The sequence below is a fragment of the Euleptes europaea genome, chromosome 8 (genome assembly GCF_029931775.1).
Source record: "Euleptes europaea isolate rEulEur1 chromosome 8, rEulEur1.hap1, whole genome shotgun sequence".
Classification (NCBI taxonomy): domain Eukaryota; kingdom Metazoa; phylum Chordata; class Lepidosauria; order Squamata; family Sphaerodactylidae; genus Euleptes; species Euleptes europaea.
The window spans coordinates 38,074,057-38,362,414 of NC_079319.1; the positions used below are offsets into that span (position 1 = coordinate 38,074,057).

The following is a 288,358-nucleotide window of genomic DNA, read 5'->3' on the forward strand; positions in this document are numbered from 1 at the left end:
CATTACCAGTGTGTTCAGCATTGAAGTAAGTCTCTTTGATAAGCTATGTAAGTGGACTCTGTATGTATCAAAGGTTTTAACAATTCTGGTGGACTCTAATCTGGAGAACCGGGTCAGTTTCCCCACTCCTACACATGAAGCCAGCTGGGTCACCTTGGGCTAATCACAGTTCTCTTAGAGCTCTCTCAGCCCCACCTACCTCACAGGGTGTCTGTTGTGGGGAGGGGAAGGGAAGGTGATTGTAAGCTGGTTTGATTCTTCCTTAAGTGGTAGAGAAAGTCGGCATATAAAACCCAACTCTTCTTCTTATTCATTGCCATCTTACTCTACTAATTATAAAATCCTAAAATTATAGACTTTGTACATGAGAAAAAATTCAGAAGCCCCGACCCACAGGTTCATAATCTGATTGATGACATTTCAGTAAATGCTGCTTTGAGATATCAGAGTAGGATTAGAAACAAGTGGTACTGAAGTAGAATTGGTAAGTAAAGCACCTATCTACAGCACGATCTACAACCCATCAAACCAGAGTACTTGGGTCTGATTAGATTTCCTACCATTACAGTCATTGGGTCTAGCTAATGTAAAGTATTTTAGTTTACCTAAATTGTGGGTTGGGCTTCCCATAAATGTTAACTTGTCATCATACATCAAGGCAATGAAGATTTTCAAGTGACATAATCTAGAACAGAAACAGAGCCTTCCAGCTTTTCTACTGGTGTGTGTGGAATGAGTGGCCCCCAATCAGCATATTCGAGAAATCGTGAGATCCATGTGGAGTAAAAGCCATACAGGACACTGATGCAGTGAGGAGGAGAACTAGTTGAGAACATAACATATATCTTGTATTCTTAAAACATATCTTGAAACATATTCATAAAACATATTCAGAATGAAAGTTTGATTGATCAGATACCTAAATCTTGTGGAGGGACAAACGGAATAAATCACAGAAGATAGCAAAGGGCAAATCCAGCCTTCAGATTAGTTGAATGGGTATTCAAGGCATTTAGAATAAAATGTTGGTAGCTTTGTGTAAGATGCCAGATTAAACAAAGACTGAACAGCTGCCTTTTTGTTGGCAATACAGATTTAAATATAGCTTGCCCTGCACAAGAATGGTACATCATAAAGACCCAGCTATACAGTTGTTCATATTAAACAACAGAAAATACCACATGGAACTGGGTGGAAAATTCTGGTATTGTTTTGAGAGTGCAAAGCATTCAGGTTAAGTGTCAGTCAGCAGAGATTTCAGCATGACATCACACCATTGGTTTCACTACATGTGTCAACGGACAGTTCAAGAAATAAAAAGTTTAAAAACTCTGCCTTATAAACAGCATTTCTTGGGCAAATTGCAAACATAATATATCTTAATTAACTAATGTTGCAACCTGTTTTTAATCAAGTTCCTAGCTTCCTTGTAAAACAATTATCCTCTCTTGTTTATGTACATTCTTTATAAGTGGAGGGTAATTTTTTTGAGAGATATGGGTGTACTGTTTTTACCCTGTGTGCTGTTCTTACCTTGGTAATTGTTGTGTTTTATGTATTTGCATTATAGGGGTGCTAGCTCTGGGCTGGGGAATTCCTGGAGGTTTGGGGTCTGGAGCCTGGGAAGGGTGGCATATGGGGAGGGGAGGGAAATCAGTGGAGTATAATGCCATAGAGTCCACCCACCAAAGCAGCCATTTTCTCTAGGAGACAGATCTCTGTAGCTTGGAAGTCGGTTATAATTCAAGAAAATCTCCAGGGCCCACCTGAAGGTTGGCAACCCTAGTTTGCAACTTGTTGGTTCTTGTTTAGCTGCCTTGAAGTATCAGGAGATAAGGTGAGATATACATTTTTAAAATAAATAAGCAAGCGTCTGGAAATTTCACTCAACCCCCTCCCTATAGAATCTGATATTTTACCAAGCTTGACTCTCATAATTCTAACACTGTTTGTAAGACTGAGAAGCAGGAACCTTCTTTAAAGAAATGAAAACTGAGGCTATGATTCTAAATTCTGTGCCCAAGTATAGAACCAAGTTCTATGTATGTACCACAATGATATTTATTGCAAAATACACAACACTTTACAGTAACTAAAGCAATGTTCTCCAGTACCATAGTAAATCTGCACATCTTGAGCTATGGTGTCCTGTAGGAAATACTGCATATAAAGAAAGAAATTGGAGGCATTGATATCAATCAATTAGATTAAAGTTACTTAATTTTGACAGTAGCAGGATTACAAGAAGATCAAGCCCACTCATGGGTTTCTTCTGTGTTATTTGTGGAGTAACTATATTTACCCATCATTGCTTTCTGCTATCCAGTCCTTTAAACTGGGTTTTGGGGAGCAGTTGTGGGTTGCTCCTCAGCCAGCATGTGTGTATGTTTTGCCATCAAGTCACAGCTGACTTATGGTTACCCCATAGGGTTTTCAAGGCAAGAGACATTCAGAGGTAATTTGTAGGGTCATGCAAAAAACAAAAAAAAACCCAGTAAAGTTTGGGTTTGGTTTAATTGGGCCCAATTAGGGGAGGGAACGACCCAGAATAAGCCGAATACCATAAATTGGTATTCGGCTTTATTTCCAGGTTTACCAAAAAAAATTCGGGCCCATTATAGTCTATGGGGATTTTTTTAAAACTCCTGTGGGGGCGTTTTTGGAGGTACATCCCCAAATTTGTAGCATGGCTGTAAGGGACTCTCCTTAGATGGTCACTGGAGTTTGATGAACTTTGGGACAGGGGGTCCAATTTTATGGGCCAGCAAAGGGGTCTCCCCCATTCTCCAGGAATTTGCAAGCCGAGCTATCCATCAGTGTTCAGGTTCAGAAGTTCAGAATTGCTGAGGACTGGTGGAAAGAGCTGATTGGCAGGCTGGCGCCTCAAAATCTGGGGGCTCCCTTTGTATCTGGGGCGCATAGCATGATGTCCATGCAAATTAGCTTCCAAACTGAGGAAAATGGCTTAAATGCAAGAAAAATAAGGCATGAAAAACATTTCTTTTGGTGGCAAATGACATCCTGTGAACAGTACTATATTATAGTAATCAAAAATTTGATTTCAAGAGATGGTCATGGTATGGGGAAACGAAGCCTCTACTCAGGGTGACCTTCAGTTTGAGAGCAGGTTTTCAGGGGTGGTGAGAGCCAGCTGAAGTCTTGACCATGGGGGCTGTTCTGAAGAAGACTGCTCATCCGAGTGGGGGAGGAAGTCTCCTTTGGAAGTCTGGTGGTGTGAGCAGCTGTTGAAGCTGGTTCTTTTTGTTTGGAGGGTATATACCTCCGTATGGGACTTGGTGAGACCTATCTTTAAACAACCCTTATGCCATATTAATCTTTAAACAATTATTATGCCCCATCTTTAAGCAACCCTTATGCCATATTATGCCACTGAAAGGTGAGGTTGGTCAGACCAAGTTGACTCTGATTACAAGATCCCGACCTTAAAAGGGCCCCAACTATTTGGCCCTAACAAAACCAGTCAAAAGACAGAAAAATAGGAGAAAGCATACAGCCATACATTTGAGCAAAGGCAAATAGCCGAACCTGAAAAAGCTGAATAATAAACCTGAAATTAGCTGTTTCAGCAATATTCGAGTTTCGGGTTGACCGAATACCAAAACCTGGGAATCTGCCCGAAGCCGAATAGGTGATTCCCAAAAAAGCTGGTTGGGGAAATAAAAGTTCTTCTCCCTCTTGGATGTACAACCTGGACCAAAGAAATACTCAGAGTTGTAACCCTAACCTTCAGACTGAAGGCAAGCATTGCACGCCACTGAGGTACATATTCCAAGCATTGGAAATACCAACCTTGGCAGCTTCTCTTTAGCAGTTAAGTGGTCTTCACTATGTACTGTTGGAAGCCAAGAATGTCTCCTGCAAAGTTCACTTGGTATAAAATTTGCTATTAGGTTGACAATTATTCATGCTCTTAATAATTTGTTACATGAGATATATATAGTTGAACTTCTTAATCCTTATCCCAGTCAAAAATTAGGCCTAAGTGACTGAAATTGCATTTTCTGGCATTCATCCCTTCTTACTCTGACCTTCATAATCCGTTATAACACCGTTTCTTCCCTTGTTTTCTCTCCCTTTACTTTCTCCTCAGTGTTAAAATTTAGGCTGTAAAATCTCCTGGCATTGACTTGGGTTTCTGAATTGTCCTGTAGACAGTTATGAACACTAATGGTAAGAGTAATACTAATAATTAAAAACTAGCTCAGAACATTCCTGAAAAGTTTATTGCTATTTGGTATAATTCCATACTTTTTATATATACTTAAAATAAGCATATATCTAATAAAAATAGCATGTATTTGATTAAACAATAAGTAATATTGTACTGAACAGACACACACTACATAGAAAAATAATTTGATACAAATCTATACTTTTAAGGGATTTTATACCAATGTTAATTGTAATACAAGTTGAACTACAAGGACTATAACTATGGGCGATTTATAAGAAATTGCTAATATACTTTGTAGATATCTTTACATATATTTATATTTTTTAAATGCTCTAGACCTTACTTGAGTAAGTACAAAAATATATTCTCCCTCTGCAAAATCTAATCCTGCTAAAACAGCAATAAAAACCCTACCTGTGTTGTTGTTTTCTCAAGGGGCACATAAATTCACAAAAATTTACTGGACTTCTTACACTATATACAAGATGCTACAGACTAAATAGAACTGCTATAATATTTTTAAACTGGTATGTTGCTATGCATTGTGGAAATACAGTACAGTAATAACCATAGCCAACAATATCAATGTATGCATTATTAAAATATATTTCAGGCATTATTCGAGTATATTAATTTTTGCTTTTGAACTATAGCAGCCATTATGGCTAGAAGGCAGTATTTTAATTCTAGACAAACAGAATAACCAGCATGAAAATATTAAATGTTTTGTGTGGACGTAGGGTTATCAGAGTTATATAAATTCACATAATATTTCTCAAATTCTCTAAGAATGCACTCAGCTTTAATTTCAATTCACCCATCATGGTTCTTAACTAAGTGCACAGAAACCTGCTTCTGTGAATAGATTTCCCTTACTGGTTCAGGTAGATATGCTGTATGACTTTCAGTATCTTTAACTTTATTTATGTTTAAATACATCCATCTGAAGCATTCAAGTTCTAAAACCTAAGAACATTTTCAACGTGAACAGTGTAGGGCTGCCAGTTCTGGGTGGGGAAATTCCTGCACATTTGGGGGCAGAGCATGGGGAGGTTGAAATTTGGGAGGGAAGGAATCTCCACAAGGTATAATGCCATAGACTCCACCCTCTAAAGCAGCCATTTTCTCAAGGGGGACTGATCTATGTCACCTGGAGCTCAGTTGTAATTCCAGGAAATCTTCAGGTCCCCCTGGAGGTCAACAACTCTAATCCTGAGCCTGGTATATATTTACATGTGATTTACAATTACTGTTGTATTTCAGTACAAATATTAAAACTGTCTGTCATTAAGAATGATGGAACAACAATGTTAATCTAATATATTAGTTTTAGCACAGAAACTGCCCTTCTGCTGATATTCTATGAGACCCTCTTCTAGATCATATTGTGCAAGATCAGGAAATTCCTCTTCATTTGTAGCACATAGATTAATAAAACCCTGCCATTCTCTTCATGCCCTTCAAGGAAATTCACAGTTTCTGTTATTTGAGACTGTTATTTGAGACTGGGACTCCATACTACAAGGATTCTGTTTTTCTGTTATTATTGCTACAAATACAGAGGCACTTATGCTTTCCACCATCAGCTGCCATATTTGCTGCATCCTTGCCCCACACATACACTGTGCCATCACTGTGCGTAATTGTTATTGCACTATAGTACAATAAAATTTTAACAAACTATTGCACAACCTAATTCCTCTGAACTGATAGCTTTCAGAGGCACTAGATCATTATATTGCTATTGTGCTATAGTGCAACAGTAATTACCTTTTTAAAAAAAACGGTGAGGAAAAGGCGACTATGAAAGGCTGATAGATGAAAAAGGGCACTGATGTGGGCAGGACCTTAAAAATGTAGTTTCTTATACAGACAGCTTCCTGATGCTCTTGGACTACATTCTTTCTGGGGGTCGGGAATCATACCAAACCAGGATTGAGAAAGAAGGTACTGAAGATGGGGAAAGTCTAGGGAGTAAACAGTTAAGATGCTTCCCCAAAAAAGATGCTGCCTGCTTGGATTAAGAAAAATCTGGAGATAAGAATGTGGTTGTTGTTGCCACATTGCTTCAGCAAAGATGAAAGAAAAAATTATTCCAAGGAATATATTGATAACATTTCAAGTAACCGGCTCAAGTTTGACTCAGCCTTCCATCCTTCCGAGGTTGGTAAAATGAGTACCCAGCTTGCTGGGGGTAAAGTGTAGATGACTGGGGAAGGCACTGGCAAACCACCCCACAAACATACCGTATATACTCGGGTATAAGCCGACCTGAATATAAGCCGAGGCATCGAATTGGACCATAGAAAAGGGATTTTTTTATTGACCCGAGTATATGTTGAGGGTCAATAATGCTGCGCTCTAAAATGGCAGCCACCATTTTAGAGTGGGAGGAGGATCTCGCCCCTGCCCCGGGTCGCCCTCCCGCCCACCCTGACCCCAGCGCCATCCTATGGGGGGAGGGGGAAGAGCCCTTGAACCCCCTACTCACTGGGAGAGGCGGCAATGCAGCCGTCTAGGGGTGTACGCCAGAAGCCCCCACAAGCATCAACAGGCCCGCTCGTCAGCTGGTGAGCGGGAGGACTGGCCCGGGCGGGCCCTGCCCGGCCGACGAGGCACCGACGACGTTCCCTGGCCCCCGCGCTGGCCAGCCAGACGGGGCTGCGGGGAAAGCGTCCAGCGCGCAGGCCGGGTGATCTGGGGGGGTAGGGCATGGCAGGAAACCTCCGGCAGCACGGCCAGCGCAGAGGCTGGGGGATCCGGGGGGGAGGGCAGGGCAGGAAACCTCCTGCGGCGCCAACAACGTTCCCTGGTCCCCGGGCTGGCCAGCCGCGGGTAAAGGTGAGACAGCATGGTGGGGGGGGGGGAAAGAAACCGCCGTCGCCGCCCAGCAGAAGGCGTGGTGGGGTGGGGGGAGGCGGGACAGGCCGCCCATCAGCTGGCCAGCGGAGGGGGGAGCGCGCTGGCATGGCAGGAGATTCAGCGCGGCTCCATGCGGTGGGGGGGAAGAAACCGTGAAATACCGTATTGACCCGCGTATAAGCCGAGTTGGGATTTTTAGCCCTTTTTTTGGGTTGAAAAACTTGGCTTATACGCGAGTATATATGGTAGTCTACCTAGTAAACGTCGGGATGTGACATCTCCCCATGGGTCAGGAATGACCCGGTGCTTGCACAGGGGACTACCTTTACAACATAAAAAGACTTATTTTGGATCAAGCAGGTCCAGGATGCTGTCTCCAACAGCAGAGAGCAAGATGCCAATGGTCAGCTGGATCAATGTTTTGTTTGTTCATTTGTGTTAGTGTTAATTTTGTTAGTTGGTAATCTGTTAATTTCCTAATACTAAAAGGATTATTTGTGTATGGAACACTTTTAATATTTTACTGCAATACTCTTTTTCTTACCTTCCGCTACTATAAACTGTTGGTAACACAAATTTGATTTTATGTCTGAAGTGTATGCTAGCAGAAAATATTACATTTCAAAATTATGTTTTAGTCTTAGAATCCCAGTACTACACTACTTCCCATTTTAAGTTAAAAGTGTCTGTTTTTGCCATATTCAGACTATTACAGACAATATCTGGCAGGTCTCTTCTTTAGTCAATATTTTACTCCCTTTGAATGAATATTTCTCACTTATAGAATGCATATATTCTCAGGTGAGATTTCTTCAAACTCAATGTGATCAGCATTATGACATAAAGAGATCGCTATACCAAACAGTCAGTAATTCCTGAACTACCAATTAAGAGAACTAACTAATGGAATTTTGACTCATCAGAATCCATCTGTCATTTCCAGTGCCTGATCTCAGCTTGAACGCAATTGAACATATTGTGCTGAATGACAGTCAGTACTAAAAGTCATGGAACTTATATAAAAAACTCCTGTGACTCACTGATGTGTTCTGACCTAAGCATTAGGAATAACATTTTTCACATGATCATTCCATGTAGATGCAGTTACCACCATCAGCTCACTTGAGAGCAGAAATTACAACGGTTCTCCTAGAACTATGAAGTGAATCACCCTTAGTGATATCTGTATTAGAAACACTTCCTTTTTTCCTATTAACATTTGTATCTCTGTTTAGTATTTAATCGCATGCTCATTGATTTTGCATATACTTAGTTTATAAAATTAAGACAGAATACTGGTAGGGGGAAGGGATTATGTGTGCAACGGGCTACAAAAGTGTAGCATGACAAGTTTAAACTATCATTTTATCTTCCACAGTATCAAGGCACTGCTTTTTTGATTATATGGCTTTTTCACAAAATACTGTAACTTTGTGTTCGTGCCGCTACCAGTGCATTATTGAAGTAACCACTAAAATTGTAGCTCTATTCCAGTGTAAAATTACTAGATATAAACTAATTGTCCCTCATTTGCACATCCATATTTAAGAAACATTGCTGTACCCAAAGCTAAGTGCTGCAGTTTGTCAGTACTCGAAGCACGTTCTGCGGAAGATGTTTGTGTTCAGGTTTTACTTCAGTGTCATAGAAGTTGGCATTTTGACTATGCTACAAACAGGAGTCTTTATTCCTCTCCAGCAGGAGGTGGTGGCTCACACAGCTTGTACAACCTACCAAAAACAAAGAACAACCATTATACTAAATGCTAGCTTTATGAAACAGGCTGTGATATTAAGTATAACATCGTTATTTCCATAAACGATGAAATTCCTGACTTAGAAGGAAAACACAGACAGCATGACCCCATCACTACTTAAGAAGGAATGCAGCAATATACTCTGGTGATTCCAGGCTATGATTGCCTATAAGATACTGTTAGGAACACTGTCAAGTTGCATCTGTAACAAGAATGAAATATCATATCTCTATACTATAGTAAATCTTCCAGTCAAAAGTTACTCCTCCATTAATTTAATGGAAATGTAAGTTTTTCTCTGAAGGACAACTCATCGTGCCTGCCTAGAATCTCCCTAGATCTTTATGTTCCAGTCTTAGAACCTACATAGTTAAATAGATAAAATGAATATGTGAAGCACCCTAGCATCTCAACAGATAAAATGGTGCAACTTGATCTTACGCATATTTACTCAGAAGTAAGTCCCATTGTATTCAATAATGCTTATTCTAAAATAAGCCCATAAGGTAAGAACCAAGAAATTCCAAACAGATATGGGACATGAGAGATTGTATAGGGGACAGAGACCTCCAGGGGGTTTATACAGCTTGCATGCACATTTGGGGGGGAGGTGTCCAGTGTATGGTGGGCACCTGTGCAGAGGAGTGGAGGACCTAAGAAATATCTGAACTTAATCATAAGTAAAAATTGTAACAAATCTAGGTGAAATGTTCAATGGTATTAAAGAATTACAAGTAGAGAACCTGTGAAACTCAAAGGTTCCCAACCTTTTTGTTCCACCCTCCTGCTCCCTCACTAGGACACCCACTTGCAAGCCATCCCACCCATCTGCCGAGCTGCCGCCAATGGCTGCCTGGGTCACATGGGAGGAATGCAGCTCCAGATCCGTCCTCCTCCCCTGCAGTGCCACCACCTTCACCTGCCTGGCTTATGTGGCAGTAGCTCTGGCTGTCCTCTCCTCCCCCCTGCCCCCAGTCCTGCTCTTCCACCCACCCCACAGCCACTCTGAAGGGAATGTTCCCATGCACTGCCTTCACAAGTGCAGACAACATTACTCTCTTTGGGGTTTTTCATATTTTTCTGCAAAGCTAGGGGGGTCCCCAAGGTCTGCAAAAGAATACCCCCTATCTGAATCTTGCTCCATTCTCTGAGCTTTTCTAGCTGTTTGTTGACAGTATAAATATTCTTGTTTTATCCGCATGGGGGCCAGGTTCAGAATTAGATAAATGATGGTCCTGGGCACAGGCAACTGATTCCAATGTTTAGTTACCTTGGAGCAGACTGTGGTGTTCGGTCCCTCACTCCTAAATTTTTGGCAGTATTCTGCACTCTTGCTCCCTATAAGATAGAAAGAAGAGTTTGTTTGTCAAATAGCCCTAAACCTTCCCAGCATGAACAACACAGGTCCATTGAAAAAAATAATCAAAATTAACATACCTAAGTAACCATTTTATTTGCAGTGTGGCAAATACCAAATATCATCTAATCAATAACAGTAATTCAAAACTGGTAATTGTGAAAAGCTTTTTTTTTCTTTCAGGAAATATAATTGTACAAGTAAGGACAGATGAAAAAATCGGAGGAAAATTCCCCCACTGCTTTCAGGAGGGCAGGTAGGAGAGAGCTGGGCTGCAAAGAAAGCACATGAGGCCACAGGGTCCCAACCAGACCAAATGCTGCCAGTACTCCACTATCCCAAGTAAGGTTGCCAGGTCCCTCTTCACCACCGCCGGGAAGTTTTTGGGGTGGAGCCTGAGGAGGGCAGGGTTTGGGGAGGGGCTTCAATGCCATAGAGTCCAATTGTCAAAGCGCCATTTTCTCCAGGTGAATTGATCTCTATCAGCTGGAAATCAGATGTAATAGCAGGAGATCTCCAGCTAATACCTGGAGGTTGGCAACCCTAGTCCCAATGAGGGGGGCGGGGAAGTGGAAGGGACTGTAGGAACACGGGACTGACTAAAAACACCCAGGCTTCCTCCCAGAACAAACACTGCTAGCGCTCAGCATCTGCCATTTCTGGCCATGATCTTCTTTCCATCCATGCAGCTAGGAGGAGGAAGTGGTGGTAAGGAACAGGCAGAGGAAGGATAGGGCAGCAACAGCAGCCCAAACTCCACCTTCCCTGGCCCTCCTCCTCTTCTAGTGGCAAGGAGGGAGGAGGAGATCGTAGTGGTAACAGGAAGAGGGATGGGGTAAGGGAGAACTGTGGCAGCCCTAACACCGCCAGCACTTATCATGCACCTTCCCCTGTCTCCTTTGCATTTTCCTTTCTGGCAGCCCCCTCCCCCAAACCATCTTGGGGGTTATTTAGTGACTCCAATGATACTGACTGAGATTTCACTACATTTCAGTGTGAGATTTTTTTTCCCCTTAAGGTTTCGGGATTTTAAAATCACCGTCACATGTATTTCCAGATTTAAATTTTTCTGTAAACCTGGGCTTGCAGAAATATCCCACTTATCAGAACATAGCCCATTTTTGTGTGCAGATTTTTCACTGTGCATTCTAGGCCCACTGCTCAGAATTGTGTGTGTGTGTAAAGTGCCTTCAAGTCGCAGCCGACTTATGGCGACCCCTTTTGGGGTTTTCATGGCAAGAGACTAACAGAGGTAGTTTGCCAGTGCCTTCCTCTGCACAGCAACCCTCGTATTCCTTGGTGGTCTCCCATCCAAATACTAACCAGGGCTGACCCTTCTTAGCTTCTGAGATCTGACGAGATCAGGCTAGCCTGGGCCACCCAGGTCAGGGCGCTCAGAAATAATAAAATTCTAAATAATGCTAAAATAATAAAATTCCTAAAAACTTTAGGATTTCAATCTTAAATCTGATTCTGTCAGAACACTGGCTTGGATCCAATGGAGCATTTCTGTGAACAGAGGTATTCCTGCCTGCAAAGCATTATTTTCTCACCTCTCCTCTTCTGACAGAGCTCAAAATGCCTTCCAAAATGCTGTTTTCCAGGGTTCCCCTGTCCAGGGTCTCCAGCTGCTGAAATCTCAGTGCCAAGGAACTGCATCTTTGGGGGCATCTATTTATTTATTTATTTGCTTTGACTAGCTGTGGTGGGGTTTAGAAGCAAACTGATATCTGTAGGAGTGATTTTCCTATATAGGAAGAAATCATCTACATTTGAGAGAGACGTATGTCAAAAATCCCAAATGGTACATTCAGAACAAAAGATTTGTCATTATTCTCGGTCTGCATTAGGGCGACAACAAGCTCTCTCCCCAACATCTGTTATTGAACTAGGTTAGACAGAAGATATTGTACTGCAGCCAACGGGTGCAAACTTTAAACACAAATATGTGCAGCAAAGTCCTAATAAGTGATTTTTTTTATTTTTAAAGAGCACTTTTCAAGTGCACATGAAGAAGCAGCAGCTGCAGAAGAGGTAGCTTAATCCTTTTCTGACCACTACTTTTCCATTGCAGTTCTATTACCTTCCCCCAGCTGTCTCCAGGACTCTTGTTGCATGGCTGCCCTTGCAAACATCCAATTGGAACACCACCACAGAAAAGCAGCCTCATGGCAGGTGTTGGAATAGAAAAACAGCAGGCAGGAAAAGGCAATCATTCTTCCTTCCCATTTGTTTCTCCTTTCAAAAATTCCTACTCTTCAGAAGATTTTTACCAAAAAAAATTGTCAAGTGTTTGTAACATGTTTGTGTGTAACATGTACTTTTCTCAAAGGTATAATGCCAGGATTTCTCCACGGATTTCTTCTAATGATATGTTTCTATATTTTTATTTTATCTCTGTCTCTCTTTATTCTTTTTATTTTTTGTCCCTTGTCAGTATTGGATTCAGGACAAGAGGTCTCATTCTTTTATATAGCATCACTATTCATAGCTCCAAATCTGATGGACAGAGAAAAGTATAGATCTAAGTAAGCTGAAAATAAAATAAAGAAAGATTTGTGGTTGAATACATTCTGGTCCAGTGATCCCACCATAATGGGTATCCTGGTACCCATCTGATTCTTCACTGAAGGAGAAAAAACAAGGAGATATCACTTTTGTGTATGCACTCATTCAGAAACAGCTGCCTATTGTAGGAGAATGCTTAGCTTGTAATGTCACATTTTGAAATTGACCCCAGCACTACATGGCAGCCATTTTGTGGGCTATCCACAGGCTTAAGAAGATTGGATACCTCTGCACCCATGAATCAAGTTGCCTGTATATTATTATTATTTATTATTTACAGCTTTTGCCAGAGCAGTTGCCTGTATACAATACTACAGAAATCTATTTAAAAAATTCACACCGTATGCAAAGTTCTTCTTATAACAGACTCGAAGTTAAAGTATTATAATGTATATTAATATGTAAATTGACACTATAAAACAATAGAACATAGAAGACATTGTGTGGTTCCAATTCATTCTTGCAGCAATTAGAATAATAAAACAATTATCGCCTTTATTCCTTCAGTGTATGCAGTTGTACAATGAATCTCCATGGAAGAAAACTTTTCATTATATTGATCAGGCGATTAGAGTGGACTTCAAAGGGAGTAAAATATCATCATTATTTGATTATAATCAATAGGAAAAAAATCAATTTCATGGTTATTTTCCTTCCATTGTCTCTGACTTTAATGAGATTTCCTAGCTCCTAGAAGTACATTCTTAAGTTATGCTAAGAGAGATTTAAGTGTGTAGCTTGTCTTGAGTCTTGGGCAGCCCATTCCTGAGGGGGAGGGTTAGGCAGCAGCCGCAGCAGGATCCAATCCCCCTGCCGAAGCCAGAAAGCTGCCCTTACTTGTAAGCCCTGTGGAACTGCTCCATAGCCCCCTTAAAAGGTGGCATAACTCGTAATAAGGCCAAAGGGGGCGTTCCCAGCCTGAAAGAGGTTAGGAAGCTCCGCCCCTGGGAACATTTCCTAGGATGCCAGCATGGAGAAATATGCCGGGAGAACGCTAGCGAGAGGTCAAGCTGGTGCCCAAGCCCCGTTCAGCAGCATGGTGTCCTGGGGCCAGCGTGAATGCCCCTCATGCTGGCGTTAAGTGTCCTTATCCCGTGTCGTAGGCCAACCTGAGTTGCCCTCCTCCTCTGAGGAAGAGGAGTGGGAACCTGGGCCCGTTCCTACAATGACTCCACTGGAACAGCAGGAACGGGCATCAGAGCCACCAAGGCCCATGGCAGGGGATGAGGGCTGCTCATTCTGGCAGCAAACAGAACAGCAAGAAGAGCAGGACTCCTCGCCTGCAAGTTCTCCCAAGCTGGCTGAGAAGCAGAGAATCAAGGCCCGGCTTCAATTAAGGGAACGAAGGCAAAAGGCCAGGTGGGCCTTGAGAGATAGAGCAAAGACAATCAAGCCTAATCAGGGAGGAGTGGAAAATGCTGGAACCGCAAGGCTGATAAAAGGCCAGGCAGATTGCCAGAGTTCTTGTGGGTTCAACACATGTTGAAGGCCACTGACTGAAAGAAGCTCCAGCAACCGAAGTCATCCCAGTCAACCCCGGCGTGCAAGCTGATGCCTGATCTGAGAGACAAGGAGATTGGACTGGTAAGTGCCTCTACTCCTTTACCTGCTGATTACCTTGGTCTAGCCCGGTCCACGGGAAGAGAAAAGCCTGCGTCAGGCTCTGGTCAACGCAGTACTCCCATTGCTGTTGTTGAAACCAGAGGCCAAGCCTTGGGCCTGGTTACTGCCTGCATGCTACACTCCTGCCTGAGTAAGACATCCCGGGTTAAATGGGCTGGGTCATTCCAGCTCCTAAGGAGCTTCACTCACACACACCCCCAGGATCATAGTCTTAGTTTTCATCCTCTGGGCTTTTATTACCATGATTAAGTGTAATAATTACTATGATTAAGTGTAATAGGAATGCTAAACTGCATTTACCTTTTAAAGAAAATGGTATCAGGACCATGGGTCTCCAATAAGGGCATGGATTTCTTGCAGCTCAGGCAAGTCTTCAAAAATTTGTGATACAGAGCAGAAAACAGATGTGAAGGCCATCAAGTGATTTACTTATCTGAGTTATGAACTCTCTCTCTATGCATGTGTCAGATTTAAAGACTAAATTCTTAAAATATTTTAGCCAGTATTATTCCATAATGTTCCTTCATGAAATTTTTTAAAATTCAAAAGATATACTACATTTGTAGGAAAAACTGCAAGGTAGAGCAAACTAAGGATGAAAACCTGCACTTCTCGACCAATTACGATGGGATGAATATTTTATTGAGGCGGAGAGAGGTGATGGGGAAGCCATAAATTTTCCTCTAATTTGTTTTTTTTTGTTATGAATTCAAGAAATTATAACAACATAGAGTTAGAATTTTGAATTTCATATTGCTTTTATTGTTATTTACTATCATGGAAAATTTGTATTATAAAAACCAATAAAATTATTATTAAAAAAATAAAAAAATAAAAAAGAAAACCTGCACTTCTCTTTCTGCTTCCTTGTTTCTTTATGCATCTTTCTGTATGTTTACTTCCCTTTGCCTCTAAACCTATATTACTAGAGCTAGGGGAAATTCTACTGTTAAATACTGTACTATATTTAAACCACCTTAAGGTGTAATATCTGAGCATCGCTATGTAATCTTACTGAACAACCTTGAGAGAATTTTTCCATCACAGAATTTAATTCATGGTTGTATTGAGCACAATTCAGATATGGAAACTGAGTAAGTCTAGACAAAAACATATGCACGTAAATTAATCAGAATTAATGAAATGAGAGAGAGTACCTGCCCTGCAATTTTAGTATGACCCAAGTGGTTTTTTTTAAATGTAATAGATTTTACTTACAGCAAATACAATAGCAATATATATCTAAATTAAATTTTACTTTTTAATGCAAGAAGAAAATGTTAATACAACAGACAATAAATTATGAGAATTTTAAATACATTCACATGACATCACTTCCGATGAAACCCAGAACTGACATATGACATGAGTGGTTAAACCATAGAGTTTTGGGTGAATCCTAGAGTTTTGCTATAATGTCACTTCCATTTTTTGTTGGAAGTTACATCATACACCCACACAACACTGGTAGGATCCTCCCATTTTTCCCCACCACCTTTTGAAACACCAGTAGGAAATGGGGATGCCAGGAGGACTCCTACTATGGCTGAAAACCTGTTTCCCCCCCCCCACGTCCCATTCCAAAGAAAACAACAAATTGTGGGAAAGTTGTTTTCATACTAAACTGTTCTTAAATATATAGAATTGAAACACCATATTATTGGAATATTGACAACTTGTATTGTTCAGTTCTGCACACTTGGCCTGGATCCTTAGGTCTGCCAAATCTGCACATTCCACCATTCCTTACACTTTGAAAACAACAGAATTGTCTTGAAAGAACAGTAATTCTGTCCTGAATTCTCCAATTTAATGGTTTATGTGTTTCATTTAATTGTTGTTTTTAATTGTTTATTTGGATGGGAGACCACCAAGCAAGTCCAGGGTGGCTACGCAGAGGCAGGCAATGGCAAAGCATCTCTGAACGTCTCTTGCCTTGAAAACCCTATGGGGTTGCCATAAGCTGGCTGTGACTTGACAGCAGTTTCCACCGCCATCATTGTATGCCACCCTGGGGACCCTAAGTTGGGTGGAAAGTCAGCATTAAACTGTTTTAAATAAATAGTGGCAGAAGGGCATAGTATAAATGTAGCAATAAATAAAAAGAGAAATAATAATTTGGTTGGGGAAACAGGACTTGGATGAAGAAAAGTTAATAAATTATAAAACTATACATATATATTTATATATGGCTTACTTGTTTGCGCATCACATCTGTTGCTTGCAGAATATATCGAGGAGGTAGGCCATGACTCCGAGCAAGTATTATAGCCTGCTCCAGAGTGACACTAAGAGTGCAGCTGCAATAGAAAATGAAATAAATTAAGAGTTCAATTTATTTTATGGAATAATAAAAACATATAGGTGAAGGCTATTCCTTATGGATGATTTCATGAAACTCTAGCCATAAATTAGATGCCTTCACAATGACAATACTCATACAAAAAAGAAAGAACACCTCTATGCTCAATGAATGCAATCTCCTTAAATCAGCATAGGAAGCCAAAAAGAGATCCACAATGTGTACCATGCAATCATGCATCAAATAATTACATTGTATTGCAGGCTGAAATTAACATATACAAATTCTCTATTGCATGCAATCTAAGACTATGCATTGAAATTAACGAAGTCTCTGAATAAGATCATAGCTTCGCACAGGCAATCTCTTTGTAGTGCTACACAACGCATGGTGATTAGCAAGCAGAAGCTTCTTCACCAAAAAATATATTGACGTACAATGAGAAGCCCGATAGCACTTACAGCACTACAAATCTATTTGTTGTACAAGGAACAGGCTGAAAATTAATTAAACACTGAACCATTTCTGGACAGGTAGAATTGTACATGACTTGAACACTTGAATGAGTTATGCAAAATTTAAATTTAAACTAAATTTCATATTTACTGTGAGAATTATTTGATTACTCTAAGAATAAGGCCTTTTATATTAACTTCAGATGTTATTTTCCTATTTATTAAAAAAAAAAAACCAAACATCCTGCCAATTTTTCCATCTGCTGCTTACACATGCTGTTTCCTTGGATGGATTCTACTAATTAGTGACCTTTGAATAAATTAGTGCTTTATTCATGAGTAAGTCAAAGTCATTTAGGGCTCCATCCATGCAGAGCAAAAAGTTCAGTTAAAATTCCGAAAAAACTTTTATAAAATTAAAATTGATTAAATACATACACATAGAGAACAAAATATCAACTATACAACAGTACAAACAAAAGAACCATATTGTAACTTCATATCCAATATAAAAGATAATACCATCAAGGTATGGTAATGAAAAGCAAAACACAAAAAGAAAAGAGAGAGAGAAAAGGGGTGTGTGCTTCCCTCTAAGATGACTGAGACTTTACATATTCATTTCTAAAAATAATAATTGTTATTATCCTCTAATATAATTATTCATCACCTTATTTAAAAAGTTTATGTAAGGCCCTCCAATCATTAAAGAAAATTCTTTAACAAGCTATGCTCTTGAAATTCCATTAAATAAATAAATTATAAAACTGTTCCAAATCATCTTAAAGTAATCTTTCTTTTTCCACCCCAGAATTAGTCTAATCTTATTTGTTAAACTTTCAAGTGCCACTGAAAAAAACTCTGAAAGTTATCCTTCTCGAATATCAATGGGGTTATGGTTCTTTCAGGCCAGTAGAAAGCATAGGGGGGGCAATTCAGACACAATGTGAAACCATTATCATTTGTGAGACCAGAATTCAACTTGGAAGTGATCGTTGAATCCTGCCTTGCCTTGGTAAATCCTGGTGTTAAGTGTCTCCGTTCTTTAGTTAAAATTATGAAACTGAAGTTATTGTACTTTAGTCATATTATCAGAAGACAAGAGTCTCTGGAAAGGACAATAATACTAGGAAATGTGGAAGGCAGCAGGAAAAGAGGAAGACCCAACATGAGATGGATTGAATCAATAAAGGAAGCCACAGCCCTCAGTCTGCAAGGCCTGAGCAAGACTGTTAATGATAGGATGTTTTGAAGATCATAAATTCATAGGATTGCCATAAATCAGAAGCAACTTGACAGCACAGAACATACACACAGTCTTGGCTGAATTACCCTAGTGCTTTTCTCTGTTCCAGGAATACTACGAATAGAGCATTTGATTGATACCTATAACAGACAGTCATTAGCCTCACATTACATATGGAGGGAGGTGGGCGACTAAGGTGAAGAGGCTTTCCTCAAGCCACAAAAGGAGTTTCATGGCCCAGCTGAAATGTTTTGAATCAGAGAATTCCACAGCACATGTTTTTAGTCATGATGTTATATCAGCTCTACATGCATGTTAATAATAAATACAGCTAATAAATTATTATTAGAACTACTAGCAATACATTGCAACGAAGAAAATGGGTAAGTTATCATACCGGTGAACTCCACTATTGCACAAGATGATGTGGCAAGCTCCAAGTCTGCTGCAGAGTTCTGAAGCAACGGACAGCAGTCCAACTCCAGAGGCGCTGCAGGCTGTGTTGGCACAGCTTGCCGTCCGCTTTGATCTTATGAAAGACACCATTAGTCGGTAAAGTTCGTCTAATGAATTGATGGGTCTCATCAACTGAAAATAAGGGACAAAGTTCTTGTTATTAAAGCAGTTTCGGTCAGAGAGTGAGAACATTTGTATTAGACTACTACAAACAGGGAACCCGCAAAGGCTTGCAGAGGTCACTTCACTTTCCCTCATATCCCTTCCCACAATCTATTGCCTTTTTCTCTCCTCCTGGCAGCCCCTGTACCCCTCTTCTTTTTCTGCTCCCTTCTCTACTTACCACTTACCAACCAATATTTCTTTTATCTGCCCCCTCAGACTTCAGCTTTATTAATTTTTTATTTTCTTCATTTATACCCTATCTTTTCCCCTGATGGTGTCCCAAAGCAACTTATATTATTCTCCTCTCCACCATTTTATCTTCACCACAACCCTATGAGGTACATTAGGCTAAAAAAGAGTGACTGGCCCAAGGTCACCCAGCAAGTTTCATGGCAGAGTGGGGATTTGAACCTGGGTTTCCTAGATCCTATTCTGTCATGCTGACCACTGCGTTACACTGGCTCTCAACTTTTCCTCCTTCCCTTCCACTGGCAACCTCTCCCTGGGAAAAATCTAGCACAGTTGCAAAGGTCGTGCTATGATAATTCGCTCATGTGGGTTGTGTGGCATCAAATCATCTGGTAGCCACACCCGCGTGAGTTGCACAGCAAAGTAGCAAGTTGCCCAGTGTTGCTGCTTGGCCTGGTCCCAATGAGTCCTCCCCTCCAGGTCAGGAGGAAAGGGAGCAGGGGTGGCTGGGATGGCCAAAACAGCCCTAGAAAGGGCCCTGCCCCCTCTTCCTGCTTTTTACTGACAGAAACCAAGGTTTGAAAGCTGGGGATATTGTTGTGGTTGCCTAGCAACCCCCATAGTGACCACTGCGATTTCAGAGTGCATCCACAGCTTAAAGGCACAGGTGCTGTTTCTGTTATTCGGGGGAGGGGTTAATCCTTCCACCCTTTTTTTTTTTTTTTTTTTTTTTTACATTTCTACAGGTCTGAGGCTTTATGGCTCCAATCTATGGATGTAAATATTCATAGATGGGGCTGTGATAAAATATGCCCCACATCTGAAAATGGTTCAGAAACTTCAGTTGGTACAGTTCACAATAAATGGGGCTGTGCATACAAGGAGAATGCTCTACACACATCTCCCAGTATGTGCAATCACCATTTTGTCTGAAAGATGCAACATGCAGATTTTCAATATCAGAACATCCGTTTCTGATACAGAAACATGTAGAATATTTTCCAGGATGTATATGTATTTGTATCCTTGTATAAAGTAGCCATTTTTGCACGTGATCATGTATATATATCTCTATTTTAAAAAATTGTGATGGCAGCATCATGTCTGAAAATCCCTGAACCTCTGAAACACAGACTAGAAGATAATTTCACCTGTGTCTTCCAAAACTACAGCACTTACGGTCCCATAATAGCCAATTATTTTACATGATTAATCCCGTCCGTTAACCTTCTGTTTCCTATGAAGCATAAATGCTTTCTTGTGGGCAGAATGCATTAAAATATTGATCAAGACAAAGCTGATCCAGATCTTGAGAGCCTAATTATATATAAAACATTTTTGCTTACCTTATCAATGTAAGCAGCTTTTGATGTTGAATTAGGTGGAAGATTTGACTTGTCCAAGTAAAATGCCCTGAGAAAATAAGTATTCAAAAATGTGTTAATTGTTCAAGCGTGTCAATTATGCACTTTTAAAATAAAGACAAGCTATTTTACCCATTTATGACTACAGTGCTCAAAGCAAATCACAGAACCATGGAAACCCATGCAAGGAAAATATACACAATTTAATGCATTCTTCCCTTGAAACTTCGTGGTTAGTTTCTAGCAGTCCATTCTGTCACAAGGAGCCTTCCACTGATGCAAGTGGAGTAGGCATTAGTGGACACACTGTGGCTCAAGCAATGTGCCAGTGACAGCAGATCCCACTGGTGGGATCTAACCCATTGTGACAATATTACTGATGTTGAAGCAAGCTGAATAATGAGCTGTTTTAAGCGTTTAATAATCTAGAATGTAGTGCAAGCCAAAAAAAATTGTGTATTTCCTTATCAAGCTAAAATAAGATGCCAAACTTTGGACACTGATTTAGTAGTGAGTTGTGGAAGAAAACTGTTGGTATTATACATTTTTACTATATTAAGAATATACCATCTTCACACAAGCCTAGTTCATGCGTACAGTAGTTCCCACATGTGCTGTTACATCAGGAATCATTTGAAGAAATAGGTTATACGTGTTTGGAGAATCTGTGTTTCTAATATTTTCATTTCAGTAGAACAGAACACTACTACCTTCATTAATATTTGTATATTAGAGATGGGAATCATGTAGGGAAAGTTCAATGCAGTATGCGTTAGCACAGGGGTGTCCAATCTTTTGGCTTCCCTGGGCCACATTGGAAGAAAAATTGTCTTGGACCACACAACCGCACAATTGAGTTAGCAAAAAAAATCGCAAAAAAAATCTCATAATGTTTTAAGTACCGTATATACTCGAGTATAAGCCGAGTTTTTCAGCACATTTTTATGCTGAAAAAGCCCCCCTCGGCTTATACTCAAGTGAGGCTCCCACTTACCTGTTCTCTGGTGCAGTGCGGGTGTTCTCCGGCTGGGAGGGGGGGCTTCAGGGGTTATGAGGCGGGAAAGCAGTGTGGGGGGAGGGGGCCTCTGACCCCCTCCTCCTCCTCAGAGAGTTCCGGCAGCCGCTGCCGCTGAGGAGAAAAAAAGACGGAGCGGCGAGGATGGAAGAGGAGGGGGGAAGAATGGAGGCGCACGACGCCAACGGGGAAGCACGCGCACGGCGTAGGGTGAGGGGGCATGGCTGGGGGCGGGGGAGAACATGTTAGGGCTCATAATATACACGCTTCGTTGTGTACGCACTGTGTTACTGTGCTATTGGTATCTATTTTTATTTTGAAATTTACCAGTAGCTGCTGCATTTCCCACCCTAGGCTTATACTCGAGTCAGTAAGTTTTCCCAGTTTTTTTTTTTTTTTTTTGTGGTAAAATTAGGTGCCTCGGCTTATATTCGGGTCGGCTTATACTCGAGTATATACGGGTAAGTTTACTATTTTGTGTTGGAACACATTCATAGCCATCCTGGGCCGCATGCATCCCAGAGGCCGTGGGTTGGACAAGCCTGCTTTAGCACTTTTACTCTCTAGCAATCCTGTACTGATAAAGCATCCTTTCTAAGCTTTAAAAATATTTTTAAGCTTCATTGTTGTGGATGCTAAGCTCCCCCCCCCCCGAGAAGCGATGTAAAATTTGCCACTTTATAGCAAATTCTGCTAGTTCCACTTAATTTTATCTTCTTGGAATCCAAAAGAAAGCTAAAGAACAATCTGGATGGTGAAACAGTAATTTGCAAAGGAAAATATATGCTAAAGATGCAGCATATTAAATGGTCCTTCAGCCCTCTCTCTGTGGTAGGGTTGCCAGGTCCCTCTTCGCCACCAGCAGGAGGTTTTTCGGGCAGAGCCTGAGGAGGGCAGGGTTTGGGGAGGGGCGGGATTTCAATGCCATAGAATCCAATTGCCAAAACAGCCATATTCTCCAGGTGATCTGATCTCTATCAACTGGAGATCAGTTGTAACAGCAGGAGATCTCCAGCTATAACCTGAAAGTTGGTAACCCTACTCTGTGGCCTTGCACCTCTCCTCCGGCCACATGGGTGACCTGGCTCTTCCTCTCGAGCCCTTTCTGGATTGGCCTAATAAAGGCTCACCTGAGTGCAGGATGGCCCTAGACTCCACCAATGCCTGCTGTCCTGGTGCAGGGCCTTGGTAAGTGAGGAAACCCACACCAATGGCTCCCCTGTTGACAGTTAAGATTGCACAGAGCAAGTAGATTGAAATGATCCAATTGACAGCCAGGTGATAGCTGGAGTCACATGATAGCTTGATGACTGAGCAGAATTCTGGACATAACTGGACTGAGCAAGTTAGTCCTGGCCACAAAGCAGCCAACAGTTCATTGGCTGGTAAACTGTGCCAGAAGTGTATATATCTGTACAATATGTGTATAGTGGTTGTGGGTTGTGAGAAGGAGGTGCTGGCGAAGCACTTTATCACTGTGAATAAAAATAGCACTTTTGTATACGTGCTGTCTCTGCTGTATTCACTTGCTGCTGGGGAAACTAATACTTCTCACAGACGCCATCATCCCCCCCACTGGGCTTCCTCATTTGCTGCCCTGTCCCCTGAGACCTCACTGGAGGCCAGAGCTGCCGCTAGCCTCCTCTTCTGGGCTGTTAACAGGCATAGCCCAACACCCAAGCCCTGCCTCCCCTTTGAGAAGTTCGGCTTTGAGGCTAGTCCCACCACATCCCTGGGCATGCTTCTCTCCTGGCCCTCCCTCCTTGGCTCCAGACTGGGGCACAGATCCCAGTGGTGCCTGGGCAGTCCCAGTCATTGTCAGGGCCCCCACTGGCCATCCTGATGGCCCTCCAGAGCAGGAAAATGCAAGGGTGGGCTTGCCACCCCCATACATACTTTAACCAAGAGAAGTGGATTGTAAACAGTCTTATAATTGGCCACATCATACTAGCCCAATGGTAAAAATTTTAATGTACATCTGTGTGCAATAAGGTTGGTTGTAATTTACTAAAATTTATAACATAATAAATCTTAAGATGCCAGAAAACTACATTTTTTTCTGTTAAATTGTTAATATTATCTATCATACTTATCCTCCAATGAAATATTATCTATCCCACTTATCCTCCAATGAACTTGGCAGAGATGTACATGGTTTCTTCCTCTTCCCTTTGTCATCATAACAACCCTGTGAGACAGGGTCACCAAAGTCACCAAATAAGCTTCACAGCTGAGTAACGATTTGAGAGTCCCCCAGGTTCTACTCCAGTAGTCTAATCACTATATCACGCTAGATGTACTAGATTTAGACTAATCTCACATAGGAACATGGTATAGGAAAAACAATCAGCTCAGTACAGAAAATGATGCTACATGGCTGTTAGGAGAGAACATGCAATTAAGATAATTGCAGCATTAATGAAATCATTGTTCATTAACCATTGAGACTGAATAACATAATTTGCAACACCAATTTGGTTTTCAGAAGTACACTATCTAAAAAATGAAATACTTAGCTGACACAGAAATTCTGAAAGCACAACACTTGTATAGCATTTCACAAAATTATCTTTGATATCTCTCAGAACATGGAAAGCTGAGGACAGCATACAAATTCCCAAAGCACTTTTCTTAATTGCTAAATGCTTGCTTAGGACCTTAATCAAATTTTATGAGAAAAGCTAATGAAAAAGTTGGCAGGATGCCCAAAGCACCACAATATTTTTGAATCTACTGCAAGTGACAAGCATCAAATGTTAAATACTTAGCCCTTGTGCAGAGAACATTAAGTTCAAACTTATTTTGTAATGGCCTGTCCCCACAGGCATGCTTGTTTACCTGCCACACCTGCAGGGGAAGGGGCATTCCTGGGGCAGGGCATAGATTAGGCAGCTCCCTAAGCCACCTCAGAAACACAGTTTGCAGTATCAATGCCAAGATGCTATGTCAGTGAAACCCATGGCCTAGCCCATAGATTCCCATTCTATGAAGCGATAAAACACACACTCCAAGCAGGTGCCACATCTCCAAGGTCCAAAGGGCAACAGGAGAGTGACAAGCATTGTCCCCATCCCCACCCACTACTCCCAACACAGCAACCAATGCCAGCCGGCAGTGGGCAATATAAACCATGAGCCAGGCCAGTCAATTCAGATGCTGTCACATGCCGCAGGGCTACTTTGCCGGGGTTCATGATGGCAGGAATGTTGGCTTACACACAAACCTGTGGAAGGGAGTCCCTCTGTATCAATGAAAGTAGTCCCTCTGTATCAATGAAACCAAGGAGTCCCTCTGTATCAATGAAACCAAGAAGTGAGGAAGGAGTCCTTCTGTATCAATGAGATACAGGAGTCCCTCTGTATCAATGAAACCAAGAAGTGAGAAAACGTCTGCAGAGGATCAACAGGCTGCTGCAGAACAATTTTTTCCCATGGAGGGCACTCCAGGCAGAGGCACTCTTCAACCACTTTTGCAGCCCTGCTGACTGGAACAAGCCAAGGCCATAGCTAAACCAGGACTCCAAGGCAGCAATGACCAACATCCAAGGAATCCCCCTGACTCAGTGGCACGGTAGCTGCAATGCCATCCCATATAGTACAACCCCACTATGGCTGTCAGGAGGCTGCACAATCCCCTGCCTCATACCTGGCATATAGCATGAGCAGGTATGGGAGCAAGAGGTAGGTGCGGTTACCTGTGAAAGTGGGAGGAACAGCAGTCAGTTCACTCCTCTCACCCACCCATGCCCAACACCACCAGCCCCTGGTGTTGGTACCCAACCAGCAGCCAGCCCCTGCCCTCCAACCAGTCAGCCAGCAGATGGTTCATGTTGCACACTGCAAAGATCTGGGAATTATGCATGCTGCCCTGGAACTTAGCCACAAGGTCCATGGAGATATCCTGGTGGTCACAGTTGACCAATATGTTGAGGCTGTAGAAGTGGTGGCAGTTGCAGAACACCTGCAGCTTATGGGCAACATAGATGAAGTCCAAGCCATTGACGATGTTCAGGAACACTTTGTACACTGTGAACCCTGCATAGATGTGGGCCAGCTTGGCCTCCTCTCTGGGGCAGTGCACGGGCCCATACAAGTGCTGCAGCATGGCACCTAGAAAACTGTTGAGGCACCAGCTCAGTGAGACTTGGGACACCTCCAGAACCTCAGCCACAACTGTTTGGAATGACCCCATAGCTAGGTACCCGAGGGACAGCAGCAAAAGTATTGTTCCCAGATCCCAGGAGTAAGGAAGGGATACTAGCCACCGTAGAAAGTCCTCTATTCACTAGATTCCACAAAGTCTGTGTTTCGTTATTATTTATAGCTGAGATGAGTAATTTCCAGCATTTATATATATCCAGCCGTTTTTTGACTATCAGGGACCTAAATGACCTCTTTAGCTCTATAAGATCTAACAGATGTATATCTGAATTAGTGTTTTTGTATAAATGGTGAAGAGATCTTATTTTTTTAATACTTTCTCTACACTCACCATCAAACCAACTATTTTTACGTTGGAATCCTCGGGAAGATGATGGTTTTGAATAAATTGGTTTGAAAAGATTTAAAACATTAGTTAGCGATTCTATCATCTGCACCGTATCCCTCTGTTTAAAAAACTCAGTAAGGGCAGACCGACATTCATTTGAATGCATAATATTCACTACAATAGGAGTTAGCTCAGGTGTCCATCTAACTAGTCTCAAGGACTTTTGTCCTTGTAACAGATCAGTTGGTAAACCAGGGAGTAAAAAACAATCAGGAGACAATGAAAGAGTTAATTGTAAGGGAAGATGGTCCCCTCCATAGTACTCTCCTAATTTAAAATCATAAATTTGCGGTAGCAGACCTTCTGATACCAACATGTAATCAATTAAACTGGCTTCTCTGTATGTTACACAAGTAAAATCTCCTATGGGATCAAACTGCCTGTGCCCATTTAAAATTACCAGACCCTGGTTCACAGCACACTCAAATAATTGTTTTCCTGCAAAATTAACCTTAGAATCTTTTGAGAATCTCTCACTTAGATATGGGGGAGGCTGCTCCATTGTGGGCCAAGCTAACCCAACTTCATCGTTGGTGCCAATACGGGCATTAAAATCACCTGCTACTAATAATGCAGCTCTGGGATATTGCACAGTAATCTTTTCCAAAAGGGACCCCAATTTGTCCCAAAGAGTCCTAATGCCATTCCTTGAGTATGGAGGGAAATAGCTTGTAACGATTATAAAAGAGAACCTTGGAAATTTCAGCAATAAAGCAATTACAGATTTAAAGGAAGAGATCAAAGTTATACAATTTAAAGCTGAAGAAACCAAGCATGCCAACCCCAATTTGGGATGGCCCCGGGTCGAGCCAGAAACAGCATCTACAGTATAAACAACATACCCAGGTACATCAATAGTATCACTAACCCAAGTTTCTTGTACCAAAATAATATGGAAATCCAACAAATAGGAACTGACACAGGATCCCTCAACCTGTTACGCCAACCCGTAACTGCAGGGTGTTGACGTGTGTAGGGTAGACCTGGCACACTGCCTCCTGTGTCTGTGCTGGGGCACATTGAGGGGCTGCTCATGGACCTATCAACTGCCCACTTTAGCCTTGCGGTCAGGCCTGCTTCTGTGACTGTTCCCTCTTCATTGCCACTGAGCACTGGGATTGCTCAGGGTATCCCATTGGGGTTCCCTCGCCAACATAGCCGTGGCACTAACCATGTTATTTGGCTGTGATAGTGCAGTTGCTAGGGACTTCAACAAGACTTCAGGATATGGTTGCTCATTTAATTTGACAAGGTTTGTAATACAAGCCTCATTCATAATCCATAGAAAACTTTTAAAAAAACACATAGCTCAATCAAGGTTTCTTGATGGAACATGTAAGCATTTGCAATCGCTACCTTTTTTCTTACTGTATTCTTTAGTTCTACCCTCTGGTGGTTACCTACGCATACTGATTTTTTACCTTCTCTACTTTAGCGCTGTTGAGCTTCTTATGAGAATTAACCCCTTTCAACTGAGACAACAGGAAATAATAGCAATATTTCTGCCTTCTTTAAAAAGAATACAAATGTCAAATTACTAAGAATTTTTATGCACTTAGATCTGTATCACTACTTTTGTTATTTTACTAGTTTACTACATTTCATTTGATCTTATGTCTATTCCAAATTTATTTTTTAGTATTGCATTACAGGCATTTTGAATTATCATCCAAAATATTTATATTTATTTGATACTTGTGGGAAATAACCTGCCGATTAAGTGAATCAGAGTTTGAAACCAAATTGGATTAAATCATATGGAAACCAAATGTGGCTAATATTAACATTTGTACAGAGGTCACTTTGCACTATGTTTGGCTCTGAAGTGATCCCCATAGATACAAGATCAGGAAAAGCATGTCTGCACCAGCTGCTGTTGGACTGTGACTTATGGTGTTATAGCATTAGAAATCAAAGCACAAAATACTGGTTTCATCTGTACTATTACAATGGATTTCTATTCCTACTACTGAATATTAAAATTTATGTATTTATTTATTTAAATTTGTAGGCCCACTCTCCGGGTCTGCTCAAGGCTATAGCAGTTTTATCCTGAAATTAAATTTGGTGACAAAGAATGAAATCTTCACGTTTCAGAACGATGCTTTGGTAAAGGTATAGGGACTGTGGATAGTGCATACTCTCTGTTGCGATAAGTATGATCCTACTAAGTAATTTCAACATTGTTTAGCTTGTCATGTTAATACATAAACTTTGTTTCAGCTCCATTTCCAGATTTCTGTAATACAAACCTTACTGCTTTATTAGATGTCCCATCCTGTTGATTGTATTAGACTTGCACTGTGTAAACACCTTGAGTCTCAGTGAGAAAGGCAGACTATAAACAATGTAAATAAAGTATAAAAATGAATAGCTGACAAATTCATGACAGATGACCCTTGTAATTTATTTCCTAAGAGGAATAACTAATCCTTAATTTGGAGAATCAATAACCCTTATTTTGCTTATTAATTTGGGAAAGAGTTAAAAAGTGTTCAGAACTCCAACTAAAATCTATTAAAAAAATTATTTTTGCTATAAGAATAAAGGTATTTTTTCATGCATTCAGTCAGTGCATTCCTGAGGTGGGGGGCTGAAAGTTCTCTGGAGGAGGCGTGACCCCGCCGCCAGTGTAAGTGGCCTCTTACCATAGAATAAGAGGTGCTTACACTCTCAACAGGGGCAGTTCTGTTGGTGCCTGGATGCCACGGAGCTGCATGCCACTCCTCTGATGCTGCAGTCTCTTCGGGACCTAAATCCTGGAAGAGATATGCGGTGGGGGAGGCATTTCCGGGGGCGGAGCTGATGGTAGTCAGCTTCCAAAGCTCCTCCAGCCTGGGAACACCCCCTCCAGCAACAGTGTTGCTGTGCCATGTTTTACCTGCCTAGTCTGCCTAGTAAACGTTGGGATGTGATGTCACCCCATGGGTCAGGAATGACCAGGTGCTTGCACAGGGGACCTTTAACTTTTTAAAAATTATTAATTTAGATTAGAATCTTGTGAGAAATCAGTCCATTTTTGAAAGCAATTCTCCAAATATCTTCAAAACAGTTCACAACAAATTCAAGTTCAGATGAAATTCACATACTCTTAATATAAATCTATCCAAGACAAGTTCAGAGATAAAACAGCAGGCATCCTCCCCTTTTTATTCCATTTGTAGGTCTTCCAGTGCTGAAGGCCTGTGTGGATTATGCCAGTCCTACTCGAAGAAGATAGTTCCATAGTCTGGGGGCAGTAGTCAAAATCCCTCCCAACCCACAATTAAGACTGAGCCTGCAGATATTGATACAGGTGGAGACAGTCTTTTAGATAAGTTTGAACCCAAATTATTTAAATTGTCACAGCCAGACCTTAGATTGAGCCTGAAAATGATCTGGGGCTGGTATAACTGCAGTGATATTGGCTTTATATGAATGGTGAAACACCTATCCTTGGACCAGCTTTAATCTCTACCACCCACATCATTCCCCTATTTTCTGGACTGAGAATTTCGATGTATTTACTTTTATCCAGTCCACTGTTTCCAGACACCAGTTCAGCATATCTATTGCCTCCCTAGATTTAGATAGAAAAGAGAGGTAAAGCTGTGCGCCATCAGCATGTTCATGGCACTGTGTCCCAAATCTCTGAATAATATAGCCAGTTGGCTCCATACAGATGTTAACAAATTTAATTGTTGGGAACAAAAATAATTGTTGTGGCACCCCACATGCCTATATCCAAGGGGCCAGAAGTCCTCCCCTCTTTCGGGATCATGCCTCAAAGGAGAAATCAAACCAGCATAACGCTGATACTCCCAGGCCCATTCTGGCCAACTATTCCTAAAGGCTACCATGGCTGGTAGTACTGAAGGTCTCACAGAAGTCCAAGAGTACCATCAGGGTCATACATCTCCTGTTGGTATACCAGAGTAAATAAACTGGCAGTACAAGTAAGGAAGTTTCAACATCATGACCTGCTCTGTATCCAGACTGTAAAAGTTCTAATATTCAGTCCCATTCAAGAATATCTGGAGCAGTCTAGATACCACTGCCCAAGAGTTTCAAGACTGGAAACTGGTCCACATTTATTCAAGTCAAAGACATCTAGATATGCTTTCTTCAAAAAAGTCTAACTGTGTCCTCTTTCAGGGCCATGGGTGCAACAGCTCCTTTTAATGAGCATAATCTGCACCATCGATTGTGACAGACTTAATGTGGCCGATTTCACTAGCCACGAAGTGTGTGAATGAAAAGGGCAAGTAATAGGTCTCAAATTTCCAAGTATCCTGTCCACATTTTCAAGCTGAATTAATTGAAATACATCTATATGATCCTGAACAAGCAGAGATGTCAGGAACATTCAATGTAACCATCATTAAGAGAGAGTTAGGTCAGACTGGATGTAAATGATTTAATCAACAAAGTGCTTAGCAAATATTTCACTATATGCTTATGGGAGCCAAGAAGCACTGTGCAGATGCAATGGTGCCAGAGAAGCAACAGAAAATAAGGACGTATTTCATCATCGCTTAACAAAAATAAAATAAGTATAATTTCATTCTACTCAGACTCTAAGAAGATCTTCTTACATGAAGCTTTTATAAATCTTTCCTATGCATTTGACTCCGCATCTAGAATCCAACTATGGGATAAACTGAAGCAGAACACGATAGGAGATTCTTGTGGTTAATTCAAAATCTTTATACTGATTTCTCAGCCCAAGTGCGGTGTAATAGTGAGGGTCATGTAACTGCTGCTTTTCCCATTGTCCAGGGGGTTGTATCTGTCCGATTTGCCAGCCTTTTTTCATAAGGCTACCTGGCTCTAGCTTTTTGAACAGAAGTTATCACTTGTAAATCTGAAGGTGAAGGACCTTTTCTCTTGTTCTGTAGATCAATGTAAAAAACATGCGTTCTCTCAAAATGAGAGTCTGGCACTTTACTTTTAAGTGTTGGGTAGGTTGGTGCTAAATACAAGTTCCAACTTCTATGTGCAATGTCTTGGGAGTTATAATTATAGTCGCCGAGGAAACAAATGGTAGATAAAAGGGCTAATCAGGTTGGATTCTCGATAGATACTATAAAACAACATGGGGAAAGGAGGGCAGTTACTCAGATTTTTAAAAATCTTGATTTCAATAGATCACAATAGTGTGCACAATAGAGCACGAAAAGTTTGCTCCACCCTTTTTTGGGGTACTTTCCCAAAAAGTATGCCGGAGTACTTAAATATGCAAACCTTTCCCAAATATAGGAGAGACTGTATGATGGCCCGATTGAATGCTCTGCCATCACCTGAGTTGAAGGGCAGATCTAGATTTGAGTTAAAGTTCCATTTTCCAATAGGATTTGCCCTTGTGCATCTGGCAGTATAGGTAAAATATGGTACCGTATTTTTTGCTCCATAGGACGCACCGCTCCATAAGACGCACCTAGTTTTTAGAGGAGGAAAACAAGAAAAAATCTTGTTTTCCTCCTCTAAAAACTTGTCTTATGGAGCGAATGCTGGCTGGGTGCGTGCGTGTCGGGACGGCGCGAGCCGGCGTTTCCCTTCCCGATGGCCAGCTGGGAGGCGGGCGGGGCACAGAGCCGGCTGGGCGCGTGCCTTGGGAAAGCCGGGGAAAGCCGGCTCGCGCTGGAACGACGCAAGCCGGCTTTATGCGCCCTGCCTGCCTCCCAGCTGGGAGCCGGGCGGGGTGCACAGAGCTGGCTGGGCACGCTGGAACGACGCGAGCCGGCTTTCCCCGCCCCGATGGCCAGCTGGGAGGCAGGCAGGGTGCACAGAGCCGGCTGGGCGCGCTGGAAAGGAGGGGAACAGAGCTGGCTCGCGTCATTCCAGCTCGCCCAGCCGGCTCTGTGCGTACATTCGCCCCATAAGACGCACAGACATTTCCCCTCACTTCTGAGGAGGAAAAAAGTGCGTCTTATGGAGCGAAAAATACGGTAAGTCACTTGCTTTTTCATTGTCCATTATTTGAGTTTGATAGACAGAGGCTGGTTGAGTCATTTGATAATGGAAAGAAGGAACTATTCCTGACATTTTTAAAATAACAAATAAATCAGAGATCGCAAAGACTGCAAGATATAGATATAGATATAGATATAGATATAGATATAGATATAGATATAGATATAGATATTGGCTTCCTAATTTATAGGATAAAGGAAATATATTAAATATTAAACCATTGTGTTTCAGTGTGTTCGTGCTTAAGACCTAATGATCATTTGAGCAGAATCATTACAGTAAAGTAAAAAACATGTGGCCAAATTGATCTATGCTAGAGATAAGAATTACACTCATTTTGATGCACGGAGGACATGTTCTCTGCTTGCCCTAGGCCTTTTATCTAAGGGTAATCTTCCTCCCTATTTGGATTCTCTGGTTAGTAGAACCTTTATGCACTCAAGATTTAATTGCCCTTTTTCAATGGTTTTGCTGGGCCATCTGCTAAGGATCCCTTTTTCATACTGACTACGTCCCTGCCCTCTTGGACTACTTGGTACATATCCTTTTGTAATGCCCTTATGTGTCCCAACTGAGGCTAAAATGGATTATGCCACGTTTTAATAAATTGTCCACGTTTTCTCAAGCAACTGTAGAGCAAAAGGTTCAGTTCCTCTTAGAGAACTCTGACCCTCAATGTACTTATTTTGCTGCTCATTTTTTAGAGGCTGCAGAGAAGAGACGAAGGGAGGTGTTTTTAGATACGGGTCTTATTTAAGTTTTATTGTTCATTACCTCGGTCTAAAAACAGGGAGAATAAAAGAAAGGATATGTAGTGTTTAGAAGTATACTAAACAAATTATGGTTTTATAAAAATCTATTGGTTTTTGAAAATCAATTGATGTAAGAGATACTCATCACAACCCTATTTGATGTCTTCCTTTATTCTAATTTTTCGAGATTGTGAAGCAATTAACTGCTCTGATCAAGAGCTTCTGCAGTTAAACTATGTTCAAGATGCAATGCCCCAGTTTTAGTTAACTGAATCATTAAGATCCCTTAAATCTTATTAACTGCTGAGTTCATAGAATCATTGAGTTGGAAGGGACCACCAGGGTCATCTAGTCCAACCCCTTGCACAGTGAAGGAAATTCACATCTACCTCCCCCCCAAACCCTCAGTGACCCCTACTACATGCCCAGAAGATGGCCAAGATGCCTTCCCTCTCATCATCTGCCTACGGTTATAGAATCAGCATTGCTGACAGATGGCCATCTAACCTCTGCTTAAAAACCTCCAGGGGAGCTTACCACCTCCCAAGGATGCCTGTTCCACTGAGGAACTGCTCTAACTGTTAGAAAATTCTTCCTAATGTCTAGACGGAAACTCTTTTGATTTAATTTCAACCAGTTGTTTCTGGTATGACCTTCTGGGGCAACAGAAAACTCTGCACCATCCTCTAAATGACAGCCCTTCAAGTACTTGAAGATGGTTATCATATCCCTTCTCAGTCTTCTCCTCTTCAGGCTAAACATACTCAGTTCCTTCAGCCTTTCCTCATAGGACTTGCTCTCCAGACCCCTCACCATCTTTGTTGCCCTCCTCTGGACACGTTCCAGCTTGTCTACATCTTTCTTAAATTGCAGTGCCCAAAACTGAACACAGTACTCTAGGTGAGGTCTAACCAGAGCAGAGTAAAGCGATACCAGCACTTCGAGTGATCTGGACACTATACTTCTGTTGATACAGCTCAAGATTGCATTTACCTTTTTATCTACCGCATCACACTGCTGACTCATGTTCAGTGTTTGGTCTACTAAGACCCCAAGATCCTTTTCACACACACTACTGCTCAGACAAGTCTCCCCCAGCCTATAATTATGCATTTGATTTTTCCTACCTAAATGCACAACTTTACATTTATCTTTGTTGAAATGCATTTTATTAGTTATAGCCCAATTCTGCAGCCTGTCAAGATCATCCTGTATCTTGGCTGTGTCTTCTACTTCTATTTGCTACCCCTCCCAATTTAGTATAATTTGCAAATTTAACAAGCAACCCCTCTATTCCTTCATCCAAATCATTTATAAAGATGTTGAACAACACAGGGCCCAGGACAGATCCCTGAGGAACTCCACTAGTCACTTCTCTCCAAGTGGATGAGGATCCATTAACAAGCACTCTTGTTACAGTAATAGGATCTAAACCACATTTTCCCAATTTGTCAGCTAGAATACTATGTGGAACCTTATCAAAAGCCTTACTGAAATCAAGATAAACTATGTCTACAGCATTCCCCTGATCCAGCAAGGTAGTAATTTTCTCAAAAAAGGAGATAAGATTACCCTGACATTACTTGTTCTTGAGAAACCCGTGCTGGCTCTTAGTGATCAGATCCATCCTTTCTAAATGCTCAAGGACTGAATTTTTGATGATTTGTTCAAAAACTTTTCCCAGTATAGAAGTCAAGCTGATGGGTCGGTAGTTACCTGGATCCTCCTTTCTCATATTTTTCATATTTACAGTTTTCATATTTACAGTAATTAAGTTGTTTAAAAAAACTTTTCTGACTTATTTTCCCCTTCTTGAGCAACATGTTCCCATCAGCAACATGTTAGGTCAGAGTAAATTTAAAGCCCTGCCTTCTCCCTGAGCTTGAAAAATATCTTTAAAAAATCCCATTGCAAGTGCCAAAAAACTTGTAATTATAATTATAAGAGTAATTATTTGTAATTATACATTTATTTGTAATTTGTAATTATAATTATAAGAGTAATTATAATTATGAGACACAACTGCAATGTTGCTGAGATTTTAACAACAAAACATACAGTATAGCCATTAAAATGAGCCTGGGGTATAGGTTAAAGACTTCTCTGCGATTTGTAAAATCTTAAGCGTACTTTTTAAGAATAGGCACTTCTCACATAAGAGAGGTTTTCTGTCTCATGCCTTAATTGCAGCAACCTGGTATGTCGCCTAATGCATAATGCATTCCCTAGGGTACACAATATAGATAATGAAATATGAAGCAAAGTATGAAGCATAGATTTTATGACATACTGACAGTAATGGAATTCGGGCTGGGGAGGGCGTGGTAAAAGTGTAATAAAATTAATAGATCAGTTAGATTAAGAAAAGATTAGGAAAATTGTTCTTGCAGATTCTTATCCAGGCTGGGGCAAAGCTCCTATCTTGTACCCTTTTTCTTGAAGGGTATGTGAGCTAAACATTGGCCTTTTATGCAGGGACGTTTCTCCATGGTCACCCCCGCTGACTGTTTCAAGGCTTCCTTTTGATTATGCATGCCTTTTCCACCCATCAGAGGTTGCCCTGCTCTCCCCACGCATTTTGCCCACGTTTGCCAGATGCAGTTTTAGCCAGAATCTGGAAAATGTGGGCAAAACGCATGGGGACAGTGAGGTGACCTCTGACGAGTGGAAAAGGCGTGCATAATCAAAAGGAAGCCCCGAAGCAGTCGTTGGGTATGACCGAGGGGAAACGTCCCTGCATAAAAGGCCATTGTGCTATTCTGCATTATACTAAGATGATGTCACTTCAATTTTTGTTTTCAGTGAAGTAATCCAAAACACTTTCCATAAAGATACCAACATTCTATGCATTGCAGCAACTATGTAATACTTTATTACAGTGATTGGTTTAGTGAGCCACAGCCTCATTTTCGCTAAGGTGTTTGCCAACATTGCTCTGCTACAGGCTCTAAAAATTTCTAGTATCTGTATAATAAAACATACAGAAATCAACAGAGTTGTCCTCATTGGATAGATCAATTTCCATCCTCGGCTGGAGTGTTATGTACAAGATCAAGTCCTTGAACTGAGAGCCATAAGGAGAAAGAAAATCTCAGCAGCAAACCAATTTCTCTGTGTCTTAGGAAATGTCCTACATAAATTGCAGCAATAACAACCATTATATAATAAAACTATCCATGCAAGCAAGGAACGAAAAGTAACCGGGATGACAAAGTCTATGAAAGATTTCTGTGTTGCAGTAAAGTAATCTGTGAGTATCCTGTATTTCATAGAGAGCATGAATCTACTGGTTTAGAAGCTGGAAGCCTGAGCCACACATCAGAGTACTGGGTTTTATATTTTTAATTTCCATGGGTGAGATGTATAAAGTAATTTATACAGCAAATATTGTATCTCTATATAATTGATAAACAAAAATTGTTACAGAAAAAGTTATATATTTTTTCATTTCAAATAAATAGTGATCGGAAGAAGATTCGAAACAGTGGTCCAAGATGCTATCCATTTGCAAGATCTGAGCAAGGCTGTTAGTGATAGGACATCTTAACACACACAGAGTTGCTGTACTTAAAATGAAAATGCTCCCAAGATTCTATTTCCTTTTTTCTGCTATTCTATTAATGATCATACAGCAAAGGCTGAGAGAAATCCTGAGAATGTTTAACAAATTTATTTGAAGTCAAAAATGCCCAAGAATATCTTGCAGACTCTGTAACAAAAAGGCAGGCTGTCAGCTCCCAAAATATTTAATTATTATTATGACTCCATATTAAAGATTATCCTGGAGTGGTTCAGGAAAGATGAAAATTGAAAGTATGGGATGTCACATGTTCTAGGATTGGTACATCTTTAGTGTCATGAATATGGTTAAGTAAGCAAGATCAAAAAAGAAACTGAGGTGATGCAATAGCAATGGAATTGTCAGATTTGGGACCATTGGCATAATAATTTTGTAAGTTTTTTGGTACTGACTCTAGCTTTAGATAATAAAGTTTTTGCTATTTTGGAACAGGGTGGGCCCTCCTATACAGAAGGGCCGACCTCTTGCAGCATGTGAGGCAGTCTTTTATACCCTGTTACAAACAACTGCTCTGTGGGGCTATTGTGCATCAGAATGATTGTGCAACATGTACATGTTGCGAGTGCCTTTTTTATATGCAGACTTTCTCTACCACTTAAGGAAGAACCATGTGGAGGAGTGGGGAATCAAACCCAGTTCTCCAGATCAGAGTCCACTGCTCCAGAGTCCAAACCACCGTTCTTAACCACTACACCACGCTGGCTTTCCCAGCGTGTGGTAAGATGGGCTTATCAGAACTTCAGAAATTGTATGTTCTCATTATGCATGTCTTTAGGGTCCTTGTTCTCCTAACAAACAACTGACTTCAGGGGGGTGATAAGCCTGCCCTCCCTACTGTCTCCCAGCCAATGTTATAGATACACTGTTTCTGAGATAGGCAGACAGGCATTTGATTCTTAGGAAGACATAGAGGATCTAAAATGGCTTTGCTTTGTACAATAGGGAAAAGTCTAGAAAATGCAGGGGAAAGCTCAGAAAAATGCAGGGTTGGTTTTCATTTCCAACATAGTTGCAGTTGTCAGGAAAGTTCAGCGATACATTTAAAACAGGAAATGTCAGCTAAAGTATGGACGAGTATCTGAAAAATGCCTACAGGTAATTTACAGATGGTATTATACATCTAACAGGTTAATAAAAATGTCTATAAACATTACAGATATATGCTGGAGATGTGTAAAACATATTGGCTCTTATCTATACACCTGGAAGGAATCGGCATATAAAAACCAACTCCCCTTCTTAAATGTATGTGCCTCAGCCAGGCTTCTCCTGTGACTATATGGTGACCTATACTGCTGATCTGTTCTTTAACCTTTAAATAAATGAATCTTCTTTGTTATTTACGTAAACTTCTGCCTCAGCGATCTCCATGTTCATCTTGCTCACCACAAAACTTACCTCAGCGAACCCAAAACCTTTACACTTGCTGCCCAAAGAATATCTTGTAACCGAGGGGAATGTTTGCAATTCAAACAAACCTGGTTCCCCAAAATCATAAGAGGATGCTTGGGTCCCCTTAGTAGGAAAAAAAAAACCTGTCACACTATGAATATTAATTTTGATTGATTTAGAAGGGCATAACTCTGCTTAGGATGGCACTATAAGTGAAGAAAGTAGCAGATAGTTCTCCCTTCTTCCAATCATCTGAAAGTAGGTGCAGTGGGTGCTATTGGCCATTGTTTCCATGCTCAACTGCTCAAGTAAGTGGAGATCACTAGTACAAGGATCCACCTGAAGGAGATGAGCAAGTGACAGCTTGCCACATGCCCAAAATTTTGCCTCAACCACAGAACAAAGGAGCAGTTGGGACTGTTTGTTCACCTCCCCCTTGCCTTGGGCCATAAACTGTCCATAGCAATGCTCACTACAGCAGGCAGATGGACAGGTGGACTACAGTGAATGGTTGAAAATGCAGCCACTGTGCCTGCTTTCTGCTAGCTGGGATAGAAGGGTCACTGGGTATGTGGAGGAAGGGGGCCTTCAGATGACAGGAGGGAACAGCAGCCAGTATTGTGTCATGCACAGGTGGTCCTGGTTCTGTTGGCCCTGTTTTTTTATTCCAGAAGATTTTTTTCCATTTTAATAAACTAATAATGGCTTGATAATAAACTGCTTGTTACTAGTAAGTGTTTTTTTATATTCAATTTAAATATTTCTTAAGTTTTCAGTTTTAAATCTGCTGACAACAAAGTTCCTCATCTTAAACAATTCGGTTGCATCCAGTGACTCTGTTCTGCTGATGTCTGAGCTGGATTTCCAGTTCAAAGCACTTTATTGTAGCAGAAAGCTCATTGTTGGATACAGCCCAATGAAACTAGAAAAGGCTTTTGTTGTTCGTTGTCTTATACAGCTCATACACTTACTACTTACTACATCTTTCTAATTATTTTTTATATTTTATTATAAAAGGTTTTTTGTTCTTTTATAATTGCGGTACAAATTCACAAACTGTAGATAGACACTAGGTAAAACATGGTTTATATGCAAACTCATAATTAGTTTACATTTCTTGTTGTTGAAAATTACCCCTAGAGTATCTTTATCCCCCTTTCCCATATTTCTCCTTTTAGCAATACATGTTAAATACCCTATTTCTCCTTTTAACAATACATGTTAAAAGTTACATCTTTTAACACATATTACATTACAAGCTGATTGAGGCCAGTCAGACATGTAATAGGCCACCTGAGCAAATCTAAAAAAATCTGCAAAAGGAGCCACCCAGGGTTTAACTATGTTTCTGAAAACCTGGAGTAATCCCTGGGTTTGTAGGAAAATATAAAAAGTTTTGGATGGCTTAACCTCCCCCGCACCCAAAAAAAAAAAAAAAAAAAAAAGCCTGGTAGAAATCTTAGCTATACACCTACTAGTTCAGGGGTGTCAAACTCATTTGTTAGGAGGGCCAGATATGACATAAATGTCACTTGGTTGGGCCGGGTCAAGACTCACCAGCCCAGATCGGGAGGGAGGAGGGGCTGCCTTGGCTGCCTCACGGGCCAGATAAGAGCTGTCAAGGGGCTGGATCCGGCCCGTGGGCCATATGTTTGACACCCCTGTATTAGTTTGCCTTAAACAAACTACTATCATCTTAGCCAGAGTCCTCCACCTGCGATAAAGTAACACTACTACTGCTCATCTTACAGGACTGTTGTGAAATACTTGTGAAGAGTTGTGAATACATGGGAAAGTGATTAATAATTCTGCCAGACTGGTTGTATTTAAGATGATATAAAATAATGTACTTTTATTTATTTATAATCAGGTTGTTATTTAGCAATACTAAGCATGTTTATATTAGAAAATATTTCAGGTCTGTAGAGAAAATTTGTGTTATTGGACAGAACAAAGGTAGGTAGCTGATCACTTACCTGAGTTTTTGGTTATACTGTTTTACTTTTTCTAGTGAAGCTGCATTAATTTGGGCTTGAAATTCTTCTACTGACACATTGTCTCTGTAATAATAGCCTTCCATGCTTTCTAGTGCTACAAGAAAATGAAACAATCCTTATATAATATTCACTTATTATCTTTCAATTATTTTAAAATTTAGTTCATAATTTAGTGCAATTCCCATGTTGACTTTTGCTGTACATTCATGTTGTGGTGTGGCTACAGTGATGTCATGAAGAGCTCCCATACTTCAGAATTTACCCCTACAGGCACAGGAACAGAATGAGTTGCAACACTGAGTCACCAGTGGAAGACGGTAAATCTCTAAAGTGTCACAAGCAACTACTGCCTTGGATCCTATATATTCTTTATACTTTCCTCCTCACCCATTGTGGAGGCCAGCAGCAGACTTCCCATTATGGCTACTGGGACTCTTCCCCATGGACCAATGACCTGTCCCTGTGTGCCAGCCCAGCCCAGTGACAGAAGAGCAGCACATGGTGATGAGTGGAACGCATGTGGCCTACTGGGGAGACAGGCTATTTCTCCTTCCTTTGGGTAGGCAAGGCCAGACAGGGCTCAGGGGAAGAACAGGCAGGCAGCCTCCCTCTTTGGGGGGTGGGGGTTGGCCTGGGCTAGGGATAGGGCCCTTTTCCAAGGCCATTTTTTCTTCCCAGCTCAGTCCTGCAGGAGGCATGCTATGCAGTATATTCTTCTCATGCTAGACACTGCTCAGCTTCTTCGAAGACAATGGACTTGTAAGAGCAGAAGTATCTAGTGCCACAGAAATGCACACTCCACACTGGAAGACCAGCACCACAATGGATTAAGAGTAAACAAGATATAGGATCCAAGCCAATGTATTTACCATCTTATTATTCTATTCATATCTCATTGTTTACAAACTTTATTGTAAGCCACTTCAACCTTGACTCTAGAAGAAACAGCTATTAATCAGCAGCTTTATATCCCCTACTGTAGAAAACAGAAAACCAATCTGTATCAATTGTTAGGCCGTTACTATTCATTTAAGATTTTATGCAAATCTGAAGCTGAAACAAATTAGATATTGTTTGACCTAATCACAGTCTTACATTTAAATGAGAATTTGGTGGCTGATATGATGAAGCACATTAATAAAAGATTTTGCAATTAAGAACATTGCCAATTTAATAATAAATATACATTTTAAGAGTTTACAAAATAATTAGACAATATACCCAATATGCAAGTTTTTGATGAATATTTGTGGTACTAAATGCATGATGAATAGTAATTCTGCTGGAAGTTCTTTAAAATGACCAGTTTATAAATAATTCATTAAAAAAAAACCTTGACTTTCCAAAGTCCATCGCTTTTGTTCTGTATAAGACATAGGAAAGAAGGTTGGTCAAATTACATGCCCAGCTCCTTACATTAGATTCATAACTGCTGGACAGAACTGTTTGGTATACTAAGCTCTATGTTAAAAGATAATAGTGCAGAATCATATCAGTAAGGAACACATGCCTATATAATTGGAAAGGGTCATTATAAAGATCCTTTGATATTTATATTTAAACTTGTTAGAAAATCATTACACATTAATGGCCCAATACAACTGTATTGGTAACCAATTAGTTATGCATAATAACTAGTGTCCCTTGATGGAGTTGTGCATTCTCGTGCACTGAAAGTTGCATCCAGCCAGGTCCTTGCAGCAATCAGCCTAGAATCCAATAATTACACACTCATTAAAAGGCACAGCCCCACTGTCAGTACACCTTTAGGTGGGGCAGCTGCTGGGACCCAGATGTTTTTGTGCCAATGCCCCATCTGCACATTGCCCCGATGCCAGCACATACACTGTTCTCCCATCTGCTTGTGATTATTCCATCACCCATTGCACATTCTTTGATACAGGAATATGTTTGAAATTTTTGTTTGGGATAATGGCCCCCTGATGTAGACTCTGGCCATTTATGCATGGGGGTGGGGGGGTTGCCTTGGATTTTCTGCTCTCTAGATCAGTGATTCCCAACCTTTTTTTGACCAGGGACCACTAGGACTTTTTTGTTCGGTGCAGGGACCCCAAGGTTCAAAATAAAAATTCTGAGAATTTGAAAATAAACTTTAATCATAACTGTTAGTTAAACACTAAACTTAGAATAATATTTGAATATATATTTTTATAATAGAGAACTTTTAATTGAAAATATTAATTTATTATGGGTTTATAACTTTGTTTCGCGGACCTTAATTTAGTTCGCGCGGACCCCTGGGGGTCCATGGACCCCTGGTTGGGAACCAGTGCTCTAGATGCATATTTTCCCCACCTGAATTCTCAAAACTCAAAAATAAGCCCCCATACAGAGTACTGAGGATTTGGACAGGAAAAATGTGCACCTAGAGTGCGGCAGTTCCAAGGTAAAACCTCTCGTGCATAAATGACCACTGCCAAAGGCATTTGTTCTTCTGTTTTATTGTGATATAAAAAGTGTTTTGCATATCATATGTACTTCATTATACTGTTGTTTGTTCATTAAAATTTAACTCATTGCATTTTAAAGAGCAGACGTGACCATTTTTCCTCAACATTTTGGGGACTTTTTTTGTTTTGCAGTCTGTACAAATGACATTTAAATTTTCAAAGGAGTTTATGAATGGACTGAAGTGAACATTTCCATGAATTTATTAAAATTTACACAAGGTTGTTCTTAAACAAAATGTTAAAATAAATACATACCATTAGTACATACTAAAATCAGCTCTCTTTTTTTACAGAATGACTTACATGGTCAAGAATAGCAACATGGTCAAAGTGATGCTTTATTCTTCCTAAATATCAATTTGCCAAATAAGAAAAAAATGTGTTTTACCTTGAGCAAACAGAACTGGGTAAATTTTAAAACCTCCACCATTCTTCAGCCTTTGAGGAAGTTGTTCAAAATTGTAATTATCGAGATAAAAGTAAACTTTCAAGGCTTGCCGACTTCCCTCTGCTTGATATAGGATTGGCATATCTAAATATAGTTATAATACAATTTTACTAAAGGCCAGAGCTCAATCAGTATTTCTCACTGCAACCCCCCTCCCAATACACGTTAATATTTTACCAAGTAGAGAAGAGTACTAGAGTAGTAGTAGAATAGTAGTGAACAGAAGCAATTAGAAAAAGAGAAGATATGACATTATTCTACTATTTCTTATTTAATTCCTGTGATACCACAGCGAATGTAATTCAGGCTGTATTTCCATGCTGCATGTGCCTGAAGATGGCACAGAAAATATATTTTACCTTGGGCAAACAAAGTGGGTAAATTTTAAAACTTACACCATTCGTAGCCTGTGCTCTCCTCTCAAAGAACATATATTATGAGTAATGTGAAAAACCTACTGCAAGTGCAATCTCCTAGGACTTGTGGCTACAATCCTAAATTGTGGCTACAATCCTAAATCTTACATCTGGTTTAGACCTTAAAAATAAAAGCATATTTACTACAAACCATGAGTTATATAATTTCTGGTAGATTCATATGCAGTTGACACAGCCCAAACAGGAAATAATTTAGTATTTAGCTATGTCGCATTTATACTTTACCATATTTTGAAGTAACAACGGAAAGCATAAACATATTTAGCATGAACCATACTCACTTGCAACTACAGGCTCTCGTTCAGATAGTTTAAAATAAAATGTAACTTTCTCTAGGTCAAACAGTGCAACCAATGTGTCTTCTAGCATAGATTGTTCATCAGTCTGGAAGAAAAAAAAGTATCCTGAGCCGAGTAATCTCTCTAAATTGATGCATATGGTTATTAACATTAACTGCAGATAGTCACTTCCAGTTTCACTGAAGAAGTAGTTAACCCAATTAAATCTCATGAGTAGCTGAAGATGGATCTATCTCTATTGAGTTTCCTCTCCATCTTCTGCTGTCAAAAGATGATTATTAACAATGATGAAATATGTTCCACGTAGTAAGTTAATTTACAGTTTGCTATTTTGGCTGTGGCATTTAATCTCGTGGAACTGTAACTGTTGCTCATGCAAGTGAGTTATCTTAGAAATTCTGTACAACAAAGTGAGCTTCCATTTTTGAGTGGGTTTTGTGCATTAATATTTAGAACTTGGAAAATGTATTTCTGTGTATTATTAAGGATTACAAAAATGAATTACAATATTCTCAATTCACTTGACTGAATGCTCACTACAAAAGCATTCATCTAGAATTCTGTTTGCCCAGAATGTAAAAAGCCTATAGAAGCTACAGCAGAAAACAAAGTAATTTATGCCATGTTATATTTTCCTATGTGTGTGTTTACTTGTTCAAGGAACTAAAAAATAAAGTTGTGCTTCTGTGATGGCATAGTTGTCCATTTGACCTTTTGTGTGGTTTACTTCAGCTGGGACAGGCTGAGAACTAGTAAGAGGTTACAATGCACAGAACCTAAGGGGCAGGGAGTCTAAAATCAATGAGACCAAAGAAAGGGTGTAGAGCAGGTAAGAAAGGGGGCAAACTACATGCAGATATGTGGAACATTACTTCAGTGCCTGTTTATATAAATCAAAGCTGCTTCAGGAATTTACAATGAACAAATATGGACCCATGAGACTCATGGGGGGATCCCATCTCCCACTTAACTAACCTCTTAGCTCCTTGTCCCTCCCCCAAGTGCCGTAGTCCTGGCCGACCAGAGCAACTCCCTCCCCCCATATTGCTGAGGCTCCTAGCCTCTGCTTCCTGCCCCCCCCCACAATCCCCACTGCCAGGCCTGGTGCTGCTCTTGGCCTTCACCGCTTAGCCTCCTATCCCCATACCTCCAGTGCTGTTGCCTTGGTCTTGCTGGTTAGAAGCCAACAGGAAAGTTTAGGTAGGCAGCTGAGACAACTGTGCTGTAGGTGGGCAGGTGAGTGAGGAAGCTCCTCCTCACCCACCCACTTCCATAGCTGCTGCCTGAGCCACCCTCCCTGAAGTTTCCTGTCAGCTTCTAACTGGACAGACCAAGATACTGGCAGTACTTGAGACATGGGAGGGGGGGCAAGAAGGATTCTTGTCACCCAGCCACCCATCTACACACTGCTGCTCCCAGTTCCCCTCACCCATTTCAGCAGTGGTACACTTTGGGGGTTTTAAACTCCCCACATTTTCTTAAAGGTTTAAGATTTTTCTGCAAACCTGGGGGGTTCTCCCATTTAGAGAAAAATCTCTGTTCATTCAATGTGGGCCCAATCCATGGATATTAGTTTCCACAGACAGGCCCACATTTGACTATTAGAATATAAGATAAGTGGCTAAGGAAGGAAGCAGAAGATTAATGCATCAGCCATATCGCCATTTTAAATTACCCCATCAATCAACTTTGCCCATTTTAATGCATAATGTATATACCAGGAACTGAGGCAGAAGGACTAGGGCTGTCGATTCGGTTCCATCCGAACTGAAAAACAGCCGAATTTCCCCCGATTCGGAGGTTTCTAGTTCGGATAGAACCGAAGTAAAAAAAGGCGGGAAAATGACGAGCCAAACTCAGCGAGTTCAGGCGGACACCGGATAAATTCCTACAAATTCGGTGACGCCGAATCAGCATTCTCCCGCGGCCAATAGGTGGCCAAGCTGGGTCTTCTTCTGGCCAATCAGTTGTGGGTGAGTGCATGAGCCCGGCCACTGCGCGGCCCGGGGAGAGAAAGAGAGAGTGTCTGTGTGAGAGAGAAAGAGATCCTGGGGGGGTGCATGTGCGTGGTCCCGGGTTGCTGCACAGCCCGGGGGGGGAAGACTGTGTCTGTGTGTGTGAGAGATCCCCGTGGGGGGGGTGCATGTGCATGGTCCCGGGTTGCTGTGCAGCCCGGGGGGGGGAGAGAGAGGCCATTTATGCATGGGAGGTTTTGCTTTGGATTTACCACTCTCTAGATGCACATTTTCCCCATCCAGATTCTCAAAACTCAACAATAAGCTCCCATGCAGAGTTTTGAGAATCTGGACGGGGAAAATGTGCATCTAGAGAGCGGCAAATCCAAGTCAAAACCTCCCGTGCATAAATGGCCAAAGAGTCTGTGTGTGTGAGTCTGTATTCCTTCCACTGCTGCGGCTCCTGTGCTGATCCTGTGCTGATCGTGAGAGATCCTGAGCTGAGCTGACCTGCTGCTGCTTGCTGGAATTAGATTGGATTACTCCTCCTGACCCCTGCTTCTGCTGGAAGAGAAGACATCCACAGTTTGACCCATTTTGGGGCTTTTCTCTATAACCTTTTTCCTCTGTGTGTGTATGTGGGGGGAGATTCTGTGTGGGGGGGAAGCCAAAGTGGGGGCTGTTCTGCTGGGGGGGGGTGATTGCCTCTGCACTAGTGTGTTTTTTGCTGTTTTCACTGGTTGCCACCTTCGCCTGGAGGTCAGTGTGGGTCGGTGAGTCTCTCTCTCTCTCTCTCTGGCTGCCCCGTTGTTCTCGTTTGGAATTTGCATCTTCTTGTCACAAGGGGGGGCTGTTCTGCTTGGGAGGGTTGATTGCCTCTGCGCTAGTGTGTTTTTTGCTGTTTCACTGGTTGCCACCTTCGCCTTGTAGTGCCCAGTTATAAGGGCTGGTATAAAACACTATGTACTCATATGCACACACAAAGATATGTTTGGGAACGTTGGAATCCACAACTATAAGTTGCCAACAGCTTATACTTGCTTACCTGGTACTGCCTCACACCAGTAAAGAGAAAGCTATCTCTGAATTACCTCTATCCTTAGGAATGTGTTTTCTACTTCCTAACTCACGAGATCAAGCATTCGCTCAGTGAACGCCTTTGGGTAATATCTACAGGCTATGCTAATTAACGTGGAGTAGACACCTAACATGTATTGGTGCTTTTGTGTATCAATCTGCTTGTCAGCAGCTATGGGCCTGCCCCATTCGAATGCATAAATGATACTGCGTTTCCTTTGTTCGTTGGTGAGTAACTCTGCATCTTCTCTGTGGTTATTTCAACCCAGGTCTGTGTTTAGCTAAATAAAGAACTGTTGCTTTTAACTTAACCTCCTCCTTATTGTCTATCATTGGACTCTATAAGACAACCAGGCACTTCAGCCTGGAGGTCAGTGTGGGTCGGTGAGCCTCTCTCTCTGGCTGCCCCGTTGTTCTGCTTCGTTTAAAATTTGTGTCTTCTTGTCATGGGGGGGCTGTTCTGCTTGGGGGGGTTGATTGCCTCTGCGAGAGTGTTTTTTTTTTTGCTGTTTTCACTGGTTGCCACCTTTGCCTGGAGGTCAGTGTGGGTTGGTGAGTCTCGCTCTCTCTGGTTCTCCTTCATTTGGAATTTGTGTCTTCTTGTCACAAGGGGGGGTTGTTCTGTTTGGGGGGGTTGATTGTGGGCCATGTCCATTGAATCCAAGCTTTTGCCTTCTTTTGCGCAATGGGGGGGAGGGAATGGCGTGTAGCAGGCGTGCATGTGTGTATGCGCCAGTGGTGTTGTGTGCCATACAATGCAGCATCCTGCTTATTCTCCCCCTCCCCAGCCCCCCGCGGGTGTCCCTGCTCAGGATTTCTCCTTTCCCCTGACAGTGACAGCTCAGCCCCGTTGTCTCCTCCATCAACCCCCCGCCCCAGTCTTCGTTGTTTTTGGGTGTCCCTGGGGCTGAGGAAGCGGTGACAGGAGGAAGCAAAATGAAGAGGAAAGGGCGGGCAGTCCTGATCCTCTGGCCAGCTTACTCGGAAGTAAGAGCTGTGGTGGGGCTTTGCTCCCAAGGTAAAGTGGAGCGAATTGTAAACAACACCGCCTTTTATCAGTCTGCAACAATGGGAGGTTTTGCCTTGGATTTGCCGCTCTCTAGATGCACATTTTCCCCATCCGAATTTCCAAATCTAAACAATAAGCCCCCCTGCAGAGTTTTGAGAATTCAGATGGGGGAAATGTGCATCTAGAGAGCAGCAAATCCAAAGCAAAACCTCCCATGCATAAATAGCCAATGAGAAACAATGGGAGGTTTTGCCTTGGATTTGCCACTCTCTAGATGCACATTAAGGATTGCCTGCTCCCATTCATTCCAATGGGAGGATGGGGGGACCCCTTCCAGACCCCATAACTCGGGACCCCCTGACCCAATCTTCACAAAACTTGGGGGTTCCTGCAAGTAGGGTCCCTCCAAGCTACCCTGAAAGTTTGGAACCTCTACCTCCACAAAGGCCCCCCCCCCGGACCCGCGGAAAGCAGCGAATGTGCTTTAAATGGCTCTATTCGGCCGAATTTATTTGGGAACGCTGAATTTCATGCCGAATTCCACGAATCCGAATAGGGGGAGTTCGGACTTCGGCATTTCCCGAATAAAAATGGGCTAAATTTTGCCGAATCTGAATTTTACTGAATTTTTTTTCAACAACCCTAAGAAGGACCTCATTAAAGAGAAGACCATGAAGAAACTTCACAGCACTTTGATTAGGAGTGGCTGTATGCTCTATGATTCCAAACATAGTGTCCAGTGATGCCCAACGTGGTGTCTGCCAGTGTATTACCTGGTACCCACTTGCCTTTCCCCCCAGAATATCTTTTCCCCAAATCAAGGAGCCAATCCTGCCTTTTCTCTGCCTCATTGGAACAGGAACTGCTCCAGAAGATATCACCTTCGGATCAGCAGGAAGTACTAATTTTGAAATAGCTGCCCCATCCTATGAGAATTCTTGGCTTTGAAACCTCATAATGTCATGTTATTGCCCCCCGCCCCTGGCAACTATTTTGTAGTGGTGCCGCTGTCTTTTCTCAAAAGTGCCCACAGACTGCTAAAGAAGGAGACAGCAATGGCAGACAGGTTGGTCAAAAAACAAGTTGGCTAAGGACAGTGGGAAATGGTGGGCAGTGATCTGAATAGCAAGATCCTTAAGAGATCCTTAAGAGTAAATCTGGAACTGAAAAAAGAAAGAAAGAATAGAAAAAAGGGAAAACTACACACAGGGCATTGATATAGTTTGGCAGTACAAATCAGCAGGAACACAGTGGACAGACAAGGAGTGTTTGGATAGCTAGGGAGGGTTAAGGCACCAAGGGCGAAGAAGGTTTTACATCTAGAGTCTAGAACCTGACAGGGAAATTTTGCCAGTTATGGCTTTTGCTGTCACTGCAGAATTACAACCTGACAACTCTAAGGAGGCAACTAGGGCCATATGGTGTGCGTATGGGGGTATGTACATATTAATTTGAATTAACCATTCACTTTCTTTTTGGTTCCAACTTCCCAACATTAGCTAAAGTATTATTAATTTCAAGCATAAAACAAAAGGTAAATATATGTCATTTTGCTTATTAGTTCAATTTATCAATATTCTAGACATACAACAGAGTACATACTTAACTTAATAAAGCAAACTGAATTAAATTAGATGTCTGTAGTAAATTACTCCCTTTTTCTCAGCAAAGGATGATTCCAGCAGCTTTTAAGTAAGGACAATAGGAACTTTCCCACATAATTTTATTTATTTATTTATTATTTCAATTTAATACCCCGCTCTCCACGGCCAAGACCGGGCTCAATGAATTAAATAGACAAAACACTGGAATTCTCACCAGGTTAAGTGACAATAGTGACTGGAAGTTAAGAAGGACGCCTGCAATGGATATCTGTTCCAGCCACCTTTTGCTGGCTTCTTGCGTCTCCATTTCACATTCCTTGCTATTGTCAAACATCTGATTTAAGGCAGCCATTAGTTGCCCTGAAAAGGTACAAACTGTGGCCACTAGACTCTGGCAGAAGACCATGTCTCGCCTGAGCTGAATCTCACTATCTGCAAAGGGCACAACAAATGAGAAAAATAAGGAGTAATACATTCATTGTATAGTAAATGAACAGAAATACTGCAAGGGATTAATGAAAAGTACCTGTATATTCAAGGAGTGCTAAAAGGATTCTTGCTTTCACTTCTGGGGAAAAAAGAAGGAAACTTGAAGAAAAAAATCCTCAGCAATGAATTTGAACCAGACCTTTCTTAGTGCATATTTCTATTGATGTTAACCAGTCTTCTAATTCGTACCTATTAAGGTAGAATCCGGCTTGTTATTAATGTATTCAGTTTATAACATTAATAATGAAGTACCAATATATATTATACAGCTGAACAGACCACAACAATCCTAGTAAGCTTTGAAGGTGAGAATTCATTCAACAGGGCTGCCATTTGCTGACTGAACTGTGCAGGCTGTAAGTAATGGAAGCCCTGGATGGTCTTGGTTCCCCCTGCCCAAAGCCACATTTCTTTTAAGCCTTTTTCTTTCTTTCATCTGCACTGATTAGTTCCCACCTCCTCCAGATCCATGCTAGTTTTTGCCCTCAAGTCACAGCTGACTTAAGGTAACCTTAAGGGTTTTCAAGGCAAGAGACATTCAGAGGTGGTTTGCCATTGCCGGTCTCTGTGTAGCAATCTTGGACTTTCTTGGTAGCCTCCAATCCAAATACTAACCAGGGATGACCCTGCTTAGCTTCTGAGATCTGAAGAGAACAGGCTAGTCTGAGCTATCCAGATCAGGGCAAGTCACTTACCAGCTCCAAATTCTTTCCACCAAGACTGTACATTCAATAAATTAATCTTATTTACAAATTAACATTGTTTATTTTCCCTGATCACAATTCTTTTAGAAAAGTATCTTTTGGTTTATATTTCACAAACATCTTTTATGTTTTCTTAAGGAAGCAATGAAGTTGGATCATGTATTTGTGGGATCTTTTGATAATTTCCTTTAATCTTCTTATATTTCACTTGGTTGATTCAGCCGGTAAAAAGATATGGATCTCATATATCCATTCAGTTAACAATTTCATCAAGTGCAAGGAGCCTTCCTCATGCAAGATGCTTGAAAGAGCTTCTAGCATCAGGCTTCTTGCACTGGAGGAAAGCACAACCATTAGCACAGTGGATCCACTGGTATAAAAAGGTAAACGTCCCCTGTGCAAGCACCAGGTCATTCCTGACCCATGGGGTGACATCACATCTCGACGTTTACTAGGCAGACTTTGTTCACGGGGTGGTTTGCCAGTGCCTTCCCCAGTCATCTTCCCTTTACCCCCAGCAAGCTGGGTACTCCTTTTACCGACCTCGGAAGGATGCAAGGCTGAGTCAACCTTGAGCCGGCTACCAGAAACCAATTTCCGTTGGGATCAAACTCAGGTCATAAGCAGAGATTGGACTGCAGTACTGCAGCTTACCACTCATGTTTAATATAATTTGTATTTCAATTTGATTTTTTCCTCTTGTGCCGCGCCCGGCACTTCGGGAGTCAAGGACGGCCTGAGATCCCGGGGAAGGGACTCGCGAGTAGGGAGGGACGAACCGCCGGAGAAAGTAGATGGAAGGGAAGACAGGGGAGGTCAAGACAGAGGAGAAACAGTCAGTGAGATAGGGGGAGAGACAACCGACAGAACCAGGGGAAGACAAGGGGTTAATTGGGTGGAGGGAGGGGAATCAGAAGTAGAGGGGAAGCCAGCAGGTGTGAAGAGACAACACCTGAGACGGGAGAAGGGGGCAACTGATGTTAATTGGTGGGTGGGGCAGATCCTACAAGGAAAAGGGTAAAAGGGAGAGTTAGTTTGCTGGCCGAGGAGGATACGGGTGTAGGAGACGACCACGGTGACTAGGTGGTCTGTCCCCAAGGACACCCCGAGTGTCGGAGAGAGACGAGCGGTCTCTAAACTCGGAAAGTCTGAGGCCGAGCAAAACGAGACGAAGAGGTCTGGACAGAAGCAGGAAACCAGAAAAAGGACGAGCAAGGCGAGCTCAGGACAAGGGTGAGGGTAGGGGAGGAGGCAACGCGGAGCGGACGACACGGACCAGGCAATAGGACAGCAGGTGAGCCCTGACACCTCTTGTACATTTTGTATTATAAAATAAAAAGTCCCATGGGTGATTTAAATATTTTTGTTTATTAAGTGCAGCACAATGCTGTTCTCTGGAATTAAAACAGATTGATAATGGAATATTATATACATTATTGTATACAAAAAATGATGAAAAACACAGACACATATTTTCAAATTAAGTCTCAAGCAAGCTATGGTGATTTAAAATTCCCACAAATACACCTGCCAAAATACTTCTCTATCTCAATACTGCACCAATTCCTTTTTTATACTTTTGAAGTTCAATGGAGAGAAAGTGATGACTTTCATATGGGAACACAGAATTGAGCTATGTTGCTCTTCTAGAATCTACATTAGTTGCAGACTTCGCAAATGTTGCCTCAGAGGTACTACAAAGCAATCTATTATACATTATATATTCAGGATAACATCCCCCTCACTGACCTTCAACAAATTTTCTGATGTTTTGTGCAAGATTTCGAACACTGCTGGGAAGGTTCCAAGGGTCTTGCTTGATATGTAGTCGCAACCTCTTGGGACAGCTGAGTTTAGGTTCCATGTCCTGCTGAAACTCTAGTCGAAAGCATTCGTTGATTTATTGCCACTTATTATTATTGCATGACATCAGTACCCTTTATATTTAAAGGTGAGTCTTCAGCTTTATAACACTGCCTTAATCGGCGGTGGGGTGTGTATTTAAGTCAATAGGGCATAAATTTCATTTTATTTTGTTATTTAAAATATTTATCCAAAGAGTACTTTAGATGCACCCAAGACATTGTGCCAGTAGAATTATGACTGATTTTGTCTTTTATGGGGGTGGGGGGAGAAGTAATCTATATGATATCTTATTTCCTTGGACTCATAAACTGCAGCGATTCACATTTTAAGTATAGTTTACAAGCTTTATCAGTACCACTCAACTGTTGTTGTTGTTGTTGTTTTGAGTACCACTCAACTGTTGATGTAACAGTATCCAACAAGTTACAAAAAAAGAATCTGTTGGATACCTCATAAAAATATAAACAACCTTGCAAATAATTCCAGAAAAGTTACTAGGCCACCCCCCCAAAAAAAAGTTTTAACTGGCCCTCCTGCCCAGATGTACTTATATTAATCATTTTTAGCTCACAAAAGGACATTCTCAATTTAAAATTGACCCTGACTTATTACCTGGAACCAAATTTACTCATCACAGGTGACCAAGTGGGTACCTGTTTATCAGTGTTGCTGTAACCTACACCAGCAAAAATGGGAAGGGGACAGTAGAAGAAAGTAAAAAGAAAGAAGGAAGCCCAGTATGCCGTAAGATTTATTCTAATAATAAGAAATGACCAATGCATTAAAAAAAATAAAACATTCTTCAGAGGCAATACCCTTGCCCGGGAAGAGTTTCTCAAGATCCTTCCTGCATGGAGTGCTACACAAAGCAAGCCAGTGCGAGTAAGACAGTTTCCTTTGTAAAAATATGCATATTCTATAAACTATGTACATACTGTGAATACACATCCCTTTTAATATGTATGCTAATATTTTTGTATTGTAACACCCAAATACTGTGTAATATTGATATTAATGCCCTGTTCTACTTGAATAATACCTTGTAAGCTTCGACTTGGAGTAAAGAACTTTGTCTGCTCAAAAGCTCTCGCTACAGCTGGTCCTTTCAGAAGATTAATAATTGAGTCTACCTGTGTGGTTCAAAAGCAGCTAATTAGTGAATGTTTGGGGAAAGGAATAATAATTTAACATTAACTTGAAAATTCCTGAAAATAATATCTGTCAAACATAGACAAGGAAAGAAAAATCAAGGTATTTGTTATACTGAGTCTCTTAAGGTAATTCTGAATAAGAAGCCCTAGGAAAGAATGAAAACCAAAGGCATTTGAGTTAATGGTACCAGTCATAAGGGTGGGGGTAAAATAACTGTAATAAAATTGAAATTCATGTCAAGTAACATCATATAATATTCTGCTTAAGTACAAATTGGCATAAATGTGTTGTTTGCATTCAATCTGCCTTTCAAGGGCAGACTGGCCATTAATCCCATCGATGGGAAGGTTAAAGGGGCCACCAGTCATAGCAGCCAGCAGAGGCACCCATGAAGAAACAGATTGCAAAGAGAGAAAAAGAGGCCAGCCAAGGGGACGGATGGGCTGCGAGAGGTGGCCCTGCCCTGGAAGGGAAGAGCTGCCCAGGACCCCCTTCTGTGGCAGATTCCTCCACTGTTTCTCTGGGCTTCTCTGGCAGCTCCAGCCTAGCCCAAGTAGTTTTTGTTTGTTTGTTTGTTTTTAAGGCGATCCCAAATCTGCTACTTCTATTATGAATATGTTGTGTCTACAACTACAGCCAGCACCTGATACATGTTTTGTTTTTTGCCGTCAAGTCACAGCTGACTTATGGCCCGTAGGGTTTTCAAGGCAAGAGACGTCCAGAAGTGGTTTGCCATTGCCTGCCTCTGAGTCATGACCCTGGTATTCCTTGGAGGTCTCCCATCCAAATACTAGGCAGGGTCAACCCTGCTTAGGTTCAGAGATCTGACGAGATCAAGTTAGCCTGGGGCTATCCAGGTCAGGGCCAATACATGTTTACCTGGAAGAAATTCCCACTGAAATAAGACCACATAAATCACCAGAACTGCCTCTGAGGGGAGAAAGGAGTGTTATTTATTCCTGGTGCTGGGTCTGAATTCAGAAGTGAAAGTAAGCCAATACCTTCCCCTTCCCTTGTTTCTAACAATCCAATAGGACCCACTTTTTAGAAATGTTAAAAGACTTTTCTTAACATGTACCATAATCCTTTACTTTGAGAACACTTCTTCCTTAATCAGTTTGTTGCTTACCTAACTTTATTGCACTTTCGTTGTTTTGTTTGTTCACCACTGAATGAGAGAGAGACGGGCTTGAATAGGGTTACCAGGTCCCTCTTCGCCACCAGTGGGAGGTTTTTGGGGCGGAGCCTGAGGAGGGCAGGGTTTGGGGAGGGGAGGGACTTCAATGCCATAGAGTCTAATTGCCAAAGCAATTTTCTCCAGGTGAACTGATCTCTATTGGCTGGAGATCAGTTGTAATAGCAGGACATCCCCTGCTACTACCTGGAGGTTGGCAACCCTAGGCTTGAATCTACGGATGCGAGGCTCCAGGCAGGACCTGGGGATTCCTCTGGAATTACAGCTCATCTCCAGATAAGTTCCCCTGGAGAAAATGGATGCTTTGGCGGGTGGACTCTATGACATTGCATCTCACTGAGGTCCCAATCCTCCCCAGGCTCCACCCCAAATCTTCAGAAGTTTTCCAAACTGGAGCTGACAACCCTACCCCCCCACCCCCCACTTGTGGCCAGGGTGAACCTGTCAACTCTACTTGAACCTCAGTCATCATCCCTTATCTGTGAACTGTTCTCTAAAATAGAGAACCCGGCCTGATTTACGGTATCTGGTGCCACTTGGTTCAATTCCTCCCTTCCCCTGCCCCTTCTGTAATTCCCGGCATAAAAACTGTATCTGAGGATGTGAACTCTGACTCTGGATTTATGTAGTGTATGGGAAAGTCTACATATCATAGATTCAGTAGCTGAATGAATGCCTCTGCTTTCTACTTCAAAAAAAACCGCTAGGGCTGCCATGCTTCAGGTAGGGCCTGAAAATCTCCTGGAATTACAGCTGATCTCCAGTCTACAGTGATCACTTCCCCGTAGGGTTGCCAGGTGGGTGGCTTTGGCAGGCAATTGAGTGCTAAAGTGGCCATGGTGATGTGGTGCTTCCAGGGGTAAACCTGGAAGTGACGTGATCATGTGCATGTGACCCTGCACGCACGTGATCACCCAGCCCCTAAAACCTCCCACCAATTGAGAGGGGGGAACTGGCAACCCTACTTCCCCTGGATAAAATGGCTGCTCTGGAAGGTGGACTCTATGGCATTATACCCCGCTGAGATCCCTCCCCTACCCAAACACCATCCTCCCCAGGCTCCACCCAAAAATCTCTAGGAATTTTCCAACCCAGATCTGGCAACCCTAAAAATTACATTTCCCTGCAACCCAGAGCCAGCTTTCCTGCTAGTTCCAAGGAAGTGATTTTGGGTGTGCCAGGCACTTGTGCAGTAGTGAGAGGATATCATGTCTGTTGTATTGGATGAATCGCCTGAGCCTGCTGAAAATAAGTAGACAAGGTCTTATGGGGGGGCGATCTTCAGCCACACAGACTTCACTCTGGAGGTGGTCATGTCTTACAGCAAACTCATATAAAAGGACTCAAAAAGGTATATTTCCCAAGTGCCATGTCCTAAATCTCTGTTGACTTTCTTGTTATTTCTTGTTATTACAGTATACCAAATCAATATTAGTGCAGATAAGTAGTTATGTTTAATCTGTTGCAGCAGAAGTAAACAGGAGATATAAACATTTTAAAGATGACCAATTTTTATTCTTACAGAAGCTTTCATGGACTAGACAGAACCCATTTTGTCCCCAAAGCTCATGTTCCCAAACTCTAGTTCTGATACCTGATCAGGGTATATAATTAGATGAATCTTCATTTGAAGTCATAATTCTGACTACTGGGCCATAGACTTTGAAGACAGTCACCCAATTCATCTGGGACCAAGTTCTCTATTGTACAGCTGCTTTGTAAATTCATTAATCTTTTGAAGGTATCCTTTTAGGGCCAGAATTCATTGACATTCAGCAGAATCTTTCCCCAGTAAAAATGCTCTTATGTTTCAACATCAAAGCTACATTTCTGCTTCCCCAACAGACACTTAGAATGCTCTTGATGTATCTTGTTGTTATTACATACATTTGTTTCAGTGGTTTTATTATTTCAGTGTTCAAGGGTGAAAATGTAGGACCTATGGTTGCTATATTTTGCTCTAAATTATCTCTTACCCAGGACTATGTGATTATCTTCAAAAGACTGAAATGGCTTCAGACTTGGACTTTGATAAAGATTAAACTACACATGATGCTTGAGCTCTGTGACCGGAACTCCAGATGTGTTATTTGGTGCTAGACGCAGCCATGAGGTGTGACGGATAAGGGGTTAATCTTCAGCAAGAGCTGACAGACCAAGAGTGGGCGGAGCCAGAGAGCTGACACTCTGAGCTCTGAAGGACAGAAAAGGATTCGAAGCTTGGGACCCAGCCTGGGTAGAAGGCTGTGAAAGTAGTCAAAGCTTGGGACCAGCCTGAGAGGAGGCTGTGATAGATTGGAAGCTCGGTAGCGAGACTGAGCGGAACCTGTACTCTGTGAACCTGAGGGTTCTGTTAAAGCCAAAGCTATTCACTCACACAACCTGTGGGAGTGACAAGAGTTAGAACTGGGTTATAGAGGGCCCATTCTCAGGTCACAAAGGGGAAATAGTCTCTGAGGTAGAGCTATTCCGGTAGCAGGGAGGTGTGGAGGATTACAGCCACTGAGGTGGGGTAGTCAGAGAGAGCTAGGATTAGTCTGAGAGTCTGCATCTGAATAACAGTTCTGAGGGATAGAACTAAGCGTGAAACTGAGAACTGAAGGAACTTGAGTGAAGAAAACATTCTAAGCTATCTCTGAAGTAATCTTACGTAGATAAACCTGACTTTGAGTTTGCCCTCCAATTTCTGCCTTTCCCTTGAAAACCAATCTCTCTGAGTTTTGTTCAATAAAGTTCCCTGATTTGGCTGTTTCAGTTAAAAAGCCTCTTGTCTCCTATTTCTCACTGAGGTAAATACTAGTGTGGGACTGGAGGAGAAGGAAAATAATCTCCTCACAATACACTCAGGCCAACGCTTTTCCCTCAGCACATACGGCCGGGCTGAGAGAGTGGGATGTTGAAGTGGTTGAAAGGGGGGTGCGTCATAGAGGGCCATAAGGATTGTGGCCAAAGAGACACACACAATATAGATTGTGTTTTAAATAGAAATCTGACAGTCTGTTCTTGCATCTCATGGCCTTTTTCAAGGTAGCCAGTTCTCATTTCACCACACTCACACTTAGAGTTATCAACCTCCAGGTTGTGGCTGAAGAGCTCCCTGGATTACAGCTGATCTCCAGGCGATGGAGATAGTTCACCTGGAAAAAATGGCCGCTTTGGAAGGTGAATTCTATGGCACTATACTGAAATCCCTCCCCAAACCCCGCTCTCCACAGGCTCCACACCCAACATCTCCAGGTATTTCCCAACCCGGAGCTGGCAACCCTATTCACACTAGGTGGCCTTAGACAAACCTTTCTTTCATAGCCCCCATTTAAAATTTTTCACAGCTGGTATGTTGTAGTGGTTCGAGTATTGAGCTGGAGAGATAGGGGCCTACCCCCTTGCAAGTATGAAGTTTTCTTCATGGCCTTTAGCCAGTTGATGTGTCTGTCTGTCTCTGTCTCTCTCTGCCTAACCTAATTCACAAAGTTGTTGTGTGAATAAAATGAGGGAGATGGAAACTACGTATGCTGCCCTGAGATTCCTGGAGAAAGAGTGAGATAAGAAACCCAACCTTTGATTCTGCACAGGGGAAAATGCAAAAAAACAAAAAAAACAAAAAACCTTTCCCTCTGCCACTGCATACTTTTTAGCTCTGTGTCCTTTGACCTACTAGGGTCCACCCTTAAACTTGACCAGAAGCATATAAGCGGGCCACTCTGAAGCTTTTTCTTCAGGGTTGTTTTTGCTCCCTGTAAATATGATATTCCAGTTCTTGCAGTGTCGGGAATTGTTCTCAATGGGAAATAGGGTCACTATATAAAGTGATGAGTAAAAAGCATAATAGGAAAGTAAGAAGCAGAAAGCAATACTATGCCCAATTTTTAATGCAGGATAATTAACTGATCTTACTCATTACACTAAATTGCAACCAAACACTCAAGGTCAGAGGAGAGCACAGAAGTCCCAAAGCTGAACAATGGTGTTTGTTGCAAACACAGCATACAAAAACAGAAATGCACAACATCCTATGGGACCACTTAATCTGAATAGGCCTGATTTAGGAGGCAACAGAAAATAAAATCCCCTACCTGACTAAACAGATGTTCCAAACAACCATGGAGTTTGTCCTGCTTATCATGAGAGATGCGAATACTTAACGGAAGTTCATCACCTGGAGGTTAAAATAATAGTGGACAACATTACCGGCTTTAATAGTCTATTCAAACTGTGTATGTTAACAAGATTTGATGGAAATTACACAGGTCGGGTGCAATGCATACAAGCTACTACACGGATTTTAAGGTAATCTTGTGGGATAGTTCTCCTGGCAATGGATTCAATAAACTTCTCATGGAAGCAGATCTTCTCCCACCTTCCTACAGCAGTCACTGTGACCCCTGAAAATTCACTGGCCATGGACAAAATGCCCCCCTGTATAGGATTCTGCAGTGAAGAGGGGATCAGGTAAAACCACTCCTCTCTTCTACCAGCAGGCCTCTAACTGACAGAAGAAGCTTTGCTGAGAAGAGGATGGAAAGGGTTGGATCCAGCACAAGGATTGCTGCCAGGTCAGGAGGCTGCAGTGGAAGAGGCAAAATCTTCCATTCCTCCCCTGCTATCAGTGAAGCTCCACTGACAGAAGATGCAAGAAGGGTAACTTTGTCCCTTTCCCTGCCCCAGTGCAGCCTCCTGGCCACATGGCTATTACTCCACATGGGTCCCTCCAACAACGCTGGGAATAAATTTTCCTGGAGTCAGAAAAGGCTGCTGCTGGGGGCAGGGAAAAGCCAGGAATATTCACAACTGTTAGCACTTCCCCCTGACTGATTGTTGGATCTAGCCCAATGCGTTCCAATGCATCCTCATCAAAGTGGTTTTGCTCTCACACAGATCATAGGATCCAACTTCTGGTGTTGACTAGAAAAGGATTCTACCTGCACAATCCTAAGGGAGGGGTGGTTAGAAAGTACCCGGAGACAGCGCTGCCACGCCACCTCCTGAGTGGCTTCCTGGCCCAAAAAGGAAGGCAAAAAGGTAATTTTAACAAAAGCCTATGAAACTCCTCCATAGGGTCTCATGGGGCTATGCTTGCTTTTTTGCAGATGTAATTTGGTGCCAGCTAAACGGGGTGTTCCTGGGCCAAAGGGGCTTTGGGAGCTGACTAAAGCCAGTTCCGCCCCTGGGAATGCCCCCTTTGATACTAGCATGAGCCCTTGCACCAGGAAAATGCTGCTGGCGAGGCCGCTCCAGCAGCTGCAGCTCTCACTGCCATGCTACTCCTCAGAGCCGGTGTAAGTGGCCCCGCACTAGCGTTACTGCCAGTTTAGCTGGTGGAAGTGACACTAACACCGACGCTGTGGTCATTTAAAAATTCCCTCATTTAAAAATTTATTGGGCTTGCAATTTCAATTTCCTTAGCTCTACCTGCACAAATTCCCAAAATGTTAGTAAAATAATAATATATCACTTCTCAACATTAAACAAAAAACCTGGTTGTGGCAAGAAAACACTGGCACCACTGTGTCCCTGCAGCAGAAGACACACTGTGAAGTGACATGTGGGCAGAAAGAAGAGAAACAGTCTTCTAAAATGGAAGACGCTACTTGCCAGTGTAAAAAAGCACCATTCAACAGCTGCTTACAATACTATTGCATCCACTGCTGCAATACACAGCAGTCAGAAACCCCACAATTCAAGTTGCAGAGCTAAATGCTTCTTTCAAGAAATTCAAAATTGTAAATTCAGTAAATGAAAGAAAACATGAATTCCCTACAGTGGTGGTGCTAGCTCAGGGAGCACTGTCCAGATTCTCCATAACAACCAAGCAACTAACTCTTCCCCCACCCCCACAAAATGTAGATAAATCTCAGTCTCTGCATCATGCCTGGATAGAACAGAAAAAGAATGCCTGTTCCTTAAGAACCAAGGCCTTCTCACTCCAGAGGAAGCTTATCAATCACATTCCATAGATGCATGCCCACACGCATTGACCCTGCAAAACAACAGGCATTAGAATCCAGTAATAAAGGACACAACATGCACTAATTCGTTTGTCATGCACTTTATGCTGGCAGCGCAGACTTATTCTTTCAACACACGCTGTGGTAGAGGGCTGAGGAAAATGATGGTGATTAAGTTGCTCTATATAACAACAAACTGGCTAACCCCTTTGAAACCAGCATAATCAGATAAGCTACAGGCAAGAAAGGTAGGGGTTTCTACTTACTTGGGGTACTCCCCAAATAGGCAGAAAAATAGGACTGTAAATTAACCAAAAACACAGCCTGATGAGGACTAACTATGCCACAGGAGAGACAGAATGTTGAGAGCAGATGGGTTCAGTTAAATAAAAAAGGAGGGAGGAAATGTTAGCCTTCTCATGCCTTGAAGACTTAGAGAATCCTGGAGGGGGAGATTTGGGGAAATGGGATATTTTAAATCGTTAACCCTCCCACAACTTGCACGCCATAATTTTGAACATGCAGTTTGGCAAGGCTAGAGAAACAAGTTAGTTGTAAGTTATACTAACGGTTCTTATGATGGGAGACAAATACTTCCCCTTAAAAATGTTTCTTAAAAATCACCGTACTTGGAGACTGTAGTTATTATTCTATGTACTGGTAAGAAGAAGAAAAAGGGCGGGGGGAGTTAAAAATTACCTGAATCCATTTCATCACTGTGAAAATAAGAACTGCATTGGCTACTGCAAATACTGGTAAAAGAAGCTATGGAATTCCTGTTACTGTTGCAGTCACTGAATAGGGAAAAGAAAGCACAAAAATATAAATCTTTTTCAGAACATTTATGTTCATAGTGTTTTTTCATATCCCTTTATTTTCATTTCTTACCCAGGTGCCTCTTTGCAACACTTTGCCAAAGCTCTTTGTGCCGTTAAACAAACCACACGGTAACTTTTATTCACCTTCACATAAAAAAATGGTGGAAAGCTCAATGGTACTATCATTTAAAACATCACAAAGAGAGTTTTCTGCTGAAATTAAATGGTTGACGGGTGTGGCAAAAAGCATACTTGAACGATACTATATGCGCTAAGAATGGAAAGCATGATTCATTCATGTTTAATATCAGCAATACTATGCATTATCTTTTTACTACTGATGGAGATAAGAGACAGTTACCTATATGAATCCCGGTTGCTAATAGTGTCATGACCAGAATCTTCCTGCTCATCTCCAGCAACACTGAAGCAGACCTTTTTGCCATTTCGTTCTCCTTTTTCAGTGTCACTGTCTGTAGGTGGTAATGACTCGTGCATTTTACGTTGTGATTTTGGAGAGCACGTTATTGAAGAGAGAAGACTGAAATATAATGTTCAATTAGGTTACTTTCACTTTCAAAAGCAGTCTACAGAGATGGTACATTCTACCAGTACTAATACTTGGGGCTATTTAAAAGGAATACCGTGGACTGAACCTGATATGTTATGCACCAGGAAATATGGACATTTTGAGCAACAGGTATTCAACCTTTATCTGCAGTGTTCACATGCCTGTAAGGTTTTTCTGCAGATTACAGATCACTGGGGTTCAAATGATGCATCTGAACGAGTCGGATACAGATTAAGAACTCTTAAAACAACATGCAGGGTGATGTGGAACCCTGATAGGTCACTGCCATGTAGGGTTACCAACTCTAGCTTGAAAAATTTCTCGAAATTTGCGGTGGAGATTGCAGAGGGTAGAGTTTGGGGAGGGAAGGAAGCTCAACAGGGATTTTTCTCACAGAATCATAGAGTTGGAAGGGGCCATACTGTCCATCTAGTCCAACCCTCCTGCTCAATGCAGGATCCATACACTTCACCCTCCAAAGCAACCATTTCATGCAGGGGGACTGATCCCTGTAGCCTGGAGATCTCCAGGCCCTATCTGACAGTTGTCAATCCTACTGCCATGTGTGAACTTGAGAAAAGGAGGAAAAGAGAGAGAGAAAGCTCACCCTCATTTTTTCCTATTACTCCTATTCAAAAATTTAAAAATAAGCCTCTGGGTACCCTCTTTCTGTATAAAAAAAAAGAGGGGAAAAACCCTGCTTTCTTCCAGAACAATTAAAAGTCCACTCAAAGTCCATGAGAAATAGGAATTAAAGCTTGGTGATTCCAGGTTTTAAAATTAATATGCTGTTTCAGAAATAAATCTGGGTATTGTTGGAAGAGTTTCCCATTAGGTCACTTTGTTTGCCAACAAGAATTTTGTATAAACACTTAATGTAAGATTCCCTTGCGTATTGTTAACATTTGCAACTTATGACTCACAGTATTTATTTTTGATTATAGCATATTCACTTGCGCATGAAAAAACCAAAACATTTTTACTGATGGTTTTCATCACACACCACTAGGGAACAGAAAAGAAGCAACAGTGACGGCATGGTAAGTAGAAAGCTACTGAAATAGTAACTGAGCCTACAAAATGACGGTATTGATTAAACAAGATTGATGATTTTGTATAATTTTTTTTCTTGGTTTATCCTGTGGTTAAGAATTTTTCAGATTCAGAATGTTTATGCAGTAGTTTAGAAAATTTACAAAGGTTTTGAAGTTAACATTGTAATTCATGAAACATAAAGCAGTTTTCATGCTATTTCAGAGCAGGTATACACACTACTTTTAAGGACACTATTGTCCTCAAAAATAATTGCATTGATATAAAATGTTTATGCTTATGAAGAACTTTAAGAAACCCTGGTCTTTGAGTTTATTTAAAGTCAAACATTTTTTTCAGTAGCAGAAGTTTTAGTATTTCACGTTTTACTATATATTTATCAATGCAATCCTGGGGGTGGGAGGCTCAGAAGCCGGTGTGACCCCAATGCCGGCGTAAATGCCACTTGCGTCATTGAAATGGGTACTTACGGCAGTGCCGGGGAGTGGTGTGACAGTGCCATGCATTGACACTAGCACAGCTGCAGCGGCAGCACACCTCCCAGGGGCGGGTTTGACATTAGTCAGCTCCCTGAGCCCTTTCACCCAGGGAACGCCCCCTTTTGCTGGTGCAAACTTATGCCAGCAAAAATGGTAGTGCAGCCCGTGCAACTGCATACAGTAGTTTGATGGACATTGGGGGAGCTTTCCTGTTCAGTTTGCTGGCCACGGTGCGGCAAGCTGCTCAGGAGGCGGTACAGCTGCACCATGGCTGCGCCGTCCCTGGCCGCAGCACAACTACCCCCCTTAGGATTGCACTGGCCACCACTGTATGCAGCCTAAAGAGGAAACTCCTATCATAAATTTTTGGCTCTTCTGAAACCTTTACAATATGCTCTATTCCATGCTTGTTCCACTGCTAGAGAAATTGCTTTCCCCTTTTAGGACTATTCTAAACCTGATTAAGTGAAAACTATGTCTCAGTTTACAATTTTGATCTTATCTTCTGCTTTACCTTATTACACCATAGCTGCCAAACTAGTACCATGGCCAGGAAAACAGAGCAGAGTTGCCTATCTGTACACCTTATGGCTTTCCCCCTCCCCTCCCCAAATGGCACCTTTACATGGGCTTGCTTAGGTAATCTTGTCTTCTAAATTTTAGAAGGTTCATTTAAAAAACATGTCTGAATCACAATGATTTAGTTTTCCTTCTCAGTTCAACTGTTGGTTGTTTTATACCAGAATTAGAATATTTATTTTGATTTTTGTTTTGCTTCTAAAGCCCGTAAAGCTGTGAAAGAGATGCATAATTTTTAGAAATAATAGCTTGGATCCTGTGAAGAGGGGCAGAAAGGAGCAGAGTCACAGCTTGGTTGTGCTACTGGACCCAGGTTTCCTGTTGGATAAGCAGGCAGCAGCAGTCATCAGGAACACTGGCTCTCGCTAGCCAGCATGGGATAGCAGTTAACAGTGGTGCTTTGGGGCGGTGGACTCTAACCTGGTGAACTGGGTTTGTTTCCCCACTCCTCCACATGAAGCCAGCTGGGTGACCTTGGGCTAGTCACAGCTCTCTTAGAGTTCTCTCAGCTCTGCCTACCTCACAGGGTGTCTGTTGTGAGGGGGGGAAGGGAAGATTATTGTAAACTGTTCTGATTCTTCCTTAGGTGGTAGAGAAAGTCAGCATATAAAAACCAACTCTTCTTCTTCTAGCTTTGGTTAGTTAGCAAATTGCAAGCTGCAGCCTTTCCTGTGCAAAAAAAGATCCTGCCACTGTGATGCATGCCCTGGGAACATCTGGATTAGATTACTCTAATACTGCACCAAGAATGCTGACTGGCGCAGGTAGTAGGAACCATAACTCTTCAATGTTGTTTTATCTACACTGGCTTAAAATATCCTTCTGGGCCCAATTCAAGCTGCTGGTTTTGACCTTTACAGCCCTATATGACTCAGGACTGGCATACTGTAAGAATCGCCTACTCCCATCTGAATCTACCCAACTATAACATGTATCTTCAAGGGCCTAGTTTATTGACCCTTCTTTCTGTTTATATTTTTAATTATTTTACATAGGTATGTATGTACTGGTTTTAAAGTTGGTTTTAAGGTTTACCGTTTGCTGCTTGAGGACTCTAATTGAGGGGAAAGACAGGATAAAATGTTTTTTAAAATATTAATGTTTATTAATAATAATAAAAACTTGTTTTCTTCTGGTGCTGAATACAGTCAGATTCCGTAGGGATTTGAAAACAGCACAGAAGCTACATGACACTATAAGAAAAAAAAATCCTTTTACAGCAAATGAATATGTTATCATCCAAAGGTCTTATGAGTATGTTCCATGGGGTTACTTACTCGTCTATTTGAGAAACACAATTTTCCACCTCTTTCAGTGCAGCTTGCAATTTGCACAACAATTTCTGATAGACATCTTGTGTTTCCAAATCCTCTTCTTTTAACAGGTATCTCAAACCATGGCCATCCTGTTGACCTAAGGAATGTCCTGATGGAGCTGCCATAGTAGTAATTGTATGTTGTATATAAACCATGGGACTCAGTTTATCTGGACATAATGGAAATAAAATAAAATGCACAAAATATGTTATAATGTATGCTGATCTCTGTAGCTATAGCTCCACTATTTGAAAACCAAAGCTGGTGAACTGAATGTCATAAATCAAACTAATAATCATTCTAAAATATTTGGTACATGAGCCATTTTGAATTGGAAATCCAGGCATGTATAGAAAATCAGTTGTGGTCAGTGGTTTTTTTTTTTTTTTGCAAAGAATATTAAAATAGTCTGCTTGCTAGTGAGATACTTCTGCTATTGAAAAGGTGAAATGCTGTAATAAGTCTGAATAAGCAATCAAGAATAAAAAAATTGTACACAGTTCTTGTCAAAAGCTGCCAGAGACTCAGGAGTTGTTAACAGACAATGACAAAATGTGTGATATTATGAGCTAAAAGAGGTAGTGACTTTCAAGAACATTTTAATCAGCCTTAAAAATTCATGTTTCTCATCCCTTTTTGAGGCATTGGGGGGAATTGCTTTAAAAGCAGATTAAATGCTTTGCCTATTCAGGAACGATTTGTAATAATTTTGAATAGCCTTCCTTTGCCTTCAATGAAGTCAGCATGTAACCATGATGTCATCACATTTTCCTTGAAGATTTCTGTTAGACTAGACCATAGTGCCCACTGTCAGCGTAAGGACAGAAGTCAGTTTTGCCCTTTCAACAATGCTTTCTCCAGATGAAATGCTTCAGACCCCCCGACACACACAAATGAATGACAGCTTTTTAGTTATGCAGAAAAAGATTAATTGAGGTGGGACCTATATTTGTTTTTGCCCCAGGCAAGCCCAGCCATTTATCAAGCTCTTCCTTCCTGGGATCCATTTCTTCATCCCATTAGAGTGGGATGGAAAGCTGTGATCTTGCAGACAAATAGTCGGCTGTAAGACCACATTTTAAAGCTTACCTTGGTCAGTATGTTTGTTTTCTTTTTCATATGAAGAATGTTTTCTGCTGTCTAACTGAACACCAAAGGAACTGCCAACTGAAGTTGAGGTTTTAGGGTATGAGACTTCCATCACGTTAATGTGGCAATTAGTCGGACAAAAATCACTGCTGTGCAATGGTGAGATCTTTGATTTAGCTTGCTTAAAGGTAGGCCATGCTCGGTTTTTTAAAACTCGCGAAAACTGCAGATAAGAACATAAAGGGAAGCTTATAATATCATCAAAATCTACATCCTGAGCGATACCTTTTTAAAAAAAAAATTAAACAAATGTAGTTTCACTAATTTATTTTTCAGATGGGAGAAAGTTTCATTTTGTTAGCATAATTGTACTTGGTACTAGAAATGAAAAAATCCCCCCCCTTCCTTGTTAAGCACTTGAATCACTATTCTGTCTCTTGCATTACAAAAGGGACAGTGGCCCAAAACAAAAATCTCAGCTTCCAGGATCCTTATATTTCTGCACATCACCTTAACAGCATCTCATTGTTGGCCCTACCCATAAGGAGCTCCACACATAGTCCATTTTTTACCTCTATGATGAGTTAAAGAAAGCTTTGGACATTACACAGAACCGGTAATTATGGATGCATAAATAATCTGTGCACTTTTTTTTTTTTTTTTTTGCAGATTCATGTAACAGCTGTAGAGGCAATTTGTGCTTCTCACCTATGGTGAGAAAAATGAGTTCTACTCACATTTGTAGCTCATTTATCTCACCACATGAGTGGTACACAGCTTCTCTTCCCCGATATTATGGGAGAAATGTAAATAATGGATATGCCCATCACCCATGCATTTACTTTCAAGTCCAAAGTGGCTCTTCATTTGATCGTCTTTTGGGTCAGGCATAATACATTGGAGTTACTGATGTTGGAAAAGAAACAAAGAAAACCCTTTCTCACTTATACCCTGCACCCTCTCTTCATAGGAAGCTCAGGGCCACTTACATTTAAAAATACAACAAATACAATACAAATGCAAATAAATGCAATGAGTATAGAACAATAAAACCAGTTAAAACGTCAACTTAACAACAAACTATTATGAAGAATTAAAACAACTGGCCATCTCCCCCGTACATAATGCTAAGCAAAGGCCACACAAAACAATGAATTAAAACAACTGGCCAGCTCCCCGGTTCATAACGCTAACCAAAGAGAGCACAAAATAAAGCAGCCATTTTCTCCAGGTGAACTGATCTCTATTGGCTGGAGATCAGTTGTAATAGCAGGAGATCTCTAGCTAGTACTGGAGGTCGGCAACCCTAGACATAAGCAATGTCATCTCTACCACCATCCCTTTCCTGGTCATTGCAAAGTCAGGAGCTACATTGTCACGGCAGCATGTCAAGTTCCAAAGTCCCTGGGAAATTTAATTTTAGATGGATATCAGAATTGCAAGGAATCTTACATTACATGCCCCCTTGCTCAGTGCCCTAAATCCAAAGCTATAGCATCCACAACAGATGGGGCCGGTGGAGATTATTGGCTTTTCTGATTTCCATCTCTGGCCAATCTCCTCAGTGAGGACATTTTATAGGAGCCAATTACTGAGTTAGAGCGCCATCTATGTTTAAGTTATGTTTAGTTTTAAGATTTAGTTGTATGTTTTAATGTTGATATATCTATATATATTTATATATTTATATGGCTTATTGTATTCATTTTGTTGGAAGCTGCAGTAAGCCCAGCAGTGCCAGGGAGGGCAGGATGTAAACTTAATAAATAATAATAATAATGGCTGTCCAGCTTCTGCTTGAAGGCCTACAGTGAAGAAGAGCCCACCAGCACATCAAAAATTAGTATGAAAGGGAAAAAAAAGATAAACTAGTAGAAATGTCTGCAATTCTTCCTATATCAATCCAGACTCAAAAAACGCTTGTGGCAATTTGAGCTTAGTTGAACATGGGATTTCCTAGAAACACTTTCCCCAATGGATCAATAAAATTTTCACCATAAGGAAAGCTGTTAAAGCCAGTAAAAAGTTTTAACAGAATTAAATTTTGAATTTAGCTCATATTACAAAGCATTTTTCTTTTTTGAAACAAAAATTCAGAAAATATAGTTTCTCCAAGGTTTCTGATATCCATCTAAAACCTTGGGGAAACTATATCCATCTGAAATTACATTTCCTAGGGTTCCTGGCACTTGACATGCTGTAGGGGATGGGGCTTCTTTCTCTCTTCTAACAGCTGTAGCAACTGTTGTTGCAGCAGAACTCAAGCAGGTGGGAGACTGTGTGGGAGTGTCAATCCACAGTTATAATCCAAATCAGAGACGAACTATCAGGGAATGGAGCCTGGTTCAGAACAGTGGTTGAAACTGCCATTGTCGCAGCCAATTTATGGTGTCCCTGTGGGTGTTTCAAGGCAAAGTTGAACAGAGGTGGTTGGCCATTTCCTGCCTCTGTGTAGCAACCATGGACTTCCTTGGTGGTTTCCCATCCAAGTACTAACCAGGATTCAGAATACAGGAGTACCTTAACGCACACCAAACAGGGTAAGTACAAGTTTCATCCACATCACTAGTTGATACAGTAGAGTTGATAATGCTTATGTCTAGGTAAAGTCAAACTGCTATAATATCTCCAAACACGTGGAACAAGGATGACACTAAAGTTATTTCCTTATATATTCCACATTTCAGTACTCACACATCCTGTCTCATCAAGTCCAAAATGCCTGCTACAATTTTATCAAATGATAAACTCAGATTATTTTTCTTGTGCATGTGTTTCAAAAGCATGAGGACTACTGTACTGGACTTGTTTATGTTATAAATATAATAAAAATGGCAGGAAGCCTCTAGATTTCTATGTATAGGTCTCAGATTTTCAGAGTTAAACTAACAGCACATCTATGGCACTCTCAAGCACTTTTGTTACTATGGTTACATTTACCTCCCTAAAAGAAAAGCACAGCTATTCTTGGAATAGAACATGTTACTAACAGCCATCAGGAACAATAAACATTTAAAAATGACAAATCTGCATCATGATTATGGATTCTGAAATGTTCTTATCTGAAAATTTTAATTAATGTGGGGGCTTATAATAAAATAATGTCAGGTACAGTGATTTTATATTCCTTCTTCATGTGGTTGTGCCAATGTACTTCCTCTTGACCCAATATGATCTTGCTATTCTTGTCTTGGACACACAGCACATCAGATTCCATTCTACAACAACAGGCAGGAAAACATATGAAAAGCTGTCCAACTATGTAGAATTTCTGACTGAGTAGTTAAAAATATCCATCTTTCTTTTTAAAACAATCCTGAGGTGTACTCATGTCAAATTGAACTAAGAGATTCTTTAATTGCTTGAATTGCTAAAAATATCTATTTGGTCTATAAGAATTGTTTGCGTCACTTCAAATAACAAACATATGTAGCAGTTTTGTAGGCTTCACCATATCAAGACAACATTTCAAACAACAAGTGGAAACATCATTTCTGTGAATCGCAAATTACATAAAGGAACTAGGGATTAGTTACCACCAATTAGCCATCCATCCTATGGACTAAATACAATTCTGGATGAGATCTTGGCTGATCTGCTGTCTTTGATTGATGGAACTTGCACTCCTGTACTTCCACTCCTGAAATATATACTGATCAAAAATAGCTAAAATGTATGTTTAAAAATAACTATTTGTCCCCTCTATCAATTGTTTCTACGAAGATATAGACTGAGATCAAAAATGTGAATGATTTTAAATTTTTTACCATTCTTGTTTCGACCTGAAAATTGTTGCTTCAATTTCATTTGAATGACTCAGCTGTTTTGCCTGATCAGCTGTTTGGCAGAGAGGCAGGAGGATGGGGTGCTGGCTTGTCTGAAGCAAATGGGCTTCCTGGCTTGTAAGCCTGTTTTGCCCCTGTTGCTCCCCATGTTGGGGTGGTTGTCCAGGACTCCTCCTTTCTCCAGGCCACCCCAACAAACTGAATGTGATGTCATTGTGTAGATGACGCCATCACAGTCCCCAACCCCATCTCCCTAAACCTCCCACCAGTTGTGAGAAGGAACCTGGCAAACCTAGTCATCAAGTACCCTCCATGTTTCAAAACAAACTAAGACATAAAAACAGCACTTCAGGCAAACAAATTTATATAGGTACCATTATGATACTTATATATGATACACAGCCCTCAGCTATCCGTTCAATGAAACCTTTGTGTTTCATGGCTAGGATTGCCAACCTCCAGGTACTAGCTGATGATCTCCTTCTATTACAATTGATCTCCAGCTGATAGAGATCGGTTCACCTAGAAAAAATGGCCGCTTTGGCAACTGGACTCTATGGCATTGAAGTCCCTCCCCTCTCCAAACCCCACCTTCCTCAGGTTCCACCCCAAAAACCTCCCACCGGTGGCGAAGAGGGACCTGGCAACCTTATTCATGGACACCAGTTAAAACCTTAATGTTAGGTTCGATTTCTACTTGCTATGTGCCTTTTAAAGGGCTGGGGAAAGGGGGGGAATCCAGTATCTGGGAATTTATCCTGACAGCAGTATAAAATTATTCTCCTCCACTGAATGTCCCCCACTTGACTCCCAAAGTTTGGAATGCTATCAAAGATTTGTGTAGCTCTTCACTAGGGTAAGGTAAACTTTGTATGTTCTTTTACAAGAGTGCAATATATGTCACCTGGGACATGTAATTGTAGCTTCCTTCTGGGAAAATCATAGCAATGCAAGTATATAGATGGCTCAACTATTTTCTGTTATCTTTTTCATTGTATGACAGCAGATAAACAAAAGTTTAAAGTATATGGTATTAATCTTGCACAGAAAAAATGAATTAGCCTTACCTTTTTATAGCTAGTGATTCTTCTGCAGATGTGTTCAATTTTCTCACTGCAGATTGTACTGAATTTACTTTGCAGATCAGTAGGGATTACTTCATTTAAACTATTTAGGCTATTACAGTTTTGCACAAATTGCTCGTCGCTTTTTGCTAGTGCTTCAAGAATCTGTGAATAAGACAACAGTAATATATTGTCTCAAGAAGTTAAAAATTATCATATGAATATTCTAAAAATTTGAGTATCCATTAAATACAAACAAAAAGGCTGTTTCTGTGGAGAGGATTTTCTTATCCTAGTAATCACCTCTTTCCAATTTATAGTAGCACATGCAAATATACAGGATATATGGAGCAGATTATCTTTTTTAAATAAATATATTTTCTGCTAGAAAATCTAGTTTTTTTACTATATTCATTTGAAATAAATTGTTCTATACTATAACAAGGAAGAATATTAAAAAAAGAATTAACACAGTGTCTTTGGTTCTCGTAGGTTATCCGGGCTGTGTAACCGTGGTCTTGGTATTTTCTTTCCTGACGTTACGCCAGCAGCTGTGGCCGGCATCTTGAGAGGAGTAACACTGAAGGGCAGTGTCTCTTCAGTGTCTCTGAAGGACAGAGACACTGTCCTTCAGTGTTACTCCTCTGAAGATGCCGGCCACAGCTGCTGGCGAAACGTCAGGAAAGAAAATACCAAGACCACGGTTACACAGCTCGGATAACCTACGAGAACCAATGAACTCTGACCGTGAAAGCCTTCGACAATAACACAGTGTCTGTTTAACATACCAGCCCTGATTTTTGAGTTTATATTAAAGCATGCTACTCACAGTTTTACTGAAGGAAAAATATACAAGTCATAAAGCTGTTAAAATGAGAAAACACTTGACATGTCTAAATGATAAATCAACCAGTGAATGCCATGTTTGTAACCCTATTATGTGTAGAGTTAGATTAGGGAAGGTAAGCAACTGAACTAACCAAGTACAGTACAGTTATTTTAACTTCGTATTATACATATTGTGAAGTTACTGAAAGTGTGTGGTAAAAAAGCAAGAAGTTCAATTTAGGTGTCAAAAAGAAGACTGCTATCACTTAAGATGTCATGAATATTACAAATAGCTATATGAGTTGTAACCAATCGATTATTATGCCTATCAATTCAGAATCAAAAGTCACAAAATAATTCCTTTTTACTTTGCTTCTTTCTGCCAAGACCTTTTCATTAGAACTAGAAATTAATTAAAAAACTGCTGCAATTCTCAGGCAAGAAAACTAAATACTTTAAATTGCTGAATTATAGGATAGTGGAGAGTTTAACTATAACTTCATTGTAATGAAAAGGATGTATTAAAGTCTCAGGATTGCCACAGAGCAGCATAGAGGTCTTCTTGTGTTGCATTGCATGCCCAGTCTTCACACGCATCAATTAATTCCCCAGAGCTATAGCTGTGTTGTACCAAAGAGACTAACCATGCAATCCGAGGGGAGGGGGTCCAAGCGCCTTAGGAGATGGTGTGACCCCTGCAGCGGCATAAGTGCCACTTCACCATCCAGATGGGCACTTATGCAGGGACAAATATGCTGTTGCTGGGGAGCCACACAGCATTTCTCTGGTGCAAGTGCTCACACCAGTGTCAAAGGGGGCACTCTGGCTTTGGGAAAGCCCTTTTGCCCCAGGAATACCCCCTTTAGCCGGCACGAACTTGTGCCAGCAAAAAGGCAGGCATACCCCCATGAAACTCTATGGAGGAGTTTCACTGTTTTTTTTTAGAAATTACTTTTTGTACTTGTATTTTCAGCCCTCAAAGCTGCTCAGGAGGCGATGCAGCTGTGCCATCCCTGGGCACCCTCCAACTATCTCCCCCCCCCCTTCAGGATTGCTCTGTTAGTCAGTTCCAAGATCCTAACTTCCCTGTGAATGTAAGCTAAAGGGCAAGGAGATGAGGAAAAATAGAAGCAGTCCAAATACAAGACCCTTTGGCAATTTGTTTAAATCTTCAAAGAGAAGCTTAAGAGCTTCTGAAAGAGACTCCCCTTTACAAGTACATTGCAGTACAGTTTGGGAAATAAATGGCAAGATATGCATACACTTTCTATTTTTCCAACCAAAACATATGTAGAATCAAATATCAACACCAGATTTATAATGGAAAATTTTTTTTTTTGATTTAAATGAATTTATCCTGTGTAAAATATTCTGACAGTAATTTGTTTTTTAAAAAAACTATGCGGAGCATTTTATAACAAAAGGTTGTTTTTTGATAGATCTAATTATAGTCAGCCTAAAACTGAAGAAAACTGTGATATAGTTCATATAATTATAGCCAGATTTGTTTTAAGTTTTCCAACTGAATCAGCATATTAAAGTGTTCCAATTATTTTTAAGGGTTCAGTGTCCCTCTGGTTTAATTAATGAGACAACTCATTTGTTCAAAGAGGCTGCATTTGGCTATAGCTGCAAACAATGTAGTTTGTTTATATATTTATATCACTCAATATAGCTGCAAACAATACCAACTCTCCTACACAACATTCATTTATTTCAAATTACTATATTTTTAGCAATATTTTGATTCTACAGCATGAGTTTAGAATTCCAGTTGATAGGGAGAAGACAAAATCCAGGTTGCCCAAGTACCTACAATCAGATATCATGTCAAATTAGTTTGATTCAAGGCTTCTCAAACCAGGGAGCCCTCAATTGCACTCCTTCGTGCAAAGAGAGGAGGGAGGGAATATGTGAGTATGGCTGAGAAGCCACATTCATGCCTAAAACCAGACATTTGTCATGTTGTTGGAACACAGCCTGTTTGGGGACATAGAATCGTAGAGTAGGATGGGACCACCAGGGTCATCTAGTCCAACCGCCTGTACAATGTTTTCATTTGATCAAACAAGAAATACAAAGGATTTGTAAAGGGAATTTTAAAGGGAGATTGGAAAGAGAAACTGCTGAATTACAGTTGATATTCAAACTAAAGTCAATGCATTTACCTGGGCTGAATAAAGACCTTGCATTCATGGCCCATTACCAATGCTGATTTCTCCACACCCATCTCTCCCCTGGACATCACAGACTCTTTTGCATATCACACCTAATCCAATCAAGCCTGCTATTCACATTTACATACTGTTCCTCTACTTAAAGACCGATGGATTCACATTCTAGCTGTATCTGAAGAAGTGAGCTGTGGCTCACGAAAGCTCATACCCTACCAGAAAATAATTTTGTTAGTCTTTAAGGTGCTACTCTTGCCCTTTTTGACTAAGAAATAATGAATGTTTGTTTAATCTCAAATGGACACTCTAAAACAACTGTTTCCCCCCCCCCATGTAGATGCACTGTAAATAAAATGATACTGAGCACAAAAGTAAAATAGGAATCAAGTGAGGGCTTTGGAATGAGGGTGGTTCCATTCGTTTCAGCCATACTGCCAATCAGTCATGCCAGCATAAATGCTGTCCACTGCAGATTTGCCCAGGAAGTGCTACAGAGGATTTCCATATGGAAACCATTGCCTGTGTCAGACAAGTTAGTAGATTTTCACCTCTTTGGCATTTGTTGTTTTAAGTTCAGACGTTTAATTGATGGTTCTGCCTTGGCTTTAGTTTTTCCTGACTGGATGATCATGATACATAACCATTGTTCAGGTTAGTGATAACCAGGCCACTTACCAAAAACTACGTTATATGTAATTGATATAATCCTATTGACTGGTAGCCATAGTCTGCTGTTCTAGTGACAGAAACTAGCTATCTGGACACTTCTTCATATTTACCCACCATCAGAAGGGTATGGGGCTGGTTGCATAAGAAAGTTTCACAGCTTATGGGGAAAGCCCTGTTTGCAGAGGGACGATCAACTTGTTGCCTCACACCTGGCTACTCATATTTATTTAGTTTGCCCTGTTGAAAGGATATTAATTTGTTCTGGGAGAGGGGTTACTACATGCACCTTTTTTTAAAAAAATGTATAAACTAACATAAAGATCACTTTAAAGATAGGATATAAATGATAGGAAGAAATTAAAACATGTTATGTTTCTTACCTTTGCTGTCAAAGTAAAAAAGCCCTTTGGTTCAATCATCTTCTCTAAAACATGGCATTTTATTCCAGCAGTACTGTCATACTCATAAACCACACCATATTCCAAATGAACATTATCCACAGTTAGGCTGACATGGTCCTTCCGTCCATCAATAATTGCCATGGTGTTAAATTTGTCAATTACTTCTAAAAAAATTAAAATAATCTTCTTACTTCCTACCTGTTTTAAACAACTTTTGTTATATTTACTGAGCAATATAATTAAAGGTTTAACTGGATGAGTTAATATGAAGAAATCAGTTGTAATGTAATTATCACTGTAACATTCCAGCTATGAGGTTGAAACCCCAATATTGTTCTTGACAGAACCATAGATACAGGGTAACTGACTGACAAGTTCACCTCTGGTAGTCATGCATAGCCAATATAGGCCTCAATCGACAATCTTCTTAATCCCAAATTCCTCATTTACATCAGAGATGGAAAAATTATGTTAGGATAGTATGGTTAAAAGTTAAAAATAAGGGAAATGCACAGGTAGCTAAAATCCCTTTGATTGAATTGTGTTCTACTCCAGAATACTGTTCAAAGAGGAATCCGCAGATTCAGTAAAGATCCAAATCTTCACCCCGGAAGAAGAAAGGAGGAGAAAAAAAACTTATCTTATGCTTCCCTCATCCTCCTTTTCAATGTGACCTTCAAATTACAAAAAGGTTAGACATTTATTTTACCAGTACTGGAATATTGCACCAGAAGTTTATGGTGGTGCTTTTGTTTAGACTCCTGAGTCCACAAGCAGATAGCAAACCTTTATGTTTTAGGGATGACTCAAGTTGCTGCTTTTGAAAGTCTGAAATGCTGCTTTTAACTGTTAAATCCAAGCTAGAGTAACCGTTGGGAAAGGTTACTTCTATATCAGGTTTTACACAGTTTAAGATTAGCTAGAGGGCCCTGCTCAGAATTCCATCTAAATAGATAGAAGATTGGCATCCACCAGGAGGAAGACCTTTTCAGTAGACACCCCAGCATAGAAGCATCTGCTTTGCTCAGTGGCCCATCTTTGTCCTTCACTTGTTTATTTTGGAGGTAAATAGAGGCATGTGTTTTTTCAGTTCCACCATGCATGCATTTGGGACTGGACTTTGACCTTTTATTATTTATTTAACATCCTTATATTCCACCTCTCCATACATGTAACTATAAAGCAGCTTAAAATTTTGCAAACAAAAATAGGAATTAGAAATCATTTTTAAATAACTATGGATGTTGTGGTAAACATACAGGCTTCTCACACAGTATGAGAACCAGCGTGGTGTAGTGGTTAAGAGCAGTGGTTTGGAGCGGTGGAGTCTGATCTGGAGAATCGGGTTTGATTCCCCACTCCTCCACATGAGTGGTGGATGCTAATCTGGTGAACTGGATTTGTTTCCCCACTCCTACACAGGAAGCCAGCTGGGTGACCTTGGGCAAGTCATGCTCTCTCAGCCTGACCCACCTCACAGGGTGTCTGTTGTGGGGAGGGGGAGGGAAGGCGATTGTAAGCCGGTTTGATTCTGCCTTAAGTGGTAGAGAAAGTCGGCATATTAAAAACCAACTCCTCTTCTTCTATTTCTCAAAAAGAAGGCAGTGTCTCTCTCTCACTCATTCACTCACTTCAACAAGGTAAATCAACTTTCCCTTCATGTTCTGTCCATGCATTTCACTAAAAAAGACATGCAACTTTTCTTCTTCAGCTGTTATACTGAAAGCATGAAAAGGATATGTAAAGATCTCTGAGACATTTTCTTTCTCTGCTTCAGTGTAATGCCCAAAGCTGCCTTTCATTTAACTTACTAACATAGAGAGGCACAATGCTCTCCTACCTTCTACTTTACATTCAAATGCATCTTCTCCTTCATCCCCCAAGGGTTTGCAGTTTGTTTTCTGAAGATCTTCCTGGGCACTTTCAATGCTGTTATATACCCATTGAATAGAATCTTGCTGGAGGGAGATAACAATAATGATTTTAAAATGTACGTGCCTCATAAAAATTGTATAACATAATAGCTTTGCAGGAGAAAACAGCTGATGTTTTTACTGGAGCTGAGCTGAAATAGGGCCAAATTTTAATTAACATTTTGAGGGTCTCCCCGCTTCACTGATTTACTGGCTTGAAAGGGCACAAAATTATTTGAGAATGGTACACGACTGTGATAGTGGTACCTGGCAGAATGGGAAATGGATCCTTGTATTGCAAAACCAACCAAGGTAGTCAGCTTCTCACCATGCTATTCTGTAATTGTTTCATTGCTTCATAGTGTAAGACAGGAAAGGACATGTTGCCTCATACTTTCTGTTTGCTGTGCAGTGCAGAAAGGGAAGACAATGAAATCACTGTTGTACACCTCAGCAAGACATGAAATGTTGGCCAGATGGCTACATGAGGACATCTTCCTTCCTCTCCAAGATCCCATTCATAGTAAGGACAACATGACAATTTGTTTTCAGTGATATCAAATATGATTCATATCACCACATTTGTTACATGATAATTGAGTTGCGGAGAAAGAATTCTAACAATAAGTAAAAATGGCCTTAATACAGAGGTGGATCCAACTGTAATAGTTGGGGAGAAGGCGAAGAAGCGGTAATGGGATTCAAAGACCCTTCTCCCACCTCAAAAGCACATTTTTCATCCTGAAAATGCTGACCAGCAAAAAATCTGGAATTATTGTTTTCACCTTTAAATAAATAGTTTTACATAATACTAGAACACGGGGTCATCTGCTAAAGCTGGAGGGTGAGAGATTCAAAACAGATAAAAGGAAGATTTTTTTTCCCCAACGCATAGTTAAATTGTGGAACTCCCTGCCCCAGGATGTGGTGATGGCTGCCAGCTTGGAGGGCTTTAAGAGGGGAGTGGACATATTCATGGAGGAGAGGGGTATTCACGGCTATTAGTTAGAATGGATACTAGTCATGCTGCATACCTATTCTCTCTAGTATCAGAGGAGCATGCCTATTATTTTGGGTGCGGTGGAACACGGGAAGGATGGTGCTGCTGCACTCGTCTTGTTAGTGGCTTCCTAGAGGCACCTGGTTGGCCACTGTGTGAACAGACTGCTGGACTTGATGGGCCTTGGTCTGATCCAGCAGGGCCTTTATTATGTTCTTATAGGTTTTCATTCAAACCAAAATATTAACGGCTGTATTGCATATTGTTGCACATAATTCCGAAGCAGAGTCTTAGTTCAAGCTACATTATGTACTTTCTTATAAAACTATGACTCTCTTATCAATAGGAATTTCTTATGATTGAAATATTTTGAATAAAACCCAATTTCCCAGAGAATGCATTTCATGCTAGCTACTGCTATCACAGTGTTTCATTCACAAATGATTTCAACAGGCCGTTTTTAAAAAATTCAAGCTGTACAAATCGATGCTGCTGCTTCTTGGGTGTTACACAGAGTTCACTCCAACAGTTAATAGATTTTTAGAAAGGAAACCATGGACTTAACAACGACGAAGGACATAGAGTCATTTCAGCCAGCCTAGTTAGGTTTTCTGCATTTATTTTAACCCATATTTTCTCTTAATAATTATCTAGCAATAGTTGTTGGAAACAAAAATGTTAAAATGTGACTCCATTTTAAAAAATTATTTAATAAACTAAAGAGCAATCCATACTGACTCACTGTTGCATTCTCTCCCACACAGAATTTTCTATCACCCCCCACTTTATTGCAGCTGGATGAACTACAAAAATAGCCTATGTTCTGAGAGAATTGAAAACACAGTCTGTAAAGGGAAATGTGTGGGATGAAATAAAAGTCGAGCAAGAACAGTAAGAATCAGAGCACTGGTACATTGCTTCCACATTAAACATTAAACTAAGTTTTAAATTTACTTCTCTTTCATAATATCACTGCAAATACATTCCTGAAAGATTCAAAACATATTTTCTTCATAGAACAAGCTTGCATTCAATGGCTGTTTTATAAAGACTATTCATAATAAAGGTTTCCAACAGTGCATTCCTGACCTCTGAGGACGAAAGTACACAGGAGGCTAGGAAGAGGCTGCACCAGCGTTGGGGTCCCCCATGCCGGCATCTGGGCTACTTATGCTGCTGTAAAGTGGCCCCAATGCTGGTAGGGAGGCCTGGATGTCGCTCTCCCAGCGCTGCCACAGCAGTGCCACCCCAGGACACCGGCGAGACTTCTGCCGGCATCCCACCAGTGTAAAGCCCCATGCCAGCATTCCGGGAGGCATTCCGGCATCCCCGGGGGTGTTCCCAGGGCATGCCAGGGGGATGCCTTGTTCCATTTCAGCCCAGCACACTGGTGACAAGAACAGTGGCGCTGCGCCTGCTTTTTAGCCTCGCTGTTCTCTATGGAGCAAAAAGTCCCATTTAAAAAAAAATTCAAGTTTCCGGTGCTGGAAAAACAGGTTAGGCGTTACCACAGTGGCACCTCCTCCCCGCTAACCCCACATGCCGAAAGCTCAGGAATGCACTGTAAGTCTTTATTTCATTCTACAACTCCTTCTTGCCAGAAATGCTGACAAAAGTCTCTTGTGGCTGAATATTTGTAAAATAGAATAAGGTAATCTGAAGTCTATAAATTTAAATTCTGCTAATGCTAATTTTGCTTTGTCTTTCTGACCAGGAGAAAGGGCCCATATACCATTGCAAAGAATGACTATTTCCACCCAAGCTTATTGACACCCCTGTAAGCCCATAAGAATTCCAAAGATCATTAGAATCATCGCAGAACCATCTTGCACCAGTGTGATATTATCCAGAGAGTAATAAATTTTTATTTAATTATAATTTGAGGCCCTTCTAAAAGCTTTCTGTCAATCCTTTGCCTTGCCTCTAATAATTCTTCTTAGGAGAATTTATTGAAGAAGTTGTTGAAGGGCATCTTTTGAATATGAAGTTAAATCACTCAGTATTCTTTACCCTTTTCCTCTCAGGTTTCACCTAGAAGTTCCTTCAGTTATAAATAATCTTCTCTGAGTGACAGAAAGGAGTAAAAACTCAGGATGGTGTCTCTATCTCCTGCTCTGAAGGAGATTTACTTGGAATGGAAGTGTCCCCTTTGGTTTAATTTAGTTCCAATACATGTGCCTCAAATTACAGCTTTAGATGAGACTGAAGCCTTTGATATAATTCACTATGAAGTACTACCTTAATTATAATTATTGTCATTCATTCCCTGAACTGATCTGATGTGTTTTCAAAAAGGGAAGAAAGCAACACTGTCCACAATAAACAAATAAAGTAGCAACTTTACATGCATTGGGCGTCTGTATTTCCTGCAGGCTGTGACATGGGCAATAACGCTTGCATGAGTTTCTTTGCTGACATTAATTCCATTCACTTTGATTATGCACTGTCCAGGTTGGAGGCCAGCCGCTGCCGCCACAGTTCCTTAAAAATAGAAAAGTGACCAAGTTACAAGTTCCTTTCTTTAAAAAAAAAAAGGCTAAAATGTTTGTGTAGATGCAAGTCCATTCAGAACCATACTATACTGAACAAACACTGTGGTTTTGATGTAGAGACATACACAGCATACTGTGATGATCTCTCCTGTTCAAAAACAACTGATGCTATCCAATTCACTAGTGCTGAAAACTCATTTGGGAAGTGGCAACAAATCAATACCATTCCCCCTAAACAGGTCAGCAGCATTGTCAAAGCAAACAATGTTAACCATGTATTCACCGAAGTGAGCCCTTACAAAATAACTACATACACATCCTGGGTGCTAAACATAAATTCCATCTATGCCCTCCATATACCTTTTACATATGTGACCCAATCAAGAAGGCTGACCTGTATAACTTTGCTGGAAGGGACATGCAAATTTTGCAAACAACTAGGATTAGGATTACATATAGGGATTGTCTGATGGTTCTGTACTGTATAAAATAATATTCAATAACATTATAATTATGGTATTAAATGCTTTATTCAAAAAAATAGCAGAATATTAACATCAGCATATATAATTTAAAATAATTTGGTTAATAATAATGTATATCTGAACTTTTTAAAAAAATCTCTTTCAAAAGCTAATGGTGTAGCCTAATCATAATATGAAGTAAGGGCTGCAGAGGTTATGCATGTACTACAACAACAGTAATACTAATGAAAAATAGGTCTTCCCGTTACAAGCAATTACTGCCTGGGCTACAGTTTCTCAAACGAGTTTCTACATAGATCAAGCCACCATGTGGTGAACTCAGCATTTTTGCTTGATGTTTTTGGCAGCTGCTCCATGTAAGTAATCTTACAACATCATGCCCAAAGTCTAAATGTGACAAACCTGCTCCAAAAATGAAGGCTTGTTTTGAATCACTCACCATGAGAAGGCTGTCTCTGGTGGCAAGTATAATGTGTGCACTGATCCTTCCTCTTTGTAACAATTACTTTCCTTATGTAAAAGTAATTCAATTGGTTACTATAAATCAAGCAGTAAACTAGTTATAAAGTATCTAAAAGTATGTGTGTATGTGTAACCCATGTCCTTTTCATTTTTACATTTTATTTCTATTAAAGGTTTAGGGCCTAAGAAACAAAAAGTCACAGAGCACGGGCAGTTAGTAAAGTTGTTCACATATTACCAACTGCAAGAGCCCCACCCCCTCAGTCAGCCTGGCCTGCAGCAAGAGAGGAAGGCCTAGAGACTGACTGAGGCAAAGTGCTGATTTTTTTGCAAGTATGTGATGGGCCCTTGCCTTCAGAAGGGAGGCAGGTGGCAACCAGAGATAGGGATTCTTCCATGGTGGAATGCACTTTCCCTTGAAGCTTGCCTGGCACCTGTGTTGCTTTCTTTTAGGAACCAAGCCGAACTACTACTCTTCACCCAAGCTTTTAATTAAGGGGTTGATTTTTTAACACTACTTTAGCCTGGAAACTGTTATGTTAAGCTGTCTGTGGTCTGTTTTTACGCCATATGTTTTTGTACAGTGATGGGGCTTTTTTAAAGCTGGATTTTAATTAATGTCTTTTAATGTTTTGTTTTTATTGTTTTTTATTTTGTAAGCCACCTCAAGCATTGTCCTGGAGAGGCAACATAAAAACATTCTAAATAAATAAAGTACAGGTGACAATGTAATAAAGGAACAAAGTTATTGAGAGACTTCTCTATGCATTCTGCATGCAACTGGAGTGACGTTTTACTTCAGGTTTTTTGCTGAAAGCTAATATCAGATCAAGCATCAGTGATGTGATTTACTTATTCCCTTGCAGATTGTGTGCATTTTATGGCTCTTATGATCCTAAAAGACATTCATCATTAAAACCATTTAAATCCCAATTCTTACCTCTTCCAACAGCATGGACAACAGAAGGACCAAAGCCTCGTATTTGGAATCCAAGGCCATCCACGGAGTCAGGTATCTTCACTGTCCTGACAGCAAAAGAAACCTCAGGGTAAATGATCCAATGCTAACATGTTTATTGCCATTTGTCAAATTAACAAAAAATTATATCTATTCAAAAATATTCTAAAGCTTCAGAAATACATCACACATAGTCCTTTAATACCGCTTAACTCTTGGTAGAATAATATCTGTAAGCACTGTTGACATTCTTGTTTAATAAACAGGTTATTTGATAATGTTCAAAAATGGCTTGTATGTTTTTTTAAAGACCCTGCATATTTGTGCCTATTGTGTGTGTTTAACAATTTTTCTATATTGTTGACAAAATGTTGTTAAAATGAATAAGTAGATAAATTTAATATTTAATACAGTTATTCAAAAACACTCACTACCAAGAACTTAAATTATTTAAAGCCCCTTTCAGCCATCACTCTCTTCAACCAGTGATCCCCTATCTTCTTTTGCCAGGTATTTGATGTCTAGTACTAAAGGAGCTTCTTCTGTCCTACCAGCATAATATCCATGCCTTTGTAACGCATTTTGATCATCTTTGCAATTTCCTAAATCAAAGGAATAACTTACTCTCTGGGCTTTGTGCTCACAAGCACCCTGAGGGGTTTTCTGCTGCTTAAACATGCTTTCAGAAAGCTATCAACTTCACTGAAGGGTCTCAAAAAAATTAGGTCACCATTAATGGCAAAGATCTTTTTTCCAACTTCCAGTCCTGCCATCTAAGTAAGAAAACAAGGTAAATACAATAAGTTATTTTTAAAAAGACCACTGAACCAACTGATTTTTTTTGCTTGCACAGAGAAAGGCAATGAAAAGTTATTATGTTTTATGCCCACTATTGTGTAATTTACACAATATAGTTTTCCTAAAAGACTAAATTTCTCAACTAAAAGTACAGGTTTTATAAATTCAGGCTACTGAAAGAATGGCTTTGTTTATTTCTATTCATGCAGGCCTCAACAGTTGTAAAATAAAAATTAAATTTGTGCTGGATTATTTTCAAGAGAAATAAAAGGGCTGCACCAGTAACAGGAGGTAAAAATAAGACCAAGGCCAATGGTGTAAAATAGGTAAAAATATATTTTATTACTCAGAATAGAAATTCCTTACATGTTTCACCCAAGGGGCTTTTTCAGGGGAATCTGTAGTTATTTCAATACTCCTTCTATTGAGCATAAATTCTGTAGCAAGTTGCTAATGAAAGAACCTTACTATATACTGGTAGCCATGTTCCCTGAACGCATCTCACAGTGTCCATTTGCTCCTCCCCACCCCCTAGTGGCAGGAAATTAACAGAATCTTTTGCACATTATTACAACAGTACATTAATATAATTATATAAAATGGCCAGTATAAAAAAAAAATTAAAAAGCCCCGGGAGGGCTTTTTCTACTGCTGGGGAAAGGGAACCATGAGGAAACCTGCCTTGTGAAAACCCTGCTGCTGCTGCACTGTATTGGCAGCCACACCAGCAATGGGGAAACCATACAATCGTGTTTCCATGTGGAACACACCTACAGTCTGAGAGACTCAAGTATGAAACCCCAATCTCCAGTGGAAGCTCATTGGGTGACACTTTCTTTCAGCCCAAGGAGTTGTTTGTGTGAGGATAACATGGAAGAAGGGTGAACAATATTGTAAGCACTTTTGGGTTCCCATTAAGGAAAAATCTGCGGTAAAATAAATTTTTACTGTGTATGGCTAGCTCTGTATCTTCAACATTTCTTCTTTTTTACGCAGTACCCAGCTCTCATGTTTCTGTAGCATTTTCACATACCCAACAGCAGTATTTTTCCTGGTCTCCTACAAAATTCTCTGTGTGCTGGTTCATTTCCAGCATAAAGTATATTGTGTCAAGGACCAATGAGTTCATTTATTCCTTTTAGTGATATGAATACAATTAAAACTTAATTTTTGTCAAATTAATTATTACCATTGTTTGGAAATTTATCACTAATAAGATATGATCAATTTCTTGTGGCTCTCCTTTCAATAGTTCCCATATCCTTCTCCACCCCATGCATGAGAAACCTGCTTTAAATTATGATAATATTGGTTCAGCTTAACACTCTGATTTATTATGTTAACTTTTAAAAATCTACATGTTAAATAAAAACATGCTCACAGGCACAAAATCAATTATATTACAGACCTCTCTCTCAAAAACACCATTGCTGTAAAACACAGCAGCCTATCAGCTTACTATTTCAAGTATTCTGAAGGATAAGGATTTAACACACACACACACACAAAAAAAACAATTTTAAACAATGCTGCTATAACACTGCATTCCTGAGAGTTTGGCGTTTGGAGATTGCGGGGAGGAGGCACTGCTGTGGCGCCTCCTTACCCATTTCCCCGGTGCCGAAAACTCAAAAATGTTAAAATTTTAAATGGGACTTTTCACCCCATAGAGAAAAGCAGGCACAGCCTCGCTCTTCTTGCGTACCTGGGGCGAAAGGGGACAGGAGGCTGCCTGACAGCAGCTCCCCCCCACAGAATGCCTCCCGGGAATGCCTCCCGGGATGCCGAGACACCGCCCCCAGAACGCTGGCACGGGCCTTTACACCAGTGGGACTGGCGTCCGGGCCTCCACACTAGCACTGGAGCCACTAACGCTGGCATAAGTAGCCCGGGCAGCCGGCACAGGGGGAGCGAACGCCAGTGCAGCGCCTTCCTGGCCTCCTAATGGCTTTCGCCCTCAAGACTCAGGAGTGCGCTAAATTTAAACATAATTTAAACATTGTAAGGATAATTTAGAGCTACCATACACAGAAAGCCCCAGTGTACACTTGAAGATTCTGCACCAGCAAGACCTTCACAATATATTCACTACTTGAGCAGTTCCGTGCATGTTTCCTACTACACACTCAGAGCTATTTTCCAAACTGAAATGAACAGCAACATTCTATGGCAGTCTCTTCAAAGCACTAAACTAAAATATACAGCATGATTAGGAATTAGCATTTATCACCTCAGCATTCGATCCCTTTTCTACTGCTTTAATTATTGGCATTTTGTTTTTGTCTTCTAAGCCAAAACCGTAGCTTCCTTCAGTTGATTTAATCTGAAAAGGGGGAAAGGTTTGAATTTATATAAAAATAATTTAATAAACCACAAATAAATTAAGCCATCACCATATATATGAGCACATTATATATGAGTTAAAATGTGACTACCTAATACCCTGTGTTCCTATGAACCTCCATCAAGTGCAAGAATTATTGCCACCGGAAGGCTTTCAGAATTTTTTGATATCTATAATTGCTATTGTGCTATTTCAACAATGTATTGCTACAATTGCTTAAAGTAGCAGCTTTCATTTTTAAAAAAAATAAAAGGCAGCATGTTTCCCCTATAATTCCATAAAAGTAAGGAAATAGGGACTTCCTGTATTAAAAATGAAATTAAGTGATTGTGACAATATATCTTCAGAATATTAGATCCCAATAGTAATTAACTGTTTTTTTAAAAAAACTCCAAAAGTCGTCCAGTGGCATGGCAGGAAAAAAGGCTGCAGGAAAAGCCATTTACACTATCCTGCACTGTTAGGAAAGAATACTGTGAAGCAGCTTGTCAAATATCCATAACGAACAGTCAACGAAAAGTCAAACTGGTCTTTGAAAAATCAGCTCCTTGTTCATCACTGGTAAATAGGACATGGGCCAAACCAGTAACTGTTCAAGTATTCCTAATAGCATTGTTGTATGGACCTGCTTCAATGGCATAGGTGTGTTCTCAAACTGTAGGTGGGGCTCAGGTGCCTCACTTCCCATCTGACCATAGAACCATGTTGGCGAACCTATGGCACACGTGCCATTTCCGGCACGTGTAGCCCTCTATGCCGGCACGCAGCTCTCTCCCTCTCTTTCAGCTGAGCTGCGGCCAGCACGAGAGAGGAGCACAGCGAGGGACCTCCCCACAAACGGCCGGGAGACAGGAGGACGAGCGAGGGGGAGGCGAGGGGAGGCGGAGACACACGCCGTCAGCTTCTGAGCGGCCCGCCGGCCAGCTGGGCGTCAGACGAGCGCTGGCGGGGCGGAAGGCGAAGGGTCAGCCGCAGCTCAGCTGTTTGTCGGCGCCGCTTGCCTCTCCAGCTCTGCCCTGCCCACCCCCACTCTGCTGCTGTTCCCCACCGGCGCCTCCGGGGCCGGGCTGGGTGCGGGGCCCACACACGGCCAGGCCCAGGGGTAGCTCGGATTGTGCTCGGGCAGGGCTGCCAGCGGGGTCACCTCCGTTGGGGCGGCGCTGCCATCAGGGGCCGCAGGGCTGGGCCGCGAGGGGCAGCGGGGCCAGGGGCCCCGGGAGCAGCACTAGCGGTGCCGTGGACGGGGCAGGCAGGGTGCTCCTCTGCTTGCGACAGCAGGAGCCTTTCTGCGTGGCGGCTGCACTGTGCTCCCTTCGGAGGGGGAGGGCATGCCAAGCCTAAAGCTGGGCTGAATTGCTGTGTTGGCAGTTGGCGGTGGATGAGTGGGTTTTGGGTTGCAGTTTGGGCACTCGGTCTCTGGAAGGTTCACCATCACTGCCATAGAAAGTTACAAGTAAAGGTGACATCTAATTTCAACTATGTGGCTCTGCAGATGACTAGGGATACTATTTCAGCTTCTAGGCCACCAGTGAACAGGGGTCAATAGAATCCCATTCTGGTTCTATACTCAGGCCTGGATCTTCAGTTTGTGCAACTCATTCAGGCAGATGGCCAAGCTGTTTTCCTGCCTGCTTAAGCTGTCTCACTTACCCACTTACTGAATATATTGGCAAAATACAAAAATACAAATACCCATGCAAATGCACACTTTTTAAAACACTTACCAACAATGATTTGGCTATTACATTTTCCACTACTTTTAAATCATGTTTCATGAGTCTATGCTTCATGTTTGAGCCTTCCATTTCTTCATCCGCGAAAAAACGAAAGAGCAGAGGTTCATCTTTGAACTCACTTTTTTCCAGTACTGTTTAATGCACAAATAAAACATTAATTTATCTTGTATCACATATGCCTTTTACTTCATACATGGTAGAATTTGGTAATGATTCCATCTATGTGCTTTATTCCTAGGCTTGGAATATTAATGGATTCTTGCAGTGCTCACCTGCAAAGAGCTCTGCTTCATCTTGCACTGTATTTTGAGCCACAGAAGAGTCTCATCCTGCTTCCCTCCCCTAATGTCCCCTTCCCCTTCTCCCAAACTCATCTGAGGTCAGAAGAGGCATCAGAATGGGTCCTCTATCAGGAGGCCCCTGAATCCCTACCTCCACCTCTCAATATTACCACAGCAGTGTTTTTTTGTACAAGGAACCCTGGGAAATATGGCCCAGACTCAAGAGACCTGAAGAACTATTTTTTACCAGGCACCTTGGTGTCTAGTGTGCTATTGTTGCAGCATTTGGCACTAGAGGGAAGAGGACAAACATGGGGGAGAAGGTGACAGAGACCTCCAGAAAGAAAGCTAGTTTCCATTGTCCCAATTGGTAAGTTTGGGGGAAGAAAGTAAAAGTTCTTGGATGGGTGAGGGGTCAAAGGCTTGCAGGGCAGACTGGGGTGATGGATTCAAACTTCAGAATTAGGTCTGTAAAAGAATGAGCTATTTTCCATTTAGTTTGGGTGGGGGGTCCAGCCTGCTAATCATGACTTGAAAATGGAAAAAAAATTATCCATTTCTAAACATTGATTAGTCACGCTGGGGAAGCCAGCGTGGTGCAGTGGTTAAGAGTGGTGGTTTGGAGCGGTGGACTCTGATCTGGAGAATTTGGTTTCATTCCCCACTCCTCCACATGAGCAGCGGAGGCTAATCTGGTGAACTGGATTTGTTTCCCCCACTCCTCCACATGAAGCCAGCTGGGTGACCTTGGGCCAGTCACACAGTCCCGCCTACTTCACAGGGTGCCTGCTGTGGGGAGGTGAAGGGGAGGTGATTGTAAGCTGGTTTGATTCTGCCTTAAGTGGTAGAGAAAGTCGGCATATAAAAACCAACTCTTCTTCTTCTTCTTCAAAGCTGAAAAGTAATTGTTGCACAAAACTCTGTAGCAGAGAAAAGCTGGTTTTTGTTCAGTGATCTCTGGCCATTTTCCATGTACTGCCTAGTACCTGGTAAGTGCAAGAATTCTTGGAAAGAACACTGAACTGCATGTAGCAGTTAACACTCCCCTCCCAATAACCGAAGGAGCACCTGTAGCTTTAAGAAACAAATGCTCAGTGGCCCTTACTTGGCAACCACAATAGTACTGCTGGGCCTTTAAGCCTTGGGTTCTGTCAGTAAAGGGCAGGGGGAGGGAGCAGGGCCCTTTCTAAGGCTGTTTCCAAGCTCACTGGATGAACTTGGGCCAGTTACACATTCTTGAGGATAAAATGGAAAAGAGAATGTATTTAAGCTGCTTTGGGTTCACATTGTGGGGACCCATTGGAATAGAAATTTTAAAATATAGCTGAAGATGAGAAGCAGATGAAGGGTTGTTCCTTGGTGGATGGAAAGAAGGAAGCAAGGAAAGGTGAGGCCTTGGATGCTGCCAGGAGGAGGGAAAGAGGAAATAATATGGGGAGGGAAAGTGAGGTGTCCTTCTCTAGTCCTTGCAGGTTCCCAACCATACAACTGGACCTGTCCCAGACCAGTAGCCAGCACTACATAACTGGGCCAGAGTTTTGCCAGGGTGAGGGAAGGAAGGAAAGCTCAAGACGGAGCAGATAAAGATAGGTTGGCCCTTGGTTGGGAAGGAGAGAAGGAAACAGGAAAGGCGGGAAGGCTATGGGGACTTTTAGGAAAGGGAAGGAGGAAAAGTTAGGGGAGGGGGAACGAGATGCCCTCACAAGTCTTTCCAAGTTCCTGACTTGTAAATATTTAATACAATGGTCAACACAAGGAACACTGTACCTCAAAAACAATCAAGCCTGTGCATCATCTTTGTCTACTATGTGATACTGATGCACAAAAGCATCTCTTAAATTAGGACATTAATACTGTACAAATTTCCTTCTTCAGTACCTGGCATCTAATTCAAGAACTCCAAATTAAAGCCAAAATCATCCTTCATTGTAGCGCAGTATGTGATTGAAATTCAAGTTTTATGCTTAGTCATCAATTGATTCAGAAACCCAGAACTAGTGTGTTTAAAAATGCTTTTCACATGTGCCCACCAACAGTGGGCAAAGGGCTGAACAGCCATTTAAATAGCATGGTATAAATTAATTCAATCTAAACCTGTTGGGTGGGAATTGCTTACCATGGTGCATAAATCCATTGTCACAAAGTGCTGTTCCAAAAATCATTGCTTCTTCTCTTGTCCTGCAATCCCCCTATAAATAGTACAAACATCAATACAGACATCTTAGGCTGCAATTTAAAATAAAACTGAGACTGCGTATCTTTTTGTAGCATATGTAGACATTGGATTGCACATAAATCTCTGCTATTTTTGAAGCCTAATATACAGAACTGTTGGACTTATGCCAGAATCAGACTGCCACAAAATTAACAACTTATTACTAACCAATAAGAGTTGGTTTTTATACCCTGATTTTTCTAAGGAATCTTGAACCAGCTTAAAATTACCTTCCCTTCCTCTACCCACAACAGACACCTTGTGAGGCTGAGAGAGTTCAGAGAGAACTGTGACTAGCTCAAGGTCAACCATCAGGTTTCATGTGTAGGAGGGAGAAACCAACCCGGTTCACCAGGTTAGAGTCAACCGCTCATGTGGAGGAGAGAGGAATCAAACCCGGTTCTCCAGTTTAGATATTTCTATACCTAGTATCTCCTATTTTTAAAACCATACACCATTGGTGCTCATGATTATTTGTTCAAATACTCTCACATAAAATATGGGCTAGTTCTTCAGTATCATAAAGTAACTCACTAAAATACTTATAACTAAGCCCATGAATGATGTCCCTCAGAACGACTTGCCTGTGGGTTCACAGGTCCAGAGGAATATCTGCCTGTAGGTTAGTTGCTGCACGATGGTATCTCAGAGCTACAAGAGCTGTAGGATAATATTTTGTGGGCCAGGAACAGACTATATGGCTTATATATAGTCTCAACTAAAACCTGCATCTGTGGCACCTTGTTAAAACTGAAGCGTGAAGTGCATGTTCTATGTCTTGAAGATGTTTTCTTTCAATGACACATCCCTGAAAATTCCTTTATTGCATTTTTATGTTGCCCCAGTTAATTTTCAATATTTACAGTTCAGTAAATAGATTTATTTCAACTAAGGTGCTATTTTCTAGAAGATACAAAGTAAGTTAAATTAGTTTGGTGTGAAACTTAAAAAAAAAGAGCTTCCTATATCCACAGAACACTTCTTTAAGAAGAATGGTAAGGTCACAGAACATTCACTGCTAAGATATAAGATGGAAAAAGTTCTACATTTATTATAGCAGTAAGTATACTTCCATACACTTCTGTGCTAGTACACATGTATCAGAAAACAGTCCTACCTGAGCAATTAGCCAGTCTATCAATTTATTAGCCATCACTACAGATTTGTAGGTCCTTAGATGATAATCTTTATCTCTATTTAGGAAAAAAAGACAAACATATTTTGCTCTCAAACAGACATATTTAACATTTGTTGAATGTTCTATTTAATACAGTCTGTAGTTAATCTGAACAGACCTTTATGCTGTCCAGAACATTTAAAAACATTTCTGTTTCCATTACCTTTTGTAAATAAGTTTGATTAAAAATATTAAGGATATGCCAGTCATTCAACCTGCAAGATTCGCAGGGGGAATCTTGCTCACTGCCTCCCCCACTCTGCCTTCCTGTCTGCCCCCACCACCACTCTGTCTAACCACCCACCTTTTCCCTATCCCCCTATCTGCCATTCTGCAGAGAGCAGAGTGTGGGGTGGAAGTGGGCCCCACTCATTCCCTTTCCCCTGCCCACCTGCAGCACTTCCGCCTATCTAACTCTCATGGCGATGACAGCTCCCCCCTCCACCTCTGTCTCCCTCAGGATCTCGTATCTCCTCTGTTTTGGCAGATGTATTCCCCCCCCCCCTTCATTTTAAAAAAAACTTGTACGATTTTTCTGGTGTTGCCACTTCAGTGACAGAGAGAAGCAGGATGGCTCCCACTCTTCCTCCCCCATCCGCAGAAGAGAGATGGCAGTGGAGGGCCTGGCCTTGGTGGGGGGGCAGCAGGGCCTCCCACTCCTCCTCCCCTGCCAACCTACCTGCCCACCTGCCTGTCGAGAAAAGGCAGTGGGGCTGGTGTCAGTGGCAGAGTCTCCAGCAGCTCCTCTCCATCCCCCCATACATACCCAGTTTACATTGTCTGTACAAGGTCAGACAATGCGCCTGTGTTGGGGGAGATTTAACTTCTTCTTCATTGGAGGGGGGACTAGCTCTAGAGAAGAATGCTCCCTCTCTGTCCTCAATCTTTGGATCGATCAATTCACATGAGAGCCAAGTTCACTATTAGATATATGACTATAATTCACAGTGATATATGACTAGCGAGGCTTGTGCAGGGGATCCCATCCTTTTTGTTCCCTCCCTCATTGGGGCACCCACTTGTCCCACTCCCCTGCAGAGCTGACACCTGTCTGGCAAATGCAGCTCCAGCTTTGGCTCTCCTCCTGTTTCCCCCTTTTGTAACTTGGGAAGGGATCCAATCCTACCCACCCACCCCCACCTACAAGCCAGCCACTTCCTGGCCAGCCCATTGAGCAGCAGCACTGCCGCCACTGCCGCCACCTGCCTGGCTGATGTAGTGGTAGGAAGCCTTTGGTGGAATCCTCTCCCTCCCCCTCCAGCCTATCTAGCTCAAGTGACAGAGAGCAACTCCTGGTCCTCCCCATCGGCATTACTGCCTCCTCAGTGCCAGTGGCTTCTACCTCCCCTCCCCCTGACTACCTGGCTCAGGCTGGAGAGGGGCAGCTCCAGTGGCTCTTTCTCATCCCAGGCCACCAGCCTGCAAAGAAGAGGCCACAGTGCAGGTGTTGTCATTGGCAGCTACGTCCCAGTAATTGTAGGAACATTGTGTGCGCAAAGGCAGACAACATTCCTCTTTTCCTAGTGTGTCTGTGCATAAATCTTGTTCTGTTTGAAGTTGCTATAATTCTCTCGTTTGTAACAATACCAGACTGATATTTACAACATCACCAATACTCTAACATTTAGCCCAGTATACGTGGATAGCAGTTACAGCCAATCTTCCAAAAAGAAGCTCTGAAAGCCAGACTCACCTTACCACTGGAGTAAACAGACTGTGCAGACGATAGTACAATCTCACACCCTGTTAGAAATACAGGTAAACTTAACACTAAACATACATTTATCAAGTAAAATCATACAAGTAAACATACATCAAGTAAAATCAATACACATACTGACAAAAAAATTAATCCAAAATACTTATTCAAAATATTACTTTGAATTGTTTATTTAAAATATTTACTTGAACCTCTCATGCCTCAATGCAGCTCAAAAGTAAAAACAATAAAATCATAAAAGCCAACCATAAAATTATTTGTATTAAATCATAAAAACAATGTAGAGTGACATAAAAGCAAAGCAAACCTCATAGGCACCAAAATACACACATATCAATTGATCAGCTGACTAGCACAAAGGCTTTTATTGTATACAATAACAAGATTTTTCAACTGTCTTGTCACATGAAGCTGCCTTTTAGTGAATCAGACCATTGATTGATTGAAAAGGTTTTTTATAGTAAGAGTTGTTCAACAGTGGAATCAGCTACCTAGGGAGGTGGTGAGCTCCCCTTCACAGGCAATCTTTAAGCAGAGACTGGACAAACACTTGTCAGGGATGCACTAGGCTGATCCTGCATTGAGCAAGGTGTTGGACTAGATGGCCTGTATGGCCCCTTCCAACTCTTATGATTCTGTGATTCTATATGACCTTTCAAGGTCTATGTTGTCTTCTCTGACCAGCAATGGCTCTCCAGCCTCTCCAGGGTATCAGGTACAGGTCTTTCAGATCACCTCCAACCTGCTGTATTGAAATGAATTGAACCCACGACCATCTGCACACAAATCAGATGGTCTACCACTGAGCCACAGCCCCTCCTCCCTGCCACATGTTTCTTCTGACTGTGCTTCCTGTGTTACAGTTTCACACAAGCAAGCTGATTCATGTGCGAGGATTCATGTGTATGTATTTTTAATGTAACAGTTACTGGACAAGTGTTTTGTTTTCACTCATGCTCATAAAAACCAGAGGCTGCTTCTGCTTGCATCCATTTGAAAAACAATCTTGTCCAGACATTTTCAACAAATTAAATGGGATTCATGTTGAAGTGACTGAAAATCTTTAAGAATAGTTTATACTCGAATTGGCTTTTAAATATTTCAGCACCTGAAGAACATGAACAGTGAAATCCTAAGAACACGTTCTGAAAGTAAGCCCCACTGAATAGACCTAAGTAGGATTCTGAATACACCTGCTTATGACAGCATTAGAAATTCTGCAACAGTGCACTGAAAACTAGTAAACTGTATCATGGCATCCAATTCAAAATATACAAATGATCCTGTAAGCAAAAGAGCTAAATAGGGGGATGAATATTTACTGACAGATACTGTTGGTCAGTACTGGACTACAGGGATAGCCAAAGATATACGGTATATTGTGTTGTCTGGTGAGTAACCAATAATACTCAACATGGACTTTGAGACAAGACAATGGCATCACCAGCTTTCATTGGGTACTTGGGTGTATGCACTGTGGAGCTCTAGCCTGCCCTGTTCTCTAACCAGTAGTACTCCAGTGGACTACTGTCCTGTAAAATATCATGCTGCTTTTTGTCTTTTGGATTGAAATGACATGAATGCCTGAAACTCAAGATCAATCATAACATGCTTTCTAGAACTTCAAGAAATAAGTATCATAATTTACTCATTGAAAGGAAATCAGCCACCAATCAGACCTAAAAAAAATCTTCCCAGATTCCAAATATTATCTACATTTCCTACATGAAATAAAAAAGATTGAGGCATTGCATTAAACTGCACTAAACTTTCCCAGTCCACGAGCCATCTTGTATGTTCCATGCAGTGGTATAATGTTCACATAAAAGTTATTGGATATCGTAATTTTATCAAGTGTGTGTGTGTTAAGTGCCGTCAAGTCGCTTCCCTATGAATCAATGTCCTGCAAAAATGTCCTATCTTTGACAGCCTTGCACAGATCTTGCAAACTGAGGGCTGTGGCTTCCTTTATTGAGTCAATTTCACATATATACAAAGGATCATTTGCTTGAACCAAGGATTATAATCAAACATTATATGCAAAATTTAACTCTCCCTTCATCAGAGCTTGTCTCAAAAGCTTATACTCCCATAATTTTATACTCCCATAATTTGTTTGGTCTCTAAGGTGCTACTGGACTTGAATCTACTTGTTCTACTGCAGACCAACATAGCTTGCCTCTGAAACTGACCAAGGTCACTACTAAGTTTTTAATCATAATACCTGTATCAGAAAAAAAATTAATACTAAAACAAAATACTTATACCTTGGAAATTAGATCCTGCATTTCATTTCTTGGGTAGTATGTGCCATCATCATAACGAAATCTGTACAGCATGTGCTCAGGCTTGAATTGGTGCTTATCGGTAACTAAAAAAATCAAACATAAAATTACTTGAAAAATTCTACCATTCTATCTCATCAAGGAAATTAGTTCATTACCTCAGCCATTCCAACATATCTGTGTTCTAAGGGCTTGTAAAATTTTTCATTCTGGCAACCTACTAATTTTATATCTTAGTGCATTCTCTGCCAATATCCCGCAATATCAATCTATCAGTTTTTGTATTAAATTCATTTACCTAGTGCCTCATAATGGAAAGATCCTTAGCTTGGATTTTATTTTGGTGTCCCTTACACCAACCTGATTTTCACAAAATGTAGGTATTTTATTTTATTTTAAACATTTTAAGATGCCTTTCCACTGCAAGGCAGCAATCAAAACATTAAAAACAAAATTAAAACACACATAAATATAAAACACAACTAGAACATGTAAACACATGGGATCAATAAGCATCAGTGAGAGAATAACAGACAAAACAAGGCTAGCCTGATCACATCAGCTCTTGGAAGCTAAGCAGGGTCAGCCCTGGACAGTACTTGGATGGGTGACCTCCAAGAAAGTCCAGGGTTGCTATGCAGAGGCAGACAATGGCAAACCACCTCTGAATATCTCTTGCCTTGGAAACCTACGGGGTTGACAGCTATTTGACCCGGGGGGGGGGGGGAGAGAGAGAGACTTGTAACCAAATCGTTGCTACAAAACACCAATCTACAGAAACTTTTTGAACTGACTACAGAGCTAGTAAGTAGAATATTAAGAACACTGAGAAATGAAGAAGGTAGCAACAGCAAAAATAACTGTATGCAGCATCTGGAGATGTTTAAGTGGGTGGGCTGCAAAAGAGGAAGCAAGAAACTGCATGCTGTCCATCCATTGTCTATTGCCTTTTCAGAAATTTAGATTATTTATTAATCTCTCCGATTAAAATTAATTAACTGGCTTTACGGAATGAAACACTCTGTTGTACTTATAGGAAACTGGCATTTATTAACTTGGATTTCTTATGAACAGGGCAAAATATCTAAAAAGAGAGATGGGCCCACTAATGAATGGCTAGAATTTATCCATGACACCAAACTTGCCATGCAATTCTGTGTGTGTAAAGTGCCATCAAGTCGCAGCCGACTTATGGCGACCCTTTTTTGGGGTTTTCATGGCAAGAGACTAACAGAGGTGGTTTGCCAGTGCCTTCCTCTGCACAGCAACCCTGGTATTCCTTGGTGGTCTCCCATCCAAATACTAACCAGGGCTGACCCCGCTTAGCTTCTGAGATCTGACGAGATCAGGCTAGCCTGGGCCATCCAGGCCAGGGCCATGCAATTCTAAGCAGAATTATAGTAAAGTCAGTGATCTTAGATTGGTGTAGTTCTGCTTAGGATTGCACTGTTAGAAATAAATATTTAAATTAAATACATGCATACACAGTTGTATGTGCATACATAATCACTTATATGTATTGCTATTTTCATTTATATCTTGCTTCCTAACCAAGGGTCTGAAGTGACTTAGAATCACAGAACGTAAAACAACACAGATATTGCAATGAAAAATCATTAAACTAAGCAACAACATAGTCCTAAAAATATATAATTTTTTAAACCATTTAAAAGCAACAACAGCATGTAGCTGTTTCAGATCCTCATATAACCTCTCCCAGCAACTTTTTGCAGATATTATATACCATAAAGATAAAGATAAAGGTCCCCTGTGCAAGCACCGGGTCATTCCTGACCCATGGGGTGACGCCACATCCCGACGTTTACTAGACAGACTTTGTTTGTGGGGTGGTTTGCCAGTGCCTTCCCCAGTCATCTTCCCCTTACCCCCAGCAAGCTGGGTACTTATTTTACCGACCTCGGAAGGATGGAAGGCTAAGTCAACCTTTTTTTTTTTTTTTGAAATTTTTTATTGGTTTTTATAATATAAATTTTCCATGTTAACAAACAACAATAAAAGTAATATAAAAAACTAAATCATAAGTAATGTTGTTATAATTATTTAAATGCTAAATAAAAATAAAAAATAAAGGAAACTTTATTGACTTCCCCATCACCTCCGTCCGCCTCTTAATGAAGTATTCTATCCCATCGTGATATGGTCTGATCTTAATTATTCTTATATCTCAATTAAGTTTCAAGAGTCAACCTTGAGCCGGCTACCTGAAACCGACTTCCGTCGGGATCGAACTCAGGTCGTGAGCAGAGCTTTTGACTGCAGTACTGCAGCTTACCACTCTGTGCCACGGGGCTCTTATTATATACCATAGCACCTCAGAAATTACTTCCATGTAATTAAGCAGGCCTGACCTGGGTGGCCCAGGCTAGCCTGATCTCGTCAGATCTCAGAAGCTAAGCAGGGTCAGCCCTGGTTAGTATTTGGATGGGAGACCACCAAGGAATACCAGGTTTGCTGTGCAGAGGAAGGCACTGGCAAACCACCTCCGTTAGTCTCATGCCTTGAAAACTCCCATAAAGGGGTCGCCATAAGTCAGCTGCGACTTGGCGGCACTTTACACACACACACAATTAAGCAGCAGTTCTCTGCAAACTTTTTGGGAACTTACCTGTCAAGATAACTACTGAACTACTGAACAGGAATACATCCAGCTTGAACAGGAATGCATCCACTCTAAGCCTGTCTACCAAGAATCAACAAAGCCACACTCCCCCAGTAAAGATTATCCACCAGCAGGCCAAGATAGTTCGAATTGTAAACCCCATTTTTGTCAAGTTTGAAAAAGGTTACGATAACTGGTTTAATCTAAGACATCACGCAAACTGGTTTAAGCTAAGTGATCTAGAACTTGTTCTCGCAACCCTGGTAGAATTAAAATTGCCAAGGCCCATAGGATTCAAAGTTTTGTCATGGCTTCTTTTAACTGGCCAAGGGTCTTCCCTAAATAGGTATAACCAGGTGGTCTAGTGGAAGGACGGCACTGGTTCAAGGGCCATATCCATGTCTCCACAATTCAAAAACTAAGTAATCAAAGCAAATGTGATAAGAGGAGAACTCAAACACTTCATATGATACACTTAGAGATAAAAAGGAATCTTAAAGAAATATATTTGAAATGTTGTATTAAATAAATTACCATGGTGGATAATGCCATTCTCTAGCAAAGCCTGGCCAAGATGAACACCTTCTTCAGGTCTGTGAATCTCTCCAATTTCCAACAACCAGGATACAAATTCACTAATTAGAAAAACAAGTTTTAAGGAATATTATTTTTAGAACTTCTAAAAAGGAATCTGAACGATGGAGTTGCCTTCCATTAAATCAGCCCACTGGTCCATTAGAGTAGTATTGTCTAGTTAGACTGGCAGTGGTTCTCCAGGGTTTCAGGCAGAGTTCTTGAATATCACCAATATCTGATCCTTTGAACGACAGATTCTGGGGACTGAACCTGGGACTTCCTGCAAGCCAAGCAGATGTTCTACCACTGAGCCATGGTCCCTCCCCAATGATGGAAGAATTGTGGCAACAGCTGTAGTAGCAGAGATGTGGTTGCAACGAAACAGAGTTCAGTTTTTAATTTACTATATAGCAATACATATTACGCATCCAAAAATCTAGGTCCTCTAATTTTTCAAGCCATGTGACACACAGGTGCACATTACAGAAGTGTGACACTCCGGACCTGTATGTGGCCACAAAGTCCAGGAGCAGTGTCACTAGAGTCAATTTCCAATCAATTGTTTTTAAACTGCCTGCCTTATCTTTATTTGAGAGGAATATTTATCTTGTTGAATAGGCTATTGTGGAATATGCCAATAAAGGTGAGGACTGATTGATTGTGGAATAGGCACCTGGGACAATCTGGAGAAAGATGCATAGATTCTTATAACCATGCTCATTTATATAGATAAATAACTCTTTATGCATCATGTTTATTTTCTCTTCCTTTAAAATTTCTGGGATTCAATATAATCCCTTTCATATATTTATATATTTAATACAAATGTAATCCCTTTACAGTTTCTATGATTAAATACAATTGCCTCAAACTTAATAAGGCCGTTTTGATTTTATGATTGCTCTTGAGGATCCAGAAAAGTAATAAGCCCATTAAGGCATCATGAACAAACTCCAATTTATTTGTGATGATAAACCTGATCAATCTCTTGCACTCTCTCCTCTACTCCTGTGGAGAATTATTGGAAGACTTTCTGGTTTATCTATTGTGAAGTTCAAGTTCAGGTGCTTCAACAAACTGGAGTTTGTTTCTTACTTACCACTAAATCCTACTTTAGAATATTTGTTGTGGACAAGAAACTAACTCAGTAAAAGTATCTATTTAAAGAAAACATTTTTAGCAACAACAAACATAATACAATATTGAAAAAACAAATGTCAAATGGAAGTCTAAAGGTTTAAAACCCTGTACTATAAAAATGGCCAAAAATCAGCAAAAGAAACAATTTAATATAGCAGTTAAAACGTTTGAGAATAAAGGTATCATAATAATCAATAGCTGAAACACAGTTCAAGTAAGATAAGAATGGCACATACCTCCCAAGGAAACATTTGGGGAAGGTAGTTAATTTTCTCTTTCTGTCTTTGATCAGGTTTCCTTGCCTGCACATCATTTTGTAAAGTTTCTCTCCTTGTTCAGAGATCATTGCCCAAGTATCTTGTTCCATGCCTAGTTTTAGCCCTGACAAACAAAATGAAAACAGAATTTAAACACAAAAAAAAATTCAAGAAGAAATTACAACATGGGATTGCTAAACTTGAGTTCATTGACAAGTTCAGAACAATAGACCACCAAGGGCTGAATAGGGACATAGATTTCTTATGTCACTAAAAAAGGTAAAGGTCCCCTGTGCAAGCACTGGGTCATTCCTGCCCCATGTGGTGATGTCAGATCCCGACATTTACTAGGCAGACTTTGTTTACGGGGTGGTTTTCCAGTGCCTTCCCCAGTTATCTTCCCTTTACTCCCAGCAAGCTGGGTACTCATTTTACTGACCTCGGAAGGATGGAAGGCTGAGTCAACCTTGAGCCGGCTACCTGAGACCAACTTCCGTTGGGATCTAATTCAGAGCTTGGACTACAGTACTGCAGCCTACCACTCTGTGTCACGGCGTTCTTCTTATCTCACTACAGATGTTAATTTTCTGCCCCCAAGCATCCCCCTCTGCTCTAATCAAGCTGATTACAATATGCATTGGACCTCTGCATCCCTTACAAGCATTCTTTACAACACCTCTCCCACCTTCTGACTGTGATAAAAGGACTCAGAGATCTCCATTCCTACTCATGTCTGAGAAATGGAGCTTTGATTCTCAAAAGCTTATACCCTGAAACTCTTGATGGTATCTAAGGTGCTACTGGACTCGAATCTAACAACAACAACAAAAAAACAGCTGCTTTCTATCCTCGATCAGATAACTACACTTGCTAGGAGACATAAAATAGATTCAGATGACCCTGATACTTTAAGCACAAACGACAACATATCCATCATGTCTACAGATTGCCAAATGCATATTGACTACATAGCTCATTGTACATTGAAGCTTTTCAGACATCACCATTCAATAGGAATCCCAGCCTATAGTGATTTGGAAAGTCTGAATGGACTGATTTTCATCCTACATGTTGGGTTACCAGGGAAACCAGAAATACAGCAGTGGAACCAAGTCAGTTAATAAAGGCAGGATCACAAGGGCAAAACCAAATAAAAGCAGACACACAAAATGCTGGTATCTGTTTCTCTTATACTACAGTAGTTTCTAGCCACAAATCCCAAACAACTGTATTTCTCGGGAAGACCCAACTGAAGACAGACAATTAAGAAAAATATTGTCTTCCTCTGCATGACCAAGTTTGATTAGACAGAGTCATTAGCAGATCTCCCACTTTTATTTAACTTAAAGGTAGCCATGGGCAATGGAACAAACCAGAGCAGGCCTATGGTACTGGAAGAGAAATTTTAATCTTTTCCCTTGTCACTGTATATCAAAATTTAAACCACTACCCAAATCACAACTGGGGAATGGATTAAATAGAATCAGGAAAAGTTTAAACCCCTACCCCAATCCAATTAGGTGGTTCCATAGCTGCTTAAAAAAATGGAAGATCTAGTCACAGATTATCTACCATTTTATCCAAGTTTACCCTAAAGCACATACAATTAGCTAACTCAGGAATTAAATCAGACCACAGAAATGGGCAACAACCCCTAGGAAAGAGTGTTTTGGTAAATCACCTTAAACATTCAAGTTAAAATTCTTCTTGGTTGAATTCCTCTGTTCCCAAGATATTCTTTGCATGACAAGTACTAATATAGTCAGTTGGGCAATGCCCACAATGTTCAATTGTAAGGAGAAGCAATGTGAAAATATGCCCCCTTCTCCTTTCATTTTTCTCAAATAGCAACTTCTAAGATCACTAGATCTCTGCTTCAGAAGGCCAGTTGAATTCTCTGTTCAGATATACTAGTGTGAACCTTTTGAATCGGTCTGCATTCATCTAAGTAAGCAGGATTTTGGTTAATATCTTGTGAAGAAAACAAAAGAACTAAACTACTGTTTTACTCACGGTAAATGAAATGCGGTTCATTAACAACTTTTAGCAGCAGTATTTTAATTTTGCAAACGTATGTTGCTGAATCATGTTATTCTACCTATAAGTGCCAGTTCATTGTGATTTGTAAAAGAGGTGTCTACAAAGGTATTTTGCATGGGGGGGAAAGGAGACCGTAGAAATGTGTAAATAGTCAAAATAAAAAGTGAGGGGTGTGGCAGATCCTCCTCCCATCTCATTTCCCTCAAAGCTTCTGGCTATACCTTTAGCAAGGCTTTCTATACAATGGGTTGGCTCTTACAAGCGTCACCCAGTTTCCCTACTTATTGAAGCCACCTTCCCCGGTGTCTTGGAGCATTTTGTCCACAAATGTCCTCCAACACCCTTTCAGGGGTCTTGAAGGGCTGCTAGGGAAATCCACCTGTATGAGTGCCTTGTATTCACAGTTGGTAGAATCCAATCCACTGGCTTCTTCAGGCATAAAAAGTATGGTCCTCACACAGTCCAGGTGGAGAATCCATTCCCTCACAGAAGCCAGCTATTACTGGGAGATCCAAATATCTCTCCATTTAAAAGTATCCCTATTCATGGAAAATCCTGATACAAATGGCTAACACCCCACTGCTGGTAAAATGTGTAACTGTTCCTCCAACATCTCTTTTACTTCTATGTCTAGTGTGATGTTCATCCAAGCACCAACTGACTATTGTTCTTTGACACAACTGGTTGAGTGTTGGCACAACATGGAAATATGGAAATATCAATAATATTTCAACAATTTTTTTCTTCATTTTGGAGTTTAGCACTCCATACTATATTATTGACAGTAAACCATCACATCCGCTGCCATGCAGCACTGCCAGATCATATATCGAGCCCTTATTCCTCTTTTCTTGAATGAGCGAGGAAAAAACATTTGTTGGAGATTTTTTTTAAAAAAACACATTAAGAAACTCTAACAACAGCCCTTTCTTTAAAGATTCCAGAGCTGCATCTCAGACAAGCAGAATAAGGAGCAGGAAAGTGTGAATGAAATCAGTAGAGAAAGGAGAAGTTTTGAAAGGGTAATTTAGATTCTTCATGCCTTCCAATGCAGGAAACAATGGCAAAAAGGGCACAGCCAAGTTCATTCCAAGTGTATCATCATCTACTTAGAAAAAAATCTGGTATAAAGTTTATGTGCGCACCTTTTCTTCTCTCTCTTTCTTTCAGAATAGCTTCCAGCCATTCCTGCTTTTCTTCAGCTGTTTTGGCCATACACACAAACCATTTGTTCTTTGCAGTGTTGTGTATCTTCCAACCATTTATAACAATATGGCCACTGCTGTGGTAGTCAGCTGGAAAATGGTAGTAGAAAGAAAGCCCTTAAGTGTCTTGAACACGTCCGACAATAAAAAGTTATTATCTGTACTACACAAGATAATGTGTGCCCCCTAGAACTAGATGTGCCCCAGGGACCCATGATTAGAATCTCCCACCATTTTTAAAAGGCAGTCACAGAATTACCTAATAAAAATCAGGGCTATGGCACAAGCAGAGGATGGTAAACCTTCCCATACATCTTTCTCCCAATCACCAAGAGCTACTGTAAGAAAATAACATACAGGTGTTATCTGTGTGCCTACTGATCCCAGTGCCTGTCCAAACATGATTCAAATGAGGCACAAAGCACAATTGGCTAAGGGTGAAACAGCATAGCCAATCAAGTGAGAGAAAATCATATCATCATAGAACTGGTCTAGTCCTTTAAGAGGTCAGTTAGCACAATCAAGACACAAGTGTGCCTCTAGTAGGGCATCATTGTACTAAAAGAAGTTGTTTTAGCAAATACCAAACTTCAGTGTCTAACTAAGCAACCTCATGCAGTATCCCAAACTGGTGGTGGCGGGAAGTGCTGTCAAGTCACAGCTGACTTATGGCAACCCTGTAGGGTTTTCAAGGCAAGAGACATTCGGAGGTGGTTTGACATTGTCTCCCTCGGTGTGGGCTGAGAGAGCTCTGAGAGAACTGTGATTGGCCCAAGGTCACCCAGCAGGCTTCACCTGGAGGAGTGGGGAATCGAACCTGGTTCTCCAGAGGAGAGTCTGCCATTCTTAACCACTACCCCATGCTGGTTCTAGCATCCCAAACTAATGGGACACAAAACAAACGAAAAGCTCTACTACACTCCCCTCCCCGCAGTTTACAGAGTATTGAATTCTAAGGCAGATAAATGCTCCATAAGATCATGAATAAACTGGTCACACTGTAGAATCCTTAATAAAAATCTTGTTGCGAGGATAAAGAGGAGGAAATAGCAATGTGATAAGCTGCTTTGGATCCTCATGAGGGAGATAAGAAGGATATGTATTTTTAAAGATACCTTTAAAGATGCCCTTAAAGATACCTCTAAAACTCCACATGGTACAGAATACCATAGCTCAATTCCTATAGGGAACTAGGTGAAAGATGTATATTATAGCTATCCTGAAGTCGTTCCACTGGCTACTGATTCATTTCCAGATTCAAATCAAGGTGTTGGTTATCATATACAAAACCTTCATGGCCTAGGACCTCATATGTCCAGAACAGCCTTTCCTGATACGCTCTGCTGTGGAAGCATCACTTATCTGAGCAAAGTCTTCTGAAAGGTATCACCATGCAAAGGAGTAAGATCAATAACTTCCCATTATTGAGCCTTCCCTGTTGTGAACCTACCTGGTGGAACAGCCCACCTGACAAAGTAAGGAAGGCTCCCACACGCCTATCATTCCACAAAATGCATAAAATAGAATTGTTCAGGAGGGTATATTTATAAAGCAAATAAGGATGTAGTTTTGTCTCCAAAATTCTACGTATTTTTCATTGTGTTCTGTTTTGCCATTTTTATTCGGCACCTAGTTCCAATTTTCTTACATCCATTTTAGCCAGGCTAGCTACACACTCAGTAGTGGATAAAATAATCTGTCTTCTTTCCAATGATGACTGCATGATACCTATATAATGTCTCTACATGCACTGGCCACTAAGAAAATATGCACAATTTTTTTGCTTGACATTTAATGCACTGCTATGTATATTATGTTTTGGCCCCAGAAGTTTTAATATTGCTCTCAATTTTATTGTACTTGTATTGTTGTTTTATTTATTACTGCTTGAGTAGCTGTTTTTGTTATATCATCATGGCCTTTGGCCATATACAATAAATTTGACCTACCTACCTACAAATGTACTATAACAACCTGATTGAGTAGCTGACAAAGACAAAAATGAACATCAATCTGTGACATTTTACAAAAAAAACAAACCTAGAAAGATGCTACATATAACAAAAAAAGTACTAAGTATGTTTTGATTGGTTAAGATGCACATACCTGTACCATCATCTACGTTTTCCACCTCCATCACTTCTGTGTTTATTCTGCCCCGGAACAGATACCGATGTCCATCTGGGGATGCTTTGCTGTTCTTCAATCGTCTGTGGAGGGATGAAGAATCACAATGGCAGTGGGTTGGATCCAATGGCTCTTGAATTAAGTAAGGTGCCTTACTACAGTAGAGAAAGGCACCTTACTTCACAGAAGGAATCCACTGGATAGAACCAAAAGTGAAAAAAAGAACACCTATTTTCATCATGACTTAAAACATAATTAGCCATTAATTGTACTAGGCAAGCAATAAATCATATTTTTTAAATACTCAAAACTTCTTATTTTATTCTGTATCCTGTGATAATTCACCATTTATTCACAGTTGAAATTACAGGGTAAAGGAACTATCCTTCAAACAGTTTGTTCCAAATCTTTGATGTAGTTTCTTCTTATGGGATAGAGCTTCATAGTTCAATAATTAAGTATATAGCCTAGCATTATAGCAGTTTCCTCGGAGCACCAGGAATATTTTAACAATAAAATCCATGTTTTATGAAGTCAGCCTTCAAAGCATAAGCGAACAATGTCTTACCTATGTTTTCTTTTGCAATAGACTAAAAGATTGTCAAAAAGAAAAAACACCCGTTCCTGAATATTTCCTGCAGAGATTTTCAACAAGACTCCATGCATCAACATTTCTGTGCATGCGTCTGTGATGTTAGAACCCTAACAGAGAAAAAAAAAAAAAAAACAAATGATTGATGTTTGCAAAACTTTAAAAAAAAACTTTAAAAGGTATCTTTCATACATATTAATTTTCAATTTTAGTTAATCAAAAAGAAGAAGTGCATTATTATTGCTATTATTACTACTAGTAGTACTATTATTACATATAGGTGTACGGAATCAGAGAATTTCATGTTGAAATGTTCAGAAAGCAAAATCCATTTTTTACAGGTTTTTTTACTGAGGTGTTATTTCTCTTTCAGAATAAGTTAACTGCGTTCCACAGTCCAAATGCTTTTATAAGAGTCCATAACTAATGGCAGATTCGTTTATTACCATACTACAATGACACACATTCTTGCTAGAGTCATTGGAACTGTGACAAACAATGTAATCGTCAACAGTAACAACCTTCTAAGCCCACTGAGTTCAATAGTCTTAGAAGGGTGTAAAGGATTGCACTGTAATTCCACATCATCGAGTCCAATATAATCCTTCAAAAGAACCTACAAGTGCACTTTAGGTTCCATTATAGCAATTCATATTCCATGATATCTCTAATCAATGGGTTGGATCCAGCGCATAATTTCTACTTTTCCTAGAATTCTTGAGCAGTTAGAAACACAATAAAATGATCATGGTAGCTGCTTGCATTAAGTTAAACTTCTTGAAACACCTCATATTTCCTCTTGTGCAAGGTCTTGTGCGACCACATTTCTGAGCCCTCCAGCTGGCATGACTGCGCCAGTGTAAGTGCCCCCTTATCACGGAATAAGGGGGCACCTACGCCAGTGCGGGGGCCAACACACCAGCATCCGTGCACTGGCAGGCACCGCTGGCCCCTGCTGCCAGCACAGCCACTCTGGCAGGGCTTTCCCCAAAAGGGAAAGCCTGCGCTGGCATGGGGGGGGGGGCGTTCCCAGGGCATTCTTTTAGGCAGCTTCCACAGCCCTTGCACTCCAGGAGTGGCGGTGGGGCTACACCACCTTTTTCAGTGGTGCAGCCCCTTTGTCAGCAATGGGGGATTTTCTCCCTTCTAATTTTTTTTATTTTTTCAGGTCTCTTTTTTCCCCCACAGTGGCTGGGAAGCCTCAGAGGAGGCAATGCAGCTGCACCACTCCTTGCTGCCGCAGAACTGCCCCCCCCTTCAGGATTCGGCTACCCGGTCAGATCTGTAAAATACCAATTGAACTGTAACTTCAAAAAACATTTATATAAACATTATTTATAGTTCAATATTTCTCCAAATCCAGTCCCATTCTTTTTGCAGAATGAGATATCCACCATCTTTGCCCCACTTGCCCTTATCATCTTGCCTTTTAGTTTGTAAATTATTCAAAAGCTGATAAATTCCAACACAATTTCAATTATCAGTTCAACTTTTGTTGCTAATTCTAATAAACCCTTACTTTAAGATATCAAAATATTTAAAATTTAATAAAATTACAATATTTAAAATAAAATTCCACTTAATTTGGGTGGATGATGACGTCCATCCATTTTCACTTGTTTTCATTGCTACAGAAAATCCTACCATCCAGTAGGTAAGGTAAGGTAAAGGTCCCCTGTGCAAGCACCAGGTCATTCCTGACCCATGGGGTGACGTCACATTTTCTAGGCAAACTTTGTTTACGGGGTGGTTTACCAGTGCCTTCCCCAGTCATCTTCCCTTTACCCCAGCAAGCTGGGTACTCATTTGACCGACCTCAGAAGGATGGAAGGCTGAGTCAACCTTGAGCCGGCTACCTAAAACCAACTTCCGTTAGGATCGAACTCAGGTCGTGAGCAGATTAATTCCTGACACAATTCCAGTTTAGAAAATTCCTGATTATAATCCATTGACTGTAAAGGAGATACTCCTGGACAATATCTTTGGATTAATCCCAAACTATCAGAACAGGTTTTTTAAGTTTTGATACACACTACATTTTATTGGAAAAAATTATACTTGACCCGAACTCTTCACAGGCATCCGCTGTCAGATCTTGGATTAAAAACTTAATTGTATACTAGTTAACCTTCCATGAGTGGTACAAATGCCATGTATGCATTTGAATATTTTGAAAAGTTTTTCTCTTGGCATTTTTTTCCCCTTTTAAACTTTTCTTGTGCCAACCCCACAAGGAAGTATTTCATCTTTAACTGTGGCTAGAGCCTTAGAGGAATGTTCTCAGGGAGAAAAAATTAGATGCATCCTTCTGCATTTAAGCCAAAGTCATTTGTAAATATAAAAACTTGGGTACAATCCTAAATATAGCTTGCTGGAAGTAAGCTTTACTGAAATCGCTGAGATTTGCTTCATGGTGAACAGCTTTAGAACCAAAGTGCTAGCAAAATCTGCAACTCTGAAGAGCTAAGCCATTTGTACAAATCAGAATTCTGCTGAACAAAGGACTATATTGTGCTAAAATATGGATTTCTAACATTATTCATTGATTGTGTTACCAGAATCATTTGTTTAAAAGAAAACTCTAAAGAATAGACTCAAACAATGTGGAAATCAGTGTAGGTGGAACACAACTGGAGTGATATGGTCCCTACAGCCCACTCTAGTCAACACTCTGGCTGTAGCATTCTATACCAACTGTAGCTTCCAGACAATCTTCAAGGACAGCCCAACTTAGAGTGTACTGTATTAGTCTACTGTAGATGTTGCCCTGTGACCAGGAATGGAAAGGCCACAGCTGACTCACCAACTGAAGCTGCTGAAAGGCACCCCAGGCCACTGCTGCCACCAGTGCCGGATTTACGTATAAGCTAAACAAGCTATAGGTTATGGCCCCACTCTCTTGGGGGCCCCCCAAAAAATTAAAGGAAAAAAAATCTGGATGTACATTTCCGAAATCAACAATTACTTTGATAAAATACATATTTTGTTATGTGTAAATGGCTTTAGATACGTATTAGGTCCATAAATTACTATATAGCATATATTCAACACAAAAAACAGTGCCAATTTGTTGTTGACAAAGGACAGCTGGACATATAAAGGACCCCATTACCTTCAATAGCTTAGGGCCTCATCAAACCTAAATCTGGCCCTGGCTGCCACCTGTATATCTAACAGGAGGCCCTGGTCCAGGAGTACCCCAAGCTACAAACCTGCTCCTTTAGGGGGAGTGCAACCCCATCCAAAACAGGGGATAACCCATTTTCCAGCTCAGGCCTTCTCCCCACCAGTACCGACTACCTTTTGTCAGGATTACATTTCAGCTTGTTAGCCCTTGTCCATTTCAAAACTACCTCCAGATCTCCAGATGACCTCTCCCAGCGGCTTTATATGGATATTGAAAAGCATCGGGGACAAGATGGAACCTTGGGGAACACCATAGGCCAAAGCCCAGGGGGCAGAGCAGCAGTCCCCCAGAACCACACTCTGAAAACTACCCTTGTGGTAGGACCAGAACCACCACAGAACAGTGCCTCCCAGTCCTAGCCCCAAAAGGCGATCCAAAAGGATACCATTATTAATGGTATCAAAAGACACTGAGAGGTCCAGAAGAATTAACAAGGTCACACTCCCCCTGTCCATCTCCCGGCACATGTTATCCACCAGGGCAACCAAGGCCTTTTCAGTCCCCTAACAAGTTTCAACCACAAGTACTTCTCCGTATGTGCTAAATAGGATCTATGCCTCTGTATATGCTTAGTTTAGTCTAATCAGTATTATTTTGAAACAAGAATCATGAAACAAAAATCATTACTTACAATTTTTAACAGTTTAAGAACAATTTAAGAATCCATCCGAAAAAGCTTGGTCTGGAATTTAATTCATTTAATTCATATAATATTAAATTTAAAATATCTACAGCATTTAAGATATCAGCTTATCCAAAAACATTTTAGTAGAAACAGAACAATTTTAGTTTTATGATACTTTCATGTAGGAATGCAAACCATGCTTTCATCTTCCATTAGATGCTAGCTAAGCAATGTACTAAACATGTTTTTCCTGAAGCAGAAAATCTCTAACAAGCATACTCCTCTGTTCTTAAGCTCTATAGCAAACCAGATGTTTAGTTAATTAAACTGGTTCTTGCAATATAGAAGTATTTATTGCAGAGAACTCTCATAAATCTTGGCTTACTCTTGCAAAAATAATTCAAATTTACACAGTTTGAAGTGGGGAAACTATCATATGCAGAAAATATCTGTTCTTCTATATTTAGTAAATGGATATTGATTTCTAGCCAAAACACTTATATGAATCTCACTATTAACATTAGGGTTACTAGCATCAGGGTGGCAACCAACAGGAGAATCACTGCAGGAGGAGGGGGCCTTGCCCATGCTGTGACGACATTTCTGGTGACTTCCAGTATGACCAGAAATGACATCAGTATATCACCAGGGATATTCTACCATTCAGCTCAATCTCTATGGTTTAACCATAGAATGCAAGAGCATTCCTGGTGACACACTGATGTCAATTCCAGTTTTGCCAGAAGTGACATCAGCACACCGGGATGCTGGCTGTCACACACATACACACCTGATTTTTCTCCAAATACACAGCTTAGCAGCAGCAAGAAAGGCCGCCCTTACCAAAAATTTATTATTACACCACAGCATTTTTTAGTATAATGTCTGAAAGGTGGACAAAGCCCTTCCCCGCTGGCAGAGGAAAAAATGGGGAAAGCCTACTAATCACTGCACAGGCTTGCTAGAGGTGCAAGCTGAAGGGCTTTTACTCTGTCATAGCTGAAACAAGAAAAAATGGGAGATAAATGAAGGAAGAAATAAACACAAGAAAGAGAATTGAAAAGCTTATTCTGATTGGTTTACTCTAAAAAGCTCATTCTTCTAAATGTTGTCTTCCTGACCCTTTTATATGTATTCCCAACAATAGTAGTCATATGTTGAAACACTTTGTTTCAACTTTATTTGATTTTCTTCTAAAATGGCAAGAACAATGACTACAGAAGATCATAGGGGCAAATCAGAATATAAACAACATTAGATGATGAACAATTGAAAAAATGATTCAAAGTAAAGGCCCTTTTAGTAAAGGGATGAATAAAAGTGTTCTTCTACATGTGGGCGCTACTACACGTCCCTTGAGATACAGACTTTCTGTACACCGCAGTAAAATTAGAAATTGCAATCTTCAATCTTTGATTGTTCATTTTATGGAAAAGCACAATCTACCATCTGATTTTAAGTTTTTGGTTACTGACAGGATACTACCCAGACATCAATCTCACAACATAGAAAAATTACTGTTACAGAGGGAGGCCCACTGGATTTTCACTTTAAATTCATTATCTCCACATGGTCTTAATAGGTTAGATTTATCTTGGCTCCTGTATCAGTTTTATCTTATGATTACTTATGTATACTGAACATCTTTCTCAGTTTGTTTTCAGTCGCTTTAAGAATGTACTTCCCTACTTGCATACAGGCTTGGCTAATATAATCGTGTTTCACTTTGGCCTTATTGCCTTCCATATTGCATCTGCCTATCTGAATTTATGGTTTCATTGTTCTACACAGTGAGTTTTCTGAGTTTGAGATATTTTACATTTTATTCACTTACATATAGATATGTGTGGTTGCTTACTAATTAGTGTGTACTTTATTTCATTTATTGCAGACTTGTATTTCATAAAGGATAATTTTTTTTCCAGTCTGGATGATAGCTACAGTAAGTTCTATGCAACCTGTTTGTAAATTAGCAATATGTATACATTATGCGATGGCTGTACTTGTTTTTTAATTGTTTTTTTACTTTTGTTTGTTGTAGAATCACAAAGTCAGAGTCCGAGCAAGAAATATCGAAATGGGACATTAGCCGGCATACCATCACTGTTGTGGTTTTGTGTAATATAATCAATGCTACTGTTTTTGTTCATTATAACTGTACTGTGACACAAAAGTTCAAAGAGATTGTGAATTATGTAACAACTAATTTGTATGTTTTTTGGAGTAGTTACAATTTGTTATATAAATGCCTTGCAACCTCTGGTGCTGAGCACTTTTTTTCCTTCAATTACTATTGTTCATCATGTCGCCTGTGTTTTGCCATACCACTCACATTTCTATGAATATGAGAAACTACTAAAACAACTTCAGACCTAGAGTTCAGTATGAAGATACAGATTCTACACCATTTCATCTTCTAGAAGTGGTACGATTTATGCTGCTTAACACACGTAGGCTGCTATTTGTCACCTGCAGAATTATACGTTGACTGAAGCCAGGCACTTACATTTTCCTAACCAGTTATCAATCACGCCAACCACATTTATTTTTTCCCAGCTGAAAAGACAGATCAGCATGTGAAAATGTACAGCAGAAGAGCAAGACTATAATTCATAAAACTTTACCCTAATATTTTCATTATTTTAATTTATATCAGTGGCTGACATACGTTTTGATTTCATCATTAGATTCTGCAGAAGGCACATTGAACATGATGATCCACAAACTGCACTGTAGCGGCTGAGTGCATCACAGCCATACATTCTCGTTCCATGCTCATTCCACAAAAAGCTAAGAGTTACAAGTGGGGACCCCTGAGAAAACATAGTAGAAAGGGGATAGGACAGAGACAGGGAAAGAGGAACATGCCTTCAACCCCTATTTCCCTACCATAATCAGATAGAAGGAAACTAACTTAAAGTCCATATGATGATCAGGGCAGAAAGGAATGGTATAAAATTTATAAATAAATGAACAAAATAAATTCCTTAATTGCGCACTGTTTTGCTGACCATCTTGACACTTTACACACACTCACACAGGTGCACAGGTAAGATGAGCTTTGATATCAAGGAAATTGATTTTTTATTCCAAATCTGCCTCATTTATATATTTTCAAGAGATTAACTCATATTACAATCATTTTTGCCATCACTTAGCTGTCCCACTTAATTGGGCTCACAAACCTTAATTTATTTCTTATGAAACAAAATGCCTGCAAAATTACTTTTATCCATATTTTCTTAGATAACAGACATTAAATTTCTGCATATAACGTGTTAACCCATTTTTGCTACCTTTAATCGTGAGAACGATATATCAGTTTTAGTAAGTAAATACTCCATGGTTACATAATTATTTGTTGGCCATTAACCAATAAACCATAAATCTTCAAACATGCCTTTCTTCTATCCTTCTCTGGAGGCCATGGTCATTATTTTCCTGATGTTACTCTTCTCTGGAGGCCATGGTCATTATTTTCCTGATGTTACTCTTGCTTGGATTTAATTTCTCTATTAATGTACTTCTGTATCTATGGCTATAATCCATACCTAAATTTGAATATATTCAAAGGCTGTACTAGCTTGACTCCTATTTTATACTGTGTCCACCATATATATTTACTGAAATGGCCATCCTCTGCATGTGGCCTGCAGAAGAGCTTTTGATGATGTCACCAACCACTGGCAGCAATTTTTCCTCTGATACTTTTGGCTAAATGCATGCCAAGAAGTGGTAGCATGTAGCTACAAACACAAAGAGGCTCAGCCATCCATCCAGGGGAAGGTGGATAAGTAAATGACCAGCAGCCACTGCTCAGCACCATTCCAGCTAGCAGCAACCATGTAGCAGCTGCCTTAAGCACCTGACTGCTCAGTGCTGAGGCACCAGGTAGACTGCCCATCAGGTGGGTGTCAGGACATGAGCATCATTGCTGAGGGCCCTTTTAAGCACTAGAACTGGCCTTGCCCACCACAGTCTCTTTCTCCACTCACCTAGAGAGGGACAGTGCAGTGGGAGGGATTCTCACCTTATTTTCTCCCCTTGCATTACCTATTGGGAAACATGGATGGTATCGTAAAGGGAAGCCCTCATTATAAATCTATTTTAAATCAATAATTTTAATGTTTTTAAAAAAACAACATATGACTAATATGCAAACTAATATGAAAGTACATTAAGGAAACCAAAACTTTTACAAGGACAAATACTTTTAAAATGTTGGACAGAGAAATGGGAATAGAAAAGGGGAAGAAGGAGCATTTATTTTATCAACTAGAGAACAGATAACATAGAAGGTAGCTGAGTAGACACAACAGTTCCCAATTGGGGCGGGGTGCATAAGTACCAAGAGTTATCAATATTTGAGGCTGCAGTCACTGGAGACCTCTTCTGCCTCAAACACTCTGTAATTTCTGTCATCTGTATATGGACAGACCAAGCTCATGTACATAATATTACTACCACAAGCAACAGGCAGGATGAAGAAATTTTATGCTTAGATTGTTCCCAGTGTTACATAATCCACTGTAACAAATGTAAGGAAAGTACAATGGGCAGACTTCTAAATGCCTTCTACATCTGATAAAATGACAAATGTTGTGATATTACCTCCCATCCTTCAATGTGAGACTGCCACTCTTCCAAAACCTCTAATTTTTCCATCTGTCTCTTTGCCTCATTTATGTTGGAACAGACAGATTTCATGGCTTGGAGAGCTTCCATTAAGGCAAAGTAGTCGCTGTGTTTTTTGGGAGTACGCTTTAACAGCTCCTGTAAAGGAAAAAAAATTATATTTCATTTTCTCAACAGGAAACTTAAAGCAGAATCCTGTGAACCACTTGCAGGGGTGGCTCTTTCTCTGCCTTCTCTTTATCCCAACAATTCCATGTAAGCCACCCAAATGCAGATACTGAAGACCAGGAGACCTTCCTGGACAAAACACCACACAGGGGCTGGAATGACCACAGGAAATCACACCCTCATTCTTCGACTAATGGAAGAAACTGGGAGGAACAGGCTTTTCACTCATGCAAGAGAAAGGGGAACATTTCACTTGATTCCCCCTAAACTCAGCACCACCACCCCATGCCATGTGTCATTTTATGCACAAACGGCTGCTGAAGGAAGGGAAGGCAGGGAATAGCATACTCTGGCTGAATTTCCATGCACGGTTACCTGAAAGTACACTCCACTTAATCGAAATAAGCATGCATAAGATAGGGCCACCAACTGGAAAGATGAGTGAATCATCTAAGAATGAAAGTCATTACGTCTACAGATAATGCACAGGCTCATGGCCCACAAGGAGCAGATATACATGCAGCACTCTTCAACTTCTACAAATCTCCATCCAGAGCCAGTCAGATGCAGTCTGACAATGTAAGGAATTCCACAGAAGTGCTACTGCTAAGAGAGGGACAGAACAGGCCTATCCCATAAAGCCACCGACAGGTAAAACAGATGCATATCTCAACACCACCTCACCAAGCCACTGGATGGCATGACAGACCTGTCATATCTCCCTGTCCGAAGGCATCATGAACGCCTGCAGCACTATCACAACCTAAAACACCAGAAACAGCCTCAGTCACAGCCCCAACAATGGCCATGCCAACAGAAGTCCAGTGGCACCTTAGACTGTGTATGTGTGCGTGTGTGCATTATGTGCCATCGAATCACTTCCAAATTATGGTGACTCTATGAATGAATGACCTCCAAAAGTCCTATCATTAACAGCCTTGCTCAGATTTAGCAGTGTGAATACAGGTTTCCTGTATTGAGTCAATACATCTCTTATTGGGTCTTCTTCTTTTCCTGCTGGCTTCAACTTTTCTTAGCATTACTGTCTTTCCCAGTGAGTCTTGTCTTCTCATGATGTGACCAAAATACAATAGCCTCAGTTTAGTCATTTTAGCTTCTAGGAAGAATTCAGGCATGATTTGATCTGGAACCCAATTATTTGTCTTTTCAGCAGTCCACGGTATGTGTAAAACCCGCCTCTAACACCTTAAAGACTAATGACATTTATTTCAATATGAGCTTTCTTAATTCCTAGCAGTATGATTTTCCCTTCATATATCTGCTGAAGTGAACTGTGATTCACAGAAGCTCATACTGAAATAAAAGTTAGCCTCTAAGGTGCCCCTGGACTCTTATTTTATTTCGCTATGGCAGACTAACACAGCTACCCCTTTGAAAACGTGCCAACAGACCCATGAAATAGGAGATACCAAAGGGGCGGCATTTGCATGGAATGCCACAGGAGACTAGTGGAAGAAGCCTGGCCTCAGTGCTGCTAGCAAGCTGGACAAGGCAGTTGCTCAACAGCCTGTTATCAATGCCTACACTTTCTATGCTACAGACTGATCCTCTAGTACATAGGTATATGCTGTTAAGTCACAATCAACTTATAGTGACACCAGCAAGGGGCTTTCAAGGCAAGTGAGAAGCAAAGGTGGTTTGCCATTGCCTTCCTCTGCAGAGTCTTCCTTGGTGGTTTCCCATCCATGTACCTGCCCTGCTTAGCTCCTGAGACCTGACGAGATCGGGCTATACTATACAATTCCTCATCCCACAGGATCTCCTGGTACTTCTAGCTTTTCTTCTGGTTCATGGTAGACTCAGAATGTTCTCATTCATCAACCTTATTCTGAGCATAACACTCTAAGCATTTAAAAAAAAACATACCTTCAAAAGAAGTGGATACTTGCATATTCTCTGGATTGGTGATACTATGTATCCTTCTAATGGCACATCAGTATTCTTGCGTCCTCCTAGCAGCATGCAGTTCTAGAAATGGGGGGGTAATTAAAAACAATGTTGAATGTATCTTTTCCCAGATGTGCTATGTAAGCTCATGAAAAAAATAACACAGGGATGCTCATGAAGCATGCTTTGCTACTAGGTTTTCACAAGGTGCCAGGACTGCCTTTTACCAACTTCATTTTATTAGCTGACTGAAGCTACGTGACCTAGCCACTGCGACCCATGTTTTAGTAACCTCTCAAGGGATTATTATAATGGTTTTTTAATAGAGCAATCACTGAAAATGGTTTGGCAATTTCACCAGGTGCAAAGCTATCAACTATAAACAGGGGCAGACCTATAAAGACCACAGTACACCTATAATAGCTTCCATTATGCATCCATGTTCAATTCAAGATGTTGGTTATTACTTTTAAAGCCCTAAGTATTCTTGGGCCTGCATAATTTTGGGAACACTTTTTTCCCTTTTGCACGTATACTTCCATTAGTTTTAGCAGAGTGAAACTGTGCTCTATGTCTGATTTTGTCTTGGCTTTATTTATATCCTTCGTATATATTTTATCTCTTCTACAGTTTTTAAAGATGGCATTTTTCAGTTTCACTCTGGAAATCCAAAGCTACACCATGAAGATCCAGTTTCTGTACAAATATGCACAGAAGATATCTTATGATGTCTGATAGAGTTGTTTTTATATTTTGTAATCAGCCTTGAGTCTCAGCAAGGAAGGTAGGCTATAAATGAAGTAAATATTTTCATGATTTTAATTTATAAATGGCTTAAATAAAATAATAAATAAATAAATTCTGATGCTTTCCTGTCTTTTTAAAAACTTATTTATTTTAGCCTATACACATATAATTAAAATGCTTATTGTATTGTCCTTTAGATTGTCAGGAGATGGCACTGGCTGTGTGATGCAGACAGATTCTCTGAAATCACTGCTTTGGAATTCATCTGAGCTACAGCCATGATCGTCTTGTGTGTGTTACTTAGAAAATAAGTGGTATCAAAGCAATAGACCAATAAAAAAATCTTGAGTGCAAAATACGAATCAATATCAGCTTACCAACAGAAAAGTCCGTACTGTTCTTATTTTGTTGAGTTCAAGCAGAAGTTTCTGTGCCTTCTCATGGTTACTGCAGTATTCATCATAGATACGAAATCTGTCTTTCTGGAGAAAAACAGATTTTGTATTAGACATTTTGTCCTAAGAATTTTTAAAGCCTATTAGAAATTTAAAAAAAAAAGGATATTATGAAACAGAAAAAAAGAAAATATGGACTCAGTTACTGCCTTTTTAGAAATAGCCAAATATGAAAGATAGGCAGCCATCGTTAATTTGTAATAGCTGGCCTATATAATAACTACAATAGAAACTCATGATTGTCAGGTACTGGAAACTAACAATAATGGCTCGGATCCTAATTCCCTTCCTGCTTGCAGTAGGCACTTCTTGAGTAAAACAGCATCCTGATAGCTCACCTGCTATTGACTCTCAAGATCTGAGCATGGGCTCTCACTTAACCTACTACAGCACAGTTACCAAATTTAACATTGCAAAGCTGCACATCCAGTGATGACTAATTAGTAGTTAATGGAGACACCAACAGCATAGGACACACATTGCTGCATACCTCCACGCTAAATATGTAACTAATATAAAATTAATATTCTATGCACCTGTCTGAAAATATGAAATCAATTCAGTAGCCTGCAAAATTCATTACAGCCCAGTCTTGAAAACCATGCTAAAGACTACCTCAGTAAAAATACCCTTCAGAATGGACACTGTAACACAGTAACAGCATAATCCTGAAGATAGTTGCACTATTCGGGCAGCCCATTCCTGAGTGGGGGAGGTCAGGAATGGCACAGCCAGAACAGCACAGATGCACCGCCTCCTGAGAGGCTTCCCGACTGGAAAAAACAAGAAAACATTTTTTGAACATAACCCCATGAAACTCCCACATAGGGTACCATAGGACACCAGCTATTTTGCAGGCGTGTTCCCAGGACGAAAGGGCTTTGGAAACTGCTTAAAGGCAACTCCGCCCCTGGGAACACCCCCCTGGACGCCAGCACAGGCACTTACATCAGGAAAACACTGCTGGGAAGGCAGCCGGTGCTGCTGCATTGATCCCCAGAGCCGGCATAACTCTCCCTGTGTCGGTGTCCATGCCACGGACAGTGCAAGTGGCATGGGCGCTGGTGTAGGGATCACGTCAGCTCCTTTGTGGCTCCAGCCCCCCCTTCAGGGTTGCACAAAAAGCCCGTTAATTTCAATGGAAGGGTGTAACTCTGCTTAGGGTTGCATTGTAAAGCTCTCTCTTTTTAGCATAGCAGTGATTTCTGCTTCCAAGTGTCCTTAAAAGACCTAAATTAATACAATCAAATCCTTTTTTGTTCTCAAAGCACTACCATGCCAGCAATTTACTGTGCCAGTAAAAAGCTGAAGAGAGAAATATCAATTAAAAATACTAAGCTTAAATGATGGACATACAAAATGAAGAAAGCAGGTTCCAACTTCTTGTTGAGCACTAGGTTCAGGGCGTAGACATTCCTCAATCCTGGACAGAAAATCCTTGTGCAGTTCAAGAATATCTTCAATATTTGAGAACAACATCTGTAATTAAGAAATGCAAAATATAAATAAACAAAAGCAAACAACAACAAATGAGGAGCAAGAATAAGTAACTACTAACCTTAACTGTCTCCTCTGTAACATTTTTATCAACTTTGAAAGCAGCCCATTGCATCATTCTGTGAAAGAATGTCTGGAAAATAATACGAAAATCAACAAATGACCAAAAGCATTAAACAATGTTAGACCACTCACAACAGGCTGTCGTGGCAAAAGTAAAGACAGTGCTGACACAGGCAATTTACTTCATCGGATATACAAACTGATATGGCATAAATATGTATCCACATGCTTAAGTACAACAGAATTAACAACTCTGGCGTATTTGAAGCAAAGAACCTCAAAGATGCACCAGATATGCTCAAAGATGAATATTAAAAATCAGGCATTAGGGTCACAGTTCAGTGGGCAAGTACCATGTTTGCAAACATTATTTCATAATGGTCAGTTAGATGTTCATGGCATTTCACAACTAGCAGTGGGAGTTTGCACAGTTTGCAGAACTAGGTTTTGGTGATGTTGCACCTGTCCATAGATATGACTTTAACATTCTTATTTCCCGCTCAGTTTTAGGGCACAGTGTCATACAGTTTCGAGCTGTCTCCGCTAACAAAGAAAACATCAAGGGCTGAATGCAATTACTACCCCCGAAAGTACAGTCCTCATGGTGTCATGCCTCAAACTTTATGCATGAGATGAAAACACAGAAGAAAAACAGAAAACAAAACCATACATATGTATCCTTTCAGACAACCTAGTTACAACACGAAAACACAATACATACAAAACCCAAATCATGTTTCTAATATGGGACCGTTCACAGAAAATAGACATTTAAGCAACAACAACATGGCCTGAGGTCATAAGGTGAGGAGCATGGTCAGCCAAATGCAGAACACCCAGTAAACATTTATGAAAATGATGTGCCTGATAATTGTATATTCTGTGTGTGAGGGGGGGGATCTGTTTCTATGTTTCAGGTGGGTAATCTTGTTAGTCTAGAAAATTCTGTTGGTCTTTGAAACTACTGGTCTCAAGTTGTTTCTAAAAGTGTACGGTCATTGGCATTAAGAATATTTTTAGTACCTGTGCATGTATTTTATGATACACCCATGTATGAGAAATTAGAAATGGAACAGAATAAATAAGACAGCTTTAACAGCATGACAAATGTGGGATAGCTTACAGAAGCCACACTAGTTTTATTAGGGTTCCTGGAACACCAGTGATGGAAAGGTATAATACAGACATAAGCTTCCTGGACATTGCTCATTTTCTGATAGGTAGCCTGAACACAACTGGGGCGGGAAGGGGAGATAATCCAATTTAGGTTTTGATAAAGTAGCAGCTAAATTTGAAGATGAGAGCCAGTGTGTTGTGGTGGTTAAAGCAGTGATAGTCAGAGGCTTGTTTTTTTGACATGCCATCTGTGGCTCTTCTGAGCATAGTTCCTCAATATGGCACCTGCTCCATGTTTCAGGAAAGTGAGCAAGGCCTTGCCTGATGTGGCTTGCTGTTGGCATAGTGAGGTGCAGCACCCACCTTCCTCACCCCCTACATTGCAGCAGGAAGTTGGGAGGGGTGAGGAAGGTAATTGTTTCCTGCCTTGCTCTCCGTGGTCCTATTGACTTGCTCTCCGCCCACTGGGAACCAGCTGCCACTGATCTGGTTTGTATCAATTTATTCTATTAAGAGATGACACTGTTTAGTCGACATAAATTTCAAAAGGGCATTGCTGGTGCCTCATATATTGCATTAGAGACATAATACATATATAGTGTCTCAATTTGTGCATAACAGATGCATGTTAAATTCAGAGCATAACCATTCAATATTCTTTGCAGGGGAAGATGTACTTTCCGTAACCTTGCAACAAAACTTATTTTTTCCCCCAATAGATTTTTAGAAACTCTGGCCAGGCTCCTTTAGCTCTTCTCTTCTGTTCATTAACCTGTGCCAGCAGTACAGGGAAAGGCATCCAGTCATGCTGCTACTCTGATACTAAACAAAACATCTCTTCTTTCTGTAATTCACCAGCTGGATGACCACCTGTTTCCCCTACTTGGCTGGAGTGCTAATGGTACAAAAAGAAACACACAACCCACTATCCAAGGACAGTAACACCACCACCTATTTTAAGGCACAGATTATAATCTAGCCTCTTAGTGCAAATTCTGGAACATGTATCTAATAAGGCATATACATTTATTCCTCCTTCACAAAAAGTTCCTTCATTTTTATTCCTTATATTCTACCGATTAAATAAATACTTTCCATCCCTAGTCACACTATTCTATCTGCTAGCCCAATTCTATTTCCACTCTTTTTATTTATAGTAGAGTTAAATTAAAGTGGATTAGCTTCAAGTGTGAGACCCATGTTTGGGATTTCAAGTGTGGAAAGAACCATTTTAAATATTGGTTTGCTTCTGCTAATTGTCACACCTTGTCCTGCTGTTAAATTATAATGAGGGAAAAGTTTTAGTAGCTTGTTTAAAAAATTGTTAAAATATACTTCTACTTTAAAAACATACCCATGGTAGTTTACACATACAATACATGCCCTTTAGAAACAATAAGTTTTTAAAAGCTCTCAGTAAAAGCACCAGATACATGATAACCAAGTTCCAAAAAGCTGGCTAAAAATATAAACCCTCATCTATATAAAGCCATAGGATAAAACATTATAACAATATGAAGATCACAGAATCATAGAGATGGAAGGGACCACAAGGGTCATCTAGTCCAACCCCCTGCACAATGCAGGAAATTCACAACTACCTCCCCCACACATCCCCAGTGACCCCTATTCCATGCCCAGAAGATGGCCAAGATGCCCTCCCTCTCATGAACTGCCTATGGTCATAGAATCAGCATTGCCTCTGCTAGATGATATAAAGCAACATAAAAATACAAACATTCTATAAAAAACCAGAGCAGTCTCTCAAACTTTTCACAGCAACCCTCTCCTCAACTCCATTGCACAAAGCTAAAAGGCCTTCCAATCCTAATATACTTTGAGATGGCTTTTTTATGCATGCTGAATCTGGTAATTGAGTTGCAATGATCTGTACATTTTCTGCTGTCTGCTTGTGCTGATGATTTGTCTTTAAAGGAGATGTCTATCCCAGATTGAAATCAAGAAGCTTTGATAGATAAGAGGCAGCTATCGAAATTGTGAAAAACTGTCATTTCAGTTAGCATATCTTGTAGTATTAAATGTGTTATTTGAATCAAAATAAACCCTAGGAAGTACTTTGTAAAAAGGAATTAGGTTCTCCACTTAAACATTTTTTTAAAAAAACTGTCCTTAAACATCAGTGCTTGTGACACTGCCAGAATGTAAGATTTGATCACTCTTTGAGTGGCATACAATCAAAAGCCTGATTTGGTCTCCTTTCTTTGAAAATCCCACAGTCAAAACTACCATTCAATGTATTCTGTGAACAAAACCAGCTCTATAACAGAAAGCTTCAGCTGTTTGTCCACTTGGCATCTAATAATACTATACTATCACATGCTCATTATGACTCATTCATTTATTTCTACAGCAAATAAAACATGAACACTAGAAATAAGCTTCCCATATTTGTGAATGACCTGTTTTTGTAATTCAGAAATACATTAAGCTTTAAATAACTATCATCCATCTGTAATGTATGCAGTAATTTTACCCCATGCACATAATTAATTAAAATTTCCATCACATCACAGATTATGCAGAATAGTTATAGAGTTCTATTTTTTTCAGCATTCATCCACATTTCACCTTTTAATACACTTTGGGAGGGAAATAATATAAAAAAATTAGCTTCCTGTTTAAAGCCAGTTGAATCTATCACGTTAATATTTTCTCTTGAATGTTACAAGATGACAATGATTCATCAGAATCTATGTTGCCATAATGGAAGGGCATCAACCTATACCACACTTATCACATATTATTTTTATCCCTTCATTCCTATAGGAGCTCAAGATTGAAAGTATGACTTACTTCATTTGCCTCAACAACTTCCTTAGTAAATTGGGTTGGGAGATAGTGATTGGGCCAAGTAAATTTCATGGACGAGTCCAACATATTTCACTGTTTATGCTTTTATTGACCTTTCACTGTTAATAGATTATTTTTAGTTTTTGCCAGTTAAGTCATTCTTATTTTACTGTGGTAGTCTGGATTGTTTTTTGATCGGCTACTCCTATTTTATGCCTTTATGTTGCTTTACTTATGTCCTAAATTGCATTCTTCTGGAGAGATGGCATAAAAGTGTGCTGAATAATTAAGCTTTCAAATATTTTAATTAATTCCAGATATCACATTACCTAGACTTCATACAAGGCAACCTTGGATGAAAGATGAACTTTTACAAACTCTACATACTTTTACATTCATACCAACACATTATGGATGAAGGACTTTGTTTGCAGTTATGTGTGGCAGACCAAGATGGACAGTGTTGTTGAAAACAGAACCATGAGATGCAATGAGTATATGTCCCAACCTTGCCATGTGTCATAAGAACAACAGCGGGAGTCAACAAAACTCCATGGTCATGGCTTCACAGGGCTTCTTGAAAGTGGTTGACTCATATGCCAAATAATTGTAAGTTATTCCTGTTCCGTCAATAAAATCCCAAAGCCTGACAGCTCTTTAAAAGACAGGTCCTAGCTGGAGATCTCCCGCTATTACAACTGATCTCCAGGTGACAGAGATCAGTTTCCCTGGAGAAAATAGCCACTTTGGCAATTGGACTCTATGGTATTGAAGTCCCTCCCCTCCTCAAACCCTACCCTCCTAAGGCTCCGCCCCAAAAACCTCCCGCTGGTGGTGAAGAGGGACCTAGCAACCCTACCTGCTGGACTGCCTCTCCTGCTATGTTCAATTGCAACAGGTCTGAAGGTGCTATTCTGCAAACAGGTAAAAAGCCACAATGTCAGGAACTACTTAACCAGCTTAGCATGTATCTTGGATACAGTGACTCAAATCTACAGAACAATTATCCCGTCAAGATGCCATGTGCTATGACAACATGTCAACCAGATAAGCAGGTTGTACCTGAGTCAGCATCATTCTGTGGAAGCTCCAGCAGCAGGGAGTGTTGAGTTAGTGGCTGACCAGGAACCCAGCCAAGAACATGTTGACATGGAGTCATCCTGACACAGAGCCTAAGGAGGCATAAAGTTTCACTCTTTTTACTCCAGTGCATAATATGGCTTGACCACATCTCCCTAGATCCCTCCATGGTGTCTCCAAGTGGAGGGAATATAGTGTATTGTCCTGCCCAGCCTTCCATACTAGAATTAAGTCTCTTAGCAAGAGCAGTGGCACTTCCCAGTTCTAGTTCAGTTTTTGTAGCCAGTTCAGTTATATGTTTCCTCTTGATGTACCTCTATAGTTACCATAGTTACCTATGGGTTACTTGGCCTCTTCTTTATGATACTTCATGGGCAGTCAAATATTGGTCAATTTGGTATCATCATGCCACAATCAATACATGCATAAATGTTATTTATTTGTTGCATAATTAGGACTACACAAAGCAATCATATTTCTAAAGTTATATAATTATTTACCTCTTTGTAAGTAGGAGAATAATGTGCTGCAGACAGTAATTTCTAATACAACTGACAACTCAGCAGACACCATGATAAATATCTTCTCTATGTTACAATTTTCTGTAAAGAAGTGACACTATTCATATTCAGTCCCAGAATTTCCATCTTTGGTGTAATTGGGGCCTGTAGAATCACTAAAAATGATTCAACAGCAAAGCCTGGCTAACAGACAACGTAGGCCTAATTGTAATATACACTCTTTTATCATGCAACCAACTCAGTCAAACACATACAAGTATGTCATAACTAATTCTCAGAACTAAGAATTTTTTTCTGATGAATACTAAGTAAAACCAGAAAAAACCAACAGAACAGCAAATTCAGCACAACCATCTTTTTTTTCCTGTCAAGTCACAGCTGACTTATGGTGACTGCATAGGGTTTTCAAGGCAAGAGACGGTCAGAGGTGGTTTGCCATTGCCTACCGCTGCATCACGACCCTGGTATTGCTTGGAGTTCTCCCATTCAAACAGTAGCCAAGGTCGACCCTGCTTAGATTTTGAAGTCTGACAAGATTAGGCTACCTGGGCAATCCAGGTCAGTGCCAGAACCAGTTACCATGGGCCAAACTACAGGTTACAGCTGAGGGTCCCCACTGTGATGCACATGTGTGCCATTGGCACCCACTGACACCTACCTGGTGCTCACCAACTGTTTTTAGAAAGTGGACAGGGCCAGGTGGAGATCTGATTGGCTGGGAAGATTTTAAAAAAACAACATTGTTTGCACCCAAGTACAAAGATCTTCACTGCCTGACTCAGGTTAAACTGGGTATATGCGAGAAAATATTTTTAAACAACATGATCATTTGAAAAGGCATCTTGTTAAGCAGAGCTTCTGCCTGAAATGTTGAAGACTTACTAGCAGATTTATGCATAACCTCACTCCCTGACATTTTGTGGTTGGCTCTGCCTCCTGCATAGGGTTGTTAGGTCCCCTCTGGCCACCGGCAGGGGGTGGTGGGTAAGGTGCCATATCCAGGTTGGAAAATTCCTTGAGATTTCAGAATAGTGCCTGGAAAGGATAGGGACCTCAGTGGGGTACAATGCCATAGAGTTCACCCTCCAAAGCATCCATTTTCTCCAAGGGAAGTGTAGTTTGGAGACTGGTATCCCTCTTCTTGCAGCAGCCATTTTCTGGTTGCACACACCACCTGTGTCAGAATTCCAAAGATGTCCATACACTCAAAGGTTTGGGGACCCCTGCATTCATGCTACCAGATGAATGCCATGGGGACATTTGATGGCATGTTTCATTGTCAAAAGAACACAGATAAACCACTATCTACAAGATTCACAATATCTATAGGATCAGCTGTATACTTATTTGGTCATGATTTCTCCACATATAAAAACACAGAAGGTAGACAACTATTGGGTCTGCTCTTTTGGGTAGACTATTTTTAAAGACATTGCAAGACTTGTCCAACTTTATAAAGAGAACTTTATTATCTAGAGTTCTTGCCAGCTGCTAACCGCAAATTATAAAGATGATTCCCATTCCCTGTTAAAGACCAGACAAAATGGAAGCAATCATAGTTTATCTGCAGTGGAGAAATAAATAGAGTTCACCTTGGGCACAAAGGAAAGCAAAGACCTCTGCATCCTTTGTTCCTTTGGGACCGATTTAAATGGCCACAAAGTGCCTGAACATACAGTGTTCTGCCTGTAAGAAATGAATATATATTTGATCACCGTGAGATAGAAATCCCAGCAGAAAAATGTAATATAGAAGTGTCATGTGGAGATACAGAAATAAGGCCAAAATTTATCTCCAAAGGAACACAACATCTCTTGTATGTATTAGCATAAAAGTACAAGTATTTGACTGAAAAAGACATTCTGGCAAAAGCTGTTATTTAGAAGAGACACTGACTGCATTCAGATCTCACAACATGTTTGATAAAGCTAAGATTAGGAAGTTTGCTTCGGCATTCAGACTCTCGTGGGATTAAATTTAACTTTGGAATCCTGGTCTCTGGGAAGTAAACTCCAATTTGTCAAGACACCTGCATTCAGACCTTAAGGCAGGGGAGGGGAACGTCAGGCTTGGGGGCCGTTTAAGGCCCGCGAAGTCATTTGGTCTGGCCCTTCGTGGGTCCTGGAAGATCTCTAGCTCAGAAGGATCTAAACTGGTGATCCGCCCCCTCCCGCAGACAGGAATAGCCTCTATTCACGGCAGATGTGAGTTTGTTTTGCCAAGAAAAGGAACCTTTTTTCCCCTTGCAGAAGAGTCATTAGCTATGGAGCTGCTAGGACAGCCCCAGAAACTGTGTTAACCCTTTCCCACCCCGGCCATGGAGAAACGTATTTCCTCTGTACTAAACGTATTTCCTCTGTACTACAAGAGGGCTGGGGGCGGAAGTGGCAACAATAGAGGGGTTAAAGGAGGCAGGGCCAGAATGCGTGCGGAGGGGGAGTTCTTAGCCAGTGTGTCCTCATTTTATCCCTGCAGGCAGAGGTAGGAGGAGCCGGCTGTACAATCCGGCCCCGACCATGCGGAGCAGGAGCAACTTGGGCGTGCAGCTGGACGGCTACACCGGCTGGTGCAACAGGCCATCCTGTGCCACCAGGTGGGCAAGTGCACCACTGGTTGAATGCCTGCCTGCTTGCCCGCGCGGGGGGGGGGTCATCTGGAGCAGCTGCCTGCTTGGAGCTTGGTCGGCTAATTTTTAAGTTGATAATTTTGTATGGCCCGTGAATGACGTTATAAATATCCAAATGGCCCTTGGCTGAAAAAAGGTTCCCCACCCCTGCCTTAAGGCAACACTGAAAATTTCCTGATTTGATCAAGTTCCAATCTAGACCCACCATTTTTAATTTCTCTCTAAACAAACAAACAAAAAACCACAAGGGAGAAAAAAAACTCCCCTCAAAACCCAGCAATTAAATAGTATAAAAACAGAAGAATTAAAAGAAAGGTATATATAGAGACAAAAATATAACAGTGGTAGATCTACATGTAAGTTTCAATAAAAGGTTTCCAAATATCTAAAAATAAGTCCAAATGCAACTGTAGTCTATATGCCATGAGTTCAAATATTGATAAAATTCTAAGGTCCTTGATCCATTGATTTACCAGAGTCATTTACCTCTCCAATGCTGTAAAATGAGTTTTAGCTGTAATAAGGGTACAGAGGGTCCATTGTTGTTGACCATCAGTTAGCCTCCGAGTGACATGCAGACATAAGCATTCTCAGAAATCAGAGAATATTCTAATACAAAATTGATATGAGTAATAACTTCTTCCCAGAAAAAAAGAATGGCTGGACATGCCCAAAGCCTATGTTTAAGGGATGCATCCTGTGAGTTACAACGCCACCAGTTAGATGCTTTACTCATTTCTTTGCTAAAGAGTCACTGTGATGTCCAGTATATCCTAAAAAAAAATTCTGAATAAGTCACAACTTAAGATCCACAGAGAGAGCACTGAAGGAGCTAGGAGAAGGGAGGTGGGTTAAGCAGCCTCCTCCTGCACGTATTCTCAAGTGCCCTGCATCTCCCAAATTAGCTTTACAAGGAAGCTCGTTTTTCATTTGTAATGGCTAATCTGAACAAAGGAAACCTAATAGAGCAAACAGAAATGTAACAGGAGGTACAGGTCCTCTTCTGATGGTTAGGGTTGCCATTGGACTCTATGGCATTGAAGTCCCTCCCCCAAACCCACCCTCCTCTTCTGATGGTTAGGGTTGCCATTGGACTCTACGGCATTGAGGTCCCTCCCCTCCCCAAAACCCACCCTCCTCAGGCTCCGCCCCAAAATCCTCCCGCCGGTGGTGAAGAGGGACCTGGCAACCCTTCATACAATTGTTATTAATAATACAGTAACCTAACCACTTACATAGGGAAATTATCCCATTTTAAGTCATCTGAGAAAAATACCGTATTTTTTGCTCCATGAGACGCACTTTTTTCCTCCTCAAAAGTGAGGGGAAATGTCTGTGCATCTTATAAAGTGAATGTGCACACAGAGCCGGCTGGGCACGCTGGGAGGCGGCTGGGGAAAGCCGCCTCGCGCAGTTCTCTGTGCGCCCGCCCAGCCCGCTCTGTGCGCCTGCCAGCCTCCCAGCTGGGAAGCGGGGGGGGAGTACAGAGCCAGCTTGGTGCGCTGGAACGACGCGAGCCGGCTCTGTGCGCCCGCCCGCCTCCCAGCTGGCGGCCCTGCCCGCCTCCCAGGGCATTCACTCCATAGGACAAGTTTTTAGAGGAGGAAAACAAGATTTTTTCTTGTTTTCGTCCTCTAAAAACTAGGTGCGTCTTATGGAAAGGTGCGTCCTATGGAGCGAAAAATATGGTAGGTCGCAGTGAAAAGTAGGTCACTTCACATAAACAAACTTATAGTGGGTAAACAAAGAGCATTGAGAGATTTTATCTGTGTGCATGTAATATAGACGTTTTAAGTAATGATTTAGGGCCAGTGCAAATGTGATTATAGTTTTTCCATGTACAGACTGATTCTAAAAATGTATAGACTGATTCTAAAACACTATAGCAGTATAAGCATTTAACACATAAATTTGCCTTGGTATTACAGAGTCCTTGCTGAACTTTGGGGATTTCTGATAGATTTCATTTTAGAAATAAATGAGTAGGGTTGCCAGCTCCAGGCTGGGAAAGACCTGGATATTTTTGGGTGGAGCCTAAGGAGGGCAGGGTTTAGGGAGGGGAGGGACTGCCATAAAGTCCAATTGCCAAAGTGGCCATTTTCTCCAGGTGAACTGATCTCTATTGGCAGGAGATCAGTTGTAATAGCAGATCTCCAACTACCACCTGGAGGTTGGCAACCCTATAAACGAGGCACTAAAAAGTTTTTTTCTAATGGCACAAGTATTCAGCACATGGCAATGGAAGGTCACCAATATGGCACTCCTATACATACTTACTTAAGAGGAAGTGAGATTTATTTCCAAGTATAGATGCATAGAGAAGATAATGTTCAGTCCCGATGTACTAAAAAAGATGCTAAAAGTGCAATCCTGAACAGATATATCTTTCTAAATTTGGGTTTGCCTCTGCATAATGTCAAAATTGTAATGAAATACAGTCTGTTTGTTAATGCTATGTTTTTAGACACATCAAACATGAATAATATTAAAATGTTCATCTGACATAGAAATGGGGAGGTGCGTGGCTCAGTGGTAGAGCATCTGCTTGGCATGCAGAAGGTCCCAGGTTTAACCCCCAGCATCTCCAGTTAAAGGGACTAGGCAAGTAAGTGATGTGAAAGACCTCTACCAGAGACCCTGGAGAGCTTCTGCCGGTCTGAGTAGACAATACTGACTTTGATGGACTGATCCAGTATAAGGCAGCTTCATGTGTTCATGTTTTCAAATGATGCTAGATTCCTATATTTCAAGTTGGGTAGGCAGAAAATGCCCTGACCTGGACAGCCCAGGCTAGCTCAGATTTCAGAAACTAAGAAGGGTTGTGGCCCTGGTCAGTATTTGGATGGGAGACCACCAAAGATGATACCAGGGCTGCTGTGCAGAAGAAGGCAATTGCAAACCACCTCTGATCATCTCTTGCTTTGAAAACGCTACAGGATTGCCATAAATTGGCTGCGACTTGATGGTAAAAAATTTAAAAGGAAAAGAGAACATGGAATTTTTTTGCAAGCAAGAAATGCACTAAGTTTAGAAGTGGGTACTACGGTACTTCAAAAAGTTACAGCCACTGAACTACTCCAAAAAAGTGCTTCTATGATATCACATAATCCAAACATAGTTATTAACAAACGAAATAGAACCAAATTCAAACCTGAATAAAATGTCTGTGTACATCCTGCTGAGCTGATACACCGTGGAAGCACAGGAACGGACAAGCCAGGTTGGCAGGCCACATACTTACTATGCATCGTTTTTCCCTTACATTGCTTTCTTCTGGTCTAACTGAATTAAATGCAGCTACATCCCAAAAGGGATCGCCATAACTCGGCTGCGACCTGAAGGCACTTTACACACACACACACACACACACACACACATCTTAAAACTAGCTATTTTCTGTGTGACTGGTTAAAAGATCCCCAGCCTCTTGCATAGCTCTATCAAGTCTCCAGCTAATTTCCCCCAGTAAACTGAGACCCCCTGTGATTGGTGTAACACCATGCTAAAAATTTTGGCAGAAGGAAGTCTCCACATTGCTATGCTCAAGATTTAAAAGAACACTGTGCTGTTCTTCCTACATTACACTAAAGTAGAGGTACAAGTTCTCCTTTCACTAGTCAATCAATTCTCAAAGGGGGTGCTATTATGAAGAACAAGGAGGCTCTATGGTGCTTGTTAGACTTTGACAAGAAGTACTCTTTTCTTCTCTGTCCAGTTGTGTCAGGAAAGGAGGCCCATGACTCCAAGCCAGGTTTTAGCTGCTGTCCAAACACTACTGTCCACTACTTCTAGCAGTGCATGGAATTTCTTAGAGATCATATATGTATGTTACCACAAAAAAGGTGCCAGCTGGTAGGGGGTTTCTATACATAAGCTGTCGTAGTAATTAGGGGTGTGCAAAATAAAACTGGTAAAATTCAGATTTGAGTCTAATGGACCTGAAATTTTCAGGCAAAGTTCGATATTCCTGAACCCCCATATCAGGAATATCTGGATTTGGGGGGGAATCGAGTCTACTAGACTCAAATCCAAATTGTACCCCCCCTTTTTCCCAACCTATCTCCCCCCACTTACTCTGACTCCAGGGTGCAGTGTCCACCTCCAAGCCCTGGGTGGAGCCTGGAAGCTGTGGTGGTGGCAGACACAGAGGGCGAAAATGCATGGTCGCTTTAGCCTCTTTTATTCCCTGTTTCAGCCAGGATTCAGCCAGGATCGAAAGCACGTTCAGTAAAAACGCAATCCTGGCTGAATCCTGGCTGAAACAGGGAATAAAGAAGGCTAAAGCGACCATGCGTTTTCGCCCAGAGATACCTCCGAGCCCCACGTGGACTTAATCCAGTGAGCCTTTAAGAGAAGGTTTGGAGATTTGTCCTGACCCATGGTCTGACTACAACCTATTCAAAACTAAGATGAATGTGGCCCTGATACCCCACATGAGAGGAGGCCCACAAAAACTCATGAATCCTACTGGATTCCAAAATGTTCTGTGGGATTTTAGGATTCCAAACATGTGTTCTGTTGAAGCCGCAGTGGAAACATGGAATGTGAAGCTCCTTGAAGCAATCAACAAAGTTGCCCCCCCCTCTGACCTCTCCCACCTGTGAGTTGAAACCCATCCCCCTGGTTTACCACAGAACTGAGTGATCTCAAAAGGACTGGAAGATGTCTAGAACAGCACTGGCGGAGAACTCTTACTGAATCCGACAGATCTTGCTATAGAGCTCATTGTAAGATATATGAAGTGGTGGTGACAGCAGTAAAGAAAGGTTACTTCTCTACTATTAAAGCATCAGCTAGTTCATGTTCAAGGTAGCTCAGCAACTGCTGATGTCTAAAATTGAGCCGCTAAAGTCACAGAAACGGACAATTAACAGTGATAATGTTGCCAATATATTGGTTATAAAATATAGAAAATATGCTCTGGTACAAAAAAGTTTAGTCACAAGGCTATATTAAATATGCTAAGTAAAATGTCTGTATTAGAATTCAGTTATTATTAATAAGTAATTAATAAGAGATAATAAATGAGACAGTAAATTGAAGTATAATCATTGTGATTATATAAGGTAATATAATCATGTGAGTGAAGAGTTTTAAAGTAAGTAGTAAATATTTATTGTGACTATGCTAGTACAGTCAATGCAGGGAAGATTATAAGATGGGAAAAAATTTGGTTATATCCACTCAGAAAAAGTTTGTTATTAAATGTTGTAGATTTCAAGACTGTAGTGTTTATGTATTGATTATGTGTTGTAGTTTTGTTTGTATTGTATGTTTGATTATAAATTAGAAAATAAAAACATTTTAAAACAAGAAAATACACTCTGGTCTGGATGTCAGTTTTAATAGTTATAACATAGGTACACCAGAAGAAAGGCCTAAAACACAGTCTGGGCTATTTATGGATCATTTTGAACCAGTTTCTGTGATGGATCCTCAGATCTGTAAAGGCCACTACTTCTACCTGGGATCCATGCCCATCTTGGCTGATAAAATCATGTAAGGACCACATCAACAAACCCTTCTGAAAAACCTAGTACATTAATAGGTGTATTTTAAAATCTCACAATACCAGACTTAAATTGGTAAATTAATAACTTGCCTAAAAAGACTAACAAGAAATAGTGATCAACTTTTTTTGTATTGTCAGGAGAAACTGCCAGAACACAAACAATAAAAAAAAACCTTTGTTTATCTGTTTGAGTGAAGTGCCTTTATAGTAGCTTCGAACAGAGTACCTGAAAGGCACAATTCCTTCCCTTGGTTTTAGGGTTATCTGATTACAGTCACAGTTGTATGTTCAATAGACAAAAGATCTATTTCCTGTTCAGACAGCCTTTTAGTTTGTAGAAAAGAATTAACACACTGAAGTACACTAAAATGACCAGTTTCCAGGCATTATTCTTATGAAAGGAGAACATAAACAGTGAAGAAACGATTAAACGGAAATGCCCATGATTATCCACACAGAGCACTCTTAAGAATATGGGAGCTCCCTTTAAGTATGTTCAATAAATTAAACATGAATTATTCCCCTTTCTAATATTCTTATTGTTACTACTTTGAACAAAAACTAGAAGGAATTGAAATGTTTGCCCTTGATGCAAACATATGCATTGTTAAGAGCTCTAGGCAGCAGCAGTAAATAGGATTCCTTTTCAGAGTTGGCAGAATACACAGGGATGGGAAAACAGAATGCAACAGTACCTATTCCTGCATAACAGACTGAATCCAAAAGCTAGAAATCTTTTCACTTAAATGCAACAATTTGATTTAAGAAACCTCTCAAGATTTCTAGCCTGCCGTAATCCTAAATTAATTGGGAGAATATCCTACTATAATGAAGTTTAAAAAGCCAAAAATATATACCACAAAAATCAACTACAAAATTTGACAAAACCACTAACATTCAAATTTCTCCTAAAATCTCTCCTCATACACTGTATCTGTTGACATTTAAGACTGCACATAGCAAGCAGATTGCAATGATCTGAGTGACAGCCAGGTGATGGGTAGTGTCACATGATCACTCAATGAATGAGCAGAAAATCTGGCCAAAACTGGACTGAGCAAGATAGTCCTGGCAACTAGGCAGCTAACAGTTCATTGGCTGGGAAACTGTGCCAGATGTGTATATATGTGTACTATAAGTGTATAGTTGGTGTGGGTTAAGAGAAGGAGGTGCTTTGCGGAGCACTTTGACACTGTGAATAAAAGAGCACTTATTTATACTGTCTCTGCAGTTTTCACTCGCTGCTGGGGTGACTTAACGATTCTCACAAACGCCATCAGTATCATCCACTGAACACTAGCCTATAGGGTTGCCAACTCCAGGTTGAGAAATTCTGGGAGATTTGGGGGTACAGCCTGGGGAGGGTGGGCTTTGGGGAAGGGAGGAACCTCAGCATGGTATAATGCCATAGAATCCACCCTCCAAAGCAGCCATTTTCTCCAAAGGAACTGATCTTGGTCATTTGGAGATCATCTGTAATAGCAGATCTCCAGGTGCACCTGAAGGTTGGCAACCCTATTTGTGTTACATTTTAAACAATCACTTGCATGGGGGAGAGACAAAAAAGGTGGTCTGCCTTGGCCATTTTTCAGTGAGACATTACATTACCTTTAAAAAGAATTAAATACAATTTACAGTGCCATCCTAATCAGGGCTACTAATAATCCTACTCAGATCTATTCCCAGAGTTCTTAGAATTGCACTGTAAAACAAGAAAACTCCTTTCTTTCTCTTATTTTTACCATATTGCTGTTCTCCACAGAAAAGAAAGATATGCAGTGGAAGAACTTTCATCAGTCAGTTTATTCTGAAACAGTGGATGTTTCTAGGTCTTTGACCCCATATCTATGATTTGGGCCCATGCTGAAATGAAGTGAGAGTTTTAAAAATGTGCGCATGTGAACTTCTTCTTTTGTGTGTGTGAAGTGCCGTCAAGTCGCAGCCAACTTATGGCGACCCCTTTTGGGGGTTTTCATGGCAAGAGACTAACAGAGGTGGTTTGCCAGTGCCTTCCTCTGCACAGCAACCCTGGTATTCCTTGGTGGTCCCCCATCCAAATACTAACCAGGGCTGACCCTGCTTAGCTTCTGAGATCTGACGAGATCAGGCTAGCCTGGGCCATCCAGGTCAGAGAGTTTTAAAAATGTGCGCATGTGAACTTCTTCTTTTAACAACCCCATATTCCAGGCATCAGTATGGATGACAAATTTCCTCAGTTTACAGGCTATGCAGCTTTCTTTATGTCAGTCATCACCAAGTTTTTCCATGTTAGGTTTTTCTGCATATTATGCAGTCTTATGATGGCCAGGCCAAGCCGGTTCATGGCCTTGAAATCTGGTATGTGGGTCAGGGAGGAGAATTTGCACGCCCTCATTGTCTTTCTGCCAGAAATGAAGAACAGCAGCCTCAATTATATAATGTACTTTTCTTTCTGCAAGAAGAAAAATCAGTGTTGTTACTGGTTTATAGAATGTCATGTACTATACATTAAAATACAGAGTTTGCAAACAATAATTAAAACAATGTTATTCAGATACAGTCTTAAATATGAAATCTATTCTTTAAAAATGCCTTGGACAAGTTGAAAATAGGGTTCCCATGTCCCTCCTGGCCACCAGCAGGGATGGTGGGGTAGGGTTGCCAGCTCCAGGTTAGGAAATTCCTGGAGATTTGGCGATGGAACATGGGGAGGACAGGTGCCTCAGCGGCACACAATGCCACAGAATCCACTCTCCAAACCATCCATTTTTTCCCAGGGTAACTGATCTCTGTATTCTGGACATGAACTGTAATTCCTGGGGATATCCAGGTCCTACCTGGAGGCTGTCATCCCTAGTTGAAAATATCATAATGTTTATTACAGTTAAGATATCAATAGCATGATAAATAGGGTTGCCAACCTCCAGGTACTATCAAAATAGACACTTCTGTGTACTGACTAGTTAAACCCAAAAACACACAGAAAATCACTCTCATGAAAATAACCCAAAATATAATGGGAAACAAATTACAAAATACAATAATACCATAGATTCAACATCAATATTCCAAAAATGGTGTTTCAGCGTATGTTACAGTCATATATGTTGACAAGGTAAGTATACATTCAATCATAATTCTCATGCTAATATCATTAAGGAAATTCCTCTTCAACCTGACATGTGTTGAATGCAAGGAATATTGTTCCTGTAAAAAAAAGACAAAAGTTGTTTTAATGATATTAGCATGAGAATTTTGCACAGAGGCTGCCAACTCTGCTTTACTTTGAAGACAAACAGGACTGTTTGAACTTGAGAACCTGACAGCCTGAGCAGTTTTGTAATGCTACCTGGCAACCCGGGGGCGGGGGAGGGCACTGTCCCTACTGGGAAATCCCAGAGGGCTTGAAAGCCTGGAGGGGGCATTGCCACTGCAGGGAAATTCCTGGCAGCCTGGGGGCAGGGGCATTCTCTTTGCTGGGAATTCCCAGAGGACCTGACAGCCCACAGGAGGTATTACCTCTGCCAGGAAATCCCTGTTCCCAGTTTTTCTTGGAAGTTGCATCACACCATTGCTGACTGCTGCCCCCACCATGTCCCTGCCACACCCAGTCTCCCTCTGGTTGCCAAGCCTGGCAATCCTATGATAAATGTGAATGACTTCCCAAGCTCTGAGATCCTGTGCCGATGTCATTCCCGAGTAATGGAGAAAAGGGTCCCCCCATCTTGAATTAGGAACTGTGGGAAAATATCACTGATTCACAAAGACTCTTGTAAAAAACAACAACATTACAGTGGCTTCCTGGGCAAGACAATCTATCATCTATGTAGGCCAGGCTGTACGGTGTTGGCTAAAAAGGTCGGTAGAAACCCCAGTCATCCCCACACACATACACACACACAAGATACTTTAGCATTTATTTTATCCTTTGCAAAAATTTCTTCTAACACCAGTGTCTTGGCAGAGTGGATAGGCAGGCCAGCTTCCAATATGACAATAATATATAGAGAACACACTATTTCTGCTGCATGAAGCCCAGATCATCTGCACAGAAAAATATAGGGTCAGACTATTTTTTAAAAATTAATTGGACTTCCCTTTATAGAGGAGTGATGAAAGGACCCATTCCAGTTTTGGTTAGGAAATGTAGATTCACTGATTCACAATATCTAGATTATTACAAAAGTAAAAATTCATTAGATAGCCTCCTTAAGATTCTGGCCAATTTTTATATTTTCCATGCCCTGGTTGAACTACAGCCTTATGTCTACCAGGACAAAAGATATTCTTGCAAATAGTTTATTTACATTTCTTTTCTGCACAGGAGACCAAATCAGTCTACCTTGATAAAGGACACAGGTGGTGCTATTGATATTTAATTCTTAGTTAATTAGTGACCATTCACATTTTCCCTCACTTTGTAATACAGCAGGCAAGTTATAAATGACAGAAACTGAAGTAAATGGAAGAGATTTTGATTTTCTATGGTAATTGTATCTCAACTTCCTTTTGACTTTAAATTTTGTATCAGTATTACAACTGGTCTGCTACAGAGGAAGAGGAAAGGAAATCACATAACCTTATCGAAAAGCACAGGCATCCGAAGTCCTTCCCTCCTTGTTTAAAACATTTTACAATACCATGAAGCTTGCGAGTCATTATACAGCCACAAATTACTATAGCAGATTATTAATACTTTGCCTATGAATAAATTCCAACTCTTTGGTGTGCTAAGATATGGAACAGATGCTAAGAAAACCAACACATTAAGAAATCTAAATTTAGCTTCCAGTCTTCTGGTGGCATAAAAAGGGGAAAGTATTGAGAGGTCAAGAAACACATTGCATTACTTTAAATTCAATGCTCCATCTCTGTTAAAAAACAAAAAGTAATAACTCTAAGAAATCTGCACACAAGCCCATAGGAACATTGGTCTTGCTTAATTGCTTATATTGCCAAAGGGGCAAAGAAGCTTATATTAGCAGTGTTTTTCAAAACGCATGTCTTTCCTTCTAAACTTCTGAAGATTCTAGGGTTGCCAGCTCTGGGTTGGGAAATTCCTGGAGATTTGGAGGTGGAGTTTGGGGTAGGAAGGGAGTTCAGCAGGAACGTGAAGTTGCAGAGCCCACCCTCAAAAGCTACCATTTTCTCTAGGGGAATGTCTGTAGTCTGGAGAGCAGTTGTGTTTCTGGGAGAATTCTAGATGACACTAAGAGGTTGGCAAACCCTAGGAGATTCCCCCAACCTGGCACAAACCATCAGTTACACAGGTGATCATACAGTTCTCTGTTTGCAATCATGTGCATGCTTTATGCAAAGATAGGCAGTTTTGAATATTAATCTCAAAACTGGCCTTAGAAGTATAAAACAGGATCTCTCTGACACTCTCTGAAGATGACACACAAGGAAATTTATCAACAGAAAAAACAGTAGCTCAAATCACATTGTGATGAGAAATAACTGTGCAACCACTCTGACAAATGGTAACCAGAAAAAAACGCACATGAAAAAAGCCCACATGAAAATTGCACACAGGGGGAAAAAACCGCTGTCAAATCCAGTGTGAATCACTGCCTGGGGACATCTAGAATGCAATCCTAAATAGAACTACAGCCTTCAGAATAAGGCCACTGAACTTAATCATCATAGAAGGATGCACCCTGTTTAGGATTATTCTGTCAGTCTACTCAGGTTATGACTGATGGATGATGAAGAGGACACATGGGTTCCCTTTCTTAGGAACTATTCCACTCTGGTATTTCAACCCGGGGCAAGGCACACTACAATCTGAAAATCACTGGATCACAGTATACCTAGAGTTACATAATATTAAACCTTTAACTAATAATACAGTTATAGAAATAAGGATGCAAAATGTGTTCCATTTGCAACATATCCCTATACTACAAACAAACAACAGTTTATAGAAAACTGGTAACGATTTGTTGTATATGGTGCCAAGAAAAATGATTGTTTATGCTAGCCATTTCATTTACTACACAGCCCAGTATTACTTGTAAATCACCTGATCAACAGCTTGACATAACTCCTATCAAAATGAAAAAGTAATTTCAGAGTATTCAGCCTCTTACCCTTCTTATCTATCTTGGATCATTCACAGGTCGCTGTGTTTTTCTACACTAGAGACAAAAATCACGGAGGTGGAAAGTGCCATCACAGCTGACTAATGGTGACCCCTCATGGCGTTTTCAAGGCAAGAGACGTTTCGAGGTGGTTTGCCATTGCCTGTCTCTGCATAGCAACCCTGGGCAGCCATTAGGGAGGGCTGGCCTGTGACCCACTTTCATAGACTTTGCAACCCACTTCTAGGTCCCAACACAGAGGTTGGTTGTACTAAGTCATGTTGAGGTGGAGGTGAAAGATATGGGTGGGGGAAAACAAGCACAGAATTAAAAGTAACACAAAATTAAAGTTACAATATTTTGTATACTTCTTCAAGAAAGCCACTGAGGATGGAGTGGTATTTACTTACAAGTAACATGCATAACAAGAGCCCCGTGGCACAGAGTGGTAAGCTGCAGTACTGCAGTCCAAGGTCTGCTCACGATCTGAGTTCGATACCAACGGAAGTTGGTTTCAGGTAGCCGGCTCAAGGTTGACTCAGTCTTCCATCTTTCCGAGGACCCAGCTTGCTGGGGGTAAAGTGAAGATGACTGGGGAAGGCACTGGAAAACTATCCCATAAACAAAGTCTGCCTAGTAAATGTCGGGGTGTGACATCACCCCATGGGTCAGGAATGATCCGGTGCTTGCACAGGGGATCTTTACCTTTAACATGCATAGGCTCGGGGTATAGCTGCCTGTTTGGGGAAAAGAAAAGGAAAAACAGACACATGGGAAATTGCAGAACTAAATTAAGAAGTAAATGGAGGTAGGGAGGCAAGGACGTTTACTAGCATTTGCTTGGGTAGATAGATAAATGCTTGCCTGCACATAGATAGGAAGGTAAGTAGGTGAAATCACGTTGTTTCATAACTTTTCTCACCATGGGGGCTGGTCACATTCAAACAGCACAAGTTCATACTGAGCCATCAATAAGCAAAACGTTTTGCAGGCAAAGCAGAAAAAGCCATGCTGATAACCCACAATATCTCACCTTAACTTTCACTTGATTAGGAAACAGAGAAAGCTCTTTTACTGTTGTTACCCCAGCCTTAGTTAAAAACCAATGCAGCCAAGGGAAGGTTTAAAGTGAGAGAGTCTAGATTCCTGGAGAGAGTTCAGCTTTTGCTGAAGCCTGATATTATTGGCTGAGTCCTTGCTCTTGTATCAGGGGATTAAGGATGGTATAAAAATCAAAATAAATAAACAGAGATGCCAACCTGCTGGTGAGGACTGACGATCTCCCGTAATTATAACAGCAACCCAGTGGGAGGATTATGGTGGTGCGGCATTGCAGAATATATATATTTTTAATGCAGCCTCATGTACTTACTGGAAGGTCTTACTGGCAGTAGCTCTAGGAACTCCTGGAAACTAAACCATTGAGTTTCCAGTGATTCCTAGAGCTACCCTTTCCTGTAATTACATGAGATTGCATTTTTTTAAATTTTTCTCCTGCCACCGCTCTAGTCAGGGGCAGGCAACAGGACCAGAGGATGGGGCCATGGCAGCCCTATTCTCCTGGAGAAAATGGCACCTTTGGAGAGTGCATTTTATGGCATATATTCCACTGAGGTTCCTCCCATCCCCAAACCCTGCCCTCCCAACTCCATCCCCAAATCTCCAGGCATTTTCCAACCTTGAGCTGGCAATGCTAGGTAGATCCTCTGCCTACTCTAAAATCTGAATGTGCCTGGGCTTGTAGCTCTAATCAATGGAGTGTCCTTGTTATGCTGTCCCAAGCAGATATTTGGGTGGTTTGGTCAATGAAACAACCCAGGATGGAGGGGGGGGGGAATCTTATATTCAGGATGGAGGGATATTTGAAATTCAGTAATTACAAATTTGGTTTTCCAAATAAAGTACTGGTTCTACTAGTACTAAAACTTGAATACTAGTAAGTCCATGGAAAGGCAGTTTAAATAAACATGTGCCTTGAAGATCTTTGTTTTTAGGAATTCTATTTTTTTAAATTTAATATAATTTGTATTTGTTGCTTATAGAAATGTTGGTGTGAATCCTGCTCATATTTTCCATGACAGAAGACACATCAGAGGAAAAGAGAGAGGGTGATGTTGGTAGATTCTTCTCTGCTCCCACTTTACCCCCATGTTGTTCTTGGGGTTCAGAGCCAGTGTGGTATAGCGGTTAAGAGTGTCGGACTAGTATCTGGGAGACCCAGATTAGAATCCCCAATCATGCCATGGAAGCTAACTGGGTGACCTTGGGCCACTCACACACTCTCAACCTAATATACCTCACAGGGTTGTTGTACAGTCAAAACTGAGGTGAGGAGAACATGTAAGCAATTTTGGATTCCCATTGGGGATAAAGGTGGGGTACAAATTAAATAAATAAATAGTGAATTAAATAAATAGTGAAATAAATATATAGATGTGGTGCAGCAGAAAGGGTGATAGGGAAAGTTCCCTTACATAAACACTTCTGCACTCACACAGGATAGGACACAAGCCATTAACTTCACTAGTAATGTATTTGGCTTTTTGAATTATATAACATTCATATATCCAATGCAACCTTAAAATGCTATAAGTCTTCCTTGGAAATCCTATGGGTATGTCAAACTTACAGGCATCTCAGGTATAGTAACTGTATGCATTTCATAAACATAGCTTTAATTTTGACTCCGAAACTTTGATATACGGAGTTGAAGCAATGTGTATGTGTTTTGCATAGGCAGAAAGAGAGGAGTTCCTTGTGTTAATGAAAAGCCAATAAATGGAGGAAGTGCAACGACACCATCTTTCTGGTATTCGTGTAATCATTTCATAGACACTACTGGGGAGATAGGAGCCTCTGCAAGCTTTACTTAGCTGATACAATATTCTCAAGAAGCTGCACCACTTCAGTTTATATACCGGGAGTTACATGGTCGAAAATGTCCCATAAGTATGTTTTGACAAGCAACTCTTCACATAAAGTCTGAAGTAATATAGCTCTGAGAGAGGACTGCACCACAGCAGCCAAGAAACATTTGAATAATCTCTGCGTGAATCAGCAGGAAGGATTTCATTTGTCATCTTCAGGGACTGCTCTCTGCATCTTCTTTCTCACTGGTTCCGCTGTTCAGAAGCTTCTCCTCAACTTAAGTAGCAGCACCTGTGAGGTGGTGTGCCGACCTTGGGTCTGAGTGGTGTCCTTCCTGCCTTCCTGCCCCCTCCTCAATTGCCATGGAGGATCTGGGAGGCATCACTTGAGCCAAGCACTGGTGGGGGGAGCAAGCTAGCAAAGCTCCGGCTTCAGCAACTTCTCCCTGCGTCTTTTCCTTCCCACCGCTTCTCTGGGCAGGCATTTTCAATTGTTACAGCTAAGATGCCCCAGAAATTACATTTTGATTTCCTGTTTACTAGGTCCAGGAGATGGAATGTGTTCATGACTTGATGTGTTTATTCAATGTAAACAAAGGTTTGCTTTGAGGAATCTTAATTGCATCTCGTATATTAAGGACTAGTGCCAATCATGGTCTTAGTAAAGCAGCATGATCTGCCAGCATTAAAGACAGTAGCCAAAATACTATGATTACTTGAAGAACCAGCATACTGTGGTCTGTCAGGCAACCCAAGGCACAAGTTATCAAAAATTTCTTTGTCAGAGCTGAACCAAGATTGAAGCCAGATATCCTTTTGAAGAAAAGAAGGGAAAGGACACAGGAAGAAAACCCCCCAGAGAATTTGGAAAGGGACATAATCAATTTAGGACAGGTGAGGCGGACGTTTAGCACCAAAAAACCCCAGCTAGGACTCATGACCATAGTTCCTCTGGCAAGAAGCCAGATTTAACCTGCAAATATTATGGAACTAGGAATGGACAACATAAAGGGCTAATTCCTATTTCTATTGAGCATTTAGAACAATTTCCAGTCCCAAACCAGCATGATTTGATAGCCACTTCATATATGACAAGCATCCTGAATAGCCCAGCTTAGCCTAAGCTTGTCAGAACTTGGAAGCTAAACAGCAGTTGGCCACAGTTAGAACATGGATGGGAGACCACCAAGAAAGACATGGGTTGCTATTCAGAGGAAGGCAATACTAAGCCATCTCTTGCGTGGAACACCTCATGGTTGCCATGCTGTGACTCAACAGCATGCTCTTTTGCTTTGTGTCAAAAAAACTCCTACATTGAGAAAGGAACAGGTTGCACTAGTAATAGCTGTAATCCTTAACATGGTAAATCAGATGGCTGGAAAAGTTTAATAATCTACACATCAAAAAAGCAAATAATTTACAAATGATGTTCACAAATAATTTTTTCTTTTAAGTGTAAACAGCTATCATAATCAAAACCTTAATTTCCTGCTCTGCTAAACCACTTGTGGGACGAAATATTGTCAAAGGCTTTCACGGTCAGAGTTCATTGGTTCTTGTAGGTTATCCGGGCTGTGTGACCGTAGTCTTGGTATTTTCTTTCCTGACATTTTGCCAGCAGCTGTGGCAGGCATCTTCAGAGGAGTAACATTGAAGGACAGTGTCTCTGAAGGACAGTGTCCTTCAGTGATACTCCTCTGAAGATGCCTGCCACAGCTGCTGGCGAAACGTCAGGAAAGAAAATACCAAGACCACGGTCACACAGCCCAGATAACCTACAAGAACCACTTGTGGGACGCTTTGCACACCTCTTGCAAGCAGACCGTGTTTTTCACCTTGTTCTAAACAATGACAAGTTTAAACCTACATGATCCTGACAGAAAAGTTACTGCTGGCCTCGATCGTATATTGGGGAAAAGTGAATACATCTTGATTTGTCAAGCCTCTTGCCAAGGAACCCCTGAAAACAAGGCAGGAAAAGAATTTGTCAGTCAGGCATCAATTATCAGGCCCACCCCACTGCAGGCACCATCAGTATTGACAGGTGTGATCCTCACCATTGTTTCGGTAAAAACTTTATATTTATTTTCTTTGAGCCTATATTTCCCACCTATTTGTTCCTTTAATAACTTTATGTACTTAGAATAAAATTCTATAAAATTGGACAAAATATTCTATCATCAAGTTTTCATCTCTCCTTTCTCTAAGGAGCTTGGGGTGGAGTAGATGGACCCTCCTTTCCATTTTATCCTTGCAACTACTATATCGATAGATTAGGCTAAGAGTAACTGGCCCAAGGTCACCCAAGTGAGCTCAATGGCTAACCGGAGATTTAAACCAAGGTCTCCCCAGTCTTAGGTCGCTTATGCAAGGGAGTTTTACCTGAGGTTCATTGCTCGCTGGACCCACACTTACGTCTTGCAAAGTTATGTGCCAGCAGTCTCCAAGCTCAAAACAAGAAGCTTTCCAGTCCCCGCCACTTGAAATGCCATTTTGTAATTCACTGTAGTGCTTTCTTTGAGAGAAAAGTCCCCCCCCCATGTAGAAACCCAAGTGCCGAGTCAAAAAGTATTTTAAAAAACAAAAGCAAAACAGAGCTCCCTAAAAGGAACGGGGGGGGGGGGAGAGAGAAACCCAAGCCTCGTTTCTATATGCCTCTTTTCTGCTCAGAAAGAACTCCCAGGAAGCAGGAAGCATTTGAATCCCCGCCTCTTGACACACTGCTTGGTAACTGGCTGTAGTTCTTTCTGTGAGAGAAGCATCACTCACCCAAGCTTCCGTGTCCTGCGCTTTGCCTTATGCATGGGGATTTCAAGCAGGCTAAGCTCAGAGGAGATGGAAGAATCGGGTTTACAGAGGGACAGGAAGTCCTGAGATTTGTGAGGGCTGGCAGTGAGGAAATGGAGGGAAAACTCATGCATAACTCCAAGGAACAACTGAGGCAGACCTGGGGCGAACATGAGCGAAAGTACCCATGCATAACCAACCTTAGACTATTTTAAAAACTCTGTAACATTGGCCTCTCATAGGTTCTTGCTTGACTTACTTCTGGGTAAGTGTACTTAAGATTACAGTCCTAGCTTCAAATCAAAATCAAGAGAGTTATTTTAAATTGATAAAATATGTGAATTCTAAGGCCCAATTGTCATGCTATCCTTTTAATAAGCCATGTAACCAAGACAAGCCTAGCCCTCAGAGATAGCTATCTTCACTGGGCAAGCTGGCTGAAGTGAGCAGCAGCTAGTCTTGCCACTGCTGCCTGCCTAGGGCAAGCAGTGCAGGCATGCACAGCCAGCTGTTCAGGATGAATGCACACAGGTGCTGACACTCTAGCTTTCCATCTCTACGCTTGATCATACCATCACGATTAGAGCTAGAGCATCTACCCATCAACTACTGTGTAGGCATGAATTTCCAAAAGCAACCACCATTTTCCTACTGGGGAAATTCCTGATTACTCCAGCAGGAAGGCAGTCCCATTGTCAGTAGAAATGCCCCCTAGCAGGCAACTGGGAGCCCTATCAGAAGGCAACTCCTCCTGAAGTGATGGCAAGGCAATGCCTTTTGGTGTGGCCAGCAAAGGAGGCTGGGAGAGAGAGGAAGAGATGGAGGCATGCTGTGGTTACTCAGCTCTGAGAGACACACTGCTGCTTCTCCTCCTGCGGCTGCCTTTTCCTCCTTGTCACCTTGTGGGAGCTGAGATGGGACAGGAGCAGACTGGGTGCTGCTGCCACTGTCCTGGCCCTCACCTCAGCACTTCTGTTACTGATTATTTTATTTACAAAAGTTATATCCTGCCTTTCTGCTCAATCAGGTCCATCAAGGCGGCTAATAGTTAAAAGCAAGCATTTAAAAAAATCAGAAAACCCAAATACCGTATATACTTGCGTATAGGGCGAGTTTTTCAGCCCAAAAAAAGGGCTTATACGCGGGTCAATACGGTAGAGGAGGGAGGGAGGGAGGAGGGGGAACTTACCACCGCCGCCGCCGCCATCGCCGCCGGGCACACCCAGCTCCCTCCGGCCAGGAGCGCCCTGGAGGGGCCTCCTGTGGCCGAGGGAAGGCCGCGCCTCCGCCGCCGCCGGGCGCACCCGGCTCCCTCCGGCCAGGAGCGCCCTGGAGGGGCCTCCTGTGACAGAGGGAAGGCCGCACCTCTGCCGCCGCCGGGCACACCCGGCTCCCTCCAGCCAGGAGCGCCCTGGAGGGACCTCCTGTGACCGAGGGAAGGCCGCGCCTCTGCCGCCGCCGAACGCACCCGGCTCCCCCCGGCCAGGAGCGCCCTGGAGGGGCCTCCTGTGGCCGAGGGAAGGCCGCACCTCTGCCGCCGCCGGGCACACCCGGCTCCCTCCGGCCAGGAGCGCCCTGGAGGGGCCTCCTGTGACCGAGGGAAGGCCGCGCCTCTGCCGCTGCCGAACGCACCCGGCTCCCCCCGGCCAGGAGCGCCCTGGAGGGGCCTCCTGTGGCCGAGGGAAGGCCGCGCCGCCGCTGGGCACACCTGGCTCCCCCCGGCCAGGGGCGCCCGCCGCCTCCGCCGGGCCTGGAGCGGCCTAGGAGCGGCCTGCGGGGCCTCCTAGGCCACGGGGGGAGGCCCCGCCGCTTCCTGCCTGCACACCTGGAAAAGGTAAGCCTGCAGGGGGGAGGGTTATAAGCCGACCCTCGGCTTATACACGGGTGCCTAATTTTTCCCTATTTTGGGGAGAAATTAGGCACCTTGGCTTATACGCGGGTCGGCTTATACACGGGTATATACGGTAAAACAAAATTAAAATACATATTTTAATTTTTAAATTAAATGCTGGGTTTGCTGGGAGAGGGTTGGATTGTTGTGCCAGTGGGTGATTAAGGTTGATTTCTGCCTGAAAGCTTGATTGTTACCTTGTTAAGTGGGGTTGTTGTGATTGGAGCTTTTGTGTGAGAGGAGGGGGCTGTGAGCATTTAAATTCCAAGGCTCCTGCTCGCCAGAGGCGTGAGCCAAAGGGCGAGAGCACAAGGGCTCTTGCCCTGTGGCTCTTAGCCTGTGTATCGTGACTGGGGATCTGTAGGGTGAGTATAAAATCTTGTTATCTTGGCAGAGTAATTCTCTCCATCCAGTTGGAGTACCGAGCAACTTGACTATCTATGTGAATTAGCAGCAGATAGCTGCAGGGCAAGGAACTTTGGCACTCAATACTTATTTCGTACAGGAAGAGTGCAAGAGAGTAAATGGCAGGGTTACAACACTAAATAATAATATAATAATTAATTAATTAGTTAATAAAATACCAGTTATGTAGGTGGAAAGCCAGCAGGGGTCAGGGGTCTATCCAGAGTGCTGCATGGAGTGTCACATGTATAATTATCTGCCTGCTGGACAGAAGTCGTGGGTGTGTGCTCGGTGCAGGGAGCTCCTGGCTCTCAGGAAGCAAGTTCACTTCCTTGAGGCCAAGGTAGCTCAACTGGATGAGCTGAGGCAGACAGAGAGAGAGGTAACTAAGGACTCCAGGGATGAAATAGTCACATCCCAGTCCCAAGGTGACGGCAACCTGCCAGTCACGGATGATGGAGCCCTTGGGGAAGGAGGCCATCTCGCTGAGGTAGGGGGATGTGGTACCTTAGAAGGGACCTCTTCCTTGGTGGATGAATAGATATCCTCTCGTACCGAGGATATGCCTCAGAGGGGAGGGGGGCTTCTTGTAGTGGGGGATTCAATCCTTAGGAATGTAGATAGCTGGGTTTCTGGCGGGTGCATGGACTGCATGGTGACTTGCCTGCCTGGTGTGAAGGTTGCGGACCTTACCCGTCATATAGGTAGTCTGGTAGATAGTGCTGGGGAAGAGCCAGTGGTTGTGCTGCATGTTGGCACCAACGACGTGGGGAAATGTAGTCCGGAGGTCTTGGAATCCAAATTTAGGTTGCTAGGCAGGAGACTAAAAGCCAGGACCTCCCAGGTAGCTTTCTCAGAAATGCTACCTGTTCCACATGCAGGACCAGCTAGGCAGGCACAGTTGGTGAGTCTCAATGCGTGGATGAGACGGTGGTGCAGGGAAGAGGGCTTTAGATTTGTAAGGAACTGGGCAACATTTTGGGACAAGCCGGGCCTATACAAAAGGGATGGGCTCCACTTGAACCAGGATGGAACCTGACTGCTGGCGTGTAATATAAAAAAGGTGGCTGAGCAGCTTTTAAACTGAACCTGGAGGAAAAGCCGACAGGAGCTGAGAAGCATCCGGTTCAGGCAAACTCAGTGCACACAGACAAAGGGAAAATTGCTTCAGATTGCCCACATAGAAATTACTTAGACATGAAAGGGAATGGAAAAAATGATGGACAGGCACATGCCAGGCAAGTCAAAAGAGAGAAACAGTGTGGGGGTGTTTCTATGCTAATGCTAGAAGCCTCCAAGCAAAAATGGGGGAATTAGAGTGCATGGTTTTAAGAGAAAACATAGATATAGTGAGCATTACAGAAACCTAGTGGAGGGGAGAGAACCAGTGGAATACAGTCATCCCTGGTTACAAACTGTATAGAAATGACAGGGAAGGCCATATTGGAGGGGGTGTTGCTATGTATATCAAGGAAGGCATAGTGTCTAATAAGCTAGAGACCATAAAAAGGGCAGACTCGTCCACAGAATCCTTATGGGTGACAATTCCGGGCCCCAAAGGAGATTTAGTACTGGGGACGTTGTATCAGCCCCCTGACCAAATGGCTCAGGGTGATCTTGAGATGGAGAATGAAATTAGGGAAGCACGTAAAGGTAATGAAGTAGTAATAATGGGAGACTTCAACTTCCCTCATATTGATTGGATAAATGTATGCTCCAGTCAAGCCAAAGACATAAAAATTTTAGACATCCTAAATGACTGTGCCCTTGAACAGTTGGTCATAGACCCAGCCAGAGGGGAGGCAATCCTGGATTTAATACTCTGTGGTGCTGCCAGTGACTTAGTGCGGGATGTGGATGTAGTTGAGCCAGTTGGCAATAGTGAACACAATGGCATCAAATTTAATTTATATATAAGTGGGAAAGTGACTGGGAAATCTCACACAATTACCTTTGACTTTAAAAGAGGGAACTTCTCTAAAATGAGAAAACTGGTAAAGAGGAAGTTGAAAGGAACAGTTAGGAAAGTTAAATCTCTTGAAAAGGCTTGAGGGTTACTCAAGTTTACATTACTAGAGGCTCAGCTAGCTTGTATACCGCAGGTCAGGAAAAGTAGTAATAAGTCCAAGAGGTCACCACCATGGCTAACGGGTAAGGTGAAGGAAGCAATTAGAGAAAAAAAGTCTTCCTTCAGAGACTGGAAGGTTTGCCCAAAGGAAGCGAACAGAAGCAAACACAAACTTGCACAAAGGAAATGCAAGCAGATAATTAGAGATGAAAAAAAATTCTGAGGGGCATATTGCTAAACACATCAAAACAAACAATAAGAAATTCTTTAAGTATATTAGGAGTAGGAAACTAGCTAGGGAAGCGGTTGGACCACTGGATGACAATGGGAGTAAAGGAACTCTAAGGGAGGATAAAGTGATTGCTGAAAAACTAAATGAATTCTTCTCATCTGTCTTCACTGTTGAAGATACAAAGCAGATTCCTTCTCCTGAACAGAGATTTTGGAGAGGGAAAAATGAGGAACGGAGGCAAATAGTGGTAACAAAGCAGGAAATCCTAGAACGTCTAGACAAACTGCAAACTAACAAGTTACAGGGACCAGACGGTATTCATCCTAGAGTTCTTAAAGAACTCAAATGGGAAATTGCTGAACTTCTAACAAAGATATGTAATATGTCCCTTCGATCAGCCTCTGTACCAGAGGACTGGCGAATGGCCAGTGTAACACCCATTTATAAAAAAGGTTCCGGGGGGACCCAGGAAATTACAGGCCAGTTAGCTTAACGTCTGTTCCGGGTAAATTGGTGGAAAGCATTATTAACGATAGAATTGTCAAGCATATAGAAGGGTAAGGTTTGCTGGGCAAAACCCAACATGGCTTCTGTAAGGGTAGGTCCTGTCTAACTAACCTATTAGAGTTTTTTGAAAGCGTCAATAGGCGTGTAGACAGGAATGAGCCTATGGATATTGTGTATTTGGATTTCCAAAAAGCTTTTGACAAAGTCCCCCACCAAAGACTGCTAAGCAAACTTCATAGTCATGGGATAAGAGGACAAGTCCTCTTATGGATTGAGAGCTGGCTGAAAAATAGGAAGCAGAGAGTAGGAATCAATGGTCAGTTCTCCCAATGGCAGGATGTGAGCAGTGGGGTGCCTCAGGGATCTGTTTTGGGACCGGTGCTTTTCAACCTGTTCATCAATTACTTAGAGTTGGGGTTGTACAGTGAAGTAGCCAAGTTTGCAGATGACACCAAATTATTTAAGGTAGTTAAAACAAAATTGGACTGTGAAGAGCTCCAGAAGGATCTCTGCATACTGGAAGAATGGCAAATGAGATTCAATGTGAGTAAGTGTAAAGTGATGCATTCACATATACACTGATGGGATCTTTGCTGGCAGCGACAGACCAAGAAAGAGATCTTGGGGTGGTAGTGGATAGCTCAATGAAGATGTCAACCTGTGCAGCTGCTGTAAAAAAGGCAAATTCCATGCTGGCCATAATTAGACGAGGAATAGAGAATAAAACTGCTGATATCATACTGCCCTTGTACAAATCTATGGTGAGATCACACTTGGAATACTGTGTACAGTTCTGGTCACCACACCTAAAAAAGGATATTACAGAGCTTGAGAAGGTGCAGAAAAGAGCAACCAAAATGATTAGGGGACTAGAGCAACTGTCCTATGGGGAGCGGTTAAGATGCTTAGGGCTGTTTAGTTTGGAAAGAAGGCGGCTAAGGGGAGACATGATAGAGGTCTATAAAATTATGCATGGTTTGGATAGAGTGGACAGGGAGAAGTTTTTCTCCCTCTCCCATAATACTAGAACATGGGGTCATCTGCTAAAGCTGGAGGGTGAGAGATTCAAAAAAGATAAAAGGAAGTATTTTTTCACACAACGCATACCGTATATACTCGGGTATAAGCCGACCCGAGTATAAGCCGACCCCCCAAATTTGAGGCCAGAAAAGGGAATTTCTTATTGACCCGCGTATAAGCCGAGGGTCAATAAGAAATTCCCTTTACCGGCAATGCTGCCACCATTTTAGAGCGCAGGGCTCCTGCCCCAGGTCGCCCTCCCGCCGGCCTCCGGGCCCTCCCAACCCACCCCAACCCACCCCAACCCACTCCGACCCCAGTGCCATCCAAGGGGGGGAGGGGGGAAGAGCCCCTGAACCCCCTACTTACCTGAAGAGGCGGCGAATCGGCGGCGGCGGCGGTGCGGCCTTCCTGGGCTGGCAGGAGGCCCCTCCCGGCCGGAGGAAGGCGCCCAGGCACGTGGCCGGCGGCGGTGCGGCCGGCGGGGGCCTCCTGCCTGCGCAGGCATGCCCCTCCCGGCCAGAGAAAGGCGGCCAGGCACGCGGCCGGCGGCGGCGCGGTCGGCGGGGGCCTCCGCAAGGCCCCTCCCGGCCAGAGGAAGGCAGCCAGGCGCGTGGCCAGCGGCGGCGCGGCCGGCGGGGGCCTCCTGCCTGCGCAGGAAGGCCCCTCCCGGCCAGAGGAAGGCGGCTGGGCCCGGCGGCGGCGGTGATGGAGGTAAGTTCCCCCCTCCCTCCTCCCTCCTTCCTCCTCCCCCCTCCCCTCACCTACCATATTGACCCGCGTATAAGCCGAGTTCGGCTTTTTCAGCCCTTTTTTTGGGCTGAAAAACTCGGCTTATACGTGAGTATATACGGTAGTTAAATTGTGGAACTCCCTGCCCCAGGATGTGGTGATGGCTGCCAGCTTGGAGGGCTTTAAGAGGGGAGTGGACATATTCATGGAGGAAAGGGGTATTCATGGCTATTAGTTAGAATGGATACTAGTCACGCTGCATACCTATTCTCTCTAGTATCAGAGGAGCATGCCTATTATTTTGGGTGCGATGGAACACGGGCAGGATGGTGCTGCTGCACGCGTCTTGTTTGTGGCTTCCTAGAGGCACCTGGTTGGCCACTGTGTGAACAGACTGCCGGACTTGATAGGCCTTGGTCTGATCCAGCAGGGCCGTTCTTATGTTCTTATATGCACAGAGGGAGGTCACTGAGGGAAAATTTCCCCCTTGTGGCTAAATCTCAAACATTTAGGCACCTCATGAATGGGTTCAAGGAAGGAGTTCCATAGATTAGCGGTCAGAAGAGAGAACACGCTGACTCTGTTAGATGCCCACCTCACCTCTGAAGGTGAGGACACACAGAGCAGTGCCTTTCAAAAGTTCAAATGCAAAGTCAGCCATTCAGATACCCTGACCCCAGACTGGGACTATAAAGCGATGAATCAGTACTTTTACTTGTGTCAGGAAATAAATTTCTAGCCAGCAAAGCTCTTTAAATACTAATGAGATGTGTTACTGTCTTGCTGCTGTATTTCTAATCAACTGTAGTTACTGAATGCTCATCATAGGCCAGTGATGGCGAACCTTTTAGAGACCAAGTGCCCAAACTGCAACCCAAAACCCACTTATTTATCGCCAAGTGCCAATACGGCAATTTAACCTGAATACTTAGGTTTTAGTTTAGAAAAAACAACTCATACATTCACCTATTTTGCGTTAAAAGAAAAACACAATAACAGAGCTTTCAATGATACAAACAACTTTTTTATTGAAAGGTAAAAGTTTGCATTTGGCATTCTTCTCTCCAGGACTCGTCCTCTGCTCAGCCACCGGACATTATTGTACATAAGTAAACAATTATACTGTGCCTGAACCTCCTCAAGAAGTGCTTGAAACTGTTGACAATTCAGAGCACGAGCCATGATGTAATTCACCATTTCTGTGACATCCTTGAGGACATCGTCAAAAAATTTTTGGAAGCAGGGAAATAAGAAAGGAGGAACAGGAAGGATCCATAAAAGAACAGGGGCTTTTTGTTCTATTGCAGCCTTGTCTCCTCTTTCCTGTGAACTACAATTCCCAAAAACCCTTGCAAGTGAGTGAGAGAGAGAGAGAGAGAGAGAGAGAGAGAGAGAGAGAGAGAGAGAGAGAGAGAGAGAGAGAGAGAGAGAGAGAGAGGACTGAACCCTCTGGAGACGGGCGGGGCGCCCTGACAAACAGCTGAGCTGCCTTGCAACTCATCTGAGAGGGGGGCGTGGCAAGGTGCTCAGCCACAGCCTCCCCTGTCCAAACTGAAGACGGGCGGGGCGCCCAGACAAACAGCTGAGCTACCCCGCAGCTCAGCTGAGAGGGGGAGCGTGGCAAGGTGCTCGGCCACAGCCTCCCCCGTCCAAACTGAACAGTTCTCTTGGAACTCTCTCAGCCCACACAGAGGCCGGCAATGGGCAAACCACCCCCGAAGGTCTCTTGCCTTGAAAACCCTGTGGGGTCACCTTAAGTCAGCGGCGACTTGACTGCACGCATGCACACGCACACTCCCCTCCACAAAGAACCAAAAATGATTCCCCACTTCTACGTGAAAATTCCTGGAAGCAGGGAAATAAGAAAGGAGGAACAGGAAGGATCCATAAAAGAACAGGGGCTTTTTGTTCCATTGCAGCCTTGTCTCCTCTTTCCTGTGAACTACAATTCCCAAAAAGCCTTGCAAGTGAGTGTGTGTGAGAGAGAGAGAGAGGACCGAACCCTCTGAAGATGGGCAGGGCGCCCCGGAGCTCAGCTGAGAGGGGGGGCATGGCAAGGTGCTCAGCCACAGCCTCCCAGTCCCAACTGAAGACAGGCGGGGCGCCCTGACAAACAGCTGAGCTGCCCCGCAGCTCAGCTGAGATTGGGGGTTGTGGCAAGGTGCTCGGCCACAGCCTCCCCGTCCAAACTGAAGAGGGGCGGGCCGCCTGGGTGCAAGGAGAGGGAGGGCGCTTGCCCCGGGTGCAAGGAGAGGGAGGGCGCCAGCGCAGGATTGGGGAGCATGGGCTTGGGGAGAAGGAGCACCGCCCTCAGCGCCCTCACCACGGCAACACGGCACAGCCCTAGGCAGACGCGACAGCTCCGCGCGTGTCCACAGAGAGGGCTCGACGTGCCGGCTGCGGCACACGTGCCATAGGTTCGCCACGGTCATAGGCAATCACACACAGAGGACATTACAGTAATCTAACCTGGATGTGATCAAAGCATGGGCAGATCATGTGTTTCCTGGAAGGGCCACAGCTGGAAAACCAACTGGTTGGTAAAAGTTGCTTCATGCCACAGACATCCATCTACATGGCTGAATCTAGTATCACTCCCAAGCTGCATACCTGGTCCTTTGGCGGGAGTGCAGCCTCATGTACATCAGGCTGATTCCTAGGATGCTGACTGGCTACATCACTAACCAACAGCACCTTAAGGCTAACTAGATTGTTTCAAGAACTTGCCTTCTCACAAGTTGGAATATGAGCTCCAGAACGAATTCCTGCTTCAACTGACTGAATTTGCAGGGAGAAGCAGCTTGATTAAGTGGTCAAGACTATCAGTGGTCTTAGTTGTGCAATGATTCTACCACTTGATTTCAGTAATGGAGGGGTGTACCTTTTCCCCAAAACAATACAGACTTTCATGTCAGCCAGAAGGAGGAAGCCTTCTGTAGTGGAGAGAAGTAGTGATGGAAACAGCAATGAGAACTTGTTCAGCACCCACTCTTATTAAGAGGGCAGTAGTTTTGAAACCAGTCCTAGCTTACTGACATTCAACACTAAACATGCTTACATGCATGTAGTTAAATCAATAGTTTAACCAGAGCCTTTGTTGACATGCATCTCAAGACAATATATAACATTATATAATATGCATAATATATGTTTCAGTGTTGACTGATTTGTTAAGTTTTCCTTTATCCCATAGATTGTTTTCCATTAAACACAGCCAAGTAGCAATATTTGCATCATTATGCATTAGGAATCATTACATATCACTGTTCATAACTACTCAAGTCTCATGCTCTTTTAAAATATAATTAAAACAAGATCACTTTTCAAAACATTTTAGGTAATTTTTGTCATAATTTAGAAGTTTTCAGGTGTATCAGATTTGCTGCAGAAAAAACTTGCAGCCAGACTATGTGCATAGCAAAAGCTGAATGAAAAGTAATATATTAAAATTAAATCATTTTTTAAAAAATTATGTTGGTCCATTTATAGCTTTTTCATGGTGATAACAGAACTTAATAAAATTGATGACAAGACTACTTTGGGAATTATATTTTACGTTAGTTTCTTGGCTATTGGTTTTTCTGCCAAAAGCCAAGCTGAGAATTTTTTGTTGCATGATAATAAGCAGAAAGTCAACAGATCTCAGAAAAGTAAGCAGGAAGTTTGCTTGTTTGAAAGATTTTCCTCTCAGACAGGATGGCGATGGGGGGGGGAGAAGAGGGGAAATGTGAGGGCAGTTAGGGCAGGCACTCCACAAAATTAAGCAGACAACTTGAGATGTGTTTATCCCAAATGCTTCTTAAAGTGATGCTACTGATAAAAGTAAAAATGGGCCAGGAGGGTAATGCAATAATGTTTGTGTTATATCCTGCACAGGAAGTTCATGCCTTTCAGAAGACTCCTTTATCTAAATACAAAAGCTTCTCTTACCTAACCCCACTAAATTCTAGGAAACACTGACATTTAAAAAAAAATGCACAGTCAGGACAACTCATTGCTTCCACTCACCCCATTAGCTTTGTGGCCAGGCGTGCTATCATTTTATAAGGAACCGGTAGTTCCTTCAGTTATCAAACCACTTATTACCCACAGAGGGGTTTTGAACCGAAGATGTAAGAGGAGGAAACAGAGAAAGGGGGCAAATGTGACATGTGGCTTGAATACTGAACAGCTGCTATAGATCAGGCAACCAACCCCCCGCCAGAATCCTGCGTTTCAGTGAGTATTATAAATACAGAGCCTGTGGCGCCTGAGGAGCTGCAACTTAAAACTTCACTATCCCACCCCCCCCAAAAAAACCACTCTTCAGTCCAAAAGTACCTAAAGCAAACCCCACTCAGCACTTCTTTACACCCAGGGAAATTATCCGGCCTGGGGGAAGTTCTCAGGGAAGCACCTTCGCAGAGATTTATTTTAAAAAGCCGTTTAAGTGATGGCTTTATCTTCTGTGCAGCATGTGGAGAAACCGGTCAGCCTCGGAGGTGCCGCAGGACTTTTTCTCACGCGGGTCCCTATTTCGTGAGTTCCTTCGTGGCATCCCCCTCCCCCTCTTTGCTGGCAAACTTGGGGAGGGGGTAGCAGAGCGGCTGTTTGTGCACAACCAAGTCAGCAAAGGCATCTGAGGCCAGGCAGAAGTATGGATGGTGGCGGGGAGAGAGAGGTAACTCACCGACACCAGAAACTCCAGAGTGCCCACATAGTCGCGCTCCGTCTTCAGCAGCTCGTTCAAAACGCACCCCCGCAGGCGCAGCTGCTTCTCCGGGTCCTTCCCGCTCTCTCCTTTCCCTTCCCCTTTGCTTTCTTCTGTCATGGTCCGAGGCCAGTCCCCCACCCCCCAAAAAAAGAAGCCCCTCGCTTGCCCTCGGCTCCTCTCCTGTTTGAAAGGCGGGGGGGGGGGGAGGAATGCCTCAGAGTTTCCTCCACACGCACAAAAGTTCAGAGAGGACAACAAAAGAGCCCTCTCAGGGCCGTAGGGCCGGCTGCAATTCTGCTAAGCGGACTCCCTCAGCTTCCACTGCGCGAGGAGCCAGAAGGAAAGCAACGGAGTCCCCCCCCCCCTCGCCCCGGTGTCCTTTTCCAGTAAGGAAGAGAGACCCGGCCTGAAGGAAGTGAGTGGCCCTTGCTCGCTTTGTATAACTGAGAGAGATTCGGAGGCTTCCAGCAGCAGCAGCCCTTGGCCATTAATCAAAAGCATTGTGTCCCTGTGACTCCGGCCCCTTTCCCTCCCCTGCGCCAAAACGCAGGAAAAAGCAAAGGAAGCACAACCTTGGGAACTCTGGCGTGCCAACAACTGCTTGTTTCACACACAAGCTTGTCCGTTTTTACTTTGTTTGGGGCTAATTGGAGCTCTCCCGGTGGAGAGGCTGCCGCTTTAAAATGTCCCAAACCAGCTCGGCTGCTGGGATTCTGGCCCAGGGTTTATTGTTCTTTGGATCCAGCCTTCCACCCACAGATTTCCACATGCACCAAAAGTGTTCAGTCCGCGTGGGAAGGATTCACGAGATCCGAGACGGAGTTCAACGACACAGCTGTATTTGATTTCAGCACAGAACTAACTTACACACTGAACATGCCCTGCTTATATGCCCCCCTGGCCGCCTGCGGCCACTCCCCGCCTGATCCTCTCAGTGACCAATGGAACATGCTGGCTTAGGGCCAGTAGGATCCGTTTGCTTAGCCAATAGGGCGAGCAGGGTTTAGGATCCTTCGTGCGGAACTCAAGCTCCTAAGTCTCCCCTTGCTTACTACCCTACTAAAGAAACAATTATTGATTGGATGTTTGCGGGTTGGTATCTACCAAGTATGCATCATTGTCCGTGCATACACAGTTCTTAGCAGTTTACTAAAGGGTGGGTGTGTTTCTCGTTTGACAAACCCTAACAAAAACAAGAATTTAAACCGAGAAAGGCTGTATACACATCTGCCACAGCAACAGGAGCCCTCTGCAGAAGAACAGTTGACTGCAGGTGGTGGTGGAAGAGCTGGGGATCATATTGGTTGGCCCTGCCAGTATACCTGATCTTAGGGATGCCAGCCTCCAGGTGGGACCTGGGGATCCCCTGGAATTACAGTTCATCTCCAGACTACAGAAATCAGTTTCCCTGAAGAAAATGGATGCACTGGAGGGTGGACTCAATGGCATTGTACTCCGTTGAGGTCCCTGTCCTCCCCAGGCTCTACTGCCAAATCTCCAGGAGTTTCCCAACCTGGATCTGGCCACCCTACCCCCTCCATCCGGCACCAGTGGCCAGAGGGGACCTGGTAACCCTACTTTATCTCAATGTGTTCAGAGTTGCATGTGCATAGGTCTCATGTACACTTGAACACATTTTTTTTTCATCTGGCACCTATGTACCTTCAGCTGCTTATTCATGAACGTGGAAAATGGGCATCCTGGGGCAGCAGGGGCAGTAGATTAATTAGTCCACAATAGGATGGGGGTGATGTTATATAAATACACATGTTAAAATAGAAAGATCTACACTTAGGATGCTGAATAAATATTTATTCTGAAGGAATCAGGTGACCATTCCAGAGAGATGGGACACAGGTCTTGAAGAAACGAGTATGTAGAGTGTTCTTTGTACACATGTATTTTTTGCTGTCAAGTCACAGCTGATTTATGGCAACCCTGTGGGGTTTTCAAGGCAAGAGATGTTCAGAGGTGGTTTGCCATTGCCTGTCTCCATGTCATGACCCTGGTATTCTTTGGTGGTCTCCGATCAAATACTGACCAGGACCAACCCTGCTTAGCTTCTGAGATCTGACAAGATCGGGCTAGCCTGAGATATCCAGGTTAGGGCCTATAGAGTGCTAAGGCCTTTTCATACATTGCCATTACTATTTCCTGTGCAAAGATAATTGTGCCTACAGACTATCCAATCCACGAAATCAAAATGTGACAAAAAATTGTGATAAGCTTTATATATTACAATATATAACATGCCACAATATTGGTTAATATTTATTTGTTGTGGCATAAGCTTTCATGAGTCAAAACTTACTTCATCTGATAAATGAAGTACTACATTCAGTTGGCAGGGAAATTTCTACCCAAAATGATGAACAGCAGCTGGGTGGGTGGGAAAATTATTACAAATAATGGTATATCATTTAAAGGTTAAACTTCATAAAAGACATTGTCACATATGAACCAGCATTAGGACAACAAGACATCTTCTAAATCCATTGAAGTGTGCTTAGGATGACATTGTATACATATTTGGTAGGATAATGATTTTTAAAAAATTAAGTGGATTCACTTAAAGAAAATAGCAGGCAACCCTAATTCACACTAGTTCTGTAAAACACCTGAGTAAACAGAATACGCAGATGGTTGCTGTTCAATATCATTTGTCCACCACTGGGTGAGTTGTCACACTTGGCTTTTGTATTAACTGTAATGAAAAAGTCTTGTTTAATGTAACTAGAATCTGATGTATTTCAAAAGTGCTAACACTACATTCCCAAAGGGAGCAAAGCAAGTAATATAATCCTATAACTATGCAGAGTAAAGTATTAGGTAAGTAGATATACAGTGCAATCCTAAGCAGAGTTCTTCAAAGCTCTCAAAACCAGTGGTGCCAGAAGAGTGTAACTTTGCTTCAGAATGCTGTGTAAGGTATTTTAGAGCTGCGAGAACTCAAATAGCCATTAGCATCAGGGTGTCCTTAAGAGGTGGAGCAGCATGGCCAAGAAGCTTTCTTGAAAGTAAAGACTTTGTGCCTTCAAGGTTGTATCTTTTGAGATCACTGACATTGATAGCTGATTTTCAAAATATGGAGTACTGTCCTGGGGAAGTGAACAGTATAAACTCAGCAAGGTAGGAGAGAGAAGAATAGCGTAGTAATTTCCTCACACATCACCAGGAAACATATCACCAGTGCTACTGAGAGTGATATTGGAGAGTGGAAGTTTTAGCATGGCCACAAGTGATGGGGGGCCAGAAACACTGTATTGTTGCTGGTGCTGGCTGCTTGACAATGTTACGAGTGGTGGACTCTAATCTGGAGAACCGGGTTCGATTCCCCACTCCTCGAAGCCTGCTGGGTGACCTTGGGCCAGTCACAGTTCTCTCAGAATTCTCTCAGCCCACGGGGAGACAGGCAATGGCAAACCACCTCTGAATGTCTCTTGCCTTGAAAACCCTATGGTGTCGCTATAAATCAGCTGGGACTTGACAGAACATGCGTATACACACACGTGTCCTTCCACAAAATGTGTATGACTGCACAGTTGCAGGTTCTATAATGCCCTGATTATACATGATCATCAAATCTCCAGTTATGTTTGGGATTCTGAATGGTATCAAATAACAGGATTTTTAAAATAAACAGAATAAGTGTTTGCCATTAATAATGTCCTAACTACACTGCCTGTTAGTTTCATGTTATGTCATACTTGAGTTGGGCTGTTTTACAAAATTGTTATATAATCTTCATGCACTCTAGTGAGCCAAAACACTAGTGCCTTTCTCAATAACAAGTGAGGGAGGGTCCATTCAAAGACAGATTAAGAGCTACCAAGAAGGGGGGAAAAGACAGAAACAAGAACAGTCAGTTCTCTGTTTTCTTTCCTTTAATGTGTATGATTTAGAAAGCCCCATCACAAATTGTGTCATGAGCTAGGGTACAGAGAAACTACTGTTTCCTGTGGAGAAGAGGATTTAACAGGGAAAGATGCACATATGTAAGTAAATGCCTTAGGCAATACTTATCCACTCCTCCTAGATCACACTATTTGCAAAAGATATTTTATTCTTCAGGTCCATAGACATTGTGAGATATTTGTAGTATTTGAACTATATGAGAGTCTTGGCACTTCAAGACAAAAGCTTTAAAAAGTGATTATCATAACAACTTGAGAGTCAAAATGCTTTCATGTGTCAATTGTTCGTACTGTCCTTGGATGGTAAAACTAAATACTCTTACTTGGAAATAAATTCTGTCAAAACTGTCAGACCAACCTAGGTAGTTTCAAATGATATGGCTGCTGTTCCCATAATAAATGAGATTTGTATTGTAGTTGCTTGGATCTTAAGAACATGCAGACAGAGGAAATCACACAAAGGATCTTTGCTGCCTTTCCCTTCCCACTACAGCCCCTTGTAGCCTCCAAAGCTGTTTCAGGGAACCAATGAGAACAGTGTGAAATGCAGCCCAGGGAGATAGAATTGGAGGGCTAATATACACAAATTCTTCCCTCATTACCTATGTGCAAGTCTTCCACACCCAGGTCTTTATAGAAGAGTTAATTCAAGAGGAAAGGGATTCCTTTACCTTATTACAGTCTCTCATTCCATGCTATTGCCCTAACCCTCAGCAAATCCAGTACCATCAAATCCAGCAGTTTGCTCAAGAACCTACTACATTGTAAAGGTAAAGGGGGCAAAGCATGAAGATATAATTATGGCCTCCTGCTTTAGTGACTCTTAGTTTTTCACTTTGCACCTTCTTAGATAAACTACTGGATCCTGTATAGTTGTCTCCCCATTCTCCTTCCTTGTGCAAAGAAAATGCAAGGGAAGGATTGTGTTTGTGGAATTCTCTTCTTCGGCAATTAGAGACATTTATCTTTAGTCAAATCACATCCTCGTGGATATGACAGCGGAATATAACCAGCCTCAAGAAGATCCACAAACAGCCCTTTATATTTTTATTGGCAGGCTCTTTGCTGAGTTTCATGCCCAGAAAGCCAAGCTAATCAAGTTTGCAGAATATTTTTGAAGTGAATGAAACTTTTCAATTAAATTTAGTAATATTTGCCCCAGTTTATGGAGTGTCATGCCTTTGTTACTTCAGTTCAGTAAATAATTTCTTCCTAACAGTATCATTCTGCTATTTGGAGTAAGATAAAATTATATACTGATGTCAACAATGCTAATTGCCCATCTGCAGTAGTAATCAGCATGTTTCATATTTATTACACTTGGAGGACTCCATTCAGCAATGTTTTCAGGGATGAATAAAAAGTGTTTTCCTTATTCAGTGCTAGAAACGAGAAACTACTGCTTAGAAAGCTGGAAAGAAGGGTGAATGCCTCCGCAGCATTACAGACTATCTGAACACTTACACTGAATATGTATGGGGCTGGGAGCAGAATTCCAGTGGAAACCATGACCTCAATCTACATGCTCTCAAAAGATTGTTTGTGTAGACCATACACGCATACAAACATATGCATATGGGTTTGTCTGTGCAATTGGGAACCCTGCTTTTTGTAGCCTTCCTAATTGCACATATTGTTTATAGATTTATAGGATCTATACACAAAATCTAGTGAATGTGTGTAGATTCAAAGTGGGGGTTGCCACTACAATCAACTTCTTCCCTGTGGTGGTGCTTAGGGTTGCCAGGTCCCTCTTTGCCACTGACAGGAGGTTTTTAGGGCGGAGCCTGAGGAGGGCAGGGTTTGGGAGGGGACGGACTTCAATGCCATAGAGTCCAATTGCCAAAGCTGCCATTTTCTACAGGTGAACTGATCTCTATCATCTGGAGATCAGTAGTAATAGCAGGAGATTTCCAGCTAGTACCTGGAGGTTGGCAACCCTACTGGTAATGGAAACTGCTGTCACGTTGAAGCCAATTTATGGTGACCCGGTAGAGTTTTCAAGGAAAGAGACTAACAGAAGTGGCTTGCCTTTGCCTGTTTCTGCATAGCAACCCTGGACTTCCTTGGTGGTCTCCCATCCAAGTACTAACTAGAACCGACCTGGTTTATCAGCCAAAATCTGATGAGACAGGGCTAGCCTGAGCCATCTAGGTCAGGCCTTCTTCCCTTATACATGTTTATTATATGCACTTAGATAATCCGAAAAGAACTAAAATCATATCACTGGATTCCCAGCTAACCTTTCAAGAAATTCTTAAAAACAAGTGACTGTTAGGATCCTCTGTCTAAACCCACCCTGAGCCAGCTTGCTGGGGAGGGAGGGCTACAAATCTGAAAAATAAATAAATAAAACAATAAACTGAATTCATTCATTCAACAAATCAGGCTATGACTGGTCACTATACCATAAGAACATTATGTTCTTATGAATCATTTATATAACATTGTAATAAGTATTTTACAATTACTTGGACTAGTCCTCACAACAGCAATTTAAGGAAGGTCATTTATTATTCCCTCTTGCTGATGAGTATAGGGCTGAAAGAGTGACTAGCCAAGGACATCTAGGGAATTTATGGGTAATGAATTTAGGTATTCTAGGGCCTCATATCTGATGTCTGCGCAAAGAATGCACACATATTGCTCACCACACTGAAACAAGCACACTTTCCTACAACCAACAATATTTTTTTCAAACATGCTCACAACACTATATACCTTTTGCCATAAGCATTAAAAATGTTTTTGAGGGAAATATGATTCATACTAGGGAAACCCTAAAACTAAAAAACAAAATTGTAGCCACTTGGATCAAGTTTGTTCGGGCTGCAATCCAATTTTATATGTCCCGAGAAAGCAATTTCCGTGATGCTTTCTATGTGTATCATTCTATTATTCCTTAGTGGCTGCAATAGGAAAAATATTATTTCCATGGAATCTCTGTTCCTGCCACAGCATTGACAATGGGTAAGATAGAACCTGTGCATTCAGTTGAACAAATATGAGAGGGATTGTTCATTCTGTTTTTAAGTATAATCCTGTTCTGTACCAGAACTGGGCCGATTTTCTGGTTCAAGGTGTCCAGACTCTCAAGGATCACTATGATTTTGCAATATTAGCTCGGAATTGGTTAGCCATATAGTTTCACATCCCAAGTTTCTCAGATAATCAGAAGTAGGAGCTAATCAGTATTAGTGGTTGGGGGGCAAGGCTCTTTGCCTCTTTCCACAATCAGAAGAAAGGAAAAAAATCTGCACGAATATGTAAATATTTAATGACTAGCATTTATACAGTTCACAGAGTTCCTCTTTTCTTAATACAGAATGTGGCTGTTTTCACACAGGTTTGGTTTTTTAAATGTCATTTGAGTGAAAACTATGCACTGTTCAGATGCACTGAAGCAGTGTGTGTGTGTGCGTGCGTGCGTGTATGTGTGTGAAATTGTCAGGTTGCTTCCAACTTATGGTGTCAAGTGCCATCAAATCACTTCTGACTTATGGTGACCCTATGAATTAATGACCTCCAAATCATCCTATCGTTGGGTCTTCCTCTTCTCCTCCACTTTAAACTTTTCCTCGCGTTATTGTCTTTCCCTGTGATTCTTGACTTCTCAGAATTTGACCTTAATTTGATCTAGAACCCATTTATTTGCCTTTTGGGTGGTCCGTGGTATCTGTAAAACACTCAGGGAACATCACATTTCAAAAGAATAAACTTTCTTCCTGTCTGCTTTCTTCATTGTCCAGCTTTCATACCCATACATGGTTATGAGGAATAGTATGAATTATCTGGATCTTGGTTAACACATCCTTACATTTAAGGATCTCTTCTAGTTCCTTCATGGCTGCCCTTCATGGCTGCTCAATCACCTTCTGTTTTACTGGTTGCAGCCTCCCTTTTGGTTGATGATGGAGCCAAGGAATAGAAAATCTTGAACAATTTCAATTCCTTCATCGTCACCCTTAAAGCAATATAGCATTACAGTTGATGTGCAAATGTGTGTGAATAAACGTACTGAATACTTGAATTGATATGCTTACTGCTTCAGATGGGTCTTAAAGAATGGCAGGGTCTCTTTGGAATGTTGCAGTACAACCATGAGACTGTAGGATGGGGATTTCCTGTGGAAGCCCTGAGTTTTTTTGCTTAGAATGAGGAATCATTCCCATTTGGTTACTACAATTGTGTTTTTGAGCTTTTATTTCCTGTACAGGTGCTGTTCAAGGCTAAGGTGGAACAGCAGGAAAATATCCATTCTTGAAGGTGGCCAAACTGAAACAGGATTAAAATGCTGGGAAATGTGTGGGTTGATCTGGAGGATGGATGTCTTGAGCTTCAGGGCCATTGTATAATTATGTGTAAGGATTTGAGTTCTGACTGCATTTCAAGACTTTAGGCAAGACATTTTAGCCATTTGTGTGACATTATATCCCTGTAAATTGTGCAGAGATCTTTAACAGAGGTAGCCAAGCAAAGCAATGTGGAGCTCAAAATCATTCATGTGTTCTAAATAGTCTGGCATCATACAACTTGTGTGTTCATTTGTGAAAAACATACTTTTCCCACAATCCTCTTAAAAAGTAGTATTTGCATTCAGAAAAATGTCATACCAGTAGTGAGGCTGAAAGGTAGGCTGGTCGTGGCTCATCTTACACTGAACAAAAGGAACTCGGGAGCCAGGATATAAACAGCAATAATAAATATATGACCAAGAGTTTATGGGCTCCTTGGGTCATCTGATTCTGCTGGTCTGAAGGCTGCATTACCCCTTCCATCCATTGACAGTGGTTATAGAAGCAGCAGAAATCTGTTCAACAGTTCTTTCTGTTCTGGTGACACAGGGACCTGTTAGAACCTGTACATCCCCATACTAGATTCAACAATACAATTACAAGGGAGAAAACAGATTCATTTATTGAATAGGGGATATATTTTCATATGTCTTGGTAACTTTTCCCCCCAGTCAAACAGGGCTATATCCAGAACATATTTTTAAAGATTCACTGTTGCTAGTGATGGGTTTAAAGACCTTTTAAAAGAATCCTGATGCCAATGCAGAGAAAGCCCCCTTAAAAGAGAAACATTAAGTAAATTAATAATGTGAAAATTCTCAAACGTTGTTTACTTTTGTCTCTTTTGTCCACAAGGAATATTTGGTATGAATTCTGCTGAATCTGCTAAGACATCTTATCCAATTTCCCCAAGATCTGGCCACTTAGATGAAGCTGGTGCTGTTTTCCTCATTTTCATGTATCAGTACAACATAAGAACGGTGATTCCCATTAGGAAGAGTATGACAATATCACTACTGTCAACTTCAAGCATTCCTGGAAGAAGCGGCTTGTTTGAATTCTTTCAAATAGGGTTTCAGGCTTAGTCATGGCCTTGGTGTCCTGGTGGCCTACACCCAGAGATTGGGTAGAGTGAGTGCAATTCTGTTGATTCTCTTGGACCTCTCAGAGGCTTTCCATACCATCAATCATGGTGTCCTTCTCTCTGTAGCCCCCTTTTTTATTTTCAAGTTATCAATTAGAATGTTGGCATATTTGGCCAAGAGACCACAGGTTGTTAATCTCAAATACAAAGCCACCCTAGAATGCTTGTAAAACTGACAAGCTGTGAGTCATCCAGAGCAGTCTTTGGAATTTATCCTGCAAAACCCAGAAACAAACAAGCAAAAACTAAGAAAAGGGTGCTGCAATTTTATTTGTAGACAATGTAATTGCTTTAGGCTGTTCTAATTAATGTGCATTTTTCCTTAAGTAGATGATGGTATTTGAACAAGATATTTAATCTCCAGCACTGTACAAAGGTGTGCAGTACAAAAGTACTACAAGTATACTAGTTTTTATTAGTGCAATCAGTTTCAAACACACCAAACAACTCCAGAAAACCAAACAATGGTAAATGGTCTCTTCCTAGAAAGCATTCTAAATACAGTAGTGCCTAAAGATCAGGCAGCAATCTGGAGGATATAGGTTGTTTTTTAATGTTCCAGTAAAAGGAAATTCTGGCAGATTAGTATACAGAAGCAAGATAAAGTACCAAGGGGTTACTATAGTAACAAAAAGAATGCTATTGGAAAATTGCCAGTCATATTAGACTCTGTCGAGTTAATGAAAAGGATGTTTTTCCTCCTCTCAGTACATTCATTCAACAAATATAAGAAACAACTGCAATAATAAAGTGAGACAATTTTAGTAATAAAGTGAAAAGTTGGTTGTTTTTAAAAATCTGCCTAAAACCCACCTGACAGGAAATAAAAAGAAAAAAATGTCATTGATAATTTGCCAGTGAAAGAGACGGGAATGCTATAGTAGGGTATGAAAGATTGGCATTCAGCAGCAAATTTCTGCCAAGTTCCCAAACCTTATACTCTTTTTGAAATGGAAGCTTATACAATAGGACTCTGTCTTCTTACTGCCATCCAGATGCATGTTATTAGAAGAGATATTGTGTCAACACATGTGCAGGTAAAGCAATGACTGAAACTAAAAAGGCTACAGATAACCTAATCAAGTAATTGGGAAGTTGTGTTTAACTGCCAACAATGCAGCCTGATATTAGAAAAGCCAAATGACATTCCTTGAAGAAAAAGAACCATTTTATCCAATATCAGGGTGCATTTGATCCTATTCCTATTTGTATTAACTACTTGGGATAAAGTTAATCTTCTGCCATCTCAGTCAAGGAAGCCTCTGTCAAGCTTAAACTTATAGAAAAATACATATAGATAAATAAAGCCAAGTAGCTGTTTAATGCTGAATCATTTTTTTTATTTTGCCCACTATCTCCTTTTCATCTGCTGTCAGTAGGGTCGCCAACCTCCAGGTAGTGGCTTGAGATCTGGGATTACAACTGATCGCCAGGCAACAGAGATCAATTCACCTGGAGAAAATGACCACTTTGGAAGGCGAACTCTATGGCATTATACCCCATTGAAGTCCCTCCTCTCCCCTCCCCAAACCCCACCCTATTCAGGCTCCATCCCCCAAATCTCCAGGCATTTCCCAACCTGGAGCGGACAACCCTAGCCATCAGCCCTCCAAGATCTCAGGAAGATATTTTTACTTGTTCTGCTATACAAGATCTGTTAACTGAAGATGCCAGCGATTTAATCTGGCATTTTGTGTATACAAAGCCTTTGTTTCACCATCAAGTTACGTTTTTCTCAAAATGATAGTTAAGCACCAGTTTAACTTCTTATCTTTCATGTTACTGGATTTTGGTATGTGCCTGATCAAAAGATCCCCTTCTCTTTTTCTTTTGTATGCAAGTCAGGACAGGTAATGAACTGCCTAACACATGAACTTGCTGGGTTGCTTAAGTTCAGCCTGCCTTTATTTGTTTTTATAAAAGAAAATAATGAATTCAGTAGCTTTCCGTCATTGAGACATGTGGGATTTATCACTGAAATATGTTTGCTTGCTGTCATCACAATAATAGATTACAGAACATGAAATGACTGGTGGATATAAAAAACTGAACAGATAAAACCTATTGAAACCTTTAAAAGGCAAATAACATGCTATCCTGCATATCAATAGTCTTCTTTACCTCCCAAAGTAAACCATTTGAATTTAAACATTTCAACAAACCCACAACCCCTTTCTTTCTCCCTCATTAGCATCTGTCATGTACCCTGCGGAGAACTTCATCCTCAAAACAATCCTGTGAGAACCATATCACTACATTTTAAAAGCAAGTTTAAGTGAAAAGTTGTATTATTTGTACATGAAAAACAAGGCCAGGTCTCAGAGTCTAATTGATTCTATGGGGCCACAATTCAACAGGCCATATTCCAAGTTCTAATCAAACTTACCACTTCAGTAGAAGGTTCTTCACAGCAAAGACACTCTCTTGTTGGTTAATAAGTTGTCACCAGAAGCCTGCTGAAAGGGCCAGGAAGGAGCACAGGAAAGTTATAGAAAAAGAACACAAATCCTTAACTTCCAATATTTGACTGAAAACAACTGTTGTCTATTATTGTCTAAGGCAGAGGCCCCCTATCTTGATGAGTCTATGGGAACTTCAGGATTTTGAGTACAAGTATTGGTGGTCACCACAAAGTGATTGCTATGGGAGCAGGGGACAATCACAAAATTTTGGGAAATTCAAGTGTCATCCTAAGACAGAAGCAGCTGTTTCTGAATGAGTGCCCTCTGCAGTGCTTATGAGCACTTCCTGTTCCAGTGAGGTGGAAGAAAGACAGGACTGAATTTTTGCTTTGGGGGAAAAAATAAGGAGGTGCCAGGGAGGGAACACAACAATGCCAGGTTGAGATAACTGGAGCATGAACACAGAGTAGCATCTCCATATCTCTATGGTGAAATCCTTTGCAAGGCAAAATAGTTTGAAAACAAGCTCAGTTTTATATCAGAAGTAACTTTAATGACTACATTGTAGATTGTACATTGTAGTAGCTCTGCTTTGTCGTTTTATGTCCTTTTATGCTTATTGGCTAGTTTTTATAGGCATTTTTGTATTGATGTTGGTTTTGTTTGTTTTTATTGGTATGAATTGTTTTTATTGTCTTTACTATTGTTTGCTTAGCTCTGTTTTACTGTTCTAGTTGTGAGTTGCCTTGAGCAGGTCTGGAGTGGCAGCATACAAATCTAAATAACTACATTAGGGCTACCTTCTTGGTGCCACTCAGCCAATTAGAGATCCTAGCACTGAGCTATTGGTTTCTGGTGATCCATCAGTGTGTTTTCGGACTCATGTTCTGAGGTGATCTAGAAGCTGACTACAGTTGGCAGCAGCTTTACAGGTTCTAAGGTTGCCAACCTCTAGGTGGTGGCTGGAGATCTGCTATTACAACTGATCTCCAGCCAATTGAGATCAGTTCACCTGAAGAAAATGGCCACTTTGGCAATTGGACTCTATGGCATTGAAGTCCCTCCTCTCCTTAAACCCCATCCTCCTCAGGCTCTGCCCCCAAAATCTCCAGGTATTTCCTAACCCAGAGCTGGCAACCCTAACAGGTTCCCATTCCTAGAAACTGGAGAGCAGTCCACTGTTTGTGTTAGCTGGAAGAGCATGAGAGTGTATTGCCTTCTTAGAAATGGCTCACGGGCCTCTCTGGAGTATATTTTACAGACGCCCAAGAATCCATGGATCCATATGAGAAATACTACTATCTAAAACAATTGTGATTCATAATAACAAAAAGTTGAAGTCAGTGAAATCTTTGAGGACATAGGATAGTGGTTTAACACAAGTGGAAAATGCTTCTCTAAATACTTTGGAAATAGCAAGTTATTAAAAGTATGGAAAATAATTTATAAAAAGAAGTATGTAGAATCACAGCTAAATTCATTGGAAATTATTGGTGCAATACAATCTAAATTATTTGTACAATACGATCTAAATAGACAATCAGGTAGCACATATTAAGTACAATATGTAGTGAATCAGGCAACTGTTCCTAAATTAGTAAATATGTAAGTGCTGTCAAGTTGCTATGGACTTATGGCAACCCCAGCAAGGGACTTTCAGGACAAGCTAGAAGTAGAGGGGGTTTGCCATTGCCTTCTTCTGCAGAGTCTCCCTTGGTGGTCTCTCATCCAAGTAGAGTTGCCAGATCGAGGTTGGGAAACTCCTGGAAATTTGGCGATGGAGCCTGGGGAGGACAGGGACTTCAGTCGGGTACAATGCCATTGATTCCACCCTCCAAATCAGCCATTCTCTTCAGCTTTCCCTGGAATATCCAAACTGTACACATGCACATAAGTATTCCATTTTTTAAAAGTAGATTTCAGGATTAATGCTGTGCTATTTCTAAGCCAGATCTGTCATTCCTCTGCCAAGCCAAAGATTAGTAGGAGAGGGTTTGTGATGGACCTGGAGATGGTATTGGCACCAAGCTGACTCCTCAGGAATTATTACAATGACTAAAAAACATGACCCTTGAAACTTGAATTGTGGTGTTGAGACTGTTTACAATAATCTGTGGATCTGCTTAGGCTGAAACATTTGTGGATAAGATCATACCTGTGTATTTATTTGTGCAATATGATCTAATAAAATGTGCACATTTTCTTTTTGCCTTGATATTGCTGTTCTGACCTGAACTCTATCACTGTATAATGAGTTTTCCTGGTTAGAGCACTCTTCATTCATTATAATTTATTTTTCCTTGACAGGGTTTTGTGAACAAGGCAATGATTTATTTCTGGTACTTGCAAAAGTTATACTGACTGCACAACATTATTGTATTGAGTTATGAAGACATGTATGTATTTCAATAAAAATATTTCAATAAATATGTTATTTCTAAAAATTAAGTTGTAATTTTGCTTTCCAAAGTGCAATGCATTTTCCCCTTGCATTTCACCAACAGCTATTATTCATTAACCCTTCCCATGTTTAATATCCATCTTGCTTTCCATCCCACCAAACATCATATTAGGGAAAGAATTGCCCCTTCAATCACAACTCATACAAACAAGATATTATTTGTTTGCTGTCTTATACGTTTATCGGTTGCTGTTCAACTTAAAAGATGTTTTCAAAAGCCACTTACAAACAGAAAGAATGTATTAATATTAGTTAACATTATTACAAAGTAACATTATTACTTTGATGTCTCCTAAAAAAGACAAATAAGTGGATTCTAGATCAAGCCTGAGCTCTCCCTAGAAGCTAAGATGACTAAAATAGGACTAGGAAACTAGAATGCAGCAGGAAAAGAGGAAGACCCAAAATATAGGGTTGCCAACCTCCAGGTACTAGCTGGAGGTCTCCTGCTATTACAACTGATCTCCAGCCGATAGAGATCAGTTCACCTGGAGAAAATGGCCGCTTTGGCCATTGGACTCTATGGCATTGAAGTCCCTCCCCTCCCCAAACCCCGCCCTCCTCAGGCTCTGCCCCCAAAACCTCCTGCTGGTAGTGAAGAGGGACCTGGCAACCCTACCAAAATGAGATGGATTGACTCAATAAAGTTAGCCACCGCCTTCAATTGGCAAGACCTGAGCAAGGCTGTTAATAATAGGAGGTCATTAATTCATAAGATCACCATAAATTGAAAGCTACTTCACAGCACTTAACATACAAACATCAGGGATACTATGCCATCCAAGGGCTCCCCAGAAGATGTTCCCTGCAGTCTCCTCAGCAGCTTGCTGAGCACTTGAATCTCAATCCCTATTCTCAAATTACATTCTACACACTATTATCCATGTACAGTGTACACTTGGTTTTTATTCATACATGGGGGCAGGTTGGCCATTATAGCCACCATGGAATTTCCTTGTGGGTCAATAGCCTGCCCCACCCCCACGGTAGAAGAGCCATGCTGGGCCAAGGAAGGGGGTTCACAGCCCGAGCAAACTGTGCCCAGCCTGTGGAAGGTGGCTCCTGTCCTGAGGAACCACACCCATCCCAGAGACGGCAGCTTCCAGTCAGCATGTGTCACCTGCCCCGGGGAAGGGGACTCCTAGCCATTGCCAGTCTCACCAGGCTCAAAATGGCCCAAGCAAGCCATGTCAGGGAAGGTGACTCCCAGCCATTGCAAGTCTCCACAGGCCCAGGGAAGGATGCTCTCAGCCTGGGTAAGCCAGGCACAGGGCCCAGCACAGGTGCAGGACTGGTTGACTCAGTCTCCCTCCTCCCTTTCCACTCTCAAACGTGGGGCCTGGCTGGGGCAGAGCCCTCATAAAATTTTAAGCCACAGCGATCCACAGACTAGGGCCATTTCACTAACTAGGGTTTGCCACTGGCCACATACTCAGCAGGGAAGTGAGCCAGTCATAGAGCTTTGTCAAGGATGACATGTATTTGTGAAAATGTGCTTATTGCATTTTACATATGCACTTTAAACTATTATTAAAAACACAATATGCTAAAAAGCTTTTAGAATACAGCCACTTTAGGAATGTGTGCCTGATACACTGATAGATGACAATGAAAATCCTTAAATAAGTTCCAAATGACACAATTCTTCAGAGGTCCTCTGATATACCAGATTTAGGGATTTTGTTAAAGTACAAGAATGCTAGAAAGGATACATGCGTAAAGGAGACATTACTTAATTGATTGTCCACCTTTCTTGTTGAGACTCAAGGCGGATTACGGCATTATGAAACAATGCAATATGAGGGTACTTTCTCTTCAGTCTTCCCCTGCCAGCAAATAGCCCAGTCAGAAAGTTGAGGTTTAAATTCACTAATTTCCCCTCTCTGATAGTGTGCCACCACTATAGGTAAAATCTGCCCTCCTCTCTCTCTCCTAGTGTCACCCAAGGTCAACACTACAGGGGTGTGTTTTGTTAGCATGCCAAGTGGGAAGGTGATAAGAAAGTGTGCAAACTCTTTAATTAAACTACATGGCACAGGGTAGCTACAAGACAGATTCTAGGTACAACTAGCAAAATAAAAAAAAACAGTTACTGGCTAGTTACTTACAATCCTTGGAGCATCTGGTCACATGGGGCCCGCACCCAGGCACACCTGCAAACATCCTCCGGCATTATTCTCCTCTATCATTCCTCATCACAACGCGCTCACAAGTGAGTGTGCTTCCCGCAAGAACAACAATGAACCCCAAAGCCCCCCAGACAAAAGAACAGCTCCCCTTTTCAGACCAGTCCCCACATGGACTCCTAGGGCCTTAGCCAATCTGGGTGCCAGTTCCCAGGTCTCAAGCCTCCCAGAATATGGACACTCCAATCAAGAGGTGTTAATACATCAAAGAGTTAGCATGTTTTCCCTTTAGGTTGTAAATGACTCCTTCTATGTGAAGGAGTGCTCTTTTCCATACTCTGTCTCAGGCACGCCAATGCACTCTTCCATCACCATAACTAGGATTGCCAGCTCTTGGCTTGGTAAATAGCTGGAGATTTTTGGGGGGGGGGGGTTTGGGGAGGGGAGGGCCTTCAATGGGGTAAATTCCATAGAGTTCGCCTTCCAAAGTGGCCATTTTCTCCAGGTGAACTGATCTCTATTGCCTGGAGATCAGTTGTAATCGCAGATCTCCACCCACCACTTGGAGGTTGGCAACCCTAACCATAACTGACATCCGCCTCTCATCCACAACAACCAGACTTAGGGAATTTATTAAAGTAGAAGAATGCTAGAAAGAAGTTGTGCTTTTAGTTATTTATTTAATTGTCCACCTTTCTTGTTGAGACTCGCAGTAAAGAGTACAGAATTATTAAACAATGCAATAAAGTATTGGCAGCCACACCGGCAATGGGGGCACCACACAAGCCTGTCCCCGTATGGGGACATAGTCAGATGACACACATGCTGTCAAACCTATATCTCTAATCTCTAGAAAAGAATTAAAATTAAAAGAAGGGGAAGGTGGTTTTTAGCATAAATAATACATATTTCTCTGGAAGCAAGTTGTAAAGCAGTGGAAATATCTATGTAGGCTTCTTTTTTTTTCAATGAAATGAATCCCAAATGGCACACCAGCACCCACTAGTGGGGTCTTGTGTGTTTGCCAGCAGAGTGGATGCTGGAGACACGGCAGTCGTAAGCACTACAAAACACTGCCTCGTGTACTCTTAAGGCTGTTCTCAGGGTATGCAGCTACACAAGCCAAAATCCAATGCTAGGGAAGGATCTACTGTACAACAATAAGAACACAAGAAGAGCCCTGCTGGATCAGACCAGTTCCTTTGGAGGCCCAACAAGAGGGCATAGAGGCCAAGGCCTTCCCCTGATATTGCCTCCTGGCACTGAGATTCAGAGGTTGGCTGCCTCTGAATGCTGAGGTTCCAATTTAAAAAAAAACAAAACACCAATGGGACTATTGGGGTGAGCACTTCCTCCTCAATTCATTTTCATGCGAAGGAGCTGAAGTAGGAGCAGGAGAAATCACAACAGTGACTGGAGAAATTGGCACCTGTTCTCCAATGAGTTTAATATCTATATTTATCCTTATTTTCCTCTTTGCGACCTAAAATGAATACTGCCTACAAGTTTGCACAAATTTTTATACTTAGGTATTTAACAGTTTCTTCACTGCCTATGAAAGAGATTATTTCCCTCTGGAAAACATCTTCATTTGTTAGCAGCTAAACCACAGGAACTCTTCATCATAATTTTCATTTCTTGATGTTTCTCCAGGTGTTCATAAATATTCCCTTTTGTATCTGTTGTTTTTGCACCTAAATCAGATACTAAGGGAGTTTCAAATTAGGTACTCATTACCTTTTTGAAGAATGTATTTGAACGCTCTTTTGAGGAAAGTATATGCTCCTATAAACAAGCTGCTTATGATATATACTTGTATGTTGAATACTTATAACCTTTAATTATTTAAAAAAGCCTAAATTTAGATAAGTTGCAGGTGTGAGGATGATACTTCAAAACAACAACAACAAATGAACAGCAGAATGTAATTAAGGTATGCCAACGCTGACCTTGGAGTGGCTGATCTCATTTCTTCAAGGTCAGGGACAGAGGGTGGTGCAAGGGGGAAAGTTGTCCCCTTGGTACCCCTTGGAATGTGGGGCCCGCAGGAGGCAGTCCTTTCCCCAATGTTGTTTAACATCTATATGCGTCCCCCCGCCCAGCTGGTCCGGAGTTTCAGGCTGAGCAGTCATCAGTACACTGATCAGTACTCCCCACTGCCAGACATCTAGCCACAGTGATCTATGTTCTGATTGCATCCCGGTTAGATTACTGTAATGAATTTGAAAACTGTCTGGACACTTCAAATGGTACAAGATGCCAAGCTACTGTTCAGGAGCTAGATACAGAGATCAACTCCAGTGGCAAAAGGTCAGTTCTGGCTGCCTGTTTATTTCCAGGCACAATTCAAAGTGCTGGTTCTTACCTTACCAACATCATCATCATCATTATTATAATTACTACTCCTCTCTCTGTCCCGACCAAGGCTGGGCTCAGAGCAGCTCACAACCATCAAATTACAACACATAACATTTAAAGTCAATTCAACACAAACTCTAACACAGGATTTAAACTAACCAACAACCAATTGGCATCTATTTGCACACTGGCCGTAATGAGCCCAGGGACAGCAATTAGGACTCCCCCTAGGATTCAACAGATGAAACAGAAAAAATGGAGGGGAGGGGAGCTATGATAACCTACCGTTGCTGTCCTCAACCGTAGACCTGGTGGAACATCTCGGTCTTACAGGCCCTGCAGAACTGTGTTAAGTCCCACAGGGCACTGTTCTCACTGGAGAGAGAGTTCTACCGGGCCGGGGCCAGGGCAGAAAAAGCCCTTGCCCTAGTTATGGACAGCCAGACACTCTTTGGGCCAGGGACCACCAATAAGTTATTATTCGCCAAGCGTAATGCTGTCTTGGGGGCGTACCAGGAGAGAGGAATACCCTCAAACAGCTTAGGGCTAGAGTACCGAAATATCATCTCCTTACATGCTATCCAGCCTTACCACTTAATTAGGTCCTCTTCCCAGGACTGGTTCTTTGAGTCCTTGTCTGCAGAAATGAGACAGGTGTAACTAGGGATATAGTTTTTTCAGGGGTGGTGTCTCACTTTTGGAATACCCTCACTTGATACCTAAGCTGAAACCTTTCTTTTCCCCAGGCTATCAGCTGCAGATTTCCATTTACTTAGCTGATGTTTTAATGACCTACTTCTTGCCTTCAGACTCTTGTATGAATACTATTTGATGCTGCAGGCTCGTAGATTGTTTTATTACTGGTTTCAATACTGATACACTTTATGCTTATGGTTTTATGATTTTACCTGTTTTTACCTTGTGAGCTGTCTCAATCAGGTTTCTGGAAAGGCATCATATGTGGTTCTAAATAAATAAATGCTTCTTAATAACTGCTGGGAGTCCGGCTTTTTGCTCTTACCTGATAAACAAAGTGATGCCTTCTGATAGCTTCCAGCTCCAGTCACTGATCTCAGTGGTCCTTGGGTGGAGAACATACCAGCAAACTATTGATTCAGTTATGGACACTCATGCTCCATTCCTCACCCTACCATAGGTGAACCATGTTATTAAGTATGCCGAGCATGCAGCCCCCTCTGATAGCCCACAGTGCTGGCTGAATCAATCACATAAATACTACGCTCCAATGGGTTATTATATGCTATCATATGACGTTGTTAACTATATAAGTAGATACACAAATGCTGCAACTAATAAAACATTTTTATTAAAAGGCTTCCTTCCAACTCAGCCTAGCCCAAAAGGTGCCCCCTTACCTTGATACGATGACTGATCCAGCTACCTGGATCCATGCCACAGTAACATTGTGACTAGACTACTGCACATTGGTCTCCCCTCAAAATCAATTTGGAAACTCCAGTTGGTGCAATATGCTGCAGTTCAGCTGTTATCGGGAACTAGATGCTACCTACAGCACAGATGAAGGGGCATTTTGCTGGGATTCCTCCAGAACGATGTTTTTGCAATTGCTCTTGTCAATAGTTGACTCATCATTGCATATTCTTCATCATTGTTCCAAACACACTGTTGTGGGGAGAAATTTCTCACGAAAGGCTGTTAAAATATTCAGCCACTTCTGATAATCATAAACTAAGATATCTGAGTGGCTTGTATGGTTGTTGTGGCTAAATTCTTCTTTGCTGTTGTTTTTAATTCTTAAATATTTTTAATTCTTAAATATGTATGACTTTTGGGCTGTTAAACCTGAAAAAAGTAAAGTAATTCATTTGTGATTTATGAGAGTATGAATAGCATTTGATTTCAATAATAGAGCCATGTGGCTTTCATTTCATTGAGATTGAAAATAAATGAAGCACATTCGTCACCAACTACTTTAAACTGTAGATCATTTTCATTTGGACCTGCAGGCTAGTAGTTTATCTTTGTCGCAAAGCTTGCTATGCAAATATTTAACCATGTGCTTTCCCCAGGTAAATATATCCACCCTGGTTAATGTGACAGGGTATTCAGATGTCACAACAACAAAATTAAATGACCATTTAAAAGTAATTAACCTGAGACTTTAATTCTCTCATGATTTATGACAACAGGAACAGTTCGTTGAGTTAACATTTCTAATTACTTATTGGAAAACAATCTTTCTTGTACCTTGGTACATTTTTTAGACATGCCTTTGGAGTAGACATGAATAGAAAATACAAGTAGAATTTTTGACTATCAATATATCTGATTCTCAACCTAGCCAAATATGAGGGTACTTATATCCAGAGACTGGAGTTGCGAATGGACAAGACAGAGCTTTCTACAAACCTGAAAACTGTCCCAGTGCGGTGAAGCAGCTAGAGTTTCAGACCTTGGGCCAATCACAGTCAGCCTAACCTACCTCACAGGGTTGTTCTGAGGATAAAACTGAGGACATGATAATTATGTAAGCGGCTTTGGATCTCCATTGCAGAGAAAGGCAGGGCATAAATTAAGTAAATAAATAATAAATATAGCGACTGGGAGGGGCAGGTAAAAGGTAGGTTGGTAGGTCAATGCGAAGGAGAGAAGGAAACAGGGAAAGGTGAGAATATGGGAGTTACCAGGAGGAGAGAAAGAGAAAATAGTGTGGGGAGTGTGATACAGGCGAAAGTGAGGTAATCCTCACAAGTCCTTGTGGGTTCCCCACCATGTGTGGTAAAGTAGTTAACGTCAGTCTAGGACCTGGGAGACCCCACCCTGCCATGGAAGCTTGCTGGATGACCTTGAGCCAGTCGCATATTCTCAGCCTAACCTACCTCATATTGTTATCCTGAGGATAAAATGGAGGAGAGGAGAAAGATGTAACCCAGTTTGGGTCCACCTTGGGGAGAATGTAGTAAAAAATTAATTCATGTAGGAACAGTCATCAGCAGAAGGGACCTTCTTTTCAGCTTCTAACAAAGAAGGTCTGCTTGTATGACACTGAATTCCTCATCTTCATTCTTCCAATTCCCACATTTTTGTCCTCTGACACTTTCTTTCCCCCCTAGTTGCTTCACTCTGGTCCCTAAACAAATTTTTATTTTTGCTTTCCTTGCCTTTAAATACATGTAATTCTTCTCTAAACCCTTCTTTATAGTTTCCTGCATCCCTGTATTCTCTGTGACCAGCTATGTGAATCTGAGATACCCTATTGCCTCTGTAGGAAGTAATTGATTTTATTTATTTATTTTTCATATTTGTAGTCCACCCTCCCCAGCAAGCTGGCTCAGAGCGGATCCAATACAATACAATTAATCTGATACAAATTGGATTACAAATTTACAATACAATTACAAATTGGAATACAATACAATACAATTAATCCAATACAAACTGGATTAATGGATTGGATTAATATGGTCAGTTAGGTAATGCTTACATTGTTGACCTGAGAAACAATAAGGAAATATTCCAATTCCTGAGTGTATTTGATCACATCTTTAAATCCCCTTTTTTATAAAGATATTTTATTAACATTTTCAAAAGAGAAGATAACAAACAAACATACATACACTTTCATTCATACATTTTGCACTTACTTCAGGAATCAATTTACATAAACATTGTTCTATTGTTATGATATTTAATTAAACATTATTGAACTTGTCTACATTTATGCTGTAAACCTATCTTTATCTATAACTTGTTGAAAATATATGACTATTATTTTCTATCTCTATTAAATTTTTATTCTACACTTTCCAGTTAGCATATTCAAAATAGCATTCCCATTTCTTCTGTGAGTCATCAATCATTCTTTCTTTCAGGATGTTGGTTAGTCTGGCCATCGCCGCAAATTCTTCCATTTTTTGTTGCCACTTTTCTAAGTCCGGAACAGTCTCTTGTTTCCATGATGCTGCCAATACTATCCTTGCCGCAGTCGTGAGATATCCAAAAAAGTTCTCTGTGATTATTTTCCAAGTTCTCTGGTTCTATCCCCAGTAGCATAATTTCTGGATTCATTGGAAATTTGATCTTAAGAATCTTTTGCATTTCTTGATGAATCTGTATCCAATATTTTCTCACCTTTTTACAAGTCCATCACAAATTGAAGTAAGTTATGTCTTTATCTTTGCATTTCCAGCAACGGCAATCATATGTTTTGTCTATCTTTTTAATATCCACTGGTGTGATGTACCATCTGAAAAATTGTTTGTACCAGTTTTCTCGCAGATTATTACTGGCAGTAAATTTAACTGACTTAGTCCATTGCTGCATTGTTGTCTCTTTCTTGAAATTTTTCATCCATTTAATCATGCATACTTTAACTTGCTCTTGTTCTGTTTCAAATTCGAGCAGTAATTTGAAGATTTTCCCCAAAATATGTTCTGTCTCTGTATTTTCTTTAGTTTAGCCTGTTGATAACAGTCTTGTTGTAATTTCATATTCATTTGATTGTAGGTTAGCCAATCTATTTTTTTGCTCCGTTTCATCACATCCCAAGATTTTATTTCCTCTTGTTCATTTAACATGTCCTGGTATCTTATAAAATCTGTACGTTTTCTCTCTCCCTTGCTTAGGTATGTATCTGTAGGAGACATCATTAGAGGTGGTAAAGGACTTAATCTATTTTTGTTCCTGGTCCATGTCTTCATCCATCCATCTTTGATAATGTGCTTCTGTGTAAATATCTCTGATTTTTTTGCTTTCCACAGATAGTAACGAAGACCACGATCCCATGTTCCCTTTTCTATCTTCAACATTTTTTGATTTGGGTCTCTGATCCAGTCGGCAATCCAAGATAATCCTGCTGCTTGATGATATAACTTGATATTTGGTAGTGCCAGTCCTCCTCTTTTCTTCTCACCTTGCATGACTTTGAAATTAATCCTTGGTTTTTTACCCGTCCATACAAATTTATTAATTTGTCTTTGCCATTCAGCCAGTGTTTTTTCTTCTATTTGTATTGGACGCATTTGGAAGAGAAAAGTCAATCTCGGTAATAAATTCATTTTTATTACTGTTATTCTGCCCGTCCATGACAGATTCAACTCAGTCCATCTTTCTAAGTAATTCTGTATTGTCAGCCACGTTTTTGATAGTTGTCTTTTAGCAATGTTTGATTTTTCCCAATAAGATAGATTTCCAAATACCTTACCGGTTCTTCTGTAACTTTGCATCCTGTCAGCTGCTGGATGTTTTGCTTCTCAGAGTTATCTATGTTTTCTAAAATAATCTTCGTCTTATTTTTATTTATTTTATATCCAGATAATTGACCATATTTTTCAATTGCTTTAATGAGATGTTCTATTTATTCTGCCGGATCTTTTAAAGTTAAGACCACGTCATCGGCATAGCACTTTAATTTGTACTCCTTGCCGGAGGTTTTCAGACCAGCATTTTTTTCATCTTGTCTTAATCTGGTTATTAGTACTTCCAAAGCCATGTTGAATAAAAGCGGAGATAACAGACATCCTTGTCAAGTGCCTTTATTGATTTCAAATTTTTCAGATAACTTCCCAATAATCACTAATTTTGCTGATTGTCTTCGGTATATACTCTGGATCCATTGTATATATTTATTGCCACAGTTCAAATTTTCAATAGTCTTTAATAGAAAGTCCCATTGGATGTTATCAAATGCTTTTTCTGCATCTAGAAAGATAAAAGCCGCTTTGCATTTCTTCTGTTTTACATGTTCTACGGCATTAAAAATGAAACGCACGTTGTCCCATATAAGTCTTTTCAGAATAAAACCAGTTTGATCAAGATGTATGATTTGACCTATTTTCTTTTTTAATCTTTCAGCCAAGATAGAAGCAAATATTTTGTAATCCACATTTAGTAAAGATATCGGTCTGTACGAAGCAGGCAATTGAGGATAATTTCCTTCTTTGTGAATTAATGTGATATACGCTTCTTGCCACGATTCTGGAATCTTTCCACTTTCTGGTATATCATTCAACAGCTTTTGCAGATGTAAGGCTACTTCTTCAAAGCATTTGTAATATCTTGCGGTTAAGCCATCTGGGCCTGGAGCTTTGTTTGTTTTCTGATTGGCAATTGCTGAATTGCCAATCTTTTTCAAATGTTTTCAGCTTAGAGTCAATTATATATTTGTCTATTTCATCTTGCTTATTCTTATGTGTCTGAGTTCGATATAAATTTTCAAAATATTTTTAAAAATGTTCTTTTATATCTCTTTCTTTGAAACTGATTTTGTCCATTATCTTAATGCCCATTATTGTCTCCCCCCCCCCGCTTGTCTTCTAAGTAAGTATGCTAGGAATTTTCCTGGCTTGTTCGCATGTTCAAAGAACTTTTGTTTTGCAAATAAAATTTTCTTTTGCATCTCCTGTCAATTTCTGCTTTTTTTCCTCTTTATCTCATTCAGGATGTTTCTTTTGCTTTTGCTTGCATGGTGCTCTTCCCATTTTTGCATTTCCTCTATCAATTGATCTCTTCACTGTCTTTTTTTGTTTTTTGAGTTTGGAATGAATGGCGATCAATCTTCCTCTCATAAAGGCTTTGCTTGCATCCCAGACCGTTGCAACTGGAACCTCCGGTGAGAGATTCAATTCAAAAAATTCTTTCAATTCTTTTTTGCATTGGAGTATCACTTCTTTTTTCAGCAATACGTTATCATCCAGTCTCCATCTCCTGAATCCATCTTTAAATCCCTTTTGAATGGTGTCCAAATCATAGATTTTATGAAACACCACGCTAAAATAAAGTACTGCTGTTTTTCCTGTGCACTATGCGCAGAACAAAATACTGTATATAATTTATTCTCTTTAAATATTTAATATTAGGGCATGAAACAAGCATTTTAAAATATAAGCTATATGAAAAACATTGAAAGTTTACAACTAAAACTTTTCCAATGGAAAACCTGTGAGCTGTTCATGGAAAATAGCTCCAACCTTTTACCAATATCAGCACTGAACCCTGAAAGCAATGACAAGTCTTCAGTATAACATGCTGTCAGCAGTTTACCCGTGACAGGAGGCGCATACTGGGTTTGACATTAGTCACAGCTAGTAAAAAAATCAGAAAAGTATCAAAGTCTTTAAAGTTATAAAAAGCATGAATGGTAAATTTCTCATCAAAATCTGTAAGAAAGGGTCATGGTTAAATAGAAAAATAAACATCATGTAACACCTTATAGAAGGTATCACTTTACAAAATACCTTATAAAAGATGTCACCTATAAAGCCAGCAATGGTCTTGGACCCGCATACCAGCAGGACTGGCTATCCTACTATCTTCCACGACAACAGCTTCGCTCATCTGCAAAAAAAAATGTTCAGGAGGGCATTTTTATAAAGGGATTAGAATTGCAGTATAATGAAACAGACTGCTTTATTTTTTATTTTGTTTACATTGTTTATTGACCGCCTTTCTCACTGAGCCTCAAAGTGGATTACACAGTGGAAATCAATACAACCAATAGGATGAGACATCCAATGAGGAATGCAATAGGCTGAGGATTGCAAAAACCTGAAATCAAGCAGAAATCGGAGTCAAACCTGAAACAAAGCATGAGTATGTGGTTGTCATTTTAAATGGTGCAAAAATTGCATAACAGGATAATACACGTGGCAACAGAAAGTACATGCTACTCAGTGGTATAGTCTACACTCCCTTTCCCTTATGTAAAGCATCTTTCTGAAACATTCAATTATAGTATTACCTTTGTAAGAATGTCCTCCTGAATAGTTGTTTTGCATAGTTGGGGGAAAGCCGGGAGAGTGGGAACCTTCTTAACCTCATCAGGCAGGTCATTTGTGATAGACAGAAGGCTGTCCTGCCCCTGAAGGGGAAAACAGCCATTCACCTGTCTCATCCCTGAGCCTCAAGCAGTGCGGCTCCAACATCCATTCACCTTTCAGAGAGGGGATGGAGTGTTGGAGGGAAGCACAGCAAGAATTAAGTCAGGTCTACCTCAGCAAGAGAGCAAAAAGTTTGAAGGGTTCCTCTGCTTGGTAGTGTAGCTGGGAGAGGACAGTCATGAGGCCTATCTCTGGCGATGAGCAAATCTTGTGTCATTTAGCCTGACTCTTGGGAAAGGGCAGGTTGGTGTGGGTGGAATCCTGAGTGGGTGAAAGAATCCAACCTAGTGGCTAGTCAGTGAAAGCCTGTTTCTACCTGCAAGCATTCAAGAGAATTAGGTATTTTATGCAGTTTGCTTGAGTTATTTTTATATTTTGTAATTCTCCTTGAGTCTCAGTGAGAAAGGCTATAATGAAGTAAATAAATTAAATTAACCTTAAGAAAGGCCATTACATGGCTTGTGTTTTTTGACTTTGCTATGGACCAAGGTAGGCACCATTTTTTTAACCAAAGTTACTATTGTCGAAGGCTTTCACGGTCAGAGTTCATTGGTTCTTGGACCACAAAACGCAGCATACAAACAAGGATAAAAGAACATGAAAGATACTTCAGACTTGGCCAACCTGAGAAATCAGCAGTGGCTGAACATGGACTGACACAAACAGGACACAGGGTCTTATTCCAAGACACTGAAAGACTGGACAATTCCACCAACTATTTTGTCAGATTGCACAGAGAAGCCATTGAAAATTCATAAACATCAGCACAACTTTAACAGAAAAGAAGAGAGTTTAAGAATGAATAAGGCTTGGCTTCCTGTCCTAAAAAACGTCCAGACTTAGTCAACAATAGCCATGCAGATTAGCTTTGGACTACACACATTAACAGATCACTTCAGGATACAATGGTTCCATATTAACATACCACAACATCATTAGCACATTATCTTGATACTTACAGGACAATGACTAGCACATTACTTTTACAGGACAATGACTCAGCTCAAACCCAACCCCTTTCTGACTATATCTTCCTACACACTTGACACTGAGAGACACTGTCCTTCAGTGTTACTACTCTGAAGATGCCTGCCACAGCTGCTGGCGAAACGTCAGGAAAGAAAATTCCAAGACCACGGTTACACAGCCCAAAAGTTACTATTGTACAACAAAGGAACTTCAAAAGGAAATTGCAAAAAGTGATGGATATATTTTATTGTATCAGCCAAGAACAGAACAAAACTGACAACTTTCATAGCACTTACAGATGTTAAACTACTTAACTAAATTAACTTATTACCAATTACAACTCTTGTTTCATTTTGTACTCATTTTGTATTTTTTGGAGTTTTGCAGAGAAATGTCACAAGGCATGGTCTTTTAACCCCATTATTTGCATTTATTTTTCCCTTTGCTCTATATAAATTTCTGCTGATCATTCTATGCATCTGAGTAGGCTCTAGCCCATGATCTATTAGTCTTTAGAGGTGCCACTTTCCCCCCTTTTCTTATTTATATCCCTCTCTTCCTTTACAATACTTGGGACAGTTCATATGGAATTCCAGTAGTTCAAACACCTGCTTTGCTTTAGCAGTGTTGACAGCACTTAGCACTCCCAATCATGTACAAACGCAGCATCAAGATTACAGGATGGAGACTGGAAATTGAGAAGAATTAGAGTGGAATTCCACCACAGTATTGATGACTCCTTGTTCAGATGATTTCACACATTTGACCAGTGTTCTCACATACATGTCAAACAAGACAGAGTAAGAAAGAACTCTGTTGGATTTTCCAGGAGTGATCAATAACCAATCATCACATTGGGCAAAGATTATTATATTGATAATACTTCATTGATAGACCTGCAGCATTTTGGTTTGGGGCATTTTAATTTTGAACATTATACCAACTTAATATTCTACCAATGTTTCTTGTAGAATCAATGGAATTATTAGGAGACGCAGGTTCAAATCACTAGTCATTCACAGATATGTGACACGGCCATGTGTGTAGTTTCCCTAATGGTTTGTTTGTTTAATACAAATCAGCCTCCAGAAGATGAGAATTTAAATAGAGGAATGGGGAAGGGCTTCTGGAAGGAGCTGGAAAACCGGTTGTTCTCTATCTGACAAAGGGAGCTTTGGCTCTCTAAAGCTCATACCCAAAAATCTTGTTGATCTCTGCACAAATGGACTTGAATCTAGCTTTTGTTCTCTGGTTGCTTTCCCACTAAAATCTCTTCCCTCCTCTCAACTGCTTTTCTCCCCCAGAGAAAAAACATAGCTATGTGTATCCTTTCTCCAATGGGTGAAAAAAGATATTGCAGGGAAGACTCAGAGTATAAAAACAGAGAGGAGAAAAGATTAACGACCCCTTCCTCCTACCATTTCTCAACAAAAAAGTACTCTTCTGAAGTGGTTTTTGGATTTTGTTTTTTAAAAATTGGGAATGTGGCTACAAGCCAATGTGATCAGAAACCTCAGAGCAGAGCCGCAGACCAATTTGCAAAAGCTTCAAAAACACAGCAAAGGTCACCCTAAAAATCTAAGAATAGGAAAAGTGGAGTGGAAAAAATTCAAAGGCTTTCCCAATGAAGGAGAAAACCTTAAAATGAACCCCTACTGCATGCTAATTTTAGGACTTTTTAACTAAAAAATTTTTTTTAAAAAAAAAATCGTGGTTGAACCCATTTTACAATGTACTGTTTTCCAGCATAATTTTTAAATATTTATTTTTAATGTTTCAGAACAGCAAAGTATGTGAAGCTGAATAATCTGTAAACATATCCCATTCACAGTACATCCTATTCATTTGTATACATTTGAAACCTGATACTTCAGGTGCTCTACAACAGCAATGCCAATACAATGAGGGGGCTCTGCAGCACTAAAATATTTGAGGATCAGACCATCAATAGATAAACATGATAATACCTCTAGAGTGTAATATGGCCAGCCCAGGGAACCTTTATTTGTTTTCTAGTAATTTGCCATGCAGCTGACTCACAAACACCATTTGCACTGGAAAATGAAATTACTGTTATGCTCAGCAGAAGATTCAAATGGTTCCCAAGTTGCAAGATGTTGTTTCAGAAAACCTTGAAGCAGAAAACATTCAGTGTGGCACCAGAGAGGGAGGAAGACAGTTCTGTAAAGTAAAAAAATATATGTTGTGATCACCAGACAGATCCAAGACTAAAAATACAGTCTCTGTTCCAAAAGGAACATTTGAGTGGATCAAGTAGTGTGTGAGTCATCTCACAAAACAAAACTCAAAAGAACAAGAGCTCATTGATATGCTTTTGTAAAATGTCTCCCAAAAGAGATGATGAATTGTGGGCAAGTTTAAGAACTATGTACTAGTCTCTGAAATCATTTGCACCTGTTCTCAGAAGCTCTATGCCACTGAATTCATACTGTTCTCTGATAAATAAAAGAAGGGGACATTTTATTTTCATGTTATATTTAGAGCCAGGCCTCCATGTTTTTGTGGGCAAATGTTTACCCTGTATTTACATAGCTTGGATATTCCATGTCTTACCACTTATGCCCCAACATACACAAGGATGAATTCAAGTAACCATTTTTTTCTACTAGTAATCATTTTTTTTCAACTGCCCCAGTCCAATCTCTTCAGGACTGGCCTTCTGAAAGGTTTGACACATATTCCTCTCACAAGTTATTAAGCAGTCAAATGACACAAAAACTATGTGTCTTGTAGATGGAGAACAAAAATTATGCTAACTCACCTGCTTTTGAGAGCTCAGATGATGAACTAGAACAAGTAGCAGTCTTGCCAGAGAATGCAACCGACACATCTCCTGAACCAACTGTTAGATTAACAGAGCCGACTCAGGCGAAGGAAGTACAGACCCCATCGGGAAGCCAGCTATCAGAAGGAGAGGATTTATCCCCAGGATCTTGCAGAAGGAAAAGATTGAGAGCTATAATGAGTGAAAGACGACGCTCTGCAAGAATTCAGAATAGGTGTGGGATGACAGCTGTGGAAGATGAGAGTGATTGATTGCCAGACCAGCCTCGCTCTGAGACCCAGCTAGATTTAAGGAACTGAGGAAGGAACCAAAGTGTGGAAGCAATGTACTGATCTCTGGTCTCAGTGCTGCTCCACTTGGTATTTTCTTGCCTGCTTTTGACCCGGACTGCCTTTGGATAGCTTATTATCTTAGAAAACAAATGGAAAAGAAGACAATAACAGGTGTCAAGATAATGGACAAAGTCAGTTTTAAAGAAAAAGACATTAAAGAGAAATTTGTAAAATATTTTGAGAATCTATATCAATCTCACCTGAATGGACATAATCAAGATGAAATAGATATTTGTATCAAGGATTCTAAGATAAAAACATTTGAAAAAGATGATTCTTGGTGGTATCAGAATATTACTATGCAAGAGATTGCAAGTCAGAAAACGGATAAAGCACCCGGACCAGATGGTTTGACAGCACTATAGAGGCTTTGAAGAAGAACTAGCTTTACATCTTCAATGTATGATAAAATGGATGAAATTTTTTAAAAAGGAGATAACATTGCAGCAATGGGAAAGACTTTGGACCAAGTCAATTAAATTCACGTCCAGTAATAATCTACGTGAGAACTGGTACAAGCAATTTTTTAGATGGTACATCACACTAATGGACATTAAAAAAAATGAATGAATCATATGACTGCCGGTGCTGGAAATGTAAAGACAAAGATGGAACATATTTTCATTTGTGGTGGACATGCAAGAAAATTAAGAAATTTTGGATACAAATTCATCAAGAAATGCAGGAAGTTTTAAGAATCAAATTTCCTTTGAACCCAGAAACTATGTTGCTAGGAATTGAGCCAGATAATTTGGACAGAAACCATAGAGAAATATTTGGCTATCTGACAACGGCAGCTAGACTAGTACTGGCAGCATCTTGGAAAGAGGAAGATATTCCAGATTTGGAAAGTGGCAACAAAAAATGGACAAATTTGTGGTGATGGCCAGACTGACCAGCTTGATGAAAGAGAAGACGACTGAAGAATCCCAAAAGAAATGGGAATGTTATTTTGATTATGTTAAATGGAAAGGATAGATTGTTAGATATAAGGATCAGCTTATAAAATTTACTAGATAGTATAGAAGGAATTTATTATCTAAAATGTAAAATAGAAGAACAATGTATAAGATGTTTGAAATGTAAGATGAAATAGACTCCCTGAAGGAGTGCAAACTGTGTGAATGTATGTGTATATAATTTGTTTTTTTCTTGAAAATGTTAATATCTTTTTTTTTAAAGAAATTTAGCATCACCAATGTATTTGTGTAAATTCTGTGAGACATTTTATAAACTAAGGTACAGTCCTGCCACATTACCCAAAAAGCTAAAACTGTGGCGGTAAATTCAGCAAGACTTTCTTAGTGGCACTCGTAGTGATGATTACATTGTTCTAACTATATAACCTATCTCTTTACTTCATTGAAACTGTCTCCTACTGATATATATCTTGCTTAAAAGAAAGCAAATGTAAGTCTCACATAACTAGAATCTGTTAGTAGGGGCAGTCTTAGTGATTTTGGAACCCTGGGCAAGAATGCAGAATGGGACCCCAGAATCACTGCCACCCCATCGCTGCTCCCCTTGCTAGGACCAATCCAGGGGTGGTCTTCACCCCATGTAAGGTATGTAGGAGCCACCTCTGCCAGCAGAAGCCAGCTGTCCAATCCCCAGACAGGACAGGTGCAAGTGGCATGAGGATCATGCTCTTCTTCTTCTATTCTCCCTTTGGGGGGCAGGTCCAGGTACCCCCAAGTGTGAGGTCTAGGGCAGCTGCCCTTTGCCCATTGGCTAGGACAGCTCTGTGGGTTAGCCTAACAAGAAGTATCTGCTGGTCAAATTATTATTCCAAAAGAAGTATAACAGCAAAAGATTTATAGCAAGTAGAAAGGGAAATAACCGAGCGTTTTAGTTCACAGTGAAAAGTCAATCGTTAAAATTTCAAAATAATTAATTACTTAATTAATTAGCAATTAACTAAAAAGAATAATTTCTATTTAGTTACAGCACATAACAGATAGCATTGAATGCTTTGCTGTATTATTATTACCCACAACAGACTGACAGAGGTATCTGATGAAGGGAACTTTGAGATTCAAAAGCTTATACCCTGAAAATCTTGTTGGTCTCTAAGGTGCTACTGGACTCGAATCCAACTGTATCACAACAAAGGTGATCTGATTTCTAATAGTACTGGGTGGTGTGTGTTTTTTTAATTCAGTCATGTTAGAATCTACTTGTTCTTCTGGACCATCAGGTTTAAAGAAGAATGCCCCACCACAAATTTCAACCATTAATATTTCTGAAGAACAAATGCATTGGATTCTTATACTAGATCAAGAATAAAGACAGGACTACTGGGCAAGTACACCTCCTAGCTTTCTTAAAACAGTGATGTTTCTGCAGCCAACCATTTAATTTTACAAGGTTTAAAACAGGCACACGCTTGTAGAATATCCATCTAATTCTGAAGTGCAGAAGCAAACATTACACTGGCGAGATGCTGCCCCCAAGTGGCTTCCTGTCAGAAATGAAATAAGGAGATCAATGTAAAATGCTTATTTCTTATTTATGATAAAAATAAAAAATGCAACATATTCAGTCCCAGTTGAACTGACACAAATGGCAATGCACACTCTAATAAATGCTGAGAAATTGTTTACATGAACTGCTGTATTCACTGGCTGGCAGTAACTGACCTTTTTATCCGAGCTAGAAGAGAACAATTGGCAGCAAAGATGTGGTTTGTATCACTAACCACTATCCTGATGGGTAACAGTGCACATGCTGGAAGACATAAATTAGAGAATTATTCAAAGGCCCTCAGCTCCACGGGAAGGCCAGTACAGTCTACATTACAATACTGTTTTATCATCCATCTATTATGCTATTTTCTTTTTAAACTTGATGCAACAGAGTGAGATTTAAGATGAGACCAGGTCCTCTGTTCGATTGGAAAGGGAAATGATTTTGAACTGTGTGGTATAACTGCAGTTGCAATTAGATTCTGGGGAAATCTCCACAAAGGTAAGAATACAATTGGATATGTAGAATCCACAGTCCATGTATGCCCAGATTTTCAGCCCCTTCTCTATTAAGAATTTAAAAGCAGCTCTGCACACCCCTTGTTTTCCCCAGGGACAGATTGAAGAGCACTGAAAACCTGTAAAACTGGTTTAATAACTGACCACAACAAAACAGAAAAAATAGATGTTTGACTCTATCATAATCATACTACTACATCTCTTTGAAAAACTGTACTTCATTTACATGTATTACAACCCAAGAAACTCATGAAGGGCAGGGGTTTTTCTTTATCCTCACAATAACATTGTACTGTTGGTTAGGTTGACAGATAATGACTGGCCCAAGTAACTGGTTCACTGAAGTTTATGCTTAACAAAAGGATTTGAATCCAGGTCAAAGCTGATTCCAAATTTCTCATTCAAAACCCTCAAACCCCCATTTTTATTTTGTTTCTCTCTTGTGCAAATCAAACTCACAATTCTTCTTTTATTTTTTGTACCATTTTATATTTTTTGCCCAAAAGTTTGGCATAAAATATTTGCATGTTTCAGCACAATGAGTTGGATCCAACCAACCTTTCTGCTGGTGAAAAAGTAAAAGGGGAGTTCTCTTTGACTACCCCAAAGAAGCTATGCTGAGACTCATGAGACCTGCATGTGGGATGGGAGCTTAGTATGGAAAGGGATTTGATGAAAAAAATTGGCTGGATTCAACTAAATTCGTGCTTCAATAAATTAACAATGTATATTATATGTATAAATGATATACACTGTGTATATAACTCAACATATCCAATTCTCAACATGGCGCCATCATATTAAATCCAGAGACTGGGGCTATGAACAGAAAATACATATCTTTATAGAAACCTGAAAAAAGACACAGGTTTGCAGAAAAACCTGTAATCCCAAATACATTGAGGTTAATCACCTCCCCCAATCATAGAACCAGCTTTAAGAAATGAATGCCCTTTCAGTGAATATTGTGGGGGTTACTAGACAACCAAAACTGTATTGCCAGCCTTCAAGCCTTGGTTTCTGCCAATAAAAGACAAGGTCAGGGCCCTTTCCTGGGACGTTTTGGCCTCACATGTTGCCTTTCTTCCCCTCCCCACTGCCCTGGAGCGAGAACTCATAAGGGACAGGCTGGCAGCAACTACCAGATGACTTGCACTACTTCCCTAGGCCCAGTGGCAACCATCTGGTGATGCAGTGCTATTCGACAGCAGCCACTATATGAAAGCCAGTGTGGTATAGTAGTGTAGTGTCAGGATTTGGGAGAACCAGGTTCAAATCCCCACTTCGCCATGAATGGGTGACTTCAGGCCAGTCACTCACTTCCAGCATAACCTACTTCACAGGACTGTTGTGTGGATAAAATGCAGGACAGGAGAATGATATAAGATACTTTGGGCCCCATTGGAGAGAAAGGCAGTGCTAAAATGCATCAAATAAATAATAAATACAGCTGAAGAGAAGGGGGCAGGGAAGGCAGGTGGGTAGAAAGAAAAGGAAGCAGGAAAAGGGGAGAGGAATAGGGAACATCAGTTCATCCTTAACCCAGACATCCTCAGTTCATCCCAAATTCTGCTTACTTCACTACACTGGCCTACTCATTTTACCAGAGATATCACTTAACCAAGTGACCATAATAATAAATACGTGCCTGAAAGGTATACCAGGACAATGATACCTGTGTGAAAACTGACAATTAAATTGGCTGGAGGGTTAAGGAACCTGTGCAAACTGTTCAGTTCTCCATTACTTCTAAAGTGATGGAAAGATATATTTTTTTAACCCAGCACTTATGTATTGTTGTACTGAATGTGAAATTCCCCAGAGTCCATTCTTCTCACATTTATTCGGTACAGCCTTTAAAACCCTATATCTATTTATTTTACTTACAGCGTTCTTTGAATTGGGCTTTTTCTCTACTGCTGATAAAAGAATGAAAACATTCTTATAAACCAAGACTCTAAAATCTGACAGCTTTCTCCATAATGATATATGCTCCTTATAAAAAAGGTAAAAAGGCTGTCTTGCTTTTCAAAAGACCTGTGGTTTGCTCCTTGCAGTGAAATGGCTATTATAAATAACAAGTCGAGATGTTTAACGTTCTGAGCAATGACAGAATTATTCTGCTTCGACTGGCCGTAAGAAATAAAAACAATAGGCTATTCAATCTGAGTCAAAGCTTCTAAAATCACACCGTTGGGTCACTTTTCCCCACTCTTCTAATGGTCACCTTCTTTATTCACTTTCTTCTCTATAAAACTATGACCCAGATCAAGGGAAATTTATTCAGGTCTAATGATACAACCCTATCTTCAAGTTATAACGTCCACATTATTTATTTATTCATTCATTTAGAAATGCTTCTAACCTACCTTTCTTCCTAACAGACCCAGGGTGATTTACAAGATTACCAAGTCAAACTATAAATACTCACAGATTAAAACATCACAGAGGAGATGACCATCAAACTGACAAATCATTCAATTTACATCTGGAACCACATTTTGAGAAGCACTGACTGATTATACACTCAGGCAACTATATAAAGACTTTATTAACTGTAAATAGTACATTGTTTTTGACACTAGATGGCAGAAAATTAAAATACAGTTCCAAGAAAGCTCTCTTTTTATGTACGCTGCTGAAATCAGAGATCAGGCTGTTAGTAGTTTTTTGCAATACAACGTTTTTTTCACCTATATTATTAAGAATTCAGTCATGCTATTATATCTTCAGATGCATGTATAGAATTAAGATATTTATAAAGAATTTACACAGTAGTAGACAGTAATTCAAAGTGACCCAGTGCTTAATCACTAACAGTAATGATTTCGTCCATTAAGGCATTACACTGAAAAGCAGATTTCAGCCATGCTTGAATAACTTCATGCATAACTTCTGAATGTTATTAATGAAGGATATAAATCAGAACTTGGCTATTTTAAAATGTTGTATATTGTACTTCCTGTAGATTATATGTTCACATTAGAGACAGAGAAAAGCTCTAATAAAATGCTTTTATTGCTGTGAGTAAAAAGGCCATCCATGACATTGATTTAAATAGAGAATAAACTGGGGAACTACTGGCAAAAGCTTTATATTGTTTAACATGCTGACAGTTTCTCAGAAACATTGACCAGTCTTGTGAATGTACCAGTATATGTGGAATTTATATTTTGTTCAAGTACATTTTATGTTTCATTTTAGGTTTCTCAATCTGCTATTTCAACAGGAAAATACATTTTTAAATTTTGCTGGTCCTTGTGCAAACTTTTGAATCTTAATTTTTTCACCACTTCCTTGCACCATTTCCCCCCCATAATATGTATACATCAAGCTACTGCACATTTGCAAATGATACAAAATTGGGAGGGGTAGCAAATTTAGTTCAAGACAGAGCCAGGATACAGGATGATGTTGACATGCTGGAGAACTGGACTGAAACTAATAAAATGAATTTCAACAGAAATAAACATAAAGTTCTGCATTTAGGTAGGAAAAATCAAACGCATAATTATAGGATAGGGGAGACTTGTCTTGGCAGTAGTCTCTCCAAAAAGGATCTAGGGGTCTTAGTAGTCCATACACTGAACACGAGTCAGCAGTGTGATGCGGTAGCTAAAAAGGCAAATGCAATTTTGGGCTGTATTAACAGAATCATAATGTCTAGATCATGTGAAGTGATTGTAGCGATTTACTCTACTCTGGTTAGACCTCACCTAGAGTACTGTGTTCAGTTTTGGGCACCACAGTTCAAGAAGGATATAGACAAGCTGGAATAAGTCCAGAGGAGGGCAACGAAGATGGTGAGGGGTCTGGAGACCATGTCGTATGAGGAAAGGCTGAAGAGCTTGGTATTTTGAGCCTGAAGAGGAGACGACTAAGAGGTGATATGATAACCATCTTCAAGTACTTGAAGGGCTGTCATTCTAGAGGATGGTGTGGAGTTGTTTTCTGTTGCCTCAGAAAGTCGGACTAGAACCAAAAGGTTGAAATTAAATCAAGAGTTTTCAGCTAAACGTTAGAAAAAACTTCCTGACAGAGGGGTTCCTCAGTGGAACAGGCTTCCTTGGGAGATGGTGGGCTCTCCTTCTTTGGAGGTTTTTAAGTAGAGGCTAGATGGCCATCCGTCAGCAATGCTGATTCTGTGAACTTAGGCAGATCATGAGAGGTAGGAAGGAAGGGTTGTGTCAGTGTTTGGCTCTTGTGGCCCTTTCTTATGTGTCCAGCGTAATGCTGATTGCCACTTTGGGGTTAGGAAGGTTTTTTCCTCCAAGCCAGATTGGCCAGGGATCCTGGAGGATTTTTGGTCATCTTCTTGGCATGGACTAGGGGTCACTGGGGGTGTAGGGGGGAGGTAGTTGTGAATTTCCTGCATTGTGCAGGGGGTTGGACTAGATGACCCTGGTGGTCCCTTCCCACTCTATTATTCTACAGGGAGACTTCCAAGTTAACCTGGAGAACAGATATATGACATATTCAAACATTCTAAATGTTGGCATCTGTTATATTGTTGCCATTCTTCCAAAAATCATGTGTGTGTGTGTTAAGTGCTGTCAAGTCGTTTCCGACTCATTGCGACCATATGAATCAATGTCCTCCAAAGTGTCCTATCCTTAACAACCTTGCTCAGATCTTGCAAATTGAGGGCCATGGCTTCCTTTATAGAGTCAATCCATCTCTTGTTGGGTCTTCCTCTTTTCCTGCTGCCTTCAACTTTTCCTAGCATGACTGTCTTTTCCAGTGACTCTTGTCTTCTCATAATATGTCCAAAGTACGACAGCCTCAATTTGTCATTTTATCTTCTAGGGTCAGTTCAGGCTTGATTTGTTCTAAAACCCACTGATTTGTTTTTTTGGTGGTCCACGGTATCCGTAACACTCTCCTCCAACACCACATTTCAAAGGAATCTACTTTCTTCCTATCAGCTTTCTTCATTGTCCAGCTCTCACATCCATACATAGTAATAAGGAATACGATGGCATGAATTAACCTGATCTTGGTTGCCACGTGACACATCCTTACATTTAAGAATCTTTTCTAGTTCCTTCATGGCTGCCCTTCCCAGTCACAATCTTTTTCTGATTTCTTGGCTGCAGACTCCCTTTTGGTTGGTGATGGAACCCAGAAATAGAAAGTCTTCAATAGAAAGTTATCAATAATGCATGGCAGCGTTTCCAACTTTGCAGCATTCTACACCAGTCATGACCAGCCCCACAGCCACCATATCAAGTCAGGGTTTATCTTTGGGGAGGTGTCATTACTGGGCTCTGCTCAGCAGGAAGATCAGGCAGAGATTGATGGATTTTATATTTCAACATCTGGGGTGGTGTTTTTGAGCCACAACGCAGCACATAACTTTACAGTCTCCATATATTAAAGTATTTCCACCTTACTTTTCTCCCCTGCAGGGATTCAAAATGGTTCACAAAATAAACACAAAATTATACAATGTAAACAAAAAATATACAGTACAGGCATACCTCTGTTCCAAACCACCAGAATAAAGCAAATATCAGAATAAAGTGGGTCACACGAATTTATAAAAGTTGTTTACACTATAAAAGTTATGTTTACACTGTACTATAGTCTATTAAGTATGAAATAGCATTATGTCTAAAAATGTACATACATAAATTAAAAATATTTTATTGCTAAAAATGTGAAAGTGACATGAAGTGAGCACATGCTGTTGAAAAAATGGTGCCAACAGACTTGCTTGATGCAGGGTTGCCACACACCTTCAATTTGTTAAAACACAATATCAGTGAAGCGCAATAAAAGCACAATAAAACAAGGTATGTGGGTCACTCAATTTTTTTGGTTTCATAGTGCATATAAAAATATCCTGGGTTTGTTCTTGATCTACTGGCCTGGCTATGAGCCACAAGGTAAGAGCCAAAGGCCCAAGGCTGCCAACTCTGGTTTGGGAAATTCCTGGCAATTTGGGGGTGGTTCAAAGGGAAGGTGGGGTTTGGGGAGGGAGGGACCTCAGCCTGGTATAATGCCATAGAGTTTACCCTCCAAAGCAGCCATTTTCTCCAGAGGAACTGATCTCTGTCTTCTGGAGTTTGGTTTTAATTCTAAAAGATACCCAGGCTCCACATGAAGGTTAGCAACCCTAGGGCCCTTTGATTCTTTTCTTTCAGCTCACACCAAAGGCTCACCCCGCTGTCTTCTCATAATATGTCCAAAGAACGACAGCCTCAGTTTAGTCATTTTAGCTTCTAGGGTCAGTTCAGGCTTGATTTGTTCTAAAACCCACTGATTTGTTTTTTGGCAGGCCAGGGTATCCCTCCTCATTCTCAGCACCACCAATCTAAGCAGTCACTCTACACCCATAGCAATAAACCTGTAAAGTAGGTCACCATCATCAACTCCATATTACACAATGGAGTGCTAAAAATTATACTTTCTTGCCTAAGGCCATTTAGAGAACTCACACCTTAGGCTTGACTTCTCACCACTTCGGGAAATGTCTACTGAGAGCAGCTTAGAAATATTTGAAATGAAATAAAAAACAAGGTTGAAGCAGAGGCATGAATTGATCTGGGAATTTCTGAAACAGAACTCTGCCTCTTAGCCACTATGATACCTCTCTGCTTATTTTTCCATCTACAGCCAAAAACCTGAACAAATGAATCTATATCACCTGAACATTAGATGTATCCAACAGAGAAGAACAGGGTTCAACATGCACCATTCCATAGGACCATCATGAGAAGGATGATGCATAGTGAATTGGTGGCTGTATTGAATATTATATCACATGTTTCATAGAACTGACTCTTATGCTTTTATTGTGAGATTTGCCATGTATATTTTTCTAGAATCTCAAATTTCTAAACATACATTTCTGCTCATCTTTTTTTTTCCTACCAGGTTGTGCGAGGTACATGCATCATAATGAATTAACATGTACCCTCTATTTTTAAAAACTGCAACTATTTTACCTCAGAGTCTAGAGACAATGGCATACTGGGACCTTTTCCAAACATGTCTCTCAGCCAGTGTCCCCCAGGGCAAGATCATAAGCCACAGCTTTGAAGTGGCCGCTGTAGTTTCCCACCAAACATTAGAATATGGGACACAACCAACCAAGAATAAAGGGGAGGTTACATGGGTGATTTCATGTGTTGGAAGTAGGATACAGAACACCACAGCGCTTATGCTTTGTCCCCTAAAAGCTCTCCCTTCTGTTTTTCTCTAACTCACATTCAAGCCTGAAAGCCCCACTGGGAGGAAATGCCTGGCAGTTTTCCAACAGTTAAGTGCTGATGAGAGAGACTATCAGCTCATGTTTTCTCTTCATAAAATCACTCACCTCATCTGTTTTACACCCATGCCACCATTGTGCCATCATCTATTATTGTTAGCCACCTTAAACCACAAGGAAAGGTGGGAAATGTTTTAATTTTTTTTAATCGCTCATGGGACTTTCAGACTCAAGACTCCTTTTTGAACTGTTTGAGTAATGTCAGTGTCCTGGAAAGATACAATTGTTACTGGCACTACAGGAATCCTGGTGTTTTCTAACTTAAACTTAAGCAAAAATAAGAAATGTAGATATTTTCCATATAGGTATCACTAAATATCAAGTGCCATTCTCAGTACATAAGTTGTTGCATTAGTTGATAATCAACTGCCTACTGTTGCAGGTGACAGATGGATTAACATATGAATACCATTTTGCTTTTCATCTGTCCTCAATATAATTTTGTATACACCATGTGCATACACACTGTATGTTTAGAAACTATTTATTTTTTCCCTTGGAGTATTAAATCAGCGACATAATGATAGGCCACCACTAACCCCTTGCAGCTGTGAATGTTTGAGGAGTCAACTGTTCATCTGCTCCATTATATTATGGACTTGAGCTTAGAAATTCCTTTGTATTTACGTCATTTTCTGTCAGTATAGACAAGTAAAACTCAACCATGGTTGTTTGGTTTTGTTTTCTGTGGTGTCCCTTGGGCTTCCCCCAACCCAACACAAGGTTCAGTGTAAATCCAGCTGGAAATGGGGCTAGAAATGGACGACACCAGGGGACATGCCAGGAGGCATAATACCAGTCTGTATCCTGTGTCAGTATATTATGCCAGTGAAAAACCAGCACCCTATACTATACAATGCAAGTCGAGAAGAGCGGCATATAAGTCAAATAAATAAATAATAGTAGATTTCCTAATCCATTTTAGCCACAAATCTGCAGGTGCTGTAAACATTCTGTCCTGCATATAGACTATTGCAACATATTCTACTTGGGGCTACACTACAACAGTGCTTGGAAGATGCAGTTATTGCAGAATGCTGCAGGTAGACTGATGGTCAGGGCCAGCTACTGGGAGCATGTGACCCTGATATTACAGCAATTACAATGGCTACCAAGCCATTTCCAAGCCCAATTCAAGGTGTTGATTTTGTCCTTTAAAGCCCTACATGGTTTGGGATCAGGGTATCTGAAGGACCGCCTTCTCCTATAAGTTCCTATTGTTAGCCGAAATGCTCTTTAAAAGGGGAAATTAGCGGAGCAAGTGGCAAATTACAATATTTATATAGCGAGATGCAGCCTATGTATACCACAGTCCATTTCAGTGACCTTAGAATAATGACAGAGACATTGGATTCCGAATTAAGAGAGTTTATGTTTTCAAGCGTTCAGTGATGCAACACAAACATACAGAGAATCTAGGAATTCAAAAGAGAGTACAGAGACATTCACCAATGTGGCAGGAGGTGATGACGGGTTATACGATACCTTTCCTGTAGAGGAGTTGTCCAGAGTTCCAGTAGACTAAGATACAGAGAAATATAGAGAGGGGCGAGGGATAGGGGTTCCCGTGGACTCGGCCAGCGAGGCGGGAGGGATCGTGGCCAGGCTGCGCAAAACCTAAACCAACAGAGTGACGGCAAATATGCCAGGGAAAGACCTAAGGTAACATTATGGGCTGTGGGGACCCCAGATATACTGTTTCTGGGGGCGGGGTGATTGGATTACCCCTGGTGGTTCCCAGGCTGAGACAAAAGGTGACAAAAGGATTAATGACTGGCTACCGGGTTGGGCAATGGCCAATTTAGTAAACCTATACTATTTCCATGGAATTGTGCAACTTTGGGATGGCCGAGAATCTCTGGAAGATTGGATTAACGATCTTGCGTAAAGGAGCTAATTGCTGTGTCCGGAGCGCCTCACTCTGCATAGCTGGAGGGAGCGGTTCTCTGGTGCTATCTCAAACTCTTCCTGATCCTATCATTCATTCTGATGAAGCAAGGGGTGGGGGGGAATGCTGATGACTGCTACGTGTGCTGTCGTTTTCTACGAGATGGCGTCTGCAGGAACTACATGCTCAGTAAATGGAGTCTCTCTGGCTTCACTGGAAAAGTTGACCTGGCCTCGGTCCTCGTCTGCCTGTCTCGCGGATGCATGTCAGTTTCACTGGCAGGGCGCGGGAGCCTTCCCCGTAGCTTTGGGACTAGCCGTGCACCTTGGAACAGTGGCTGCACTGATCTGTTTGGGTTGCCATGACCATTCCGGGAGGTTGGCAATAAGTCCATATCGTAACACTATCTTGGAATGAAGGTAACAGAGAAAGGCCCTTCTGACTGTCCCATTGACCAAAGAAACTCATCTGGTGGGGTCACTATGTGTGTGTGTTAAGTGCCGTCAAGTCGCTTCTGACTCATGGCAACCCTATGAATGAAAGTCCTCCAAAATGTCCTATCTTTGACAGCCTTGCTCAGATCTTGCAAATTGAAGGCTGTGGCTTCCTTTATTGAGTCAATCCATCTCTTGTTAGGTCTTCCTCTTTTCCTGCTGCCCTCAACTTTTCCTATCATGACGGTCTTTTCCAGTGACTCTTGTCGTCTCATGACGTGACCAAAATACGATAGCCTCAGTTTAGTCATTTTAGCTTCTAGGGTCAGTTCGGGCCTGATTTGATCTATAACTCATTGATTTGTTTTTTTGGCAGTCCACGGAATCCATAACACTCTCCTCTAACACCACATTTCAAAGGAATCTATTTTCTTCCTATCAGCTTTCTTCACTGTCCAGCTTTCACACCCATACATAGTAATAGGGAATATGATGGCATGAATTAATCTAGTCTTGGTGGCCAGAGTCACATCCTTACACTTCAAAATATTTTCTAGCTCCTTCATGGCTGCCCTTCCCAGTCTCAATCTCCTTCTAATTTCTTGGCTGCAGTCTCCCTTTTGGTTGATGGTGGAGCCAAGGAATAGAAAGTCTTGAAGAATTTCAATTTCCTCATTGTCAACCTTAAAGTTGTGTAATTCTCCTGTAGTCATTACTTTTGTTTTCTTGATGTTCAGCTGTAGTCCTGCTTTGGCACTTTCTCTTTTAAGGGGTCACTATAGACAGCCTTTTTAATTGAAACTCCACAATTGCAGAATAGCCTCCCCACAGAGGTGCACCTGGACCCCTCACTTTCATTCTTTAGGAGGCAGCTGAAGTCAGTTTTATTTAGAAAGGATTTGTTTAGTTATACAGATGTTAATATTTTAATGTACCGTATTTTCCGGCGTACAAGACGACTGGGCGTATAAGACGACCCCCCATTTTTACAGTTAAAATATAGAGTTTGGGATTGTCCCGAGTCCGCGGCCTAGGGCCGGCCCTCGGGACTGCGCCCCAACCCCACGGCCGCCCCCAGACCTCCTGGAGCGGCCCAACCCGAGTCCGCGGCCTGGGGCCGGCCCTCGGGACTGCGCCCCAACCCCGCGGCCACCCCTGGTCCTCCTGGGGTGGCTCAACCCCCGGGGAAACAACACCACTTACCGGGGCAGGAGAAAGAGGGGGCGGGGGCGGCCGGACGAGCTGGCAGCGCGCCGGGAGGCGGAACAGGAGGAGGCAGGGGGCCGACCTCCCGGCATGGAAGAGTGTGTGCCGACCCGGCCTGGCCGGAGCAAATCCTGGAGGCGAGGCGGGGAGGGAGCCTCCCCGGGCAGCGGGAGTCCCACAGCCAGAGACGCTGGCTGTAGCCAAGGCTCAGCCCCGGGCTCCGGTGGGAGGGTGGGAGCCCGAAGCGGCGGGACGTGGCTCTCGGGGGGAGTCGGCGAGGGGAGAAGGGAGCGGGGAAGAAGAGGCGGACGAGGGCAAGAGTAAGGGCCCTCGAGAAGGGCGAGGCTAAAGGCGAGGGGAGGACTGAGCCGGCGGCCCGTGGAGGGCGGGGCTAAAGGAGAGTTTGGAGGGGAGGGAAACCCATAAAGACAGAAGCTGAAGCAGAGGCCGGGGAGGAAAGGGGGCATGTTGGGTGTGCTAGGCGGCAGCCAAAACACCCTGTGCCGGGAGAAGAGAGTGGCCACCCCAGCCAGCCAGCCAGCCAGCCGCCTGCCTGCCTTGCACTGCCGCTGGAGTGCAGCCGAGCACTTCCCTCCGTGCACCCCGGCGCGCCTGGCTCCGACTCCGAGCTGGGCAGTGAGCACCCTTGCCGGGCTCGCCTCCCCTCCCTCCTCCAGCGGACATGGACAGAACGGAGGCGGCTCCTCAGGCAGATTCTCCAGTCCGGCTAGGAATTCAGCATCCGGCGTATAAGACGACACCCGGCGTATAAGACGACCCCCGACTTTTGAGAAGATTTTCCTGGGTTAAAAAGTAGTCTTATACGCCAGAAAATACAATATTTAAATACAATTTAAATTTGTAACAAATACAAATCCAAAGGAAACTTAACCCTGTAGCAGTACACTTTAATTTTTTTACACTTCAGAAAGTGGGACCTCTTAATGTGTTTTTATTACAAGCATCTCGATGAACCAAGCACAAACAAATGCACAGTGAGGTGTAATCCTATACTGGCGAGATGATCCAATAGACCTTGTCTACCTCTAATGTTTGTCTTACGATTAGTGTTGGATTTGATACTAGTATGCAAGGACACAAAGGAGAGGTGTTAACGACTCAAGCACAGGGTTGGACCCATGACTCCTTTCCAGTAAGGGAGAAGGCTGTCTTTACTGGAGTAAGGATACTCACTAAGAGGGTGTCATAAGATCCAACCAAAATGTGAAGACGTTAGTAAACCGATTTCTGTCAAGCATATTGTTCTTTTCCATTTTACTGAAAGGAATGGGAATATTTCAAATCTGCCCTTAATTCCTTAAGTCACTATCAGTGCAACCACAACACTTTTCTGGGAGTAAGCCCCAATGAATAGACCTGAGTAAGATTCTGAGTAGACCTGCTTAGGATCACTCCACATAAATTGGATCTACCACTGTTTTGCCTGGGGACAATGTTTGTAATGCAGTCTGTAGTCTGTTTGTGTGAATCATTGTACAAAGCAAAACATTCTTTAAAAGGCTATCCATTTCAACAAACCGCTGTCATGAAATGTCACTCATGTTTTCGGTTCTTTTTCCCCCCCAAAGATATTCTATTAACATATTCAAAAATATATAACAAACAAACATATACATACACTTTCCTCCACACAGTTTACACGTACTTCTGGGGTCAACATATATCTTAAACATTACTCCATTATTATTATTATTATGTTCTCTTAATACTCTCAATCTATGATAATTAACATATATTCTACTTCACATTAATAGTTGTTGCTTTTATCTGTTTATATTCTAAGTTTATCTTAATCTATATCTTATTCCAAGCATCATATTCTATCTGTTATAAATCAATCTAAGCTTTCCAGTTAGCATATTCAAAGTAATTTTTCCATTTCTTCTGTATATCTTCCATCAGTCTTCCTTTCAACATATTAGTTAGTCTGTCCATCACCGCAAATTCTTCCATTTTTTATTGCCACTTTTCTAATTCTGGAATAGTCTCTAATTCTGGAATAGTCTCAAGTTTTCAGTTCTGACTTGAAACTTCTGGTTTTGGAAGAAATTAAGTATGATCAGAACTGTCATCTTCTTCTAAGGTTATTTTTCATTCAATGTACTGTACACCAGAAGTCCTGTCGGCACAATAATTTTCTTCCCAAGTCTAACCATCCATCCATCCCAGCAGCTAGACGGTAACTAACAATATATCCCAGGAAATGACCCAAACGGGGCATGATGGAGTCTTCCAGAATATGGTAATCATTAACCAAAGGTATATTAGAGCAAAGAGCGCATGAAGCATCCAAGTTGCCCCTGTGTGACCAGAAGGCACTTCTGCCTGTGCAAAGGGGAATCCATGATCTCCCACTTGAAATGCAGTCCTTCCCATGCAGCATTCCACACTGCTTATGAGGTCCACCAACCTTCTGGAACAACCACAGAAACCAGAGGGATGTGGGAAGATCTATTCAAGCTGCATTCTGTCTTCTGGTCCTTAGAATCCGATCCCTCATCTGATATATTCTTTATCGTACTATATTAAGAAACAAATAAGCACTAAATAGCAACAGTCATAGTTGGTGTTACTGTTAAATCATTGAGCGTTTCCGCTTCCTCTCAGTTCCTATGTTGTCGGAAATGCTTTAGGTGTGATTGTAGCCTACAAATATTCAGAAAAGCATTTAGTACAGTTCTTGGTCAACTACACAACTTCAGCATAAAACCTGTGGCTGCTAAGTGTCTGTACGATACCCATTTTTTCCATAGGGCAAACAGCTCTGGCAAATAGCTCCAGGTTGAAAAGGGATTGAGATTGTGAAAACTATATATGAAGGAAACTCTCTCCTCCATGATGCAGCTACAATGTGAATCTCTCCTCTCCACCCCCCAGCTATTCCTGGCTTTAAAAACAGCAGGGGATCCATTCATGAGTCCTCTCATCTAGTGAAGCCTTCACTTACCAGTTGTTTCCATTGAACTCTGTGAGACTTGCATCCAAATAAACAAGCATAGGAATGGGTTAAGGTAAAACTCATCCTTCTTGCATGTTTATTTTCTTCTATTTACTACATTCACACCTCCCACAAGCATCCCAAATTAGTTATCCATTGAACAGCTCCAGCATGATTACACAGCATGGGAACACATTTAGTCCTGCATTAGCCTGGGCAGATGCCAAGATGCTACTGGGGGCCAGCATAGTGTAGTGGTTAGAGTGTTAGAGTAGGATTTGAGCCATCCAGTTTTGAATCCCCACTTTGATACAGAATTTTGCTAACTGTACATGGGCTCATCTCTCACTGTCTCTCAGCCCAAGCTTCCTCAAAGGGCTGTTGCTGTGAAGATACAGTGGAGGAGGGTTGTAAGTTGCTTTGGTTCCAATTGGAAAGAATAGTAGTGTATAAATGTAAAATAAATCTGGAGTAAAAAAATCTGGGTATAAGTGTAAACCAATATGAAGTAACTGTTCGGAGCCATTTTAACAGACATCTTCTGTCTGAAACCTGTGAAGTTAGCCTCAACCTGCTCGATTTTTTTCATCAAGTTGCAGCTATTAGGTTAATTGAGACGTATGAAAAATGCACATTTTGTTAGGCTAAGATTAAATATTGCTGGTTGAGTTTTTGCAGCACTTGAAGAACAAGAACTTAAAGACTAGTTCTGTACACAAGATGTAAGAATGTAGTTTGATCTGTGTCGGCTGAAAGAATTCATGACAAGTCATTCCTCTGACTTCAGAAACACTTTTAGAAGACTCTTTGAGAATCAACTACGGAATTAGAACTGCGTTTGGTGGCTTACCGGTGCCTTTGCCATGCAGATTATGTTGTTTGCAGACTGTGAAATGCCAAGATGCCAAATCCTTTTGTTGATGGAAAACACCCCCTTTTGTTGACCAGATGCAGCTAGCTATTTATTATTGTTATTTCTCTTCAGGGGCTTTGCAAAGCATGAGCATGTGCTGCAGGATTAAACCTGTTGGCACACAGGCACCCTCCCCATGAGGCACTGCCAGTTACACTGTCAAATGTCAGGAGATAGCAAGAGGTCAGATGAAGGAACTTTCATTTCCCTGCAATCTGTGTCAACCTCTGACTTTAACTGGCGTGGGCGGCCAGTTAGAGATCAAAGATCTGGGATGCATCTGCAAGGAATTCAGATCTATAAACTGGTTCAGCTTTCACCAATAGAAAAACCATCTAAAGGCATCTAAGCTAGAGGTTGGTTGTACGTTGATGCACATGTGACCCATATAATATTTAAGGCACAAAATAGTAAATTGGTATGTTTGCCACTAAATTTCACTGGAGTTTGTGTAATGGAGTCCACAAGACTGGATCGTTCATTGTTTCTATACTATACAATTTCCAGTTTCTGAAAGATAATGTAACTCATGATCTTTTTTCTTGGATCTTCCTGAATAACAATAGGATGGAAACAGATTTTGGCACAGTTATATAGTACAGGCAAATACATGTTCTAAAATCAGATCCAGAGATATGTGGAAGACGTCTGCACATATAGCAAGGCTTTACCTCCTTATTTTAGCCAATTACAGCATCCCTGTATATATTACCAAAGGCTTTGAAAACTCCAGAGCCTAAAAAGATTCTTTAAAAATAGAAAGCTCAAGAAAAATGTGAAAATGCCCTATGTGCATGCAGATCCATGTATGCATATAGAGACTCTAAATCAGGGTCTTTTATAAAAGTGCAGACTTTTGCTTAGTGTGAAAATGAATTGAAAGCCAGTATGGCATATGGGCTAGTATACCAGACTTTGACAAGGGAGACCCAGCTTCAAATGGTGGCGGTGGAAAGTGCCATCAAGTCACAGCTGACTTATGGCAACCCTGTAGGGTTTTCAATGCAAGAGACGTTCAGAGGTGGTTTGTCATTGCCTGCTTCTCCATGGGCTGAGAGACTTCTGAGAGAACTGTGACTGACCCAAGGTCACCCAGCAGGCTTCATGTGGAGGAGTGGGGAATCAAACCGGGTTCTCCAGATTAGAGTCCACCGCTTTAACCACTATAACACGCTGGCTCTCCCAGCTTCAAATACCCACTCAGTTAAGAAGCTTTCTGAACTGGGCCAGTCATTATTTTTAAGTCTAAACTAGATCACAGGATGGCTGTGAAGATAAAATGGGGGGCAGATCCCTATGTGTTCTGCTTTGAGCTCCTTGGAGGGGAGGTGGGATAAAAGATCAGGAATCCCCAATATCGTTGAGTCTGCGGACACTTTTGGAATTCAAAATAGGTAGTGGGTGCTACCAAAAATGGCTATCATGGTGTTGCTCAGCCAATAGTTGCCATGGGGGCTGGAGCCAATCAAATAATGTTGGGAAATTCCAAGGCAAATGTTCTTCTGTGATGGAAACAGCTGTTTCCAAACAAGTGCTGTTTCCAGGCCCCCCCTCTTCTGCTCCAATGAGATGGAAGATAGTTAGGACTGGTCTTGGAAAAGAGATGCTTTGGAGAAGAATTAAATGTGATCCAGGAAACATATTGGCAGTCACCAAGGCACCCCTAGGTTCCATAATGGTAATGACTGAATTATATCAATAGAATTTGCTTAAAGATTAAATTAAATTCACAAACTGAACAAAAATAAGTAAAAAAAATCATTAAATAACAAATATTCAAAAGAGATTGAACTGTGAACTAGAGGCTAGATGCCCATCTGTCAGCAATGCTGATTCTGTGAACTTAGGCAGATTATGAGAGGGAGGACAGGAAAGGTTGTGTCAGTGCTTGGCTCTCATGGCCCTTTCTTACATGCCTAGGGTAATGCCGATCACCACTTTGGAGTCATGAAGCAATTTTCCTCCAGGCCAGATTGGCCAGGGATCCTGAAGGGTTTTCTTTTTTGCCTTCTTCTGGGCATGGAATAGGGGGTCACTGGGGGAGGTAGTTGTGAATTTCCTGTATTGTGCAGGGGGGTTGGACTTGATGACCCTGGTAGTCCCTTCCAACTCTATGATTCTATGAACTAAGAGGGCCCTGATTCAAATCATGCAGCTGCCATGATTCACTACTAGATAGTCTTTGGCATGCCAATGTTTCTTAGTTTCAGATCTTTTTCTGCAATGTAGGGTAATTATAGTGGCCTACTTTACAGGACTCATTTAAGTATTACTATGACAGTGTATGGTGTTCTTTGTAGTTTCCAGATACGTGTGCTCTTAACTCTTAACTATTTTAACTATTATAAAATACCACCAGGAGCACCGTGGTGCAGAGTGGTAAGCTGCAGTACTGCAGTCCAAGCTCTGCTCAAAACCTGAGTTCGATAACCCAGTACGCACAAGACCAAATTTTATTGATGGGCGACTTCAATGGAATTATTCTCCCATCTCTGGACAAAAAATCAAAAGCAAAAGATATCAATGATGGATGCTTGCCTAAAACTTTCTTTGCCATGGCTTCAGAATTAGAATTACAAGACATTTGGAGAACAATGAATACAACAGCTAAAGAATACACCTTTTATTCAGCAAGACACGATTCACACTCCAGAATCGATATGATATGGGCCAGTAAATCAATTTTCACGCAACTACGTAAAATTCATATTTTACCTAGAACTTTTTCTGATCACAATCCTGTTACCTTTGATTGGAACAATAAACAAGCATTTAGATGGCGAATGAACGATAAACTTTTAAAAGACAACAAGATACAAAAGGAATTACAGGTTTTAATGAAAGACTTTTTTGAAATTAACCTTAATGGGGAAACTTCTTTAAATACAGTTTGGGACGCATTCAAAGCTGTTCTGAGAGGTTTTATGATACAGAAACACTCGGCCTGGAAGAAGACTCAATTGCAATTTACAAACAACATACTTTGGAATTTACAAAATTTGGAGCAGAAATTGGTAATGGTAACACAGGAAGAGGAGAGAAGAGAAATTCAAATACAGATTTCTGCATCTAAACACCAATTAAATTTGGTAATAATGGAGGAAATGAATAAAAATCTGAAACTTGCTAAACAAAAGTATTTTGAATATGCAAATAAACCAGGAAAATTTTTAGCAACACAACTGAAGGACTCATTTCAAAAGAAGATTATAACAAAAATCCAAACTGCTAAAGGACCAGTTTATTCAACTTCAGAAATTCAGAAAGAATTTGTTTCATTTTACTCTAAGTTATATCAGAAAGAAAATACTCCAAAACAGAAAATAGACAAATTTCTAAACTCAATACAGATGAAAGCTTTGTCAATGACCCAGAGAGAATGTATTGAAGCTCCAGTAACAAGGGAAGAAATACAAGAAGCAATACTGAGACAAAAAACGGATAAAACACCTGGACCAGATGGAATTACTGCACTATTTTATAGAACTTTTAGTGACAATTTAGTTGGATTTTTTGGTTCACTTTACAATGCAATTTTGGACGAGGGAACATCCCCGGAGACTTGGTCACACGCATTTATATCACTGATACCCAAAGAAGGAAGAGATCCAGAAAAAACATCTAATTACAGACCTATATCGCTCTTAAATGTGGATTACAAAATTTTTGCTTCGGTTTTGGCATGTAGGATAAAGCAATTTATTAAGGATCTTATACATGAGGACCAAGCAGGTTTTATACCAGGAAGGCAAATAAAAGACAATGTAAGAATTTTACTAGATTCACTGGAATATTATGACCATAATATTCAACAAACTGCGGCTTTTGTATTTTTGGATGCAGAAAAAGCCTTTGATATGGTCTCTTGGAACTTTTTGAAACGGATTTTGGATAAATTGAATTTTGGAGATCGTTTTCAGAAAGGTATATCGGCTATTTATACCTCCCAACAAGCTAAAATTTTGGTTAATGAATCAATGTCAGATAACTGCCAAATCACGAAAGGGACTAGACAGGGATGTCCCTTGTCTCCACTTTTATTTTTGTTGGTGTTGGAACCGCTATGTGTGAAACTAAGAAGTATGGAGGACATCCGCGGGCTAAGAATTAAAAAACATGAATTTAAGTTGAGAGCATTCGCGGATGACCTACTGCTAATTTTGGAAAACCCAACACAGTCAATGAATATACTTCAGGAGACTTTGGATGATTTTGGAAAAGTATCAGGCTTTAAAGTGAATCAAGAAAAAACAAAGATAATATTTAAAAATTTATCGGAAATACAACAACAGGAATTTATATCATATACTGGCTGGGAGAAAGCTAACAAAGTTAAATACCTGGGAATTTGGATCACTGCAAAGAATAAAGATCTGTTAACCAACAATTACCTCAAGTTATGGGGTAAGATTAAAACTGATATGATTATATGGTCAAACAAAAAATTGTCATTAATGGGACGTATCTCAACGATCCAAATGAATGTCTTACCGAGGATGCTCTTCTTATTCCAAAATTTACCAATAATATCACAAACAAAATATTTTGAAACTTGGAGGAAAGACATTTCAAACTTCATCTGGCAAGGAAAAAAACCAAGGACTGCTTATAAATACTTGGTGGATCTAAAAACTAGAGGAGGTTTAGCACTGCCTAACTTTCAACTCTATGCTGAAGCGGTAGCTTTAGTATGGCTAAAAGACTGGATGAATTTGTCAAATGTACGTTTGCTAGACTTGGAAGGTTATAATAACTTAAGTGGATGGCATGGTTATTTGTGGTATGATAAAATTAAACTACAAGCAACATTCCGTAATCATATAATCAGGTCCTCTCTACTTCGTATTTGGATGAGATATAAACACATTTTGGAACCAGAAACACCGATGTGGATATCGCCCCAAGAAATGCTAACTTTGCGCCCACTTAGACCAGACAAATTTATTACTTATCAAGATCTAACTTATTGGGAAGGAAAGAAATGCTCACTAAAAGACTTTCAACTGCTTAAGGATGATTTACAATGGCTTCAATATTACCAAATCAAATCAGTTTTTGTACAAGATGCAAAAAAAGGTTTCTCTAAAGAAAAATCTCCTTTTCAAAGGATTCTACTAGACAATAATACAAAGCTGATTTCTAAAATGTATAATCTCCTTTTAACAATATACTGTGAGCAGGACACGATTAAACCAACTATGATCGATTGGGCTCAAAATGTGGGACATGATATTGTTTTAAATAAATGGGAAAGATTATGGTCTAAAGATTTAAAAGGAATAAAAGCACAGTCAGTGCGAGAAAACATCTATAAAATGATGTATAGATGGTATCTAACACCCAAGAAAATTGCAAAGATTTATAAAACGATGTCCCCTATTTGTTGGAAATGTAACAAAGAAATTGGTTCCTTTTATCACATGTGGTGGACCTGTGACAAAGCCAAAGACTTCTGGGACATGATTTATAACGAACTGAGACTAATACTACAAAAGAATATATCCAAAACACCAGAAATGATGTTATTGAGTATGATTCCAGACGACTTAGCAACACAAAGAACCTTTTTGATATATACCACAACAGCTGCGAGACTGCTTTATGCAGCGAAATGGAAAGGGCTAGAAACTCCAGAGAAAAAAGACTGGATTGTTAAAATGTTTGAAGTGGCAGAAATGGCAAAACTCACAGCTATTCTAAATGAAGAAAATGACGTTCGGTTTTTGGGGGAATGGGGGGCGTGGATGCATTATTGTGAATATGAGTTAAAATTGGGAAGAATGGAAGAATATTTTCTAATCTGATCCAGAGGATTATTTTTGATTTTTTTTTTATATTGAATAACCATAATTATATTTACTAACAGATTATGGTTTTTTATATATGGTATTGATATTTTATCAAGATTAGATTACCTATGACGGGAGGAACTTTTTATTAAGAGGCAGATAGAGGTGATGGGGAAGTCAAAAAAATTTCCATTTCTTTTTTTCTTTTTTCTTTTCTCTTTTTTATTATATGATATGGAATTATAACAACTTTAGGTTAGAATTGAAATTCGATATTGTTATCGATGTTGTTTAATGCAATGGAAAATTTCTATTATAAAACCCAATAAAATTTATATATATAAAAAAAAAGAAGTTGGTTTCAGGTAGCCAGCTCAAGGTTGACTCAGCCTTCCATCCTTCTGAGGTCGGTCAAATGAGTACCCAGCTTGCTGGGGGTAAAGGGAAGATGACTGGGGAAGGCACTGACAAACTACCCCATAAACAAAGTCTGCCTAGTAAACGTTGGGATGTGACATCACCCCATGGGTCAGGAATGACCCGGTGCTTGCACAGGGGACCTTTAACTTTTAAAAATACCACCAAATACCCCCTTAGAAAATTAAACTCAGCTTTTACCTCCCAAACCTGCAGCTGAACATCAAGCCCTTTAAGATTCACAGCTGTTGGCAGTTCATAAATCTGGTAATTTTAATTTTCTGTGATTATATCTATGTGCAAACCTTGTTTCTCTACTGCTTTGCAGTGGAAAAGGGAAGCATAGTAGCTATAGCCCAGTCTTTGTGAAACTGAATCGGATACAACATTGCTGGCACTGGGACGCTGCTCAAGGTTCAGATCTGCTGCTGCAATCCTTGGGCACCCCCAGCCTGCATAAGGACCCCTTAGAGTCCTGATCAATAATGGAAGTCAGGGGAGGATGGGAATGATCCAGATACACCAACACTGCCCCCAAAAAAGTTGCCAGATCCTCTCATTTTTCTCCTGTCATCACCAACCAAAGCATTGGGTCAGGAGAAGAATGTGTGAATAAGGAATACTGTATTTCTTCTCTTGCTCGCTCACACACATTTCTTCCTTCCTCACACTCATTTTGCTTCATTGGCAGCCTATTTGTCAGCCATGGGGTCAGACACAGAAACACGCACACATATAGTATTCCCCCCCCCCCACACACACACACAGTTAAAAATGCAGCCTGTATGGGCAGGGGCATACCTAGGTGAATCAGAGGTGATAGCAGAATCTGAGGGGCAGAATACATATCTGGTTGCCAACAAATTCAGAAATGTACTTTCCAGACCCCAATGCAGTTTGATTGGTGAAATAATAGATGGTTAACAAACTTGCCTATCCATCTTCTTTTTGATCCCTAAAACAGTTTCAAAAATGTCTCAACACTTAAGGTTAAGGGACATGCAGCTTCCTTCTGGATGAGGTGCGATGTGTCTGCACTTTTACACAGAAATGAAGATCCAAACCGGATTTCATAAATGTAATGAAAATATTAATTTTTCTCTTACCTGTTTGTTTTTTAAAAACATTCTAACTACAGTTTGTTGGGTCATTTGATGGTTGTGACTTATGTAGTCAGTCCCAGGTAATAAGATCAAGGTGTCCCTCTTTGTCATTATAGATACAGCCGTTTTTCAATGGCAGGATAAGAACATAAGAAAGGCCCTGCTGGATCAGACCAAGGCCCATCAAGTCCAGCAGTCTGTTCACACAGTGGCCAACCAGATGCCTCTAGGAAGCCACTAACAAGACGAGAGCAGCAGCACCATCCTGCCTGTGTTCCACCGCACCCAAAATAATAGGCATGCTCCTCTGATACTAGAGATAATAGGTATGCAGCATGACTAATATCCATTCTAACTAACAGCCATGAATACCCCTCTCCTCCATGAATATGTCCACTCCCCTCTTAAAGCCCTCCAAGCTGGCAGCCATCACCACATCCTGGGGCAGGGAGTTCCACAATTTAACTAAGCGTTGTGTGAAAAAATACTTCCTTTTATGTTTTGAATCTCTCACCCTCCAGCTTTAGCAGATGACCCCGTGTTCTAGTATTATGGGAGAGGGAGAAAAACGTCTCCCTGTCCACTCTCTCCAAACCATGCATAATTTTATAGACCTCTATCATGTCTCCCCTCAGCCGCCTTCTTTCCAAGCTAAACAGCCCTAAGGGTCTTAACCGCTCCCCATAGGACAGTTGCTGTAGTCCCCTAATCATTTTGGTTGCTCTTTTCTGCACCTTCTCAAGCTCTGTAATATCCTTTTTTAGGTGTGGTGACCAGAACTATACACAGTATTCCAAGTGTGGTCTCACCATAGATTTGTACAAGGGCAGTTTGATATCAGCAGTTTTATTCTCTATTCCTCGTCTAATTATAGCCAGCATGGAATTTGCCTTTTTTACAGCAGCCGCACACTGGGTTGATATCTTCATTGAGCTATCCACTACCACCCCAAGATCCCTTTCTTGGTCTGTCGCTGCCAGCACAGATCCCATCAGTGTATATGTGAAGTTGGGATTTTTTGTCCCAATATGCATCACTTTACACTTACTCACATTGAATCTCATTTGCCATTTTAATGCCCATTCTTCCAGTATGCAGAGATCCTTCTGGAGCTCTTCACAGTCCGATTTTGTTTTAAGCACCATAAATAATTTGGTGTCATCTGCAAACTTGGTTGCTTCACTGTTTAACCCCAACTCCAGGTCATTGATGAACAGGTTGAAAAGCACCGGTCCCAACACAGGGATTGACAAGGCCAGGGGACATTGCACTATTTGGGCAGCACTTGAAGATGAAGCCTCCTGAGATTGAGCATTGGTAGCGTTTTGGATATTGATTGGGGGTAGGGACTTCTCCCGGGACTTCTTTACTGGTTGTGGTAAAGTTCCTGTCATCATGGGGCTCACCTCAGAAGAATTTGTATTTACAATGTCATGTAATCTGTCATTAAGTTCCGACAGCAGCGCCATTATGTTTCCTTGCTCAGCTTTCCTTGCTCAGCTTTAGGAAGATTCCCAAATGAGGCTGTCTTCAATTGAATTTTCTAAACGCAAAGTCATACTCTTATTGAGTCCTGTGGACATACTGTGTAGGGTCTAACTACAGAGAAAATGGCAACTTTAGCCAAAACTAGGGTTGCCAGCCTCAGGTTGAGAAATTCTTGGAGGATATAATGCCATTCTTGGAGGATATAATGCCATATAGTCCACGGCTCTAAAGCAGTCATTTTCTCCAGGGGAACTGATCAATGTGGACTGGAGATCAGTTGTACTTCCAGGAAATTGCCAGCCCCCCACCTGGAAACTGGTAACCCCATGACCCTCAAGTTAGGGTTGCCAACCTCCAGGTGGTGGCTGGAGATCTCCTGCTGATAGGAGATCTCCTATCGGATATCCATCCGATAGAGATCTGGTCACCTGGAGAAAACGGCTGCTTTGGCAATTGGACTCTATGGCACTGAAGTCCCTCCCCTCTCCGAACCCTGCCCTCCTCAGGCTCCGCCCCCAAAATCTCCACGTGTTTCCCAACCCGGAGCTGGCAGCCCTACCTCAAGTACTAACGTGAAGATTGGTGAGTGAAAACGGAAGAGATTAAAAATGTACCGAGAAAAAAAACCTTTAGAAGGCTGGAAAGGTTCGTTTCCCCTCAGCCCTTGCAGCCCGCTTGGCCTTCCCTGTCTTTCCCGCCCAAACCCGCGGCCAGCCTCGCGCCCGTGGAGCCGCCTCAGTTTCAAACTCCGGTCCCCTTCCGTTGGAACTTTGCAACCGCCTTTCTTCGGGACGGGGGGGGGGGGTTGCCCGCGGTTCCTGCAAAGCTCTGGGAACCAGCAGCAGGGCCCCTCCCCCTCGCTCTCCTCCTTCGCCTGCAAGAGCTCACGCGACACCCCCCCCTCTTTCTCCTCAGCTTGTAAAAAAAAGTGACTTTGGAAAGCGATAGCTGAAAAGCAGCCGGTCCCCCCCCCCTCCTCGCCTCCCCCCTTCCTCTCAGGAAAAAAAAACCCATTAATTTCCTGCCTCGGCTCCTCCCTCCCAGCTCCAAATCGAGTTCCCTCAGGGCGGCTCTTTGCACACGCGGCGGAGACGGGCAGAGGTGTCGCTCCATCATCCCTCGTGCGGAGATGAGGAAACTTCACGGGAAAGTCGCCGCTTTTCTCCCTTTCTGGCTGCTCCTCGAGCAGGTTTCCAGCTCCCTCTACGACAACCGTTACGCCGGGTAAGTCCGCCCGCTCTTTTTTGGTGCGTCGGCGCGCGCCGTGGCTTGGCGGCTCCCTCGTTTCCACCGGTTTGGTTTCCCCGGATACTTGGTGGGCATGGGCGAGACCCCATGGGTGGACTTTGTGTGTGTGTGTGTGTAAAGTGCCTTCAAGTCGCAGCCGACTTATGGCGTTAACGTATATGTTATAAGGGGTTCACTTGAGCGTTGCGGGGGGCGCTAGGGAACGAGAGCTCTCCCCCTGAAGACTTTGCGCCTGTCGTTGGAGTTGCTTTCTGTGCCGGGGTGGGTGAGGGGAACGAGCTCGGAAAAGGTAATAACAAAGGAGAGATTGGGCACCGAGGAAATTAAGATCTCGAAGGAAAAATGAGCCAAGGTGCGACAACAAAGACGGATCTTTTAAAGTGTGACTTCCTTTGTGCCGCCCCCCCCCCCCCGTGATCAACTCTTGGAGTGATAATGGGTGTTTCTAGGACAAGAGGAGTATCTAAACTGGAGTTATTGTGGCAAGAGGAGAAGGCACTGAAATCAAAGTTTTCAGAGTTGGAATGATAGAAGACCCAAGGAATGATCATACTAGAATGGAGCAGTAATGGAACTTTACTGTGGACTGACAATCCATGGAGAAATGACAGCAGATAGAATCCACTACAAGCATGGGGAGGAGAATGTTTGTTCCTGGGAGCTCATGGCAGCTTCTGTGCCATTTTATTTGCTGTTAACTACCTCGCGTTTGCCCTGACATGGATAGCTCAGGCTAGCATAGGGTTGCCAACTTCCGGGTACAAGCTGGAGATCTCCTGCTATTACAACTGATCTCCAGCTGATAGAGCTCAGTTCACCTGGACAAAATGGCCCCTTTGGCAATTGGATTCTATGGCATTGAAGTCCCTCTCCTCAAGTCCCGCCCTCCTTAGGCTCCGCCCCAAAAATCTCCTGCTGGTGGTGAAGAGGGACCTGGCAACCCTAGGCTAGCACAATCTTTTCAGATTCTAGGAAGCTAAGCATGATTGGTCCTGTTTAGTATTTGGATGGGAGACCATCAAGGAATTCTGGGATTGTGATGCAGAGGCAGGCAATGGCAAACCACCTCTGAATGTCTCTTACCTTGGAAACCCTACAGGGCTGCCTTAAGTCAACTGCAACTTGTGGCTCTCTCCACCACCACTTAGCATTTACCTAATTCCTTGTATCAATTTTATTTCTGCCCTGCCTCTTTAGTTTAGCCATTTTTTATGTAGTCTTATTGGTATCAATGTGCAGTGTAGTCCTAGATGATTGGTTCTTGTAGGTTATCCGGGCTGTGTAACCGTGGTCTTGGAATTTTCTTTCCTGACGTTTCGCCAGCAACTGTGGCAGGCATCTTCAGAGTAGTAACACTGAAGGACAGTGTCTCTCAGTGTCAAGGGTGTAGAAAGAGTAATATATAGTCAGAAAGGGGTTGGGTTTGAGCTGAGTATTGTCCTGCAAAAGTATTGTCCTGTAAGTATCAAGATAATGTGCTAATGAGGATATGGTATGTTAATATGGAACCATTGTATCCTGAAGTGATCTGTTAATGTGTGTAATCCAAAACTAATCTGTATGGCTATTGTTGAATGTTGTCTTTGTCTGGAGGTTTTTCAGGGCAGGAAGCCAAGCCTTATTCATTCTTAAACTCTCCTCTTTTCTGTTAAAGTTGTGCTGATGTTTGTGAATTTCAATGGCTTCTCTGTGCAATCTGACAAAATAGTTGGTAGAACTGTCCAGTCTTTCAGTGTCTTGGAATAAGACCCTGTGTCCTGTTTGTGTCAGTCCATGTTCAGCCACTGCTGATTTCTCAGGTTGGCCAAGTCTGCAGTATCTTTCATGTTCTTTTATCCTTGTTTGTATGCTGCGTTTTGTGGTCCCGATGTAAACTTCTCCACAGCTGCAAGGTATACGATATACTCCTGCAGAGGTGAGGGGGTCTCTTTTGTCTTTTGCTGATCGTAGCATTTGTTGTATTTTCTTGGTGGGTTTAAACACTGTTTGTAGGTTATGTTTTTTCAAAAGTTTCTCCATCCTATCAGTGACTCCTTTAATAAATGGCAAGAATACCTTTCCTATGGGAGACTGTTTTTCTTGAGTTTTCTGATTTTTGTTTGGTTCAATGGCCCTTCTGATTTCATTCTTGGAGTAGCCGTTTGCTAGCAGTGCGTGATTTAGATGGTTAGTTTCTTCCTTGAGAAACTGTGGTTCACAGATCCGTCTTGCACGGTCCATTAATGTTTTGATTATTCCTCTTTTCTGTCGGGGGTGGTGGTTGGAGTTTTTGTGTAAGTAGCGATCTGTGTGAGTTGGTTTCCGGTAGACCTTGTGACCTAACTGAAGGTTTGATTTACGGATGACAAGGGTATCAAGAAATGGGAGTTTACCCTCAATTTCCTTTTCCATGGTAAACTGAATGTTTGGATGGATATTATTAAGATGATTTAGAAAGTCCATTAATTTTTCTTCACCATGGCTCCAAATGGTAAATGTATCATCTACGAACCTGAACCAGACTGTAGGTTTGTAAGGTGCTGATTCTAATGCTGTCTTTTCAAAATATTCCATGTAAAAGTTTGCTATTACTGGACTGAGTGGACTTCCCATAGCTACTCCATCAATCTGTTCATAAAATTCTTGATCCCATAGGAAATAACTTGTTGTCAAACAATGGTGAAATAAGGCTGTTATATCTTCTGGAAAAATCTGGTTAATCAATGAGATTGTGTCTTTAACTGGAACCTTGGTAAAGAGGGATACAACATCAAAACTGATTAATATATCCTTTGGATTGAGTCTTAACGGACTGATTTTGTTGATGAAGTGAGTTGAATCTTTGATGTAAGAAGTGGTTTTTCCAATGTGGTCCTGTAGGAGGGTGGTCAAATATTTAGCTAATTCATATGTTGGGGAACCAATGGCACTCACGATGGGTCGGAGTGGAACGGAATCCTTATGAATTTTAGGTAGTCCATATAATCGTGGTGGTTGTGCTTCAGTCTTGCATAGTTTTCTGTGTGTGTCGGGATGAAGAGTGGAATTCTTGATCAGAATGCTAGTTTTCCTGGTAATTTTGCAAGTTGGATCTCGTTTTAGTTTTTTGTATGTGGCAGGGTCCAGAAGTTCCTCAATCTTCTTTTTGTATTCTTCTGTTTTCATGATCACTGTGGCAAAGGCAATGCCACAGTGATCATGAAAACAGAAGAATACAAAAAGAAGATTGAGGAACTTCTGGACCCTGCCACATACAAAAAACTAAAACGAGATCCAACTTGCAAAATTACCAGGAAAACTAGCATTCTGATCAAGAATTCCACTCTTCATCCCGACACACACAGAAAACTATGCAAGACTGAAGCACAACCACCACGATTATATGGACTACCTAAAATTCATAAGGATTCCGTTCCACTCCGACCCATCGTGAGTGCCATTGGTTCCCCAACATATGAATTAGCTAAATATTTGACCACCCTCCTACAGGACCACATTGGAAAAACCACTTCTTACATCAAAGATTCAACTCACTTCATCAACAAAATCAGTCCGTTAAGACTCAATCCAAAGGATATATTAATCAGTTTTGATGTTGTATCCCTCTTTACCAAGGTTCCAGTTAAAGACACAATCTCATTGATTAACCAGATTTTTCCAGAAGATATAACAGCCTTATTTCACCATTGTTTGACAACAAGTTATTTCCTATGGGATCAAGAATTTTATGAACAGATTGATGGAGTAGCTATGGGAAGTCCACTCAGTCCAGTAATAGCAAACTTTTACATGGAATATTTTGAAAAGACAGCATTAGAATCAGCACCTTACAAACCTACAGTCTGGTTCAGGTTCGTAGATGATACATTTACCATTTGGAGCCATGGTGAAGAAAAATTAATGGACTTTCTAAATCATCTTAATAATATCCATCCAAACATTCAGTTTACCATGGAAAAGGAAATTGAGGGTAAACTCCCATTTCTTGATACCCTTGTCATCCGTAAATCAAACCTTCAGTTAGGTCACAAGGTCTACCGGAAACCAACTCACACAGATCGCTACTTACACAAAAACTCCAACCACCACCCCCGACAGAAAAGAGGAATAATCAAAACATTAATGGACCGTGCAAGACGGATCTGTGAACCACAGTTTCTCAAGGAAGAAACTAACCATCTAAATCACGCACTGCTAGCAAACGGCTACTCCAAGAATGAAATCAGAAGGGCCATTGAACCAAACAAAAATCAGAAAACTCAAGAAAAACAGTCTCCCATAGGAAAGGTATTCTTGCCATTTATTAAAGGAGTCACTGATAGGATGGAGAAACTTTTGAAAAAACATAACCTACAAACAGTGTTTAAACCCACCAAGAAAATACAACAAATGCTACGATCAGCAAAAGACAAAAGAGACCCCCTCACCTCTGCAGGAGTATATCGTATACCTTGCAGCTGTGGAGAAGTTTACATCGGGACCACAAAACGCAGCATACAAACAAGGATAAAAGAACATGAAAGATACTGCAGACTTGGCCAACCTGAGAAATCAGCAGTGGCTGAACATGGACTGACACAAACAGGACACAGGGTCTTATTCCAAGACACTGAAAGACTGGACAGTTCTACCAACTATTTTGTCAGATTGCACAGAGAAGCCATTGAAATTCACAAACATCAGCACAACTTTAACAGAAAAGAGGAGAGTTTAAGAATGAATAAGGCTTGGCTTCCTGCCCTGAAAAACCTCCAGACAAAGACAACATTCAACAATAGCCATACAGATTAGTTTTGGATTACACACATTAACAGATCACTTCAGGATACAATGGTTCCATATTAACATACCATATCCTCATTAGCACATTATCTTGATACTTACAGGACAATACTTTTGCAGGACAATACTCAGCTCAAACCCAACCCCTTTCTGACTATATATTACTCTTTCTACACCCTTGACACTGAGAGACACTGTCCTTCAGTGTTACTACTCTGAAGATGCCTGCCACAGTTGCTGGCGAAACGTCAGGAAAGAAAATTCCAAGACCACGGTTACACAGCCCGGATAACCTACAAGAACCAATGAACTCTGACCGTGAAAGCCTTCGACAATAGTCCTAGATGATGTTCAGAAGAGAGAGGGGCATAAGGCATAAATGGCACCACCTCCAAAATGGGAAAGGATATGGATTCCAGGTCTGGTTGAGTTTACTGTATATCCTGTTGGGGTTAAACTGAGAGCCATTCACCACAAGCCACCTATGTATGTACATAAACTGGTTTAGTCTCATTTTAACTTATTTGGGTGAGGCCTTCATAAATGGTTAATGTTTTGGGGGTTGTTGTTTTTATGGGGGGGTTAGCTTAAGATTTCTTTAAAAGTGTACTGTTGCTGTACTCAGTACATACATCAGACACTGGCTTGTGTGTGTGTGAAGTGCCTTCAAGTCACAGCCGACTTATAGCAACCCCTTCTTGGGTTTTCATGGCAAGAGACTAACAGAGGTGGTTTGCCAGTGCCTTCCTCTGCACAGCAACCCTGGTATTCCTTGGTGGTCTCCCATCCAAATACTAACCAGGGCTGACCCTGCTTAGCTTCTGAGATCTGACAAGATCAGGCTAGCCTGGGCCATCCAGGTCAGGGCAGACACTGGCTTAGGGTTTGTTGAATACACAAGGGAGAAAGCAGCTTCTTAGAGTCATTTGGGGTATAAGGAATTTGTCCTACATTAGAAATATAGTTTGGTTTGAACAAAGTCTTGGAGCTGTGGTAGATACTTCTTATTAAGGATGAGTATGCATGGTCTGCATAGTATGCCTGAGTATGCATGGTCTGAGTTCTGTTTAGTGGGAAGAGTCCAGAATTTAATGTGGTGTGCGTCATGATCAAACTAAAATTATTTGCAGGAACATGGTATTAGAAATTGCTTGCCTTTATGACCACTGGAAATAAAGTGGTCCATTTTACAGTAGACTTTTGTGTAAAGAATTAATTCAGTGCTACGCTTTAAATTCTCTCCAAGATAAGCAGATGGAAGTAACAACTGTATTGACCTCTTCGTTTTTATTAAAGCTGTAAGAGCAGACATGTGAATTCCACAGTTGAAAACACAACCATTCATTGAAGTTTAAAATCCATTCCATATCCTTCAGAAAAGGAAAGTACATTGAACTAGTAATATGATATAAAGCATTTCACCTCTGGGTCATCAGCGGTGACAGCACTTAACACATGACAGCTGCTCTATGGTCTGAGTCTAAAGGCTAGTTCACAGGTATCTTCCTTGTTGAAAAATAAACTCCACAATTTTGGCCCTTCCTGGTGATGTGAGGAAAGGCAAGGAACTTAATAGACATGAAGAGAAGATTTCTAGGGTTTATTACAGGTCAGCTATGCAGATACTGTGGGGACACTAGTCCTGCAAATATGGAAGGGGGGTATTTTTTTATTAGATTGCAGATGACTGTGGAAAGCAGTATTTGCTGCGAAACAGACGGTGGGACTCTTTCTGAGCAATAATTGTATGTGTGTGTTAGTTTAATCACCTTTAGGCTGAAACAAGGCAATTAGTAATTCAGCAGCAATTATGCAGCAGCAATTAATAAAACTAAAACCATTGAAAACAAGAGCATCAAAGGCTTTGCTAACAATGGCAAAGACCAATATATAGAGGTAAGAATGTCATACTACGATCTAGGAGACTCCGTTTCAAATCCCCACACTATCATAGAACCTTGCTGGGTGACCATACGCTCTCAGCTCAACCTACCTTACAGGGTTGTTGTGAGGATAGCACGGAGGAGAGGAGAACAATGTAAGTGGCTTTGGATCCTCATTAGGGAGAAAGGCAGGGTACAAAAGAACTAAATACAAAAATAAAAGCTAATAATGGACTGTGCCAGGCAAACTTCCTTTTGGAAGGGATTCCATAGTTGCAGTGCAATCTCAGAGAAGGCCCTGGCACTAGTAAACCTTTTGAAGCTGTGTGCCATCAGAGAAGTGACTGCAGAGATTGCCTCAGCTCAGGAAGACTCAGATGAAAGGATACAGTCCTATAGATACTTTGGAGAGCCAGCGTGGTTAAGAGCGGCAGACTCTAATTTGGAGAACCAGGTTAGATTCTCCACTCCTCTGCATGAAGCCTGCTGGTTGACCTTGGGTTAGTCAGTTTTCTCAGAACTCTTTCAGCCCACGTGGAGGAAGGCAATGGCAAACCACCTCTGAACATCTCTTGTGCCATAAGTCAGCTGTGACTTGATGGCACATGCACGTAGATACTTAGGGTCTGAGACTCTTCCAAGCTTTAAAGATAAATACCAGAACTTTGAATTGAAACAGTCTTGAGTTAGGGAAGATCTTTGTGCATTGGTCCTATGATAAATCTCTGTTATCCTGGCTACTGTGTTTCTTATACGGTGTTTGTTTATTTTTGTGTACTTAATATATACTGTGATATTTTCCCAGTGGGGACCAAAGGCAACTTGGATTGTTCTCCTCTTCCAGCAAGAGCAGTCAAGGGTGTTGTGATTGTTGTGCATAATATGATTATTCATCTGTTACAGATATCTCTTTATGGGAGAGTCCTACAATCTTTGTTGACCAGGACACAGTTCCCAACTCCATTGACTAACAATGTTGTGAAGTATTTTGTAATTTTTTTTTACTTTAGAAGTTTTAAAGTCCTATGTTGTATCGTGTGCTTATGTAGCCCTTTTAAAACAAAAGTGCAAAGCCACTAACAAAACTCCCTCCTACCTACCTGAACTTTTTCTTCTTCTTTCATTTATCCAATTTTATTTGTAGCCCACTCTTCCTGCTTAGACTCAAGGCAGATTGAAGTATATGTACTCCCTTTCTCCATTCCTAGGAGCATATATCTTCCCCTTTTCAAAAAGCACCAATATGCTTTTCCTTACCGCGAGGCTATTGCCTAGTGTTATGGATATAATTGTATGGATATACATGGCATGAACAGAGCAGAAAAGGAAGAATAATTTCCACCACTAAAAATAAGTTTGTATAAGCCATGTATATGTACTTTTAAAAATATGACCCTGAAATGGTTGTTGATGTTCCTATACCACTTAGCCACACCTACAGTACCTACCCTTGGTGTTCTGACTACATTGGTACCATTCTGGAGTAAGTAGTTCAAGGTATGGAGCTTGTGGATCTTATTCTGTCAATACTTGCATTACGTTTGAACTGGCAAACTAGAGCTTCATGGCAGGGGTTTCTTTTTACAAAGTTTAGAAAGACCACCGCAGAAGATAAAAATAGATTATTGCAGAGGAGCAGTATTATCTACGAACTATTCATAAAGGAACTCTGAACAAGCATAACACTCTGCGTTAGCCTTCTGTGTTTTTGTCTGAGGCAACAATGTTTATTTCAGGCAAGACAAGTTTGGAATAGTCCTTTTCATTGGACAAGGTAGTATGCTTTTGCAAGGAACAATGTTACAAAACTGTTGGCACTTGCTTTTCCAGCAGAAGATTTGGCAGTGAAGGCTGTTGCAATCAGAGGGGCTTATCTTTAAATTAAGTGTTTAGTACTGAATGGAGATTTCTGTTTAGTTCTCCCCAGCATGCTAAACTATGAAGATGATCTTGCTTTACTTTGTGTTGATTTGCGTATTTAATAAACATTATTGGCAGAAGCTTTTGGTTATAGAAACATTTAATATTTCAATAATAAACTGTACAAGTGTGACTGTTACCACTGATACATTTCTGTAAAGGGAAGACTAGGATAAATTTAATCACCCGTGTAACGTTTGGCCCCCTGTGGAAAAAAAATACTTCTGTAGCTTTTGACGTCTCAAAATCAGTTGTACATAATGGTAAACACATGAATTTTTATTTGTATGAATAACTATAACTGGGTTTCTGCATTTACGTATAAGAAGCCTGGTTTAGGAGAAAATATTTTTGAAAACTTTTTAGGCATAGGCAAAAGTACCGGTAATTGGCACTGCAATTGAAAGCTGTGCTGTTATTCTGTGCAAATATGTTGTTAATGCTGTTAGAAATGTTTTACTGTAGTGCTAGTACATCCATTTGTCTTTGAGAGTAACCGTCATGAAAAGCAACTTACTATTTCATTCAGGTATTTCACTGGAAATAGTTGATTAGTTATGAGACTGCAAAAGGAATTTCTTTTACTGCTTATCAAAAGTGTTCTGCTTTTGTATCTCTGCTTTAGTAGAAATGATTGTCGCAGAACTCTCTTCAGTGTCTGTGATTCTACCATTCCATCTTGATAAGATATATCACAAGAGAAGAGTTTTCCTGAAAACCATTCCTGAGATGACCAAATTACCATGAAAGTTGTGGGGGAAGGTTTATTTCCAACCTAATTGGTGTGTTTTACATTGAGGTTTAGAATTTTATACATTAGTGCCACAGTGGAAAAAAAATTTTGCCTAGAAAAAGTGTTTTGGGAACTGATGTTTTCCTTGAAATATTATTACTTTACATGTCTAAAATAGGATCTGTGACTGAGTCCTAGAATACACACATTTCTTCTTTTACTGAGAGAATGTATAGTGAATCTAAAAATGAAGCTAAGGCAGGTAACAGAAGAACCTAGAAGATGGAGGATTACAAACCAAAATTAGAGTATATACAGGTGGAGCTAAACATAAACGACTTCTTGCCACATTAAACACTGCCTGGAACAGACAGAACAACATTTTGAGTGAGAAAAATCCCTTCCTATTTTTGATCGGCTTTGTGTATTCTTCATTCCATGTTGGTGACAGTGTTCCTATTTTGTTCCCCAGACCTTTAGCAGGCTGAGTGAGCCTTTGCTTTGGGAATGTCTTGAGTGCTGCAGGGACAGAAACATGTAATATCACCATACCCTGCTGGTACTTCCAATTTACTGTGGACTATAATTTATCAGTGCCTTGACCTGGATGGCCCAGGCTAGCCTGATCTCATCAGATCTTGGAAGCTAAGCAGAGTTGGTTAGGGAGACCTCCAAAGTAGTCCAGGGTTGCTACACAGAGCCGGGCAATGGCAAACCATCTCTTGCCTTGAAAACCTAGAGGGTTGCCATAAAGCAGCTGCAACTTGATGGCATTTTCTGCCTCCATGCTTTAGCAGTAAACTGGGGATGCTTATTATTCTTTCAAATTTCAGAAAAAGATGCTGCCAACTGACATCAAGTGGTATGTGCATATGCTGTTCCTCTGTACTTTGAAGTACTCATCATAGCAAAGTGTGTTATAAGACATTCCTGTAATACCTGAATATATGGTGAATATTTTTCAGATTTTACATATACTGAGTGGGTAACTGGACATAAGATTGAACAGAATAAGGAAGAGAAACTATTGTATCAGAGGAACACATTTTAACAGAACCTAGTTTATCCCCCGCCCTGACCTGGATGGCCCAGGCTAGCCTGATATCGTCAGATCTCAGAAGCTAAGCAGGGTCAGCCCTGGTTAGTACTTGGATGGAGACCACCAAGGAATATCAGGGTTGCTGTACAGAGGAAGGCACTGGCAAACCACCTCTGTTAGTCTCTTGCCATGAAAACCCCAAAAAGGGGTCGCCATAAGTTGGCTGCGACTTGACGGCACTTTACACACACACACAGTTTATCCCCCATGACTTGACCCTCCTCCCAATTTGACAGTTAATGAGGGGAGAGAGACTGTAGAAGAGGCCAAAAATGTTTGCTTATCCATAAGGAAGGTAAGAAGCTTTACTCTCAGTCAGATTTGACTTTGTGTACATAATCACATAGAAAAATTGTTTGACAATTGATGTCATCACAAACTCTAGTCAGAATATTGGCAATGGTTTCTACCCTCATTCTGATTTGACTCTATAACCAAATATGATTGGCTGCATGATAACAGATATTGGCTGAGATCACCACAGAATTGTCCCTATTTTTAAAGGGAGAAAAATGCACCCAAAGAAAAGATGGTAAAAGAAGCAGCTTCAGAGGCAAGAAACACTGTATGACAAACTTAACTCCCTGGTTATGAAAATCAGTTAAAGCATGAAAAATAATAAAAAATTGTTTTTGAAAAAATCAGTTAGAGCCATATGGCACAAAGTGGTAAGCTGCAGTACTGCAGTCAAAAGCTCTGCTCATGGCCTGAGTTTGATCCCAACAGAAGTCGGTTTCAGGTAGCTGGCTCAAGTTTGACTCAGCCTTCCATCCTTCTGAGGTCAGTGAAATGTGTACCTAGCTTGCTATGGGTAAAGTGTACATGACTGAGGAAAGCAATGGCAAGCCACCCCATCAAATATAGTCCGCCTAGTAAACATCGTGATGTGGCGTCACCCCATGGGTCAGTAATGACCCAGTGCTTGCAGAGGGGACTGACTACCTTTATCTTTTATGAAAATCAGTACCATCTATATAATAAAAAATGAGACAAGGTTTACAATGTAGCTGAAGTTGCTATCAAAGGGTAATTTAATATTTTTCTTCACTGTTATTAACTAAAAAGGTAGCTCAAAATAAAATGCGACTCGTTTTTAGACAGACATATATACACATTATAGACAAGTATGTAATAATGAGTTTTGGGGTGTGCCAGATCTGTATTGATTTCAACATTCAAGTATACCTTCAGGAAATATATTCTTCATTAATAAAAAGCAGTTAGTGAACTTATAACATCTAAACTAATGCAGTCTTTTAAGAACGAATTTAAAGTGCATATTTTTGACAAGACCAAACTCGTTCCAAGATTATTGTAGTTAAGACTATCTGAGAATGTTTTACTTTGTTTCGTGGTCTTCATGTTCCCCAGTTCTTGAATAATTTCCCTTTGCAATGTATAGGAGACATTTACATTTGTCTCAGGGCTTATTAGGCTACGTAAGTGGGATAGAAATCAAAACCATGTTTGTTCTTGCTTCACATGCCTTTCTTAAAGTCTCACTTAAATACTCTCTAGAATGGTGTTTATTTCAGGTCATAGCACCAGTCCTCAAATTTTAATGTTGCCAGATATTATCTTAAATAGTTTTTGAGACCAGGGTAAGAGCTTCCTTCAACAGTTCTGAACTCATATATAAGGATGATAAGCTGTAGGAGGCCTTAGTAGGTGATAGGCTGAAAGCAGAAGAAACCTGTGACAAGCCTGACAATCCAGCTAGTAGGGAGTCAGCAGATACAGCAACCCGGGAGACAAGGTCAAAAATGATAGATGCCCAGCCAAACCTCAATCATGGCCTGGAAGTTCTCCAGATCAAGGAAAATCTGCTGCCTCCCCCTTGGGAGTCTGGGAGGACACTGTAGCCCTAAGAACATTTTCCATTCTCAGTCCCAAATACATTATCGCCAAGGGCAGTCAGTTCTAATCCCACCAACCCCAGCAGATTCTGGTGATGAAAAAAATAGATTCACACTTGAATCCTATTATAGAAGAGTTGTCATTATTCAAGACTTTACGGCACTAGTTACTCAACTTCGACCAATCCATGCACCCTTTAAACCTTCAGTATAAAGTTCTCAAATCCAGCACTTCCCAGGTTTCTTTAATTATCTTGGAAACATGCAATTAAATGTGTCATGGCCTCTTTTAAATTTAATGCACTGCAAGGATATAATTCTTAATGACATATTTGTTCAAATAAGAAAACTCTTATTCCTAGGATCTGGCACATCGTATCTGGGATATATTTAGTATGCTGATTACCCTGAAATGTATTTTGTATCAACAATTAATACTTTTCTGCTAAAAAGGGGTCCAGCTACAAGGCCATGAGGCATGGCTACTTTTCCTTTTAACAACTGTGGCTGTAGTTGAAACGCATCTGAAATATCATACATTAGAATGGAACAAAGATGATTTCAAGCTTCAAAGAAAAAGCATAAAGTTTCCAGATACTTTTACTGCAAGAAGTAAAGGACTGAAATTTGGCAGCTTTTCCTACACAATCAAATAGTGACATGCTTACCTTTAAACTGGAAGTTAGATACCAGATGTTATCCTACAACAAAGGAATGCCAAAAAACCAACCATGCTGGAATAATCAGGGTGTCCATTTTAAGCAGTGATTATTTAACTTAAAAAAGAATTTAAAAATGCTACATTAGAACAGACCCACTGTTATCAACATGATTCATTACTTTCCCATAGCCCAAGTTTTTTACCTGTTTTTGGAATAATATAAGTGAAATTAATTCTAACACAATGGTTTACAAAATCGCTCTTTAATTTATTATTTTTTATGTTTTTTAAATGTAGAAACCTAAAACTCATGACTAATCAGGTTATGGATATTGTAGAAGATTCAGCATTCCAAAATATCCATAATATTTTATTAGATATCTGTTCTAAATTATAAACAACTGATGGAGAAATTATGCTTTAGTTTTAAAAAATAAATATTTTATTTAATATGCATGGATTACTTTTTTGTGCTATGCACTCCTATTAACCTCTATTCCTGTTTTGTAAAAGAAACCTTCTCCTGAGATGTTGCTGCCCTAGCAAGAAAGTTTGTTTCCTTATCTTCTGATAGAGAAAACAAGTCGTATTGTCTGTTTGTTATGATTATTGCCCATTTTCTCTTGTGTTTGTGTTAAAGGTCGCTCTCCTTCTTTCTCTGTAGGCATTAAAAGGGGATTAATAGATTCATGGATGATGGGTCTATCAGTAGTTACTAGCCAGGTTGACTAAAGGGAACCTCCATATTCAGAAGCAGTCAACCTCTGAATCCCAGTTCCAGGAGGCAACATCAGGGGAGAGAACTGAGGCCTCTATGCCCTGGTGTTGGCCTCCAAAGGAACTGGTTGGCCACTGTCCAGGATGCTGGACTACATGGATCACTGGCCTGATCCAGCAGGTCTCTCCTTATGTTCTTATATTAAATTGAGGACCAAGCTAGATTAGATGCTGAGAGATCTGTGAATGGGTGTTGTAAGCTGCTTTTTTGTTTAAATCTTTAATAGTAGCTAAGGAAGGGATTTAAAGTGGGGATGTGGCCTAATTTAAGAAGAAGCGTAACCCACAGGCACACACACTGTTTTTCCAGTCTCGTTACCCTCACAAGCAACTATTTGCCCCCATTGGGGGCATCCTGTATGTTTCCTGAAGAGGGAAAATAGCAGCTGTAGGAGACCTTTGAAGTCAGGCTAATGGCATAGCAGGAAAAAGTTAGAACTCTCCTCCTCCTGCATTGCAGCCCTAGTCTGAGTGGGTTCCTATGGATGCTTCTTTACCAGCAAAAATTGCTTAGCTGGTCCATTCATAGATCTGTCTCCTTTTGTTTGACCCTGAAATGCATTGATCAAGCACATTTTCCCAAATGAAGGCAAGAAATCACTTCAGTTCCTGTACATTTGTTTAATTTAATCATAAAACTGACAATATGTCTAACACAAGAAGTAACCAATTTTAATTTACCGTATTTTCCGGCGTACAAGATGACTGGGCGTATAAGACGACCCCCCATTTTTACAGTTAAAATATAGCGTTTGGGATTGTCCCAACTCCGCGGCCTAGGGCCAGCCCTCGGGACTGCGCCCCAACCCCGCGGCTGCCCCCAGACCTCCTGGAGCGCCCCAACCCGAGTCCGTGGCCTGGGGCCGGCCCTCGGGACTGCGCCCCAACCCCGCGGCCACCCCCGGTCCTCCTGGGGCGGCTCAACCCCCGGGGAAACAACACCACTTACCGGGGCGGGAGAAAGAGGGGGCGGGGGTGGCCGGATGAGCTGGCAGCGCACCGGGAGGCGGGGCTGGCAGGAGGAACAGGAGGAGGCCGGGGGCCTACCTCCCAGCATGGAAGAGTGTATGCCGGCCCGGCCGGAGCAAATCTTGGAGACGAGGTGGAGAGGAAGCCTCCCCGGGCAGCGGGAGCCCCGCAGCCAGAGACTCCGGCTGTAGCCAAGGCTCAGCCCCGGGCTCCGGCGGGAGGGTGGGAGCCCGAAGCGGCGGGACGTGGCTCTCGGGGGGGGAGTCGGCGAGGGGAGAAGGGAGCAGGGAAGAAGAGGGGGCCGGGGCAAGAGTAAGGGCCCTCGAGAAGGGCGAGGCTAAAGGCGAGGGGAGGAATGAGCTGACGGCCCGCGGAGGGTGGGGCTAAAGGAGGGTTTGGAGGGGAGGGAAGCCCATAAAGACAGAAGCTGAAGCGGAGGCCGGGGAGGAAAGGGGGCATGTTGGGTGTGCTAGGCGGCAGCCAAAACACCCTGTGCCGGGAGAAGAGAGTGGCCGCCCCGGCCAGCCGGCCAGCCAGCCACCTGCCTGCCTTGCGCTGCCGCTGGAGCGCAGCCGAGCACTTCCCTCCGTGCACCCCGGCGCACCTGGCTTCGACTCCGAGCCGGGCAGTGAGCGCCCTCGCTGGGCTCGCCTCCCCTCCCTCCTCCGGCGGACATGGACAGAGCGGAGGCGGCTCCCCAGGCAGATTCTCCAGTCCGGTTCTGAATTCAGCATCCGGCGTATAAGACGACACCCGGCGTATAAGACGACACCCGACTTTTGAGAAGATTTTCCTGGGTTAAAAAGTAGTCTTATACTCCAGAAAATACAGTAAATCATAGTTCTCGGAAATGTGACTCGTGAAATTTTATTCAATGAATGTATGTCTTCCTGTGGCAGACACAGGCTGCTTCCAGATGTGAGCACAAAACGGTGATCCCACAGTTGAAGCAGCAACTAGCAGGTAGGGATAGCGGCGGAATACTCTGACCCTGTGCTCCTTGCTGCTAGCACCGCCCTTCAACCTCCACCCAGTCCCTTCCCCTTTGTTCTATCAGTGTAGAAATACTAGTGTAACAAGAACCTTGCTACTGTGCCCCCACTGCATGACAGCCCCCCCCCACAGCTGACCCGTGGTATCACACCAGGCTTCCCTGGGTGCCATGGTGCTCAATGTTACCTATCCTGGTGCCTGCCAGGTGTTATAAGAAAGTGGATAGGGCTTCTGCCCACCAGGGCTTCTGATTGTGATCAGAGATCTGAATGAGCATGACGTTATGTAGAAACTCTCAACAAAATCAGGGGCATCAAGCTGTCCACAGTGGTCAGACTGCCAATGTGGAAGCTGCCACAGCTAGTTGACTGTTTTGCTATAGAAAGACATAGCGTATTGGTTCTCTTCTAGGGGCTTGACCTCCTACACATGAGAACATGTGCGATGTCATCCTGGTGACTGGTACTTCCATACCTACCATCTGGTAGGGCAAGGATGGCCAACTTCTCTCGTTTGGGGAGACGTTATATTACCCAGATTGATTTGGGGGCTAGAATTGTATTTTGCCACATAAACCGGCCTTCTCCTGGAAGGCTGCGCTCAGTAATAAATTTGTTGCCATCTAACAATAAGTTTACCACGGTTATAGAGCACATTCACTTGGGTATATCCAAATCCAGACACTGAAGTTTGGATTACCCCTATGCCTTAGAGCTTGAAAACAATTTTTATTTCTCTGCCTTCCTGCCATACATGCCTGGCCACCCTCACCAATTTTTCCTGTGTGTGCTTGCAATGCACAACCCCCTAACCAGTAAGGTCATAAGTCTGGCTCCTTGTCTTCCCATTACATGAATTCCTGCCCTGTGATATGCTGGCAGCTCCATTGGTCCCATATTGCTGACTTAGAGTTAAAGGTTGATCTTGGCTGTGGGAAGCTTGAAGACTACTGCTTTAGGCTACCAGTTAGCGATGATGAACTTAATATTTGCTTTCAGTAGAATGATACCATATAGAAGACTGACATCACAGCAGAGCTGGTAATTCGTGTGGATTTTTTCAAGCATGGCATCTTAATAAGAGCCCAGAGGAAAGTAATTTTTCATCCTACTTGAAAAATGTTTTGTGGGAAAAATGGTGAGAAAGTGTAAAACTTCTGAAAAATGGCTTCGATTGAAAAATAAACCTAGAGGGGCAGGGCATTTAAAATTAGTCACAGACTCCGTCTGCTTATTAAAAAAAACTATTTGTGCCTACAACGAACAAGTCCCTTTAGCCATAATTTGGGGAAAAGGCTCCTGAGTATTGGCATTTGTTGTACCACCTTGGTCATTTGGTTGCTGATATTATGATATTTACCTCTGGTGACAGGGAAGTGTAGGCTGAAGCAAGGATAATTGTGCCGATGCAAAAATATGTCCTTCCCATTTTTAAGGGCATACAAATATGCTTTGAATGTGATCTTTCAAAAAAAGATTGTACCAAACTAGTTTTGGAAAGATCACAATGAGGAAATGCAGAAGGTGGATATTGAGGGGATGGTGTAGTGTGGACACCAAACTGGAACAAAACTGCCACATGGGAGCAGCTTTTGTTAACTTTTGGTTTTGCTTTCATTGAAAATGTACATTTCTGTACAGGCAGAACAACTCTGTTTAATCAGAGAACTCTGGCTGATATCATCACTATGAAATAGGAAATTAACAGTGCAATCCCGGGGAGGGGGAGTGACCAGAGAACCAACTAGGTGCCAAGCCGGTGTACCTCCAAGGTATGCTGGCATAAGCCACTCTTGCACCAGTGCAGCATCCTGTTGGTGCTATGCTGCACCCAACCACCAGCAGGGCACCAGCATAAACCCCTGTACCAGTGTGGGATGGGGTGGGGCAGGGAAAGTGGCAGGAGCTAGCTCCCTAAGCTGTCCCAGGGCAGGAACACCCCCCCCCCCAGGAGCAAGAAGAAGAAGAGTTGGTTTTTATATGCCAACTTTCTCTTCCACTTAAGGGAGACTCAAACCGGCTTACAATCACCTTCCCTTCCCCTCCCCACAACAGACACCCTGTGAGGTAGGTGGAGCTGAGAGAAATGGAAAGTTATGCTGCCAAAAGGCACAGTGCAGCCCATAGGCACCCTTGGTCGCTGCTGACAGCAACACCCTGATCCCCCTCCTAGCTGCCATGTTCCCGCTGCCCAGAACCCCACAGGATGTGTACAAATGCTGTGCCCAGCACCCACTCCCCCTATGGCCAGTTGTGGCACCTAGCAGCCAATATAAACTCCAGGCCATGCAAGGACAGACCAGATGGATTGTATGGATCGGTGGAGGCATGCCACCCGTGGAGTAAACAGATCACGCACCTGGCCCTGCATAGGCAAGCTGTCCTGGGGTGACCACTGGATTAGGCCAAAGGGGGAGGCCTTGGGCTGCGATTGGGCTGTCCTCCACATTAGGGGTGGTAGGATGCAGTCACGGGGGGGCTCCTGGGTGCTGGGTGGCTGGCATTGAGGAGGGAACCTGGGTACATGGAGGGGTAGCAGAATGAGGTTCCAACTGGGAGCGTGTGTGTGTGCGTCATGAGTAGGCTTAAATGGGCTGGGGCTGGCCCAGCGACTAAAAACAAGAAATCCAGTGACACCTTCAACATTCATATTGGTGGTGTTGTAAACCAGGTGAAGAGGTGGAGTAAGCCGATGTAGAAAATAAAGCAGGTGGCACAAGGAGCACAGGGAGGCCAGCCCTGATGGAACCGTTGCTATCCTCAACCACAGGCCTAGCGCAGGGGTGGGGAACCTTTTTTCCGCCAAGGGCCATTTGGATATTTATAACATCATCCACAGACTACAGAAAATTATCAACTTAAAAATTAGCCTACCAAGCCCCAAGGAGCCAGGCATCCAACCAGTGGCGCACTCACCCACCTGGTGGCACAGGATGGTCTGTTGCACCAGCCGGGCGTAGCCGTCCAGCTGCACACCGGAGTTGCTTCTGCTCTGCATGGTCGGGGCCGGATTCTACAGCCGGCTCCTGATACCTCCACTTGCAGGGATGAAATGAGGGCACACTGGCTAAGAACTCCCCCCCCCCCCCTCACGCATTCCTGTCTGCAGGAATTTCATGGGCCAGGGATCACTTATAAGTTATTATCGGATGAGCTTAATGCTCTTTGAGGGCTGTATTGGGAGAGGTGGTCCCGTAGGCATGAAGGTAATTTTAGTTACCCAATAAGATGTAGCCGGTTGCTGTATTTTCAATACTTGGCAGGAGGGGATAATCATTATTTAAGCATATTTATTAATTAAATAGCAATTTAGTTGCTGCCTTGACAACTTTTTGGTGAAAAGCAAGATCTAGATTTGAAAATTATGTAAAACCAACCCATAAAGAGGATGATGTAGCAAGATTTTAGGAGTTGTATTTCAAACACAGACTCAAAGCCAGTTTCTGGAAGAACATTTTTTTATTCCAAACAGCTGTTTGAGTCTCCAAATTCTGCCCTCAGAGGCTTTTCAAAATGGAGTTTGGAGCCCCGGACAAAAGTGTGTTTAGACTTTTATAACCTTTTAATTAGCTCATTATAATATTCTAACTACGCATATTACATAATAACTTGTCATTGGCTCAGAGTTCTAGGGGATGATTTCATTGGTTTATAATACAAATCAGAATAATCTTATTGGGTTACAACATAAGGATAAATCATAGGTTTACAGAAATACAGCAATATTTTCATTGGTCTAGATCAGGGGTCCTCAAACTATGGCCCGTGGGCCGGATCCTGCCCTCGGAGGGCTTTTGTCTGGCCCAGGGACCGAGAAAGCCAGGGTGGCTCCTGCTCACCCCTTCCGGGCTGGGCACACCTTGCCCAGAGCCCCGGCTGGGGCCGACTCCGCTCCACGCTGCCGGTCCGTGCCCCACTGATCTCGCTCCTCACAACCCGCTCCAGTGTCCGGCCGGCCTTGCAACTCAGTGCCCCCGACGACTCTGGCCGCCAGCCGAAGAGAGACACAGCCTGCCAGGCAGGGGCGAGCCAGTGCTGCCTACGGAAGAGGGGGTGGCGGAAGCTGCTCCGAGGCAGCGCCCCACGCTCCCCAATGGCAGGGCCCTGCCCTACAGAGTGTACGCGCTGCCCTGGGACCGCAGGGGAGGAAAGTCCCAGCGTTTGGGCAAGAGGAGGAGTGGGGACAGGCTTTGCACACGATCCTGTGCACCTGTGCTGGAAAGCCAGGCCGGGCGCCGCGCCTCCCCGGGCCCTCCGACAGACAGCCGCGGGAGCCAGCCGGGCAGGGCTCGGCCGGTCTCTGGAGAAGGCAGGGAACCGCGAGGGCCCGATCCTCCGGGACGTTCTCCTGCGCAGCCCCCCCCCCCGCGCTGGCGCAAGAGGCGTCCCAATGGATGGGGCACAAAGGCGCGACCTCCACTCCTTTCCTTCTGCAAACTCGGGACCTTCCTACTCCTGGCCGATGGACGCCCCCCATCCCCCCTTGGGCAGACGCAACTCCGGAGGGGACCCCGCTGCAATACAAGCGGCTGAATCAACTCTTTGCCGCCCCTCCCTTGGAAAGTCTGAACTCCCTCCGCACAGAACTGGGGAGGGGGGCGCCGGCAGGGTCGCTCTCTCTTTCTGCCACCCTCCCTGCCCACCCGCAAGCTTGTGCCTGAGTAAGGGGGAGGCTCCATAAAGCAGGGGTTGTTCCACAAGCTGCAGAAGGCCAGCGCCTGCTCCCAAGGGGCTGCTCTCTGGGACCACCACATGTTGGGCTTTGGGCCAAAACCACAGGCGGTTTTGCTGCCTTGGCTTTGCCATTCTCTAGATGCGCATTTCCCCCAACTGAATTCTCAAAACTCTGCCTGGGGGCTTATTGTTGAGTTTTGAGAATTTGGCTGGGGAGAATGTGCATTTAGAGAGTGGCAAACCCAAGGCAAAACCTCCCCTGCGTTTTCGCCCTTTGACTTCACTGTTAAAAGGTGCTCTCTCCGGTTCTGGCAGTAACGAAGAGGAAGAGTTGGTTTGTCTGTGCCGACTTTCTTTACCACTTAAGGCAGAATCAAAGCGGCTGACAATCACCTTCCCTTCCCCTCCCCACAACAGACACCCTGTGAGGTAGGTGGGGCTGAGAGAATGTGACTTGCCCGAGGTCACCCAGCTGGCTTCGTGTGTAGGGGTGGGGAAACCAACCAGGTTCACCAGATTAGCCTCGCAAGGGAGGCCAGGGCAGGGGCAAGGCCGCATCTGCTGAGGGAAGGCCGAGCCCCAGCCGCAGAGTGAAGGGGGAAGTTCCGGGCTCGGGAGGAGGATGCTTTTCAGGAGAGCCCCCTCGCGCCACTTCCCCCACACACGCGGGGAATTTGTTCATATTTTTTTCAAACTATAGTCTGGCCCCCAACAGTGTTTGAGGGACAGTGAACTGGCCCCCTGTTTAAAAAGTTTGAGGACCCCTGGTCTAGATAATACTTGTTTAGAGTTATTGTTAGTGCACCTGGTATTTCTATCTAGTTACAATTAATCTTTCCCTCCCTTAACATCCCAGCCACCCAGGCGCCTTTGGCCAGCCTTGAGATGAACAAACAGTATTGTATAGCTATCTCTTCTTGAATTCTTTTCTGTCTGTCTTTAACTTCTAAATATATCTCTCCAGAGGCCCTCTGATTTTGGAGCTTTTTAATAATAATTTTCAATTTTTAACTCTTACAGGTCTGCTGCCTCAAGACTGATGTAAATTTCATTTTGGTGAACATGCCCAGAATGTTTCTGAGATTTCAGAATATATTTATATTAAAATAATATATTCACATATAAATATATTCATTTAAAACTCTCATGTTATAAGAATGGGTGATAGAAATAGTTTAGAACATGTTGGTTCCCCCCAATCGGATTACATTTCTAGCAAAATGAAGACAAATATAGATTCTTTTTTCCCCTCCCATATTCAAACGAAGCCTCCTATAGAAATTCCACCAGTGGTATAATCTGTAAGTCTGCACCTGAGAAACATTTTGGGTGACATCTTGGCCATTTATGCATGTTCAGTTTTTTAAAAATATTTTTTTTTACATTCTTTTAATCCAACATATCAGGACATAAAACAGTATCCAAAACTTAAAAATTAATAAACAAAACAATTAGTATTGCTGATATTATTCTATAATTGATAATTAACATTCCGTTAACTCCCCCTTCACCCTCTTCCGTCTAAAAATAAAATGTATAAACTTTTGCTAACGGTACTAATCCCAATATTATTTTAATTAACAAATTATTATCCTATCTAACATTATTATATCATTACCTAATGTAAAAATAATAAAGAGTATAAATAAGGGATTAGATCAAAGAATAACCTTTAAACGTCCCCATTAAAAATTGATTTTCACAATAAATTCTCCAAGCCTCCCATTCCCCCATAAACTGCATTGTCATTCTGGTTTATCAGAGCTGTAAGTTTCGCCATCTCAGTCAATTCCAGCATCTTTTGTATCCAATCTTTTTTTCCAGGTATTTCCGCTGTCTTCCATTTAGCTGCATATGTCAGTCTTGCAGCCGTGGTGGCATATATCAAAAAAGTTCGTTGAGTACAAATGGTATCTGGTATCATACTTAATAACATCATTTCAGGTGTTTTAGGAATATTTTGTTGTAAAACCAATCTTATTTCAGTATATATCATGTCCCAGAATTTCTTAGCTTTTTCACAAGTCCACCACATATGATGAAAAGATCCTATTTCTTTGTTACATTTCCAACAATTTGGTGACATTGAAGCAAATGATTTTGCAAGTTTTTTGGTGTTAAATACCATTTATACATCATTTTATATATATTTTCTCTTAATGATTGCGAAAGTATAGCTTTCAGGTCTCTTGTCCAAAGCCTTTCCCATTTCTGTAACGGTATGTCATGACCCAGCATTTGTGCCCAACTAATCATAGTAGGTTTTATCTGCTCTTGTTCACAATAAAGTTCTAACAATAGTTTATACATCTTAGATATAAGATGATCATTTGTATCCAATAAAAGTTTCTGTAAAGTTGATTTAGTCTTGGAAATCCTGTTTTCATATCCTGTAAAAAACCCGAGTTTATTTGATGATACTGAAACCAAGATAATAAATCTTTAACTTCTTCATATCCTTTTAGTGAACATTTTGTACCGTCCCATTTCAGAAGATCCTGGTATGTTACAAATTGGGCTAATCTTAATGGGCGTAATGTTAACATTTCTTGTGATGAAATCCATAATGGAGTTTTTGTTTCTAATAAATGTTTGTATCTGATCCATATCCTGTAGAGAGATGATTTAACCATGTGTTGTTGAAATGATGCATGGTTTTTCATTTTATTATACCACAAATATCCATGCCAACCACTTCTATTATCAAAACCCTCCAAATCCAGTAAACGTGTATTTTTCAAATCCATCCAGTCTTTCAACCATACTAAAGCAGCCGCCTCAGCATATAGCTTAAAATTGGGAAGTGCAAGTCCACCCCTTTCTTTTGAGTCCACCAAATATTTGTAAGCAATCCTTGGTTTTTTCCCTTGCCAGATGAAATTCAATAAGGCTTTCTTCCAGGTATTGTCAGGCCTGCTCTCTGCTGAGACAGCCAGACTGTGTGTGTTATGATTCCGCCAGGTGCGTCCCAAGGCCAAGCCTGGTAACTGCCAAATTCCTTTCCTCTGTGGGAACTGCTCTCGTGGGGGGGGGGGGTTGCCATGGCTGCTATCTGATATGACCAATGCTCTTCCATATAGGCCTTTAGCCGTGCCTTTAGTTCTCATTCGTGCCAATTTACCTGTTAGCTCTGTATACCTGTAGGTTTTCTAATAAATCAACTCTCTTTTAGACTACTCGCCTGTGGACGTTGTTTATGGGATTACCACGGGGACAAGTGCTCACAGGTATTAAAGTACTTTACTTGGGATATTATAGGGAGATTCTGAAACAAAAATAATAATCCCGGTGATATATTCATTTGAATTGTTGAAATGCAGCCAAGCAATGACAATTTCTTATTTGTCGAAATCATCATATCTGTCTTTATTGCTTCACATAGTTTGATATAGTTATTAATAATCAAGTCCGCGTTTTTTGTAGAGATTCAAATTCCCAGGTATTTCACTTTAGTCACTTTCTGCCTACCTGTCATAGTTATAAAATGTTGTTGTTCTATTCCAGAAAGATTTTTAAAAATCGTTTGTGTTTTCTCTTGATTAATTTTAAATCCTGAAACAATGCTATAAGAGTCCAATATCTCCTTCAATTTATTTGGATTGATTAGGATAATCTAAGATCAATAGTAGATCGTCATCAAATGCTCTCAGTTTAAATTCCTGTTTATTTATTTTTAGTCCATATACATCCCCTGATTCACGAATTTTACAACACAAAGACTCCAAAACCAAAATAAAAAGTAAAGGGGAGAGTGGGCATCCTTGTCTCGTCCCCTTTTGTATATTGCATTCTACTGACATTGATTCATTTACCAATATTTTCGCCTGCTGTTTGGTATATATGGCATCTATACCTCTTCTAAATTTTTCTCCAAAGTTCATTACTTCCAAAGTCTTTTTCATGTAATCCCAAGAAACCATATCAAAAGCTTTCTCCGCATCTAGGAAGACAAAAGCCACTTTATGTTGAATATTATATTTGTAATACTCCAGTGCATCCAAAAGAATCCTGACGTTATCTTTAATTTGTCTTCCCGGAACAAAACCTGCTTGGTCTTCATGAATCAGATCTTTAATTAACTTTTTAATTCTAGCTGATAAAACAGAGGCATAAATTTTATAATCTACATTCAACAATGAAGTGGGTCTATAATTGGTTACTTTTTCAGGGTCTCTTCCAGACTTGTGGATCAATAAAATGTAAGCATGTGACCATGTTTCAGGGGACAGTCCCGTATCCAATATTGTGTTACAAAGCATCAAAAATGGGTTCAACAAACGCAATTTAAAAATACGATAGAACAGAGCAGTTATTCCATCTGGACCAGGAGGGGTTTTTTTTTTTCGTTTTTTGCTTTTTAAAAGCTTCTCCTAGCTCCTCTAAAGAAATTGGTTCATCTGTAGATTTTTGTTGGGCTAATGATAATTTTTTAATATTTATAGAGTGTAAAAAAATTTCCATCTTTTTAGTCGATATTTCATCTTTCTGATATAATTATAGAAAGACACAAATTCCTTATGTATATCTGTTGTATTATAAACAGGTCCTTTTACTGTTTGTAATTTGGCTATAATCCTTTTTTGAAATGAGTCCCTCAATTGAGTTGCCAAAAATTTACCAGGTTTATTTGCCTGTTCAAAATATCTTTGTCTTACAAATTTCAAATTTTTATTCATTTCTTCAGAAACACCATATTTAACTGATGTTTAAGAGCATTTATTTTCCCTAAAATAATGCTTCTTTGATCCTCTTGTAATTCCAAAATCAAATCTTGTTCCAATTTTTGTAAGTCCCAAAGTATATTGTTATTCAACTGTAGCTGCTGTTTCCTCCATGCCGTATTCTTCTGAATCATAAATCCCCTAATCACTGCTTTGGAGGCATCCCATTCGATGTTTAAGGTGGTTTCTCCATTCATATTAATTTCAAAAAAATCTTTAATCAAGGTAGATAGTTCCTCTAATATTTTCTCATCTTTCAGAAGTTTGTCATTCAATCTCCATCTGAATGCTTGTCTGTTATTCCACTCAAAAGAAACCGGATTATGGTCAGAAAAACTTCTTGGTATAATATGTACTTTACGTAATTGTGTAAAGATAGATTTACTTGCCCATATCATATCTATTCTAGAGTGTGAATCATGCCTTGATGAATAAAAAGTAAATTATTTAGCCGTCGTGTTCATAGTTCTCCAGTTGTCTTGTAATTCAAATTCGTCCATCATTTGAAGGAAGGTCTTAGGAAGAATTCCTTCGTTACCTTTAGCTTGGGTTTTCTTATCCAAAACTGGGGAAATTATTCCATTGAAATCTCCCATCAATAAAATCTGTTCTTGGGCATAATTAAGCAAAGTCTCATGCAATTGTTCATAAAACAGCCTTCCCTTCATTTGGTGCATAAATTCAAACAACCAATGTTTTTTGACCCATTATTTTTGTTCTAATTATCGCTATTCGACCTTCTTCATCTTTATATACAAGTTCAGGGTTCAAGTTGGACTGTGCATATATGACTACTCCTTTAGTTTTAGTTTTAGATGATGCAATGAAAGCTTGATCCAATTTCTTTCCAAATATTTTCTATCTTTTTTTGAGATGTGAGTTTCTTGTAAACAAATTAATGTATATTTTTGTTTTTATCTTTTCATTCAGACCATTAACATTCCATGAAATTATTTTAGCCATGATGTTTCTTCAATCTTTTAAAGAAAATAGTCTTATAATCTAGTTCCTCCACCTGCTCCCTTCGATGAGAGAGTTCATCTTTCTCTTCTTCCTGCTCTTCAGAAGGGACATCCATTAATTCCCACATCTTTGTACATAAATGTTAATCCTTGTGGTAGTATTCAGCGGTATTTTATTCCATTCTTCCTTAACGTTGCAGTAAAGTCTTTGAAGATATTTCTTTTTGACATTAGATGTCTAGGGATGTCTTTGAGTATTATCAAACTCGTTTCTTTTATCGACATTGGATTATCATAGTGAAGTTTCATGATAGCATCTTTCATTCTAATGTCATAGAAGGTAATCATAACATCTCTTGGTTTAGATTTCTTCAATCTTGCTGGTAAAGGAATCCTATAAATCCTATTTATTGCATGGCCCAAGTCTCGTTCATCTATTTGGGTTAGATCTGCCAATATCTTTATAAGAGCATCTCTAGTATCACCCAAATCCTCAGGCAGGTTACACAGACGCAAGTTGGTCTCTCTAGCTTTCATGTTCATCATAGCAAGCTGGTCCTTGACCATATCTTCCTGGGTAAGTATTGCATCAATTTGTCTCTCATGGCCCTCCACCTTCTTCTTAGTTTCCTTCTGGTCTTCCATTACCTTTTTTACTGATCCATCCAGAGTCTTCATATCCGTTTTAATTGTGTTAACTTGGATTTTCACATCTTTTAGCTCTTCTGTTACTTTATTCATTTTTTGAGTGATTGACTGGGTAAAGGTATTCAGCATAGTAGTCATTTGATCCATCTGTTTTGACATCTGCTCTTGTTGTTTTGACAGCTGTTCATGTTGTTTTGCGGTTGTCTCGCTTTGTTTGGCAAACATCTTGAATTTTCTTTTCCATATTTGCTTCTTGCGAGGGTTCTTTAAGTTTAGATAATGCAGGAGATACTGTATGAAGTGATCCAGACCTTTGGCGGGATGAAGACATCTACAGCCGATGCTTTATTTTTAGCAATTTTGGCAGGTCTAAAAAATTGTTGTTTCCAGAGTGTGGGTAGTTTAGTAGCTTATGCTGTACATAGTCGTTAAACTATATAAGCACAGATCCTCAAAATCAGCTTAAAAATAAAGTTATAAGTATTTAAGTACCATTGAATTTTCTGGATGCTCTAGGTCGGAGGATACACAGGAAGTAGGAAGTTGACCAGAAATTGTAAAGCCGCGGACCTTCCATCGTCCCCTTTCTGTAGTTTTTGGTATCAGAACCTTTTAGTTGGTGCAGCAAGGGAATGCACATCCAGTCCTATGGTAGCTCCGTCTTTCCCGTTTCCCTGTTCTCGGTGATTGGTTGTCTTGCAATATAGTGATATTTTTTCCTAGAGGTCTTCCGGTACTTCAATATAGATCTCTTTCTGTAAACGTGGCTGGCGGACCTTCCCGAACCAGAAAAGGTATCGTGACCAAGGGGTAGGAGGGAATAATTTATCCATTCCCCTCAAACATCACTCCTTCTGATTGGTAGTTCCTCCGTCTCTCAAAAATTAATTTCTTTAGTCTACCCACAGATCTACTTGATAGAGTCCTTGCCGTTTTATCTGATATCTTTTTAAAGTAAAAAAGTTGTTATACGATGGGGGGGGGGGGAGAGCGCGGATTTCCCAGTTAGTTCTACCAATCAGTTCAGCCTTCTATTCCCGGTAAGATCAAAAGAATTCTTGTTACTCACTTAGATTTTGGAGGGTGAGGTATTGTTTCATTAAAATAGTTCATAAGTTGGTAATAGGTAATGGAGGTCCAAGCCTAATGCCAGAGAGACGCTTGAGGCGATGCAATCTCCTCTCAATGACAGCATCCACACCTCCAGGGGACTTAAAAAAGCTCCCTCGGAGAGTATGGGAGTCACACCGCTTCCTTCGGGCTGCAGAGGTATTCCTGCGTCCCGGTCCGCTATTTAGAAACGGGTTTGGTGTGCCGAAGCACTCCAATTTAAAGCGTTTCTTGGATTCCTTCGGGAGCTCTCCCGAGGAACATGCGCTAGGACCAACGCAATTACCGGAAGTCCCTATGCATGTTCAGTTTTGATGCTCGCTCAAAGCTCTTTTTTTAAATGCGACTTTAAAAATGCCTATTCACGTCCCGACGCAAAAGGAGAAATTCCACCTCCCCCACTCGCTTGCTCCTTCGTTCCTGTTTGCATAGCCATTAGCATGTGCATAGCTAATGCGCCGCTGTTATTTTTGCATGGTTCCTTCAGGGGATTCTTCTTGGCGGGGGCAGAGCAAACACCAAAGGTTGCGTTAAAGAGGCTCTTAAGTAATGCGAAGCAGGTATGCTCCTGCTTCACAATCACTTCTGGAATGATGGTTCAGCGTGAAAAATTCAAAAAAATATTCAGGGCAATTCAGCCTGGAACACGCTGCTAATTACCAAGCATAAATGGCCCTTCTTTAACTAATCTTGAAACCAGGCAGGGTACAGCCAGGGAAGCTATTTAAGTGAGGCCGCTCGAGATTCTAGCCTGAATGCTAAAGAGCTGAGTGAGATTTTACTGGGATTGCACCTTTAATTCCATACCAGTATTGGTAAGCACATGTTATTTCAACCAATAAATAAATAAATGCATTATTTTTGTTGTGCGAAGGAAGGCATTGTAGTAGAAGGTCAAAAAATCAGCTCTGAGAAAAATATGGAGTTTAAGCCTTTGGACCTTCTCCCTATGTGCACAGAATCCTATGCCTTCACACTTCTGAAAGATTAATGCAGTATGAACTAGAACTATTCTAAATAAATAAATAATAGAATGCAGTGAAAGATGATGTGTACATCAGGATTTGTGTGAAGCTGCACAAAAACTGTCATGTTCAGTTTTCTGTCTTGTTCAGAAGAATCATTCTAGTGCTTTTGTATCAGCGATTCTCTACGAGGCATGGTGCATAGTATAGATAAAAGGCAAAACAAGAGGTGTTCTCTGCTAGCAGTGGAGGACAGGATATACACATTTCAGCAGGGGTGAGCTACATTGCAACAAGCCAAGATGAAAGCTTTGTTTTGTCAGTGAAAGACTTAATATACAGTGGCAGTTCATTTCCCAAGATACATCCGCTGCATTTTAGTCTGTACCTCTGTTTTAATAAAGGACTCCTCATCTGTGTAATCGTAAAAAGCAAAGGAGAGAAAAATAAATTATCCCAAGTGTATCAATTAGGAGTCTCGAGGTAAGTTGTTTTATGCACATTCAATCACTTCATGACTTCAGCACCAAGTGGTGACTGATATGCTCAAAGCAGCCGTCAAGGTGCATCTAATCGAGATTCTAAATTCACCAAAAACAATAGTATAAAGTGGTAGTATAGGCTGATTACTTTCGGTAGGCTTGCAGTGCTGCTTTGGTGCCAGGAATCCTAGATTTTGCTATTTCAGATTGTCAGGGGAAAATTGGTCTAAGAGTATGAGAGGGGAGCGTGGAATCTAGTGAGAAGTTCTGAATGCACAAACTAAGAAAACATCCCAGAGTTCCCTGCCTTTTCATGAAGGAATCTGAAATTTTTCTTACGCAATGTGGAGCTTGACCAAGCATGAAGGGTCTCACATCAAGGAAAAAATCAAGATGGCGGCATCGGCCGTTGTAAGGTAGGTAACTGCCTGATCTTGCTGACCATTAGTGCCAACCATGGGGACAAACATGTGGTGAGTATGGAATGTATTAATGTGGGGACATTTTAGCTCACTTTTTCTCCCAAGGACTTGAAGTGCATTACAATGTTAATTAATAACATAGAACAACAATATATGTGTGTAAAATGTCGTCAAGTCACAGCTGACTTATGGTGACCCCATAGGGGTTTCAAGACATGAGACTAACAGAGGTGGTTTGCCATTGCCTGCCTCTGCATAGCAATCCTGGAATTCATTGGTCGTCTCCCATCCAATTACTAACCAAGGCTGACCCTGTTTAGCTTCTGGGAGCTTATAAGATTGGGCTAGCCTGGCCATCCAGGTCAGGGCCAAACAGCAGTATGTGTGTGTGTGTGTGTGTGTGTGTTAAGTGCCGTCAAGTCGCTTCCGACTCATGGCGACCCTATGAATGAAAGTCCTCCAAAATGTCCTATCTTTGACAGCCTTGCTCAGATCTTGCAAATTGAAGGCTGTGGCTTCCTTTATTGAGTCAATCCATCTCTTGTTGGGTCTTCCTCTTTTCCTGCTGCCCTCAACTTTTCCTATCATGACGGTCTTTTCCAGTGACTCTTGTCGTCTCATGACCAAAATACGACAGCCTCAGTTTAGTCATTTTAGCTTCTAGGGTCAGTTCAGGCTTGATTTGATCTATAACCCACTGATTTGTTTTTTTGGCAGTCCACGGAATCCGCAACACTTTCCTCCAACACCACATTTCAAAGGAATCTATTTTCTTCCTATCAGCTTTCTTCATTGTCCAGCTTTCACACCCATACATAGTAATAGGGAATATGATGGCATGAATTAATCTAGTCTTGGTGGCCAGAGTCACATCCTTACACTTCAAAATCTTTTCTAGCTCCTTCATGGCTGCCCTTCCCAGTCTCAATCTCCTTCTAATTTCTTGGCTGCAGTCTCCCTTTTGGTTGATAGTGGAGCCAAGGAATAGAAAGTCTTGAACAATTTCAATTTCCTCATTGTCAACCTTAAAGTTGTGTAATTCTCCTGTAGTCATTACTTTTGTTTTCTTGATGTTCAGCTGCAGTCCTGCTTTGGCACTTTCTCTTTTAACTTTCAGCTGTTGTTGTTTCAAATCTTCACTATTTTCTGCCAATAATGTAGTGTCATCAGCATATCTCAAATTATTAATGTTCCTCCCCCCAATTTTTACTCCACCTTCATCTAAATCTAATCCTTCTTTCCTAATTATATGTTCTGCATATAGATTGAAGAGATAGGGAGATAAAATACATCCTTGTCTGACACCTTTGCCAATTGGAAACCATTCCGTTTCTCCATATTCTGTTCTAACTGTGGCCTCTTGTCCAGAGTACAGGTTGCGCATCAAAACAATCAGATGTAGTGGCACACAGCAGTATACATTGCAGTAAATAAAACAATCAGTGCAAACTGACTATATCTGCATAAACTAACCTTTTAAAGTGTCTATACATTCATTTTAAAAGCCCATTAAACAGTTTGATCTTGGAGAGCCTTAACAGATGCATCCTGAGTCTAATGAGCAGGCTGTGTCTTATGTGCTCAATATGTTTAAAGTTCATTTGCCATTAATAAGAATGAGAACACACATATACTTACACAAGGGAACCCTTGGTGGGCACAGCTTTGATAAATATCACTGACACTTTCCCTGAATTGTTTGGAAGCAACCAATTCTTCAAGCACATATAACTGGAAAAAAGTTAACTTCGATACCCCATTCATGCAAGCACTCACAGGCATTGTTAAATTTATCTGGCATCAATGGGAGTTATTAAAACCCACTTTTCAAACAGTATTCTTCTGCATTAATAACAAGGTTCATTGATAGTCAAAAACTTTTTAAAAAAAATCTTACTCTGTTCTCTTCAATTGCAACATATTCTTCAAGGCAAAATAACTCTGAGATTATTTCTGGCACTAAATAGTTTCCCTAAGGCTTCAAAGTTCGAAAAAAATATTTATTTCAAACCACAAATTAATATGATCTTTCATAATGAGGTTATGTGTGGATGGCTGAAGCATCATAGGGATTGGGCCTAGGGCTATTTTCCTGATTTATGTCTTTTTCTAAATTAAGTAGACTACAGCAAGACACTAAAAGTCAGTTCCAGATGTTATCCTGGTGGAGCAAACAGTAAAGGAAGGCATTTTTCCAAATTGAACCAGTGCAATCCTAAACAGAGTTATATCCTTTTAAGTTCACTACATTCAAAGGGTTTAGAACAATGTATCTCTGTTTAGAATTACACTATAACTCTTTTTACTTCCTTGAATGACAGATTAACTCATAAATTTATTAACTCTGAAAACATCTTTGATTAGAAGAAGTACTTTCAGGAGAAAAATAGCAAAGCTACAAAGATTGCATTGTTGCCAGTTGCTGCTGTGACTTGTCATTTTCTTACGTATATACATTTCAACTCTAAACAGAAATCTCTCTTGCATTTTAGGACTGTTTAGTTCTGCTGTTTATGATTTGTGTGTGTGTGTGCCAACTGAGGATTTATTTAAAATATTTTTATGCCACTGTTCTGCCCAATTAGGGCTCTCAAGGTGGTGAACAACTACCGTATTTTTCGCTCCATAAGACGCACCTGACGATAAGATGCACCTAGTTTTTAGAGAAGGAAAACATGTTTTTAGAGGAGGCTTTAAAGCAGAGTCCCTGGAAGCTGGGCGGGGGGTCTTTAAACTCCTCCGCGCTGCCATCCCAGGCAGCACAGAGCACTTTCAAGACCCCCCCCCCGCCTTCCCGGGAGTCCCTGGAAGCCGGGCGGGGGGTATTTAAACTGCTCTGCGCTGTCTGGGATGGCAGCATGGAGAACTTTCAAGACCCCCCCGCCCAGCTTCCAGGGCCTCCCCAGGGACTTCCAGGGACCTCCCCCCTCCCCCCGCGCTTACCGGTCCGAGGCTCAGCTGTTGGGCGGGTCCCCGCCCAACAGCTGACCCTCGGGACGGGAAAGTGCGGGGGGGAGGTTAAACTGCTCTGCGCTGCCTGGGCAGGCAGCGCAGAGCAGTTTAAAGACCCACCGCCCCCCTTTCCGGGAGTCCCGGCAGCGCAGAGCAGGCTGGCAGCGCAGAGCAGTTTAACCTCCCCCCGTGCTTCCCGGTCCCGAGGCTCAGCTGTTGGGCGGGGACCAAAAAGGCTCCTTTTTTGGTTATGCTGTTAACAGATTAACATAATGAATCATGTGGAATTTCAGCTGCTTTGTGGAAGAGTGGGTAATCTTGATGGGGTTTTCTTCACGGGATTTCCCAACTCTGTTCTCACCCTGTGAACGGGAACCATGTTTCAGTGATTTGGGGTGGGGGGCTGCAAAAAGGAGCAAAGTGTTTCCCCCCACTTATCTGTTGCAGAAAACAGTCTCTGCTGTGCCTCACCCACTCCCTCGATCCTGGGGCCTAGAGGAGGGGCAGGCTCTAGGGACAATGGGCTGCTGTCTGCCTGGGATCCCATTTCCCCCTCCTCTTCCCCTAGGAAGCCTTACAGGGCTTCTCCTCTAGCTGGCCTAATGAGGTCACTGCAGCCTGTTCCCTGTCCCAAACTTCCAAAGTAGCCTTTCCGGTGAAGAATTGACTGTCGCCTGTGGCGGGTTCCAGTGCACCTCTGCCACCCTTGCTGCTTCGTGCCTCTGATTCTGGCTCTTGGGAGCTGGCTGCTGGCCCACCCCAAGCCTTCCTGGTTTCTCTGAGAGTTGCGGCAAGTCGAGAAGCTGCTCCTGTCAGGTCGAGCTTCCGCAGTCCTCCCTTGATGGCTCCCCCAGTGCAGTCTGGAGACCTCTGCCTCCTCAGAGTTAAGTGTGGGGGCTGGAGATCTGATCCCAGACATCTTGGTTTTCCCATATCCTAGTCTGACGCTCTAATCACTATACTACACTGGCTCATATAACATAGCATGTATCCTAGATAGTGCTTTGAGACTCTTGAAAGCCAAAATACAGCTTGGAAAAAAGGGAGACAAATGGGATAGATTTTGCTTTGTGCATAATGTATACATGACAAGATTTCAGGCTAAAAACATCCCTTCTTCAGTTGTTGGCAGTTTATATGTGATCTTTCGTTCATATAAACAAACATCAGACCTTGTGTATAAACCATCTTTTCAGTCTAAACCGTCAACAGCTGAAGAGGAATGTTTTGGCCCACACGCTGGTATAACACTTTTCATTTAGCTAATAAAAATAGTGTATCATTATCTTCTTTGCCCACCCAGAGATCAAGGAGGTCATTTTAATTTAATCACTTTTAATGTAAATAAAGCCACAATACTGCAATGATAAATGAGCGGTCTGAGTTAGTAAAGAGTAATAACGTTTAGCATTCCAGAAACGCAGCCGCATTCTCAAGTGCCTGTTGCAACTTCTGCAAGCATTTGTCACCATGCAGACTGAATGGTGTCAATTTATGCTTGCTATGCACAGTCTCAAGGTGTGAGGCTGTGGAGAATTTGGAATCAGAAATTCAGCTCAAGTCATCTCATCACTGGATTTTCAAATACTGCAAATTATTTGCTTTTGGTGAGAATGTAGACCTGGCATTTCAAACACCTTTGGGTTTGTGTTTTAGGTTTGTGTTTTTTTGCTTTTATTTCTGTTTTATCAAACTGCTGAAATGGTTGAAACATTTTCTCACATTTTAGCAGTTGTTTTGTTTTGTAAGCCTCCTTGTAGGCCTGCTGCAAGCTGGCGGGTGAGATATCAATTAGGTAAACCATTTATATAGAGGTCTTTGTTGAATATTGCCTCTAGAGGCCTCTCCCGGCCGGGAGAAGGCGGCGGGGGCGGCAGAGCGCCCTCCCCGCGACCGCAGAGGGCCTCTAGAGGCCTCTCCCGGCCGGGAGAAGGCGGCGGGGGCGGCAGAGCGCCTTCCCCGCGGCCGCAGAGGGCCTCTAGAGGCCTCTCCCGGCCGGGAGAAGGGGGCGGGGGCGGCGGAGCGCCCTCCCCGCAGCCGCAGAGGGCCTCTAGAGGCCTCTCCCGGCCGGGAGAAGGCGGCGGGGGCGGCGGAGCGCCTTCCCTGCGGCCGCAGGGGGGCTCTGGAGGCCGCTCCCGGCCTGGAAAAGATGGCGGTGGTAAGTTCCCCCCTCCCTCCTCCCTCCTCCTTCCCCCCTCTACCGTATTGACCCGCGTATAAGCCGAGGCCGGCTTTTTCAGCCCTTTTTTTGGGCTGAAAAACTCGGCTTATACGCGAGTATATACGGTAGTTTGGAATCCCCACTGTGCCATGGAAGCTTGCTGTATGACCTTGGACCAATCGCATACTCTCAGCCTGACCTACCTCACAGGTTTGTTGTGCAGATAAAATGGAGGAGAGGAGAACAATGTAAGCCACTTTGGGTCCCTCTTGGGGAGAAAGGCAGTATAAATAAATAAGTTCTAACTTCTGTTCCTCATTTGTTACTACTGAGGCAGATTAACATTTGTTGTCATGCATGTAAAGGGTGGAGGGGGAAGCATGATTTTACTACTTTGAAATATGGGGAAATATTAACTCTTCATAATATTAGCAAAGGGTTGCTGCTATCCTACTATTAAATATCTTCTAAGTTTCCAACCAGAATGGATGAGAAGGAGCTGAGACTGAAAAATAAGGGGGGGTGTTGAAGTGGGGATAGAGGAATGGCAGATCATGGAAGGAAGAGAGAAAAATGCAGGAGAAAAATGTGGAAAAAGTTTACAGAAATGTAAGGAAAGACAATGAATTTTTTTAAAATTTTGCTGTTACACACTAACAGGGCTGCCCATTTGCAAGATCTGGTTGTTCAGGAGCTGGGTGGAACTAAAGGAAAAAGCATGGAGTGTTGGAGATAATGACTTTGTTAGGAGGCTGCATGCTCACATTGACAGTAGTTTGTGCTGCCTGGTCTTGCCTTGTTCTAGTGTTGGCTTGGCAGATGGGTTTAACAGGATCTGAGAAGCAACGGTTTCCCTCAGACTTCTAGTAAACATTGCAGAAAGGTCGAGCTTTTTACTATGTGCCCCTATCGACTGCATTTAGAACTGCACTAGAAAAATGTAAATGCATTCTGTGAATAAAGCATGACACTGGCTTCGCGGCCCTCCGGCTGACTTGCACTCCCTGAATTTTGTCCGCCCAGTTCCCCCTCCCCTCAGTGGCACTCCACAGGGGCAAATAAAGGCTGGTTGGCTGGAGGGTGGGAAGGAGAAAATGAAGCAATACAAGTGGATAGACTACGGGGGCTGCCAGGGAAGGGAAAGAGAAAATATTGGGGGAGGGCACACAGGGAAGAATGAGATGCTCTGGGAAAGTCCTTACAGGACCCCCACTTTATTTATTATTTATTTACTTCATTTATACCCTGCCTTTCTCCCCAATGGGGACCCAAGGTGGCTTACATAACTCTCCTATCCTCCATTTAATCTTCATAACAATAGCCCTGTGACATAGGTTAGGCTGAAAATGTGTAACTGGCCCAAGGTCACCCAGCAAGCTTCCATGGCAAAGTGGGGATTTGAACCTGGTTCTCCTTGATCCTAGTCTGACATTCTAACCACTACACCACGCTAGCTCTCTCACTTTGTGGGGAAAAAGAGAGAAATTATAAGAAAAGCAATGAAGAAAATATTTTTGCCGATTTTCTTTCTTCCTGCTGGTATCTCACTAGTTGGTGACTTAAGAAAACTTTTGGCCCTTTCACAAATCCACTTATTTCAATTCCGTATAAGCAACTTTCCCAAATGTCAGCATTTTGTTCTTTTTCTCTAGTCACTCCACTTAACACTCTGTCCTAATAGCATTGCATTGTATCCTACTATCTACTCAGCAAAAAGTGACACAAAGCACAAATCTCACTGATACAAGCGCCTCCTCTGCCTCTCGTATGCATCAAGACAAAAGAATGCGCCAAGCCCTTACTGAGCAAAATGGTAGGATACACATCACTGTATTTTGCCCTCTTTGAGGATGTCTACAGCATTATTCGAACTCAGTGGAAAGAGGCCACAGAGGATGATAATGTGGTAAAGAAACTAATGTGGAAATGTGTGTTCCAAGCAGGCTGTAATTCATCTGCTTTTCAGAAAGCATGCTAGCAAATAAGCAAAGAGAGTTTTGTTTTCCCTGTTTCTTCACTGTGCAAAATCAATCCCCATTTCTTTCTGGCCTAATTATTATGAAGCATATATAAGCTACAGACTTTTATGTCCACCTCAAGAATATGCATTTTTGTTATCCAGGGTTTTTAACCTTGTTGAGAAAAATCCTTATAGTTTCTTTTCAATGTTCTTTCATAGGGATAAGGTGATACGGGTTGTTCCAGAAAATGAAGAAGCGGCAAAGACTTTAAAGGCCCTTTCTCAGCAATTTAAGGTGAGTCTGTCTTTTGTAGTGTTTAGAAGAAAATAGCATTGCTGGTAGACCAGATGTCATTTGGTATGATATAAAGGGCCTTTATGCTCTCTCTTGAAGTTGTAGGAGCTGAATATTTTTGTTCTGGCAGGGCTTCTGACCAAAGGATTGTTATAGTATTATCAAAACACGGAAGCTTGATGGATGCAACATCACCATCTGTCAACAGAGCAAGCAATTGAAAAAACAAAAATTGACAGGTGGAGAATGTTAGGAACCATTCTTAAAGTGGGTGGCAGTACTGATTGTCAGATAGAGATAATTTGGGGGAAGGAGGGCCGTGGGGAAACATCCCTGCATAAAAGGCCTAAGACAGCATTGTTTTTAGCTCCTATATTAAAGTTGAAGAGGGGGAATCATGATGGAGCTCCTTGGGGAAGGATTTTCATAATTTAGGTGCCACTACTGAAAAGGCTGAGTCTCATATAACTAGTCAAAAAGGGCAAGAGTCCAGTAGCACCTTAAAGACTAACAAAAATATTTTCTGGTAGGGTATGAGCTTTCGTGAGCCACAGCTCACTTCTTCAGATACAGCTAGAATGTGAATCCCTTGGTCTTTAAGTAGAGGAACAGTATGTAAATGTGAATAGCAGGCTTGATTGGATTAGGTGTGATATGCAAAAGAGTCTGTGATGTCCAGGGGAAAGATGGGTGTGGAGAAATCAGCATTGGTAATGGGCCATGAATGCAAGGTCTTTATTCAGCCCAGGTAAATGCATTGACTTTAGTTTGAATATCAACTGTAATTCAGCAGTTTCTCTTTCCAATCTCCCTTTAAAATTCCTTTGTAAGAGAACTGCTACTCTTAAATCTGCAACAGAATGTCCTGGAAGGTTGAAATGTTCACCCACTGGTTTTTGAATATTGTGGTTTCTGATGTCAGACTTATGTCCATTTAATCTTTGTCTAAGAGACTGACCTGTTTGTCCAATGTAGATTGTGGAAGGGCATTGCTGGCATGTGATGGCATAAATCACATTAGAAGATGAACAGGAATATGAACCTGAGATAGTATGGCTGACATTGGTGGGTCCAGAGATGGTGTTCCTAGAATCTATATGAGGGCAAAGTTGGCACCTCGGTTTGTTGCAGGCCTTGGTGCCAGAGTCCATGTTCTTGTTAAGTAGTTTATCATCATGGGTGAGAAGTTGTTTTAGGTTAGCTGGCTGTCTGTAAGCAAGAAAGGGACATCCCCCCAGTGCTTCAGCGAGGGAAGTGTCACAATCCAGCATTGGTTGTAGGTCCTTAATAATACGTTGGACTGGTTTTAGTTGGGAGCTATAAGTGACAACCAGAGGTATTCTGTTGTCGTTCTCTCTGGGCTTATCTTGTAGTAAGTTGTGCCTGGGTATCATTCTGGCCTTCTCAATCATCTTTCGCACCATATCTGCAGGATATTGTAGTTGCAAAAATGTTTGCTGTAGGTCTCTCAAGTGTGTATCTCTGTCTGAAGGATTGGAGCAGATGCGACTATAGCGTAGGGCTTGGCTATAGACAATGGATTGTCTGATATGGTTGGGGTGGTGGCTGGACGCATGTAGATACGTTTGCCGATCTGTCGGTTTCCGGTACAATGTGGTGCTTGTGTGTCCCCCATGGATCCGTACTGTGGTGTCCAGGAAGTTGATTTCTTGTTCGGAATAATTCATAGTTAGATTGATGGTGGGGTGGAAGTCGTTGAAAGCCTGGTGAAATCTTTCAAGGGCTTCTTTGCCATGAGTCCAGACAAAGAAAATGTCATCAATGAACCTCAGGTAAAGGAGAGGTGCCAGTGGGTATGAGTTCAGAAAATGTTGTTCTAGATCTGCCATGAAAATGTTGGCATATTGTGGAGCCATGCGAGTGCCCATGGCAGTGCCATTGATTTGAAGGTATAAGTCCTTACCAAACCGGAAGTAGTTGTGGCTCACGAAAGCTCATACCCTACCAGAAAATATTTTTGTTAGTCTTTAAGGTGCTACTGGACTCTTGCCCTTTTTGACTACTACAAACAGACTAACACGGCTACCCACTGTGAATTATCTCATATAACTATCCATCACGATGATGGGGGAAGGAACATGAATTGGGGGGCTCTCTAGATGACCTAGGTATACGGGGCATGACTCTCCTTGAAGTACCCAGATCATACAAGACTTTAAAGGTCAAAACCTGCCCTTCTGGACCTGTAAAGCAACTGGGAGCCTCTTCAGCATCAGCACTGATGTTATGTCTTCCATCCCAAGCAACCTCTTTTAATATTCTCGACCAGCAATAGTTGCTGATCATGTTTTAAATGCAGGTCTTATGGTTGCCTAATCCAAAGGGTGTGTACGATTAGAGCCACATATAACCATAACCTCTGCAGATAACTAGCTTTGCCAGTAATTATAATAAGAAGGGGGCCCCTGCTTTGCATATGGGTCCAGTTAAATAGCTAGCAGAGCTGGGAAAGGCCTTTCTCTGCCAGAGACCTTAGAGAATTACTGGGCTAGATGTATCAGTGGCCTAATATAGTGTACCTCAGCTTCATATATACAGGCGCTGTTCAATGACGAGAGAATGTAACATCCCTCCCAGTGCCTCCAAATACCACACAAAACCGCCACCCATTTCTACCTTTTCAAATCTATCAGCATAGCAACAAGAAGGTGTACTAAAGAGCCAAAGGATAGCAATAACATATACATTACTTTAATTACATGTGCCTTTATACCAGCCTTCAAGGTATATTTTAGACAGAAGAATGCAGACATGTTTTCAAAAGCGCTTTCTGAGTACTTCTGGCTTATGTTGTAAATATAAATTACCTATCATATAACTAACACTCACTTTTTCTCAGGGGAGAAAGGCAAATAAATTTCACATCAGTCTAATAAATCTGAGACTCTTTTTAAGAGTGAACTTGTTTATATTTAAACAAGAGGGAGCTGTGAAAATTTGTGGAAAGGTGTACTTAATCAGTTGGCTCCAAATTTATCCTCTATTGTATCTGATTCTTGCAGCTTCTTCTCCCCTAGGCAACTTAAAATGTGCTAAAAATGTATCTGACTGAGAAAGAGTGCAATGGGGCTGTGCATGTTTTGCCAGTCAAAGCCAATGAACGTGTTATCTGCTTTAGAAGAAAAAAGATGGGCACCTGTTTTCTTTCTTTGCAAGGCTAAAAACAGCATGTTGAAAGGGGGGTGTCAGTGGAAACCATGTGAAGTGAAAAAATTAAACAGCCTCCTTTTTGCAAAACCCTGATCGGAAGTGGGACTTTATGCAGCTGTTATTTCTATAGTCAAAGTGCTTAGAAAACCCAATCACAGATCTTCCAGTGTCTTTGTCTAGTTTGGCCCTCATTTCATTACAGGTTGAGTATCCATTACCCGGAAGTATGATATCCTAAATGATCCAAAATCCAAAACTTTTTTTTACAAAGGGTAATAAAATGGCATGTGTGCGGACCTATTGCACCAACAGCAGGTTCCCCATGATGGCCCACATGCACAAAATTATTAAAAATATTGTATCAAATTGCCTTCAGGCTATGTGTGTAAGGTGTATATAAAACATAAATGAATTTCGCGTTTAGACTTGGGTCCCATCCCCAAGATATTTCATTATGCATATGTAAATATTCCAAAATCTGGGGGGAAAAGAAAAAAAAAACGAAATCCAAAACGCTTCTGGTCCCAAGCATTTCAGATAAGGGTTACTCAACCTGGATATAAATTTCTGTCTTTATACCTCAGATTTTACATCTTCAGTATACAACTGGAGAAAAAGTGCCCTTTGACCACCAAAAAACACTATACTGGGATTCACATGTGAGTAAAGAGGCGAATTAGGTGAGATAGAGTGAAAAAGCTGACTGGATCCAACCCATTACCTTTTTCATCTTCATTTCTAACATGCTTTGACATTGCTTTATTACTTTCCAGAGCTTTTTCTTGCCAGTTTTGCAAGGGATACCCATTTTGCAAGGGATGTAGCAATTTATCCAAAAGGTTCTGTGTCCTGTCCTAATGTTTATTTGACAGAAAACAGGTAAAGGAATAAAATATTTGGTCAGTAATAAAACTTGAAAGCAACAGGCAACTGATTTCACATGATATAATTTTCAGTGAACGTACGATGCTTTGAAGAGCCCACAGGAAATTGATTATATACCGGAAATTAAAATACAGAACATATATTTAATCACCACTTGAATTATAGTAGCCACAAATATCATATGTAAAGTAGTAATGTTAAGGTTTGGGGGGCTTTTGTTTTGAGGCGTCATATTAAGAAAAAGTTCCCTACACATCCTTCCTAAAACATTATTTGCAGGCAAGTATGTTAACAGTTTCAAAACTGAATCTGCTTTAAAAAGCAGAAAACATGTTGGGCTGAAAAGTAAGTTACAACAAAAAGAGCGTGGTGTAGGGGTTAGCATGCTGGACTAGGATTTGAGAGACCCAGGTATGAATCCCAACTCTGCCATGAAAGCTTCTCCAGTGACCTTGGGCCACAGTCAATTTATCTCAGATTAATCTACCTCACAAGGTGGTCACTGTGATAAGACAAGACAGGAGAATGAGGTAACATGCCACTTCAGGTCCCTCTTGGGGAGAAAAGCAAGGGATAAATAGCTACGTAAATAAAATATAAATAAACAGAGATATCCCAGTTTTCAGCCCTTACTTACATTGCTAATTTCAACACAGTTCTTTATGGATGTTAAGAGGAAGGAATGGGTCGAACTCAAAACTATTCTACTTGGGATTAATTTGTCGATGTCAAAAATTATGTTTCCCTGAAACTCAAATTCTGAGCTTTCTTCTTGCCGCAGTGGGTATTCATATATTCTCTAATAACTCAGAGATAATATATGCCGTTATTATGTAAAATACAAGATGACCTTTAAAATATTAATCTTATGGATGCTCCCAATCTAGACTGAATAAATATGAATTACAGGTTGGTTCCTGCACTACAGGTGGATCTTTGGCAGCCAGGCAGTGTCTCCTACATCTCCAAGGGTGCATTTGTTGATGTACGTGTATCAAGGAGTACCTCACAAATTCTTCTGCCTTACCTACAACAAGCAAACATTCGATATACGTAAGCATGGTTTTTAATTTCAGCTGGTGGCTTTGTACCATGGGTTTATAACCCTTTTAAAATTATGTATATATATGCATATACTGTTCATTTCTGTCCCTTTTTAATTAAGGTGCCTTGAGAGTGCCTAGCCCTAGACTTTGCACAGAATTGTTATTTGAGTGGAAGAATAGAAGAGCTCTTACAGGCAGATGGTTTAATTAGATAGTCCCCTTCAGAATGGAGACTCGTGTCTCCTCTGTGCATGCATACCTGTTTCATTTGTTGGATAAATGGTAATTATTGCCACTAGTTCTACTGTCTGCTTAATTTGCACTTGTTCTGCACATTCGAGTATGTTTTAGAGGCAAGCACCCACATGCTTTCAAATTATATACTGGAATACACTAATCAGACTCCTGTCACCAAGAAGGACCACGCAGAACCCATTTCCAATATTATTCTTAATTCCTTTGCCTCTCTCTTTGCTCAGTAGAAATTGCACCTTGTCATTCCACATAACAATGTTTTTAAACAATGTAGGAAGTCTTAAGTAGCATTAGTCAGGTTTCTTACGGGAGGCAAAAAATAACTTGTATGTCCAGCGACTTGTCACATAAATAAACTTACCTTGTTCAGAATTCTGATACTGGAGATGAACTCAGATAGGCCTTTCATGTGCCTCCTGCTACTCTTTCAGAATATGGCAGATTGTTTTATATAGATCATATAATGCAGCATTCTTTACTGCTTTTTTTTTTACATGAACCATATCATTTTTATGCTAGGAAGACACCCATAACTCCAGTTCATATGGAAACAGTCTATGTGCAACGTCTTCTCAAAGAGAAGACTGCTCAGATTTTGACTTCAGACTCCTAGAAGGCATCATCTTGCTGTTTGGCTGGTGAGCCTGTAGCAAATGTTGCCAGTACAGACATTTCTCTTTAACTCTTATGGTTAAGGGAAAGGGTCATTTTTAAACATTAAAACTAAAATTTGTAAGATTTTATCAAGACTCTTCCTTGTGTTTCTTTTGGACTATTCATTTGCTTCAAGTGTTATAGGGTGGTTGAACAAAATATTTAAGCACGATCTTAATTATAAGTAAAATGTTTGTTTGTTTGTTTAGGAAATTTCTAGCTGGTATTCCTCGGCCCAGGCTGTTTCTTGAGGCAGCTTACAAAACACAACATGTTGTACATTATTAAAACATAAATATTTATTAAAAGCCGACCATTAAATGCAAATTCAAAATGCCTCGGTAAATAAACTGCTAAGAACCAAAAGTTTAACCTTCTCAGCACCAGGTAAAAAGATAGAGGGCATTCTGTAACGGACTGCCACAATTGAGAGCCCACCCTTTTATTGCTTGTTGAGAAAACATCATGCATGCATTAGATCTAGTTGAAAAATGAAAATACTACAGTAGTGAATGTATACAAGGGGAGGAATTCAGAAGATGTTGCTGGGGAAATTGGGGAGGTCTTGTAGTTGGAACTTGGAAATGTAAGGAAGTCTTGGAGCTACAAAAACTTTAAAATCTCTGTGTCTACTTTACAGCCCTCCAAGACCCAACCTGGTCTCAGCTCAGACTCTGCTGTTACAATTTTTAAGCATCTCACACAAACATAAGGGCTAGAAACTCAGTGTGGGATCCTACAACCTCCTTCCACTAAGCTTGACCCTGTAATTCGCTTCCACTTTCTCTGATGATGACAGCTTTCCTGTAATTGAAATTCTAGACAGCTGTGTTGGTCTAGAGGAAAATCCAAAAACAAAAGCAGTGTAATGTGTTTTATGAAGACCAGCAAATGTTACAAAACAGTGTGTAGACCTTGAGTTCTACCAAACTCTGCATCAGGCTGAATGTAAACACACAAAAAGGGCAGGGGAAGATCATTACAATATCGTACAAACATAAGAGGTGGTAAGGGGTGTTGGCTTGCACCCTTGCCTTATAGGAAGAAGGGTAGAGTTGGTATCACACACTGTTGTGTCATTTCAATTTGTATTACAGGTATTATTTTCTGATGGAGGGAAACTTGATGGAAAGGAGTCATATGATCTAACCCTTCATTTAAAAATAAGATCTGGGATATTAACAGATTGGTTCAGTACTGCGCTGGACAATAAATTATGTTGTTCACCGTAGAAGAGCAACTGTATTGTAGTTGTATCATAACTGCAGGCAGCAATCTCCTGCAATCAGGTCTGAGTAGATTTTTAATAAAATAAATGCTCCCTGAAAATTTGAGTATTTGGCACCACAGTCTCTGTTCTCTGGCACCCACCCATCTGTCTGCATTACAGCAGCATCATGTTGTGTTTGCTAACATTGTGCAACTGTCACTGTTGATATAGCCCATCATAAATAGCAGTGTACTGTTGCCACAAGTGCTGGGATCAAATTATTAGCAAACATGGCTAGATTTAGTAGTGCGGCGGTAGAAAGTGCTATCAAGCCACAGCCGACTTAGGTGATCCTGAAGGGTATTCAAGTAAGAGACTAACAAAGGTGGTTTGTCATTGCCTGCATCTGAATAGTGACCCTGGACTTCCTTGGTGCTCTCCCATCCAAATACTAACCAGAGCCGACCCTGCTTGGCTTCCAAGATCTGACAAGATTGGAGTTGCCTGGGCCATCCAGGTCAGGGCAGATTTAGTAGTATCTGAGTAGAAAAATTAGATCTTACTCAGTTAAAGCTCACTTGCTTTTTTCAGTTTTAAAAGTGGGTTCAAAAATGTGTTTTCCAGGCTAAGAAAATTAATTTCCTGCCATTAGTACTATCACCTTTCTTAGAAATTTGGTTGCAAGAAAGGATTCAGCAATAAAACTGAGACTACCCAACCCTTTCATATAAACATACTTTAAATATAGATAATAAATCAGAATATCCTTTTAACACTAGCTAATTTGTTTATATCGTGTTCTTTTATTCACTTAAGAGCATGCTTCCAGCGTTTTTACAAGTACTGTTATATTTCAAATCAACTAGCTTCCTTGACAGTATGTTACCATGTACCAGAATACTCTCATAACCAATTCAAGCAAGTTTGTTCCACTGACATAAAAAGAATCTCAACATGTTCAAATCAATGTTAACTAAGCTGTAAATAGGGAAGCTGCGTTAAAACAGGATAACAGAATCAGAATGTGTTTTTCTATATTTACCTATGATTCTTTTACTTTACCATGCACTGTATTTATTCACGTTGCTTGTTTTTGTATGTAGAGTCCTCATATCTGATCTACAAAAAGCAGTTGAAAATAAAAGTGGTTTGAGGCTATCCAGGAATCGTAGATCATTACCAGGATACAGCTATGAAATATATCATTCACTGGAAGAAGTATGTACTACTAAAATGCTTTCTCATATATTTGCAAGTGCTCTTTTGTGCCCACGAATGTAAAGATACCAGAAAAATAGCAAATTTTTATTGCTCTTTTGATGAGAAACTTTGAAATAAAGCTTTAAACAAAACAGGAAACTATGAAAAACGAAGTGTGTTTTTTGTTGTTGTTGTTTCTGGCATAGTATGTTAGTATTTTAATATTTTATTAACATTTATACTTTTATATTTGAATTCCTAAATATTTCTGCTAAAAGGAAATTATTAAAATTTCGTTTTACGTAATTTCAGATTCAAAATTGGATGCATCATTTGAATAAATCTCATTCAGATCTTGTTCACATGTTCTCTGTTGGGAAGTCATATGAAGGAAGACCACTTTTTGTGCTAAAGGTAAAGTATAACTAGGTCAACAGGAAATATGAAGGGTCAGGGGAATGCTTTCCTAGAAACAAGATAAATAATACAGACCTGTGTAGGATATATTATAGCTTGCCCTGCCTCTAGCCCAGGGTTGGGGAACCTTTTTCCGCCGAGGGCCATTTGGATATTTATAACATCATTCACAGGCCATACAAAATTATCAACTTAAAAACTGACCAAGCCCCAAGCAGGCAGCTGTCCCAGATGACCCTTCCCCCCCCCCCGGCACAGGCAAGCAGGCAGGCATCCAACTGGGGGTTCACTCGCCCACCTGGTGGCATAGGATGGTCTGTTCCAACAGCCGGGTGTAGCCGTCCAGCCACACGCTGAAGTTGCTCCTGCTCCGCATGGTCGGGGCCGGATTCTACAGCCAGCTCCTGCTACCTCCGCCTGCAGGGATGAAATGAGGACACATTGGCTAAGAACTCGCCCCCCACACCCACGCACCCCTCCATTGTCACCCCTTCTGCCCCCAGCCCTCTTGTAGTACAGAGGGAATAAGTTTCTCCATGGCCCTGGTGGGAAAGGGTTCACACAGTTTCTTGAGCGGTCCTGGCAGCTCCATAACTAATGACTCTTCTGCAAGGGGGGAAAAGGTTCCTTTTCTCAGCAAAACAAACTCACATCTGCCTTGAATAGAGGCTATTCCTGTCTGTGGGAGGGGGCGGATCACCAGTCTTAGATCCTTCTGAGCTAGAGATCTGCCAGGACCCACGAAGGGCCAGACCAAATGATTTCGCGGGCCTTAAACGGCCCCCGGGCCTGACATTCCCCACCCCTTCTCTAGCCGATACTCCCTCCACCCCATCAGGTGCTCTTGGACCCTGAGCTTCAGCCCCACAATGGAGGCAGTTCTGAACTACCAGCATTCTCTTCCTCTCTCCTTTCCTCTCTAAGCACTCCAGGCGTCAGTCATGGAATCCTCGTTGATTTTCTCCTGCCTGGATTCAAATAGCCCAGGATAGGTTTGACATATTCTCTCCCTTTGTCCCTTGCAAATTCTCCAGGCCTCTCTGTTTCCTGGGACACTCCCATGATGACTGGCTCATTGCCTTCCCATAGATAAACCCAACTAGGGGTACAGTGGGTTCCCATGGGGCAGAAACAGTGATAGCAGGCTCCACCTCTCCTTCAGCACTTGTCTCTGCATGTTGCTTTTGGATCTGGCTCCTTTTCTGTGTCAGGGCAGCATCGTGGTCCCTGTTGGTCAGGCAGAGCCTACGGGCACTGCCCAGGGTGAGCAGACAGAATTTTGCAGTAGTGACTGTATGAGTGGATCTTCTGGTACTTGGAGGGGAAGTGGTGACTTACTCTATGGTGTGTGTGGCGAGCCAGTTACATACATCACTGTATTACATGGAGTGCTTCTCCTAAAATGGCACTTTGCAGTGGTACGCATTGGCCTGAATTATTCCTCAAAATCACTCACAGAAATTATAGGTTAGGAAGGAAGAATAATATAAAATCAACCTTTATTTTGTAAGAGAGTGTCATGTAGCCTACTATAGGCTGGAGAAGACTCTTTAGGTTGGAGGACATTTCTCCAGCCTAAGTTGTCTTCCTCCAACTCTTCCATTGAGAAAGGCTGGAGGAAGGCTTCAGTGATTGCACACTGTAACAGTAGGATACATGCCACTATGTCAAAGATCCAAAGAATTGGGAAACTGGTTCTATAAGCCAGAGGGATTTTGAACTTCTTTTCCTTCCATCAGCAACTCCCATGCTGCATAGCAAACTACTTTAAGAAACTAAGGGGATTACAAAACCAGTGGTATGACAAAAATGATTCCCAGGTGTTCAAAGGCAAAAAGTGGGGGGGGGATCCACTGGGCTACCACAGGCCCTTTGTGTGACCCTAAGCAGCTCTTAGGAGCCCCGTAGTGCAGAGTGTTAAGCTGCAGTACTGCAGTCAAAAGCTCTGCTCACGACCTGAGTTCGATCTCTACAGAAGTTGGTTTCAGATAGCCGGCTCAAGGTTGACTCAGCCTTCCATCTTTCCGAGGTCGGTAAAATGAGGAACCATCTTGCTGGGGGTAAAGGGAAGATGACTGGGGAAGGCAATGGCAAACCACCCCGTAAACAAAGTCTGCCTAGGAAACATCGGGATGTGACATCACCCCATGGGTCAGGAATGACCCAGGGCTTGCACAGGGGACCTTTACCTTTAAGCAGCTCTTTGTATCTTGATTTAACATTGCTTGTCCTTACATATGCATATTTGCTGTTGCAGCTAGGCAAAAGGTCACAGGTTTACAAGAAAGCTGTCTGGATGGACTGTGGAATCCATGCAAGAGAATGGATTGGCCCAGCCTTTTGCCAGTGGTTTGTTAAAGAAGTAAGTATGTACTTCACAACTATATTATCAATTTAGGAAACTTTCTCTCCAAAATACCGGGCATGCTGCCAGGACAGAAATGCACTCGGTTTCAGTGTCCATTTGTAATGGTTCACTGGAATTTAAGCATCGTTATCTGTCAGCGGCAAGCTGAGGAATGCTCTCAAATCTCACAGGCTTTTGAGAAAGTAATACTAGCAGCAGCAGTGCAGGTTAATCTGCTGTCAATAGTAACCTATATAGATAAGACAGAAATGGACCCATTCATCCCCATGTACAACACAGTTCCACTGTCATAGTGGCTCGCTGATTTCTTGACCCTGTACTTCTTGGTGAAGTTCAGATTAAGGGCAAGTCAGAAAAAAAGTCTACTGAAGAGACTGCACAAGCACAAATTGCTCTCATTTCTAAATCCCTCTTTTTAATAGCTAACTAAGCAGACTTGAACCTCCTGAGGTGATTTGGGGGTGAGGGATGGACACTAAGAAAAGTGTTCGTTTTTCTGGCAGCAACATTTCAGAAAGTTCACTTCTCTAAGCAATATCTATTTAATCTACCTTGTTTTTTTGGGCCAGTTTCTAGTATTAGAATAATGGAGGACAGGTGTACTAATGTCTATTAATCTAGGATATTCTCCTACAGAAGAACTTCAAAGGGAGAAAACCAGTGAGAAATTGCTGAATTAACATTCATCCAGAAGTCTAACACTACCTCTGAGCCAGGTCTTAATAAGGATCTGGCATTTCTCACCCACTATAGGTGATATTTTTAGCATATCCCCATTTACATATATTAATTAGTTCAGCCATATCTCTATACTTTTCTGCTTGGATCTGCACATTATACATCTGCATATCATAACCCCCACACGCACACTAGACCTTGTTTAGTTGAATTCTACTTTGCTGAACCGTTGGTAGTGGCAATGTCCACTCTGGATTACTCTTTTGACTGGACATTGTTTTAATTCTCCTTTTAAGAGTTAATCTTAGAAGGTCCAAATTCAATTGGCCAAATATTTCAAATTCTTTTATTCAGATTCACTACTTGTCCCAATGTTATTGAGGGTTTGTAGAGTTTGTCATTTAGCCTTGACACTGGAGTATCAAGGGCATTACGAACAGAAGCAGATCACTGGCTGTTATGGAGTCTGGCCTGGTAAAATGTTCTTGGAGAAATATTCCATGAATAGATTTTTTTATATGGAAAATGTGGAACATTTAAAGGAAAATACTGTTCTAAATCTAATTCAGTAAATCGGTTGAAGAAAGTGGAAATTAGGCGTAATTAGATTGTATATCCAGGACCCATTTGTTCTTCTGACCAGTAGTGTTTGAACGGCTTTTTTGTTTATATACCATTTATTGCACATAGTGAAGCCGATCCTACATGTTAATCTTTAGAGTGCAGATGTGTGGAGGTTTCTGCTGAAAGAGATGGGGAGGAGCTGGACTGCCTGAATTTCTAGTCCCTTTCAGACTAATGCTTGTCAATCAATAAGTTATTATGTGAGTTCTTACAAGACAAGAATGCAGTACCTGGCTATTGCCACAACGAGGCATGCTGTGCACTCTTTTGTAACCAGCTATGGAAATTGCTGTGTCTTGGAGTCCATGGTTTTAAATATTATTTGCCATTACATAAATTCAGTGTGATCATTATGCTCAGTTTTCAATTCCACCTGCAATAAATTTTGGAATTTTAAAAAATCGCTTAATTTCATTCAGAATAACCAACACAGACGATTGTTTGGATACAACAAACATGATAGTGGTGATAAAGAGGTATCACTGCAGCAGATTGTTAAGTGCAGAGGAAATTTTCCAGTGACAATCACCAGACCTGGTTCCCATGTAATCATTAATCAGCAGGACACAGATACTCCTGAATCCATTAAGGTTTTAACCTCCTAGTAATTTTAGTTACGAATAGGAATTGTTCCGAGTTAAAATATACAATGCCGTAAAGAGATTATCTCACATTTTTTATTCATGTTTATGTTCAGACCTATAATATTGTCTGAAGCTTGTTAACAATGTTAATAAATTATGTTGTTTTATGCAGTCTCCACATATTTGACAGTACTGCAGCCATATGGGCGGGGAATGGTGTCTTCTCTCCCCAGTAGAATCATTGCCCTCTCTCTCCTGGCAGAGTAATAGCAAAATTAAAAGTCCATGTATTAATTTTATTACTTGAAGTTACTTTACAAGTAACAACTCACGTGGCCGAGTTGACTAGTATTTGATCATTATGTTTAATTTCTTATGATGACTGCACAGTTCCATAACTGGAAACGTGATCTTTATTTGTCAGAAATGCTGTATTTGTTGGAACTAATGACCCCTAACACTTTATACTGAAATTCAGAAAGATGCAAAGTACAAGGCTTACAGTGCAATCTTAAAGAACCCACTGGCTTCAGTAAATTAAGAAGGGTGTAACTCTGTTTAGGATTACACTGTTAATTAGCTCTACAAGCTGTTTTCAAAAATAGGTTGCAGTACTGAAACATACGATGATGATGATAATAATAATAATGACAAACAAGAGTTCATCTGAAAACCTGCCAACTATTTTTCTCTCATACATAATAAAAACCACAAATCAGACATCTAACATCTGGTACTAAAGGCAAGAGTTGCAGAGGATGTGACTTCCAGCCTGCAGTCCCTGCACCGCTCATTTCAGAAGAGAAACACAGATTATCTAGCAACCAGGGGTGTAGACTTTCCAATTTCCCAGCGAGGGGAAGGGCTGGGCTGGGCCAGAGGCATTGTTATAGGGAGAAGCCAAACCATAACAGGGAGGGGCCTCCATTGCCACCATCTATGGAGGCAGGGCCATAACTAGGGTTGCCACGTCCCTCTTTGCTATCGGTGGGAGATTTTTGGGGTGGAGCCTGAGGAGGGCGGGGTTTGGGGAGGGGACTTAGATGTCATAGAGTCCAATTGGCAAAGCAGCCATTTTCTCCAGGTGAACTGATCTCTATCGGCCAGAGATCAGTTGTAATAGCAGGAGGTTGGCAACCCTAGCCATGGAAGATTTAGGGAGGAACTCCCCACAAGTTTAGGAGGACCTGGGCAACCCCCTAACAATGCCAATGGGTTGGGCCAAACCTAGGAAAAGGTGGGGGTTGGCCAGTGGTTATAGTAGTATGGATCTCAGTGATCTCCTGCTTTGTCCTGTTTTTGAAATTCACTTTTAGGATAGTCACTTTAAGATCGGCAAATATGCATACCATGTGCATAGGAAAAACTAATGGTCACAAATGTGACACCAACAGCGCATTCCTGAGCTGCTGGTGGTTGGGAAAGGCAGGGAGGAGGCACCGCTGCGGTGCCTCCTAAACCATTCCACAGCCGCCAGCAGCTCAAAAAAAGCCTTTGAAAGGTTTTTTTTTTTCTTAAAATGGGGTTTTTCGCCCCATTGAGAAAAACGAGGCTGCGCCTGCTTTTTAGCAAGCGCAGCCTCGCTCTTCTCACCGCCGACATACCCAGGGCGAAAGGGGACAGGAGGCTGCCTAATTGCAGCTCCTGCCCCTAGCCCGCCCTGGGAACGCCTCCCAGAATGCCGGCACAGGCCTTTACGCCAGTGGGACGTTGGCAGAAGGCCCTGCTGGCGTCCCGGGGCAGCGCTGCTTTGGCAGCGCCCAGAGACCGGCGTCCAGGCCTCCCCAACAGTGTTGGGCCCACTAACACCAGTATAAGTAGCCCGGACACCGGTGGGGGGGGGGGCTAATGCTAGTGCGGCCACTTCCTGGCCTCCTAAGGGCTTTCGCCCTCGACGGTCAGGAACGCTCTGCAAGAATGGCAACACAGAAAAGCCTGTAAGGGAACATTTTTAAAGTTTTCCTGGATGTTCGTTTACAAGAGTCTTGTTTCTGTCTTATTCATATGGGTGACTTAGCATTAAAATTTACTAAATTATGGCATCACAGATGCCTTCATTTGATAAATGCATGGTTGAAGTCTCTGAGGCAGGGCAGAATACAAAAGAGTTGCTGTGCACTGTACAGAGTTCAGAGTAGTAGCATCTTCTCACTTTAAACTCATATCCTATAAGTGAGTACAAGCACATTTTGAGGCAATTCAGAACAGTGCCCATAGCCATGACCCCAAAGGAAACCCACAGTTATGCCACCTAGGACTGTATATACAAGAGAAATATACTTTCCTCTATCTACTTACAAATCTGTCCATGGCAAATTGAATAGAATGGTGGACTGAAAACAATTCGAAGGAAAATATCAGGATTCTGAAAGAGGATAAATTACATATAAAAAAGAGGAGAGGAGTCGCCGTGTTAATCATAGTATCCAAGAACAGAGATTTTTAACCTGATCCTGAAGGAGGTCAAGGTTTGAAATAATACGAACACAAACCTACTGAAATTTTTTTTTAAAAGAATCTTGGACACAGTCTGAATATTTTGGCCTGTACACATTAGTTGTGTACAATTATATCACCACCATGTGAGCTTCATTGGGGCCCCTTTGGGGTAGAAAGTGGGATACAAATCATTAAAAAATAAACTATATTAGAGATCATTTAATAGGATCTTCCACAATTTTAAATAATTAGCAGTGGTTACTTTGAAAATGAAAGGATTGTTAGGAACAGGAGTGTTTTACCCTTTCTTCCCATGTCTTCTCCTTAATTTAAATAGTCCCCCAAACCTGAAATCAGATTTGGTGCAAGCATATTATTTGTCTTTTAATCTAACAGAGCTGATTAGCAGCAACACTATTTAAATTGTAGAAGTACAGAAGGAAAAGGCTGAATGTTCTCTTCCATAGTGTCTTTTCCTTTTCCACGTGGGTCTGCTAATTGATGTTTAAAAAAACTGCAAGAGATGTATAATTAGGATCTCCTGTGTCACGTGTAGTTTGGTTTCAAAAAGACAACATAAGCACAAGAGAAATGTTGTGAGAAAGCGGCTTGAACCTCAAGTCACATTGAGAGTAATCCAACAAAGTCTTTGGAAAATAACTTACTGGGATGGAAACAGTATAAATAAGCCATGTGAGTAGCACAAAATCTTTAAAATTACAAATATTATGGTGCTTCTACTTTATGTCCATTTTCAGGCTCTCCAAACATATCAAACTGACCCAGCCATGAGGAGAATGCTAAATCAACTGTATTTCTACATCATGCCTATTTTTAATGTGGATGGGTATAATTTTAGCTGGACCCATGTAAGTAATTAAAGTATTAATGTATCTTACATAAAGACTTATGTAACTCACAGTACAATCCAAAGAATGCTTTCCTGGGAGTAAACCCCACTGAATAAACTTCAGTTGGATTCTGAATAGACCTGCATAGATGGCACTACAACAGTGCCAGCCTGAGTAGTTACACCCTTCTGGGTCTATTGGGCAAAGTCAGTGGGCTCAAAAAGGTATAATGATGTTTAAAACTGCACTATAAAAGAGCAATCCTAATCAGATATAGTCCAAATCCTAGTCAGGTCTAATCAATGACACTTACTCCTCAGAAAGTGTTCTTAGGATTGCACTTCTAGTTCAGTATTTTAGAATGTGTGTATATGTGTGCCCTTGCATGTTTGAAAGAAAGATTAAATAATTCATGGAATATCTTTAGAAGGATTTGTTTAATGTGTGTGATGCTGTCTTTTCTCTCTGTATATTGTATTTTCATACTCTAAAAATTTATGGCCAGGATCGATTTTGGAGGAAAACAAGATCAAATAGTTCAAGATTCCACTGCCATGGTGTAGATGCTAATCGTAACTGGAAAGTGAAATGGTGTGGTAAGTGTAGAAATAGCCTAAATTTGAATAGCAAGCAGTGTAACCACTTTATTATCATGAGAACTGGATGCCTGGAGAATGTGTATGGCTGGAGACATGATGATTCCAGTGGAATTGTACCACAATCAGAATAGATCTCTTTTTTATTTTACTTTTGCTGTTTTTTCCCTTTCTGCCTCATTAGCTAGCTGTGGTTTATTCTGCCATCTGCCACTTGGCCTCTATTCCCTTTGGGGCTGTCACTACAGAGGCATCACAGTGTACAAAAGAGGTCTCCTGTATCTGAAAGCAGCAGCAGTTCTTATACAACAATAAATTCCAGTTTCTTATTCAGAGTTAATAACATAAAAATGATGTACCTGGCGAGTTACATGACATGAGCCTTTTCAGTATGGTGCTATAGTATTACGTATACTTGCTCCCAGACCCACTTTGCCTAGTGGAGGACTCCAAAGTTTGACTATTACTCTGGGTTCCACATCTTCTGTGTGTACTCAGGGCATCTCACTATTGTAATGCATTACTTTATGACCTGAATAAACTGATAAGCAGCCCTAGCTTCGTCCGTGCTGCTGCCACATTGTTTAGTTATGTACAACTTTTGTTTATGGCACATTATCAGCATCCTGCTCAAGTATGGCTTGCAAGGAGAAGCACCAGAAAATCACCATAAGTTGCCAATATAAAAATAAAGCAAGCCATTAAAAAAAAACAAGCCACCAGGGTCATAAAAGCAGCATAAAGATATCTATAAACAGACCTCAGACCACATGTAGACCATAAAAGAGCTAAAAAGATGAAACCTCTCAGTAAAAATCCTAGGTAAAATAAAATGTTTTGGCTTGGAGCCTCACTGCTATTGTGGTAGGCACCAGACAAGTTTCAAGGAGGAGGGTATTCCAAACACAATGTACCACAACTGAAAATGCCCTCTCTCTTGTTGACGCCCGCCTCACCTTTGAAGGTGGGGGCACAGAGAGCAGGGTTTGGGAGGCAGATCTTAATTGGCAGGCTGGACAGTATGTGAGGAGGTGGTCCTTCAGGTACCCTGTCCTCAAACCGATTAAGGCCTTAAAGGTAAGAACCAGCACTTTGAATTGTGCCTGGAAACAGATGTGAATAGATGAGCAGTGTGAATCTTTCTCTGCAGGGCTGATAACACCACAGGGATGATAACCAACCCCTGACATAACAACTCCTGACAATAGCCTGCCCACTGCATTTTGGAACCGTTAAAGTTCCTGGACCACTTTCAAAGGCAGCCCCATATAGCAGCCCCGAAGGTAGATTCATTACAGTAATCTAACCTGGATGTAAACAGATTATCGATCACTTTGTCTAGGTTATGCTTTTCAAGGAAACTCCATAGTTGGCATTTCAGCCAAAGCTAATAAAATGTCTAATGTTCAATGGCTTGCTGTTTTATATCGTTCTATCGTTTTAATTGTAAGCCACCTCCAGCAGGCTCTGAAGAGGCGGCATGGAAATATTCTAAATAAATAAATAATAAAAAGATGCTATGAGCCACAGAAGAGCCTTAACCCTTAAAACTCAGCACCCCAAGCTACAAACTTCTTCCTTCAGGGGGGATGCAACTCCTTCTAGGACAGGCTGACTCCACAGTCCTCTAGCAGCTTCTCCACTGATCAGTAGCACCTCAGACTCGTCTAGATTGAGCTTCAATTTATTGGCCCTCATCCACCCCATTATATTATTTAATGTATTTCTATCCTGCCTTTCTCCCCAATGGGAACCCAAAGCAACTCAAATCCTTCTCTCCTCCTCACAACAACCCTATAGGGTAGATTAGGCTGAGAGAGATTAGGCTGAGTTTCCGTGGCACAAGTGAGGAGTCGAACTTGGATCTTCCAGGTCCTAGTCCGATATTCTTAACCCACAGGCTTTCCCCTGTATTTTGTTTTGCTTTTTCCCCACCCCTTTTTGAACCCAACTACCCTTTCCCCCCTCACTTTTACAATAAACCTTTGGGGGGGAGGCAGGGCTCTTTATCTTTTCCTCCCAGTCCACCTCTGTTGCTTATATGGTGATAAAGGTTTCCAATCCGGGAATTAAGAAGTGTTCAGTCAGTGTTACCTTTCACACCATCAGTGAACATGTTCATAGAACTCTACTCAGATGGTACACGTCTGTTTCCAAAAGGATGAGGGGGGGGGGAGAGAGAGAGAGAGAGAGAGAGAGAGAGAGAGAGAGAGAGAGAGAGAGAGATCATTCTTTTGGATCAAAATGATGTATCAGAAGGGCTGCAGTATATTTGCCCAAGGATAAACAGCAAACCAACAAGAATGTCAGAATTAGAACTCAGAAATCATTTGCTCTAAGATCCACAAACATTTCTCACCTTATATTGCGTCTCTCGACAAGACAGAAATGAATAGAGAAATCATAGCTTATATTATCTTGACCTTTTTAAAAGACTCACTTGGTGTTCTTGTGGAGATGGCTTGCTTCCATATCCAGCATTTAGGCCTTGACATTCTTAACAGGTACCTGAAGGGAGTTATGTTTTGAGCACAAATACAGTTTTTGAATTTTATCTGTATAGTATTCCAACTTGATAGATCTTTCCTTTATTGCGGGGGCGGGGAGAAAGAGACCCCTTCTTTTCCTACTGTTTTCTCACTGGAAAAAAATGACCTCCCTAAGCTGGTTTTATCCTCGCTGGGAAAAACATTCTCCTGCTTCTCCTTGATAAAGTAATACTGGCAGCAGTATTTGCAAAAGAGGAAAAGCAGTTTAAAATACATATTGAAGAAATCGTAACATTTAGTTGATAACTTCTGTCAGATATTGGTAGTAGCAAATACCTGTCTTATATCAGGAGAGTTCAAACCATGAAGCCCAAATTACCTGAAACTGCATTTGTTGTGGTTTGGCATCAAGAAGTTTATCTCATCTCAAAGTTGCTGTATCAAGAACTGTTTAATCACCTATTTGTAAAAGTAAAAGGTGACAGTGCCTTCTCTACCATAATTCAAAAGTCAATGGAGGGAAAAAAATTATCCTACTTGTAATTTCAGGGGTTGTAATTTCAGGGATTGTATTCAATGTGGTGTTCTTTGAGAAAGTTACAAGTATGTAGATAATGGTGACACGGTAGACATTATATACTTGGACTTTCAAAAGGCTTTTGACAAAGGTACCTGAGTAAACTTAGCAGTCATAGGATGGAAGGATGGGTTCTCTTATGGATTAAAAATTGGTTAAATGACAGTAAGCCAAGAGTAGGAATAAATGAACACTTCTTGCAATGGCGGGAAATAAACAGTGGGGTCCCACAAGGATTGGTATTGGGGCCAGTACTATTTAATTTGTTCATAAAGGATCTGGAACTAGGGGTGAGTAGTGTAGTGGCCAGATTTGCAAATGACACAAAACTATTCAGGAGGGTGAAAACGAAGGATGACTGTGAAGAGCTCCAGAAGGATCTCCACAAATTGGGTGAGTCAGTGACAATGTGGAAAAGAGCAAGAGTCCAGTAGCACCTTAAAGACTAACAAAATATTTTCTGGCAGAGTATGAGCTTTCGTGAGCCACAGCTCACTTCTTCAGATACAGAAAGCTCATACCCTGCCAGAAAATATTTTTGTTAGTCTTTAAGGTGCTACTGGACTCTTGCTCTTTTCTACTACTGCAGACAGACTAACACGGCTACCCACTGTGAGTGACAATGTGGCAAATGAAGTTCCTTGCTGGTAATCGTAAGGTGATGCACAATGGGACAAAAAATCCCAACGTCAAGTACAGGCTAATGGGATCTGAACTTGCTGACATTGAAATGGAAAAGATCTTGGGTTCATAGTAGATAGCTCAATGAAAGTGCCAAGCCAGTGTACTGCAGCGGTGAAAAACACAAACTCTATGTTGGGGATTATTAGAAAAGGGACTGAAAATGAAACAACTAATATTATAATGCTCCTGTATAGATCTATGGTGAGGCCTCACAACAAATCATAGTTTTTGAACAGTATGCTCCTCATAACAACCTGGCTACAAATTACAGCACAGGGACAGTATCCTCATAGCTGAGAGGATAGAGAAAAGCAAGAAGCAGGCTAACCATAGCTTATGTTCAATCTAGGATTTGTTGTTTATCTCTGGTAAGGTAATCAAAGTTTGTTGCTCAAATCACAATTCAAACCAACTATGGCTTACCATGATGTCTACCCACATTTCCCCCCAAACCTATTACCTTTGCTTCTGCAAGGACTCTGCAGAGTTGTTTTCTCTGAACATAAAAGTACATACAGGATGGCACACAGATGCTTAGGGGTTGCCAACCTCCAGGTAGTGGCTGGAGATCTCCTGCCATTACAACTGATCTCCAGGTGACATTAATCAGTTCCCATGGAGAAAATGGCTGCTTTGGCAATTTGACTCTATGGCATTAAAGTCCCTCCCTCTCCAAACTCCACCATCCTCAGGCTCCATCCTCCAAATCTCCAGGTATTTCCCAACCCGGAGCTGGCAACCCTACAGATGCTGTACAACCAAGACAAGAAGATAACGTTGCTCCTATACAGATGATTTTAGAAAGATGCTAGAAAGAGGGAGTGAAACACTTTTTAACTGTAACTATTTTAAGATCACCCTGACCTGGATGGCCCAGGCTAGCCTGATCTCGTCAGATCTCAGAAGCTAAGCAGGGTCGGCCCTGGTTAGTATTTGGATGGGAGACCACCAAGGAATACCAGGGCTGCTGTGCAGAGGAAGGCACTGGCAAACCACCTCTGTTAGTCTCTTGCCATGAAAACCCCCCAAAAGGGGTTGCCATAAGTCAGCTGCGACTTGACGGCACTTTACACACACATTTTAAGATCACATAACTGATTATCAAAACTACAGATTAGAAAACTAAAAATACATTGGATTTACCTCTTATGCTTAACTTCATCTCCTTCATGCTTCCTCCATGTCCTGCTATTAAATAGATTTAAAATATTTTTAAAAATTCAAGTCAGACAGCATAAGACATCCAATAATCAGCGTAATAGGATTACAATACTGTAAAACTTTGGTTTGTGCCAATCCGGTGCTACAGAGAGCTACTAAAGACTAGGCCTCTTTTTAATTTTTAATTATTATTCTTTTTTACTTTTATTCCACCCTTTTCCAACTACAATCAGGCTCAGGGCAGCTAACAACCAGGAATTACAGCTCAATAAAATAGTAATTATAATATATAAACTATAGTTTAAAACCTTATTAACTTAAATTCAAATTGGCTGCCTTAACATAGCAATAATGAGATAACCAATCAAGGAGGGGGAGGCAGGAATAGAAATGTCACAGAAAAATAGCTAAGGGGATGGGGAATAGGTGTAGGGGTAGGTAGGCCAGCTAGGATAAAAACCGTCACTGCCTCAGCCATAGATCTGGTGGAACATCTCAGTTTTACAGGCCCTGTGGAATTGAGCCAGGTCCCACAAATGCCAAAAGAGGACAATATAGATATTACTGGGACACACTGAATCTCTTTCCTAAAATGCAAAAGCCACTGTGCTGTTTTTAGATCTATGTACATGCTGTGTTTTCCTTCTTCCGTGCCAAGAGAAAACAATGTATGGAACTTTCTTTAAGTTTTGTATTCTTGCAGGAGGAGATTCAGAATTCAACCATCTTTTGAAAGAGCCCTGTGGGGGCAACACTGTCGTTTCTTGTACTTCTTTTGGTTTGCTATGATAGTAACTCTTGACATTTGACAGTAGCTGACATTTACTGCATTCTGTTTTGTCCTAATTCTTTCTAAACTTGGAAAACATATCTGTTGGAATGTTAGATAAAAAAGTAACGTTAAGAGAAATCTAGTTGTGTATGTCAGCTAGTTTTCTGTTCTGAAATTTGTATCTGTCTGTCGCGTGTTTGTTTCTTTCATTGTAGAGATGCTGCTGAAAACTGGAATACCCTGTGGTCCTAATGGTTTGAGATACCTATGTGGAATCCAAACTGCTGCTGTCAGAACAGCTAATAAGCTGATCAATTTTTAAAAGTTTAAAATAAATATATACAACTTTAACTGTCAAATCATAGATCTGATAGAAGGCCAATTTTATTAGACTCTCAAAGGAAACAAATGGCTTATGGTAAAATAAATTATCAAATCAATATAAAAGTGATTATTTCCTTTCTGTTTGAAGAATTCCTTCTTTGCCTTTTGAATCTTAGCAAAGTGAGGGCCCAATGCAGGCTACACTATAAAGATTCAATCATGCTGTACCATTTGGGGGGCAACGTCATATTGACTGCAGTTGCAACTACAGCTGAGCATCCACATTGTATTTTGCAGCTTGCAACCTGCGCTGTAGCAAGAAAGCCAGATGCAACATAATCTCTGCTTAGATCACATGACTGCCATCTGCTAGTTGTCATAGAACAGACTTGGGCTAGGGTAATCTCTTACATTGCACTTGTCCGAAAAGGAAGGGTATAGTATGTAGCAGTTTCTTGTCCTGCTAACCTCACCAATTGAGCAACAGCACCATGAGAGCCAGCGTGGTGTAGTGGTTAAGAGTGGTGGGCTCTAATCTGGAGAACCGGGTTTGATTCCCCACTCGTCCCCATGAGTGGCGGACGCTAATCTGGTGAACCAGGTTGGTTTCCTCACTCCTACACATGAAGCCAGCTGGGTGACCTTGGGCTAGTCATAGCTCTCTTAGAGCTCTCTCAGCCCCATCTACCTCACAGGGTGTCTGTTGTGGGGAGGGAAAGGGAAGGTGATTGTAAGCTGGTTTGAGTCTTCCTTAAGTGGTAGAGAAAAACCAACCTTATGAAAGTAAAGATCAGCTCTTAAATAGCAGCAACATGGACACAATGTATTAATCATTTCCATACTTATTCAGAGGTGCCCATTACTTGCTAACCTGTTACACTGCCAAAGGTTCAACCCTGTCTCATAAGAAAATTTGGAACATCAGACTAGATTTCTCAGTCTAAACTCATTGAGTTCAGTGGGCTTCAACTGGCGCAACTCTGCGTTGGATTGTACTGTTTGTGTTTCCAAGTAATAAAACCATTGTTGAAGGCACTACAGGAAGGAAACCTGGAAATACTCACATGGGTATTCAGAGGTGGTGACCCCACCACAATATTTAACATAATTCCATGGGCAGAATCAAATCTTATTTTAATTAGACATTTAAATGAAAGAGCTATATTGAAGGATAGCAAGTTCTGAGTTTCATAGGATTTGTTTTCCAGCTGATACAAAAATTATGGCAACTCAAATGTGTTATTGTGTCCCACCAATACGGTAGATCCAGTTAAAAGTAATTGATATCATTCTGGACCCTTTCCATTTCTCCTTTTTCAGAACAAGATTATCTTTGTCAGGGTTAACCTATAAATATGTTGACATAAAAGAAGTGTTGGCATGATATCCATAGACTGTCTTCATAGCTTGTATCCCATACACAATTTAAATTTCATTGCATTTTTTTAGGCCTGTGTTAACATTCTTTTTTTCCCCCGTTGTACAGATGAGGGTGCTTCCCTTCATCCCTGTGATGACACATACTGTGGTCCTTTCCCTGAATCTGAGCCTGAAGTGAAGGCTGTAGCTCATTTCCTTCGCAAACACCGAAAACAAATAAAAGCCTACCTGTCCTTCCATGCATATGCCCAGATGTTACTGTATCCATACTCTTACAAGTATGCAACCATTCCAAATTTTAGCTGTGTGGTAAGTACTGACCTGCGTAGGTTTAAGTTATATAGAGGACATAAGTGTCTAGATATACAGGCTCAGATCCAGCAACACACAAGCAGAAACATGAACTGACAAGCACAGTTCCTCTTGTACAACACCTAGTGCTTTCCTCCCTATATAGTATAGTGCTCCGAAATTGGTTTCACAAGAGCTTTCATAAGCCAAAACGCAAATAGGAATACAATAAGCTTGACTTAACACATGTGGCTACCATGGTCTTTTTTCCTTGCATTTCTGCTTGCACTAGAGAGCTAGCACAAGCAGAAATGTTATGCTGGATCCAACCCATTGTGTCTACAGTTATATTTTATTGATAATAGCTCAGGTCACTTCAGGATTCACTGATGCCGGCTCAGGTCACTGCAACATTTGCAGTGTAGTCCTTTAATTCATCAAGAGCTGGATCTCAGAACCTGAGTTGCAACATCATGACATTTATGCCACACGACTATGCCAGCTTAGCTGTACTGGCACAAATTCACATTGCAAACTCAAAATCTGATAGAGAAGGGGATATGCTGGAAAAGGGAGCATAGCTGTCGTGCTGCAGGCAGAGAGCAAGGACCAGATGCTCAAAGCATAGTCTGGAAAGCAGTCCAAGGTCATACACAATCCAGGTAGAGTCCAAGATACCAATACAGACAAGGGCAGTTCAAGGCCTGAGTCAGGGTCAGTCCAAGAGGTAGGATACCAGGAATCTGAAGTACAGCAGGGAGACAAGGCCGATACACAGAGAGGCTGGTGACGAGCTTACTTGATTACAAGTAGGCCTGGGGGGAACCAGCTGTTGCTTGTTATCCAATCTCAACATTCCCTGCTTGGTAAAGCTCATTTATCTTATCACTGTCAGCAGGGAGTGCTCCTCGCTGGGCCTGCAGTCTAGCACTCCTTTGCTCATGTACCTGTGCCTTGAGTCTCCTGTGCCTCTTCTCTAGTGGCTTTGGGGGGACTGAAGTGGTGGCACTCTGGTGGCACTGCCTGTTGCTGGACCTCTGACACAGGTGAGTCTCCTGTGCTGGGTGGCTGTAGACACGGGGAGGACCCAGCTGCCGGGCTCCTGTGGCTGCAGACATTGGGAGGACCTATCTGCCTGAGGCTGCTCAGCCTGCTGCTGCTCCTCTCTTTCATAGCCTTCAGCTTCAAGGTCTTTATCGTATGAGGAAGCCCCAGCAGGCTGACCCATGACAACAGAGGGGATTGGACAATTAGCATCAAGAGAAAAAGTCACAGAGCTGTGTCTCTCTGTGATCATCTTTGGAGGGAAAGAACAGAGCATGTTGGTGGGGAAAGGTCATGAAAGGACACATACAACAAAGGAGAGTACCCAGCTCTGAAAGACAACACAGTTGCAAAGAAAACAAGTAGCTTTACTCATGCCTCCTATAATTATACAGGATGCTGTTTCAGCTTATTGTGGAACAAACTGGCTGAACTGCAAAGCAGAATCCTAAAGGAATCTCAGTGTTCTCCCTTGGAACTGACTCCTCAAACACCTGCCCCTCAGATTTATTTTACATATTTAGACTGGGCAGGAGATAAAGGCTTTTAGATGGACCTCAGTAGTCAGAAAACGCGACATTGCGTATGAATTGACTGTTTAATAATTCCTGAGCTGAAGGCAAACAGGATTCTGTCCAGTTTCCTACACAGAACCATGCTGCAAGTCACTCTTTGACTTAACGTGTTAAATTATTTAAGGCTCTGAAACCGGAGAGAGGATACGCAACTCCCCACATAAAGTTTGATCTTAGTTTTCCACTGAAGTTATAGTATATGGTGCACAAATGTTTGTTATTCCAATCTTTGAGAGGAGAATCTGTTATTTTGTTTATGTATTTTTTACAATATGTATTTTTTACAATAATTATCATACGATCTGTAATGAAATTAACAGTGTAACAGAGGGTATAGGATTATTCTGTCCACCAAAAGGATAACCAAGGAATCCACAGCAAAGATCAGCCCAGAAGAAAGCTTGCAATACAATGCGGCTTTTTTGATTAATTGAAGAATATAAAAAAGTAAAGTCTGGATTTCGTATGAAATCAAACACACTTAGTGCACCTAAGTGCACAACATAAGAACATAAGAAAGGCCCTGCTGGATCAGACCAAGGCCCATCAAGTCCAGCAGTCTGTTCACAAAGTGGCCAACCAGGTGCCTCTAGGAGGCCACAAACAAGATGACTGCAGCAGCAGTCATTCATGGTAGAAGTTGGTGTTGGTATGCAGATCAACAATACAGAGCACACAAAAGCTAGTGATTCTTCATCACGCATCTTGTTTAACAGATGCACAACTGCAGGTACATCCTCATTTAGAAGCCTAGGATTTCTCTTCATATGAGTGGCAACAGTGTTCATGGAGGCTCCTGTTGTCGCTTCGGTGGTAGCAATTGGTAGACAGCATGAGAAATACAAAAAGGATATGGAATATGAGAACAGAAACAGCTGCGGGTTTCCCCCCATTTTCATGTTGTCTACAATTACATATACAAGGGGGCAGGTTGACACCAGTTTAGTAACCGGTCCAAGTGTTCCCAGATGTTCTCTCCAAGTACCTTCATACATTGCACTGCCTACCTAATACAAATTTCCCAGCATGATACAAGTCTTCATGGTTGAGCTCCTTCATAATAGCAGCTAAATCTGTAGGGTATCAGGCGCTCAGCTCATCCACCCAAAATGAACTTCATCTCCCATTCAGCTTACACTATGGAAAAGCAGAATCACAGTATCCTTATCTATAACACAGTAATTAGATCGTTTGAAAATGCAATGCCCATCATGGACTGGCCATTGTAGTTGCTAAATGTAATTTAGGAGTGTTTCATTATAGTGAGTGTTTCATTATATAATGCTGTATCATTTTCACATCTTGGACAGAAACAACTCAAGCTATTGGGAACACTTTAAACTTCAGTAATCCACCATAATGAGTGTTTAAAGACTCTCAGGCCTCTGAATCTAGAAATGCAAACAGCTAGACATAGGGTACAATGGAGGTTTTTGTGTACATCTTAAAATATCCTCAACTGCATGTTGATTCTGTATAGCTTGTTATACCACAAATGAAGTGCTGTTTATGTTGCCAGCTTGTTGATTTTATTGCTTTGGGTGACTTAACTTTAGTCAACCCTAATCTATAACTTGACAGCAGTACTTATTTTTTTAAAACGTAGTAAATACAATGAGTATTTGGGTATACTCTGGGTATAATGCTAATGAGGAAAAGGCTGCATGTAAATTGAGAGGTGTTAGGTACTTGGAAGGGGGTGTGAGGTTCCACAAAAGGATAGGATCCTCTTCCCCTGGAAACAAGACTTGGATAGGTTCAGTGTCCCCTGGCACAGGACTCTCACTGATCCACACTGGATTTGTGAGAGACTGACTGCATTCCTCATTAGTTTTAACCTTTTTGTGGTTGCTGTTGAGGAATCTCTGTAACATGTCCTAACAAGCTGGCTTTTTTGGTCCTGACCCCAGCCTGGTGGAACTCCCTCCCAATGAGATCAGGGCCCTGCAGGACCTTAAGGAATTCCACAGGGCTTGTAAAATGGAGTTGTTCTGCCGGCCGACAGTTGAGGGCAGCTACAATTTTCCATCAGTGCAGGCCTACCTACTCCCCACCCTTTCCCCCACTTCCCTTTGAGTCCTGTGCACTGGTCTAACTACTATGTGGAGACCTGGTTTACTGTTCCAACTATTATGTGGGGGCCCTGGCTGCCTGTCCAGGTCTTACAACAGCCTCTGTGTGTCAATAATTGAGTACCACCTGATGCTTATCTTAATGATGTTTTATGGGATTGTTAACTTGTTTTTATTTATACTGTGATTTTATTTTATGTATTTTATTTGACATTATGTTGTTAGCCACCTTGAGCTCAGCTTCAGCCAGGGATTGGAGGTGGGGTAAAATCAAATAAATAAATAAATAAGTGTTATGCTGAAGAACCTCAATTCCCTCTCCCTTATGTTAGTAGACATATGATTCTATGCAAGGCTCACTGCATGATTATTTGTGGAACAGTTCATACATATTTGTTTAGAGAGCCTCTAAAGGTAGAATAACGTCACAAACTTTGAAAAATACTGCCCTTAAGTCATTGCATGCTACCTGAAATTTTGGTTGAACTATGATAATGTGATTTTGGGGTTTTGTGGGGTTTTTGTTCCTCTCCCAGGAATCTGCAGCTTTTAATGCTGTGAATGCCTTGCAGTCAGTATATGGAATAAGATACCGATATGGCCCCGCCTCCAGTACTCTGTGTAAGTTTCTTGGTTTTTCATCATGTACAATATTGGTGTTTGCTCTGTTTTAATGAGGCAAGCAAACAATTTCCAAGACAATTTCAGTGTGATATGATGAGAGGCAAGAGAGACAACTTGCACATAGATAGGCTGCTGAAATTATATTGGCTGGGAGCCAGCTTGGAAGACAGTGATGAAATGCCCCATTCACACATGGAACACTGTCCCTGATTTATTGGATCTTGCCAATGAAAATGGTTGAAGTTAAGCAACTTAACTATGCTCAGCAATGCAACCTAGACCTTCATTGTATGGTAAAATTAGTGCAATGGATTCTAATGCTGTCAGAAGAAGAACCTGCCTCTTTTAAGAGTACAAAATTTGAGGGAAACATAAGAGGTGACCTGCTGAATCACACCAGTGTTCCATCTCGTCCAGCATCCTGTTTCACACAATGGACAACTACTGATCACTCCAGGCCAACCCTTGAGGGACAACAAACAGAACAAAGAGGCCAAGGCCTTTCCTGATATTGCCTTTTGGCACTAGTATTCAGAGATCTAATTCAAACAGAACAGAACCAGAGTGTAAAATATGAGAATTTTAAAAGCATATCAAGAAAGTATTTAGTGGATTAATGCCTGACATTATTCACAGAAAAATATTCAGACTAAATCCACAATTAAGCACTAGTTACAGGCAGCTAGTCACACATAACTGGTTGCCTCAAATGGTAATCTACATCCCTACACACATCAAAAGGCACAGGCAACCAGTTTAACTCGAACCAGCTGTATATCACAAATGCAGATAGGGAGCTGTAGTCAGGTGCACATTGGATTTGCATCAGCTATGCACACAGACAACTGCTTCTCCTTTGCTGGATTGGGAATGGTTCTTGAAATGATTTCTGAGTTTTGTCTCATATTTTTAAAAATAATATTGATGTTTCAAGTATTTATTTAGGCTGTAGGCTGCATTCTTTTTTCTCTGAGCTGAGAGCACAATCATTTTGAAGATAATGATAAAACTAAGTAAAATCCCATCAATGTAGAAGTATTTTATAGAATATTAAAATTTATGTTCTTCCCAGTGGAGCAAAGGATATTTAAAGTCTGGGTTTTAAATAGCTGTCAGAGTCTGAGTGGAAGTCCCCCAGCAAGTTTTAAAGAGAAAATAAATTCAGTATCTTTGTACAGCAAGGAATATGTTGTTTCATAACTTTGGTTTGATCTGCTCTGAAACAATGAGTACTATCTGGGCTTAAAATGAAGATGGAAAGAAGTATACAGATAATGGTTTTCTGTATTCTAAATATACTTCATTGGCATAACGCGATTTATAGCAAAAGTGTTCAACATTTACTTGGCCCCTGAATCAAAAATGATGGGTCTTCTTTTATCCTTTGATACAGCATTGGATGCTGATCTGTACCATGTGACCCAGGTTGTTATTCAGCACACTGGGCTGCATTACAATTATGCATTAAACTTGTGCAGCAGCATTGAGCCTCTGTGCAATTCTGTCTAAAGTTATTATAATGTAATTTATGGGATGGCTTGTATAACTAGTGCTTCGGAGTTGTGGGTCTTGCATTATAAAAACTTCCATGGTATAACCGTACACAAAAGGGAAAGTAGAAACCACTGTGAAAGGAGAAAGCAGGAAATGTCAGATGTATGCCATTGTATTATACTTAAATCCTCTCCTGAATGAAAATCGGATACTTCCAGCTGGAGTGCTTGAGCCACGGGACCAGCAGAAATGGGCAGTTGTAGTTAGCATATCAGGAACTAGCAATGCTGCCAAATGCATGACTGCAGCATTGTGCAGCATAACTATCAAGCAACACATAAATAGATGGGGTGGCAATCTGAGGGCACTCTAACCAGATAGAACCGAATGAGCCAATCCACACCAGCCTTGGTAGTCAGCTGTTAGAACTGAGTTGCATCCTACACTTAGCACAGCAAGATTGTCACATCTCTCTTGGCTCACAAGCAATGCTACTGTACACACGAACACATGAAGCTGCCTTATACTGAACAAGACCCTTAGTCCATCAAAGTAAGTAGTGTCTACTCAGATCGGTGGCAGTTCTCCAGGGTCTCAGGCAGAGGTCTTTCGCATCACCTGCTTGCCTAGTCCCTTTAACTCAGGGGTGGGGAACCTTTTTTCCGCCAAGGGCCATTTGGATATTTATAACATCATTCGCGGGCCATACAAAATTATCAACTTAAAAATTAGGAAACCAAGCCCCAAGCAGGCAGCTGCCCTAGATGACACTGCCCACCCTGCGCATGGGCAAGCAGGCAGGCATCCAACCGGTGGCACAGGATGGTCTGCTGCACCAGCCAGGCGTAGCCATCCAGCCACATGCCGGAGTTGTTCCTGCTCCACATGGTCAGGGCCGGATTCTACAGCCGGCTCCTGCTACCTCTGCCTGCAGGGATGAAATGAGGACACACTGGCTAAGAACTGCCCCCCCCCCGTGCACATTCTGGCCCTGCCTCCTTTAACCCCTCCATTGTCGCCACGTCTGCCCCCAGCCCTCTTGTAGTACACGGCTGGGGTGGGAAAGGGTTAACACAGTTTCTTGGGCAATCCTAGCAGCTCCATAGCTAATGACTCTTTTCTGCAAGGGGGAAAAAAGGTTCCTTTTCTGGGCAAAACAAACTCACATCTGCCTTGAATAGAGGCTATTCCTGTCCGTGGGAGAGGGCGGATTGCCAGTCGTAGATCCTTCTGAGCTAGAGATCTGCCAGGACCCACAAAGGGCCAGACCAAATGCTTTCGCGGGCCTTAAATGACGTTCCCCACCCCTGCTTTAACTGGAGATGCTGGGGATTGAACTTGGGATCTTCTGCATGCCAAGCAGATGCTCTACAACTGAGCCACAGCCGCTCCCCGTTGCAGTACTACACAACAATGCATCTATATATGTGGAGTGTCTGCAAAACCGATTTTAGCTATAATTAGATTCCTCCTTGTGATAGCTGTTCCTGTGAAGCATCTCTGGAGTCAAGGACATTTTGCTTCTTGGGTTTACTTGGAAACAGCCGTGTTGTAGTGTCATATCCGTTTATACGCATCATTTATTAACCCTCTGTGTTTTTTGCAGATGTAAGTTCTGGCAGTTCTATGGACTGGGCGTACAAAAATGGCATCCCGTATGCATTTGCATTTGAGCTGCGTGACACCGGCCATTTTGGCTTTCTATTACCTGAGACCTTAATCAAGCCAACGTGTACAGAGACCATGTTAGCTGTTAAAAACATCACAATGCATCTGCTTAAAAAGTGTCACTAGGGCACATCAAAACAGTTCAAAACTGTTCGTTTCTCATTATTTCAAGTGTTTTATTTGAGAGGCAATGTCAAGTCACTGAATAGAATGTGACAGGAGCTCACAGAGCTGGGGCTCAGAAAGAAAATGTGGAGTTCATTCTATGTACTGAAATAACGTTGTATATGTTCAGGTTGTGTGTATCCTGTCATTGTACCATACAAGTGCAGCAATTAGAACAGGGTTTGAAAACACATGGGAGATGCCTGTTGAAATTGCAGAAACTGAGCTATGTAGAGAGAGACAAAGCAAAATGTACAGCAGTCTGGGACGACTTTAAGGTCATCCTCTTTATCCGGATCTTTTCTCCAGCTCATGGCTAGTAGAAGCAGAATAAATTATGCAAATAAATATGCATATTCAAATCTGCCCAGTATGTACAACCTACACAGTGCACAGATATTGGCATGGCTTGAAGAATCTAACTTGGCACAGGTGTTTAGGTTTTTTGTTGTTTGTTTTTGTAGAACGCACACAGCTCTGAATAATGTTTGCAAGGTACATTAAATAATACCTTTTTGGGGATAATAAAGCTGCTCTGTTCCCACACCTCCAGAGTCAGTATGAATAGCACAGTAGAATAACAGTGCAATCCTATGCAGAGTACTGACTTTAATTCTGCATAGGATTGCACTGTAAAGCACTTTTTTAATGCAGAAAATTCCTGGTAAACTCATGTATATAAAACCCACAGCAAGAATAGCATTTGTCCATATATATATTTTTTTCTGCTTCAGATTGTAGTAGAGCACAGGAGGGACATTCCAATGTTGGGTATAGGACTGAGCTATATGTCTCCTGTCCCAGCTATGGCCCATCCAGAGAATGCTAATTGCACATATTGGAACTAGTCATTGTAGATTATATTTTCTTGTGACCGGGTTGTAAGGGGGGGGCAACATTTGCTGTTATGTTAGGCAAGCTTTTTCTTTTATGTCGTTTAAAACTTCTAGAGAATGACTATTTCTCTCGCACTGGCTCATGTCAGTGTGAATTCGTTCTGTTCAACATAGAGGATAGAGAACCTAAGGTGTAATCAAAGAGCCAGCTCACATGGCAAATAGTCTGCCAGTTCTCCAGGCAATATGGGATACAGGCTCACATGTTATGTGAGGAAAACAGGTAAGTAAATGTCAGAGGTGGTGGCCTGGAAGCATGCTGGCAATTAAGCAGATTCTGAAGGACGTCCAGGCAATATGTAGCTGTTCAGCTTACACTGTGACAAGACTGAGCCAGACCACATTCAGCATTCATTATAAAAGACCAGATCGGATCTTAATTGGATCTTATTGCACAATTCTGAGCAGCTGCAGTTTTTCTCTGAGCTTCCTCATGACACCATTGTGCATTTGTTATCTTTCCTTGGTTTTTCCCCTCATTCCTCCATGCTTTTTGAAAATCGGGTGGTTTGAGAAGGCATGGAGAAACAAGGACAACAAACAGAAAACATTTGCGAGGAAGCTCAGAGAAAAAACTCTGCAGTTCAGCACCCAAACCACAGGAAACCCCCTATGTGGAAGACTACAACATGACTGCAGAGTACCAGCAGTTCTGTCTGCCGTCAAGCTTCCCTAGTGATACAGGGAATGCCTAGGCCTCTGCTAGAATCGATGGTTCCTTACAAAAAAAATAATTCACCTGTCACTTTCCATGCATAATGGTGGGTGAGTGACTGGGCCTGCTACTCCGTCACTACAGAAAATGTCCACATGTAGGGTTGTCCTCAGTCAGTAACATAAATGGTAGAATGAATGACATGCTTATTATGAATAGCTGTTAATGTAGAAAATTATTGCACAAATTATTGCAAAAAATGATCAAAAAGTGCATGGTGGTCCTTTCTAGTGAACATTTTAAACTTTTCATGACATCGAGTTACATAACATAACCTGATAATTCCTTGCAGATAAAACTGATATTAAAGGGACAGCAAGGGAGAGGTTAAAAATCGCAACCTTGTACCTAGTGGAATAGTTGTTAATTACCCAGAAAGTAATTAATGGATGTATGATTATCATGGGGAATAAACATTTTTTGCCTTGTTTCAAAAAGCTTGTATAAGATTTTTAAATGATCAGGAAATGAAAATACAGAAGCTGTACTGCATAGGAGTTCTCTCATGAACATTGTATTTGAAAGAATAACACCTTAGCCCAGCTGTAATCATGTATAGTTATGTGTGATGTTGCCAGAATGTCAATGGGGATGTGCATTGGAAGGAATTCAGCGCTGATAGGCAAAACCAGTGTAGTATAGCTGTTACCGCATCAAACTAGTACTGGGCAAACATACTTTAAAATCCCTGCTTTGTCATGAAGCTTGCTGAGTCAATCAGTCTCACTACTTCATAGGGTTGTGGTAGTCAGATGAGGAAGAGAAAACCATGTACACATTTGCATTGAGCTCCTTGGAGGAAAATCAGGATAAAAATATATCTATAGGAAGGCAGTTGCTCATCAGATCCATGCCTTTGACCCAGTACGTGGTGCTGTTTTCACACAAGGATCTCCTTCTCTGGATCACAATGAAGCTGTGCAGATATGAGGGACTTTGTTTCCTTGACATTTTCATTGTGATTGATGTAAAGTGTAACTGGGAGTTTTGTATTTAATAGCACCAGAACTTATTAAATGAAACATGGTTTTTTTGTGAAAAGGGTATCTTCGTTGCTTCTGCTAGGATTCTGAAGTGGAAAGCCGTGCATGATTTTTCACAGCACATATTTCACAACTTTTGTGACCATGTTAAATCACAACTACAAAATCAGTTCACTTACGATACCAGATTTTGCTTACACAAAATATTGTCTAGAAAGATACCCTAATCCAACAAAACATGTAATGGATATGGAAGTGGGATCCGGTATTCAAACCGAATACATGAAGCTGCCTTATCTTGAGTCAGCCCATTGGTCTGTCAAGGTCAGCATTGTCTATTCTGGCTGGCAGCAGCTCCCTAGGGTCTCAGGTTCAGGTCTTTCATATCACCTACTACCTGGCATGCCAGGGATTTAACCAGGGACCTCCTGCATGTAAAGCAAATGTTCTGCCTCTGAGCCACGGTCCTCCCCTTCAGTGCATGTGCAAGAGTTATAGTAAAAACTCATTTCTTGCATTTAGTTGGCCAGCAAGGAGAAGTAATTCTAGGTCTAATCCCATGACAGCCCAACAAGGCTGTTCACTACTGCTATATTCCTAGAGCCCCCCATCCCCCAATGGAAAGGAAAAACACAGCAAATATTCATTTGAAGAAGCAGAGATACCATAAGCCTAATAGCTCTGGTAGATCTACAGATGGGAGGGGGGGTAACTTTTGTCATAGTTGTATGTATCTATAAAATGCAATAGCCATGAATTGTACAGTGGACAATCAATGTAAATGAATGCATTTTAGCAAAGGGAAACAAATTACATTTAAAACTGCTTCAGAGTCTGCATGTTGGAAGAAGTACAGTAATGACTGCTTTAAAACCAATCTGTTCTGCACACTTAAGTCAGAAAGGAATTAATGCAAAGATGCTTCAGAATTGGTTCATTTGGTAGAGCGGCATTATTTATGGAGCAGTTTCTTCTCCATCAGAGGCAAAAGGCAAAGAGAAGAGCTGCTTTATCCACCACCCACTTTGCAGCAATGTAGGTTTGACAGTCAGCTGAAGCATGGTTTGGAAAGCTTCGCTTCAGTGATCATATATTTACGTCAAGTGTTGAGGCTCATGTGACAGCGGGTGGAAACACACATCAGTCTGTGCTGGCGTTGGCTCAGCAACCAGTGAAGTAAATTAACCCACAGGACAGCATGCTTTCAATGCTCTCAAGAAAGATTAGATGACAATATCAACTGAATGGTAAAATTGTGTCCAGAAAGCAGTGCCTGGAACATATACAAACATACAGGGTATTTTGGTACTGAATCAATCAACGACAATACAAACTGTAAAGCATTGTTGCTGAGTACCCCAACAGCATTTCTGTGACGCTCCTGCAAGTTCCAGTCCAGAAACAACAAACTCATACTCCATCCATGAATAAGTTTTCTGCAGGTGGGTAGCTGCATTGCTCTACCCTTGCATAAAGGTACAGGTCCCCTGTGCAAGCACCAGGTCATTCCTGACCCATGGGGTGACGTCACATCCCGACGTTTACAAGGTAGACTTTGTTTATGGGGTGGTTTGCCAGTGCCTTCCCCAGTCATCTTCCCTTTCCCTTTAAGGCTGAGTCAACCTTGAGCCGGCTACCTGAAACCAAGTTACGTTGGGATCGAATTCAGGTCGTGAGCAGAGCTTTGGACTGCAGTACTGCAGCTTACCACTCTGCGCCACGGGGCTCTTGCAACTTCAGTTTGCTGGATGTTGGATTCTATCACAGCAGAGGAGAAGCAAACAAGAATCAAGAAGATGGTCAAGCTGTAGAGGGACAGGAGCTATCTAGATAGTGCTATCTAGCCCTAAAAGTATTTTTGGACAAGCACAATTGTGCCAGGTTTGCACAGAAGAAGAGAGCATGGCCTCTAATGATTTTTCTCATTTTTAATTTTTTTAAACATTTTTTTTTATAAATTTTTATTAAGATTTTTTTTAACAATAAAAAAATATCAAACAAAAAAAACAATACATGTAACAACAATAACAAAAAAAATAAGTAACAAAAATTACAAAATACATAATACAAACATTTTATAGTATCTTCTATTTATAGAATAGATAATATTCAGCTATTGCAGCTTATTTTAGATAATATTCAGCTATTGCAGATTATTTTAGCTTGTATCCAGCCATGTAGTTAACCATTCTTGAGCACTTAAGTA

General features: G+C 41.4%; 2 protein-coding genes across 3 annotated transcripts; one reads left to right on the forward strand and one right to left on the reverse strand.

Annotated features, from left to right (window-relative positions):
• Positions 1 to 8,680: 8,680 nt before the first annotated feature.
• On the reverse strand, positions 8,681 to 156,006 carry PREX2 (phosphatidylinositol-3,4,5-trisphosphate dependent Rac exchange factor 2). Of its 2 annotated transcripts, XM_056854474.1 has the most exons (40): positions 155,866 to 156,006; positions 118,958 to 119,029; positions 118,756 to 118,878; positions 117,322 to 117,426; positions 116,177 to 116,278; positions 114,098 to 114,259; positions 105,651 to 105,784; positions 105,062 to 105,165; positions 102,896 to 103,045; positions 99,690 to 99,834; positions 98,272 to 98,372; positions 95,100 to 95,203; positions 92,806 to 92,855; positions 91,053 to 91,128; positions 89,837 to 89,909; positions 87,428 to 87,570; positions 85,590 to 85,682; positions 83,186 to 83,334; positions 82,544 to 82,629; positions 80,509 to 80,645; positions 77,092 to 77,209; positions 75,231 to 75,415; positions 71,183 to 71,344; positions 66,331 to 66,553; positions 65,203 to 65,410; positions 61,605 to 61,784; positions 61,125 to 61,219; positions 58,554 to 58,636; positions 53,173 to 53,263; positions 52,017 to 52,145; positions 49,601 to 49,642; positions 49,289 to 49,506; positions 43,412 to 43,514; positions 42,634 to 42,777; positions 39,754 to 39,868; positions 20,521 to 20,587; positions 18,762 to 18,952; positions 16,559 to 16,661; positions 10,084 to 10,151; positions 8,681 to 8,787 (listed from the first exon to the last, which is right to left on the reverse strand). In XM_056854474.1, the coding sequence occupies exons 1-40, from the start codon at positions 156,004 to 156,006 to the stop codon at positions 8,742 to 8,744; spliced, it is 4,821 nt and encodes a 1,606-aa protein (XP_056710452.1). In that variant the 3' UTR covers positions 8,681 to 8,741. The 2 variants fall into 2 exon arrangements, with proteins under 2 accessions (XP_056710452.1, XP_056710453.1); XM_056854475.1 differs by lacking the exons at positions 18,762 to 18,952; positions 20,521 to 20,587.
• Positions 156,007 to 214,138: 58,132 nt separating this feature from the next.
• On the forward strand, positions 214,139 to 283,519 carry CPA6 (carboxypeptidase A6). The gene is made up of 11 exons (XM_056854370.1): positions 214,139 to 214,233; positions 251,185 to 251,260; positions 256,245 to 256,369; positions 259,585 to 259,699; positions 259,994 to 260,095; positions 262,356 to 262,460; positions 267,550 to 267,660; positions 268,148 to 268,238; positions 275,732 to 275,934; positions 280,144 to 280,228; positions 283,332 to 283,519. Exons 1-11 carry the CDS (start codon positions 214,139 to 214,141, stop codon positions 283,517 to 283,519), a joined length of 1,296 nt encoding a protein of 431 aa, XP_056710348.1.
• Positions 283,520 to 288,358: the final 4,839 nt, after the last annotated feature.

What these genes read in the sequence shown, in the direction of transcription:
- PREX2 (XM_056854474.1), bottom strand. Translation starts at nt 156,006, where the DNA reads ATGACAGAAGAAAGCAAAGGGGAAGGGAAAGGAGAGAGCGGGAAGGAC. An exon ending in AAACAAACATACTGACCAAG is followed by an intron (nt 65,411 to 66,330) that starts GTAAGCTTTAAA and finishes CATTATGTCCAG; the next exon opens with ATAAACTGAGTCCCATGGTT. An exon ending in TGTGTTTCTCAAATAGACGA is followed by an intron (nt 61,785 to 65,202) that starts GTAAGTAACCCC and finishes ATTATATTTCAG; the next exon opens with TCTTCTCTCTTCAATAACGT.
- CPA6 (XM_056854370.1), top strand. Translation starts at nt 214,139, where the DNA reads ATGAGGAAACTTCACGGGAAAGTCGCCGCTTTTCTCCCTTTCTGGCTG. An exon ending in TTCCAAATTTTAGCTGTGTG is followed by an intron (nt 275,935 to 280,143) that starts GTAAGTACTGAC and finishes TTCCTCTCCCAG; the next exon opens with GAATCTGCAGCTTTTAATGC. An exon ending in CCCCGCCTCCAGTACTCTGT is followed by an intron (nt 280,229 to 283,331) that starts GTAAGTTTCTTG and finishes TGTTTTTTGCAG; the next exon opens with ATGTAAGTTCTGGCAGTTCT.